Genomic DNA, 266,708 nt, shown 5'->3' on the forward strand with positions numbered 1-266,708 from the left:
AACGGATCAGCAGATTCGGTTCACCAGGATGAGTCGGGAGACAACATATTTTTTTGGCCTCTGTTTAACTAGAAACCTACAAGCGAGATACTATGTACTTCTCTCGTGGCAGCTATAATACAGTGTGTCCCATTTTGAGTCCCCCCAAGGACCCAACAAGTTGAATTAGCTAAAATGTGCTTAATCGATGTAATGGTTTTGGATCCCAAGTATATTTGCATGAAATTCGTTTCAGGCAATTTGGAGTCCATTTAGCAATGTCCGTGGCTGACTAGAGGGCACGATAACTCTTGAACGGATGAACCGATTAATATTTTGTACAAACTTAGTTTAAGTTCGTAGATGAGCCATATCGGTCCACTCCTTCAGGTACCTCCCCCACAAAAGTTAACAAATGTTCGGAAAAATTGTGCGCACCATAACCCTTGAAGGGAGTAACCGAATTGGCCCATACTTGGAAATTGTGAAATTTATATCATACATAGAAGACGGCGAAAAGACCAAATTGATGGTGTCGACGCGCAAAGCGTCCATAGAGCTCGGACCAACTGTGGAAGTTGGTACCTACAATTTTGAGGTAGTCTACCTCGGCACTGCCATAAACACAACAAACAACATCAGTTGTGAAATAAGAAGAAGAATTGTATTGGCCAACAGATGCTACTATGGTCTAAGTAAGCAATTTAAAAACAAAGAGGAAAATTCTTCGAAAGATCTACGGGCCGATTTGCGTTGACGGTGAATATCGACGTCGTATGAACCACGAGCTATATAAGCTATACAAAGACATGCATATAGTTAAACGTATCGAGATGCAACGATTGCGTTGGCTAGGCCATATCATGAGAATGAGCGATGATGAACCCGCTAAAAAGGCGTATGAATACATGCCACATGACGGTGCACGCAGAATCGGCAGGCCTAAGCTTCGATGGAGCATACAAGTGGATGAAGAAATGAAAAGGCGCGGTATTCCAAAAAGTCAAGCGAAAAACAGAGAGGAATGGAGATCTTTTCTTAGTTCGGTCTATGGAACAAATGTTCTGTAATGGGCGAACTAACTAAGTAAGTAAGTACATAGATGAGGTTCCAATATGGACTCTATCGGTTCCAATATGGACTCTATCCTACACAAAATTTAGGAACATTTCAGTTTAAGACCTGCTCGCTTTGATTTTTGTTACAGTCACTCCTTTGGGTTTGTTTGGTTGTCTATAGTGGCTTGATTCATCTGACGATTACTGCGATTTTTCGGGTTCGTACGCATAGTTCCATGATTCGTCCTCTGGGTCCATCTTAACAAAATCTTTGAAAGCACCGCATCTTATTATTTTCTGGCACAACGGCCCTCAGGAAAATCGTTTTTTGGCGAGCGTCGGCCACGATTCAATTCATTAAAGCAGTTTTTCCTAGTGCTGTAGGATGGTCCTTTAACAACATTCAAAGATTTAATTTGATTATCCACGTCGAAAGTTGTGAAAAATTATTGGACAAACATGTTCACAAGTAAATTCAATTTTTTTTTTGCAAAGTGATTTTTTCATGTCACTGTGAACAACTCAACGCATGGTCGTATGTCAAACTGTTCGGAGTACGCATAGGCCAAAAACTCTCAAACTTTCCCAAAAAAAAGTCAAATGACGCCTGGCAACACTGCGTTTTCTAGTGACCCTCTTACGACGATACAAGTTTTTTCATGGGCAAGTCCATACTTCCTGAGAGAATAGCTCGATAGCATTAACATGCATGGTATTATGTGTAGTGGCTGGAGCTCATGAAAATTCTCCAACGAATCAGTCGATTCAGTCCAAAATTTGTACTTCAAATACTTTGTCCAAACTTAGTTTAAGTTTGAAGATGGGCAATATAGGTCCATACATTCCGATACCTCCCCCACAAAAGTTCAAAACGAAAATGGTTGCTAAAATGGTGCGAACAATAACTCTCAAAGCCAGTAACCGAGTTGGTCCATATACTGCAAATTGATTGCATCAATGCTGTGATCCGAATCGATGCCCTCGGGTTATATAATAATGAACATAAACTTTGAAAAGTCCCTGTGTTTAACAATACCACTAAAGATCTATCGCCAGGAAATGGCTTAAGTGTCATAGCACCGTGTGATTAGTTTCTTACAATAATCTGTGTTTGGTTTTGATAAGCAAAATTTATTTCTTTTAAATTTTATCTGTAATGCCAATGAATTAATTAACGTTGTAAAAAGATTATAAAAACATAAAACCCCCATAAGTTATTATAAGCGAAATAACTTTCCAAAAATGTGTGAAAAGAGACAAGGAAACGAAAAAAAAAATAAATGATGAAATAAAAAATAAAATTTAATAAAAACAAAAACTTTGCGTAAAAATTCTAAATCAATTTTTTTATAAATCTGAGTGCAGTTTTATTAATATTTTATTGTATTTTAAAGTCTTATGCCTGATTTAGACTATGCTGGATTTAGCAAATCCAGTGGATTTAAGTTGTCATTTTCATACAACATATGTCAAATAAAACCAGATAATTGCTAAATCCAGCGTAGTCTAAATGGACTTTTAATTCCGTTGTTTTAAAACAGCTTTGTATTTTTTTAGAATAAATAATATTTTTATGTTTATTTGTTGTTTCATTTAGTTTTCCGTTTCATTATTATTTAAATCAAGAGAAAGAACAATAATTAAACTGATTTTTTCTTAAACAAATGAGTTTGTTTTATTACCCACCGCATTTGGAATTCTATAGGCATTTCCTCAGCGAATATAATTAGGTTAGATTATGTTGGGGTTAAATATGAGCAGCCATAATTCATCATAGCTCCTCCACTCGGAGACATTTGATCCATTGTGTTTATCCTGGAAATATGTAAGAGAGTGGATACGAATCGATTTATAGCAGGAGAAAAGAGTGTACAGAGTAGGAAGATTGAAAAATGAAAAAAGAGGAATGTGATTTGTGTTGTTATACACGCAGAGAAGCAAATATGATTGATCCAACAATATTCGAAGAGCAAAATATGTATTGTAAAGATATTGTTAGATTCCGTATGTTGTCAAATCCAACAATAGTTTTGGTCAACTGGACAATATTATTCTCTTTTTTCGACAATTTTATTCTCTTCTCTCGGCATTAAATGTCGTGGTGACAAAACTAGTTTGTTGAGTTTTGTTTGTCTTTTTCTTTCTTCTTTGGGTTTTGATGGTTGAATTACACTGTGCGTCATTTTTTAAGTCATGGTTTATTAACCATATTCTGACACTACAGCGTGATAGAAGACCAAAAATAAGGAGACACGTGTCCCGGCGTTTTTCCCTACCACTTCAACTTTCGCGGTTATGGAACCCAAAGACCTGACGCTTTAATATCAAATGGGATCATTTTGTCAGGCACGTTTCTTCTAAACCGCTAGGAATTTGGTTTTTTAACTTGTGGAAGCAAAGTTCTAGCTTTCGTCCTAAAGAATAATAATTGTGAACACATAAAATCCATTAAACTTCATTTTCAAGGTCAAAATCGTCAAGGTCAAATTTACATTATAATTTTTTCTCGGATTAAAGTCTGCAGATATCAAACCGATCAAAATTGAAGCAAACAACCAACTAAAAAAATGTTATTTAGATTCCAACAGATCACTTTGTATGAGGAGTTCGGAAACTTCTTAGCCTAGCACAAAAAGCGCGGTATAAACAGAAAAAAGTTAAGTGTTTTGGAAACTTCCATCTCTGTTATGAACACATGTTAAATTTTGTTTCGATCTGGCAACTCCTTCATATAGAAACAGGTGTTTAAAAAAGACGCATCCGCAATTTTTTTACAATGGAAAAATTAGAAATGCATGCTGTCATTAAATATTAACATAAAAAAGGTTTATCGGGACAAGAAATTCATAATGATATGGTGAATGTGTTAGGTGAAAGTGCTCCTTCATATGCAACAGTAAAAAATTGGGTTGCTGAATTTAAACGTGGTCGTGGTAGTGGACGTCCAAAAACAGCAACAACAACAGAAATTGTAGCCAAAGTGCATGATATGGTATTAAATGATCGACGAATAAAAGTGCGTGAAATTGCTAATATCATGGGCATCTCAAATGATCGAGTCCATTTAATTTTGCATGAAGAACTACAGATGAAAAAGCTTTCTGCAAGATGGGTGCCGCATTTGTTAACAGTCGATCAAAAACGCATAAGAATGAACATTTCTCAAGCTTGTTTGGATCGTTTTAAGCGAAATAAAATGGATTTTAAGCGTCGTTTCATAACTGTTGATGAGACATGGATCCACCACTATACTCCAGAGACAAAAGAACAATCCAAACAATGGACTGAAGCTGGAGGAAGTGCCCCAAAGAAGGCAAAAACAATTCAATCGGCTGGTAAGTAATGGCAACGGTTTTTTGGGACTTCAAAGGTATTTTATTGATTGACTATCTGCAAAAGGATAAAACAATAAATTCAGAGTACTATTGCAACCTTTTGGATCAATTAAATGTACAAATTCGAGAAAAAAACGTCCTGGCTTACAACACAAAAAAAATTATTTTTCATCAAGACAACGCACCAGCGCACAAGAGTGTTTTTATTTAACAATGGCTAAAATCAACGAATTAAAGTACGAGTTGCTTGACCACCCACCTTATTCTCCTGATTTAGCTCGACTTTTACTTGTTCCCAAATCTAAAAAAATTCCTTGCTGGCAAGCGTTTTACCTCAAATGAAGATGCAATTACAGTTGTAAACCACTATTTTGAAGACCTTGAGGAAAACTATTTTAATCATGGGATAGAATTGCTAGAAAAGCGTTGGACTAAGTGTATTGAAGTTTCAGGAGATTATATTGAAAAATAAAAATATTTTTGAAAAACTAACTATTCTCTTTCATTGATAGGCTAAGAAGTTTCCGAACCGCCCTCGTAGAACATACAAACTCTGTAGAAACGGTTCTTAAGGCCAAAATAGCAAAACAAATGCGATTTTTATCCTCTTTTCTCGGTTTCCGCTCCATAGATAATAAACCGTTCAAAATTCTAGAAAACAATCAACCACAAAAATGTAGCGACGATATTAGCAAACAACTTTTTGAAAAAAAAAAAATGAATAACAGAAAATTGTGGGTGCTTATGTGTGTAAAATACAAAATGTAAACAAAACTGAACTGAATGATACCAAGCAACGGTCTTGACCGGCTTTAACATGGCAAAGCCCAGGATTTATCTCGGTCCCTCTTTCATCTCAAGTGGACACTGACCTCCCCGTGGTGTCACCTGGGGAGGTGCCTTTAACATCCGTTGAAGGTAGCGAGCTAACATGCGCCGCGCGTTCTCCCATAAGAACGTTAAAAACTTGGGTTGGGCGTTGGGCTAGTAACTCACCCCGTCAAAACACCGCCTACTATGAAAAAACAAAGAAAAAGAAGAAAAAACAAACCCCTCTAAAGTTGACGAACCCCGCAAACGTTTTAAGGACCATGATCTGCGAATCTGCACCTGGAATGTCAGGACTCTCTACAGAGCAGGTGCAATTTGCGCACTGGCGGATGTACTTGACAAGTACAATGCTGATATCGCCTTACAGGAAGTGCGATGGAACCGGGCAGACGTAAAAATAACAAACGATTACACACTGTATTATAGCTGCCATGAAACGAAACATGAGCTAGGTGTTGGATTTATGGTAAATAGGAGGCTTAAAAATCTCGTCTCCAGCTTCACTCCTGTTGATGAGAGAATTGCCACAATCCGAATAAAAGCAAAGTTTTTTAACATCAGCCTCATCTGCGCCCATGCCCCGAAGAGAAAGATGAACAGACCAAGGATATATTCTACGAGCGCCTTGAGAGAGTATATGACCGCTGCCCTGGCCACGACATTAATATTGTTCTAGGAGATTTTAATGCTAAAATTGGAAGGGAAAATATATTCGATCCCACGGTCGGCAAATTCAGTCTTCATGAGGTAACATCCGACAACGGAATGAGGCTGATTGATTTTGCAGCGGCAAAGAACATGGTAGTGAGCAGCACCAGATTCCCACACCTCGACATACACAAGGCTACGTGGATATCCCCGGATGGGAAAACAAAAAATCAGATTGATCATGTGGTGATAGATGGAAGACACTCGTCCAGTGTGTTAGATGTCCGATCGATTCGAGGTGCGAACATCGATTCGGACCATTTCCTTGTGGCAGTCAAGGTACGCTCTCGACATCCAGCACACAGGACGGAAGCTGGATGTCGAGAAGCTGCAAACACAACAGACAGCACAAGCCTACTCCGCTCAACTGACTCGCATGGAAAACAGCACTCCTTGTCCCGATAATGTAGAAGCACGTTGGCAAAGAATAGCCCACTCCCTCCAGACTGCCGCAAAAACCATACTTGGGTACCAAAAACCTCCACCTAAAAATTTATGGTACGATCAGGAGTGTCGTAAAGCTACAGAAGAAAAGAACGCGGCATATAGAGCAACACTGCATTCAGTAGCAACACGAAGAACGAAAGAAACTTATCGGGAGAAGAGGAGAGAGGAAAAGCGTATTTTCAGAAGAAAAAAGAAGGAGCAAGAAAAACGTAAGCGTGAGAAACTCGAGATGTTGAGGAGTCAGAATGAAGTCCGAAAATTTTACCAGAGTGTAAAACACCAGACTGAAGGATATGGTGCAGGCACATTATCCTGCAAGGATGACCAAGGGAATCTGGTAACTGATACAGATAGCGTACTGAGGATCTGGAAGGAGCACTTTATGAAGCTTTTGGTATCGAATATGGATGGCGATGAAGATACCCCAGAACCAATCGTAAATGACAATGTTGAATGTCTACCACCTAGCCAAAGCGAGGTTACGACAGCCATTAATCGGCTGAAAAACAATAAGGCAGCAGGAGCTGATGGACTTCCCGCCGAATTGTTTAAGACCGGTGGCGAAATGCTGGTAAGGAGTATGCAACAGCTAATTTGCGAAATTTGGCAGGAAGAAAGCATACCCAACGATTGGAACCTCAGCCTACTATGTCCCGTACATAAGAAAGGAGACAAAACGGTTTGTGCAAATTACAGAGGTATAAGTCTCCTTCCCATCGCATATAAAGTGTTGTCGAGCATACTGTGTGAACGGTTAAAACCCATGGTCAATGAAATAATCGGGTCATACCAATGCGGTTTTAGACCTGGTAAGTCGACAATTGACCGAATCTTCACAATGCGCCAAATATTGGAGAAGACCCACGAAAGACAAATCGACACATACCACCTATTCGTCGACTATAAGGCCGCGTTCGACAGCCCAATTAGAGCAAAGGTGTTTCAAGCCATGTCTGAGTTTGGTATCCCTGCAAAACTAATTCGACTATGCAGGATGACATTGGCTGACACAAGATCAGCGGTTAAAATAGGAAAGAACCTCTCCGAGCCTTTCAACACAAAACGAGGTTTCAGATAAGGTGACAGTCTATCGTGTGACCTATTTAATATCCTACTGGAAAAGGTCATACGAGATGCGAATATATATACGGCCAGAGACAAAAACAGCACGATATACAATAAAGATGTAATGTTGCTTGCATACGCAGATGACATAGACATAATAGGTAGATCAGCGCGCGCCGTAACAGCCACCTTTGGAAAAATTGAAAAAGAGTCTGCCAAAGTGGGTCTGGCAGTCAACGGCGATAAGACGAAGTTTATGCTATCAACACGCAAGTCGTCCAGTAGACTCGGACCAACTGTGGATGTTGATAATTATAAATTTGAGATAGTAAATGACTTTATCTACCTCGGCACCGCCATAAATAAAATCAACAATATAAGCCTTGAAATAAAGAGAAGAATAATATTGGCCAACTGATGCTACTTTGGTCTAAGTAAACAGTTTAAAAGTAAAACCACCTCTCGTTAAACAAAACTTACGCTCTACCAGACACTGATACTACCCGTACTTATGTATGGATCTGAAGCATGGGTACTTGCGAAAGCAGATGAGGCAGAACTTGGTGTGTTTGGGAGAAAAATTCTTCGAAAGATTTATGGACCAATATGCGTTGACGGTGAATACCGACGTCGTATGAACCACGAGCTATGTTTACCCGCCGACCGACATCGATATAGTAAAACGTATCAAACTACAACGATTGCGTTGGCTTGGCCATGTCAGCAGGATGGATAAAGATGCCCCCGCCAAAAAGGCATTTGAATACGAGCCACTCGACGGTATACGCCCCAAGGGAAGTCCAAAACTCCGATGGAAGGACCAAGTTGAAGAAGATATCACAGAACATGGCATCCAAAATTGGAGAAGTAAAGTAAAAGATCGGTGCGTTTGGAAATCTATTCTTAGTTCGGCTTATGGAACAAGACGTTCTGTTTAATACAAAAGCCATCTAAGTAAGTAAGTAAGTAAAGTAAACAAAACTAGACGTCACTCCTTATGATACGTGAATGACGTGCGGAACTAGATTGGCAATTGTTCTTTCCTAAATCGTTCCTTCGTTTGGTCGATGCTCAACTGTAATGAATCTTTAAATTTTCAATGAATCTTTAAATTGAACTAGTTCGTTCGTGAACTATACAGTTAAATCAGCAAAACTGGACCATGTATTGTGCTCATCAATACACGTAATATCATACGTGACATTTATACCAAACATTCTAGATTATGATAGTTCCTACCATCGCACTGTGGTCGAAATCACTGATCTAGCGGCGCGAAATTAATAACTTGGACGAATAGAGATATCTTTCTGAAATTTTGCACAAACTAAGTGTGTGTTCGTGGGTAATAATGGACTAAATAACAAAAACATTGACTAATATTTTGGTATAGCCCCCATATAACGGTACCTCCTGATATTCGGTATTTTGAGGATTACAGCCACACTTTCCTTCCAAATTAGTTGTAATTTGGTACTTAGGGTTTCTAGTGATCACTAAACCTTTCCAATAAAAATTGTGGACATAGGTTCACGTTATAATCTGATGCATCAAAATTTCTTGCACTTGACAGTTAATAACTGAGTGAATATTTACAACACCAAAAAAAGTGAAAACTAAATTTTAGTCAGCAGAGTGTCTGTAATCGATACAATGGAACCCATTTCACAATTTTATACTTTGATTTTTTTGACTTTCGCGCCGCTAGGTCAATGGTTTCGACCAGTGTGCATCGGTATTGTTAATGATTTTTGCAATATTTCGGAATTTGCCCATAGTCATTTACATGCTCTGGAGAAGCGGACAAGAATCACAGTTATGGAATTCATAGTCACCTAATAGTATCTGCCTAATGCTTCTAAGCATGGGGCAGCGACATAGCAGATGCTCGAGAGTCTCTATTTCCTCTTCAGCCTCACAGAGCCAGCAATATCGATGTTGGTTCCATTCCACTACTAAGTGAGAGTAAGGACGAATTTCTACGTCTCGACATAATTGGCCAGATTAGTTTCGCAATCGGCGATCGGAGAAAAACTTTGTGAGATCACCAATAAAAGTGACACAACGGCGGTTTCACAAGACCTTTACAGGAATGCTTTCGGACTGTAAGCCTGTACGTGCCAGTTCGTCAGCGATTTCGTAGGATACTCTAATGCCCCAGGAGTGACGGGTGCCACACTTGAATCTCATTGAGTCTTATTGCATTAATGGAGGTTAGTAATTGATCTGCTACATCCAATGGTTGGAGGTTTAGGATTGCATTTAAAGCCGCCTGTGGTGTACTTCTGACAGCTCCAATGCTGAGCATTGACGCTGCTCATTGAGCGTTTGCTACCTTAGCCAGGTATGTTCCAGTTTCGAGCGATTTTCACCAGACAATAGGTTAAGATTGGACAAACCACAGTTATACACAACCAGTGTATTATGTGTTGTTTTGAGTCCATAGCTTTTACCTATCGAGTTCTTCTAAGAGTAGAGTCCAATTAAGCCTTTCTTAGCCCGTTCCTCAGAATTCCTTTTCCATCTTAGCTGATGATCAAGAATTACTCCAAGGTACTTGGCTTCCAGAGAAAGACTTAAAGCCAGTCCGTTTAATATGGGAAGTGGATTTTTTCTTTCTGGTGCGGATTTTTTCTTTCTGGTGAAGAAGACAAGCTCTGCATCTGACGGATTTACGGCTAGACCGTTTCGATGAGCCCAATTCTAGCTCTTAACGAGGTCATCTGCATTAGTTTAGACAGAGTAGATGGAAATTTCCCACTGATGAGAATGACAACGTCATAAGCGTAGGTAATAATTTTCATTCCGTTAATCACCAGGAACTATAGAAGAGGTTGTGTACCCCTGTTGACAGTCTTAAGTCTAAGTGTGAGTTAATAATTCTGCTTTCCAATGTCCTGTCAATCCCTTCAATATGGAGAGAGGAGATAATAAGATAAGATTGCGCATTGTGTATTGACTCGAGTTTGACATGGTTAAAAGCCCCCTGTAAGAAGAACGGCGCTGGGGCAAAATTCGAGTCAACATTTTCTTCTCGATGTGTGACCTACACAGAAAAAATGACATAATACAAGGTTAAACTGACCACATCCGTTGTCGATAGTGTATCAACACCGTTTGTAGTCGAAATGAGCACGCCGTTGTCAATTTGACAACGAGATGGTTTCAACGGTTTCGAGAATTGACAACGTACCGTGGTCAAAGTGAACACGTTCGTGGTCGAAATATTAAAAATTGTGCACACATGTGCTCGTATTGACACCTTAGCGGTCAGATAAAAAATAACAAAAAAATCGCAATTTCGATAGATTTGCTCCTAGTATAAGCGTGCTGCGCTTTTCTTATTAAATTAGGGTTAAGGTTTGATCTGATTTCTAGGTCTAGTATCCTTTCCAAAACTTTCAACAGAAAAGAAGAAAGGCTAATTGGTCGGTAGGTAGTCTTTGGGTTAAGAGTGGCTTGGTTTCTCAGTCTTGGAAATATAGGTCACGCTTACTTCTTTCCACAGACTCGGTATGTATGATAACAACAGACAGGCCCTATATATATCCCTTAGATATGTAACCAGGGCAGGAAACGCAAACTACAGCTTCGCTGGGTAGCTCCCATCCGTTCCAGCGGATTTATAAGGCTGGTATGCGTTTATCACCCATACAATCTTAGGATCACTGATCAACTTGTTGACGAGATTCACTTCTTCGTCTGTGCGAGTGGGACATCCACAAAACGATTTCGTGGTTTTAGGATCCTTCGAGAGTATCTTGCGGAATCTGGATGCCGCATTAACTCCCTCTAACGACTAGCTGAAGTTTACCCAAGAGTTCACCTTATATGAATCTCAATCCGCATTAAGTTTGGTCTTAATTGTCCTATTATATGTCCTCTTGCTAATACTTCTAATATTGCTCAGGCGGTATCGAGTTAAGATATTTTAATATCCATTTAGAATATGTTCCCTAAGAGAGGGTAGCTCGAAGCCACAGCCCAGGTTTTATCGTTTTTATGTTAGTTAACTACATTTAGCGGGCAATACCGGAAGCGTGACACCAAGATTATTTCTGAAATCTTCTATTTTAATAAAGACATTAGGTCTGTTCGATAACCCAAACATTTGTACAAACTTTTACAAAATGCTATACGATAACAAACTTGTTCAGTAAAAAAGAATTGAAAATTAGTTGCAAATACTCGTAAGAACTTGTGTTGCGAAGTTATCGAACAGTCCTATTATCATTCCATACTTACAGCTAGCCAAATAAGAGGTATTTAAAAAAACACATTTTAAACATTCTTTAAATATTTTTTTTATTCACCTACATTCCAGTTTCCTTCCTTTTACATTACCAATTTGAATAAATAAATAATTAAAAAAAATTAACAATAGTTTAATAAATACTTTTAAAAATAATTGGGATTTCCTAGTACATTGTCAATTCAATTTAAGGTAAGTAAAAAGCGCTATGCGTGATATTTCGTTTAATTTTTTTCATTTTTGTTATTATTCTTAAAATTTAATTTTCTACAATTTCTTTTTATTTTGTTATAACTTATTGATGCTTATTAAATATTATTGTAACCATTTGTTATAATGTCTTCTTATATATTTTATTTAATTATTTTTTCTGTTGTTTGTGACATTCTATTTGTCCTGTCATTTCATTGTCTACAATTTGTTTTTATTAGGTTTTTGTTTTTCTTTTTCAATAGATGGAAAATAGCTGATATTTGAAAGTCGAAAGCTTTTATTTTCCATTAACGCACTAAATTTTAAATAAAAAATATATTTAAATAATTTAACTACAATATGTGTATATGCGTGTGTATATAAAGAGAGAAATGCATTGTAAAACTAGCGTTGTTTTAATGGACGAGAGTAGTTTTCTTGAGAGAGGGGGTTATTCACATCAAATATGATTCAATGAAAAATGAAAAGGATGTCACTTGTTTTTTCCAATTTACTAAATTTTAAATCAAATATGTATATGTTGAGAATATTTTTGTAAAAGTTCACACTATGTAAACAACCCCCTGTCATCTGATAAGAGAGCGAGCGAAAGGGATGTGTTGTTAGCAGCTTAGCAATTTGTTTTCCCGGTTTTTTCTTTCTTTTGCAAATCCTTATTTTCGTTTATTTTTTTGATTGTTGTTGTCTGTCAAAAGAAGCGTGTGATATATAAGTCACTCTCTTCTAGGGGAGAGTTATAGTCTTTTTTTGTCAATTGTGATGCGAGGAAATTGCTTCAGTGATGTGTTGTTATTTACATTATTCAAGGCGAAGGAGGTTTTCCCAACAACAAGACCGGCTCTTCCGGGATATCCTCTTCATTCGATCGGGCTATGTTGAAATAAGATGTAGCACTATAATTGAAGAGTTCAAAGTCATATCTGTAAAAAAAGGAATACAAATTAAATGTTAATAAAATTGAATAAAATTGTCCAAAATACGCAGACCTATCAGCCTATTCTCATGTCAACTAAAAACTCTAGAAAGCCCTTGAAATTAAGGCCAAATAACCAATTACCTCAATCAGTCCCACCAAACATGCCTGTACTAAAGGTAAATGGATTGAAACTGCACTGAATGAATTTTGTTCCAAAATTTTTACTATTAGGGCGAAGATAACTTTTAATATTTATTTTAACCCGAACTCACATAATCCCATTACCAGACATATCGGCTGCGAAGTGGTTTGTCTGTCTTTGTATATATTAAAAATTTGGGAAGAAGTACTTCCTTCCTCTTGGAATGAAGTTATCCTGATAAAAATGCCAAAAAGGGGGGACCCCAAAAATTGCAACAATTACAGGGGAATCACATTTGTAACGTAACCGTTACATTACCAAACCGCCTCTCTGACATTACATCCAGTATCAATACAAAAGTACCTTATTTGTGCATGCATAATCCCAACTTCATGCATAATTACTACTCTATTCGAACATTATTCAAACTTCAGTGTATTTCCTGGTTAACTCGCCTTACAAATAATTCTCATTCACTCCGTAAACCCAGATGGATAAGATGTTTAGTTTTCGTCGCTGAATTTGTCGAGTGCTGGAGTTAAACGAAGTACAAGATAAGACGTGTGGCATTGTCCGCAGTCACTTGAACCGAACCTAGCAACAGCCGTCGGCCCTGCGATTCGTTCGCTCCTGTCGACTCGTTCGCTCCTGTCGATTCGTTCGCTCCTGCCGATTCGTTCGCTCCTTGCGATTTGTTCGCTCCTGTCGATTCGTTCGCTCCTTGCGATTTGTTCGCTCCAGCCGATTCGTTCGCTCCTTGCGATTTGTTCGCTCCTTGCGATTTGTTCGCTCCTGCCGATTCGTTCGCTCCTGTCGATTCGTTCGCTCCTGTCGATTCGTTCGCTCCTGTCGATTCGTTCGCTCCTTGCGATCCGTTCGCTCTATTGCCTAACTATACCCGCCTCTTCTCTTTACAGAGTAGCAACCCGAAGACTACCGAGCCGAACTCAACACCCGAAGACTACCGAGTCGAACTCAACACCCGAAGACTAACGAACAGAACTCAACACCCGAAGACTACCGAGCCGAACTCAACACCCGAAGACTACCGAACCGAACTCAACACCCGAAGACTACCGAGCCGAACTCAACACCCGAAGACTACCGAGCCGAACTCAACACACGAAGACTACCGATCCGACAGCAATCCGAATAACGCCGAGCCGTGCGATACGCCAACAACGGGAACTACCGATCCATTGCCAATCCGAGTATTGCCGAGCGAGGGCTGACGATCAGAAGATTGCCGATTTCACTATTTCCGAGCCGAGTGTTATCGACCGACTGTCAGCTACCAAGCCCACCTTCTATCCGCCGATTACCACCTACTTCATACCGACCAACTCGAAGCGAACCCGAGGTTGTTCCCCAACTTTACCAACATATCAACTTATCTCCATATTATCTGAAACTTATGTTTACGAAATTATGTAAATAAAACTCTGAAGCACAGTTCAATCGTGTCTCATCTTACTTAAGGTTTGTGGGTCCTTGAGTCGACCCTGGCAGCGGCTGAGCTAACCTCAGCCTTCGGTAAAACCACTCGTTATAAGTGGCGCCCGAGCAGGGACCTGACAAAAATACGAACAACGGAAAATCTAAACCAGCCGCCAGCGATAATTTGTCCAGGTCTATGAGAAACATGGTTGGTGATTCAGAGAAGGAGGTTAAATCATCGGTACCCGAGAAGCAACACCCAACCATCGTTGAAGAACCAGCAACAGTGCACAAGATGTGTATGTCAGACTTGGATGTCATGAATATAATTCACCGATGGTCACTGAAATTTTCAGGTGACAGCGATCTCGTCGATTTCCTTGAGCGGTTCGAAGAGTTGGCGGAATGTCATTCCATCCCATTCGATCGTCTTCTCCCGTCATTGTTCATCATTTTGGAGGGGAACGCGTTGAAATGGTATCGGGTCAAAAGAGACGAGATCAAATCATGGTCGAAGTTTCGGGCCTAGGCTGAGCGATTTTTCTTGTCTAAGCGATACATGAGCCAAATAGAGCATTCGTTCTACAACCGACGGCAGCACAATAAAGAAAGGGCGAAGGATTATATATTGGCAATGCTGACAACCTCTCGACGACACCCGCAACTACGCAAGATGAACCATTTGGATCGCATTTACGATGGCCTGCGAACAGAATACAGGCACTACGCTAGACGTCAAGATTTTACAACATTGGACGAATTGATGGAGTTAACCGATGACTTCGAAATATTGAAAAGGGATGAAGCCAGACTAGAAAAGCCGCACACCTCCCATATGATTCAAGAGGTTGCAGTGCCCTACGCTCGTGAAACTCACTGCCGGCGCTGCAAACGCCCAGGTCATTTTCGGTTTCAGTGTCGGAGAACTCCCATAAAGTTCTGTTCGCGTTGTGGCAAGGATGACGTACTTTCTCGAGAGTGTAGCTGCGTCAAAAGGGAAACAATGAATTCGGAGACGAATACTTCCTCACGAGACAGTCGATATTTTATCCCAGTATCAGTGGAAGGGATAAAGGTCAATGCGCTCATCGACACGGTGTCATCGCTTAGCTACATCGACCAGAAATTGCGACAAATGTTGCAGCCGGGTACGTCAAAAAGAGCTATCCAGATGGCAGATCATAGGCTTGCGGAGTGTGAGACCGATACTCGGTTACGAGTACAGTATCGAGGAAAAATGTCAAATCTTTTTGTTACGGTAATCCCAACTCTAGCCGAGCCGCTTGTATTAGGGATGGATTTCCTGGCAGAGAGAAGTTGCAGTCTGACCCTTGATGGAGAGACCGTGTTAACATTCATGGCCGAGCGGCACACGGATTCCATTCACCCCGTTGTATCCCTCTCCAATCAGGAATGTTTAAAAACCCAGACAAACCCAAACCAAACCGGTCCATGGAAAACGCGTCAAAATCTGATGTTGTAACCAAACCAACAAAGATCAGAAACAGCAAACCATCTCGGAGCCCAATTCGCAACGTTCCTAAGAAAGCCGACGATCACCAGCACAAGGAGGGCGCAAAAACTGGACACAACTGGCAAGTCAGAATTAAATGTCTTCATCCTAATGTTCTCAAGCCAAATCGGACATCACCGCCCGCAGCAGAGAACCCACAGGTACTAGGGCCAATTGTAAAGATATCGTCGCGGAATACGGATAGTCACGAAATTAGTTCAGCGGGTGATCGAAAATGGAACCGACTTAACTCAAGCTCTCCCACGGGGAGTTAACTACTCCTGCCCATAAAAGCAAAAAAAAAAAAAAAAAACAATATATAGGGAGAAAAAAAAACATACCTTATATGTTTTTTTACGAAGTAAGGGGGGGATGTAACGTGACCATTACATTACCAAACCGCCTCTCTGACATTACAACCAGTATCAATACAAAAATACCTTATTTGTGCATGCATAATCCCAACTTCATGCATAATTACTATTCTATTCGAACATTATTCAAACTTCAGTGTATTTCCTGGTTAACTCGCATTACAAATAATTCTCATTCACTCCGTAAACCCAGATGGATAAGATGTTTAGGTTTCGTCGCTGAATTTGTCTAGTGCTGGCGTTAAACGAAGTACAAATAAGACGTGTGGCATTGTCCGCAGTCACTTGAACCGAACCTAGCAACAGCCGTCGGCCCTGCGATTCGTTCGCTCCTGTCGATTCGTTCGCTCCTGTCGACTCGTTCGCTCCTGGCGATTCGTTCGCTCCTTGCGATTTGTTCGCTCCTGTCGATTCGTTCGCTCCTGGCGATTCGTTCGCTCCTTGCGATTTGTTCGCTCCTGCCGATTCGTTCGCTCCTTGCGATTTGTTCGCTCCTGCCGATTCGTTCGCTCCTGTCGATTCGTTCGCTCCTGTCGATTCGTTCGCTCTATTGCCTAACTATACCCGCCTCTTCTCTTTACAGAGTAGCAACCCGAAGACTACCGAGCCGAACTCAACACCCGAAGACTACCGAGTCGAACTCAACACCCGAAGACTAACGAACAGAACTCAACACCCGAAGACTACCGAGCCGAACTCAACACCCGAAGACTACCGAGCCGAACTCAACACCCGGAGACTAACGAACCGAACTCAACACCCGAAGACTACCGAGCCGAACTCAACACCCGAAGACTACCGAGCCGAACTCAACACACGAAGACTACCGATCCGACAGCAATCCGAATAACGCCGAGCCGTGCGATACGCCAACAACGGGAACTACCGATCCATTGCCAATCCGAGTATTGCCGAGCGAGGGCTGACGATCAGAAGATTGCCGATTTCACTATTTCCGAGCCGAGTGTTATCGACCGACTGTCAGCTACCAAGCCCACCTTCTATCCGCCGATTACCACCTACTTCATACCGACCAACTCGAAGCGATTCCACCCGAGGTTGTTCCCCAACTTTACCAACATATCAACTTATCTCCATATTATCTGAAACTTATGTTTACGAAATTATGTAAATAAAACTCTGAAGCACAGTTCAATCGTGTCTCATCTTACTTAAGGTTTGTGGGTCCTTGAGTCGACCCTGGCAGCGGCTGAGCTAACCTCAGCCTTCGGTAAAACCACTCGTTATACATTACAAAATATTAAGTCGCATAATTCTAACTCGAATATCTGACTCGGTCATTGACACACTCCGATAGAAGCAGTTTGGATTCAGAGAGAATCGTTCCTGTGCACAGTGGATCCACCCATTGGCCAAAAATAAAAAAATTAATGTCAAAATTTTGGTACAACATCTGGCAACACTGACAGCTATGACATGGACCTTTTTAAAAATATATTAGTTTTTCTTTCATTCGAACGCGATCTTCTTAAGAATAGCTTCAAAAGTCGCAACATTTGACTAATATTTTTTGTTGTGACTACAACCTATATTTTTAGTGCAAGTAAATATATTCAAAATATCGCGAAACTAATACGTATAGCAAAATATTATAGTGGATTTTGAAGGAGGAGGCAATAGCTTAATTTTCATTAAAAAAATAGTGTTTTAGCTTGTTGTGGAATTCTAGTTAGCTGCATATTTTCTTAGTGTATTTTGTAATGCTAATTCGATCATATACTTAAATTTGACCTAAGGTTTAAGTCATGATGCCCAACAGTGCCCACCTCGGCAATAATTTTCCAAAGTAGGTCATCGGTTTAAGATTATTCAGTATTAAAATCAGCTGCCATCTAGTGCCAGACTATAAATGGTGGGTCGCTGACTAAAGCTGCCCTAGAATAGGGTTTCTATGGATTTATTAGCGTATAACTATTTTATCTGCCCACGTACATTAACATAATTGGCATCAGTGGAATATACTAGTACGTCGTAACATACCGCAAAATTCTCAATTTAATCAAGGCCATGTATACCGACTACACAATGGAAAATTATCAGATCCTTTGAGGTAAAAAAGGGGTAAGACAAGGATATATTATGTTACCAATACTTTTCATCCTTGTCACCGACAATGTAATGCGTTGAGCTTTGAATGGCAAACGTGGAATCCAGTGGGCACCGTTTAAACACCTGGAATACTTTGAATACGCTGATGGTGGATGTCTACTGAGCCAAGTAAATAGTCATCTGCAGGAAAATATCAACTCTATTAAAAATGAGTTGCGTTCATTCGGGTTCGAAATCAACATCGCAAAAACTAAGTCCATGCCGGTAGGCTATGGAGAGAAATCTGATTCACACATCTGCATTGACGACATTGTTGACATCGAATTTGTGGACAAATTCAGTTACCTTGGTAGCCAAATTATGATAAAGGGTGGAACTGATGAAGACATGAACTTTCGATTACATAAAGCAAAGGCTGATTTCGGCATGCTTCAGCCTATTCGGAGATACCGACAAATCTCAATATACACACAAGCTTTTTATACCACACGAGTTCAATAGACGAACCGCATTCGGAATGTTGAACTATTGAACATCAACAATCATATTGCGGCTCCCTTTGAGGTCTGTCAAAGAAAATGGCATTGGATGAGCTACGAAGACCTGCCGAAAACATTGCTCGTCAAGCGCTTCCTCGGAATCCACAAGGTATAGGCCGGCGTGTTGGTGCACCAGCTAAATCGTGGAGAAGGTCGATCGACGCCGAACTACAAACTATTCATGGAATGACGTCAGTCAAGCATGGCACAACAGAGCTCGACATAAAAGAATGGCCCTATGCTCCACAAGGAGTGAAGGATAACAAAAGAAGAAGATCTTTACGTTAGTAGTCTTTCTAGTAATATAAGGAGACTATAATAACGTTAAGCACGAGTCTATCCATTTTCACATATAGAACTAGGCATTTGCTCTATCTACTGCTTCAATTCCAGAGTAACATCAGCAGTTGGAGTTTTGTCATCACTACTGTGGCTCATGGTATTCAACGAAATACTCAAGGAATAAACTTCGTATCAAAACTAGCACATATCGCTAATTTACATAAAGAATGACACATCCCAAAAAATCCAGCTTCGAGATAAACGTGTTTTAAGATGGCGATTGAAAGTTGACTTCCCAACATAAAAAGATTATTACAAAGAGCTAGCCAGATATCAGTGCTAAATTTCTGTTCAGGATCAATCATGATTTGAAGTGTTTTAGTGCTTCATAGACTCAAAAAGCTTTTTTTGTTGGTTTATGCGAATTTCATAATTAATAAGCTATAACTCGTTGACTTTTAGAGATATCCGCATGAAAATTTGGCACAAGATGTAGGAGAACTTTTAGAAAGGATAGAAATTGCTAACTCAGAAAACGCATGTTTTGAGTTATGATACTCTTTGAGTGAATGAGCGATATGATGATGACTGATAATCGAAATCAGTGGAAAATTCAAACAGACTCTATCGGACCAGTCAAGCTCCAGTCAAGTTAAATGTAGGGGCTCACCAAAACGGCCTGGGCGTGAACTCTTCAAATACAAAACTGGTCATTGTCACGAATAAGAGGAAAATCAACACATTCAATCTGCCAACGCACGATGTTTCCATGGAAAACTCTTCAGAGGTCAAGTATGGACAAGAAGAGTCAATAAACGCGCGCCAAGAGAGAACTGATAGTACTGTATACGTGCAAGAACTCCATAGGCAAGAGTGCCTGGGTGTGGGAGGCCTGCCCACAATAATTTTGTTGCAGAGATTCTCAGGGTGATAACATCGACAACATTTTGTTGTGCTGATGTACCGGTAAAATCTTCGCCTCATTATGAAGAGGCGTGGTGTCATGTCAGACAACCAATTACAGTCCTCTGGGTGGGATTCTGACAGTTTTATGAACATTCTCCCACTACGTAGTGCTAATGTTTACATACCGCAGTGGCGCCGCATAGTTTACCACTGACCGGAGGTCAAGAAGGTTTCGCTCACATCGTTAAAAATAACAACCTGTTTACAATCGCATGGCAGCGGGTTTTTTTTTATTTCGGATTGATCCGAAACCATAGTGTTTCAAACAACAACAACAGCCTCGCTATCATCCTTTTTTCCAGATTTAAGAGTGATTTAACCGTTGCCCACAATTAACTCTATCCTGTAGCAATGCAATAAGTTTCAGGTGGTCTAGGAACTTTTTCCGCTTATGCTCACCTAATAGCCCGGTGATTTCAAGTGTAAGTTAACTAACTCTTGGGTCAACAGGCTTCGTACGACATAGCATAACACGCCCATTTGCTAGTCCATTGCCCTGCAGCTTTGATGATGTACCGGAAAATTCTCTCAGCTATCCGAGGGTCTGAAGTATTGGTAAATTCGCTGAACCTTTGCCACTCAATTTGTTCATGGTTCAGAAAAGTACGGCTGTTAGAGGTTATAAAGTCGGGGGATCTGTTAACGGAAGGTGACCGAGCCAAGCAAAATGACGAGTTGCCAGAATAAGTAATTTATCAGACTGGGTGCCGCAATGGTGATGGCAATCTCATCTCAGGCAATATCCTCTTATTCTCGTAGGAACATTTCATTTACCGTGCAAAACGTAGAGCTATCAATTTGCTCCGCCAGAGCTATACCCTTTGGTCATTGCAAAGGACGATAAGTCATTCAATACATGGGTTACTTTCGGCGTGACAGTGGCAGATCAGAAGAGGTGTGCGTGTTATTTTAATTGTGACCCTAAAAGTGACAAGGGGAAGAGGAGTATTCTACGCCAAATAATATCCTCTCAACCGAGGAAATACCACCAAAATTTCCTATCAGAGTTGTTGCAAATGGTAATGTTGCTCAATGGTATTGCTGAAGTAACTGGATGACAAGTGTCCTCAATTTGTCGTTAGTCACCAATATTGCCCCGCTGCTGGAAACAGTCAGGCCAAAGACCCTAGAGATACTACTTCTCCCTTTATGATGGGCTGTCTCCCAGTTTGCCCAACATCAGCATGCATCCGGAAAATGCATAGCAGCATAACAACATTACACGCCATATCCACACATATCATTCGATGACTGAACCAGAACAAGTCGTGTAAATGAATAGTTATGGTGGCTCTTGACCTATCGAAGCCCTTCGATACCGTGAACCATGCCAGGCTATTAGATGACATAGAGAATACTTTCCTACAGCCGTGTTCGAAGTCTAAGGAAGTTCCTCAAGGTGGGGTGACGTCGGACGGAATAGAGATCGTAGAGCATGTACTATCTTGGTATCGTGTCCTATCGGTCGATGACATATGTGATAGGTTAAATATTTACAAAGCTGATTTAATAGCAGATGAATATCACAAATGTGAAAATCCACGACAACACTGTTTACCATCTGGACAGGCGGCATGAGACTCCCCCTAAACATATTAGTCGATGGTGTCCTGATTCCGACCACTAACCACCCCAAGATATTGAGTGTAATGTACGATAGGATGTTTAAATAGTCCACGACAGCTAAAGCTATTTGCTCCAAGATCAGAAGTGGAGACAAGGACTTCAAGTCGCTGGATGAATATTCAACATCTACATGAGGAGGCGATGATATTACCGGCACAAGATCAGCACAACAAGATGTTGTCGATGCAGTACCTTCTTGGGTTTTATCGCCGTGAGTATCCCTGACACAATCTTGTGGACAGTCTTCCCCTACCCTGGCATATCAGCAGAGATCTTCATGATATAAAAAGAGAGTGAGAGGTCCAGAGGCTCAGGATAACATTAGGCTTGGATAACATTAACATTGATATAGTTGTGCAGGCAGTTCAAAGACACAGAGTGAATGCCGAACGTGGAGAACAGCACCCATCAATCGAAGCAGAAGAACGCCACCTGCCAAGTTATACACGAGTGGTATTAGCATTATTGAGACCTGGATTGGGATCGATATACAGGGAACCTCAAATGTCAAATTACGGGTAGTTCCGTCAATCAATGTACCTAAGACCCTCAAAGTACCGAAAATCGGGGGTTATACCACAACATGGACCGATGTTGACGATATTTAGTGAAGAATTTTTGCCAGTTCGGTTAAAAATTTTATCTAAAATCTTCAAAATACCGAAAATCAGGAGGTACCGGTATATGGGGGCTATATCAAAACATTGGCCTATGTTGACGATTTTTGTTGAAGAACATTCGCGACCTCTGAGAACCTCAAATGTCAAATTACAACTAGTTCGGTTAAAAATTGTAGCTAAAATCCTCAAAATACCGAAAATCGGAGGTACAGTTATATGGGGACAATACCAAAACAAGGACTCATGCTGACGATTTTTGGTGGAGAAGTTTCGTGACCACTAAGAATCTCAAATGTCGAATTACAGCTAGTTCGGCTAAAAATTGTAGCAAAAATCCACAAAATACCGAAAATCGGGAGGTACCGTTGGTGAAGATCTTTCGTGACCTCTGGGAACCTGAAATGTCAAATTACAGCTATTTGGGTACAAAATTGTAGCTAAAACCCTCAAAATACCGAAAATCGGGAGGTACCGTTGTCAAGATAGGTCCACACATTGATATAGCAATGTGTGGACCTATCTTGTCAATTTTTGGTGGCAAAGTTTTGTTACTGCAGGGAACCTAAAATGTCAAATTACGGGTAGTTCCGTCAAACAATCTACCTAAGACCCTCAAAATACCGAAAATCGGGTGGTACCGTTATATGGGTGCTATATCAACACATGGACATGTTGATGATTTTTGGTGGAGAACTTTCATGACTACAGAGAACCTCAAATGTAAAATTACAGCTGGTTCGGTTAAAATTGTAGCTCAACATACCGAAAATCTGGAGGTGTCGTTATATGGGGACTATACCAAAACATGGACCTGTTTTGACAATTTTTGTGGAGAAGGGTTGGAACCACTAACAACCATAATTATCAAAGTACAGCTCGTTTTGATAAAAATTGTAGCTAAAATCCTCAAAATACCGACAATCGGGAGGTACCGATATATGGGGGCTATACCAAAACATGTACCTATGGTGACAAATTTTTAGTGGAGATATTTTGCGACCACTGGGAACTTCAACTGTTAAATTACAGGTAATTCCAGCTAGAAAGGCATATAAATACGATCCTTGGGATGGTTCATGTTCAGCACTATAATGGAGAATGAAGTTGAATATCATATGTCAATTGGATGGGCAAAGAAAAGATTGGCGTGGTTAAAAAGCTACAATAATTTGGCCTTATAGTCAAGACAATTCATCAATTTGGATGAAAAATCAAATTCACAATGTGTTTTACATCACATAGTATTAATTATTGAATACACATACCTATAATAATCATACAGTCCATCGATTTCAGTTCTCGTTAATTTCGAATAGAATTGTTGCAATAAATCCAATGTATTCTTTCCTTTTCCAGGATTTTGCCATTCCGGCGCTATTATTTGCTTCAAACCAGTCTTATCGATCAGATACAGTTGATCCTCTTCCAGGGTTTCAAATTTTAATATAACATCAAAATGTATTAGGCACGGCGTACAAAATCTTGTATATGAAACAAAATGCATGTCCAAATAGTTGTCATGCTTGATTTGATCCAATAGCCAACGTACAAATTCTTGGAATGTCGGATATTTCGGTGGCTTTAACTGCAGACTCTGTTGGAAGGGAGGAAAGAAAGACATATTGTTATAATTTTCAATTAATTTTTTATAGTATGTACATATGTATGTTCTACTAACCTTTTTTCTATAAGTTCGTACTATTTTACGGCCGAACTTGTCGTGTAGTGAGTGGGGTATGGCATATACAAATTTATCGCGATAAGCGCTCAATAGCCTCTCGAAAGGATGACGGGCTATTAAAAAGGTCACTGAATTGTTTTGTGCCTCGTGTAGCTGTTGGTGTTGTCGAGTTTTTGGGTGGGCAGAAGAAGGCGAAATAAATGAGGAAAATAAAAAATGTCAGTAAAGAATAATAAAGGGTAATTAAGAGATAATTTACTTTTAAGAGCTTTTACATTTACAATATTAATGAACTGTCAAAGGGTAGTTTGAGTGGATAAAAATGCACAAAAATAGTTAATGTAGAGGAGGAGGGAGGGAATGGATTTAACTTAATGATAATGGATTTAAGGGCTAATAGTTAACAGTGGTATTTAAATAAAAAGACAGATTTTTTTTTTGCAAATCAGATAATGAAATAAGAAAATAATGTTTAAAAATATATGTATATGTATATACTTGTAGCCTATCGCAAAATCTGGCTGATTCTTTTTTATTCGTTTTATGAAAACGTATCTTCTTACCTCTTCTAGCGTAACTCTTGGATAACGTTCTCGCGCTAAATGTAAAAATATCTCTTTGGTTTTGCGCAAAAACTCCGGTGAATATCCAGCCAAAACATTAAAATTATACATCCATGATGAAGATGCAGCTTTGAAAACATTGCACCTGCGGATAAGAGATACACTTCTTAATATTTGTCGTGTTTTGTGTTTACTTTCCATTTTATATTTACCATATGATGTGATGCTTTTTATTAACTAGAAATTCCCAAGGATTGGGCTTATGCCAGGAATCGTTGCCTACAAAAAGAAATGTGACAATAATTATAAAACAAGGTCCACATAACCATTGAAAATATTAATTACTTTATACTTTTATAAAATTAATCAAAGTATCAAGGCTAGCAAGTAACCTAGCTATTTTAAACTATAAAATTCAAAAGTTGTATTAAGTGACCCTACAAAATTTTGAGTTGCTTATTCTAAAATTGGCGTTTCTCTGAGTGTGTATTGGAAAATGAGCGTTACAATCCTCTAATTCCAAACTGCTTGGCAGCTTAAAGAAGTAAAATCCATTGAACTTCTTATTCAAGTATCAATCACTTTCGATCAGCTGAAGAATTTACAAAATGTATAAGAAAAAGGAAATGTCGAGTTACTTATAGAACTCAAACTATGATTTTTTTGTAAAAAACGTTCTAAGAGCTCTTAGCAGATCTTTCTGCATGGATAATTTCAATTCCAAGTGAATTACTTATGCATGTCCCGAATATTATACAATGATATTAGGAATAAATGTAGCGGTGAAATATACAATAATGACCATGTATCTGTTCTTAATCGTTGGCATAAGCGAGTAATATGTGGCTTAGTGTTATGACTTTTTGACATTTTTTCTCAAAAATGATTTCCTGTAGTGAGAATGAATGAACTTTTGCCTATTAATACCTAAAATAACATTCATTCCACTTTATTATAAAAACAAGTGTGAAAAGGTTATAGTCGGTACATTGCCGACTATGTGATACCCTACACCACTACCCCTGTGCATAATCTTTTCACTCGAAAACATTTCTTTTACGGAGATACGAAAGTTTTTCACCTATCTGGCTTTTATACCAAATGACTTAAGGCGAACTGAACCAAAATAATTAATATTTAGTTTTATATTTGACTACTCTCGACATCACCAACGTCAATTGGCTTCTATCTCTGTGAGAAAATTTCGTGATGATCCGATCAAAATTCCGACCTATAGTGTGATTGCAGAAAAAGTGGAAAAAAGGGATGAATTACCGACTATTGCGATATCTCTATTATTTGACCACCTACGCCAACCTAATTTGCATAATTTTAAAGACGGGATTTTCTACTTTCTTAGTCAGGCTTTGCTTTAAGAAGGTCCCCAATCATTATTATTAAAATCGCAAAAATTAAAAGTTGGGTTCTATTAGCGACTATTGCGATATCATCGTTGTGTGACCACCTACGACAACCTACGTTACATCGTTTCAAAGGTGATATTTTCTAATTTCAGTGACAAGTTTTGCTTTTTATATACCCCTTATAGACGCTGAGATATTTACAATATTTAGACTTTTTCTCCAAATAACTTTTTTGCTCATTCCGACCCCTAATTATTATCCGACCATCACCAAAATCAATAGGCTTCTTCCCCCCTGGACCCCCATCAACACCCAAAATTTCGTGACGATCCGATCAAAATTGCGACCTGTAGCGTGATTTCCAAAAAATGGAAAAATGGTATGTATTACCGACTATTGCGATATCTCCGTTAGTTGGTCACCTAAGCCGACTTGGTTGCATCATTGTAAATATGGGATCTTCTACTTTCATAGCCAGGGTTTTTATTGGAAAGTCCCCAACCAAAGCTGTGATATGCGTCATTATAATTAAAATTGCAAGAATGAAAATTTGGGTTTTATTTGCGACTATTGTAATATCTTCGTTGTTTGATCACCTACGAGAACTTACTTTACATCATTAGAAAGGTGATATTTTCTACATTTATTTTCAGGTCTTGCTTTTGGTATACCCCATATAGAAGCTGAGATATTCGCTTTGGAAAAAAACGTTGTCTTTTTATTCACATACGTTTTTTGCCCATTCCGACCCCTGAATATTATCCGACCATCACCAAAATCAATAGGCTTCTTCTCCTCCGGGACCCTCATCAACACCCAAAATTTCGTGACGATCCGATCAAAATTGCGACCTGTAGCGTGATAACAAAGTTTAGATGGACAGACGGACGGACTGACGGACGGACACACATATCCAGATCGACTCAGCTCGTCGAGACATTCATTTTGGTATATATAAGTATGGGTCTACGACCATTATTTCGATGCGTTACAATCTTTTTGGGCAAAACCAACTTATAATACCGTCCCCACATAGTGGTGTAGGGTATAAAAAGGTTCCGCACAAACCAATTTGAATTTTTATACCCTCAGCATTTATGCTAACGAGGGTATATACACTTTCATACGGGCAAAATGTGCCTCATCGAAATAATGGTTTTGACCCCAAGTATGTTTGGACGAAATCCGTTTCAGACAATTTGGAGTTGATTTAGCCATGTCCGTCCGTCTGTCTGTCTGGCTGGCTCTCGAACGGATGAACCGATTTGGATTTGGGTTTCGCAATATGTTGTCCAAACTTAGTATAACTTCGAAGATGGGTTATATAGGTCCACTCCTTCCGGTACCTCCCCTAAAAAAGTTCGAAAATTTTCGGAAAATTTGTGCGCACGATAACTCTTGGAGGGAGTAACCGATTTGGTCCATACTTTGAACACCGTGAAGTTTCTACCAAACTTAGATGATGTTCCAATATGGATTCAATCGGTCCACGCCTTCGGGTACCTCCCACACAAAATTTCGGAAAAAGTTCAGTTTAGGACCTGCTTTCGAATTGTTTTGGTTTTTGTTGTAACAACTTAAATTCACGGCCCCCCATACGGCGGCACAAGTTTCATCAGGGGCAAAACCATACTTCCTGAGAAAATAGCCTGAAAGGTTAAAAAAAAACTGTATGACACCGTGTGTGGTGGTTGGACCTCAAGATAACTCTCGAACGGCAGATCCGATCCAAAATTTGGCCTTCAAAATATTTTGTTCAAACTTAGTTTAAATTCGAAGATAAGCCATATCGGTTCACTCCTTCAGGTACCTCCCCCACAAAAGTTCAAAAATGTTTGGACAAATTGTGCGCACGATAACTCTTGAAGAGAAGGACCGATTTGGTCCATACTTTACGCATCCTAATATATCTACCAGATATAGATCAGGTTTTAATATGGACTATATTTGCCCATTCCATCGGGTACCACACACACAAAATTTCGAATAAGTTTACTTTAAGACCTTCTCTTGACTAACTTTGATTTCTGTTGAAGCTACTTGCAATCGCTGTCTCAATTACAACGGTAAAACTTTTTTCAGTGGCGAGTCCATACTTCTTGGGAAAACAGCCCGAAAGTTGAAAAAAACCCTATGGCACCATATGTAGTAGCTGGAGAGCACAAGAACTCACGAGCTTTTTTGGTCTAAAACTTGGCCTTCGTCATATTTTGTCGAAACTTAGTTTAACTTCAAAAATGGCCCATATCGGTCCTCTCCTTAGGATACCTCCCCCACAAAAGTTCAATATTTGTGTCCATGTGCAGTTTAGGGTTTGTTCGGAGATCCTTTGCAAATTTATACCGATGATGTTTTTTGTGGTCCTGTTTACAGCCATGTTTTCCGTGGACAAGTCCATGCTTCCTGGCATACTGGTCCAACAGGTGTACGATAACCCACTGAAATGACTACTGGGCGCGATATCTATCGTAAAGTTATGACTCTCAAAATAAGATCCACTTCCGTAATGCACTATGTCGGTCCATTCTCTCCTAGGTAAAATTTTTGAACTTTAATCCTAATCAAATGTTCAAAAAGACCCTAATACAGACCCGAAATACATTCGATCTGTCCGTAGATGAAAGTTCCAATTCACACAGGCTGAGGGTGTATCTCTGTCGGCAAAGCCGACTGATACTTTTTTACTTGTTTTTTTTTTATTCTATGAAATAAAAAAGATATTCTCAAAAAGCTATTTCCTGTTGCACGAATGGATGGTCTTTTACCTATTAAAGACTAAAATAACTTTTATTCCACTTAAATTTTAAGAAAGGTCCCGCACAATGATATATGAAATAAAGTGATATACAATATAAAATGATATATATGGTATAATACGATGATAGAAATAGTGAGAAACCAACAGTTATGTCACTTTAGGTATGTCGTGTGCCCCTATACCTTGTTTTCAGTTAAATATCTGCTCACAGTGACTTCACAAAATTTTCAAAAGCTCTGAAAAACAAAAACTTTAAAAGCTTTTTGTGCCGAAGCTTTTGTTATCGAATCACTTTATAATTAAGATTTTATGTAATCTTAGGTAAAAACTCATCAAACTATCATACAGGGATATGAGGTAGTAACAATGTTATAACCCTAATGTGGCTCTTAGTGTATATTGTGACTTTATACCCATACTCCCATTATTATAAGTCTTCGTTTGTTATAGTTTGGATTTTATGTACAGATTTATAGCGTTCCGGCTAACTTTAAGTTAAAATTGATCAATACATTTCAAGGAGGGCCATCTTGGGAATAACTTTTAATGTGAAAATTATACATTTAATGCCTCCAAATTGGTTTATTTTGCGTTTCCAAATCCGTCCAATAGTAAAAGAAAACATATAATAATGTCCTTTAGCCTTTTAGGCTAACGTGGGTATATAAGGTATCAAGTTCAAAAACGGGGCTTTGTAATAGTTTGTCCAATATAAGCACATTTTCTCTGGTAAGCGTCTATATATTCACGCTCTTCTATGGAAAGATGCTATGTGGGTCCCATTTCTTCTGGAAAAGGTCTATATATTCACCCCCTGAAAGGTTCTAAATAAGCCCCCATTTCTCGGGAAACGCTGCATAGAAGTAAATTTTTCTCGGGAAAGGCTTTGAAGAAGCACGCTTTCCTCCGGAATGGCTTTAGAAAGCACCCTATAGAAGAACCGAAAAGGCTCTATAGAACAACCTTTCCTCTGTATAATCCCTACAAACACCCTTTTCAACGCTTTTAAGCATCCTTTCCTCTGGTTTATATGTCCCATTCCACAGCTATGACCAAACTTTTTAAAAGCATTATATCGTGTGCGCAAACACACGGTTACGTTGTTGTTGTTTAATGCATACTGTATAGACGCTTCTGCAATGCGTTGATGGTATGCAAGCAACCTTTCCTATGGAAATATGTAGTCTATTTAAGCACCCTTTCCTAGAGAAAGGATCCATATAAGCACCGTTTCCTAGATAAAGCATCCGTATAAGCACCCTTTCATAGAGAAAGGATCCGTATAAGCACCATTTTCTCTATTATGGGAAGTTATTATATGGGAAGTTTTTATACAAGCACCCTTTCCCAAGGAAGGTTTTTAAACAAGCGCCCTTTCCTAAGGAACGTTTTTATATAAGCACCCTTTTTTAAAGAAATTTTTATGTAAGCACCCTTTCCTAAGGAAAGTTTTTATACAAATACCCTTTCCTATGGAAAGTTTTTGTATAAACACCCTTTCCTAAGGACATTTTTTATATAAGCACTCTTTCCTAAGGGAAGTTTTTATATAAGCACCCTTTCCTAAGGAAAGATTTATATACGCACCATTTCCTAAGGAATGTTTTTATATAAGTACACTTTCCTAAGAAAAGGGCCTCTATAAGCACACTTTTGTCTATTATGGGTCCATATAGGCACCCCTTCCTAAGGAAAGGGTCCATATGACCACCATTTCCTAGCGAAAGAGTTCTATAAGTATCCTTTCCTAGAGAAAGGGTCTCTCTATGCATCCTTTCCTCGGGAAAGGATTTTTAGAAGGGTAAAATTCCAACTTTAGTGCATTAGAACTTTTAGGGAACATTATGGAACAAGGTTTGGTATTCGCAGGAAGATGCCCGAGTGTGTCTTCTACTTTTGTATACGCCCCGTTCCGTCCGTTCAACACTTTTTTAAATTTATTGAAATTACATGCGTAAAAATTTGTGTTTTCTCTATACCGTTTCTCATATTAATTACAGCTTTTTTTACACAAATCGAAATTTTTTTTAGTATATGAGTTTTAGGAAAATGCAAGGAGTATTTTTTTTAATTTTTGAAAAAGTTTTTAATTTGTTGAATATTTTTTTTTAAAAAAATATTCAGAAATGTTTTATATTATGAGTTTTCAAGGAGTATTTATTTAATTTTTGAACAAATTCAAAATTTAACTGCGGAGTCTTTTTTGAGTCGCTTGTATGATCATAAAGGGACTCGAAAATGACTCCCTGTAATTATTAACAAGTAAGAACGCCGTTAAGTTCGCCGAGCCGAACTTATTATACCCTCCACCACAAATTGTATTGAAGTAAAATGGAATAATTAGTTTCCTTTCGTGTATAAAGAAGACTTAATACTAAATTTTAGCAATTTCGGTAAAACAATGTGAGGCACCGTTCTATGGGGGCTATTTCAAAACGTCGATTTATACCGACAAATTTCTGACGGAAAGTTTTTAGACTCAAAGAAGACTAAATACCAAATTTCCTATCTTTCGGTAAGAAAATGTACCAAAAACTTAAAAAATACCGAAAATCAAGAAGTACGCTTCTGTGGGGATATAGGAAGTCGTGGACCTATACTGATAATACTCTTCTGGAATATTTTATAACTCTTGGAAGACTAAATAACGAATTTCAGCCATTGGGAGGTACCGTTCTAAGGGGGCTATATCGAAACGTGGACCTATACCGACGAATTTTAGTCGGAAATGGGGCGTGGACCTATACAAACAAATTTTTGGCGAACAGATTTATATCACATTGAAGACTAAATACCAAATTTCAGCCATTTTGGTGAAATATTGAAGCCACAACCTTCAAAATGCGGAAAATCGGGAGTTACCTTTCCATGGGGGCTATATGAAGGCGTGGACCTATACCGACAAATTTAAAGGGGAAGTTTGAGTACCCCCATTGGAAGTCTAAATACCAAATTTCAGCCATTGAGGCCACAACGTTCAAAATACCGAAAATCGGGAGGTACCGTTCTATGAGGGCTATATGAAGGCATGGACCGATGCCGACAAAGTTCTGGGGGGACGTTTTATACCGCCAACGAAGACTAATAACTGGTTTATACTTATGCTCCGAAATCCACTGGATTTCACGAAATCCTGAAATACACCCTGTTGTTTACACTTATTTTTTGTGGATTTCAAACATATCACAATAATCAAGGTAGATGCATATGTGCAACTGATCGAACATAAATTTTCAAAACAAGATGTTGTAAATTGAATTAGTCATCAAAAATGTACGACAATATAGAAATTTACAACTTTATTTCCAAAATTATCGTAAAATTCTCTATATATCGTATCAATTGTGTATAGTAGTAACAAATGAAAAAATAAAAAAGATTTTATCGTTGAGCTGTGTTCAGAACCTGCAAATATTACTACTTACAGTAATTTTCCCGTTTAGTGCTAAAAATACGTTCCCATACTCCGAAATCTAGCAAGACTTACACTTCTCTTTAAACAAAAATAACGCCGAATAACAACCTCCTCCTGTTTTCTGCCTTACAATGTGGGCTTAGAAAAAACTAGCGGCATGTTCATTGGCATCTAAATACGATAGCTGATACGTTGATTTTGACATTTCTGCTGGAGTTTTTGCAATTTACGTCATTTTTTCCGTTCCCGTATTTTGTAAGAAATTTGTATGGGGAAGCAATTTATGACAATTCGCTCTTTTTTGTACATTGCCATTAAAAAGTACGGGAACACAATGAAAATAGCATTGTAACAAAGTAATTTAATATTTTTTCACATTGTTGAATCTAAAACCTTCAAAATACCGAAAATCGGGATGTACCCTTTTATGGGGGCTATATTAAGGCGTGGACCGATACCGACAAAATTCTGGGGGAAAGTTTTATACCCCTAACGAAGACTACGTACCAAATTTCAGCCATTTTGGTAGGATAATAAAGCTAAAACCTTAAAAATACCGAAAATCGGGAAGTACCGTTCTATGGGGGCTATATCAAAACGTGGACCGATATATTCAATACCAACCATCCTGCCAGTAATAACAACTTCTGCACCAAATATTGACTCTCTATCTTTAAAATTGGGAGCTGTATCTTGATCTCAACAGACAGACGGACGGACAGACGGACATGGCTAAATCGACATAGAATTTTATGCCGATCAATAATATATATATACTTTATAGGGTATCCGACGAATATTTCGATGTGTTACAAACGGAATGACAAATTTAATTATACCCTCCATATGGTGGAGGGTATAAAAAGAGTTCAATTTAAAATACAACAACAAATGTGTAGCAATCACAAATAAATCATTGATACGTTTAAAATGTGACTATTTTTTCGTTATTTATTGTCACATTTTGATCATCTGAAGATTGAAAAATGTCTAATCAAAAAAGGGTCATGCAGGTGTTTGAAAAGCGATTATAAGTATGTATCTTCTGATCATATTTTGAATAGATATGTGATTAAACACTGATTGTTTTGTTTTATTTTTCTAAGCATAATGGTTTGGTTGTAAATAATTCTCATATACACTTTCTACAAAACTTTGATATAAATGTAATATTGAGAGTATAGACAAACACAACACATGTTCAGGTTTCGCCAAGTGAAATGAAGAAGCAGTATACAAACCACCGAGCAATATAAAGGACAACTAAAAGTCTTAAAAGAAAAGACAACAAAACAAAGAAAACAAACAAAAAACAAAGAAGAATAAGAAGACAATTCTTTAATTTCTTTCGTCTAATAAAACGACTCATAAATGACTCCTTAAAGACTCATTAACGATTATAAAAATGACTTAAAAAATACTCGAAAAAGGGTCCCAAATTAATCAAGAAATGATTAAATGATTAAAACACGACTCGAAAAAGACTTTATACGAGGCCGTTCGGAAACTTCTTAGCCTATCAATGAAAGGGAATAGTTAGTTTTTCAAAAATATTTTTATTTTTCAATATAATCTCCTGTAACTTCAATACACTTAGTCCAACGCTTTTCTTGCAATTCTATCCCTTGATTAAAATAGTTTCAAGGTCTTCAAAATAGTGGTTTACAACTGTAATTGCATCTTCATTTGAGGTAAAACGCTTGCCAGCAAGGAATTTTTTTAGATTTGGGAACAAGTAAAAGTCACTGGGAGCTAAATCAAGAGAATAAGGTGGGTGGTCAAGCAACTCGTACTTTAATTCGTTGATTTTAGCCATTGTTAAAACACTCTTGTGCGCTGGTGCGTTGTCTTGATGAAAAATTATTTTTTTGTGTTGTAAGCCAGGACGTTTTTCTCGAATTTGTACATTTAATTGATCCAAAAGGTTGCAATAGTACTCTGAATTTATTGTTTTATCCTTTTGCAGATAGTCAATCAATAAAATACCTTTGAAGTCCCAAAAAACCGTTGCCATAACCTTACCAGCCGATTGAATTGTTTTTGCCTTCTTTGGGGAACTTCCTCCAGCTTCAGTCCATTGTTTGGATTGTTCTTTTGTCTCTGGAGTATAGTGGTGGATCCATGTCTCATCAACAGTTATGAAACGACGCTTAAAATCCATTTTATTTCGCTTAAAACGATCCAGACAAACTTGAGAAATGTTCATTCTTATGCGTTGTTGATCGACTGTTAACAAATGCGGCACCCATCTTGCAGAAAGCTTTTTCATCGGTAAATGGACTCGATCATTTGAGATGCCCATGATATTAGCAATTTCACGCACTTTTATTCGTCGATCATTTAATACCATATCATGCACTTTGGCTACAATTTCTGTTGTTGTTGCTGTTTTTGGACGTCACTACGTGGTTCATCTTCAATTTTTTACAGTTGCATATGAAGGAGCACTTTCACCTAACACATTCACCATATCATTATGAATTTCTTGTCCCGATAAACCTTTTTTATGTAAATATTTAATGACAGCACGCATTTCTAATTTTTCCATTGTAAAAAAATTGCGGATGCGTCTTTTTTGAACACCTGTTTCTATATGAAGGAGTTGCCAGATCGAAACAAAATTTAACATGTGTTCATAACGGAGATGGAAGTTTCCAAAACACTTTACTTTTTTCTGTCTATACCGCACTTTTTGTTCTAGGCTAAGAAGTTTCCGAACTGCCCTCGTATACCATCAGAAATTGGCCGAAAATGACTCGAAACTAATGCAGAGGAAGACTCATTTGTGATTTGTTTAGAAGAGTCGCCTAAGGTTACGTTTTCCTCCCAACAAAGGAGTCATTTATGATCAGAAAATGAGCTAATATTCCAGCTTTTTAATCGTGCAGTCGGATCAAAAAAGTCTCGAATTTGATTAAAAATTTCTAAAAATGCTGGCTGGGTTTCGTTTGAAAAAAAATGAAGAATGTTTTTTTGTATTTGTATAGCTTACTTACCGAACAAAAAAAAAAAAAAAGGATTATGAAAATATTTTTATCCGTTCAGAAGTTATAGAATTTTGACCAGGAAAAACGATTCTGAACCACTGTGCGGTCCAAATTAATGTTTCAGGAAAATGAGGTTTGACGGATAATTAGTATAACTTTTATCCCTTTTTTCACTTATTTTCGGGAAAGCATCGTAATGAACCGATGAACAACCCATTTGTACCAATGTTTCTAACGCCACGATCTTGCACTCCCATCGACATGAGATTTTTAAGTATCAACATGAACAACTATCGAGGAAGTACAACCTGTGGAGAGTTCTGTCTGCCAAGTTATATCATTTGACAACATGGTTCCTGTGCAAGTCTTAAGCGATACTGTGCTGCAAAACCCACTCAACTAGGAAGAAAAAAAACACGAATTATTCCATCATAAGAAATATGCTAATGCTTTATGACGTTCTACTTCTTATACATTATATAGTGTATGACATTTTCGACTTTTCCAACTTCTTGGCAGTCGAAAACCTAAAATTTCGTCGTTTCAACCATCTCTGATCTACACTGATGAAGAATATAATTCTTGCACAATCGTCCCGAAAGAGACAAGGGAGCATTCTCTCATATCAATAAGTGCACCTTGATTCATATTAGCTCTATGGTATGGAACATACTGCCTATAATCGAGTCCGAACGGCGTCTAGTAGAGACATTTTAAATGACTGATGAATAATATATGTACCTAAAAATACAGTTTTAAATGATTATATATTTGAGTTGCAAACAGAAAAACTACCCTCCATGATATGGAGATATGTATGTATGTAGCTTTATCTCTTTGCTTCCTTAAAAAAGTCAATAAAACATTTATAAAAAATATATTAGAAGAATTTCCGTTCGGAAACAATGTCGGATTTGTGTCACACGACAGTAAATGCCTTATTAATATTTCATATTACATGCTGTATATATTCTGCCCGTATCCACGTACATATGTATGTAGGGGAATGAGGAAGTATTTTTCTTTGTATTCATTGCTTACGGATTTAGGTTAGTTCTCTCAATTTGCATGATGTAACACAAATTCACATACTTATAACGCATACCTGGACAAACATTCATACATAAATGTGGCAAAAAAAAACATGAATATACTTTTTTGTTTCCATTCATAAATCCTTTTGCGAATTCAAATGAACAGGATATTTGCATAAGGCCAATGTGATGATGATGTTGTTACAGTTTTGTAAGTTCTTTTTTTAGCTTTGCAGAACGTATGCCCTACAACAACAATGTGGACGGACAAGGACAAATGAATGTGAGCGTAAGAGTGAGTGTGTGTAACGACAATGTAAATAAGTGTAATGTAACCAAGGATGCTGCTCGTTTGCAAATTCAATATCCTCTATTATTGACACATTAAACTTGTCTCCAACACAACCAGAACAAGAGTCATCCTCGTCGTTGGCAACACACATACAACCAAACATACAGAGTAAATTGAATATGTATTTCCGATGTTATCATGCTTCGAATTGGTAACTGGGGCTTTGGGAACATTTAACCTGTACTCAACTGGTGGCAGTTAATTATATTATTGGAGCAATATTGGATGCGTGTGTTTGTGAAATAAATTTACTACAGATGGTTGAGATTTTTTTATGATTGTGTATTTTTGCTGTTGATGGGATGCAGGCGAAAACTGTCATCAATCATTCAGATAATTTCTGTGGAAATGGTAAAAGTCAACAATTTAGTATCGGGTTTTAACCTAATTTTGAATTTGTATTAAAGTTAAATTTTTATTGAATTTGTATTGGGCCCTTTCTTAGGAGCATATTCATTAATTTGCATTGCGTGACCAAGCCATCATAATGGTGACCAAGCCATCATAATGGTTGTAACTTGATACGTTTAACAAGCTGGTACAGCTTGTGGTTCATACGATACCGGTAATCATAGTCAACACAGATTGACGTAGGTCTTTCGAAGAATTACTGTCTACTGTCAATGAGAAGCATAGGTTCTTGCGCACGCAAATACAAGAATCCATGTCTCTCATTGACTCATTAGAACGGATAGCCTCAATGAAGAGGAGTGACTGCATTTGTAAACTGCTTACGTAGTCCCATGTAACATTCGCCGGCGAAAAATATTCTTCTCATTATTTCAAGAGTACTTGCGTTTTGTGATTTAATACCACCAGAGTGGGTGCAGAAGGGTGCTCCTATAAACCTTTTCCAGAGGAAAGGGTGCTTCTACAAACCTTTTCCAGAGGAAAGGGTGCTTCTATAAACCTTTTCCAGAGGAAAGGGTGCTTCTATAAACCTTTTCCAGAGGAAAGGGTGCTTCTATAAACCTTTTCCAGAGGAAAGGGTGCTTCTATAAACCTTTTCCAGAGGAAAGGGTGCTTCTATAAACCTTTTCCAGAGGAAAGGGTGCTTCTATAAACCTTTTCCAGAGGAAAGGGTGCTTCTATAAACCTTTTCCAGAGGAAAGGGTGCCTCTATAAACCTTTTCCAGAGGAAAGGGTGCCTCTATAAACTTTTCCAGAGGAAAGGGTGCCTCTATAAACCTTTTCCAGAGGAAAGGGTGCCTCTATAAACCTTTTCCAGAGGAAAGGGTGCCTCTATAAACCTTTTCCAGAGGAAAGGGTGCCTCTATAAACCTTTTCCAGAGGAAAGGGTGCCTCTATAAACCTTTTCCAGAGGAAAGGGTGCCTCTATAAACCTTTTCCAGAGGAAAGGGTGCCTCTATAAACCTTTTCCAGAGGAAAGGGTGCCTCTATAAACCTTTTCCAGAGGAAAGGGTGCCTCTATAAACCTTTTCCAGAGGAAAGGGTGCCTCTATAAAGGAAGGGTTCTTCTATAAACCTTTTCCAGAGGAAAGGGTGCTTCTACAAACCTTTTCCAGAGGAAAGGGTTCTTCTATAAACCTTTTCCAGAGGAAAGGGTGCTTCTACAAACCTTTTCCAGAGGAAAGGGTGCTTCTACAAACCTTTTCCAGAGGAAAGGGTGCTTCTATAAACCTTTTCCAGAGGAAAGGGTGCTTCTATAAACCTTTTCCAGAGGAAAGGTGCTTCTATAAACCTTTTCCAGAGGAAAGGTGCTTCTATAAACCTTTTCCAGAGGAAAGGGTGCTTCTATAAACCTTTTCCAGAGGAAAGGGTGCTTCTATAAACCTTTTCCAGAGGAAAGGGTGCTTCTATAAACCTTTTCCAGAGGAAAGGGTGCTTCTATAAACCTTTTCCAGAGGAAAGGGTGCTTCTATAAACCTTTTCCAGAGGAAAGGGTGCTTCTATAAACCTTTTCCAGAGGAAAGGGTGCTTCTATAAACCTTTTCCAGAGGAAAGGGTGCTTCTATAAACCTTTTCCAGAGGAAAGGGTGCTTCTATAAACCTTTTCCAGAGGAAAGGGTGCTTCTATAAACCTTTTCCAGAGGAAAGGGTGCTTCTATAAACCTTTTCCAGAGGAAAGGGTGCTTCTATAAACCTTTTCCAGAGGAAAGGGTGCTTCTATAAACCTTTTCCAGAGGAAAGGGTGCTTCTATAAACCTTTTCCAGAGGAAAGGGTGCTTCTATAAACCTTTTCCAGAGGAAAGGGTGCTTCTATAAACCTTTTCCAGAGGAAAGGGTGCTTCTATAAACCTTTTCCAGAGGAAAGGTGCTTCTATAAACCTTTTCCAGAGGAAAGGTGCTTCTATAAACCTTTTCCAGAGGAAAGGGTGCTTCTATAAACCTTTTCCAGAGGAAAGGGTGCTTCTATAAACCTTTTCCAGAGGAAAGGGTGCTTCTATAAACCTTTTCCAGAGGAAAGGGTGCTTCTATAAACCTTTTCCAGAGGAAAGGGTGCTTCTATAAACCTTTTCCAGAGGAAAGGGTGCTTCTATAAACCTTTTCCAGAGGAAAGGGTGCTTCTATAAACCTTTTCCAGAGGAAAGGGTGCTTCTATAAACCTTTTCCAGAGGAAAGGGTGCTTCTATAAACCTTTTCCAGAGGAAAGGGTGCTTCTATAAACCTTTTCCAGAGGAAAGGGTGCTTCTATAAACCTTTTCCAGAGGAAAGGGTGCTTCTATAAACCTTTTCCAGAGGAAAGGGTGCTTCTATAAACCTTTTCCAGAGGAAAGGGTGCTTCTATAAACCTTTTCCAGAGGAAAGGGTGCTTCTATAAACCTTTTCCAGAGGAAAGGGTGCTTCTATAAACCTTTTCCAGAGGAAAGGGTGCTTCTATAAACCTTTTCCAGAGGAAAGGGTGCTTCTATAAACCTTTTCCAGAGGAAAGGGTGCTTCTATAAACCTTTTCCAGAGGAAAGGGTGCTTCTATAAACCTTTTCCAGAGGAAAGGGTGCTTCTATAAACCTTTTCCAGAGGAAAGGGTGCTTCTATAAACCTTTTCCAGAGGAAAGGGTGCTTCTATAAACCTTTTCCAGAGGAAAGGGTGCTTCTATAAACCTTTTCCAGAGGAAAGGGTGCTTCTATAAACCTTTTCCAGAGGAAAGGGTGCTTCTATAAACCTTTTCCAGAGGAAAGGGTGCTTCTATAAACCTTTTCCAGAGGAAAGGGTGCTTCTATAAAACTTTTCCAGAGGAAAGGGTGCTTCTATAAACCTTTTCCAGAGGAAAGGGTGCTTCTATAAACCTTTTCCAGAGGAAAGGGTGCTTCTATAAACCTTTTCCAGAGGAAAGGGTGCTTCTATAAACCTTTTCCAGAGGAAAGGGTGCTTCTATAAACCTTTTCCAGAGGAAAGGGTGCTTCTATAAACCTTTTCCAGAGGAAAGGGTGCTTCTATAAACCTTTTCCAGAGGAAAGGGTGCTTCTATAAACCTTTTCCAGAGGAAAGGGTGCTTCTATAAACCTTTTCCAGAGGAAAGGGTGCTTCTATAAACCTTTTCCAGAGGAAAGGGTGCTTCTATAAACCTTTTCCAGAGGAAAGGGTGCTTCTATAAACCTTTTCCAGAGGAAAGGGTGCTTCTATAAACCTTTTCCAGAGGAAAGGGTGCTTCTATAAACCTTTTCCAGAGGAAAGGGTGCTTATATAAACCTTTTCCAGAGGAAAGGGTGCTTCTATAAACCTTTTCCAGAGGAAAGGGTGCTTCTATAAACCTTTTCCAGAGGAAAGGGTGCCTCTATAAACCTTTTCCAGAGGAAAGGGTGCCTCTATAAACCTTTTCCAGAGGAAAGGGTGCCTCTATAAACCTTTTCCAGAGGAAAGGGTGCCTCTATAAACCTTTTCCAGAGGAAAGGGTGCCTCTATAAACCTTTTCCAGAGGAAAGGGTGCCTCTATAAACCTTTTCCAGAGGAAAGGGTGCCTCTATAAACCTTTTCCAGAGGAAAGGGTGCCTCTATAAACCTTTTCCAGAGGAAAGGGTGCCTCTATAAACCTTTTCCAGAGGAAAGGGTGCCTCTATAAACCTTTTCCAGAGGAAAGGGTGCCTCTATAAAGGAAGGGTTCTTCTATAAACCTTTTCCAGAGGAAAGGGTGCCTCTATAAAGGAAGGGTTCTTCTATAAACCTTTTCCAGAGGAAAGGGTGCTTCTACAAACCTTTTCCAGAGGAAAGGGTGCTTCTATAAACCTTTTCCAGAGGAAAGGGTGCTTCTATAAACCTTTTCCAGAGGAAAGGGTGCTTCTATAAACCTTTTCCAGAGGAAAGGGTGCTTCTATAAACCTTTTCCAGAGGAAAGGTGCTTCTATAAACCTTTTCCAGAGGAAAGGTGCTTCTATAAACCTTTTCCAGAGGAAAGGGTGCTTCTATAAACCTTTTCCAGAGGAAAGGGTGCTTCTATAAACCTTTTCCAGAGGAAAGGGTGCTTCTATAAACCTTTTCCAGAGGAAAGGGTGCTTCTATAAACCTTTTCCAGAGGAAAGGGTGCTTCTATAAACCTTTTCCAGAGGAAAGGGTGCTTCTATAAACCTTTTCCAGAGGAAAGGGTGCTTCTATAAACCTTTTCCAGAGGAAAGGGTGCTTCTATAAACCTTTTCCAGAGGAAAGGGTGCTTCTATAAACCTTTTCCAGAGGAAAGGGTGCTTCTATAAACCTTTTCCAGAGGAAAGGGTGCTTCTATAAACCTTTTCCAGAGGAAAGGGTGCTTCTATAAACCTTTTCCAGAGGAAAGGGTGCTTCTATAAACCTTTTCCAGAGGAAAGGGTGCTTCTATAAACCTTTTCCAGAGGAAAGGGTGCTTCTATAAACCTTTTCCAGAGGAAAGGGTGCTTCTATAAACCTTTTCCAGAGGAAAGGGTGCTTCTATAAACCTTTTCCAGAGGAAAGGGTGCTTCTATAAACCTTTTCCAGAGGAAAGGGTGCTTCTATAAACCTTTTCCAGAGGAAAGGGTGCTTCTATAAACCTTTTCCAGAGGAAAGGGTGCTTCTATAAACCTTTTCCAGAGGAAAGGGTGCTTCTATAAACCTTTTCCAGAGGAAAGGGTGCTTCTATAAACCTTTTCCAGAGGAAAGGGTGCTTCTATAAACCTTTTCCAGAGGAAAGGGTGCTTCTATAAACCTTTTCCAGAGGAAAGGGTGCTTCTATAAACCTTTTCCAGAGGAAAGGGTGCTTCTATAAACCTTTTCCAGAGGAAAGGGTGCTTCTATAAACCTTTTCCAGAGGAAAGGGTGCTTCTATAAACCTTTTCCAGAGGAAAGGGTGCTTCTATAAACCTTTTCCAGAGGAAAGGGTGCTTCTATAAACCTTTTCCAGAGGAAAGGGTGCTTCTATAAACCTTTTCCAGAGGAAAGGGTGCTTCTATAAACCTTTTCCAGAGGAAAGGGTGCTTCTATAAACCTTTTCCAGAGGAAAGGGTGCTTCTATAAACCTTTTCCAGTGGAAAGAGTGCTTCTTTAAACCCGTTCCAGAGGAAAGCTGGCGTCCACAAACCCTTTCCAGAGAAAAAGTGGCTTCTATAAACCCTTTCCAGAGAAAAAGTGGCTTCTATAAACCCTTTCCAGAGAAAAAGTGGCTTCTATAAATCCTTTCCAGAGTTAAGGGTGCTTCCATAAACCCTTTCAGAGGAAAAGTGTTTTCTATAAACCCTTTCCAGAGCAAAGGTGGAAAGGGTGCTTCTATAAACCTTTCCAGAGGAAAGGGTGCTTCTATAAACCTTTTCCAGAGGAAAGGGTGCTTCTATAATCCTTTTCCAGTGGAAAGGGTGCTTCTATAATCCTTTTCCAGTGGAAAGGGTGCTTCTATAATCCTTTTCCAGTGGAAAGGGTGCTTCTTTAAACCCGTTCCAGAGGAAAGCTGGCGTCCACAAACCCTTTCCAGAGAAAAAGTGGCTTCTATAAACCCTTTCCAGAGAAAAAGTGGCTTCTATAAATCCTTTCCAGAGTTAAGGGTGCTTCCATAAACCCTTTCAGAGGAAAAGTGTATAAACCCCTTCCAGAGGAAAGGTGGCTTATAAAAACCCTTGCCAAGGGAATGGTGGTTTCCTCTTTCCTCTGTAAAGGGTGCTTCTATAAACCATTTCCAGAGGAAAGGTAAACCATTTCCTGAGGAAAGGTGGCTTCTATAAACCCATTCCAGAAGAAAGGTGGCTTCTATAACCCTTTTCAGAGTTAAAGTCTATGAACCCTTTCCAGGGGAAAGGGTGCTTCTATAAACCCTTACCAGTGGAGAGGGTGCTTCTATAAACCCTTTCCAGTGGAGAGGGTGCTTCTATAAACCCTTTCCAGAGGAAAGGTAAATGCTTCTATAAACCCTTTCCAGAGGAAAGGTAAATGCTTCTGTAAACACTTTCCAGAGGAAAGGTTGCTTCTATAAACCCTTTCAAAGGAAAAGTCTATGAACCTTTTCCGGAGGAAAGGTGGCTTCTATAAACCCTTTCCAGAGGAAAGGTGGCTTCTATAAACCCTTTCCAGGGGAAGGGGTGCTTCTATTAACCCTTACCAGTTTAGAGGGTGCTTCTATAAACCCTTTTCAGTGGAAAAGGTGCATCTATAAAGTCTTTCCAGTGGAAACAGTGCTTCTATAAGCACTTTCTAGTGGAAAGGGTGCTTCTATAAATCCTTTCCAGTGGAAAGGGTGCTTCTATAAATCCTTTCCAGTGGAAACGGTGTTTCTATAAACATTTTCTAGTGGCAAGGGTGCTTCTATAAACCCTTTGCAGAGGATATTATGCTTCTATAAACTTTTTCCAGAAAAAAGGGTGCTTCTATAAACATTTCCAGAAGCAAGGGTACTGCTATGAACCTTTTCCAGAAGCAAGGGTGCTTCTATAAACCTTTTTCAGAGGAAAGGTTGCTTCTAAAAACCCTTTCCAGAGGAAAGGGTGCTTCTATAAACCTTTTCCAGAGGAAAGAGTACTTCTATAGACGCTTTCAAAAGGAAAGTGTCCTTCTATAGACCCTTTCCAGAGGAAAGATTCCTTTCCAGAGGAAACGTTCCTTCTATAGACCCTTTCTACCCTCGCCAGGGATAACAATCTTGACGCGATGCGGGGGCTTAAGGTCACAGTTTCCACACTCAACACCTTGGAAGTGTTTAGTTGGGGAACTGTGACCGACCAAAGGTTATCCAAGTAGCGGTCTCCTACTTATTAGAGACCCCCTAACGCCGGGGTGTCAGGCGAAACCGTGCCCATCGGTGTTCTAAGGTTTGCAGTTAGGGTACCAACTGTATTAGAACGGAGCTTCGTTGATACCTGGGCATCTCGACGCAGTATTGGCTTAGTTGTCATGTCCTTGCCATGGTGGACCTCACTTCCCCCACTAAATCTATGACGTATGGAGAGCAAAAATTTAAACAAAAAAACAACCAAAACTAATCCGATTGATGACAACAATGCAATGCCTAAGGACAATTCTTCAGATTTAAAATCTAATACCAAGTCTGGGGCAACCCAGCCAACGGTTGACGGGACGGTAGTGTCGGGAGGGGACGGACCTAAGGTACCAACTCTGGGAGCTGTCACTGACAGTTTGGCTGAACAAAGCCGGAAACTCCTGGAGATACTGGAGCAGACGTTGGCCCTGCGTCTCAGTCAGGGTGGCTATTCTACTGGGGCCGAGGACGGCTCATCGGATGACGAAATGATCACCATAGTCATTCCAGCGACTGTAGTCAACGATGAGTCGGCCTCGACCTCAGTGGAAGCAGCCACCTGTATGAACTCTGGACCAACCGATGCACCAGCTACCCAACCATCGGCCGCAGCCGATGTTGCTGGCTCAAAAGGACTGGCTGCTGTTGAGGAAGGAGCTCCGACCAAAATACCGGCCGGAAAAGCTCCCACCACCTCAGATAGCTCTGCTAGTAAATGGGCCAAAAAGAGGAAGGCGTACCACAGAGCAATGCACTTCCTCAGGAAGTTCGTTGACAGGGAACCCTCATCTATAACGCTGAGAGAATGCAAGCTGATCAGGATTAATCTCAAGGTAGTGAAAAAGATCGAAAGATCTCACCCTCACTTACCCAAGGGAAAACCTGATATCAGCAAGCTTTCTCTTATTACGGCAAACGAAGAGGTTAGGTCAATGCCTACATCGACTCCCACAGCCCCCAAGGGCCAAACTGGGAGCGATGTTGACATGATCCGTAAACCATCAAATGATTCGCCTCCTTCGACCTCAAAGCTCTCTTCAAAGGGATGTCCCGTCACACAGACAGGGCAAACCTCAAAGAAGAAGGCAGCCAAGCCGAAGGGGACGCATCATAAGAGTTCAAAATCTGGGAAGTCCGACCGAACACCGGTCTCCGCACCTGGGGGAGCACCTACCAAGCCCAATCCATCTCCACCAAAAATCGCGGTGAAGAGAGACAGGTCAATGGAGGAGCCACTCCCCAGTGCTAAGAGGCCCACTTCAGGTCAACAACCCATTATTCATACCTCCCCAGCCGGTTGCCCTAAGACTGGGAACAGGAAAGATGCCGCAGCCAGTTCAGCCTCACAAGCTAACTTGGGCCACAAGGAATCTTCCAGTTCCCATCTCAAGACCAACAGCAGGGGAAAAAGAACAAGCAGACCGATGGTACCGGATGAGTTGCGAGCAGCGGTCATCGATAAATCTGACCCTGATTGGATAATCAGAGAGGATCGATGGCTACTTATCGAAACTCGTCTGCGTGACATCGTGCTCGCAGGAGAAGGGGAACCTCCTAAACACACCTAATTTGGCAGTGCCGCTCCATACAGAGACGTTAGGGTCATCTGTTGTGAAAATAGGGAATCTCTGGATTTCCTCACTTCCACGATAGAGGGTCTTGGCGAACTCTGGGAGGGATGTCAATTGGCAGTCGTTGGGGTCAACGAGGTCCCTTTCAAAAGAGTGTTGTCAGCTTGGGTGCCACCTCCACCTGTGGATCCCGCGCGCATACTGACCATACTCGGCAGACAAAACCCCAATCTCCGGACCAGCACATGGAATCTGGTCAGCCACAATCCGGAAAATGGAGGTGTTGCCATCAGGGTGTCAATAGACACTCAGGGGCAAGAGTACTTAAGGACTCGTGAGGGCAAACTACACTTTGGTCTAGGATGGATCAGATTCCGCCTAGGACGAAAGTAGTGGAGGAACGGAGGCAGCAGCCGCTTCGCATAATGCAGATTAATCTGCATCACTGCAAAGCGGCTGCTGCTGAACTTCTTCTAGCCCTCAAGAAGTCTGAAGTTGACATCGTCTTAATCCAGGAGCCTTACTTATACAAGAATAAGGTTGCTGGGTTAAACGATAGCAACTACACCACCTTCGCCACATCCAACGGGGACAAGGTAAGAACCTGTGTAGTTGCTAAGAAGAGTCTTAAACTAATATTCCTTTCTAATTTCAGCGGAGGTGATATTACGGCTGTAGGGATGGAATGCAGCTCCCATGGAGCCACCATATTCTCGTCCATTTACATGCCATTCGAGAGCCCTGACCCACCGGGTAATGACGTGGAGAAGCTTGTCAAAGAGATGGGTAGCACTTGCCTCATCATCCTAGGATGTGATGCCAATGCTCACCATTTCCACTAGGGCAGCAGAGACACAAATGCCAGAGGTGAGTCCGTATTCGATTTTATCTTAAAATATAATCTCAGAATATGCAACAGGGGAAATGAATACACTTTTCAAAATAGAATCAGGGGGGAGGTTATAGACATAACCCTCACTAATAAAGACGAATCTATTATCAGTGACTGGAGGGTATCGGAAGAGTGCTCCTTTTCGGATCATCGGAAGATATTCTTCCAAGTTTCTGTTAATGGCATTCGACAGCCACCATTTAGAAATCCACGGAAAACCGACTGGAACAAATTCAATGAACTAGTAAGCTCCAAGCTGGGAGTATCACGATACCCCCAAACAGCCACAGAGGTTAATAGTGCAGTGAATCACGTGACAGAGGTTTTGGTGGACAGCTATGAGACCGCCTGCCCACTCACTTACCCAGGCAGAAAATGTCAACCGGTCTGGTGGTCGAAAGAAGGCTCTACAATAAAGCCAACAAAACGAAGTTGTCCACAGATTGGGAGAACTACAAGGTATCTTTCAATAAGTACAACAGCGAAATAAAGAAGGCTAAACGCAGATCTTGGGTCTGCTTTAGCGAGTCTATAGAGGGAGTAAAGGATGTAGCCAGGTTTCGTAGAGTACTGTCGAAGGACCCTAAATCCATCGGCAGTATCAAGCGGGATGATGGCACATGGACTAACTCCGGTCTAGAAACTCTGGATCTCCTGGCCAAAACCCACTTTCCCAACTGCATGGATGCACCAGATCGCTCAGCCGATCCACCAATGTGTAACCAAGCCACAGGGGAAGTGAGTGTCATCGAGGAGATCATATGTCACACAAAGATAGCTTGGGCGATAAACACTTTTAAGCCCCTTAAATCACCTGGTCCAGATAGTATCTTCCCTGCTATGCTACAAAATGTATTGGAGGTGTTGATACCACACCTGGATCATATTTATAGGGTCTGTCTACGTCTATCGTTCACACCGGTTCTGTGGAGGGAGGTCACGGTGACATACATCCCCAAAGCGGGGAAGTCAAGTCACACGCTTCCCAAAGACTACAGACCAATCAGCCTATCTTCCTTTCTATTGAAAACGTTAGAAAGACTGCTTGACCTAGGAATAAGGTCCAAACTTGGAAACAGTGTTATTAGTCCTGCTCAACACGCCTACATCACAGGCAGATCGGTGGAGACTGCACTTAATGAAGTCGTTGGTTTAATCGAGAGGAATATGATGGGCTCAAACTATACGTTAGCAGCGTTTCTAGATATAGAAGGCGCCTTTAATAACGTCAAACTCGAATCCATCCACAATTCACTCTTGAACTTAGGTGTTTCCACTACACTGATCAATTGGATCGATGGAATGCTTAGCGGCAGGATAATCAATTCAAATATCGGTGAGACCTCCATTCGGAAGTCTGTCACCAGGGGCACACCACAAGGAGGTGTATTATCACCACTGCTGTGGCTCCTGGTGATTAACGAAATACTTAAGGAATTTGACCAACTACGTATAAAGACTGTAGCTTATGCTGATGACGTGGTCATAATGATCAACGGGAAGTTCCCACAAACGCTATCGGAACTCATGCAAGGAGCTCTGGACAAATTATCAAGATGGGCACACAACAATGGACTTGGGGTGAACCCATCTAAGACAGAGCTGGTTCTATTTACGAACAAGAGAAAAGTCAAACCATTCACCCTACCAACGCTGGATGGAGTGGCCCTAAAGCTCTCTCTAGAGGCCAAGTACCTTGGCATTATCCTGGACCACCAACTAACGTGGAAAAGGAATGTCGAGGAACGTGCCAAGAGAGGACTTATAGCCCTTTATTCTTGCAAGAACTCTATTGGTAAGAGTTGGGGTTTGAAACCACAGGTCATACACTGGATTTTTACGGCCATAGTTCGCCCCATTCTGACTTATGGTTCACTGGTATGGTGGAATGCTTTGAGTAAGACATCCCTTCTCCGTAAGATTAATGTCGTTCAAAGAGCGGCATCTCTCCTAATTACCGGTGCCATGAAAAGCACTCCACAGGCTGCTCTCAATGTATTACTGGATCTTCATCCGATGAATCTCGTGGTACAGGAGTTGGCAGCAAAGGGTGCTCTCCGACTCAAGGAGTTAAATTCATGGCGTAACTTCGACTACGGCCATGCTGCTATCTTACGACAATCTGGACTATCGGTGGGTTTGGAGGTAATCAGTGACTATATATCACCACAATTACACTTCGACGACATTGAAGTTCGGATACCTGACAGAGAAGCCTGGACCCACAACTCCCTACCTCTACCCGGTATAGAGATTTATACCGACGGATCCAAGATGGAAAAGGGAAGAGGAGCGGGCGTCTACAGCGATACCCTCAACTTACGGATCTCGTACAAGCTAAGCGAAAATTGTAGCGTCTTCCAAGCCGAAATCTTTGCGGTCACGAAAGCAGCAGAATTGATTAAAAACATGGAAGGGGATATAGCCGGACCGGTGACTATCTATGTGGATAGCCAAGCGGCCCTAAAATCACTTAGATCCCATTCAATCAAATCTGCTGCGGTCTTGCACTGCAGGAAAGCTTTGGAGGCCCTACGATCAATCGTTACCTTGTGCTGGGTCCCGGGGCATTGCGACATCGAGGGAAATGAAAAGGCGGATGAACTGGCACGTCGCGGATCTGAGTCAAACGACATCGAAATCGATAACTCAATCAGGCCACCCCTGTGTCACTTCATGCGGCTCCTAGAACAAACATACAGGGAGAAGGCTGGTCAGATCTGGAATAACGAACCTGGCTGCAAGGTATCAAAGGCAATCTGGCCCAACCTCTCCAAAAGAAGACCACTACCCTACTCTCTATGAGAAAACCCGATCTAAAACTAATGATTGGAGTTATCACGGGACACTGCAGGATAAGATCAATGACCTGCAAATGGGATAGAGATGACCCCACGGACTACTGCAGATTATGCGAAGACGAAGAAGAAACAGAGACGATTGAGCACTTATTATGCTGTTGTCCAATGCTCAGGACCAGGAGAGTTCAAACAATGGGTGAACATACGTTATCATCTCTGACAACATTCTGCCATGCCGAGCCGACAACACTGCTTCTTCTCGCCAAGGGTCTGAAGTGGCTTCAACATGAACAAACTACAGCATCTTAATACGGCTAACCTCCTTACTCGCTCTCTCTCTCCTTACAAATAATCTCTCAATCCGTAGCACTTACTTAATCATTCTCAACTATCCTCTAACTTATTTAACTATTCCTTTTTCCTACTTCTAAACTCGATATGCTATTATTTCTATTCTTTTCTCCTACCCTTACTATAGGATGAACACAATGGACCATAAGGTCTCCGAGTGGAGTGGCTGTCCAACACGACAGCTGCGCGTCCTTTAACCTAACCTAACCTAGACCCTTTCCAGAGGAAAGATTCCTTCTATAGACCCTTTCCAGAGGAAAGATTCCTTCCATAGACCATTTCCAGAGGAAAGATTCCTTCTATAGACCCTTTCCAGAGGAAAGGATGCTTCTACGGGCTCTTTTCAGAGGAAAGGGTGCTCCTACAGATAATTTCCAGATTAAATTGTATTTCTATAAACTCTTTCCAGTGGAAAGTGTGCTTCTATAAACCCATTCCAGTGGAAAGTGTGCTTTTATAAACCCTTTCCAGTGGAAACGGTGCTTCTATAAACCTTTTCCAGAAAAAAGGGCGCTTCTATAAACCTTTTCCAGAGAAAAGGGTGCTTCTATAAACCTTTTGCAGAGGAAAAGGTGCTTCTATAAACCCTTTCAAGAGAAAAGGGTGCTTCTATAAACCGATTTAAGAGAAAATGGTGCTTTTGTAAACCCTTTCAAGAGAAAAGGGTGATTCTATAAACCCTTTCAAGAGAAAAGGTTGCTTCTATAAACCTTTTCCAGTGGAAAGGGTGCTTCTATAAACTCTTTCCTTAGAAAAGCGTGTTTCTAAAAATCCTTTCCAAAGAAGGGGTGCTTCTTTAAACCTTTTCCAGAGGAAAGGGTGCTTCTATAAACCTTTCCAGTGAAAAGGGTGCTCCTATAAACCTTTTCCAGAGGAAATGGTGCTTCTATAAACCTTTTCCAGAGGAAAGGGTGCCCTATAAACCTTTTCCAGAGGAAAGGGTGCCCTATAAACCTTTTCCAGAGGAAAGGGTGCCCTATAAATCTTTTCCAGAGGAAAGGGTGCCCTATAAACCTTTTCCAGAGGAAAGGGTGCTTCTATAAACCTTTTCAGGAAAGGGTCTGTCTATAGACCCTTTCCAGAGGAAAGGTTCCTTCTATAGACCCTTTCCAGAGGATAGGGTCCTTCTATAGACCCTTTCCAGAGAAAAAAAGGATGCATCTACAGACTCTTTCCAGAGGAAAGGGTGCTCCTACAGATAATTTTCAGATTAAATTGTATTTCTATAAACCCTTTCTAGAGGAAAGATGTCTTCTATAAACTTTTTTCAGAGTAAAGGGTGCTTCTGTAAACCCTCTTCAGAGGAAAGGTTGCCTCTATAAAACCTTTCCACAGGAAAGGTGACTTGTACAAATGGTGTTTCCTCTAGATAGGGTCTATAGAAAGGACATATATAGGTTCTTTCCGGTGGAAAGGATGTATACATAGGTTCTTTCCTTTCTCTCGAATTAACATAAATTATTTCCTATACTTTCATTTCCTTTTCTTATATGCTCCATTTGTATACCATAAAAACTGTTGCCTATTCTATTGTTCAAATGTTAATAGAACAATTTGCATTAATGTTATTAGCTCCCCTTTAACTTCAATTCGATATTAACACTTAAGACAAGAGCAAACAATCCACTTTTAATCTCTTTTCATTATTTACCGTACACTTATTACGTCCTATTGAAAACAGTTTTCAATACTTACCCACCACATCCAATCCCAATTCGGAACATTTCTCCGCCAGAAATTTCCGTCTTCTCTCCATGCGTCTCTCCACTTTGAGCATATCGCTTTCAGATAGCGATTGTATTGCCTCATCCGGAATTAGTGGTAAATGTGTTTCGTTGATGTACTGTAACCGAGATCCGAGAGATGAAAGCAAACAAAAGCACGAAAACAAACAAACAGACAAACAAATAATGAAAATTGAAATTAAATTACTTTTCAATTTAATTAATAAAGACAATTTATATAATAGCGACATAACAGTGGGGGTGCGGAGGTTGGGGATAGAGATGTTATTAAAATTAGATGTACCACCTAATATGGTGAATGGGGGGGAGGGAGGGAATGTGATATACATCAACAGACCAATCAAATAAAGAACATGAAACAAATTAATGATTTAATAACAATTAAAACTAACAACAACAACAATGACAGCAAATAGTAATGGACAGGTTGGAGAACATGCAACATGGTGGTTTCTACCCAGGAATAAGTTATTCTATGAAGGGACATAAAAACCACAGGACGCAAACATAGAAGAAACTCAAATAGTAGAACACCGATAGGTAGAGTTGAATATTGTGAAATTTTAAGTTAAGGCAATGAAGTGCTTCTTTAATATAAGCTGGCAAAAGATATTTTGAACACTAAATAAATTCTAGGTAGATTGTTTTCATATCTACACTAACAGTAATCGAATTTCCAAATTTATATTTATGGGGTTTAGTCTGTGTAGTTAAATAAAAAATTCATAAACAATATTATAACAAGTAAAAATGTATCAGTCAGTTTATCGAAATAAAATCTTATACGCAGGGGTAGTGGTGTACGGTATCACATAGTCGATAGCGTCTATGGCCTATAGGCCAACCGGAAGCAGTAGGCCTATATGTCCTATTTACTAACTTGAAATATGTTTGGAAAAATATTAGGAGGACACAATTTTGGACTAAATCGGTTGATCCGTTCTTTAATTATCGTGCGCTGCAGCTAGCCTGACGGGCGGACAGTGCAAAATCGACTCCAAATTGTCTGAAACTGCTTTCGCCAAAACATATGTATGTGTTGTCTAAAATCATTATTTCGATGAAGCACATTTTTATCGTATCAAAGTGTTCATATGTATACCTTCGTTAGCCTAAAGGTTGAGTGTACGAATGTAAAAAATGTTAGGGCTTTGCAATTGGAAAACGTTTATAGAAGCACCCTTTCCTCTGGAAAGGGTCTATAGAAGCACCCTTTCCTCTGGAAAGGGTCTATAGAAGCACCCTTTCCTCTGGAAAGGGTCTATAGAAGCACCCTTTCCTCTGGAAAGGGTCTATAGAAGCACCCTTTCCTCTGGAAAGGGTCTATAGAAGCACCCTTTCCTCTGGAAAGGGTCTATAGAAGCACCCTTTCCTCTGGAAAGGGTCTATAGAAGCACCCTTTCCTCTGGAAAGGGTCTATAGAAGCACCCTTTCCTCTGGAAAGGGTCTATAGAAGCACCCTTTCCTCTGGAAAGGGTCTATAGAAGCACCCTTTCCTCTGGAAAGGGTCTATAGAAGCACCCTTTCCACTGGAAAGGTTCTATAGAAGCACCCTTCCCTCTGGAAAGGTTCTATAGAAGCACCCTTTCCTCTGGAAAGGTTCTATAGAAGCACCCTTTCCTCTGGAAAGGTTCTATAGAAGCACCCTTTCCTCTGGAAAGGTTCTATAGAAGCACCCTTTCCTCTGGAAAGGTTCTATAGAAGCACCCTTTCCTCTGGAAGCACCCTTTCCTCTGGAAAGGTTCTATAGAAGCACCCTTTCCTCTGGAAAGGTTCTATAGAAGCACCCTTTCCTCTGGAAAGGTCCCTTTCCTCTGGAAAGGTTCTATAGAAGCACCCTTTCCTCTGGAAAGGTTCTATAGAAGCACCCTTTCCTCTGGAAAGGTTCTATAGAAGCACCCTTTCCTCTGGAAAGGTTCTATAGAAGCACCCTTTCCTCTGGAAAGGTTCTATAGAAGCACCCTTTCCTCTGGAAAGGTTCTATAGAAGCACCCTTTCCTCTGGAAAGGTTCTATAGAAGCACCCTTTCCTCTGGAAAGGTTCTATAGAAGCACCCTTTCCTCTGGAAAGGTTCTATAGAAGCACCCTTTCCTCTGGAAAGGTTCTATAGAAGCACCCTTTCCTCTGGAAAGGTTCTATAGAAGCACCCTTTCCTCTGGAAAGGTTCTATAGAAGCACCCTTTCCTCTGGAAAGGTTCTATAGAAGCACCCTTTCCTCTGGAAAGGTTCTATAGAAGCACCCTTTCCTCTGGAAAGGTTCTATAGAAGCACCCTTTCCTCTGGAAAGGTTCTATAGAAGCACCCTTTCCTCTGGAAAGGTTCTATAGAAGCACCCTTTCCTCTGGAAAGGTTCTATAGAAGCACCCTTTCCTCTGGAAAGGTTCTATAGAAGCACCCTTTCCTCTGGAAAGGTTCTATAGAAGCACCCTTTCCTCTGGAAAGGTTCTATAGAAGCACCCTTTCCTCTGGAAAGGTTCTATAGAAGCACCCTTTCCTCTGGAAAGGTTCTATAGAAGCACCCTTTCCTCTGGAAAGGTTCTATAGAAGCACCCTTTCCTCTGGAAAGGTTCTATAGAAGCACCCTTTCCTCTGGAAAGGTTCTATAGAAGCACCCTTTCCTCTGGAAAGGTTCTATAGAAGCACTCTTTCCTCTGGAAAGGTTCTATAGAAGCACCCTTTCCTCTGGAAAGGTTCTATAGAAGCACCCTTTCCTCTGGAAAGGTTCTATAGAAGCACCCTTTCCTCTGGAAAGGTTCTATAGAAGCACCCTTTCCTCTGGAAAGGTTCTATAGAAGCACCCTTTCCTCTGGAAAGGTTCTATAGAAGCACCCTTTCCTCTGGAAAGGTTCTATAGAAGCACCCTTTCCTCTGGAAAGGTTCTATAGAAGCACCCTTTCCTCTGGAAAGGTTCTATAGAAGCACCCTTTCCTCTGGAAAGGTTCTATAGAAGCACCCTTTCCTCTGGAAAGGTTCTATAGAAGCACCCTTTCCTCTGGAAAGGTTCTATAGAAGCACCCTTTCCTCTGGAAAGGTTCTATAGAAGCACCCTTTCCTCTGGAAAGGTTCTATAGAAGCACCCTTTCCTCTGGAAAGGTTCTATAGAAGCACCCTTTCCTCTGGAAAGGTTCTATAGAAGCACCCTTTCCTCTGGAAAGGTTCTATAGAAGCACCCTTTTCTCTGGAAAGGTTCTATAGAAGCACCCTTTTCTCTGGAAAGGTTATATAGAAGCACCCTTTCCTCTGGAAAGGTTCTATAGAAGCACCCTTTCCTCTGGAAAGGTTATATAGAAGCACCCTTTCCTCTGGAAAGGTTATATAGAAGCACCCTTTCCTCTGGAAAGGTTCTATAGAAGCACCCTTTCCTCTGGAAAGGTTCTATAGAAGCACCCTTTCCTCTGGAAAGGTTCTATAGAAGCACCCTTTCCTCTGGAAAGGTTCTATAGAAGCACCCTTTCCTCTGGAAAGGTTCTATAGAAGCACCCTTTCCTCTGGAAAGGTTCTATAGAAGCACCCTTTCCTCTGGAAAGGTTCTATAGAAGCACCCTTTCCTCTGGAAAGGTTCTATAGAAGCACCCTTTCCTCTGGAAAGGTTCTATAGAAGCACCCTTTCCTCTGGAAAGGTTCTATAGAAGCACCCTTTCCTCTGGAAAGGTTCTATAGAAGCACCGTTTCCTCTGGAAAGGTTCTACAGAAGCACCCTTTCCTCTGGAAAGGTTCTATAGAAGCACCCTTTCCTCTGGAAAGGTTCTATAGAAGCACCCTTTCCTCTGGAAAGGTTCTACAGAAGCACCCTTTCCTCTGGAAAGGTTCTATAGAAGCACCCTTTCCTCTGGAAAGGTTCTATAGAAGCACCCTTTCCTCTGGAAAGGTTCTATAGAAGCACCCTTTCCTCTGGAAAGGTTCTATAGAAGCACCCTTTCCTCTGGAAAGGTTCTATAGAAGCACCCTTTCCTCTGGAAAGGTTCTATAGAAGCACCCTTTCCTCTGGAAAGGTTCTATAGAAGCACCCTTTCCTCTGGAAAGGTTCTATAGAAGCACCCTTTCCTCTGGAAAGGTTCTATAGAAGCACCCTTTCCTCTGGAAAGGTTCTATAGAAGCACCCTTTCCTCTGGAAAGGTTCTATAGAAGCACCCTTTCCTCTGGAAAGGTTCTATAGAAGCACCCTTTCCTCTGGAAAGGTTCTATAGAAGCACCCTTTCCTCTGGAAAGGTTCTATAGAAGCACCCTTTCCTCTGGAAAGGTTCTATAGAAGCACCCTTTCCTCTGGAAAGGTTCTATAGAAGCACCCTTTCCTCTGGAAAGGTTCTATAGAAGCACCCTTTCCTCTGGAAAGGTTCTATAGAAGCACCCTTTCCTCTGGAAAGGTTCTATAGAAGCACCCTTTCCTCTGGAAAGGTTCTATAGAAGCACCCTTTCCTCTGGAAAGGTTCTATAGAAGCACCCTTTCCTCTGGAAAGGTTCTATAGAAGCACCCTTTCCTCTGGAAAGGTTCTATAGAAGCACCCTTTCCTCTGGAAAGGTTCTATAGAAGCACCCTTTCCTCTGGAAAGGTTCTATAGAAGCACCCTTTCCTCTGGAAAGGTTCTATAGAAGCACCCTTTCCTCTGGAAAGGTTCTATAGAAGCACCCTTTCCTCTGAAAAAGGTTTATAGAAGCACCCTTTCCTCTGGAAAGGGTTTATAAGAGCACCGTTTCCTCTGGAAAGGGTTTATAAGAGCACCGTTTCCTCTGGTATTTTGAGGATTTATGGGTTCATAAGAGCACCCTTTCCTCGGGGAAGGGAATCCCCCTATAGAAGCAACCTTTCCTTAGTATGGAGGGTATATTAAGTATGTTTTTCCGTTTGTAACGCTTTGAAATAATCATCAGGGTAAAATTCTGAGTCGATCTATGCATGTCTGTCCGTCCGTGTGTGGTAATCACTCTTTCATCCACAAAAATGGAGATAGCACGATTTTTGGGATGACGCGTCTTTTGTTTGCAGGCAGGTCAACTTAGATGATGGGCTACATCGGTCCACGTTTCGGTATAGCCCCCATATAACGGTACCGCACCATTTCAGGTGTTTTTAATCACATTTTCAAACTGAATTAGCTATAATTTGACACTTAGGGTTCCTAGTAGTAAACAAACTTATATTCCAAAAATTTTGGGCATAGGTCCATGTTTTGGTATAGCCCCCATATAACGGTACCTCCCGATTTTCGGTATTTTAAAGATTTTAGCTACAATTTTTAACCGAACAACTGTAATTTACTATTTGAGGTTCTCAGTGGCCACGAAATTTCTCCACCAAAAACCGTCAATATAGGTCCATGTTTTGGTATAGCCCCCCATATAACGGTACCTCTCGATTTTCGGTATTTTGAGCATTTCAGCTACAATTTTTAATCGCACTAGCTGTAATTTGACATTTGAGGTTCTTGAGGTCACGAAACTTCTCCACCTAAAACCGTCAATATAGGTCCATGTTTTGGTATTGCCCTCATATAACGGTATCTTTCGATTTTCGGTATTTTGAGGATTTTTGCTACAATTTTTAACCGAACTAGCTGTAATTTGACATTTGAGGTTCTCAGTGGTTACGAAACTTCACCACAGAAACCGTCAATATTGGTCCATGTTTGGCATGGCCTTAATATAACGGTAACTCCCGATTTTCGGTATTTTGAGGATTTAAGCTAGAATTTTTAACTGAACTAGCTGTAATTTGACATTTGAGGTTCTCGGGGGCCACGAAAATTCTCCACCTAAAACCGTCAATATAGGTCCATGTTTTGGTATAGCCCCTATATAACGGTATCTCCCGATTTTCGGTATTTTGAGGATTTTAGCTACAATTTTTACCGAATTAGCTGTAATTTAACTTTTGAGGTTCTCAGTGGTCACGAAACTTTTCCACCAAAAATCGTTAACATAGGTCCATGTTTTGGTATAGCCCTTATATAACGGTACCTCCCGATTTTCGGTATTTTCAGGATTTAAGCTAGAATTTTTAACTGAACTAGCTGTAATTTGACATTTGAGGTTCTCGGGGGCCACGAAACTTCTTCACCTAAAACCGTCAATATAGGTCCATGTTTTGGTATAGCCCCTATATAACGGTACCTCCTGATTATTGGTATTTTGAGAATTTTAGCTACAATTTTTAACCGAACTATCTGTAATTTGACATTTGAGGTTCTCAGTGGTCACGAAACTTCTCCACAAAAAATCGTCAATATAGGTCCATGTTTTGGTATAGCCCCTATATAACGGTACCTCCCGATTATTGGTATTTTGAGAATTTTAGCTACAATTTTTAACCGAACTATCTGTAATTTGACATTTGAGGTTCTCAGTGGTCACGAAACTTCTCCACAAAAAATCGTCAATATAGGTCAATGTTTTGGTGTAGCCCTCATATAACGGCACCTCCAGATATTTTAAGCACCGATATTTAACCGATTTTTGGCACCACCGTGGTGCAATGGGATGCGCACCTGCCTTGCACGCTGATGGTCGTGGGTTCGATTCCCCGGCCAGTCAAAATCAAAATTTTCAACGGTGGCAAAATACCCCTCAGTAATGTTGGCGACATTTACTGAGTACTTCAGCCATGTAAAACTTCTCTACAAAGTGGTGTCTTAGGACACGCCGTTCGGACTCGGCGATAAACTGTAGGTCCCATATCATTGAGCTAATATGAATCGGGGTGCACTCATTGATATGAGAGAAGTCTCCCTTGTCCCGTATGGGATGTTTGTGGTACAATTATTATTAGCAGTAATTTGACATTTGAGGTTCTCAGTGGTCACGAAAGTTCTCCACCAAAAATCGTCAATATAGGTCCATGTTTTGGTATAGCCCCCATATAACGGTACCTCCCGATTTTCGGTATTTTGATGATTTTAGCTTCAATTTTTAACCGAACTAGCTGTAACTTGACATTAGAGGTTGTCAGTGGTTACGAAACTTCTTCACGAAAAATCGTCAGCATAGGTCCTTGTTTTGGTATAGTCCCCATATAACGGTAACTCCATCACACGGCTTGGTCTGGTTGGGTCCTCGATTAATATGTGTGGAGATGGTGTGCAGAGGTGTTGTCGTGCTGTACTGCTTAGTGAACCCATACTGATTGTCGGCAACTGGATAGTTATTTTTGATGCTGGAGAGGACTAAAGCTTCAATGGCCTTTGTTTCTGGGGAGATATGTGCACTTGTAGTGGAATCGACTAAAAGAATTTGCAAAACTACTCATTACAAAACCCATTACTATGAAATAAATGATTATTTTATTATGCTCGAAAAATAACCACTTATTTCGAGCGACATGCTCTTGTTAGACAAAGGGGTTTTATAACGAGTATTTTCGCTGGGTTATAATGCTACAAAGCAAAGAAATCATAAAATGTTAAATACATAAAGAAGTAAATATGTATATAATCAATTTTTTAAAAACCACCTCCAATAAAATTAAGCATTTGGAAATTCGATTATTCTAGGTTATAAAAATTATCAAGGATATTATGAGGTTAGAGTTTCATATGAGGATCAGTAAATAATGCAAGTACATATGTGAGTATGTATGTTTAGAGAACATGTATTATATGTTGCTTAAAACGTTTGTTTGTTATGTAACACCATTGTCAATTGATTGTTAGTACGCTTGTTGTTTTCTTATAGATTATACATATGTATGTGTACATAAACATATTTAAATATATTTACTTTATCATATTTGGAAAATCTTTTTTTCGAGTTCCCTGTGGCAGCTACAGTTAGATCCTTATTTTTGCCAAGCAACATGACGGGGTAACGAAACGATTTATCGGTAAAATGATCCTTGATTTTTGAGGCCTAAAAATTTGAAAAGGGTTTTTAGTTGTAGAATTGTTATTAGGAATATAACTAATATGGTTTTGTTGTTTTAGGAACAAGGGTTTAGAAAATTACAAACTCAATTGTTAGCAAAATTTATTTATAAAAGCAGTCAGCCGTTTCTAAAGGTTTTCATAAAAATTAAAAACAAAACAAAATCATAACTAAGGAGCTTTAACGAATTTTTGTTTAGCAACAGTTTGTTTTTTTTTTTTTCAAAAGTATTGAGGCTTTCTATGGCCAAGCTCATGACCAATTGTGATAGCTATTTTTTAGTTTAGATAGATTTAAAAGTTAAGCTAAGCTGTTTTTCTTATTTGATTTTATGGCTAGAAGATTTGAAACTTAGTTACAGTGAAAAATATGTTGTGGAGCTTTTACCTCATCTATGTGCATATGAATTAGAAACTTCAATATTACTGATTTTTTTATTTACAAACTAATTATGAAATGATTGTAGCATAATTTGCAAAATTGAATGATTCGTTTCATTAAAAAATGGAGTGACGTGGACAAATGGTAAGTCCACATGTTATGATTTATTTTTGTTAATATTTTACAAAACAATTATGATATTTTATGAGTAACCGATTCGGTCCATGTATGCACATCGTGAAATTTCTACCAGACTTAGATGAGGTTTCAATATGGACTCAATCGGTCCACTCCTTCGGACACCTCCCACACAAAAGTTGGGAAAAGTTCAGTTTAGGGCCTGCTCTGGAATCACTTTGATTTTTGTTGAAGCAAATTTTATTTGCTGCCCTCCATACGACGGTACAAGTTTCATCAGGGGCAAGTCCATACTTCCTGAGAAAATAACCTGAAAGTTGCAAAAAACCCCTATGACACCGTGTGTAGTGGTTGGAGCGCAAGATCTGCCGATTCGGTCTAAAATGGGGCCTTCGTAATATTTTGTGCAAACTTAGTACCTCCCCCACAAAAGTTCACAAATGTTCCGAAAAATTGTGCGCACGATATTTCTTGATGGGAGTAACCGAATATTTCCAGACCTAATATTTCTGCCAGATATAGATCAGGTTCGAATGTGGACTATATTTGTCCACTCCTTCGGGTACCTCCAACAGAAACTTTTGGATAAACTCACTTTAAGAACTGCTCCCGAATCAATTTTGTTGCATTTTCTTGTATTCGCTGCCTCAATTACGTCAATAAAAGTTTTTTTCAGGGGCAAGTCCATACTTCTTGCGAAACAGCCCGAAAGTTGTAAAAAACCCCTATGGCACTATATGTAGTGGCTGGAGTGGTCGAACCGAATACAGCGTTCGTCCCGACTTTGGATATCGTAATATTTCTTCAAATATTAGATGAAATTCGAAGTTGGTGCTTATAGGTCCCCTCCTTCCGGTACCTCCCCCACAAAAGTTCGAAAATATTCGCTAAAATAGTGTGCGCGACATCTCATAGACGTTGCAACCAAACTTTGGATATCTAAATATCGTCGAAACTTAGTTTATGTTCAAATTTGGACCCTATTTGTCCAATCGTTGGAGAACCATCCACACAAATGTTTAAAATTTTTGTGTGATTAAGGGTCTGTTCGAGGATCCTTTGTACATTTTTACCGAATGTTTTCCTAGTGGCCCTGTTTATAGCGATATTATGTTTTCCGTAGGCTAGTATGGTAAAAAAGCCCTATCTATCGATATCCCCGCAAATTTTTGAACTTTAATTCTATCCATTTGTTTGTCGGTTTTTTTTGGAAAAAAAAACTATTTTAATCCACACAGGCTGAGGGTATATCTCTGTCGGCAAAGCCGACTGATTCTTTTTACTTGTTTTTTATTTACCGTGGACATTTCAAAAGTGACTCGCATACATTCCCGTGTTTAGATATATACTCGTATAATCTGAAAGATTGGACCCTCCTCTGTTCGCAAAACTATAAAACAGACGCAGAGACGCGCAGTTTTCGGAGATATTAAAGATTTTTCAAAATAACTTGGGAAATTTCGTTAGTTGCATTTTCCAATACTTACTAAATTAAGAATACTCTCGCAATTTTTCATAGTTTTGACCTGAAAATGTTTGTGATTTACTTATAGTGCAAGATGCTGTGGAGCAAATACCAGCATGCGTTACAAATTGCAATGCAGTCCCAACCTGAACTTAATCTGAGACATTATTAATAAAATTAATGGTACAGACCTGCTGAATAGACCAATAGATACCTTATAGATACAAATGAAAACAAAAATTGTGACATTTTACTCCTTAATGGATGTGTGGGGTTGTGGGGCTTCACCCAAATGTGGATCTTTGTTTGTGTGAGGAGGTGTTTTCTTCTCAAAATTTACATTTCCATCAAAATTGGTTGCAATTTTTGTCTTTTACCTTTAAAATACCTAATATGAGGGAACCTGTCATATGGGGACTATACCAAAACGCGAACCTACGTGCTAACATTTCGCACTGAGGTTTTCTATCTACGTAGAACATAAAATGCAAATATACAATTTACAAAGTTAGAGCTAAATCGATTTCTCTCTTAAAGGGTTATTTTACACATTAGCCAGTTTAGGTGGTGCCGGTAGGATTTTCTGGACCTTTTTGGGTCATTATCTCAGGAAGTATGGACTTTCCCACGAAATAAAATTACAACGTCGTAACAGGGGCCGCAAGTGCAACCTGCTGCGTCACAAATGAATAAGATCAGAGAGGAGTTTTCAAACTATACTTTTTCCAAATTTTGTGTGGGAGGTACTCAAATGTCCATATTAGAACTCGATCTATGCCTGAAAGTAATATTACCAATAGCAAAGTTTGGCTCAATTCGGTTATTCCATCCTAGAGTTATCATACCCACAATCTTGGCGAAAAATTTTGGACCTTTGTGGGGGAGGTACCGGAAGGAGTGTACCGATATGGTCTATCTTCGAATTTAAACTAAGTTTGGACAAAATGTTGAAACACCCAAAATTTTAATCAAATATGTTGATCCGTTCGAGAGTTATCGTGCACTCCAACTACGACACATGGTATTATATGGGTTGTTTGCAGTTTTCGTGCTGATTTCTGAGGATATATGGACTTGCTCCTGAAAAAAATTATATCGTCGTAATGGGGGTAGTGAATACAAGTGGCTGCAACAAAAATCAAAGCGATTCGAGAGCAGGCCTTAAACTGCACTTAAGCAAAATTTTGTGTGGGAGGTACCCGAAAGAGTGAACCAATATGGTCCATATTGGAACCTCATCTATGTCTGGTAGAAATGTCACGATGTGCAAAGTATGGACTAATTCGGTTACTCCCTTCAAGAGTTATCGTGTGGACAATTTTTCCGAACATTTTTGAACTTTTGTGGGGGAGGTACCTGAAGGAGTGGACCGATATGGCCCATCTTCGAACTTAAATCAAATCTGGACAAAATATTTCGATACCCAAAATTTGAACCGAATCAATTGGTCCGTTCGAGAGTTATCGTGCGCACCAGCCAGCCAGACAGACAGACAGACGGACGGACATTTGTAGATAGAATCGAAATTGTCTGAAACGGATATCGTACAAACATACTTGGGGTCTAAAACCATTATTTCGATGAGGCACATTTTTGGCCGTATCAAAGAGTAAATACCCTCTTTAGCCTAAAGGCTGAGCGTATAATGAATCTAAAACTATCCACTAATACGAGTATAAAAAACATTATTGCCAACTTTTAGGAATCGATGCCCTTTGCTCTAAAAGTTTTTAATAAAGTTGCGCACTGTGTGCCGTTAATTTCGGCCGATCCGAACTTTTTATACCCTCCACCACAAACTGTATTGAAGTAAATATGAACAATTGATAACTACTAAGCTCTTCATCTACGTTAAATCTAATTCCTTGGAGGAGAATAATATATTAACTGATGATGATCACTTTATACTGAAAATTTTCTATTTGGAGGAGCGGTTCTATGGCGGTTACCTGAAGACCTATACCCACAAATTTCTGGTGGAAATTTTTATACCACCAACGAAGACTAAACACAAAATTTCAGCCATTTCGTTGGGATATTGAGGTCACAACCTTCGAAATAACGGAAATCGGGAGGTACCGTTCTATGGGGGCTATATAAAGACGTGGACAAATTTCAGGCGGAAAGTTGTATACCCTCAACGAAGACTAAATACCAAATCTCAGACATTTCGGTGGGATATTGAGGCTAAAGCCTTGAAAATACCTAAAATTGGGAGGTACCGTTCTTGAAGGCTATATGAAGATCTGGGCTTATACCGATAAGTTTTAGGTTGATAGTTGTATAATGCCAACGAAGACTAAATACAAAATTTCAGCGATTTCCATTAGATGGGGCCTATATAGCGGCGTATACCTACAAATTTCAGTTGGAAAGTTTCATAACCCAATGAAAACTAAATACCAAAGTTAAGCAATTTCGGTAGGATACCGAAGGTTCCGTTTTATAGGACCATATGAAGATGTGGACCAATACAGACAAATTTCAGGCGAAAAGTTGTATTTCCCCATCGTAGGCTAAATACCAAATTTAAGCCATTTCGGTGGGATATTGGGCTTAAACCTTGAAAACCCGAAAATCGGGAGATGCCATTCTGTGGCGGCTATATAAAGACGTGGACCTTTACCAATAAATTTTAGTTAGAAAGTATACCCATAGAACGAACACTATGCAGGTTTTATTTTGAGGCTTAAACTTTGGAAATACCGGAAATCGGGAGGTACTATATGAAGACGTGGACCTATATCGACAAGTATCAGGTGGAATGACACTAAATTTCAATCATTTCGGTGATATATTGAGGCCACAAACTTCAAAATACCACAAATCGGGAGGTACCGTTCTATGAGGGCTATATGAAGGCGTGGACTTATAACGAAAATAAATATAAAATTTCATTCATTTCGTTGGGATATTGAGGTTATATGAAGGTGTGGGCCTACACCGAAAATTTTCAATTGAAAAGACTAAAAACAAAATTTCAGCCATTTCGGTGGGATAAGGAGACCACGAACTTCAAAATTGTTTACATTATTTATCAACGATTTGCCAGACATAATACACTATTCTAATGTCCTAATGTATGCGGATGATGTAAAAATATTTTATTCCTTGAATCTTCCTTCTGATCAACTGAAACTACAGCATGATCTTGACAGTTTTTATCAATGGTGCAACATCAATCTATTGGAATTAAATATTCTAAAGTGTAAACACATGTCATTCTACAGATTACAAAAAATCAACACAAATTACTACTTTAACGAAAATATGTTAGAATCTGTCGATAGTATCAATGACCTTGGTATCCTCTTGGATCGTAGATTGGACTTCAGGGAACATATTTCATTAATTACAAATAGAGCATATAAAAACCTCGGCTTTATCAAACGTTGGAGCAAAGAATTTTCCGATCCAGCTGTTACTAAACAGCTATATATCTCATTTGTTCGTTCTCCTCTGGAATATGGATCAGTAGTTTGGGATCCAGCATATTCCATACACTCCAATTCTATTGAATCTGTACAAAAGCAATTTTTAATGTTCTGTCTTAGAAATCGAGGTTGGAACCCACAGACATTGCCATCTTACGAATTTCGCTTAAATTTGATTAAATTACCAACTTTAAAAAGTAGACGCACGATGCTAAATTTTTACTAAATGTCATTCAGGGGACGATAAAATCAGAATTTACTTTGGAAAGAATTTATTTAAACGTTCCTTTCAGGCCAACTCGTCATTATCAATTTCTACAATTAAACTATTTCACCTCCAACTATGCTAATAACGATCCTTTGCGACGTATCTTTGTCGAATTTAATAAGTTTTATCATCTCATTGATCTGTCTGAAAATCGACATTCGGTCAAAAATAAAATAATATTAGTCCTAAATACTTAAATTGTTAATACTCTGTTAATAAATTCTGTATATAGTTATTTTGTATTTAATGTAGTCTGTAAGGATTTTTGTAATCTATAGGCTTAAGCAATAAAAAAAAAAAAAAAAAAACCAAAAATCGGGAGTTACCGTTATGGGGAGTTATATGAAGGCGTGTACATTAGGGTTATGACTTTTTGACATTTTTCCTCAAAAATGATTTCCTGAACCAGGGATGAATGAACTTTTGCCTATTAATCACTATGCTATCGTTTATTCCATTGAAATATAAAAAAAGTTCACGCACAAATCGATTTTAAAAAAATAATTTTTTGAAAAAATATATGAAATGAAAAAAAAAATGTTCAAAAAATTATTTTTTGTTGCACGAATGAATAAATATAAGCCTACTAATAACTATAATAACGTTTATTTCATTCAAATATTAAAAAAGTGGCGAAAAAAGTCACTTTGAAAAAATTTTAAATTTTTTGTTTTTTTTTGTAAAAAAATTGTATTTTTGAATAAAAGTGTTTACGACATTTTTACGAATCTCAGAATTGAAGAAAAATAGTGAGAAATAAATTTTATGTCATTTTAATTATCTTATGTGGTTCTAAAGTTTATTTTCAATTATATATCTGTTTTCAGTGACTTCAAAAAATTGTCTATAATTTTGATAAATTCAAATTTTAAAATCATTTTGTGCGTGAGGTTTTTTTACCGAATCACCTTATAATTAAGATTTTATGTAATCTTATGGCAAAACTCATCACACTATGATACAGGGATATGAGGTTGTAAAAAAGTCATAACCCTAGTGTACATATACCGATAAATACCAGATATAAAGTTGTACAACCCCAACGAGAACAAAATTCCAAATTTCAGCTATTTTGATGTTATAATGATGCTAAAACCTTCAAAATACCGAAAATCGGGAGGTACTTATGTGGGCTATATCAAATCGAGGGCCGAAATAGCTTATTTTCACTACCAAACATCCTAGGAGTAATAAAAACTTCAATAAAAAATTATAAAACTCTATCTTAAAAATTGCGAGCTGTATCATAATTTCAACAGACGGACAGACGGACATGGTTATATCGACTTAGAATTTTACCCTGATCAAGAATATATATACTTTATAGGGTTTCCGACGAGTATTTAGGCCAACTAAAACTTCTTTACAAGTGGTGTCGTAAGACATGCCGTTCGGACTCAACAATAAACAGTAGGTCTCATATCATTGAACCAATATGAATCGGGATGCACTCATTGATATAAGAGAAATTTCCCTTGTCCTTTCTGGTTAGGTTAGGTTGAAAGGAGGGGCGAATAATCGCTACATGTCCTGGCGTACATACACTTAAGCCAAAAAGGAGGCCTGTTGTGCCCTCTAGACTAGGTTTGTTTGAAGAAGGGGACTCTACCGTATTTTATTTAAGGAATTCTGTGCCTTTAACAAAATCCCTTAATTGTTTCAGGTCGTTTACAATTACCTGATTAAGATCTGGTATAGTGTCGTTCCCAAAAAAGCGGGAACCTTTTTACAAATACATTTAAAAATTTTTAAATATGTATATATGTATATACATATTTAAAATTTTTTTGAATGTATTTGTGAAAACGGTTTGAATTTTTGCTATTGTCTTGCCAATACTGCCTGTGTATAAAAGTCTAGTAACAGTAGTTGGTCTCGTGGTAGCATTAAGCTAGTTCAGACACTCTGTAATCGCTCGGATCTCCGCTTGATGGTCGTATTGTGATCCGGTAAAAGAAGAGATATTTCGGTCTCTGGTTCTTCAATGAAAAGACACAGTCCCCTTCTCCCACCTAGCATGGAGCCGTCTGTATAACAACAGTTTCCAGTCGGCATTTGTGCTAGAGTTCCTTCGATCCACGAATCTCAGTCTGGAATTAATGCCTCTCATGAGGCAGCTACAATTGTTTCACGTATACGATCCGATACAATGTTATCCATTGACTCTCCCGCTGTTACCCTAAAATGTTTTGATGGTATGTTACGTGGTCTTTTCTGATCCACTTGTCCATCGCTTTAAGTCGTATAGCTGCGACGGCCGCTTTATACCTTATCTGGAGTTCTATTGGGTGTATACTAGGGCGGGGCTATTTGTATGGAAGGAAAAAAACCTTAATGGGCCCTTCGCGTTTCTGATTCCTGGGATTGAACTGAGCAAAAAAGTCCACTAGACCATATGTCTACCGCGAAAATTGAGCCTCCCGATTTTGACTTTAAGTTTTTTATCCACGTTTTTTGGACATTTTATCATATAACGGCCAAACCATTGAGCCAAGACAGTGATTAAGAACTCTCTAACACATCGCAAAAGCATTGGAACGCTCCTTCAGGCAGTTTTGGCCTTGAGAAGGTGCAAACTTTTCGGAAAATGTCGATAAATGGCACTGTGCTACAAAAGTTGACCAGAAAAATATTCAAGCGTTCTGATGCAAAATTCTATCGTGTTGGGATCCATAGACAACGACAATGCCTTTAGTTCGTTTGGGTCACTTCGTTTTATTTTTTTTATAACGGTAAAAGTAGTGAAAATCTGAGTTTCTTACATTTTCAAATTTAAACGGTCATATCTTATTTTTTTACAACGGATTTCTCTTGATCCTTCTTCCTTTTAAAGGGGTAAATAATATCTTTCGAACAAGTTATTATGTTTTTAATCGGTTCACAAATGGCTATGTTATAGTGGTTGTTGTCTGAAAACCCCCACAAAAAAACTATAACTGAATTTCTCATAATTTTCAAAAATATGTTTTTTTGTTTTGTTCAATATTTATTTAGAAAATTGTGAGAAATTCAGTTATAGTTTTTTTGTGGGGGTTTTCAGACTTAAGCCACTATAACTTAGCCATTTGTTAACCGATTTAAAAAAATAATAATTTGTTCGAAAGATATTATTCGCCCCTTTAAAAGATAGATATCCGTTGTGAAAAAAAGAAAATATGTCCGTTTAAATTTGAAAATGTAAGAAAGCCAGATTTTCACTTCTTTTACCGTTATAAAAAACAAAACGAAGTGACCCAAACGAACTAAAGACATTTTCGTTGTCTATGGATCCCAACACGATAGAATTTTGCATCAGAACGCTTGAATATTTTTCTGGTCAACTTTTGTAGCACAGTGCCATTTATCGACATTTTTCGAAAAGTTTGCACCTTCTCAAGGCCAAAACTGCCTAAAGGAGCGTTCCAATGCTTTTGCGATGTATTAGAGAGTTCTTAATCACTGTCTGGGCTACAATTTTTGAAACTACAGCATGATCTTGACAGTTTTTATCAATGGTGCAACATCAATCTATTGGAATTAAATATTCTAAAGTGTAAACACATGTCATTCTACAGATTACAAAAAATCAACACAAATTACTACTTTAACGAAAATATGTTAGAATCTGTCGATAGTATCAATGACCTTGGTATCCTCTTGGATCGTAGATTGGACTTCAGGGAACATATTTCATTAATTACAAATAGAGCATATAAAAACCTCGGCTTTATCAAACGTTGGAGCAAAGAATTTTCCGACCCAAACGAACTAAAGACATTTTCGTTGTCTATGGATCCCAACACGATAGAATTTTGCATCAGAACGCTTGAATATTTTTCTGGTCAACTTTTGTAGCACAGTGCCATTTATCGACATTTTTCGAAAAGTTTGCACCTTCTCAAGGCCAAAACTGCCTAAAGGAGCGTTCCAATGCTTTTGCGATGTATTAGAGAGTTCTTAATCACTGTCTGGGCTACAATTTTTGTTTTTGTGTTGGTTCGAAAATCTCAATGGTTTGGCCGTTATATGCTAAAATGTCCAAAAAACGTGGATAAAAAACTTAAAGTCAAAATCGGGAGGCTCAATGTTCGCGGTAGACCTACGGTCTAGTGGACTTTTTTGCTCAGTTCAATCCCAGGAATCAGAAACGCGATGGGCTCATTAAGGTTTTCAAATCGCCCCGGTCTAGTGTATACATATATAAAATAGTTGCTAATGACCTCGTTGGTGTTGTCCTCATTGCGCCGCTTACACTTAAACAGCACATTCGTTGGACTTTTTGTAGTATTTTAACCAGTGTACGTAAAAATACTGTAAATAACATTTCCAATCGTTTCGTTTCGTATTTTCCATAGGAACAATACAAAACAAAACATTTTGTTACATTTTGTTTACATTCGTGAGTGCGAACAAAACGAAAAGCGAAAAGTACTCAACTCCACAAGAGCAGATAGAAAACGGAATAGTACTAAACACATGTGAATAAATCAAAAACGTTTGGTGGTTGATAAAATTCACTGTGATATACTGATGCTAACTTACAGTGTTGTTAAGCAATCACATGTGTGTGTGCCTGAGTGTGTCATTGACCATAACGCACAGCAAACGTTTGCCAAAAATTATTTTTATTTGGGCGGTGAATGAAACAACTCGGCAAAGCATAGCCGAAGTACATTTCAGCAATCGTACAGTTTTCATATTTTTACATTGAAAAGTTTGTGGTTTTGTTTTGGTTGTGAGAATGAAACGATTCAGAGAAGCTGAAAAATTTGTGGCTTTGTGTGATTGGTACGGTAATCGTTTTGTTTGTTTTCGTTCATTGGTTTTAACATTACACTTTTTATTTATAGCTGTCCACCAGACTACTGAAGCGTATGTTAGAATAGGTGTAACTACGCTTTTGTATAGCCAGTATGTCATCTTAGGATTAAGACCCCACTTGGAGTCTATAGCCCTTCTACAGGTTGCCAAACATCTATAAGCTTTGTTAGCTCTCTCTTGAAAATGATCTTTACATTTAAATTGCCTATCCAGGATTACTCCCAGATATTTAACTTTATTGGAAATCCTGATTGTCTTCTATAGGAAAACTGGTTCTTCAAAGTGTGCCAATTTTATTTTCCTAGTGAAAACACATATTTCCGCTTTTTCCGGGTTTACGTTAAGACCTCTTGGTCTAGCCCAGTTGTACGCAAGTTTTAGGGCTGATTCAGCTCTTCTGCATAGCAATTTTGGATTCTTACCCCTCAGAAGTAGTATAACGTCGTCTGCATATCAGACTGGGTGAAATCCCCCCATCGGTTAAAGTCCTTTATAGGCTATTTATGGTAGTGACCCATAGGAGTGCGGATAAGATCACCCCTGCGGCGTTCCCTGACCAACTTTGTCCCTTATTTTTACGTCAAGTAGCCCACAGCTTATCCACCTATTCCGTAGCATGTGGCTTATCCAGTCCCTAAGGGCCCGGTTCACCTGAAATTTATCTAAGAATTGGATAAGGGTTTCGGTGCTGTCGTTATTGAAAGCACCCTCGATGTCAATGCATACCGCTAGTGTATACGTCTTCCTGTCGAATGTGTACTTTCTGGTATGTTTGGGGAACAATTATTATTACAGCGTCTAAGACAAATATTTCAAGATGTCAAAACTCGATTTACAAATTTAATATATCGTCCATCTTATGGTGGGCGTATAGCAACACACACACACAAAAATCAATTACAATCACAAAGATTTATGTATGAAGATTTTTAGCACGAATAAATCACAATTTTTCTTTTGATTTTATTTCTTTTTCACACAATTTTAATCGGACCTTTGTTGCAATGGTCTGGTGAGAGTTGTAACCTTGACATACACGTATGTAGTATGTACGAACATACCCACAAGTACTATATATATGTATGTATGTTTACATACATTTCATTGTGACATACATACATAAAATGACATGTTTATAAGAGAACGTTGTGTTTCATGGAATGGAACTGCTGGCATTGCCAATCTGTCCCCAAGCAATGGGTGGTTGTGTGTGTGTTCGAGTGTATGGAAGTGTGAATCAACTCTGGCGTTTTCTTTTCCGTTTCGATTATTTGTATGTCAACCGTTAATTGCATGGTTACAGGGTATAAATAAAATAACGATTTCTTGCTGCAATTAAATGTTAATCCACGTTGTTGTTACTGCTGCTGTTTTTTAATTTTCTACTATTTAAATATTCTTGTAAAGAGAAGCAATCGATTGTCAATATTAAAAACTCATCACAAAAAGGAAATGTATATCGGTATATAGCCAAACGTGAAAAGAAACTTTTTCGATTGAATTTTTGTTGTATAAATAATGCAATAATGGGGAGGGATAGAAACATACTTGCCTACCAACAAAGTATGAGTTACATACCTAGTAATAAAAACGCGTTACTTATACGTCACGTATATTCTATTAAGTCGAAAGACCATTTGCTATTTTATTGTTCGGGAATTGAAATTTAATTCAATTTTATAATTTTGTTAATTGTAGATCATGACACTTTGTATATTTTTGTATGCATGTAATACTCGTCGAGTATGTTTTCCATTAGAATATTTTAATATTTTAAAAATTTAATTGTCATTGTGAAGTGTTAATTGATAACAATTATTTAGTGGACGTCCACTAAACCGGCAGTTGGAATATTTTGTAACTAACACACATACATATATGGGAATATTTATAAATATTTATGGTATGGGCGTCAGTGCAGTGGGAAATAATTGAGAAAATAATTTTAAGAAAAGTAATATGTAATAATGTTTGGACAGAAACATATCTCGAAATCCAAATAGAGAGACTGAGTTTGATTTCCAGGTCAAAGGCGGCAAAAATACGACAGCGTAATGTAGACAACACTTCCTGAGTATTAAGTCATGCAAAACAGAATGTATCTCTTAAGTCATAACAGCTCAATTCTAATGAGAATTAATTAATCAAACTAAATTTATCCTGTTTTCGATAAATTAAAAGTATTCATGGAGTGTGTTGGCCGTACAATCGATTCGAGGAATCCAGTATCACTCACACAGATTACCCTTACTGTCATACAGGAATTACGATGGATTTGGAAAAGACGTCACAACAACAAATTAAAGTGACGCACTATATTATAATATAATAAAAATTGTTCCACAAACATCCCAAAAGGGACGAGGGAGACTTCTAACGTATCAATGAGTGCAACACGTTTCATATTGGCTCAATGAAATGGGACCTTCTTTTGATTGCCGAGTCCGAACTGCGTGTCTTAAGACACCACTTGTAGAAAAGTTTTTCATGGCTCAAATACTCAGGAAATGTCGTCAACATTACATTTAACAACAAAAAACATTTTTCCACAACATCCGTACGGGACAAGGGAGACTTCTCTCATATCAATAAGTGCACCCCGATTCACATTTAGCTCAATGATATGGGACCTACTGTTTATCGCCGAGTCCGAACGGCGTGTCTTAAGACACCACTTGTGGAGAAGTTTTACAAGGCTGAAATACTCAGGAAATGTCGCCAACATTAGTGAGGGGTATTTTGCCACCGTTGAAAAATGTTTGATGTTGCCTGGCCGGGGAATCGAACCACCGACCTTCTGAGTGCAAAGCGGGCGTGCATACCATTGCACCACGGTGGCACCCAACATTACATTGAGGGGTATTTTGCCACCATTGAAAATGAAATGTTGTCTAACCTGGGAATTGAACCCCGGACCTTTAGCGTGAAAGTCGGGTGCACAACGGTGGCACTCCGCACTATATTATAGCTGCTATAATCTCAGGGGATGAAGGATACCAAGCAACGCCCTTGACCGGCTTTAACGTGGCAAAGCCCTGGTATTAGCTTGGTCCCTTTTTCATCCCAAGTGGACACTGATCTCCCTGTGATGTCACCTGGGCAGCTTCCCTTAACACACATTAAAGGAATTGGGCTAAAATGTACCGCAGGTTGAGGTAGTACAAATTTCGAAAAGCTCCTCGAACAGACCTTAAACTGCATTTAATCAAAAATGTTGAACTTTTGCGAGGGAGGTACCCTAAGGAGTGGATCGATATGGTCCATTATCGAACATAAACTAAGTTTGCTCCGTTCATAATATATCGCACGTGCCATCTTAGCGAATGTTTATACCCTTAGCATTAATGCTAACGAGGGTATTTACACTTTCACACGGTCCACTCCTTCGGGTACCTCCCATACAAAATTTCGGATAAGTTCAGTTTAGAACCCGCTCTCGAATCGCTTTGATTTTTGTTGCAACTACTTGTATTCATTGCACCCCATACGACGGTACAATTTTCATCAGGGGCAAGTCCATACTTCCTGAAAAAATAGCCTGATATGTGCAAAAAACCCCTATAACACCGTGTGTAGTGGATGGAGCGCAAGATAACTCTCGAACGGATCTGCCGATTCGATTCAAAATTTGCCCTTCGTAATATTTTGTTCAAACTTAGTTTCAGTTGGAAGATAAACCCTATCTGCCTACTCCTTCTGGTACCTCCCCCACAAATGCTAAAAAATATACGGAAAACTTGTGAGCACGATAACTTTTGAAGGGAGTGACCGATTTGATCCATACTTTACACATACTAATATATCTACCAGATATAGAGCAGGTGCACATATGGTCTATATTTGTCCATTCCTGCATGTACCTCCCACACAAAACTTCGGATAAGTTCACTTTAAGACCAGTTCTCGAATCTTTGATTTTTATTGAAGCAACTTGCATTCGCTGCCTCAATTACGACAGTAAAAGTATTCCAGGGGCATATCCATATTTCTTGAGAAAACAGCCCGAAAGGTGTAAAAAATCCCCTATAAGGCCATATGTAATGGATGGAGAGCACGATAACTTTCGCACTGATCAACCGATTTGGTCCAAAATTTGCCTTTGTTATATTTTGTCCAAACTTATTTTCAGTTCGAAGACAGGCAAAACCGGCCCACAACTTCCGGTACTTCGCCCCAACATTTAAAAATGTTACTAAAATTGTATGCACGATATCTCTTGAACGGGGCAACCAATTTGGTCCAAACTTTGGATCTCCTAATACTTTGTCTAAATTTGGTTTATCTCGGGCCGTATCAGCCCTCTCCTTAGGCTATCTCCCCCAAAAATGTTCAACATCTGCGTCTAAGTGCAGTTTAGGGTCTGTTCGAAGATCCTTTGGAAATATATACCAATGCTGTTCGTTGTGGTCCTGTTTACAGCGATATTTTCGTGGACAAGTCCATGCTTCCTGGCATACTTGTCCAAAAGTTATACGATGACCCACTGAAATGACTAGTGGCCCACTTCCAAAATTTAGAAAAGACTCTAAATATATTCGATCTGTCCGTAGATGAAAGTTTTAATTCACATAGGCTGAGGGTATATCTCTGTCGGCAAAGCCGACTGATACTTTTTTACTTGTTTTGAACTTTATGGGTAGTGGAGGTACCGGAAGGATAGCACCGATAAGTACCATCTTCGAACTTTGTCTAAGATTCGCAAAAATATTACGTTATGCAAAGTTTCGAACAACCCAGTTTCCATATGGTGTCTGTAAGGGTTGTTTAAAGCGTTGGAGCCATTTTCTCAGGAAGTGTAGACTTGGCCTTAAAAACTTGCACCGTCGTAATGGGGAAACGAATAAAAAAATCAAAGCGATTCAATATCAGGTATTAAACTGAACTTTTCGGAAATTTTGTTTGGGAGGTACACCAAGGATAGTGGTGGCATGCGTGGACGACGTAAACATGCTGTCGAATATTACCCTCAGGATCTTGAGGTAGTTAATGGTCGGATTTCTGTTGCCATCGACATTAACTCTGTTCTCATCTCCGCAGGCCAAGTGGTATTTTTGCTGGGTATGTATAATTGAGTATCCAGTGTCTTAAACGTGGTCTGAGGGTTGTCTGCTCGATATCGTCAGATAACGTGCTTGACAGTATCAAATGTGTCTGATAAGTCAAGCGCCACCAGCACTGTCCTATCGCACGGCTTGTTCTGGTTGTTCGAGTAATATGTGTGTATGAATGAATATGATCTGTAACCGGATACCTATTTCTGATGCTGGAGACGAGTAAAGCCTCATGTCTTTGCTACGGACGACAAAAGCGACTTGTACGATTCACCTTTGCTATCATCATAGCCTGGCTTTGACCAACATGTATATAGCGGGTGGCTGCAAATATCAGGCGAGGTAGACAGTAAACTCTTTGATACTAGGCCAATTAGCTTTCCAATGATTGATAAAAATGCGGGATATAAAGGTGATGAATTCGGGCGTTCTGTTGATGGAGACGATTTGACCCAAAAGAAATGACGGTCTGACCCAAGAGAAATGACGGGTTGCTGGGTGACGAAATTTTCAGACCAGGTAATACGATGGATGTGAGTCATCGTAGTGCAGTGATGTTCAATCCTTGACCGGAACATCAACATTTTCCTGCCTATTTCAGAAATAAAAAAACTTCCCCACAAGTGGTGTCATAAGAAACACCGTTTGAACTCGGCGATAAAAAGTAGGTCCCACTTATTGATATGAGAGAAGCCTCCCTTGTCTCTTCGTGGATGTCATGGAAACATTTGTGTATATGGGTGTGTATGATACAGTGTTTATGTCTACCGAACTATCACAATCTCCGCAAATTCTGGTAAGGAAGCCCTCATTGATCGTGCTCAGCCAACGCTATACCCCTCTGGTCATTACATAGGACCGAATGCCTCAATATATGATGAACATTAAAGTTCCCTAAGACCAGTCGCTTATGACCTTCCAAATGCGGGCGAAAGTACTGCTCACAATTTCACACCTGACTGCTACACTTATACATTCCATGCCACGCTTAAGCGAAATAGGTATGTAATAAACAGATATAACAGGTGGAAAAGGGAAGCTAGTCCCCACCTCCACTTCTGGTGTGATTCTTCCTCAGTACGTTGTAAACTGCAGTTGTTGTTGAGCTTGATTTCCTGCACTGCTGAGACCATGAAGACCCTCTATTCCGTCTATCTTTCCTTAGAGTCCATTGCAATTAAATTGCAAAAATGATACATTTCCAAGGATTATTAACTGCAGTTCGGAGGACTGCGGGAGAGTGTTGTATTTCGACGACGACGATGACTCGCTGAGAACTGTGTTCTCGACATATGCTGCATTTCGACGACAAACCGACCACATACAAATTGGTCCTCCGCCTCAGCACGGGTCTAAAAAACCCGGAGCAGGCATTCCGATATATGCCACAAAACATAACAAATAAGAACGGTGTTAAGTTCGGCCGGGCCGAACTTGTTACACCCTCCACCACAAATTGTATTGAAGTTAAATGGAATAATTAGTTTCCTTTCGTGTATGAAGAAGACTTAATACTAAATTTCAGCAATTTCGGTAAAACAATTTGAGGCACCATTCTATGGGGGCTATTTCAAAACGTCGATCTATACCGACCAATTTCTGACGGAAAGTTTTTAGGCTCAAAGAAGACTAAATACCAAATTTCCTATATTTCGGTAAGAGAATGTGGCTAAAACTTAAAAAATACCGAAAATTAAGAAGTACACTTCTATGGGGATGTAGGAAGACGTGGGCCTATAGTGATAATACTCTTCTGGAATATTTTATAACTCTTGGAAGACAAAATAACGAATTTCAGCCATTTCGGTTGGATATTGACGTCACAATCTTCAGTATTACGAAAATCGGGAGGTACCGTTCTATGGGGGCTATATCGAAACGTGGACCTATATTGGCGTCACAATCTTCAGTATTACGAAAATCGGGAGGTACCGTTCTATGGGGGCTATATCGAAACATGGAATTTTAGTTGGAAATGTGGCAATATGAAAGCGTGGACCTGTACAGACATATTTCTGGCGAACAGTTTTATATCACATTGAAGACTAAATACCAAATTTCAGCCATTTTGGTGGAATATTGAAGACACAGCCGTCCAAATACGAAAAATCGGGAGGTACATTTCCTTGGGGGCTATATTAAGGCGTGGACCAATACCGACAAATTTAAAGGGGATGTTTGAGTACCCCCAGCGAAGTCTAAATACCAAATTTCAGCCATTTCGGTGGAATATTGAGGCCACAACGTTCAAAATACCGAAAATCGGGAGGTACCGTTCGATGTAGCCTATATGAAGGCATGGACCGATAACGACAAAGTTCTGGGGAAAAGTTTTACACCACCAACGTAGACTAAGTACCAAAATTCAGCCATTTCATCATTCATTTTATTTTAGCTTCATTATCACACCGAAATGGCTGAAATTTGGTACTTAGTCTACGTTGGTGGTGTAAAACTTCCATATGTATGTACTCTGCGGTGGCTGCCGCTGGCTGCCGCTGGCTGGGACGCTGATAAAGTCAGCTCTTGGGGTTGAATTTTTGTAAGGAGTGGGCTGATATGGCCCATTTTCGGACTTGTTCTAAGTTGGGACAAAATATAACAATGTTCAAAGTATGATCCATTAGAGAGTTCGGTTGATTCCATCAAGAGTTATTGTGATTGGTATGTATGGTAAGGTGAGTTCCCAGCAAACCAATCGTACCGACATCGTGACGAAATCGGAACAAAATTCGGACGTTACGTCCGATATCTGATCCGAAATCGTAACGATATCTTAACGAAAGTTGTATGAAGTGGTTGACATAATTTCGGAACGAAATGTCGGAGCGAAATCGGATCGATTTCGGTCAGAATTCGGAACGAAATCGGAAGAAAATCCTTGAGAAATTTGGAATGCGAATTTTTTCCTCCGAATTTTCGTTGCTTGTTAGATATATACAAAAGGTGGTTGTTGTGCGAAGGGGAATTTGTTTCCGACATATCGATCCGAATTCGTACCGAAATCGGAAGAAAAACATTAGCATATTCGAAGGGAAATTTACTTCCGACATTCTCTCCGAAAAAAAAATCGTAGAGAAAACGGAACAAAATCTGTACGATTTTGCTTTCGAAATTGTTCCGATGTGTCTGACATCCGACATTTGGTTTGCTGGGTTGTTACTCTTTCATTCGCAAAAGAATAAAACAGATAAGAAAGTATCAGTTAGCTTGTACTGTCTTAACTAGGGCCGCATACACAACATGTTGTCAAAAATTTAAAAACGATCCCAGACGAGTCCTTATAATGCATTCTTTCCAAACTTTGTGAGGGAGGTACCCGAAAGAGTGGTTCGGTATAGTCAATATTCGGACATAATTCAAGACTGTAATAAAAAATACAATGTACAACGTTTGGCCAACAGGCTTTTTTGCACTTTTCGGGCCGTAAGGACAACCTGCTGAAAAAAACTCAAAACGACCAGAGAGGAGCTCTTAAACTTCACTTGTTCCGAATTTTGTGAAGGAGTGGACCGATGTAGTCCATATTCGAACACGAATTATGAGTTATCTTTCGCATCATGTTAGCGTAAAATTTTGAATTTTTGTGGGTGTAGTACCAGCAGGAGTGGAAATGGGTCCGTTGGGACCCGAACGGTTGCTTCGTCCAAGAGTTATCGTGGGCACCAGCCAGACAGACAGATGGAAGGACACTGCAATCGACTCCAAATTGTATGAAATAAATTTCGTCCAAACATACTTAGACCACAAGTATTATTTCGATGAGACACATTTTTGGTCGTATCAAAGTTTAGCCTAAGGGTATAAATGTGAATATTTCCCACCACCAATATGTATAGGCTTATTTCACTCTTGGACCACCGGCGTAACAATCCGATCAAAATAGAGAGTATTACATTTTTTAACTCACACTGCCGGACTTTTGTCTTAAATGTGTAATTTTTATTCAAATCTAATATAATCTTCAATACTAAACCACATACGAGTATATGAATATCCCCAAAGTACAGTATTTACACAATTCTCAAGAATGCCACCCACTTAACGGCTCATCGCCGTCGAGTAGAGTCAATGAAAATGCATTGTGTTTTCCGTCATTTCAATAAATTATGAAATCTTAAAGTGTTGCTCATTTAGTTCTAATCGTCGAATGAAAACTAATGCCACCGGCAGCTAAACAAAACCTTCCAGATTGTTACAAAATGAAAAATGTTTTCATTTTGTTTGGTTGATTGTTTGTATACATATCAAAGCGGTACAATTGAAAATATAAAAAACGGAATAGCAAAACAAGATAGACATACACACATACATATAAACATTTCAAAACAATTTGTGCGCTAATGATGACGATCAAAATGAAGGAGATTTGTGTGTATTATTTTGTATAATAAAAATCGGATCAATCACAAGCAATAAATACAATTTGAATGCTAAATATTTGTGCGAGGAATTCATGGTAATAAAGAAATAGCTGATCGTATTCACGCCACCTACATATTTTGGGGGGAAAAAGTGATCAGGAACTAAATATTTGTTGCAGTTATACAAAAGAATGTACTGGACCACCTGGAAATAGTTTATAGCAGTTTTTTGAATCTTGACCTATAGCAGAATTTTGTAACTAATTAACTACACCTTTGAGGTATTGAGAAGTTTTTCTAATTTCAGATACGATATTAACAAATTCTATAAACTTCCGTATAGCACCTTGCCCATAAAGTGGTGTAGGGTATAAAATTTTATTATTCCCAAAATGTCGCATAACGTTTTTATCAATATTCCACAAATCAAGTTCAAGTTTGCGTTTTTCTTGTTCGCAAATTACATTTACCCTCAAATAAAATTGTAAACGTTTTAATGTCAAAGTAATCATCATCACCCACACACCCGTTCACACAACTGACACTCTCTATTTGTGTCACGGGAACAAAACAAATGAAAGTATTCATGACCCTCGGGTCAATTAAAATGATTGCCGCATTGGGAGTTTTTTTCTTTACAGCGAACCACTAAAGCAAGTCAATTCTTAGGAGACGTTATATTGTATGTATCTGTGTAGAGATAGTCATGGAAAGAAGGTGTGTAAATTCAAATCTTTCTTAACTGTCGATTCAATGTAATGCCACTTCTGAGTAAATCAACGTGTTTTATTTCCTCAAGTGGAACGTTTATTTATCAGTCAATGTAAATTAATTTGATTGTTTTGATTTTCTCATTCTTTTGGAACATGAAAAAGAAAACAATTAGGCGGGATTTGTCGATAGGTAAATATCATAGACCTATGGCTGAAAAACGATAAGAGAGGAGTGGTGGACTTAAATGTGTCTTATAATATAACTAATTTTAACAAGAAATAGTATATTCGTATGTGACAAAATATTTTGGAAGTTTCCACAGGGACAACAAAATGATCCAAGATCTGGCTATAACCTGCAATAAATACCAGCTTTCTAGACATTTGTGTGGGAGGTGTCAGAAAAAAGGACCTGGCATATACAATCAACACTGTCTACATGAATAAAAACCCCATGGACGAGGTTTTATGAACGGCTCAAACGTTATCTAGGAAAAGTAGAACGTTGTAATATGCATCAGAAATACTATATAAATGTTCCACAAACATCCCAGAAGGGACAAGGGGACTTTTCTCATATCAATGAGTGCAAGCCGAGTCATATAAGCTCATTGATAATGGACCTACTTTTTATCGCCGAGTCTGAACGACGTGCCCTAAGACACAAGTTGAAAAGTTTTACATGGCTGGAATACTCAGAAAATTTTGCCACCGTTGAAAATTTGATGTTGTCTTACCAAAATAAATAGGAATTGTCCTTTGGCCAAAACAATGACCTTGCCCAATTTTTATTTGAATCGAACAGCAAATGCGAACTGTACGTTGATTACAAAAAAAAAAAAACAGGGACAGACAGGCATGCATAAATCAAATAAGAATATGATGCTATGTAGATCGTCAAAAGTAACCATGGGTCTATCCGTTTCCTTTTGCATGTTACAAACAAATGCACATAGACATAATACCCCATACCACAGTATGTTGTAGGGTATAAAACGTTATCAGGAGACTTCGCCGATAGCTATATAACATCAACATATGACTGTACAAAAAGTGTTGAAGAACCAGTAAGAACGGCGTTACGTTCGGCCGGGCTGAACTTGTTATACCCCCCACCACGAGTTATATTGAAGTAAAATGGAATAATTAGTTTCCTTTCGTTTATGAAGAAGACTAATTACCAAATTTCAGCAAATTTCGTCGATGTATACCGACAAATTCATGCGGAAAGTTTTTAGACTCAAAGAAGACTAATTACAAATTTCCGATACTTCAATAAGATAATGTGGCTAAAACCTAAAAAATACCAAAACTAAGAGGTATGCTCCTATGGAGGATAAAGGAAGACGTGGACATATACTAATAATTCTTTTCAGGAATACTTTATAACCCCCCTGGAAGACTAAATAACAAAATCCAGTCATTTCGGTGGGATATTGACGTCACAACCTTTAGAATTACGAAAATCAGGAGGTACCGTTCTACGGGGGCTATATAAAGGCGTGGACCTATACCCATAAATTTCATATGAGAAGTTTTATACCCCAAATTATGACTAAACACCAAATTACAGCCATTTCGGCGTAATTTTGAGGCCACAAAATTCAAAATACCGAAAATCGGGAGGTCCCTTCTATGGGGGCTATATGAAGGCGTGGACCTATACCGAAAAAATTCCGGGACTAAGTACCAACATTTAGCAACTTCGAAGGAATATTGAGGCCACAACCTTCAAAATACCGAAAATCGAGAGGTACCGTTCTATGGGGGCTATATGAAGGCGTGGACTTATACCGACAAATTTCATATGGAAAGTTTTATACTCCAAATGAAGACTAAACACCAAATTTCAGCCAATTTGGTGGAATATTGAGGCAAAAACTCTTAAAATACCGAAAATCGGCCACAACCTTCAAAATATCGAAAATCGGGAGGTACTGTTCAATGGGGGCTATATGAAGGCGTGGACCTGTACCGACAAAATTAGAGGGGAGAGTTCACTACGCCCAACGAACACTAAATACCAAATTTCAGTCACTTCGATGGATTATTGTGGCCATAACATTCCAAACACCGAAATTCGGGAGGTACCGTTCTATGGGGGCTATATAAAGCCGTGGGCCTATACCCATAAATTTCATATGGGAAGTTTTGTACCGCAAATTATAACTGAATACCAAATTACAGCCATTTCGGTGTAATATTGAGGCCACAACCTTCAAAATACCGAAAATCCGGAGGTCCCGTTCTATGGGGGCTATATGAAGGCGTGGACCTGTACCTAATTCCGGGAAGACTAAGTACCAAACTTTAGCCATTTCGAAAGAATATTGAGGCCACAACTTTCAAAATACCGTAAATCGGGAGGTACCGTTGTATAGGGACAATATGAAGGCTTGAGCCTATACCGACAAAATTCTGGGAAAAAGTTATATTCTCCCAGCAAAGATTAAATACCAAGTTTTAGCCATTTCGGAGGAATATTGAGTCCACAACCTTTAATATACCGAAAATCGAGAGGTTCCGTTCTATGGGGGCTATATGAAGGCGTGGACTTATACCGACAAAATTCGAAGGGAAAGTTTTATACCCCCAGCGAAGACTAAATACCAAATTTTAGCCATCAAAAATGTCAAAATGCCGAAAATCGGGAGGTAACGTTCTATGGGGGGGATAATGAAGCTAAAACCTTAAAAATTCTGAAAATAGGGTGGTGCCGTTATATGGGGGATATACCAAAATATAGGCCATTTGCAATACCAATCATCCTAGGAGTAATAGAAACTTCTATACCAAATTACAAAGCTCTATCTTAAAAATTGCGAGCTTTATCTTGATTTCAACAGACGGACATGCCCAGCAAAATGTTCGATGCCAAAGATGCTATTCAAGAATGGGTGCAAGTGAAATGGGATGTCATTTTTTCAGCATCTTCACTCATTCTTTTTACAAGAGCGTGACCCCCAAAAGATGCAATTCATTTTCAGATCCTAAGCATGTCATCTTTACTCGATGGAATGACATCTTCAACAATTCTTTGGCATGTCATCTATACCAATCCTTTGGCATGCCATCTTAACCAATTCCCAAGAATAGCATTTTCACTAATCTTTGGCATGTCATTTTCACCAACCCTTTGGCATGTAATTTTCACGTTTTATTCGGAAAATGGAAAATGCTGTATTGAAAAATGATTTTCTTTTTTTTTTTATTTATTTAAAGGAATTAATGAAATAACTATAATTTATTTATCATCACAAAGTTTACATCTATAATTGCAGGTTGTTCTCGTTGTTGTAACAGTAGTTAATATGTTTGTATTCTCATTTTTCTGCTTAATCTGACTCTGGGTCTATCAGTCGTAAGAATGTGGCTATTTCGCTATTTATATGGTTTGTAACCACAAAGCTGCAAACTTAAGTTTCTTAGCAGGATTGGTAGGGCAATTGAAAAGGGGCAGTGTGTCTTGGGGGCCTGTGCTGTATGCTGGGCAAATGTTTTCCACGGTGTCATCAGTACTTGCCCTACAGGAAATTTTGACGGCTGCACCATCCTCAGCGTATTGAGCCAAAACTACTCTGGTTTGTCCTGACAGCTGGCGCTTCTCCGCTGCGATAGATGGTTGATGTTCTCCAAAGACCGCATTCACACGATAACTGTTTACTGCATTCGTGTGAATGCTACTTAAACCTGGTTGAAAGGCTTGTTGATCTAGACGTTCTACCTTGTAACGTTAGACTTCTCTTTCTAGATTATGAAGACCCCCTGGCTGCCTGGGTCTGTGGTCTGAATTCTGCTATCATCGACCATGACATTCAACTCTATTGTTCCCAACTCTGCCGCCCAGGTAGTGAACAGAGTGGCCGTAGATTTATTGGCTGGTATTTGCATATTCCTCGCGTGGAAAAAATGGTAAGATCAGACAAAAAGGTGTTCATCTTTCACAAATGTCGTCAGGGAAGGCACCAGACGCCAAGATAGTACAATCATTCGCATACGTTACGATCTCAATGCCTTCTGCAGCGTTTGGAATTCAGAAGAGGTTTTCTTCACTCTACGGGTCTTGGACTTCTTGATCCTAAATTCTACGTACTACTGTCGCCCACACTTAAAATTTATTATCCAACGTTTCAAACTTGGACGGTGCATAGTCTGCTCAATGCATCAAACAACGAGGATGCTTGACAATATCAAAGGACTTTGCTAAATTAAGTGTCACTATCACTGTTCTATCGCACGGCTTGCTCTGAGTGAGTCCTCGGCTAATATGGAGATGGCCTTCAGCGCAGTTGTTGTGCTGCTTACGGATCCTATGCTATTGATCGGCAACCGGAAAGTTATTTCTGATGCTGGAAGAACTAAAGCCACAAGGGCCCTTGCTACGGGCGACAAAAGCGAAATCGGTTTGTAAGGTTCACCTTTGCTGGCATCCTTTTCGGGCTTCAGTAGCTGGCCTATTTTCCAGACTTCGGGAACGATGTGTTTGGCAAGCGACAGGTTGTATATTTAAGTGAGAAACTTGACTTCCGGCCGTCCCAGCTGTTGCAGTCTAAACACCGCCGCTGCACGCAACCGAGTTTACTTCCTCCGCAACAGGTTTTGATTCATCTTACAAAAGGATTTTACTTCCCATCAGTGCAGTGCAGATTTCGACATTGACTCCAACTGCAGGTTACTAATTCGTGAATATTATTTTACAACATTTTTGAAATGTTTGTTGTTTTTTAGGGATCTACAAATCATCTTGTTGAGCAGCGTTCTCTAGAGCAGGCAAGGAAACTTTTATAATTGGTCTGTTCCTTAACTTTTAAAAATGGTAATTGTTGCAAAAATGGTAAAAGTGGTGAACAGCTCTCATATAAATTGTATGCTTTTAAAAGTAAGGAAACACTTTGCGGGTAAAAACTGGTAACCTCAGGCACGTAAAGGAACACGACTAATACCAAAGAGTGCAGTCCGACTCTACTTTTAGCTCAATGATTGGGACTACCTAGCATAATAAATCTTACATTGCTTTAAACGTACATATTTAGATAAATAAATGAATATATACATGTGTAAAAATAAAAACACAAAATTCATCTCTATTGGATCGATGGAATGGGCTCAAATGCTAAGGAAAAGATCGGATCTATCACGACTTCCTTTGAATTGGTTCAAATGCTGATGAAACGATCGGATCTTTCACGACTTCCTTCGAATGGGTTCAAATGCTGATGAAAAGATCGGATCTTTCACGACTTCATTTGAACCAATGCAAAAGATCCAGTGAAATCATGGCATCTCATGGAACCACTTCCATAAAATTTTGCTGGGTGGTTATATCGACTTAGAATTTTACCCTGATCAAGAATATATATATACTTTATAGGGTCTCCGATGAATATTTCGATGTGTTACAAACGGAATGACAAATTTAATTATACCCTCCATATTATGGTGGAGGGTATAAAAATATACTACGAACAGAACCCTATTACATAGAAAGCATTTTCATAGGTGACAAAATAGTTTTCGAAGTTACAGGCGTAAAATGTAAGGCTTTGTGGGCCTAATTTTTAAACTGATAGAACCAATCAACACATCTATACCTCGCCATGAGTAAGCTAAGATTTTATCGGTGCGTCAGCACAACAAGATGTTGTCGTTGCAGTACCTGTTTGGTTGTCACCGTCTTGAACATCTCTGTCAAAACCTAGTGGGAAAATGTCCATGATGTTGATCAACGAGCCTATCAAGTAGTATTTGGTAGCATTCACACTGATGCAGTTGGGCAGGCAGTACAAAGATACAGTATTTTCGTACTAGGAGACCTCCTCCATCCACCGTCGCAGAAGAACGTCACGTGCAACACCAACACGAGTAGGTTTTTGATCACAATTATGCAGCCGTCCCAATTCACAATACCCAATATATACCCTACATGTGGATTGGAACGACTATACGCTGTATTTGCTTAACTGCTCAGGTAAACCCAATCATCTGACTCCAGATTCATTATGGACACAGTAAGTAAAGGTCCCCATCTGCGTACGTCCCTGCGTCTATGTGAAGACCTTTTAGCTAGGTGTAAAAAAACTTTTCACTTAAAGGTAGAAATTTGAAGATCGAAATGGCGACTTTTGATTTTGATTACGTATTTCTATAATGTACCATTTCTGTTCGGTTTAAAATATTGATATTCGATTGATAATATCGATACAATCGATAGTGCCACCTAAACTTTGCCAGCTCTATACAAGATTCTGAATGAAGACCGAAAACTGTAAAACACTAAACTATTTGGGATATCTTCCTACAAAGATGATGAAGAAAATATGGCAATTCATGAATATAAGCTGACTTCCGAAACGTCATATGAATGCGTTGTTTCAGTTATTGCTCATGCTTTGTAAAAGTATTTTAAAATTCGCACTGAACTATATTGGGGAGGCACAAGACTTTATCTGAACTTACTGTAAATGTCATTCCCAGTTGCGTTACTAATGGACTTTCTGTTCTATCTCGAATCACAAATTAAAAATGTTTTATGCATCGGCTTTAATGATACATTAGATTTGTATGTATCATAGCAAATCTTTAATCCTTTCAAAACATGAGATAAACGTGAGTGTGTAGATATGTATGTAGTTTAGACAGAATTTATGCTTTTTGTAAAAAAAACTGGGATGAGGCAATAATTGAAAGCTACACTAAAGAAAAACAAGAAACTTTTTTGCACACTCAATCGCATCCTAGCATAACTAAAGTGCATAAACACGTAAATCCATATGTGTGTACTATATGGGGACTTATGAGTGAAATTGGAAACATCTTTAAAAGGTGGTTTTTGATTTCTTTTATTTTCGCTGTGGTGATGCTGCTCATCAGCAAAACATTTCAGTATATTTTCAGATTTTGTTTTTAGAATATCGTTTCCAGAGATATTGAGGCTTGAAAAAGTCGAATTCTGTAAAAACTCTATGCAAAGAAATACTCATAACTTCTTTAATATTGGTCCAAATAGAAAAAAATCTTCTTTTTTGTATTTTCCAACAAATATTTCACACTGGTATAAAGGAAAAAGTTTATTGACAAAATCTAAACAATAAGAAAAAATAGTAGTTATTCGAATCCCACTTCCAAAAAGGACTTAACATTTTTGTAATTAATTCTAGTTTAATACAAAACCAGTAAGGAAAGGATCATAGTCGGGCGGGGCCGACTATATGATACCCTACACCACTGTGAATATGTAAAGTATAGGAGATATATCGACGCCTCCAAACAATAGTATGCTAAGTCGACTTAGCATGTTTTCAAGTTCTTTACATTTTTATATTTAACGTCCTTTAACTTAAATTCTGTCAAATTTTGGTAATGATCGGACAATCCGAACAGAAGTTATAAACAAATATTTACTTAGCATAGTACTGAAGGTCAAAGAAATTTCCAAACTTTTAGAGCTTGTCCTGCAAAACTCGCTTTTCAGAATTAGCAAACTATTATTTGGAGGTGTCGAACGTCTTTTAACTTAAATTCTGTTTAATTTTGGTAATGATCGGTCAATCCGAACAGAAGTTATAAACAAATATTGACTTAGCATAGTACTGAAGTTCAAAAAAATTTCCAAACTTTGAGAGCTTCTCCTGCAAAACTCACTTTTTAGACTTAGCATACTATTATTTGGAGGTGTTGATATATCAATTTGAACTGATTTCTATATAACATGGTACACTTATTACAAGACAAAATTCCGACACACATTCCAAATTTCATCAAAATTGGACAGATCGGTCGAAAATATATATGAGAGCTATATCCAAATCTGAACCGATTTCGATATAATTTATCACACTTATTTCTTGGCCGAATTCATTTAATAACTGTTTGGTGCAGCAAATACTTCAAATCGGCCGAAAATATATATGGGAGCTTTATCCAAATCTAAACCGATTTTGATATAATTTATTTCTTGGCCGAATTCAATCACACATTCCAAATTTCGTCAAAATCGGACGTATATAGCGTGATTGGTGCAGCAAATACGTCAAATCGGCCGAAAATATATATGGGAGTTATATCCAAATCTATACCGATTTCGAAGTATTTTGGCACATTTATTTTTATACCGAATTCAGTCACACATTCCACATTTCATCGAAATCAAACATATATAGCGTGTTTGGTGCAGCAAATACATCAAATCGGCCGAACATATATATGGGAGCTATATCCAAATCTAAACCGATTTCGATGTAATTTGGCACATTTATTTTTAGACCGAATTCAGTCACACATTCCAAATTTCATCTAAATCGGACGTATGTAGCGTTTGGTGCAGCAAATACGCCAAATCGGCCGAAAATATATATGGGAGCTATATCCAAATCTGAACAGATTTTCACCAAAAGCATTAACGTCCTTCCTATGGCTAAAAAATTATATTACCCAAATTTCAGCTGAATCGGACAAACAATGCGTTAGTAAAAAAATCTTAAAAAAATAAAGGAAATCAAAAATCACTTCTTAACCCTCTAACAGGACATTTTTTTTTTTTTTTGATTAAAATATTACTTATCGATGCGATCCTAGATAATAATAATTGTTCCATAAACATCCCATACGGGACAAGGGAGACTTCTCTCATATCAATGAGTGCACCCGTTTCATATTAGCTCAATGATATGGGACCTACTGTTTATCGCCGAGTCCTAACGGCTTGTCGTAAAACACCACCTTGTAGAGAAGTTTTACATGGCTGAAATACTCAAGAAATGTCGCCAACATTACTAAGGGGTATTTTGCCACCGTTGAAAATTTTGATGTTGACTGGCCGGGGGATCGAACCCACGACCTTCAGCGTGCAAGGCGGGTGTGCATACCATTGCTCCACGGTGGCGATCCTAGATATCCAATAAAAAAGGATGTCACCTAGTGTGCATTTAGTGTTTGATATTCGAATGGCCACACTGGGTGATCTTCCTATGTCAGGGGTTTGAGGAATTACATCGTTATCGCCAGCTTCGTTGAATAATTGGAAAAACCATCACAGTCGCAAAGGCTATGGCAGTAGTTGTGGGCTTTGCGGGCATTTATTGTCGAAATTTTGTCAAAATTGTTTTAGAATACCTTTGTTTGTCAATGCATTCCCGATATTTTTGGTGCAATATCAGATTGTTTATTAAGACTCTCATCATTTTGAAAATATCATCATATCCCAGTTTCTCAGGTTTCTTTGTTTTGTGGTGTCATCAAAGAAGATATTTTTTGATGGAAACAAATTGGTTGGATGCCACTGACTCACAAATTGTCTCAAAGGATTTTTTTAAAAGTATCTCTCATGATTGGGATCCGTAAAAAATCTTTTGCATAGGGAAAACATTTTTAAAAATTTTTCTTGAATATCTTAAATATAAAAATGTTTAGAGAAAACTAAAACACAAATTGTCTGTGAATATAGCAATGTGTACACAAAAGTTGACTGCAACTGGTAGGTCCGCCTTTAAAAAATGAATATCAAAATTTTGGTACAACATCTGGCAATTCTGAATGCTATGACATGGAACTTTTTAAAAATATATTAGTTTTTGTTTCATTCGAACGCGATCTTCTTAAGAATAGCTTTAAAAGTCGGAACATTTTAATAATATTTTTTGTTGTGAGTACAACCTATATTTTAAGTGCAAGTAAATATATTCAAAATATCGCAAAACTAATACGTATAGCAAAATATTATAGTGTATTTTGAAGGAGGAGGTAATAGCTTAATTTTCATTAAAAAATAGTGTTTTAGCGTGTTGTGGAATTCTAGTTAGCTGCATATTTTCTTAGTGTATTTTGTAATGCCAATTCGATCATATACTTAAATTTGTCCTAAGGTTTTAGTTATGATGCCCACCAGTGCCCACCTCGGGAATAATTTTCCAAAGTAGGTCATGGGTTTAAGATTATTCAGTATTAAAATCAGCTGCCATCTAGTGCGAGACTATAAATGGTGGGTCGCTGACTAAAGCTGTCGTAGAATAGGGTTTCTATGGATATATTAGCGTATAACTCTGTTATCTGACAACGTACATTTACATAAGTGGCATTAGTGGCAAGATGAAGAAATCTTCTTCCAAATTTGTCTTACGTTGGCGGTACGTGCCTTCCAGGAAGAACGCTATAAGATCTATATTAAAAATTTTACCAATTTTCAGACAAAAATGTTGATTTTTTTAATCCGCTGAATTGGTTGGATTTTATGTTGTTTTGGAAATTGTTTTGTTTCCCCAAGCCTATTTGTGCATCATAAGATAATCGGGACCATTGTTCATGTCATTTTGTATTACCAGCATAAACAATTCTCACCGTATACCCCCTCCAGAGGGGAAAGGGGGGAGAATGTTACGCTCTTGGTCTCTTAAAACACTCTTCGCAGCAGCACAAAGCTGTAACCGGTGTATTGGCTTGATATTTACACTCTAAATATTTTTAGCCACTTTCTCCATACAAGTGGATCCACTGTGCATAGATGAATTGTGAATTAATACGGTTTTATACTTTTGCGAAAATTGGACTCTTCTCAAAAATAATACTTTTACACATTTCTTCTAAAAATTGACTTTGACACTCAATAATTAGTAATCAGCAGACAAATGATCGCTGTGTTTTTTGTCAGTAAGAGCGTCCTTCGATTCTTTACTGATATTTACTGTAAAAACAGATTTTTAAAAAAATACACCTGCATAACAACGTATTTACTGGAACCCGTCTAAAGGCAGGCTTGCCGGCCAGAGGGTTAAGAAAGTCTCCGATTTCACTCAGAAATCCCTATATACACATGTGTATGACTACCTATCAACATATGTATGTATGTTTATTTGTTCTAACGTCTACTTCTGCAGACAACAAAAAAGAAAAACAAAATATAAAAAAAAGAAAAGCTACTTTACTGTTTATTCTTTTGTTATTGTAAGCATGTTAGGAGCAAGAAGAAAAGCAAGAATTTATCAAAACAAAAGCCAAGAAACAAGAAACAATGCGGTAGCAGCAGTAGTCTACATTGATGGATCTATAGGTGTTGTTGGTGGATTGTGGGTTGAATGGTGGAATGGATGGTTGGTTGGTTAGTTGGTTGGATACACTTTAAGACTTACCTCATAACCTTTGATTTTGTAGATTTGTTCGCTGCGCACCAAATAGACCAAAGCCAGGGGTAAGAATGCAATTGCCGTGAAAACAAGAAAATAACGCCTTATGGCGCGCCAGTATGTCTTGTTCAGACGCATTGACGAAATGTTCAAAGAACGTGCACACACACACACACGCCCACTTCACTTCACTTCACTTTACTGAGATATGCCACGAACTTCCAGACTCAATCCTTAGGCTTTCAAATGCAGTGATACGATGAGGTTTCGTTGTGTTGTTGCTGGTGTTGTAGGCAATGCAATTCGTGGATACGTATACGCACGTTTGTACACTTCTCTCGCACAGCTTTTGCAATTTATGTAGCTTGGAGGAGATTTCAGTGTAGAATGCACGTTTTATTTCTATGTATGTTGTTGTATGTATGTACGGATGTAATAATTTTAACACCTTGATTCCTTTTCACACCAAGCATACGTAGGTTTTAAACTTGTGTATATAAATCTAGATGCATGTTGTATGTATGTATGTTTTTTGTTGAGCGGGAGCGTGTGTCTGAATGTTTGGTTAAGTACTTTTATTATTATTTTTCTACTTTGCAAAATTCTTCTTCTTTTTTATAGCTTTTGTTGTTGTTGTTTATTTTGAAATACACTTTAGACACAATTCATGCGACTGGCTGACTGGCTGGCTGGACGGACAAAATAATGTACAAAGCGAACGATTAATTAACGTTGAGAGATTAAAAAGATTTTTTTGTATTTCTGTTTTCTTTTTAGCACAAATTGAATTCACAGATTTGAGTTGTTATGGTTTTTGCTGTTGTTGTTGTAGAGTATTTATGTGTTTCTTTAGTTTTATATTGAGGATGCACTGAAATGAAAATTGCAATTAAAATTAAATACCATTTAGCACAAAAGCCGTTGTGAGATAATGTTCGTCTTCAGTTAGAATTCAAATTGTTAGACTTGTGTCGTTCATCGACTATAATATTCTGTACATAACTATTAGATGAAGTATTCATTCTAAATATCTTTTCGAGAATACGTTCGTTATAGAATTATCTTGCTGCGTAGATGATTTAATGAACATGGTATAGGGAGGTTATATAAGATTGTTTTGGTTAAACATTTGTAAAATTCAATCGTTCCAAAGAATTTGGGATTTGTTGAGCAATGCCAGTTATGTTCCTTCAAAACAAAGCCTAAGTTAAATTTTAAAATGGACCACATTCAATACTTCCGGTACTCCCACCAACATTTTTCAAAATTATTATTAAGATCCATTAGGTAGAGTTGCCAATCTAGTTCAACAAAAAGATCTACAGCATTTTCACATGTAATTAGAAGAATTTTAGTTGTAATTTCATTATTTGAAATTCGAAACGTTTCAATTGTAATTTGAGAATTCCAATTGAAATTCGATTTTTTTATTGTAATTTGAATTTTTCCATTTGTAATTCAAAATTTGTTATTTGTAATTTCAACTGAAAATATTCAAATTACAAATGGAAACATTAGAATTACAGTTGAAAAATTCGAATTACAAATGAAAAAAATCCAATTTCAGAAGAGCGAAATCCAGAAAGCTAGACGGTAACATTGTTCAACAAAATATAGTTGGCTGCTTCATCCTAATTGGAGAGTTATTTTTAAAGCAGGAAGTCGTTTTTTATACCCTCCACCATAGGATGGGGGTATATTAAGTTTGTCACTACGTTTGTAACTACTCGAAATAATCATTGTAGACCCCACAAACTACATATATTCTTGATCAGCGTGCAATTCTACATCGATATATCCATGTCCGTCCGTCTGTCCGTCTGTCTGTCCGTCTGTGGAAATCACTCTAGCGTCCGAACGGATTGACGTAGGTTGATGAAATTTTGGGAAAATATGTTATATTTACGTAGGACTTTTGGTATTGAAAGCAGGCTATGTAGGTCCACGCTTTCGTATAGCCCCCATACAAAATGACGAGTGACGCGTCGTCGTTTTAATGCATTTTTAAGATATTTGGCCCATTTTACCACCGAATTGGTTTTAATTTGGTACTTTGTGTCTCCAGAGACCAAAAAATATTCCTACCAAAGTAGGGTTATATAGGTCCACGTTTTGGTATAGCCCCCATATAAGGCCCCATATAAAGTACGCGTCATTTTAATATATTTTGAATGTATTAGACCCATTTGACCACAGAATTGGTTGTAATTTGGTATTTTGTGTCTTCAGAGGCCAGAAAACATTCCTACCAAAGTTGGGTTATGTAGGTCCACGTTTTGGTATAGTCGCCACATAAGACCCCTTATAAAGTACGCGTCATTTTAATATATTTTGAATGTATTAGACCCATTTGACCAACGAATCGGTTGTAACATTGTATTTTGTGTTTCCAGAGGCTAAGAAACATTTCTACCATAAAATGTTTATATAGGTCCACGTGTTGATATAGCCCCCATAATACAATATCTCTCGATTTTGGATATTTTGAACGTTTTAGCCTCATTATCACACCGATATGGCTGAAATTTGGTATTTAGTCTTCTTTAGTCATATAAAACTTTCCCCCAGAAATTTGTAGGTATAGGTCCACGCCATCATATAGCCCCCATAGAACGGTACCTTCCGAATTTCGGTATTTTGAAGGTTGTGGCAACATTAATCCACCGAAATGGCTGAAATTTGTGGTGGAGGGTATAAAAAGTTCGGCCCGACCGAACTTAACGCTTTTCTTACTTGTTTATTTCAGCTCTTGTTCTCGAAATATACCTCAGGGCCCTATTTTATGTTTTTCAACCAAATTTTCGTGATTCCAATTCTCAAATCTGCTCGAGATACTAATTTTGGATATTGCGCACAAAAGTTATGGCGGATTCAATTCTGATTATTAGAAAAAATCTTATAAAAACGCTATTCATTATATCGAGAAACATTGTTAATTTATGGCTTCCTGCATGCTACATGTTTACTGAGGTCCCATAACTTTACTGAAAAAGTTGTTAATTTTCGCGGAAATTAGGAAAGAATTCAAAACAATTGATAGTTTGCAAATTGTTTATGCATCTGAAAAATATATAAAAATATGTACGTAATCTAAACATCGCGAAGATTCAAATGAAACCAAAACTATACAAATCCGTTTAGTGGTTTGCATATTATAGCAAAAATAAAAAATATATTGAGTAAATTCATAAAATTTTTGTAAGAGAAAATATTTATTAAACATTATTTTGTGAGTTAGTTGAAGAAAATTTAGGAAAAATAGGTCGGAGTTATTCTTCTATTTTAGGTAATTTTCGCGCAAAAACCACATTTTGTATACTAATCACTTCTCGAAAACACACCAACTTTTAGCGAAAGATAGGGAGTACGCTAAAGTAAATTTCGGGTTCCTTTAAGTGGGGTATAATCTTCAAATAAAACTGTATCGGGTAATGTTCATTTTGAAAAGCGTGAAAATCGCGAAGTTCTTCCCTTTCAATTTGAACTCATTTGCCAGGAATTGCCTTGGCCGCTAAGATGTAGCATCGTCTGCAGTTTAGTATAACGCTTATAATTTGCACAAAGTTCATACACTTTTTATGCGCATCCGACTTCACTATCATCCATGAAAAGATACATCGATCAAAACCTATTTCTATAAAATCCATCAAGAACCGTGGATGTAGCATCACACACTGTTTTCGCAAAAGCGCGAGTGATGTGTCATTTGAAAAGGAAACGATCCACAGAAAACGCGATATAATCCGCGATATTTTCAAAAATATTTTGCGGACATTTTTCGGTTTTTGCAGTTGCTGTTTTCGCCGTTCTAGTGGATGGATTTTCACGATCTATGATTTATATGATCCGGACCATCAAAAAACTAAAATATCTTGGGGTCCCAGCTCAATCAAAAAGATATTGTAAATACTGTACCCAAAAACTAGGGTTTTTCGAAAAAATATCTCACTAAATTTTGGCCTTTGGCAATGGATTACTGTGATGCTGTCTGGGCTAAAAAAATGTCAGCATCTATAAAAGATGGATGTAGTGGAGATTTTGAAATGTGATACATTAGAAGTGTAATCTTCATTGTGTATTCACTCTTCTACTTTTACTTTGGACAGATATCCGTAAATTAAACGGTTTAACCGGTTTTACCACGTAAAAAATCGTTTGCTTCAACGAGTTTTTACCTATTCTTATTCATTTACGCTGTCATAGCTTCCGCGCAAATTAACTTTTATAGCAACATTTTTAAGCTTTGATTAAAAACACTTCATTTGATACAACTATGGTCATATTTCGTGGTACACTGCAATATTTCGCGAATTATGACAGTGCAAACCTTGGTTTCATCAACGTTATTTTTTTTTACTTTTCGTCATATATATTCTTGAACATCGTAAAATTCTAAGTCCATATAACCATGTCCGTCTGTTCATCCGTTTGCCTGTTTATATCACATGGTGCTCTTGAAACAATTTTAAATGAAAGTTTTTGCGGATTCTGAAACTACAATGTTCGTAGATGAGAAAAATCAAAAAAAAAAATCGCCGGAGCGCTTTTTAAATAAATCGCGATTTAAGTTGACATTTTTAGCGGTTGTTTAGGTTTTCACGATGGTATTTTCGTAGTTTTTACCATTTTTGAGATATAGAAGTTCAAATTGGGACAATGCACTGACTGTATCGCCCCCTTGTAAAACAATGTCATGAAGGGTGCGCCTTAACTAACTTTTGATGAAAACCGCTTACACAGGGAAAGTTCTTGTGAATTCTGAAACAGCAGTGTTCATAGATGAGAAAAATCCAAAAGCAAGAAAAAATCGCTGTAGGGATTTTTAAATAAATCGCGTTTTTTTAGGTTTTTACGAGTTTGCTTGGAAAGCGCAAGTCCAATCGAAATGGAGCTAAAGAAAATGTTGTAGCTGTAAAAATTCTCTAGAGGATTGACGTTTATCATTTGTTCCCAGCCTTTACCATTTTTGAGATAAAGTAGCTCAGTTTACATTTTTAGGTTTTATTGTTAGGGCTTCGCGATTTTGCTTGAATACGGTAAGTCTTATCGATATGGGACCAGAGAAAATCTTAAAGCTGTGAAAATTCTCTACAAGACTGACTTAAGTAACTTATCCTAAGTTGTAACATTTTTTTAGATATATAAGTTTATGTTGGGAATTTGCAGTCATGACATTGTTTTATAAGGGGGCGATATAGAATTGAATGTGAATTGTCCCAATTTGAACTTATATATCTCAAAAACGGTAAAACCGACGAGAATACCGTAAATGTCAATCTTGTAGAGAATTTTGATAGCTACAACATTTTTTTTACTCCCATTTTAATAGGACTTGCGGTTTCTAAGCAAAATCGCGAAAACCTAAACAACCCCTAAAAATTTCAACTTAAATTGCGATTTATTTAAAAAGCGCTCCGGCGATTTTTTTTGTTTTTTGATTTTTCTCATCTATAAACATTGTAGTTTCAGAATCCGCAAAAACTTCCGAGGTGTAAGCACCTTCCATTTAAAATTGTTTCAAGAGCACCGTGATCAGCATACAGAACCCAATTTTTAAGATAGAGCTTAATAATTTGGTACAGAAGTTTCTATTATTCCTATTCCTATTCCTTGGTATTGAAAATTGGCTATATCGATCCACGTTTTTATATAGCCCCCTAGAACGGTACCTCCCGATTTTCGGTCGGTATAGGTCCACGCCTTCACATAATCCCCATAGAACGGTGCCTCCCGATTTTCGGTATTTTGAAGGTTGTGCCCACAATTCCATACCAATATGGCTGAAATTTCGTATTTAGTTATAGCTGGAAGTATAAAAATTTCCACCTGAAATTGATCGGTATAAGTCTATGGCTTCATATAGCCCCCTGTAGAACTGTACCTCCCAATTTTCGGTATTTGGAGGTTCTGATGTCAATATCCCACCGAAAATATCAAATTTGGTATTTAGTCTTCGTTGATGGTATACAACTTTCCACCTGAAATTTGTCGGTATAGGTCCACGCCTTCATATAGCCTCCATAGAACACTACCTACCGATTTTCCGAATTTTGAAGGTTGTGGCCACAACATTCCACCGAAATGACTGAAATTTGGTATTTAGTCTTCGTTGGGGGTATACAACTTTCCATCTGAAATTTGTCGGTATAGGTCGACGTCTTCATATCGTCTCCATAGAACGGTACTTCCGGTTTTTGGTATTTTGAAGGTTGTGGCCTCAACATTTCACCGAAATGGCTGAATTTTGGTATTTAGTCTTCTTTAAGGGTATACAACTTTCCACTTTCTCGGTATAGGTCCACGCCTTCATATAGCCCCCATAGAATGGTACTTCCCGATTTTCGGTATTTTGAAGGTTGTGGCCTCAATATTTCACCGAAATGTTTGAATTTTGGTATTTAGTCTTCATTGGAGATATATGTAAAACTTTCAACCTGAAATTTGTCGGCATATGCCCACGCATTCATCTCCCGGTATCCCCCGTTTTTCGGTATTTTGAAGGTTGTGGCCTCTTGACGCGATGCCGTATAATGAAATAGCATTTTTTATACCAGTCAAAATAAATTTTGAATTGGTAGTTATAATAAATATTGGGTGCCACTGTCGTGCAATGGTATGCACGCCCGCCTTGCACGCAGAAGGTCAGGCGTTCGATTCCCCGTCCAGGCAACATCAAACATTTTTCAACGGTGGCAAAATACCCCTCAGTAATGTTGGCGACGTTTCCTGAGTATTTCAGCCTTGAAAAACTTCTCACAAGTGGTGTCTTAAGACACGCCGTTCGGACTCGGCGATAAACAGTAGGTCCCATATCATTGAGCTAAATATGAATCGGGGTGCACTCATTGATATGAGAGAAGTCTCCCTTGTCCCGTATGGGATGTTGTGGAACAATGTTTTTTGGTTTGTAGTTATAATAAACAGTAGTCCAATTATTTCACTGACAGTTCCAATCAACATCCCACAAGAATAAAATCCCTAATATATACATACACTTCCCTCACATCAATGAGTGCACGCCGATTCATATTGGATCAATGGAACCTCCCTTTTGTCGCCGAGTTCAAACGGAATGTCTTACGACATCACCTGTAAAGAAGTTTTTCATGGCTGAAAAACATAGGAAATGTAAGCTGACATTACACTAAAAGGATTGCCACCGGTCAGGGATTGAATCGACCAAGTACATAGCAACCACTTGGCTACATCAATAATACTTAATAAATTACAAGAACACCACTAGGAAGGATTCTTGGGACTTCCAGGCCATCATCGAGGGAAGCATAAGAAGACTGCCTGCAGTTAATCCTTGGACTTAACCTCACTTTTTTGCGAGAGGACATTGACAAGCATTGGCATCCTCTAGAAAAAAATCTACATTTCTAGTCATTGTCACAAGGACTATCAGATATAACATTTTGAATACGATCTGAGATGTGACATGATGGATTCAATGGGAAAAGTGCTTAACTTTTTGAGGAGGGGGAATGCGCCGACATAGTCCATCTTGGAACTTGATCTAAGTTAGGGAGTCACTCCTTGCGAAAGTACCTACCAACCACATTAGTTAGTCTTGCCCACGAAAAAAATTATATCCATATTTTGAAAATATACAGCGGAAACTTTTCGGTAATTCTTACATTTTATTTATGTAGCATTTTCTACATTATTAGTGCTAAGATGAAGTGGTAAGACCAACTTCTTTTCAGACAACGTTGGAGTCTGTATTGCTGGTGCACACAATAACTCCCGAATGGATCAAGCGATTTGGTCCAAACATTGTCACTCATAATATTTAGTCCAAACTTAAATCAAGTTGGTGGATGTACATTCTTGAAGGGAGTCTCTGATTTGGTCTAAACTTTGCACATCGCAGGAACACATCGAAAGAACTATATCTAAATCTGAACCGATTTCAATATAATTTGGCACATTTATTTCTAGAACGAATTCAGTCTTACATTCCAAATTTCATCGAAATCGGACATATATATAGCGTGTTTGTTGCAGCAAATACATGAAGTCGGCCGAAAATGTATATGGGAGCTATATCAAAATCTGAACTGATTTTCACCAAACGCAATAGCGTCCTTCCTATACCTAAAAAAATGATATTCCCCAATTTTCAGCTAAATCGGACAATAAACGCGACCTGTATGTTGCGAACGGACGGACGCACAGTGGTCGAAACCACTGATCTAGCGGCGCGAAATTAATAACTTGCGTTTGGGTGTAGGCCCTTTTTAGGTACCTCCCGATTTTCAGTATTTTGGGGGATTTAAGATACATTTTTCGCCCAAATTAGATGTAATTTGGTAGTTGGAGTTCCCAGTGGACACAAACATTCTCCAACAAAAATTGTGGACATAGGTCAACGTTTTGATATAGCCCCCATATAACTGTACCGCCCGATTTTTTGTATTTTGAGGATTTAAGTTACATTTTCCATGCATTTATCAGAAAGATTTGAGGCTATTTGCAGCCAAAAGTTGATTATTCGGAATCTAGGAAGTCCAATATAATTTGTCGAAAAAGAATTGGACTGGACATTAGAGAACTTTTGTAGTTACGTTACATTTAACAAAAGTATATTACACTAAAAAACACAACAAAAAATAATACATAATTTTTGAAAATTTATTGCTATTTAACTTTGTTTATTTAATTTTTATCATCCTCTATTTTTATTGTTTAATTTTATTAAGAATTATTTATTGTTTAATTTCATTAAGAATTTATTTAACAATTAAGCAAATATGAAGTTAGATATTTTGCAACAATTTTTTAAAAATCTGATGCAGCAAAGTTTCTTGCAATGGATAGTGAAAAGCTGAACAAAAATTTACAAGAACAAAGTAAAAACAAAATATAGTCGTCAGAGTGTCTGTAATCGATACAATGCAAAATATTTCGCAATTTTATAAGTCGATTTTGTGACTTTCGCGGCGCTAGATCAGTGATTTCGACCAGTGTGGGACGTACGGACATACATAAATCGACTCAGAAAATGATTCTATGTATATCCCTAAAAGGGATACATACAAGTGAACAAAGACATAATACCCCTTACCACAGTGTGGTGTAGGGTATAAAGATTGCGATTGGTTAACGTAATTATAGACTCAAAAGAACATACGTTATAACGTCATTTTCCACCTCAACATCTCCAAAAAAATCTTCGAAACTCCAAAATCTCCCTGCGTAATGTTATCAAGTGATACCAGTTCTACTCACTTCAAGGTGCCACAAACAAATTCCGAAACATATAATACCAACTACCTTATAGTGGTGTAGGTTATACAAATGGTGAAATCATCAAACCGTGTTCACATTTAAAATAGAATTTTTGTGCCTACACAAACACATACATACATAGCATGTATGTTATGTGTGTAAATAAAACTGACACGCGAATATTTGAATACAAATGGAATAAAAACTAAGCCATAAACAAATAAATTTAACTAAAAATACACAGACATATTAATAAACATACATATGTCGGCATGTAAATATATGTCTGTTCTTGTACGTGTGTCTATGTCATTATGGTGGCCACATTGTTTGCCATTAACATAAACGTCGACCACTGATATGCATTTATAATTATGACACATTATTTGTTTTTGCTTTTTTCGTATGAGTGTGTGTGTGTTCATTAGACAGAGCGAGGGCTTGTCCTTTTGTGTCAGAGTTTCTATTCATTAACTTTGCTTTTGGTGGATTACTATGTAAGTTTATTGGAGCGTATAACTAACGTAACGCTAACAATTATCCGCAATGTAAGAAAAAACGTGTATGCCTATGTAAGTATGTGTGATGTACTCCGACAACCGTAGAACATTATTACAATATATTATGGAGATAAATAAATAATATACATATATATAAAAGGCCATGAGTGAATTAGAAAATCTTTTCGTAAAAGCTCTACAAGGAAAATCCAAACGACGGTTCCATGTACAGCATTTACACTTGATAATATTTGTGTGCAGTACCATAATATATTTTTAATATCCTACACTACACTGTGATACATATATAGTTATATAGTTGTTCCACAAACATCTCATGAGGGACAAGGGAGACTTCTCTCATATCAATGAGTGCACCCCGATTCATATTAGCTCAATGATATGGGACCTACAGTTTATCGCCGAGTCCGAACGGCGTGTCTAAGACACCACTTTTGTAGAGAAGTTTTACATGGCTGAAATACTCAGGAAATGTCGCCAACATTACTGAGGGGTGATTTGCCACCGTTGAAAAGTGTTTTGATGTTGCCTGGCCGGGGAATCGAACCCACGACCTTATGTGTGCAAGGCGGGTGTGCATACCATTGCACCACGGTGGCACCCAGGTGATACAGGTAAATACATATTTGGCAAAAAGAGACAAGGTGAGCACATGGTTACTTTCGGTAAATTATATTTCATGACACACCATCCTTTCGTTGTCTCACGGTTTTGTCTAAAGACAAACCCAAATTTTGTAGACAAAATCGGAACATGGTGACGAATTTAGTCTAGAATAAAGTCATCGAAGAAGGAAGATATATGAACTAAATATGAAAGTTATTCACATCCATATATGGTTAAAATACACAATATCATATTTTAGCTCCACCCCAGCATTATTATCCGACATAACGAATATGAAGACCAAAATGAATCTTAGGTTTTATAATCGCCCAGACCGCAGTCATAAGTCCCAATTTAGTCTTGGGCGTTATGACCATCACAAGTAAAACAAACCCCTCTAAAGTTGACGAACCCCACAAACGTTTGAGGGACCATGATCTGCGAATCTGCACCTGGAATGTTCGCACTCTTTATAGGGAAGGTGCAGTTTACGCATTGGCAGATGTAGGGGAAAGGCGTCACAACAACACCTAAAGGTGACGCACTGTATGATAGCTGCCATGACACAAAGCATGAGTTTGGTTGCGGATTTGTAGTTGGTCGGAGGTTAAAACATCTGGTCTCCAGCTTCGACCCAGTGAATGAAAGACTCGATGCAATTCGATTAAAAGCAAAATTCTTCAACATCAGCTTTATTTGAGCTCATGCTCCCACTGAAGAAAATGACGAACAGACCAAAGATATATTTTACGAGCGCTTAGAAGAAACTTATGGCCGTTGCCCTGCCCATGACATTAAAATTATACTAGGCGATTTTAATGCCAAAATTGGAAAGGAGAATATCTTTGGCCCAACAGTCGGGAAATTCAGTGAAACATCTGACAATGGATGAGGCTGATAGACTTTGCAGCTGCAAGAAACATGGTATTTAGAGAGATGGAAAAGTGGGAGTGTGAACAAGTCGAGATGTACAGGAGACAGAATGAAGTCCGAAAATTCTACCACAGAGTGAAACATCAAACTGATGGCTTTGGAACTGGCACATCCTTCTGTAGAGACCAGCAAGGTAATCTGGTAACTGATATAGATAGTGTGCTTAGGATATGGAAAGAGCATATCCGAAGATACAACAGATCCAATCCCAGAAGATGGTATAGAATGTATACCGCCCAGCCAAGATGAGTTAAAAACAGCAATCAACCGGCTGAAGAATAATAAAGCAGCAGGAGCTGATGGCCTACCAGCCGAGCTGTTTAAAACCGGATGCGACACTCTGATAAGATGTATGCATCAGCTAGTTAGCTCCATCTGGCAGGAAGAACGCGTACCTTACGATTGGAACCTGAGCATCCTGTGTCGCGTCCATAAGAAAGGAGATAAGACTTTATGCTCCAACTATAGGGGCATAAGTCTTCTCCCTATCGCCTACAAGATAATGTCAGGGAAATTGCGCGAACGACTAAAGCCCATGGTCAACGAAATAATTGGGCCATACCAATGTGGCTTTAGACCTGGCAAGTCCACCATTGACCAGATATTTACCCTGCGGCAAATCCTGGAGATTATAAAGCAGCCTTCGACAGCCCGCTACGTTCAAAGGTTTTCCAAGCAATGTCTGAATTTGGTATCTCCGCAAAGCTCATTCGGCTTTGTAAAGTGACTCTAACTGACACAAGATCTTCAGTTAAAATAGGAAAGAACCTCTCCGAAGAGTTTTGTACAAAAAGAGGTTTCAGGCAAGGAGACAGCCTTTCGTGTGATCTTTTCAACATCTTGCTAGAAAAGGTTATACGAGAGGCAAACGTCAAAAGAAGTGGCACAATCTACACCAATAGCCACATGTTACTTGCTTATGCTGATGATATAGACATCATGGGACGATCAGACTTCGTATACCTCGGCACCGCCGTAAACACAACAAACGACATCAGTTGTGAAATAAAAAGAGGAATTGTATTGGCCAACAGATGCTACTTTGGCTTAAGTAAGCACTTTAACTACAAAGCCACAACTCGTCAAACAAAAATAACGCTTTTCAAAACACTGATACTACCCGTGCTGATGTATGGTTCCGAAGCATGGGGATTTGCGCAAGCAGATAAGGCAGTGCTTGGTGTGTTTGAGAGAAAAATTCTTCGAAAGATCTACGGTCTGCGTTGACGGTGAATATCGACGTCGTATGAACCACTAGCTGTATCTGCTATACAACGACATCAATATAGTTAAACGTATCGAGATGCAGCGATTGCGTTGGCTAGGCCATGTAATAAGAATGAGCGATGGTGCACGCAGAATTGGTAGGCCAAAGGATAGATGGCACAAACAAGTGGATGAAGAGATGACAAGGCGCGGTATTCCAAAAAGCGAAGCACTAAACAGAGAGAATTGAAGATCTTTTTTTTAGTTCGGTCTATGGAACAAATGTTCTGTAATGGGCCAGCTAAGTAAGTAAGTACATATGTATGTACACATCTTTATTTTATACGACTCTTCTTCCTAAGTTCAGAAAAGAATCCACTTGAATATAATTAGTCCATAATGAGCAATGAACGGAAAGAAACAAAACGATTCCCGTACCAATCACACAAAGCCACAAACTTTTCAGCTTCTCTGAATCGTTTCATTCTCACAACCAAAACAAAAACACAAACTTTTCAACGTAAAAAGATGGAAACCGTACGATTGGTGAAATGTAACTTCGGCTATGCTTTGCCGAGTTGTTTCATTCACCACCGAAACGACAAGTATTTTTGGGAAACGTTTGCCGTGCGTTATGGTCAATGACACACTCACACACACACACACACACATGTGATTGCTTAACAACCCTATAAGTTAGCATCAGCATACCACAGTGAATTTTATCAACCACCAAACGTTTTCGATTTATTCACATGTGTTAAGTACTATTTAGTTTTCTATCTGTTGTTGTGGAGTTGAGTACTTTTCGCTTTTCGTTTTGTTTGCACTCACGAATGTAAACAAAACGAAACTAAACAGCGAGCTCGGCCAAAGAGGGTTATGTTTCGTTTTGTATTGTTCCTATGGAAAATACGAAACGAAACGATTGGAAATTTTATTTAAAGTATTTTTACGTACTCTGATAATGAGAGTGGAGTTAGGTAAGTTGTTTTGGCTGGGCAGTTGAAAAAGTGCAGCGTATCATGCGGACTGGGATGCTTGGCAGATGTTTTGCAATTGTGGCGGCTACACCAAACGGATCTGAGTTGCGCAAAAACAACTCTCGCTTGTCTAGGTAGCTGTTGTTTTTCCACTGCCACAGGCTTTGACGAGTATAGCCCCTAAGACTGCGTCACTATGAATATCCCACAAACCTGTCTGATAATCCTGCGGATCTTGAGGTTATCTTTTGTATCTTTGGACCTCCTTCTCTAGATCATGAAGATCTTTCCTGATCTGTCGGTACCTATGCATGTACATAAATGGTCCACCGAAGATATGAAGAGACATCCTGTTGCGGTTCTCAGGCCTGGACTCTGGTAAGGTTGCAAGTTCTTCCATTGCGTATGACTTACGTTGGCACACGACGCTGGCGCCGCATAGCTTACCATATTACGACCTATCGCGTTGTGTGTGGTTAACAAGGTTTCTTTATCTTCTACCCAAGTGCTGCTGGCTAAGCACTTGCGGATCTTGTTCCTACTTCTCATCTTATCGCAGCTGGCTGTGACATGTACGGCCGACTTGTGTTAGCTATCGAATGTAACCCCAGGACTTTGAGGTAGTTAGTGGTCGGAGTTATTGACCCATTGACCTGCGAAATTCAGTGGAAGTTTGATCTCCGCAGACCATGTGGTGTGCAGAATGTCAACAGGCATCATTGTGGCGGATATTTTCATATTCCTCGAGTGGAAGAACTCCACAAGATCAATGAGATAGGCTTTAATCTGACGGAAATGTTATCAGCAGTGGGACCTGACGCCATGAGCGTACGTAATTATGTCAATGCCGATGCTAGGGTGTGGAATTTCAGAAAGGTAGATGTTTTAAAGTTCAGTTCTGCTTCCGGAGCCCGTATTGATGATTCGCAACTGGATAACACACTCTGATGCTGGAAAGGAGTAACGGCTGAAGTATCTTTGATACTGGTGACAAAATTGAGATCGGCCTATGAAATTCACTTTTGTTGTCATCTGGTTCATCCGAATTATTTAGCGCTTTGCATTTTACGGCTCCGATAACATCAGCAACAACACCCATCGTAAATTATTGTGGTAACTCCTCAGCTGGAAGACATCTCAAACGACGTAAAACACTTCTCTTCGTCCGGTCGTTATCGGGGTGTTTAATAAATTGTCGGCTAAAATAACCCTTCTACCTCATCGGATCTGTCAAAACCACGCTGTTAAATATGGCAGGTGTGCGATCATCCCTTTTTACCAGGGTCCGATAACGCCTTAACCATTTTTCACAAGTTACTGAAGCGTTGGTTGGTGAATTAAAGGCCTGGGTACATAAGCCGCTCGGCTTTCTTACTTAATTCATTTCTGGTAAGGGAATAAAGAAATGTCAGAACCACATTTCAATTAGGTCGAACTTGGTCTCTGGTCTTTTAACAGAAATGATTTAAGAAAGAAAGCCGAGCGGTTTATGTACCCAGGCCTTAAGAAAAGTTCGGCGTTCCGAAGTTATAATGTCGGGTGGTCTATACATGGAGATGAGGATAGGGAGATGGTCCGACTCGAGGCAAATGTCAGGTTGCAAAGTCACGTCATTCGTCGGACCAGGCGACACGATGATTATATCAGGCGAACAATGGCAGTCTCCTTTAATGCTGGTGAGTGCTCCATTTCTTAAATCACCGCAACCATTATACTTCTCCGTTTTATAAAATTAACAATCTCAATGATCTTGCCTCGATGAATTGCAAGAATGTAAAGGCCTGCGTACATAAGCTGCTCTGCCTGATTGCCTTGCTTTCCTGCTTCATTTTTGACATAATAAAAATAAAAGAATAAAGGAGGCCGAGCGAATTTCGAACTGGGTTGCCCTTTTCTTTTTTATTCTTTTATCAGAAGCAAGCAAGGTAACCAGGCGAGGCAGCTTATGTACGTAGGCCTTAACATTGTCAGGAACTGAAACAGCAATATGCGCTGTTAAAGATTGCGGCTGGCATTGCTGTTGGGGAGATTGCGGATAACTTTCATAATCCGTTGCGGTGGATGAGACGGTGACAAACGGAGCAAAACGATGGTTCGGGGTTACGCTCTATCCCAACAGGGACCAGAAGGATCCGGAACAGGCATTCCGGAACATACCACCCCAATAAAATACATACGAACACGAATTTATAGTTGCTGGGTGACGGCCCCTGGCCGAGATGATGTTTACTCGCGTTAATCCGGAATATAGAACCTGCCGACGCGGGATGATGTTACAGACGTATTCGAAGATGTTGTCCTTAAACTAATGGCCCATATTTGGAATGTCTGAGATTAACAGTCAGGTGCGGAACCTTCGAGGTAGAGTTGGTTGCAGATTATACGCCCAATATTAACACGCTTTTGGAAGGTCATAACCGATTTTAATGTACATCATGAGTTGTGACATTCGGTAATGGGGTACAGTTTGTTCAGTCAATGAGGATGACCTTACCATAATCATAGTTCGCCAGACATAATATATTCATAAACCGTGTTATCTCATGGATCATACCATCTCCCTATAGACTCCTTACCTCCCTTCATCACCTCTGAACGCCGCCTTTCATCATTTATGACTAAGCTAATTGTTCTAGTTGCAGAGAGTTCACCAATCCCCGATTCAGAGAAAAGGGAAACCCTTCAGAAAGGGTTTCACTAAATACTATATATATATGTATAGTCCATAATCAAGCCTGATACATGACTGGATTAAATAACACGGTGTGCAATGTTTTCACCAATCAAAAACTCAATGCGAGAGATATCTTGCTTATTTTTGATTTTAGTTGATGTCACCAGGGTTCCTTGGAGCTTTTAAGCAGACCAATATCTCAGGAATATCAGTAAGGTAATTTGGTAACTTATAGAGATAGTGATAGATATACAGATAGTGATAGGTGACACGCTGATAAGGTGTATGCTAGTTAGCACCATCTGAATGCGTACCAGACAATTGGAACCTGAACATAATGTGTCCCGTCCACAAGAAAAGAGACAAGACTGTATGCTCTAATTATAGGGACATAAGCAGTGTTGCCGAATTTAAGGATTTATCGTCATTTTGATGATTTGTTTGGCCCAAAATTTAAAAATGACGATCTGACGATTTTGTAGTCCAAAATGACGATTTTTCACGTAAGCTAAAATTGCATGAAATAAAAGACGATATCTATATTTGAACAAAAATTCACGAAAGAATTTAAGGAAAATCATGTTCCAAACTCGATTCTATGAGCTTTTTATTTTTTATGGCACATACATATCTAGAATACAGGTGTTTTAATTTTTTTTTGCTTCACCTTCGAAATTTGAAAATTTTCGTTTAGGATTGTTAATGGATCTTCCTTGAAAAGTTTTCGAGATAAAATAGGAATTATATCTATTTCGTTGTTAAATAAAATTATGCGTCCAATTTTCTTAACTTCCTACTAATGCCCTCTGACAGTTTTTGACGATTTCCGACTATCCAACAAACAAAATGTACGTGTACCGACAAACATGAACGGTCACACTATCAAGCAATCGATATTTGAGCTAAGTTGTCATTCAAAACTACTGGCAATGTGTACCCATCTTTACCTTGCTGTATTATTGCAAACTCGATAACCATAGGGAAAACTATTATCTTGTGAAAACTGTTTTTATAGCGGTATTTAAGTAAGATTGGGTTAGATTTATTGCTGTGGGTTGTATATCTTATGTTGTCAGACCCACTGACAAAACTATCAGCGACAAAATCGTATTAAGCGGTAACCAAACCTAGTTTTGGACCATGTTGACGATTTTTGACGATTTTCTAAATTTTGTTGACGATTTCGGATCAAAAACTGTCGGAAACGCTGGGCATAAGTCTTCTCCCTATTACCTACAAGATAGTGTTAGGGATATTGCGCGAAAGACTTACACAGTGCGTCTTAACTAACTTTAAATGAAAGGTGATTACACCTGGGAAGTTTTTGCGGATTTTGAAACTCCAATGTTCATAGATGAGAAAAATAAAAAAACAAAAAAAAACCCAGGAGGGATTTTCAAATAATCGCGGTCAAAGTTCACATTTTTAGGGGTTTTTTAGGTTCTCACGATTTTGCTTGGAAACCGCAAGTCCTATCGTAATAAGACTAAAGAAAATATTGTAGCAGTGAAAATCCTCTACAAGATTGGCTTTTACGTTTTCCCATTTTTGAGATATAGAAGCTCAAATTGGGACAATGCACTGACTGTATCGCTTCCTTATAAGACAATCTCATGTTCGGTGCGCCTTAACTAACTTTAAATGAAAACCGCTTACACATGGCAAGTTTTTCCGCATTCTGAAACTCCAATGTTCATAGATAAGAAAAATCCAAAAATAAAAAAAATCGCTGGAGGGATTTCAAATAAATCGCGGTCAAATTTCACAAGAACTTCAGATCGACACCTACCACCTTTTTGTCTATTATAAGGCAGCCTTCGACAGCCCCTTGCGCTCTAAGGTATTCCAAGTCATATCTGAATTTGGTATCCCCACAAAGCACATTCGGCTTTGTAAAATGGCTTTAACTGACACTCGGTCCTCAGTTGAAATAGGAAAGAACGTCTCCGAAGAGTTTTGTACCAAAAGAGGTTTAAGACAAGGAGACATCCTTTCGTGCGATCTCTTCAACATCCTGCTGGAAAAGGTTATACGAGAGGCAAACGTTAAAAGAAATGGCACAATCTATACCAATAGCCACATGTTACTTGTTTATGCTGATGATATAGACATCATGGACCATCAGTAAAAGAAATAACTGATACATTTATGAAGGTCGAAGGAGAATCTGCTAATGTGGGTCTGGCGGTAAACGGCGAGAAAACCAAGCTCGGACCAACTGTTGAAGTTGGTTCCAATAATGTTGAGGTAGTAAAAGACTTCGTCTACCACAGCACCGCCGTAAACACAACAAACAAAATCAGTTGTAAAATTTTTTTTATTGGCCTACAAATGCTACTTTGGCTTAAGTAAGCAGTTTAAAACCAAAGAAACAAAAATAACGCTTTGAGAAACACTGATACTACCTGTGGTGATGTATGGTTCCGAAGCCTGGGCACTTGCGCAAGCAGACTAAGCAGTACTTGGTGTGTTTGAGAGAAAAAATCTTCGAAAGATCTATGGAGCAATCTGCGTTGACGGTGAATATCGACGTCGTATCAACCACGAGCTGTATCTGCTATACACTAACATCAGTATAGATAAATGTATCGGGATACAACGACTGCGTTGGGTAGGCCATATCATAAGAAATGAGCGAGGATGAACACGCTGGCAGGCCAAGGCTTCGATGGAGCAAACAAGTGGAAAAAGAGATGGAAAGACGCGGTATTCCAAAAAGCGAAGCAACAAACAGAGAGAAATGGAGATCTTTTCTTAGTTCGGCTTATGGAACAAATTATCTGTAATTAGTCAGCTAAATAAGTAAGTAATATTTCAGGAAGTATGGAGTTGCGCCTAAAAAATGTAACGTCATAAAGGGATCCACAAAGACAACTTGTTGAAAAAAGTTCAACACGATATGAGTGGTGCTCGAACCCGATCTATATAGTGAGGGAATAATACGATGTGCAATTGATTGTGCCTTTCGAGAGTTATTGTTCACACAATTTACAGACAAATTCTGAACTTTTGTGGGGGAGGTACCCGAAGGAGTGGACCGATATGGTCGAACATAAATTAAGTTTGGGCAAAATATTACGAGGGGAACTAGAAAAGTTTACGGCCAGCCGTCATTTGACATTTTTTGGAAAGTTTGACTGTTTTTAGCCTAAGAGTACTCATGACAGTTTGACATACGAATATACGTTGGGTTGTTTACAGTGGCTCCATTGAGACGCCTCAAAAACATGGTTTTCAACGCTTTTACAGCATCTTCTGGCGATTGTTGTGATTTTTCGGGCTCATACGCATAGTTCCATGAATCGTCACCTGGATCCATCTTATAAACGTCTTTTGAAGCACCGCAATTGTATTTCTTCGAAATTTATTGCACCGATCAACATTGGTTCCGACGAGAAAACCCCAACTCCCACTCCCCACTCTTGCCGTGATTATCCACGTTAAAAATTGTGAAAAATTATCGGTCGAAAATGTTTTCAAGTCACTGCACAGTGGATCCACCCATTGGCCAAAAATAAAAAAATGAATGTCAAAATTTTGATACAATATCTGGCAATTCTGACAGCTTTGACATGGACCTTTTTAAAAATATATTAGTTTTTGTTTCATTCAAACGCGATCTTTTTAAGAATAGCTTCAAAAGTCGGAACATTTGACTAATATTTTTTGTTGTGAGTACAACCTATATTTTAAGTGCAATTATATATATTCAAAATATCGCGAAACTAATAGGTATAGCAAAATATTATAGTGGGTTTTGAAGGAGGAGGTAATAGCTTAGTTTTCATTAAACAACAGTGTTTTAGCGTGTTGTGGAATTCTAGTTAGCTGAATATTTTCTTAGTGTATTTTGTAATGTCAATTCGATCATATACTTATATTTGACCTAAGGTTTTAGTCATGATGCCCACCAGTGCCCACCTCGGGAATAATTTTCCAAAGTAGGTCATAGGTTTAATGTCACTCAGTATTAAAATCAGCTGCCATCTAGTGCCAGACTATAAATGGTGGGTCGCAGAATAAGGCTGCCCTAGAATATTGTTTCTATGGATATGCTTTTGATATACCTCTTAAAGAAACAGAGATATTGTCTTTGAAATAAAACGTTGACCTTTTCTCCAAATAACTTTTTGCCCATTCCGACCCCTGAATATTATCCGGCCATCATCAAAATCAATAGGCTTCTTCCTCTGTGGGATCCCCATTAACCTCCAAAATTTCGTGACGATCCGATCAAAATTGCGACCTGTAGCGAAAAAAATTGAAAAATAGGATGTATTACCGACTATTGCTATATCTCCGTTATTTGGGCACCTACGCCAACCTACATTGTATCATTGTAAAGGTGGGATATTCTACTTTCATAGTCGGGCTTTGCTTTTGGAAGCTTCCCAACCAAAGCTGTGATATTCGTCATTAAAATTAAAATCGCAAAAATGAAAAGTTGGGTTGTATTAGCGACTATTGCGATATCTTCATTGTTTGACCACCTACGACAACCTACGTTAAAGATGATATTTTTTACTTTCCTTGTCAGGTTTTGCTTTTGATATACCCCTTATAGAAGCTGAGATATTCGGTTTGGAAAACACGTTGTCTTTTTCTCCAAATAAGATGCGGAGATATTCGCTTTGAAATAAAACGATAATTTTTTCACTAAATAAGTTTTTTGCTCATTCCGACCACTGAATATTATCCGACCATCACCAAAATCAATAGGCTTCATCCCCTCGTGGACCCTCATCAACACCCAAAATTTGGTGACGATCCGATCAAAATTGGACCTGTAGCGTGATTACAAGGTTTAGATGGACAGACGGACGGAGGGACACACATAGCCAGATCGACTCAGCGTTACAAACTTTTTTTTTCGATGCGTTACAAACTTTTTGGCCTAAACCAACTTATAATACCCTCCCCACAAAATGGTGTAGGGTATAATAAGGCATATTTTTGGTAGCATCAAAGTGTAGGGTATATACACTTTAGTACGTTATATAGGTTAGCCTAAAGGCTGAAGGAATCTAAATAGAATCTGTCTAGCATGCAGTAGTACCCTACGCTGCATTGTCGTTGTCAACGACATAATTTCGTACTTGATATTTATATTTTGGTATTTGGTAAACCAACAATGAGAAAAGTCACACTGTGTAACTAGAGGGGGTGGTTGTTTTCCAATGTCTGCTACCTTGTTGGGGATTTTTTGGGGGGAAGAAGAATGTGACCATAGAAATTATCTCTTCTCTTTTACTTTTTGGTGGTTTGCGGAAACGAAAACGGAGTCAATGTTTTGAACTTTAAGCCAAAAAGGAAAAAAAGAAAAGCTGGGAAACACAAAACACACACATACAGAGAGCCGAGTAAATATCATTGGGAGATAAAAGAATGTAAGTGTGTACTATGTTTTTTTTTTTGTGGAGTTTTGTGTAACTGAAAGTAATGTAGAAAGAAAATTGTATGGGACTATGGTTATTGATTTTTCTTTTTGTTTCTAAACTAAAAAAATATCAGCAGAATATTTTCACAAATAAACTTTAGAGGAAAAAACACACTATCAGCTTGTTATGCACATTATTTTACATATAGTATATTTGACACATATTTGAGATTCAACTTTAAATTTGTTTATTTTTTCATTTTCTGTATTGTGTTTGGGACGGCACCTTTTTCAATTTAGAAAACACAAGATTTTCATAGAATTTTTGTTACAAAATATCTGCCAGTGGCACCAACTTCTTTCACGATAAATCAAAAGGAAGGCCTTCACATGAAATTTTGTCACATTTTTTTTAATTCATTAGCTATTCATTTGTGTTGAGATTTGTATTGTTGTTGGTCATTTTGTAACAGTCTGTTTGAATAATTGTTAATTTTTTTGCATTTTCCACTACGGTTTGGAGTGCTTGAGTGGTATTGAAACGGGCTGAGCTCGCCGGATTGGGGGAGGTTCTTTCCAAACCAGTAATGTTAAACTGTTCAAAGAGAAAAAAAAAATTAACCACTTCAAGACTTGTTACTAGTACCTGACATATTATAATTTTTGAATCACAGACTGTAAGAGTATGCGAGTGATGTTTTCGCTGGGACACCTTTTTAAATTGTTCCCACCCGCTATAAAACATAAGTAACTAGTGTCCATGATATTCTGTTAGCTACTTCCCTAATCATTGATGAGACCAACTAAACCGCCATGTTATCACTATCAACAATTCCCATAAAAAGGTCTAATTAGTTCATTTTGAATACAATATACAATTCATTTATTAATAGGAAATTCATTAAATCGTTTGTTTAAATCGATTACACTTTTAGTGTCTTATAAATAATTTTTTTTTATAAAAAAAAATATCTCAAATAATGATTAATTTAAAGATAATAGTCAAAGTCTATCATAAATTATATAATCTGCATGTTATACGACTACTTACACGAAGTGGTATGAAATTAGGTTAGGATGATGATTTAGGTTTTGATGAATTATTTGTAGGTTATGTTACCTTGGTTTACTGCCGATAGATCGAGCTCAATACATGCGGTGTTGTATAATTCTGCAAATATAAAAAAACAATTAACACCTATCCAAACCCTAACCTCTTTTCTCAATTTTGATGCAAATTCTTACATTGATTATACCTTTTATTCACGGAGTAAACCGTGCAATAAAAAGAATTTACTTTAATAAACTCTAACATGCAAGTTATATAGAAATTATTTACAAATAATTACATTTTTAAACATTTTAAGATTAATTAATTAATGAAACATTCACACAAGTGAAAATCACATTGTTTTAAGCAAAATTGTATGATCCGTTTCTTATGTTTTAATTATCAAGATAAAATAAATTTAGCGAAGGCTAAGTTAATTATTGGCAAAAATAGAATCACGTAAAAAAATTACAAAATTCACAATAATACTTATTAAAAGTTGTTTTTTTTTATAAATTATTGCTGGCTTTGTTTAGCCGACGGCAAATCATCAAAATCATCGAAAAGCTGTCATTATTTAGAAACTGTACATATCAGGAACAGCAGAGCTCATTAGAAATCACCATTAACACCATTAATATGTCTCACTCCCTCTTATGGGTATCCATTGGCAAATTACTGATGGGCGTTGGTTATGAAGATTCGCTATGCAAGCGAGACGGTAAGGAGAGCCTGGATGCTTCCACGTTGGATGATGCACTTGTCCAAAAAAGGGTAAACTTTTATACTATCGCTGAATTATTTGGCATTAATTAAGCCATAGAAAATACCAGTTTTTTTATAAAAATTCCTTTATAATTTTCACGGTACTTTTAAATTATTTAATGTTCGTTGCAAAAACAGTATTTTGGTTACTTAAATCGTTTATCAAGGCTTATGATTTAATTTCAAAGTTCTTTCAAAGTATATTTTATTTTTTCGTTGCTTATTATACTGTTCCACTAGAAAAATGTTTTAACTTGAGTGGTCAACGATCAGAATAGAAGAGATCGAAACAGAATTATTAAATTCCTCATTACCCTAGCAACATAGCAGGTTTTCTTGTCTTTCTTTTTATTAAATTTTGTAGCTTTGTCTTGTCGTGGTTAAACGATTTCTACCATTACATATTGTTTTTGGCGACTACATTTGCATACTAAAAAAAAATTGTCCACGGCTTGTAAAATAGAGCCACATGAAATGCCATACATTGTACTCGATAGTATAACAGTTGGCTCTTGTAATATTACAATCAAATATAACACTTAGATTCCTCCATGCATAGCTGAATGAAGAGAATATATTGGTTTGTTTTGAGAGTGATGAATGCACAACAATAGTATTTCTGGGTATGGAATATTCCATTAGTATGACAATGCAGATCTGTCCTACCTCTTTATGAATTTACTTAATCTGCTACAAACCTTCTTTGCAGTCTGAGTAGGAAGAAGACGAAAATAAGGAAAACAGATTAATGCTAAAATTTTACGTGGGACACGGCCACACCCTGAGATTAAGTTAGCTGGGCAACTATTTAAAATGGCTTCAGATCTTTAGCGTGATAAAGGCCAATGTATTTCCCACTTAACGTCTCAAGTTCGTAACAAGATGAGCCAACCTTTTTCCTAATTCGACACTTAGAGTACGGTGGTAATAATTTAGCATTAACTCCCTTTTTAAAATCTGATTGTTGGAACATTTTACGAAACACTTCTTGTCCAACTTTGTACTGTATATTTTTGCTTCGAGTGTTATAGCTTTTTGTTGCTTTCTCGTGAGCAATAACGAGATTCTCTTTGATTTTTTCGTGTACTAATTGAAGTTTTACATCGTTTGAAGTATAGTTGAATTGTCCCTCAGTCATACACCCTAATTTGTCCATTACAGCATAAGAGGATCCATGTAGCACCATATTGTATCCAAATGCACCGAAGTATGGTGAGCACTTTATTGCTTCATGAAAGTCACTTCGGAGTATACTGGCTATTTTAGATACATGCAAATCCCACTTGTCTTGTTTATCTTTTAATAAAATCCTCAATTTTATAATAAATTCTCTGTTGCTTCGCTCTGAGGCATTGGCTTGTGGGCTATACAAGGCCGTTTTAATATGTTTGACTCCATATGATTTCAAGAATTCGGACATTTGTGCTGAAACGAATTGGCATCCATTATCGGAATGTATAAACTGGGGTACCCCGAATTGGTGAAATACATTCTCCTCTAAGTATTTTATGATAGCAGCACTATTCGCTTTTTTCAAAGGTTTCAAAAATATATATTTTGTAAAATGATCGATGGCTACAAATACCATCGAATTTCCCAATTTGGTCCTAGGGTAAGGTCCTAACAAATCCATATAGATTCGTTGAAAAGGACGTTCGGTTAGGATTTGCTTACCCATAGGAGGTCTCAATATTTGGTTAGTGGGTTTAACAGATTTACAAATTTCACAGTTTGAAATAAAATTTTTAATATCTTTTGCCATATTTGGCCAGAAATATTTCTCCCTAATTCTGTGCAAATTTTTACTAAATCCTCCATGACAGGATGCAACATTATGGACTCGTTCAATCAAATCGGCTCTTAGTTCCAAAGGAAGCCACAATTTCCACAATAAATCTTCGTCCTCGAATACACCTTTTCTAAACTTAACTCGTTGATAAATATAACCTTCGGAAACAATCGTGTCTGGAAAATTTTCGGGTTCGGATTCGAAAACTGATATAAGCTTCAAATATTCTGTTGATTTGAAATATTCCGACGCCAGATCTATTTCTATAGGTACTGATTCATCAGGTATACCAACTTCGTCTACATCTAACCTAGATAAGGCATCCGGAACAATATTAGTGGATCCTTTTCGAAACTCTATCTCAAAATCAAAGCTTTGTAACAGCAAACTCCATCTACCAAGTCGACCTGAGAGATCTTTCTGCGACATAAGCCAGCGCAAACTATGATGGTCAGTAACAATCTTGAATGGCAGTCCTTCAACATACGGTCGGAATCGTTTTAAGCATACTATCGCGGCCAAACATTCTAACTCCGTGACAGTATAATTTTTTTGACACTTGTTCAATTTTTGGGAAACATACGCAATCGGATGTTCCTTATCGTCATCACCATGTTGTGTTAAGACTCCTCCTACAGCTACTCTAGAAGCATCGCATTGTATCGTGAACATTTTGTCAAAATTGGGTTGAACTAGTACAGGGGCTGTCGTTAAAGCATATTTTAATTTTTCAAAGGAAAGTTTTGCTTCGTCAGTCAATGCGAATTGCTTAGTCTTTTTCAGACAATCGGTCAGTGGGGCAGCTAAATCAGCATAGTTGGCTATAAATTGCCTGTACCAACCAGTCATACCAATATATCGTCTGATCTGACGTGGAGATTTTGGTATTGGAAATTTGGCAACAGCCTCAACTTTACTTGGATCTGTACGCAAACAACCCTGACCAACAATATACCCTAAGTATTTGATTTCTTTCTGACAAAAACGACTTTTCTCGACGTTGATAGTTAAATTGGCATTAGACAAGCATTTTGCGACCTCTTCCAACATCTCAAGGTGACTTTTGAAATCCGATGTGCACACCAACAAATCATCTAAATAGATGAACACGTTTTCTCTGAGTCGACTGGGGATAACTTTATCCATCAGTCTACTCATTCTTTGAGCCGCGTTGCAGAGTCCGAACGGCATTACTGTAAAATGATACAATGGCCGTCCAGGCACTGCAAAGGCTGTTTTCTCTTTGGATACATCATCTAAAGGTATTTGCCAATATGCATCTTTTAGGTCAATACCTGATATAAAATGAGTATCCTGTAATCGGCTCAGAAGTCCATTGATATGTGGGAGAGGGTACGCATCTTTTTTTGTTAGGGAATTTAGTTTCCTAGAGTCGAGACAAAGTCTTATTTTTCCAGGTTTTCTGACCAAAACTATCGGGCTACAATACGGACTATTGCTCTCTTCTATTACTCCTAATGACAACATTCGGTCCAACTCTTTATATGCCTCTTCTTGTCGAGGTGGTGAAAGAGGATAATGTTTAATTTTAAAAGGTTCTGAATCTGCCGTATCAATGTTATGAATTTCCATCGAAGTTCGACCAAGACCGAGTTTTTGAAAAGATGGAAACAGTTCAACGACACGTTTCAAATCATATAATTGGAAATCGGTTAAAGTATGCATGTTTTCAGTAGAAGTCATAAAAGCTTCGCTATCTAAAGATACTTCGGACACAAAAATCTCTGGAGCTATATTAAAACGTTTCCAAAAATTAACACCCAGGTAAACTGGTTGTCGCAAAGAAGGAGATAAGTAAAATACGATATTTTTAGTGGTGTTTTTGAAAGTAACAGGAATTTCTACAAAACCAATAACCCGTTGTGAACCTCCATCTGCTGTCTTCAGGGAGCTAAATATTGGTGTAAACTCAAGTTTTAAGTTTTCTAAGAGGTCTTGACATCCTTTACCCAAAACACTTATTGATGCCCCTGAATCCAACAATCCGAAAAGCTCTACTTCACCCAAATTAATCTTGGCATACGGCCTTGAGTCTTGGTTCTCATTTATGCAAGTGGATGCTACTAATTTATTAAAAGCTTTTCGTTTCTGAAATCGTTCACGACATTTTATTATTTTTTTAGACAGTGGTTTTTTATTAAAAATCCGATTTCTTATTTCTTCGTACCTTAGCTTTCTCTCATGCAACGATAATTGAGAATCTATTTGATTAGCTGTATGTTTACAGTCTTGCGAATTGTTTGTTTTTGTGTCAGTGTGACAATTTGTTGCTGATGTTGTTGCCTTTAAGTCTATATCGATAGAGGGATACAGAGTTGGGAACGAGGTACCCTCATTTACTCGTTCACTTTTCTGTTTTCCTGATGTCTCTTTGGACACAGCGGAGTCGTTACATTTTTCTCTCCACATCTATAACAAAAGAGAGTTCTTACATTGGATGGACATTCATAATAAGAATGACCCATCTGGTCGCAATTCCAGCATTTAAATCGAGAGGTATCCATCTCTTTTTTTCCAAAACTGGAATTTTTATGAAACTTAAATGCTTCTACGTCACAATCATTATCATCACCAGTTTCAGATTCAGTGGAGTTTTCTATTTCAGATACAAATTTGCGATTTTTATGCTGATATTGCCGTTTTACATATCTCTCTGCTTTCCTCCCTGCATCTCTCAAACTATCCAGATCAAGTGAATCATCCATAAATAATAAAGCCCCTATTGACTCTTTCACATTATTTTTAATCAAATCTATCATTTTCATATCACTCATAGGTTGAGATAAACGAGAATTCATGGTAATTACCTCGGTAAAGAAATCGTCAAATGACTCTTTTGGTAATTGTCTTCTCTCTATGATTTTAACAATTTTATCGCATTCATTTTCTGCTCTACCGAATTGTTTCCTCATGGCTCTCTTTAAATCATGCAATGAGGTATTTGGAACTTGCCTCAAATAGGCCCAAAACCATGTTTCAGCCTTTCCTTTTAGTAAAATGTGAAAACTGCCTATTAGAGTTTCGTCCGAACATTTGCTACGTTTGGCTAAGGTATCTACCTTGAATAGAAAGTCTGACACATCTTCAGTTCCATCATATGAAATGTTCCATTTATCAACTTTGATAGAAATATTTGGTGAAGGTGCACCTGAACGAGAAGTGTTTAAACTTTCGTTTAATGAAGGATCATTATTAGACATAGTTTCTCTACTTTGAAGGTTTATATTTTCATTACCTGCAGACTGATTCCTATTTGCGTTTAAACTTTCGGTTAAAAGTTGTCGTAAAGCAGTAAACTCAGTCACGAAAACAGTTTCCAAACGAGCAGTTAAGTCTGCTACCCCGTTTGTGGAAGGTGCATTAATCGATTGCTGGGAAGTCCCCGGTAGATTATTTTGTTCCGACATATCCGAATAATTTATACGATTTTGCTGATATAATATAGCTCTAGATCTAGTCCGAATAGGACTTATATTAAAACGAGGTCTATTAGTAGCCTGAACTACTGAATCTTCGTCAAAAGTATATTCTAATGCAGTATTTCTACTATGTGGATCTTCGCTATCTGACAAACTAACTACTTTTCTTTTCCTTGGCATTACTCAAACTGAGTCTGAAAATTTAAATGCGAGCTTTACTCGTATCAATCTATAAATTTTCATGTATATGGAATTGTTTATAGTGAATTAAAACAAAAACGGATAGTATGGTCTAAATTACAATCTGTGTTCCAAAAATCCCCTCATTTGTAAATTTTATATGCAATTCATGTCGCTATAATACTCCAGATTTCCAATCCAGTATATATATGACTTACATAAATTGCAAATAAAAACTATTGCAACTAATGGTTTAAGGCTATGCAAAAAAAAATGTCACGTAAGAATTGCTATAAAGAAATCAACAGTTTTAAATATGATGTTCTAGACTCATTCTATACATAGACACTTAGGTATATGTGCAAAAGAAATAGACCTACAACAACAATATGTTCTTATTCATAAAAAAAAACATATGACCTGAAGTAAGTAACAATGAAAGATATAAAAACGAACGCACTGCGTTAAATCCAATACTAATAATCACGAGGATTCGTTTTTATGAATAAATAAAATACGACATTAACAAATTATTAAAACTTGCCAATCTCGTTGGGCGCCATTCTCTTTTTGTAACAGTCTGTTTGAATAATTGTTAATTTTTTTGCATTTTCCACTACGGTTTGGAGTGCTTGAGTGGTATTGAAACGGGCTGAGCTCGCCGGATTGGGGGAGGTTCTTTCCAAACCAGTAATGTTAAACTGTTCAAAGAGAAAAAAAAAATTAACCACTTCAAGACTTGTTACTAGTACCTGACATATTATAATTTTTGAATCACAGACTGTAAGAGTATGCGAGTGATGTTTTCGCTGGGACACCTTTTTAAATTGTTCCCACCCGCTATAAAACATAAGTAACTAGTGTCCATGATATTCTGTTAGCTACTTCCCTAATCATTGATGAGACCAACTAAACCGCCATGTTATCACTATCAACAATTCCCATAAAAAGGTCTAATTAGTTCATTTTGAATACAATATACAATTCATTTATTAATAGGAAATTCATTAAATCGTTTGTTTAAATCGATTACACTTTTAGTGTCTTATAAATAATTTTTTTTTATAAAAAAAAATATCTCAAATAATGATTAATTTAAAGATAATAGTCAAAGTCTATCATAAATTATATAATCTGCATGTTATACGACTACTTACACGAAGTGGTATGAAATTAGGTTAGGATGATGATTTAGGTTTTGATGAATTATTTGTAGGTTATGTTACCTTGGTTTACTGCCGATGGATCGAGCTCAATACATGCGGTGTTGTATAATTCTGCAAATATAAAAAAACAATTAACACCTATCCAAACCCTAACCTCTTTTCTCAATTTTGATGCAAATTCTTACATTGATTATACCTTTTATTCACGGAGTAAACCGTGCAATAAAAAGAATTTACTTTAATAAACTCTAACATGCAAGTTATATAGAAATTATTTACAAATAATTACATTTTTAAACATTTTAAGATTAATTAATTAATGAAACATTCACACAAGTGAAAATCACATTGTTTTAAGCAAAATTGTATGATCCGTTTCTTATGTTTTAATTATCAAGATAAAATAAATTTAGCGAAGGCTAAGTTAATTATTGGCAAAAATAGAATCACGTAAAAAAATTACAAAATTCACAATAATACTTATTAAAAGTTGTTTTTTTTTATAAATTATTGCTGGCTTTGTTTAGCCGACGGCAAATCATCAAAATCATCGAAAAGCTGTCATTATTTAGAAACTGTACATATCAGGAACAGCAGAGCTCATTAGAAATCACCATTAACACCATTAATATGTCTCACTCCCTCTTATGGGTATCCATTGGCAAATTACTGATGGGCGTTGGTTATGAAGATTCGCTATGCAAGCGAGACGGTAAGGAGAGCCTGGATGCTTCCACGTTGGATGATGCACTTGTCCAAAAAAGGGTAAACTTTTATACTATCGCTGAATTATTTGGCATTAATTAAGCCATAGAAAATACCAGTTTTTTTATAAAAATTCCTTTATAATTTTCACGGTACTTTTAAATTATTTAATGTTCGTTGCAAAAACAGTATTTTGGTTACTTAAATCGTTTATCAAGGCTTATGATTTAATTTCAAAGTTCTTTCAAAGTATATTTTATTTTTTCGTTGCTTATTATACTGTTCCACTAGAAAAATGTTTTAACTTGAGTGGTCAACGATCAGAATAGAAGAGATCGAAACAGAATTATTAAATTCCTCATTACCCTAGCAACATAGCAGGTTTTCTTGTCTTTCTTTTTATTAAATTTTGTAGCTTTGTCTTGTCGTGGTTAAACGATTTCTACCATTACATATTGTTTTTGGCGACTACATTTGCATACTAAAAAAAAATTGTCCACGGCTTGTAAAATAGAGCCACATGAAATGCCATACATTGTACTCGATAGTATAACAGTTGGCTCTTGTAATATTACAATCAAATATAACACTTAGATTCCTCCATGCATAGCTGAATGAAGAGAATATATTGGTTTGTTTTGAGAGTGATGAATGCACAACAATAGTATTTCTGGGTATGGAATATTCCATTAGTATGACAATGCAGATCTGTCCTACCTCTTTATGAATTTACTTAATCTGCTACAATTTCCACACTATGTTTTGCTTTTGTTTTATAACTTTTTTGTGTTTGTTGATTTTTTTGGGAAATTCTTTTTTCTTTTATTTTTCACTGAACCGACTGTTGTTATTGTGCGTTTTCATCAGCACCTGCCATGTGTTTGGCTTCACGTTTTCACTCGCAATGAAATGGTGAAAAAGTTTCATTTCAACGAAAACATATCTCTTTCGGATTTTGTTGCAGCATTAAAATACACTTTTCCTCCAATATTGCGGCTCTCTGGGTTTCTCTTGTGTGTGCTAGGGTTCTCTTGACGCTCTTATGTTCTCTGTTTTGGCCCCCCAATTAGACTCCCACCCCCATTATGGGGTGCAAACCGGGGGGTTTCTTATATTGTTTGGCATTCGGCATTCGCTTTTGAGCAGGCCAGACCATACAAAACAAACAACTAAACAACTTGCACAATTGTGTGCGTGTGAGTGTTTCTGTGGTTATTGTTAGTGCTATTTGAAATACATTTTAGTGACAATTCCGTGTTCTATGCACAATAGAATAGAACTGATTTAGTTGGAACAATCATGGATGGGGTTGCCAATGTCACAGTGAATTGGTTTGTTCCTTGGAGAAGATAATTACTTTTATAACACTATCTTACAAATTAAACCAGTAACGAAAGGATCAAAGTCGGGCGGGGCCGACTATATGATACCCTACACCACCACGACTTCAATATAAGTTTTTCTACTCCAAATTGCGTCACACATTTATATGGGCGCTATTTCCAAATCTTAACCGATTTCAATATAATTCGGCAAACTTTTTTCTAGTGCAAAATACATTTATATATTCCAAATTTCTTCAAAATTGGACACACGTTGTGGGATTGGTGCATCAAATACCTCAAATCGGGCGAAAATATATATGGGGCCTATAACCAAATCTGAACCGACTTTTATAAAAATAACACTGTGCTACAGTGAAAATTTGCAGGGGTTCTAATGCATAAATTCGGTTTTGTGGGAGTCCACAGAAGACGAAAATACCTTTGGTTTCTTTGTGTTACTTCGGTTTTTTATTTTATAACGGTAAATGTAGTGAAAAGTGGGCTTTCTTGGATTTTCAACTTTAAACGGACATTACTTCTTTTTTCCACAACCGATATGCACACACTGTTTTTCATTATAAAGGGGAGAGTAATGCCTTTCGAACAAGCCATAGATTTTTAAAATTGGTTAACAAATGGCTAATTAATAGTGGTTTAAGTGTGACAAGACGCATTAAAAAACAGTAAAATGTTTTTCCTTGTGCTCTAGGCTGCGTAATTGACACTTAACAGTACAATTATTTACATTTAGCAAGTAGGAAATTTAGTTTCCAAAATGGCAAAAACCAACAAAATCCGTTGAAAAATTAATGCGTTATGGCATTTTTTGTTTTTCAACTTTTTAGTTTTTTTTTTCATATTTTCCAGTAAATAATTGTACTCTTAGGTGTCGTTTACGCAGCCTAGAGCACAAGGAAAAACATTTTACTGTTTTTTAATGCGTTTTTGTCACACTTAAACCACTATCTATCTATGGCTTGTTCGAAAGGCATTACTCTCCCCTTTATAATGAAAAACAGTGTGTGCAAATCGGTTGTGGAAAAAAGAAGTAATGTCCGTTTAAAGTTGAAAATCCAAGAAAGCCCATTTTTCACTGCATTTAGCGTTATAAAATCAAAACCCGAAGTGACCCAAAGAAACCAAAGGTATTTTCGTCTTCTATGGACTCCCACAAAACCGAATTTGTGCATCAGAAATCCTGCAAAAAAATTTTGTCCACTTTTGTATCACAGTGTAATTAGCGTTCGTCCTTTGGCAAAAAAAAACTATCTTCACCAATTTGCATGCGAATCGGACAATAAATGCGATCTGTTCTTAGTTTACGAAAAGACATGGACAGACAGACAAACTCAGAAAGTTATTCTATGAATATTAGGGTTACGACATTTCGACGTTTTTTTTTCTCAAAAATGATTTCTTGTAGAACGGATGAATGAACTTTTGCCTATTAATCACTAAAATAACGTTTATTCCCTTGAAATATAAAAAAGTTCACGCACAAATCTATTTTGTAAAAAGTATTTTTTAAAAAAAATTTATGGAATGAATTTTTTGTAAAAAAAATATATTTATCCCCTTTCCTTTTGCATGTTACAAAATAATGAACAAGGACATAATACCTTTTACCACAGTGCGGTGGTAAAAGGTATTCTACCTATTGAGAACTGCAGGTGTCAACTTTTTAGTTTACTACATCCAAGCCTGTATATTAGGGTTATGACTTTTTGACATTTTTTCTTAAAAATGGTTTCCAGTAGTAACGCTGCAGTTAAACATGCCAGTAAATTGGTGCCAGTTGAGTACATGTATTATACTCGAAAATGCCGAAAAAGTGTTCGACTGGCATGCAGTTTCCTTGTGTGTCTACACATGCCAGTGCAAGTTCAATTTCAAAATTATTTGAAGCTGCATATAACACAACAAAATTGCATTATATTTTAGATTTAAAACACAATTCACAACATATTTTATCATTCTTATTTAATTTCGTTTTAAAAAGATTGTTTTCAATCATAAACATAATGAATCTGGTATTGCCATCTTTTCAGTATTGTATACTCCCAGAGGGGTAATTATTTGTCAACATATATTTTCATGAAAAACATCAAAATTATGACTTTATTTACCACTAATATATTGCAGCTACCGAGATGTATCATTTGTGTTTCATAACCTTTTTGAAAATATGCATTAAATCTTTACATTCTTAAAAGAAACAAAAATGTACAAGGATTAAAAAATAGTCTCGGCAACTCTTTTTTCAGTTTCGACATATCACTGGCAGCCAGTTCAAAATTTTGTTGGCATGAAAAATCTAGTGCCAGTGGAGTCGACAATTCAAAAAATGTAATTGTGGTAGTAAAAAATTGTGTATGTATTGAATTTTTCGAACTGTCACTGGCATGTGTAAACGCTGGGTAAGAATGAATGAATTTTTACCTATTAATGCCATGGTAGAACAAATATAAGGTAAAGTTAATACTACAACAAATACAACTCGAACAACAACCACAAAGGAATTTGTTTTTGTTTGTAACGTTATTGCCAGTTGTATTTGTAAACAAAACAAGGAAATGTCTATAAATTATTGGAATTTAAAAAATTAATAATTTTTCACATTTGGTTGAATATTTTGGAAAACATGAATGAAAATTCGTTACATTTTCAATTTTTATTTTCATAAATTCTCGCAGAAAGTAGAATTCTTGCAGAAAAGTTTGGGGTCGCTGGAAATTCATAGAAAAAGGAGAAGCTGTTTCAATGTTTTGTTTTAGAAATCAATGAAGCACATGTTTATTAGGGCTTTATTTTTTAAATTTTAACAAAATACCTCACATATTAACAAACGTTGTATCGCCTCTACAAGCGGTGATTTACTGCGCGGCTTATCGTTCGTACTTGGAGGAGGTTACATATCATTGATATGAAGAAGTCTTTCTGGGAAATGGTTTTTTCCGAATGATATATTTTTTTCTCAAAAAATATATGTCCCTAATGTACATCGAAATAGAAATAAATGTATAAAATGTCATATGAAATTTGACACTAACGTTACAACCCAGTTCAGTCAGCTGTGTATTGCTGCTACCTTTTCTTATTCTACCATGTATTAATGCCTAAAATAATATTCATTACATTTCATTATAAAACAAGTAAGAAAAGTCTATAGTCGGACGGAGCCGACCATGGGATACCCTATACCACTATCCCTGGACAATCGCTCTCCACGGAACTTCTTTTCAATGATTGTGAAAATTTAATTATCAAATATCAGAGATGTAATGTATAATTCTTATGACCAAAACCAAAAAGTTATCTAGCATGACAAAGACATTTTTGTAGCAGGAAAGGAAAATTTAGTTCACACAAACTAAAATGTAATGAAACCCACTTATGTAGTACTACTACTTCCGTTGTTTAACCTCAACATTATTGAAATTTTTACCAATTTCACACAAAAGTTTCAGTCCATTTAACCCGCTAAGTATTATCTGATCTTCACGTTGGTTTGTACGCTTCTTCTTCATCATAAACTCAAACTTTGTTTGAAATTTGGCGTGTTATTATTTTGACCTACAAAATTGGTTAAAATTTTGTTTTTGGTCCATTTCATCCCCTGATCATTTCACGATCATCACCAAAAACTAATAATTCCAATTCTGGCCCGAACCCAATCTCCTTAAAAAATTTGTTACAATCGGTCCATAATTGCGGCCTTAAGCTTGTTTACAATTTTCGATATATGAATTTTGGCATACTAAATAAGGGGTCTGGGACGAATATTTCGTGGTGTTACATAAACTTTTTTAGAGACAATATGTAGCATGGGATAAAAATGTGGTTCTCTACGCAGAACCCATTATATATTAGGCAGTAGGCCCGTTATCTAGCAAAGACTTTATTGCAATTTACATCAGAGGAAAGGTCAGTAGGTTTTTTTCCATATGTAGGCTACATTGCCGATATATGTCCTCAAGGAATAAAAATATCGACCAAAAATAAAATTTGTATATTTTTCATACAAAGGTAATGCTCCATTTCACCCGTTAAATAATATCAGATCATCATTCAAAATTGGAGGCATCTTTTTCGACCTATACTCTTACCCGGTGCAAAATTTCGTGACTATTGATGTATAATTGCGACTTCTAGCGAGTTTATTATTACACTACAAACAAATAACGGGATACATTAGGGTGTAACTCTGTTATCTGATCATGCACACCAACATAATTGGCATCAATTGAAAGGTCAAGCGTTCCACTTTTAAGTATATCTCACTTGTCCGGAATGTCACTTCCAGGAATTAAGATATAAACTGTATATTAAAATTTTTCACAATTTTCACACAAAAGTTTTGGTCCATTTAACCCTCTAAATATTATCCGATCGCCATCTCAAATTGCAAGCTTCTACTTTGTGATATACTCTTACCTTATTTAAAATTACGCGTTGATCGGACTATTATTGAGACCTACAGAGCCGCTAGAAAATTGGATAAATATTATGTTTTTGGTCCATTTCACCCCTTAAATATTTCACGATCATCACCAATAAGAATAGGGATCTATTCTGATCTGAACCCGTCTTCCATACAAAATTTCGTGACGATCGGTCCATAATTGCGGCCTGGAGCGTGTTTACAATTTATAATGGACAGACGGACGGACGGACACACATCTCAAAATCGTTTTATCTCGTCGAGATATGAAGAATGCTATACCACATTGGGGGTCTCCGACGAATATTTCGCGGTGTTACATGAATTTTTACCAAAACAAACTTGTAATACCATTTTCCACATTGTGGTATAGGGTATAAAAAAGGTTCCACACAAACCACTTTGGTTTTTATAGCATTTATGCTAACGAGGGTATATACACTTTCATACGGTCAAAATGTGCCTCATCGAAATAATGGTTTTAGACCCTATGAAATGTGACGAAATGTATTTCAGACAATTTGGAGACGATTGAGCAATGTCCGTCCGTCTGTCTGTATGGCTGGCTGGAGCGCACGATAACTCTCGAACGGATGAACCGATTTGGTCCACAATTTGGCTTTCGTAATATTTTGTCCAAACTTAATGTAAGTTCGGAGATGGGTTATATCGGTCCACTCCTTCCGGTACCTCCCCCACAATAGTTCGAAAATGTTCGGAAAATTTGTACGTACGATAACTCTTAAAGGGAGTAGCCGATTTGGTCCATACTACATTATACCAAATTTCTACCAGACTTAGATGAGGTTCCGGTATGGACTCAATCGTTCCGCTCCTTCGGGTACCTCCCACACAAAATTTGGGATAAGTTCAGTTTAGGACCTGCTCGCGAATCGCTTTGATTTTTGTTAAGCAACTTATATTCACTGCTTCCCATACGACGGTACCAGTTTCATAAGGGGCAAGTCCACACTTCCTGAGAAAATAGCCTGAAAGTTGCAAAAACCCCCATTGACACCGTGTGAGGTGGTTGGAGCGCAAGATAACTCTCGAACGGATCTGCCGATTCCGTCCAAAATTTGGCCTTAGTTATATTTTGTCCAAACATAGTTTACCTTCAGGTACCTCCCCCACAAAAGTTCAAAAATGTTCGGAAAAATGTTTCGTATGGTAACTCTTGAAGGGAGTGTCCGAATTGGTACATACTTTACACATCCTAATATGTCTACCAGATATAGATCAGGTTCAAATATGGAATATATTTGTCCACTCCATCCGGTACCTCCCACACAAAATTTGGGATAAGTTCACTTTAAGACCTGCAATCGAATCACTTTGATTTTTGTTGAAGCAACTTGCATTCGCTGTCTCAATTACGATGGTAAATTTTTTTTTAGGGGCAAGTCCATACGTCTTGAGCAAACAACCCGAAGGCTGTAAAAACTCCTATGGCACCATATGTATGTAGTGGCTGGAGATCCACTTCCATAATGGTCAATGTCGATCTATTACTGTAAGTATCTCTTCCGCAAGACTTTTGATCTTTAATCCTAATCAAAATTTTTGTCGGTTCATACATCCAAAATTTTTAAAACACCCTAAATACATACGTTTTTGGGATTTTTTTTCAATATATACAGGCCGAGGGTATATCTCTGTCGGCAAAGCTGACTGATACTGTTTTACTTGGTTTTTTTTAGTCTATGAATTGAAAAATGTTTTTCCTCAAAAAATGTTTTATAGCGGTTTCTAGTAGGGGTATTTCAACGGCAAAGCCTGTCAATGGAAGAAGAAAATATCGTCTGCTCCGTCGGAAAAGGTCGTAAGTCCACTTTTTTTGGAAATCGCGTTTTTGTTACAGGATGATAGTACAGGTCAAAACACGTCGTATGATACAAAGAAAATTGTAGTATGTCACGTTTTTCTATATGTTTTGCCCTTGTCGGAAAAGGTCGTAAGTCCACAAAACGTACAAATTTGAGTACGAAAAGGTCGTAAGTCCACAGGAAAATGTATACTTTAAAAGAATACTACAGCTAATGTAGTTCAGATACAATGTTTAAAGTCATCTATGGATGGGGTACAATGTAAAGAACTAGCCTACACCTTTGGATGTTAATCGGATCATATTTGGCGGAGCCTATGGACCAAACTTTTGAACAAAAATGTGATAATTTCTATATTGCAACGAAAATTTACATTTGAAATCTATTTTCCCCTATAAGCGAATTGATTATGAAAGATGGACTTCTGGCCTTTTCATTGATACAAATTGAGATGCTGTATGTGTTCAAATACTTCATATATTGAAAAAATTGTAAAAAAACCAAGATTTTTACTGTTTAACTGTCGTATATCTTACTTAACTTTATCAACTGGTAATTTGTGGTTACTCTAGGGACATTTATTCACATAACGAGATTCGTTTGTATTCTGAACTGAATAAAGTAATACCTTCTAACGGACGGGTAAGTGCAATGTTTATATTATTAAATGATTCCAAAATTATAATTGATTGAAATGTTATTAAACTAAGAAGACATCATGGTTTTTGCTAACAAAGATCAGTATGAATTTTGAATGGATTTAGACGATGGTGTCATGGGTCTAGTTCCCTATGGTTTTCACAGTGATTCTGAAAGCTCTGATGATAAACTTCCTAAACGCAGGAAAACATTAGATGCTGAAGATTCCACATGGTTTGCAGACAAAAACAAAAAACCCCAAACGAAGAATAAATACCAAATTTCAGCCATTTCTGAGGAATATTGAGGCCACACCATCAAAATACCGGAAATCGGGAGGTACCGTTCTATGGGGGCTATATGAAGGCGTCAATACCAAATATCCTAGAAGTAATAGAAACTTCTATACCAAATCACGAAGATCTATCTTTAAAATTGCGAGCTGTATCTTAATCTGAATGACAAATTTAATTATACCCTCCATATTATGGTGGAGGGTATAAAAATCTTCAGAAAATTTGGTGTCGATATGCAATTTTAACATACCGCCAAATAACTGATGACTTGAGGCATGCCGACTGTGTCCAAATTCTTAAAGTGTATCTTATATACCTGATGAAACTATAGCTATTCTAATCTAAACAATTGCTTTCCAATAAGACCAAAGCTTCGTTATGCATAACATCTGGTATTTCCATTGATTTGTAGCATATTTAACCTTTAACTGTGGAGGTGGGGGTAAATTTTACCCCTTCGATCATATTTTGTTAATTACTTTCAAATGATTTGAGCGATCGGTCTAATTTTCTCTGTATCTTCATATTTCCTTAACGTAAGTAGGCAGTAATGTTTTGGTTGTCATATGACTAGCAAGTGAGGAGATATGCTTACGATGGTGTAAAAATTACCCCACGTCCAAGTTCTTGTCACTGTGGCATAGAAAATATTTTACCACCACCTCCAAACTAACGTAAGTATCCTGTGTAAAAAATGACCCCACGTCCAATAAGTTTTGGAAAAGTTTTGACCACACGTCAAACTCGGCATATGAATTATATATTCTGCATTTTCAATAATTCGATTTTCACAGCAAATCAGTGTTCCTATAATAAGGCAATTGCTAGAAGAGGACGATAAGTTCAGCAAGGTTGACGGTGATGGTCGATCCCGATCCCGGGCAAGGACTCAATAGCCCCATCCAAAATATATCCCAGAGACTCGAAAATATGTTATATATGCTTAGTAGGCATAACAAAAAAACTACACATACCTGTTTCCAATCCAATAAAGGAATGTAAATGGGTTGCAGCATACCCATATGTATGACCGATATTTTCATAACTTTTGCAAAAAAGCGTTTTTTTTTTAAATAGGGCCCCCCGCCCCTTCAATATTCAAAAAAATATAGAGCCTATCTTCACTCCAGTTGTTCCTTGTATATTCTCTGAAGTTTTCAAAAAAATCGGTTCAGCTGTTTTTGAGCCTATGCGGAACATACAAACATACACACATTGTCTTTTATATAAAAGACTTCACCCAAAAGTTTGGTCCATTAAACCCGCTAATAATTATCTCATCACCATGTTAAATTGCTTTGTCTTAAACTCAAATCATTTTTAAAATTTCGCTCCGATCGGAATATTTCTGCGATCTACAGGACAGCTACAAAGTCGGGTAAAAATTGTGTGTTTGGTCAATATCACACCTTTCGATCATAACCAACATCTAATGGGGTCACTTCTGGTCGGAACCCGACCTCTCCACAAAATTTCGTGACGATCTGTCCAAAATTGAGGCCTGGAGTTTTATTACAATTGTTAATGGATGGACGGACACACATATCTTGATCGCTTTATCACGTCAAGATATGAAAAAATGGCAAGGGGAGGGGCTCTACGACGAATACTTCGAGATGTTACACGAATATTGGACAAAACAAACTTATAATACCCTTTCCACATTGTTTTGTAAAGTATAAATATTTCATTTTAAAAACGTCCGTAAATTGTAGGAAAAGGTCGTAAGTCCCTACAAAAATACAAAACTGTACAAGGAAAAGGTCGTAAGTCCAAAGACATCCAATTATCTCCCAAACGCGACGGAACTTTATCAAACAAAGTACAGGTACTGAAGCGGAATAAATAAAAGAAGAATACTGCCTTTACCACCATAATAAAATCTTTAATACAGAAAGAGCTGGAATGTTTTTTTTTCCTCCTGAAAAATTTATTGAGAGGGACTTACGACCTTTTCCGACGGAGCAGACGATATAATCTTTTAGTAATTGACTACCACTAGATACAGGTCCATTTTACCTATAACCCCCATATAGCGGTACCACCCGACTTAGTTCAAATCTAGTAACTCATTTTAAACACAGTTGCAGTTGACCAATCGACAATACATGACAATACAAAACCAGTATGGGTCCAATTTTTCCTATAGCCCCCATATGACAATACAATATGGGTCCAATTTTTCCTATAGCCCCCATAGAGCGGTACCACACGATTTCAGGTGTTTTGAGGATTTTGTCTTCATTTTTAATCCGAATTGGCTGTAACTTGGCATTTGGAGTTCTCAATTGTACAGAAACTTCCCCACCAAAAATTGTGGACATGGGTCAGATTTTGGTGTAGCTCCCATATAACGGTACCACTCGATTTCAGGCAATTTAAAGTTTTTGCCTACATTCTCGGCCTAAATTGGCTGTAATTTGGTTATGGACTTCTCAGTGGTCAAAAAATTTATTTACTAAAAAGGTAAAAATAAAAAAATAATTGAAAAAATAAGTTTTCAGTGTTGTATTTATAAATGCACTTTAAACTAGAAAAAAAGTTGAACATAAAAAATAATTTAAAAAATTAAGTTACACTTAAACCTAGAAAATATTTTTTCATGATGGAATCTCTCAAATAAAACGCTTGCTGGTTAATATTGTCACATTTTTTAATTCAAATGCAAGCGTTTTATTTGAGAGATTTCATCATGAAAAATTATTTTATAGTTGTAAGTGCATTTATAAATAAAACACTGTAACTTATTTTTTTTAATTATTTTTTATTTAGAAGTGAAGACTAGGGTTTCCAAGGCATCCACAGCTACATACATGAGTCGAAGATTTATTTTCAGGTTCTTTTGAGTAAAAGTTCGTATATATGTGAAATATTGAAGTGGAGCGACTGTGGTCGACCGCAGCATATACACTACCACGACAGAAATCGGTAAAATTAATAACTTATTCTGATAATAGATAAAATTGGCGTGCTCTTTTCAACAACTCATTAATCAATCCATTCAACTAGGATGGATGACTATTCTGTTTTTATTCTCTTAGCTTAATACTGCCTATGGATTTTGGGTCCTTAGAAAGTATCTTGCGTAACCTGGCCTCTTCGTATACTCACTAGATCTAACCCGAGACATTCGCTAAGCTTTCCAAATTCCTCTCTTATATTTATTGAAAATAAACTAATTAGCATCCCAATCAGTATTGAGATTCGTCTTCCAGGCTTTGTTGCATGATATCCTAGCTATCGGCCAATCCGTGATAATGTTTAGACAGCACTGGGTGTGTTTGAGAGACTCATTGTTCCAATTCTTCGATTATAGCCGGTGTCGATATACATACATTAAATTGTGTCGATCCTGGCACGTCATCCCAGCAGTAAGATACATGTCCCACCAAATCATTGAATAAAAATACTCTCTATATCAAAGAAGTATCTATTCTGAAAACTTCCTTGGAAATGTTGAGATCTATTACAAACTGAATAACGATATAAATAATAAAGCGATAACGCAGTTCCTTTTTATCAAAAATATAATTTTTTTATTACAAAATACACTTTTCAAAAACTTATTTCTGATAAAAAATTATTTATATTACAATTATTTACATTAGTAAATGCTTTGTTTCAGGTAACTTATATTGCTTTGTAGTGCCATAGTTGTGTTGCGATTTGTCTTTCTTGTTGTTTTGTTTTTTAATATTTTAGTAAAGAGTGTACATCGACATCCAGCTTCTTACGACCTTCAAGGAATGCCAGTTCCATAACAACCAAACATTGAACAACCTCACCGCCAGCTTTGCGTACTAATTCCACAGCGGCACTTAGTGAACCACCAGTGGCCAATAGATCATCAATAATAAGAACTTTTTGTCCTGGTTTTATTGCGGATTTTTGCATTTCAAAGATATCCTAGAATAGATAAGAAAAATAAGATTAAAATATGAGATATGAATATAAATGGGTTTAGGTTTATGGAATTTAATGAGTGCTTATGATTATCCAAGACCTTTGTTTGGAATACTCTAACGGCAGGACTAATAAAAAACACCTCATTCTATAACAATTGTTCCACAAACATCCTATACGGGACAGTCGTCTAAAAATAGTCATTTGATTGTTTATAAAGAGGCCCTTCTGGTTTCCTGCTATAAACACTATGTTCTGGTTTGTGTAAAAAGTAACTCAGATTCGTCCATCAAGGCTCCCATCCGATCCATCTGAAAATACAACTTTGTGGTTAACCTTAAGGATCCCTTTTTATCGTCTATAATGATTTCTTTATATGAACCTTCATTTAGTCCGGCCACTGTGGGCCTCTGGTTAACATGTCCACTTGCTTACAGAAGCTGTGTTAAAGACTTCAACAATACGTACTTTATGTAGTTTTCGTTGCGGCAGTTTATCAGTTTTGACAATTGCAGCAAAGGAACATTTCCCAATATACATATCTCTGAACAACATACGTATTTCCACGTTGTCTAGATTTGAGCAAAATACTAGCCACATTTTTTGAGTATTTCTGCTATTTAAGTGGTGTGGTAATATAAAAGGATTTAATGTAGTTTTTATTCGGCCAAACATACTTCCTTTTAAGGAGTGCTTCCATTCTAGAGACGAACAGGAAATTATGGTGACCGCCTTTCATAATGAGTAACCAATCCATCTCCAATCCCGCCTACCGATTTACTTTGTAATATATTGTTCTTTCATCCTGCTATGTAGATCTATGGGAGTGGGAGCATTGTTAGTATATAACTCCTATCGATGGAAGGATTTATTTATTTATTTAAAATATGTCTATGTAATCAGGATCAAGTGGGGAACCTTCTGTGAAAAATTTAAAACGACGCACAAACACCCTTAAACTGAATTTAATGAAAAATGTTAAACTTTTGTGAGGGAGATAGTCGACGTTGGTCTATACGATTATTTACGTTTGGAGGAAACATTACAATTGGCGAAGTTTCAATTAGTAAGTTATTGTGTTTATCTATAATTATAGTTAATATAAGACAAGGTTTTAGATCATTTAGGCCATTATCTTAGGAACCATTGGCTTGCCCAACAAAATGTTTTATCACTGAAATCAGGACAAAAAAGGTTACTGTAGGTAAAAATCTCAAAACGATTCTAGAAGAGCCCTAAAATTGCACTTAAACAGGACGTGAAGCGGGCAATGTTATATCGACGGGTTTTAATATATGTGGAGTAAGTGAGGCACATTTCTAATCACGACAAAGAGTATATAACCTTAGTAGCCATAAGGCTAAGTAATGATCTAGCGGCCTTTTTTGTATGATTATAGGTAGGTGGTCTGAACCACGTTTAGTTGCATTTCCAAGCCTAAACAGTTTGGCCGTGTATTATTTGAGTGGTAATTTTAAATAGGTCCTTAACTTTTCACAAATGACTTCGAGGACATATAGCATGATAATAGAAAAAAAACTCTCTCGACTGTACACTGAGCCTCAATGAAAATCATAATTATTCTTTATTCAGAAAAACCCTTGGATTGACATATATCTTTAAAAGATGGGAACAAGTCAAGTTTAAGGCCTCGTCTCGATTTTTTTAATTTTAACGTTTTTCTAAGTAAATGGCTAAGACTTTCTCCAATGGACAGCTACAAATCTAGCGCACGGGAACATTTTTTTAAATTTAAGTTTTTTCTCTTAATAGCTGGGCTTTAATAAGGGAATTTTTGGAACTTCAGAGACCATATCTCGGGAAGTATGTACTTCCGCACCACCTGTATATATGACAAGGTGATCCGCGATCAGTCCATAAACATTTCCTAAGTCAAAATACATATGTATGTATGTACTCTGAAACACTAGAGTTATACGAAATTTTGAGGCGGTATAATTTAAATACCAAGCTTTACTAATCCCGTTTGATAAAAATCCACTTACCGAACCGTATTCCAAAGTGTATTCCACAGAAACACATTCACCTGGGAGTTTACCTTTTTTACGTATTGGTGCACAACCGACTCCCAGTTCAGCAGCTAACATTAAATTGAATAGAAATCCACGAGATTCCAAACCCACAATTAGATCAATATTTGGAATAGTTTTACGCACGTGTTCCAATAGCACATCTTTAAGATACTGGCATGCTGTGGCATCAGTTAAAGATCCAAAAATGTCCCTAAAAATACATATTATTAGCTGCGTTAAATAATGGGAACAACAAATGCACACAGTTCTTACCGGAAAAGTATTCCTTTTTTAGGAAAATCTGGATACACTCCAATGTGTTTGTTGATGTATTCCAATTTTTGTTCACTATTCATCTTCGTTATCTGAGGTGATGCTGCTTCTCTGAAGGGTCGTTCTCTTGTCAATGATTACCACTTTACTTCTATTGATAATTTCAATGTCTAGCCAAAGATGATTGTGGAATCATTGACAAATGTCTATTATCACCGTATATAGCCGACAAAACAAAACAACAACAATCCAATGAAAAATAAAATATGATAACATCAAAACAGCTGACAAATGACAACTGAATGCAGGGATGGAAATACTCAATTGTCCGAACTAATGTAGTGAAGTAAAACGATGTTTACATTGCCCAAATATTAAAAATAAATGGTCTCTTCCTTTACTTTTGAAAATGGTAAAACCGGCAAAAGTAGCAAATGTTGTGAACTGCTCTCATTTGAATTGTGTGGTGTCAGAAGTAAAGGAACGCTTTTCGAGTAAAAAGTGGTAAAACTTGAAGATTCTTGCACGTAAAGGAAAAGAGCTAAAGTCAAATGCTTAATGCAAAATATGCCGGAACCATGGTGGAATAATAAGGTGTAAAGCCAAAAACAGCTGATCTTTATACCAGTTGTCAAAATGCGTTATTGTGAATAAAATTACATACAAAATGTAAACAAGCAATCCACAGTAATGCATTATTGTGAGCAAATTTGACGTTTGACATGATTTGAGTTAATACCTTCTTATTCCACCATGGCCGGAACACACCAAAGATTCAGAACAGAGAAAGGAATTGTTCTAGAATAATTCTTTTTGGGAAAATGCTTCTTAATATTTGAATGAAACAAAATATACAGTTTGACTAGTAATTGTTTTCAAACTAAAGCGGCCCATACACTATCAAATTTTGATGTCAATATTTGTAGTAGTATGTGTAAATTTGAATTTGAATGAAAATGTGTGAATTTTATGGATTGAAGAAAATAGTTTTGATTGCAACCCAGTCAATTCGATGAATATTGTTTATTTTCAAAATTATTAAAAAGCAATTTTGAAAAACGAGAACATTGTGTTTATGAGGAAATAAAAAAATGTTAAGTTCATTCATTTTTAGAGGACAATTTCAAGATTTCGGTTGCAGATTGAAGTCTGATTGAATGCTTTGCTACACACTTATCAAGCACACACGTACAGAAAAAGTTCATCGGCTGGACAAGCCAATTTGATAGTCCCGGGCAACACTAGAGTAATTTCACTGAAATTGTGGCATGAAATTATGCGTCTCTAGATCGAGTTTCATAGTAGAGTAAAATCATGACATTGCTGTTGTGGGGAATTGGACCTAAGAACGCCTAATTTCAGTGGTATCACACCAACTGATCGAATATGAAAAGTCAAATCCCTTTATAAAAAAATTATTTTTGTTGTAATGTGTTTGGTGTGGTTTGTTGATATAAGCTCTGTTCCAGAACTAAAAAGTTTTTACAATTTGTACCACATTTTGCGTTCCCGTACACAAAATTTATATGAAAATCGTTTACGACTTTTACAACTTTTACGACTTTTACCACTTTATAAATTACGGGAACAGGCCATTTGTTGTAATTTCCCCAACAACATATAGAAAGTTTTGACATAACATATTCAAAATTTTACGATGCCACTACCTGGTAATTGTGAAATGCTGTTAACCATGGCAGAACTACCAGGTAGTGGTATCACACCAGCTGATCGAATATGAAAAGTCAAATACCTTTATAAAAAAAATATTTTTGTTGTAATTTCCCCAACAACATAAAGAAAGTTTTGACATAACATATTCGAAATATTACGATGCCACTACCTGGTAGTTCTGCCATGCTGTTAACCCACGTAGTTCAACAATAATAAGTCCACATTTACCATCGGCAATTTCCCTTGCGGCAATTGTCAGTTTGATGGTGAAACAGGTGAGGCATATGGTAACCCTTTGCCTTTCAACACCCTCTCTCACCAACAAATTGATAATTGCCGCAAGGAAAATTGCCTAATGTAAATATTAACTAACCAAAACTAATAATTAACATCTTATACAAGGTTGCAAAGTCCCGGTCCACACTAGCGTGAATTTCATTAAAATATTTCACCACCGTGGTGCAATGGTATGCACGCCCGCCTTGCACGCAGAAGGTCGGGGGTTCGATTCCCCGGCCAGCCAACATCAAACATTTTTCAACGGTGGCAAAATACCCCTCAGTAATGTTGGCGACATTACCTGAGTATTTCAGCCTTGAAAAACTTCTCTACAAGTGGTGTCTTAAGACACGCCGTTCGGACTCGGCGATAAACAGTAGGTCCCATATCATTGAGCTAAATATGAATCGGGGTGCACTCATTGATATGAGAGAAGTCTCCCTTGTCCCGTTTGGGATGTTGTGGAACAATGTTTTTTTTTTGTTTTTTATTTCATGAAATTAGGTGTTCTTAAATCGAATTCCCCACTACAGAAATTTTATGATTTTACTCTACTATGGATCTAGAGACGCATAATTTCATGCGATTTTTTCAATGAAATTACTCTAGTGTGGACCGGGACAAACAAATGTTATCAAAATGAAATGAAGGTTTCAAAATACCCAATTTTTTCGGTAAATATCTAAAAAGCATGACATTTTACGACTTTTTTTCAAAATAAGTATTAATTACGAACAAGTATCAACAATATGAGGTATGTATATAATATCCCTACTAAGAGGGTTACCACATGGTCAAAGGGGGTACCAGACCTTATTACATGTAAACAATGTCCTATAGATCTCAAACCGGGAATATCTAAAAACTAAGGGCTTGTTCAAGATCTATTTAACAGGTCACGTAAGTAGCACAACAACAACTCTATTTTGGTCGAAAATTCTTCAATATGTCAAAATGTTTGTTTACGTTTTCATACAATTTATTCACAATAACAAAATATATGACAGATTGAAACCAATCAGCTGGCCGTTTTATGCCACCTTATAATTTCATCATGGGCCTGTTTCACAATGTCGAAAGAAAATGAATGCGAATGAAAAAACCTAAACTTTGCTTTTCATGGTAATATTGACTTTGTGTTTGCTTCGAAACAACTACAAACTTTGAAAATCATACACGAGTTAAGTAGTTTTTCTTTCGTTTTCTTTTTTGTTCGACATAGTGAAACAGGCTGTAAGACATTTTATGAGTTTTTTAGTTCACCAGGATGGACTGCCATCACATTGTCTAAAACACACCAAAAATTACAAAAATCGCTTTAAAATGCATATGGAAGATATTGTCAGCTTATACTGACTTAGTTATGGACATCCGATTTTAAATATGATCAGCCAAATTGGCATTTTCAAAGGGGATATTTCAAACAGAGGTAATTCTTAGTATTTTAGAAAAAATTGTTCTGAAATAGTCTTGTAGAAATGTGTTTAAAAAATTCGTCAAAATGTGTCCAGATTTTGCATAATTTTGAAATGTATTGGAGTATAACAAAAAAGAGTGTCGAGAAGGTCGTGAGAATTTTTTTTTGTATTTTGCTCTTGATTGTTGCCTTTGATACTGCGCAAACAAAACTTGCGTCTTGCTTGCGCATTTTGAGTTATGTCAAAAATGGTGGAAATAGCCTTGGGTCAAATTTTTGCATTTTGGGGTTTTTGTCACGACATAATGTCGTGTTTTGGGTTAATGTCTGTGTTCACCCTACATAAGACAATGTGTGCACGTCCACCATTATGTTATAGGTACTACATATAATGATTTATATGAAATGATGGCGATGCACAAGGGGTGAATAAATTAAGATTAATTAAAAAAAATAAATTCGGTTTTTGGTATAACTGTCGTTACATGGTACAAAATTCTAAGTCTCTAACCAAAATGTCAAGATCATATATTGTTTACTTCTACAGTTACACAGTGTTAAAGCTAAACAATTTTTATTAATTTGAATTTTTTATATTAAATTTTTGGTGTATAAAGTGTAATATTTTTTTACGCATCAAAAGTGGCCATTTTAGAATCGAATCGTCAACTTCAGGTAGATATCATAACCTTAGAAAAATATATTTATGGCAAAAGAAGTTTAGAAACATATTAAAAATTAATTTAAAATGTATCAATTTTTCCCTATTTTTGAAAAGTATTTAGAGTTAAAAAGTAGCGGAATATTTTATATGAAGATTATTCCATAACGAGAATATATGGAGATGATTTTTGATAAAAATGTGCACAATTCACAATTTGAGACAGTTTAGTTGCAATATATGCCAAAAATGTTCGAAAAACCCCAAATTTGACTGTACCTCTATATGGAGGCTATACCAAAACATTGATCTATATTGACAAATTTTTGCACGATGGATTCTTAGGCATTCAGAAATATAAATCCTAATTTACAGATAAATATACTAAAAATGTGGTCAAGACCCTCGAAATACATAAAATCGGGAGATACCCTTGTATGGGAGCTACACTAAAATGTTTGCCGAACTTAATAATTTTTTGCCAAATATTAGCTTAACCAATAATTAATCATATTAGAAGATTATAGGTTAATGAAGTAGGCAATATCGTAAAAACACTTCATAGTTTTTATGGTACCCATTTATGAGAGCTTCGAATATACTTTTCCAATTCCTTAATGTTCACCAAAACTGTGTTCCGTTATATTGATTGAGGTGTAAACATTCGAAAAATATTAACATTAGATCACCCAAATGCTTCCCTGAATTAATCTCCGTTTTTTTTGGAATCTTGCCCCAATGTGCGTCGCTTAGAAAATTTTGCCACAGTATTACTTCAGAGTACACGAAATGTCTCCAGTAGGTCGTAGTAATCATTTCTGAAAATTGTAGAAATCTGTATCTCTAATAGCCTGTTTCTGTATGTCGAAAGGAAAATGTATGCGAGTGAAACACGCCCAAACTCTTATGTGTTTTTCAAATTTGTTTTTTGTTTTGAACATTGGTTTTCATGGCAATATTGACTTTGTGTTTGCTTTAAAACAAATACAAAATGTAAAAATCATACACGAGTTTAGTTGTTTTTATTTCGTTTTCATTTTCGTTCGACATAGTGAAACAGGCTGTTAGAGTTAAATGAACCACTTGTAGGCCCTGGTTGTGGGCCTAGGTGGTAACGTTTACTGTTTATAAGACCTGGTACTTTTTTAGTCGATCTGGCAAACCTCCTGATCGAGTTATTCTGCAGGCAATATTTATTGTAATTGATGGCAGTCCATCCTGGGAACTAAAAAATCTTAAAACGTCTTAGTTTTCAGATATTCCCTGTTTGAGACCTATAGGACATTGTAATACGATCTTGTACCCCCTTGGCCCATATGGTAACCCTCTTAGTAGGGATATTATATACCTAATATTGTTGACACTTGTTAGTAGTTGATTCTTATTAAGAATAAAATTCAGTTATGATTTTTAAGTATTTACCGAAAAATACCGAAATACCGAAAATCAAGAGGTACGCTTCTATGGGGAATATAGGAACCTGCTGACATATACTGATAATTCTCTTCTGAAATATTTTATAAGCCCATGGAAGACTAAATAATAAATTTCAGTCTTTAGGTGGTATATTGACGCCACAAACTTTAGAATTACAAAATGGGAAGGTATATATCGAAACGTGGACCTATACCGAAGAATTTCAGTCAGAAAGGCTTTTACCTCCAACAAAGACTAAATACCAAATTTTAGCCATTTCGGTGGGTTGCTGTGGCCACAACCTTCAAAATACCGAAAATCGGGAGGTATCTGGATAAATAACTGGATAGCTATTTCTGACGCTGCACTATAGGTCAAACGGGCCATTTTATTGGCCAAAAGTATTAAAGTTAAAACAAGTATTTGGTTTAAGTTAATATAGCGTTTTTAGATTCAGGGAGAAAAATGGAACAACTTGGGCCAAAAAATTAACCCTCTATGGACCAAATACACAACTGGTACCTTAACCCTTTGGGGGCAAAAGCTGGAAGGTCTGTTATTTGTCTACACAATTGAAGGCATCTACGTCCGATAAGTTCAGAAGCTTTTTTGTTGTGTTTCGTTTTAGTTTTAATGTGAATATGCCTTAAAATTATTACCTTGAAGATCCCACAATATGATTTGACTATAACTGGATATATTTATAAAAGATTTGTAAATAATTTGACTTTAGAACACATCAGAATGCTGAAGACTCCAATTTGGCTACCATTATTTGGTATGAGGTTTAACCCTGACTTCAAAAAAAATCAATATTATGGAAAATATGGTAACCTAAAAAAAATTGAATAATTCTTGTCGAGCAATTTTACGCAAAATCACATAAAATTTTCTGCATTCGGCACGAGTTAATGAACCAATTTCAATTTTCACTTTCATTGCCGAACGTTGCCGAGACTTTAAAAGCATACATAACCTCAAAATGTTCAACTTTCTTCGAAAATTCAAAGTTAACACCCATTTAATAACTATTTATACACATAAATGATGATAGGAGGGCATTTTTGATAAATAGATATCGAATACTTTCTAATCAAATCGTTACTTATGCTAATATTGTGATTTTGTTTCACCCTGAACGTATACAAGTAAACATATTTCGTTAACAAGTTTTTAAAGATATTTGGATAATACATATTTGGCAGCCTGCCATGTAACGGTATAATTTCTCATACAAAAACAAAATTTATTTTTATTATATTTGAAGTGTTTCTTACAAGAATGTAACACAAAACAAGTAAAAAAGTATCAGTCGGCTTTGCCGACAGAGATATACCCTCAGCCTGTGTATATTGAAACAATTTTTTTCCAAAAAACGCATGTATTTAGGGAGTTTTAAAAATTTTGGGCGTTTGAACTGACAAAAATGTTGATTAGGATTTAATATCAAAAGTTTTGCGGAGGAGATACTAAAAAGAATGGATCTCCAGCCACTACATATGGTACCATAGGGGTTTTTTAGAACTTCAGGGATATTTGCTCAAGAAGTATGAACTTGCCCCTGAAACAACTTTTACCATCGCAATTGAGGCAGCAATGCAAGTTGCTTCAACAAAAATCAAAGTGATTCGAAAGCAGGTCTTAAAGTGAACATGTATCCGAAATTTTGAGTGGGAGGTACCGGATGGAGTGAACAAATATAGTCCATATTTGAACCTGATCTATATCCGGTAGATATATTAGGATTTGTAAAGTATGGACCAATTCGGCCACTCCCTTCAAGAGTTATCGTACGCACAATTTTCCGAACATTTTTGAACTTTTGTGGGGGAGGTACCTGAAGGAGTGGACCGATATGGCTTATCTTCGAACTTAAACTATGTTTGGGCAAAATATTACTAAGGCCTAACTTTGGATCGAATCGGCAGACCTGTTCGAGAGTTATTTTGCCCTCCAACCTCCTCACACGGTGTCATAGGGGTTTTTTGCAACTTTCAGGCTATTTTCTCAGGAAGTATGGACTTGACCCTGATGAAACTTATACCGTCGTATGGAGGGCAGTGAATACAAGTTGCTAAAGCAAAAATCAAAGCGATTCGAGAGATGTTCCTAAACTGAACTTTTCCAAAATTTTGTGTGGGAGGTACCCGACGGAGTGGTCCGATTGAGTCCATATTAAAACCTGATCTAAGTCTGGTACACGCTCCACGATGGGCAAAGTATGGACCAAATCGGTCCGATTGAGTCCATATTAAAACCTGATCTAAGTCTGGTACACGCTCCACGATGGGCAAAGTATGGACCAAATCGGTTACACAGAGTTATCGTGCGTACAAATTTTCCGAACATTTTCGAACTTTTGTAGGGGAGGTACCGGAAGGAGTGGACCGATATAGCTCATCTTCGAACTTAAACTAAGTTTGGACAAAATATTACCAAAGCCAAAATTTGAACCGAATCGGTTCATCCGTTCGAGAGTTATCGTGCGCTCCAGCCAGCCAGACAGACAGACAGACAGACGGACGGACATTGCTCAATCGACTCCAAATTGTCTGAAACACATTTCGTCCAAACATACTTGGGGTCTAAAACCATTATTTCGATGAGGCACATTTTGCCCGTATGAAAGTGTATATTCCCTTCATAGCCTAAAGGCTGAGGGTATAATTAGTGAAAATACAAAGTGCGAAATCTGACTTTTGGCCAGTAAAATGGGCTGTTTGACCTATAGTGCGCTGGGGAGAAGTATAGCCCTAAAGGTGAGAACACAGTCAGCTCTTAGCTTAATTTTCCTACTTAGCTTATATCCTCCTTAGGCCGCTTATTTGTAAGTATCACACATCGAAGCGTAAAATTCATGGGCATGCCTGGCTTCAGTAGCGGGACAAACCTGGCCATTTCCAGACTTCGGGAACTATGAGGGTGGATAGCGACAGGTTGAGAACTTTAGTGAGATACTCCGCTCCCGCCTCCTCCAGCTGTTTCAGCATTACCATGGAGATTCCATCAGGGCTCAACGCCTTGGATAATTTAGCGTTCTTAATGGCATTCGCAACATCTTCCATTGTAAACTGCGGTACTTCATCCTCGGTAAACTGTTTCTTAAATAGTCTGAATTGTTTTCTTAAATAGTCTGAAGTTTGCTACTTAGTCTTTGTTGGGGATATACAACTTTTCCCCAGAATTTAGCCGGTAGGGGCCCATGCCTTCATATATACCCCATAGAACGATACATCATATTTTCGCTATTTTGAAGGTTGTGGCCTCAATATTCTACCTAAATGGCTGAAATTTGGTATTTAGTCATCATTTTGGTATATAAAATATTGCATATGAAATTTGTCGGTATAGGTCCACGCCTTCATATAGACCCCATAGAACGGTATGGCCCGATTTTTGGCATTTTGAAGGTTGTGGCCTCAATAATCCATCGAAATTGCTGAAATTTGGTATTCAGTCTTTATTGGGGTATATGAGGTCTGAACGAAAACTATCTGGCCTAACAATGAAGACGCGAATATTTACCATCAAAAACGGCTTTATTGTTTTTTTTTTTAATAGTCTCCAGCATAATTTATACACTTTTTCGTGCGCTCTAACCTACTGGCGAAGCACTTTTTCAACTCGGATTGAGCCACCTCCAAAACATGGTTTTTGAACGCTTTTACAGCATCTTCAGGTGACAAAAATCGTTGACCCCTCCTTTTTTTCTTGATGTCCTGGAATGAAATGAGGTCATTGGATCCCCAATCAGGGTTGAACGTCGGATGACCCATCAAATCCACGTTTTTCAGGTCAAACGGGCGCTGGTTTGAATTGATGTGTGAGAACTCGCATTTTCATGATGCAGAACGACTAGTCTTCTCTTGTTCAGGCAAACAAATTGTAGTGTAACACTCAGAATTAACCTCCTATATTTCTCAAGCCGTATAGTCGCCACACGGTCAGTTTAGCCGAAGAAGCAGGCGACTTTTTGCTTCGAAGTGCTTCTTACATGAACAACTTTCGTTGGATTTGGCTCGTTTTAGAAGATCCAGACGGCCGATTCCTGCTTTGTTTCGGCCCCCTAAGCATAGATCCTATATTCGTCTGTGACGATCTTATAAACGTCGTTCGAAGCACCGCGATCAATTTTATGCACAATTTCTTTGAAACAATCCACAAGAGCCTTTTTTGAGCGACTGTCCAATTTCTGGATCTAAGGAGAAAAATTCATTTTTGCCGCCAGGTATTTATGCAATATCAAATATTAGTTGGTGGAGGAAATGTCCAAAGATGCCTCTATGTCACGGGATATAACTCGGCGATATCGCACTATCCGTTCATGCACGGCATATTTCTTTTCTGGCACAATGGTAGCTTTTGGGTGACCCTGACGACCTTCGTTTTTCGGAGATAGCCGGCCACGATTGAATTCATTAAACTAGTTTTTCATAGTTGTATAGGATGGTCCTTTATCGACATACAACGATTTAATTTGATCAATGCATTCTTGTCGCGATTATCCACGTCCAAAACTTGAAAAATTCTTGGACGAAAATGTTAAAGAGTAAATTCCATTTTTTTTGCAAAGTGATTTTTTCAAGTCACTGTAAACAACACATCACATGGTCGTACGACAGACTGTCCTGAGTACGTCTAGGCTAAAAACTGTCAAACTTTCCAAAGAAACACGTGGTGTTGCCTAGGACAGATAGTTTTCGTGCAGCCCTCGTACAACTTTCCCACAAAAATTATCGTTACATCGTCACGCCTTAATATAGTTCCAATAGAACGGTACCTCCCGATTTTCGGTATTTTGAAGGCCTTGGCCTCAATATTCCACCGAAAAGGCTGAAATTTGGTATTTAGTCTACGTTGTGGGTATAAAGCATTCCCCCAGAAATGTGTCGATATAGGTCCACGCCTTAATATAGCCCCAATAAAACGTTACCGCCCGATTTTCGGTATTTTGAAGGTTATAGCCACAATAATCGACCAAAATGGCTGAAATTTGGTATTTAGTCTTCGTTGGGGGTATTCAACTTTCCTCTCTTAACATGTCGGTATGGGTTCACGGCCTTCATATTTCGGTATTTTGAAGGTTATGGCCACAATAAGCCATCAAAATGACTGAAATTTGGTATCTAGTCCTCGTTGGGGGTATTCAACTTTCCCCTCTAAATATGTCGGTATAGGTCCACGCCTTCAGATAGCCCCCATAGAACGGTACATGCCGATTTTCGGTATTTCGAAGGTGGTGGCCTCAATAATCCATCGAAATGGCTAAAAATTTGGAATGTAGTCTTGGTTGGTGGTATAAAACTTCCTCCCAGAAATGTGTCATTATAGGTCCACGCCTTAATATAGACCCCATAGAACGGTACATCCCAGTTTTCGGTATTTTGAAGGTTGTGGCCTCAATATTTCACTGAAATGGCTGAAATTAGGTATTTAGTCTTCGTTGGGAGTGCAAAACTTTCCACCTGAAATTTGTAAGTCTAGGTCCACTCCTTTATATTGTCCCCATAGAAGCGTACCTCCCGATTTTCTGTATTTTGAAGATTGTAGCTTTAATATTCCACCGAAATGGCTGAAATTTGTTACTTAGTTTTCATTGGGGGTATTCAACTTTCCCCTATAAATTTGTCGTTAAAGTCCATGCTTTCATATAACCCCCATTGAACGACACATCCCAATTTTCGGTATTTTGAAGGTTGTGGCCTCAATATTCCAACGATATGTCTGAAATTTGGTATTTAGTCTTCGTTGGGGGTGCAAAACTTTCCACCTGAAATTAGTAGGTATAGGTTTACGCCTTCATAGTGCCCCCATAGACGTGTACCTCTCGATTTTCGGTACTTTAAAGGTTGTGTCTTCAATATTCCAACGAAATGGCTGAAATTTGGTATTTAGTCTTCGTTAGTGGTATTAAACTTTCCGCCTTCATAACGGCCAGAACCGTACATCCCGAATTTGAGTGTTTTGAAAGTTAGCCACATTGTTTTACCAAAATTGCTGGAATTTGGTGTTTAGTCTTCTTCAAAAACGATAGGAAACTAATTGTTCCGTTTTACTTCAATACAACCCATGGTGGAGGGTATAAAACGTTCGGCCGGGCCGAACTTATCACCGTTCTTACTTGTTTAATTTTTGAATGTTTGAACTCCTATTTAAGCGGATCTTTTTTCGCGGGAAAAATATGCAAATATCCACCATTAAATCTATGGTCATTCTGTTCATCACTTGGACTACGGAGTTGAGCACAGAACTTAATGTTATGGTCGATGGTATTCCATGATTCTTTCGACGACAAGCTGAAAAGTAGGAACAAGGCCCTCAAGTCCCTGTGGTAAGCGATACGGCGCCGATGTGTCCGCGAATATAAGTGCAACGCAATGAGAACTGCATAAAGTGGCTTCTCATGTCATCCGAACACTTGACCCCTGCCTAGCTTATTCAACTAACCCCAGTAGCTTTGTGGTTACAATCCATTGAAGCCGCATTCCTATACCTGCAGATAGGGCCTGATTTAACAAGGAAAGGAAATCTAAACATTTCATATGCTGTTACAACAACAAGAGTCCGAAAATCTTTTACATTTCAAACGTTTTATGTGTCTCATCGGAAGAAAGACGCCACAAATGGGTCAACGATTTTATGAGAAATTCAATGTTAAATAAATGTCGCTCATATAAGAATGTTTGTATATCTGTGTTTGAAATACAAATTATGTAAATTAGAATAAACTTCGAAAAAAAAAAAACCAACGAACTTTCTAATAAACATACGCAGCACCAGCAACGTATCTAAACATTTTGAATTTTTATTTTTATAATAATTCCGTAATACCCGAAGAATTCGTTCTCAAGCATGTACAGCGGTTTTGGTAAATACGATATGACATGAAATTGTGGCCGAAGTCGTTACGGCTAATTCTAATGGTATCAAAATTGCTTAACAATTTAATAACCTGAGATCGAACAATTCAATTTCGAAAATCAAATGGCAAGTGAAACATAACTAACGGTGGTCAGTCAGTCAGTAACGATCAGTAAAGGTTATGGTGCTGCTACTCCAATTTGATAATTTCGTTACGTGTTTGGTTTTGTTGTTGTATTTTTAATGTGCTTTTGGTTGTTTGTTTGGCTAAAATCGGTTAATTTGTCTTCAAGAACATGACACCACCACACACATAATGATCATGACTTGAAATTGACTGGGATGACTGACTGACTGATTGGCCAAATGCTCTTAGCCAAGCCATCATAACGATGTGAGCAGAGATTATAAAAATAGACAAAAAGACGAACATTGAAAATACATTAGTAAAGACAGGTGCTAAACGGCCAAGAATAAAAAATTTTAGCGCACAAGAAAATGGTAAGGAACAAGATGATGTGATGCTTACATAGTTGAGAATTTCATAGATACAATGTGAGAGTGTGTTAATACGTGTTAAGAGAGAAATAATGTTGAAAGTACAAACTTGCTCTCTCATGTTAGAGGTTTGATCTAAAATTGAGGGAATGTTTGTTTGGGTAATATAGTTTATCTAACTAAACCCGGTGTTTTTGTGCAATTTAGATTTACTCTAGTCCATGATTGGAATGTAATTGAATTCCCTCCACCATAGTATGGAGAGTATATTAGGTTTGTTTTTCTGTTTGCAACACATTGAACTAATCATTTGCGACCATATAAAGTATATGAATATATTCTTGATCAGGATAAAAGTCTAAGACGATCTAGCCATGTCCGTCTGTATGTCCATCTGTTGTAATCACTCTAGCGTTAGCAATAATTCAGCTTGAGCGCTAAATTTTTGTACCCGAGCGTCTTTTTTCCATAGGCAGGTCAAGTTCGAATATGTGCTATATCGGAACACTTTTTGGTATTGACTAGCCATGTCCGTTTGTCTATCCGTCTGTTGAAATCACTCTAGCGTTCGCAATACTTAAGCTTGGTATAGCCCCCATATAACGGTACCTCCCGATTTTCGGTATTTTGTGGATTTTAGCTACATTTTTGACCGAACTACCTGTAATTTCACGTTTGGGGTTCCCAGTGGTCACAAAACATCTCCACAAAAAACCGACAACATAGGTCCATGTTTTGGTATAGCCCCCATATAACGGTACCTCCGGATTATCGGTGTTTTGGGGATATTAGCTAAAATTTTTCACCGAACTACCTGTAATTTGACAGTTGAGGTTCCTAGTAATCACAAAATATATCCACCAAAAACTGTCAACATAGGTCCATGTTTTGGTAGAGCCCCTCCCGATTTTCGGTATTTTGTGGATTTTAACTTCATTTTTTGACCAAACTGTCTGTAATTTTAGGCTTGGGGTTCCCAGTGGTCACAAAGTATATCCACTAAAAACCGTCAACATAGGCCCATGTTTCGTATAGGCCCATACAGCGGTACCTCCCGATTTTCGGTATTTTGGGGATATTAGCTAAACATTTTCACCGAACTACTTGTAATTTGACAGTTGAGGTTCCTAGTAATCACAAAATATTTCCACCAAAAACTGTCAACATAGGTCCATGTTTTGGTAGAGCCCCCATATAACGGTACCTCCAGGTTATCGGTATTTTGGGGATATTAGCTAAAAATTTTCACCGAACTACCTGTAATTTGACAGTTGAGGTTCCTAGTAATCACAAAATATCTCCACCAAAAACTGTCAACATAAGTCCATGTTTTGGTAGAGCCCCTATATAACGGTACCTCCCGATTTTCGGTTTTTTTTTGGATTTTAACTTCATTTTTTGACCGAACTATCTGTAATTTTAGGTTTGGGGTTCCCAGTGGTCACAAAGTATATCCACTAAAAACCGTCAAAATAGGCCCATGTTTCGTATAGGCCCATACAGCGGTACCTCCCGATTTTCGGTATTTTGGGGATATTAGCTAAACATTTTCACCGAACTACTTGTAATTTGACAGTTGAGGTTCCTAGTAATCACAAAATATTTCCACCAAAAACTGTCAACATAGGTCCATGTTTTGGTAGAGCCCCCATATAACGGTACCTCCCGATTATCGGTATTTTGGGGACATTAGCTAAAATTTTCCACCGAACTACCTGTAATTTGACAGTTGGGGTTCCTAGTAATCACAAAATATCCCCCTATATAAAGGTACCTCCCGATTTTCGGTCTTTTTTGGATTTTAACTTCATTTTTTGACCGAACTATCTGTAATTTTACGTTTGGGGTTCCCAGTGGTCACAACGTATATCCACTAAAAACCGTCAACATAGGCCCATGTTTTGGTATAGGCCCATACAGCGGTACCTCCCGATTTTCGGTATTTTGGGGATATTAGCTAAAAATTTTCACCGAACTACTTGTAATTTGACAGTTGAGGTTCCTAGTAATCACAAAATATTTCCACCAAAAACTGTCAACATAGGTCCATGTTTTGGTAGAGCCCCCATACAGCGGTACTTCCCGATTATCGGTATTTTGTAGATATTAGCTAAAATTTTTCACCGAACTACCTGTAATTTGACAGTTTAGGTTCCTAGTAATCACAAAATATGTCCACCAAAAACTGTCAACATAGGTCCCTGTTTTGTTAGAGCCCCCATACAGCGGTACTTCCCGATTTTCGGTATTTTGAGGATTTTAGCTAAAATTTTTCACCGAATTACCTGTAATTTGACAGTTGAGGTTCCTAGTAATCACAAAATATGTCCACCAAAAACTGTCAACATAGGTCCATGTTTTGTTAGAGCCCCCATACAGCGGTACTTCCCGATTTTCGGTATTTTAAGGATTTTTGCTAACATTTTTGATCGAACTACCAGTAATTCTAGTGGTCACAAAATATCTCCACTAAAAACCGTCAACATAGGTCCATGTTCAGGTATTGCCCCCTATATAACTGTACCTCCTGATTTTCACTTTTATATACGGTTTGGTATATCCCCCATATAACGGTACTTCCCGATTTTAGGTATTCCGCCAAATGGGCTCCAATGTGGCACTTGGAGTTTCAAGAGGTCAACAACCTTTTGCAACAAAAATGGTGGAGATAGGTCCACATTTCGGTATGGGCCTCATATGACAGTACCCCCCGATTTAAGGTATTTTGAGGCTTTTAGCTATATTTTTTGACCGAATTAGCCTTCATATAGTCCCCATAGAACGGTACCTCAGATTTGCGGTATATTGAAGGTTGTGGCCTCAATATTCCACCGAAATGGCGAAATGGCATTTGGGATATAAAACTTTCCATATGAAATTTGTGGGTATAGGTTCACCCCTTCATATAGCCCCCATAGAACGATACCTCCCGATTTTCGGGATTTTGAAGGTTGTGACCTCAATAATCCACCGAAAAGACTGAAATTTGGTATTTAGTCTTCGTTTTGGGTATAAAACTATCCCCCAGAAATGTGTCGGTATAGGTCCACGCCTTAATATTGGTCACCACAATAATCCATCAAAATGGATGAAATTTGGTATTTAGTCTTAGTTGTGGGTATTCAACTTTCTCCCAAAAATATGTCGGTATTGGCCAAGCCTTCATATAGCCCCCATAGAACGGTGCCTCCCGAATTTCGGTTTTTTGAAGGTTGTGGCCTCAATAATCCATCGAAATGGCTGAAATTTGGTATTTAGTGTTTGTTGGGGGTATACAACTTTCCCCCAGAAAATTCTCGGTACAGGTCGCGACTTAATATATCTCCAATAGAACAGTACCTCTCCATTTTCGGTATTTTGGAGGCCTTGGCCTCAATATTCCATCGAAATGGCTGAAATTTGGAATTTAGTCTTCGTTGGTGGTATAAAACTTACTCTCAGAAATTTGTCGGTATAGGTCCACGCCTTAATGCAGCCCCCCTAGAACGGTAGCGCCCGATTTTGAGGCTTTTAGCTACATCTTTGACCGAATTAGCAGAAATTTGACATTTGAGGTTCTCAATGACCAAAAACGTCTCCACTAAAATTTGCCAAGACATGGACCTATGTTTTGGTATAGCCCTCATATAACCGTACACCCCGATTTAAGGTATTTGGGAATTTTAACTAGAATGTTTTGACAGAACTAGCTGTAATTTGACATTTGAGGTTCTCAGTGGTCCCGAAACTCAAAAATCGTCAGTATAGGTCCATGTTTTGGAATAATCCCCATATAACTGTTGGATAGTGGTCTTTATGTGTCGGAGGAATATCAACACACAGAGAAGAGATATTGTTGGAATAATCATATTCTAAGAACAAAATAGTGTATTTTAAAAGTCTGAAAATATATATATATTTTTGTTTCAACCATATATTTTTTATTTGGAAACATGATGACACAAAATATATTGTTGGGCCAATAATACATATTTTAAGAATTTTAAAATACACTATTTTGTTCTTAGAATATGATTGTTCCAACAATATTTTTTCTCTGTGTGAAGGTGGCGGCGGTGGCGGAAATCAAGCTTAACAAAAACTGCAGCTTACAACGCTGTGATGTTTATAACATACTGAAGGGGGATGGAGGTGAAGGATTGGCTTTCCTGACCTGGTTCTTATGATCCGTACTTGGAATGTATGGGTGCGTCAGTCAGGTGTGGAACTGTCGAAGTGGAGTTGCTTAACGTTTACATTCCTTCGATAAGTAGCTGTATTCCAGGTTATAGGTCCAACATTAGTCTGCTTTTGGAAGGTCATAACTAACTGTTCGTAGGGGATTTTAATGCTCATCATAAGTTGTGGCATTCGATCCTAGGTAATGAGCAGATTGATAGCTCTACGGTCAATGAGGACGCCCCTACCAGCATTAAAAGAGATTGTGAAAGTTTGCCAGAAATAACAATAGTGTCACCCCATAATCGACTCTATCAACTGACCGTCCGATTTCATCACCTCTAAACGCCGCACTTTCATAAATCAAGAGAGAGCTAATTGCTCTAGTATCAGAGAGTTCGTCAATAACCGCTTCAGAAAACGCCCAACCCTTCATCATCACAGCTGCAGCCGCTTGCTTTATTCCTGCTGATAAAATATCCGAATGGAAATCAAATATACCAGCAGAGGCGACGGGACTAGCAAATGAGGGTGATGAACTTCGTCGAGCCAACCATTAGTGGTACCGAATTTAGGAATGCGGTTTTATAATAAAGCGCTGTGTGTATGGTGTGATAGAAGAAGACGCAGAAGGGTGTGTATACGTTAAAACATGTGTGTTTCGTACTTTGTTGTTAACCAACGTAGCAAGCGAAGAGAAAAAGAAAAAAATTGTATTAATTATGTTGTTTTTTCTTCAGTGTTCTAAATACAATCGTTGAAATATGGATGTACCTATTTATTACATTATATAATCATTTGGTTCCAGATGCCGATTTCCCGCTGATGATTTCAACTATGAGGAAAATGTGTTTTATTTCACAACTAAGGAGAAGCGTTCAACGATGTTTCTATATTTTTTATTAAAGTGCGACTTTTTTATAATTTATATCATTCAGGTTTTCTTTTATTAAAGTCTGTAATGTACTTCATTGGAATTTTTTTATGTATCTATGTGTCTGTTGTTGCTTTTGCTTTTTTTCTATGCCTTTCAATAAACCACCACCATTTATAAATGTGTGTATATGTTTGAGATAGCCAGTGAGCGCTTACTGAGAGCAAGTGAGCATACATTTCAATGTGTTTCACATTGAAATTTATGCTCCTTTGCTCTCTTTTTTTGCTTTTGGGTTTGTATTTGTTTGCACCCAAACAAATATTTGTTTGCACTCAAACATATAATTTGTTTGCACCCAAACATATAATTTGTTTGCACGCAAACATATAATCTACTCTGTTCACAACTACTCTGCTCACAATATGGACTGCGGAGATAAGTGGAAGGTAACAGAATTCCTAAGGTTTTTAGGGGTCACATTGGACAGTATGTTTGCGTCGTTTGCGAATCATACAACTATCTGCGATAATCTGAGATGTAGGAAAAAGCTCCTTAAGACCCGGAGTGGCAGCACTTGGCGTGCAGACAAATAAAACTTGTTGACCACATACAACGCGATAGGTCGGTCGGTGGTAAGCAGTGCAGCCTCAGCGAATATAAATGTAACCCGATGTAATTATATTCAAATCGTCAGAAGCAGCTATGAGAACTGCATCAGCGTGTCTCCTCATGTCCTCAGTGGGTCATCGATATGAAGATGCGAATATTTTTTTCAGTACGTCAACACAATGACACGCTCTCGTTGCAGTGCTTGCTCGGTTGTTGCCTTGAGAGTCATTTTAATTAATATAGGCCCCATAGAACGGTAGCTAGCGATATTCAGTATTTTTAATGGGGTTTGGCCACATTATCACACCGCAATGACTGAAATTTGATATTTAGTCTACTTGGGGGCTACACAACTTTCTGCTTGAAATATGTCGGTACAGGCCAACCATTTGATATAGCCCCCATAGAACGGTACCGCCGGATTTTCGATCATTTGAAGGTTTCAGCCTCGTTATTATCCGAAAGTTGTATTAACTCCTCTTTGGGGCTATTAAACTTCCCCCAGAAATATGTTGCTATAGGTCCACGTTTTCGTGTAGCCCTTATAGAACGGTACCACCGAAGTTTTAGCCGCATTATCACATCGAAATGACTTAGATTTGTTATTTAATTTTCTTTGTTGCTACAAAACTTTCTCCCACAGTAGAGGTCAACGTTTTGATATAGCCCCCTGTAGAACGGTACCTCGCGATTTCCGGTATTTTGAAAGTTTTAGCTTCATTATCACACCGAAATGGCTGAAATTTGGTAATCCGTCAGTACGTTTTAATATAGCGCCCATAGAACGGTACCTCCTGATTTACGGTATTTTGAAAATTGTAGCCTCATTACCACACCGATATGGCTGAAATTCTTGTTTTTATTCTTCCTTAGAGCTACAAAACTTTTTCCTAGAAATTTGACATTACAGGTCCACGCTTTGATATAGGCCCCATAGAAAAGTACCACCCGATATTTTCAGGGTTTTAGCTGCATTGTCCGACAAAAGTGGCTACCATTCCGTATATAGTCTTTGTTGGGAATATACAAGATTCTTGCAGAGAATTGTCGGTATAGGTCCACGTTTTGATATAGTCCCTATAAAAAGTACCTCCCGACATTCAGTACTTTAAAGATTTTAGCCGCATTATTTAACCGAAATAGTTGTCTAACTCAATGTTTTGTAAATAAACGATAAACCTAATTATTATAACACCCTCGTATACACCATAAATACATTTACACCTGAACTGTTCTCATTCGCTGGCTGTTGCGCTCAAACATTAACCAGGTGTGTGAGTTGTTAAGGTTTGAACTTCAGTTTAAGAAGAGACGGTCTTAGTAACGGACGTGGCTATCGCATGCGTTAAGGTAAACGAAATGAATGGTGTAAACATAAAAACAAAACAAAAAAACGGATATTGAAATAAATGTTTAAGCCATTCATAAGGCGAGAAAGAAGTGCTAATCGAAATTCAAGAAAAAAAAAGCGAAAAAACCTGAATATTGAATATAAAATTTGAAGATAAGAATTGTTTAAATATACAAATAAAGTTCGTATGTGTGTAGTGTGTGAAAACAAGACAGGGTTTGGCCCATGGCAGAACTACCAGGTAGTGGTATCACACCAGCTGATCGAATATGAAAAGTCAAATCCCTTTATAAAAAAATTATTTTTGTTGTAATTTCCCCAACAACATAAAGAAAGTTTTGACATAACATATTCGAAATTTTACGATGCCACTACCTGGGTAATTGTGCCATGGTTTGGCCTGAAATTAAAAAAAAAAAACGAAATCCAATACAAACAAATTGTTGATTTATCTTAAAAAAAATAGTGTTTAAATTTGCCAAACCAGTAAAGAAATTCTAAAGGTCACTTGAATTAACGGTGAACTAAGCGTGAGAAAAAAGCTTCGAAGCGGATGAAAATATATTGGCACGTTTTAAAAATCGGTTGATCCACAAAATTGATGTATCTTCGGCGAACCTTTCTGTATGTGCTAAAATAGAAATTTATCTTCTGCAAAGAAAAAGATGTGTGTTTTTGTAAGAAATAGTCAATACCGAAAAAACCAACAATCAAGAAGCCAAAACCAGTCTTTTATCTTGAGTCAAACAAACCAAAAAAAAGAAGAAACGACAAGAAGAGGGCTGCCCCGCTCTGTAACATCATCAACATTTTTTAAACAGAAAAAATAAGGCAACATAAAGTGAGCACAGCCACAACGCGCGAATCAGAAAAAAAGAAGAAAAAACAAACCCATCAACCTTCGCAGAATCTTACATCTTAACCAGTCTTAGTTTACGTTTTACTAGTAAAAACAACATACTCTAAAAACAGAGAGGGACCACAACAAAGAAACAGAATCAAGCTTTACTATTACTTACCTTTACTTCATACCTCAGACATACCAGTAGAGCTGTCTACAACTGCAACTGCAAGGAGAGCAGAGCTCTAGCTATTGGTTGCATGGCTTTTGCGTAAAGTTGTTTGTGAATGTTTGTGGCCAACATGAGAATCGTGATCTAATAAAACATGAATATGAGGCTAACTCTCATTGTAATCGAGAGATTGTAGAGTCTGCCGTTTTTTTTTTCTGTAGCAAATACCAAAACTGTTTTCATTGATTTCACTGGCTAGCCTGCCTAGCCAGTCAGTTGTTACTGAATGTCAACGTTTAACAAACAATTCCCTCCCTCCCCCTACATCGTGCCAATGCTTATCCAGATTTTTGTTTAAAATACACATTTCACTCTTCTATTTGGTTTATTTATATCCGATATGGGACAGTTATATCGGCATTTTTCTTATGAAGTGCGAAAATTTTACCAAAGGGTGAAACATTAAATTTATTGCTCTGGATCAGGCATATCTTTCTATAGAGACGAGCAGGGTCATTCGGTAACATATACAGATAGTTTCAAATAATATCGAAGACAAAAAGATAATAAATACGCAAGATGAGGTAAAGCCATCCATAAACCAGCTGAAGCCGAGCTGTTCAAGACCGGAGGCAACACGCTGATAAGGTATATGCATCGGCTAGTTAGCACCATCTGGTTGGAAGATCAAGTACGTGACAATTGGAACCTGAGCATCCTCTCTCCTGCCCATAAGAAAGGAGATAAGAATATGTGCTCAAACTATAGTCTGCTCCCTATGATTGGATATTGTGTGAACGATTAAAGCCAATGGTCAATGACATAGAGAGGACTTCCACTGCTTCAAGAGGTGCTCCTGTGACCCTTGATCTATACATGTTATTCTATCCATGGAAGATCACTTAAAGAGATCTTCCAGCACCATCTGGTTTGAAGATCAAGTACGTGACAATTGGAACCTGAGCATCCTCTATCCCGCCCATAAGCAAGGAGATAAGAATATGTGCTCAAACTGTAGTCTGCTCCCTATTGCTTATAAGTCATGGATATTGTGTAAACGATTAAAGCCAATGGACAATGACATATACAGGACTTCCACTGCTTCAAGAGTTGCTCCTGTGGTCCTTGATATATACATATTATTCTATCCATGGAAGACCACTTAAAGAGATCTTCCAGCTAAAGAAGAAAGGTCTTTTATCAGACCTATTCAAGAGATTTTCTCCTTATGTAAGACCACGTCGACAGGTATAGAAGACCCCCGAGAAGACTTTCGTCTATAGAAGATGCCTGTAAGCGGTATTTTATTTATAAAAGACCCCTGGAGGTCTTCTCTGTAACAAGTACCACTTCAAAAGATCTTCTTTTTACAGAAGTCCTAATCGGGAGGTCTTTTATAGTTAACACAGTGGTCCAATCTGTAAAGAACTCTTCGAGAAGTTTTCCGCATATAGAAGACCACTTCAAGTGATCCCAATCTATAGAGATAACATTCAAGAGGTCTTCTACCTAGAGAAACCCCCTTCAAGAGTTCCTCCATCTATAGAATATCTCTCAAAGAGATCCGTATCTATAGAAGACCCCTTATAGGTGTATTCCTTCTATAAACGAAAGACCTTCAAGTGGTCTTCCATTTATAGAAGACCTCTTCAAGAGGATCCCATCTATAGAAGACACCTTCAAGAGGTTTCCACCTATAGGAGACCCCCTTGAAGAAGTCTTCCATCTGTATGAGGCGCCTACAAGAGATCTTCCATCTACAGAAGACCCCATCATTAGGTCTTTCACCTAGGAAGACATCTTCCGTTTATATGAGACCCCTTCAGGAGATATTTCATCTATAAAAGATCCCTTCAAGAGGTCGTCCATCTACAGAAGAACTCTTGAAGATGTCTTCCATCTGTATAAGGCCCCTTCTAGAGATTTTGCATCTATAGAACATCCCTTCAGGAGGCCTTCTATCAATATAAGGTCCCTTCATAAAGTCTTCCATCTGTGGCAGAGCCATTCAGAGGGTGTTCTGTCTGCAGAAGATTCTTTGAGAAGCTTTTCTATCTATAGAAGATTCTTTCAGAAGGTCTTCTATCTATAGAATACCGCTTCAGAAGGACTTATGTTTATTGAAGACCCCGTCGGGAGATCTTTTTTTTAGGTGTTCCCTCTGGTAGGTTTTCTATTTATACACGATAACTTCGGGATGATTTCTATCTATAGAAGACCCCTTCAGGAGGTTTTTAATCAGTAGAAGACCCCACCAGGATGTATTCCGTCTATAGATGACCCATCGAAATAGTCTTTTATCTATAGAAGATACCTTCAGTAACTCTTCTGTCTATTAAAGACGCCTTAAGTAGTTGTTCTTAAAAAAAGTCGAAAGAGAATCTACTACAGTGGGTTTGGCAGTAAACAGTGATAAGGTCAAATAAGAAGAAGAATTGTTAATATATGATACTTTGATCTAAGTCTTGGGTACTTGCACAAACAGAAAAGGCAATCCTTGGTGTGTTTGACAGAAAAATTCTTTGGCCCAATATGAGTTGTCGATTCTTGTTGTTGTATATCCAGTTCTGGGAACCACCACAAAAGCTGAGTAGATGCGGATCCACCATCACGAGCGTTTTTGAGCCATAAGTACTCCGGAGATGTTCTCCGAGGACCACAGTCAGACGATACTTTTTTGTGGTTTCTGCGTCTGCATCTGCTTGCTGGTCCACTGAAGACATTAGGAGGTACCTGATAGGTTTGGATATTTTCCCATAGCGTTGCACTTACGTATGTATATTCGTAGACCACACTAGCGCCTAATAGCTTCCACAAGCCGTTATATGTGATCAACACCAGTGCTGCCGGCTAGGGACTGTTCCAATATTTCAGCTTGTTGTCGATATCTGTGGCATGCGCGGACGACGTGAACATGCTATCAAATGTAACATTTACAATCATGGGGTCGGAATTTTGCTTCCATCGACCATGATATTTAACTCAGTGCTCTGCAGTTGATGTGGAGAACAGAGTGGCGAATATTGGGATATTCCTCACGGGGAAAAAGTTGGTACTATACCTGATGTCAAGATTGTACAATTATCCGCATACGTTAAAATCTCAATGCTGTCTGGGTGGAATAAAGAAGACACAGAGGTTAAACAGTTCAGGAGATGTAACCCACCTTGGGGAACTCCATGTTTCACTCTGCTGGGCTTTGACTTTTTGTTCCTGAATTCCACGTATGACTGCCTTTCACGTATGTACATAATTTATTATCAAACGTTTCCAACGTAGCTGAAGGGTAATCTGCCAACAACGTAGAGTGCTTGACAGTATCAAAGGCTTTGGATAAGTCGAGTACCATCTACACTGTCCTATCGCACAGCTTGCTCTGGTTGAGTCCTCGACTAATATGTGTGGAGATTAAAGGTGGCAAACTATTGATAGTCGGACCATCGTTTTGATCACTGTCGTAAAGCTTTGTTTATAACGGACTCGGATGCAACTATGTTTTAAATAATTCGCGATAGATAATCCAAATAACTTGTTTTAGTGGCCACCGTAACCTTTGCTTTACGACAGCAATCAAAATGATAGTCGGACTATCAATAGTTTGCCAGCCCTATTGGTTATCGCGTGCAGCGCTGATGTCGTGTTGTGCTGCTTACTGGACTCATTCTGCTAATACCAACTGGTTAGCTATTTCTGACACTGGGCAGGAATGAAGCCTGAAGCATATTTGTTATGGGCGACAAAAGCGAGATCGGTCTATATGATTCACCTTTACAGGCATCCATGCTTTCGTAGCGGGACTAGCATGCCTATTTTTTAGACTTCGGGAACGATGTGGGTGTTTGCGACAAGTTGAGAACATTGGTGAGGTACTCAACTCCCATTTTATCCAGCAATACCATGGAGATTTGACAGACCTCTGAAGCGGCGATTAGTGAACTCTCTGAACTCTTGCCCGGCTTTAGTAGCGAAATAGGCCTGCCTATTTTTCAAGCGTATTTGCTACGGGCGACTAAAGCGAGATCGGTCTGTACAATTCACCTTTACTGGCATCCTTGCTTTCGTAGCAGGACCAGCATGCCTATTTTTTAGACTTCGGGAACGATGTGGGTGTTTGCGACAAGTTGAGAACATTGGTGAGGTACTCAACTCCCATTTTATCCGGCATTTGACAGACCTCTGAAGCGGCGATTAGTGAACTCTCTGAAACTATACCAATTAACTTTTCCATTATTGATGATAACGCGGCGTTCAAAGGTAATGAAATAGGGCGGTCTGCTGATGGAGACAATTATTTGGTCTGACCCAAGAGAAACGATAGGTTACCAGGTGCCGAAATTCGTCTGACCAGGTGACACGATGGTTGGGTCTGGCGAACTCTGTCATTCTGCGCTGATTCTGGTAGGGAAGTCCTCAATGACCGTGCAAAACGTTGAGCTATCAATCTGCTCAGCCAGGTCATTGTCGCGGAACGAATGCCACAACTCATGTTATATGCACAGCTATGTATCAGCGGTATTTATACCTAAAGAAACTCCACCTCGGCAGTTCCACACCTATTTGCTACTCCCATTCATTCCATGCACGTCTCATTAGAGCCAGACTCCTGGAAGATAAGTCTGTATACAACAGACTGGTGCAATAGCGAATCCCCCCTCCGCTTCTGGTGCAATCCTTCCTCAAAACATAGTAGCCATCGCAACGCTGTAAGCTGCAGTTGTCATGTGGCTTGGTTTCCTGCACCGCGGCGACCATTATATTCTTCTGGCTAATGAAATCCACTATTTAATCGATAATACCTCGGAACTGGGGGCTGTGTTCACGCAGCATGCAGCAACATAGTCCCTGTCGTAGTCTCGCATGGACGAGTTCAGAACAACCCTTGAGATGCACTCACTCTCGACCTCCAATTCATCTAACCGAATGTTGAATGTGGTGGATGCGGATATGACAAACTGAGCATATATGTAAATATATGTAAATTAGTCCGGGGTTTCATCTGTCCCGGCACGGACCAAAAGAATTCGGAGCAGGCATTCTAGGATATGTTGCTCCCAACACAGAAAAAACGATACAAATACAAACATGTCGCACCTGATCAACAAAAGGGAAGCAACTCAAAATTTCTTACTTTTCAGTAGAGACAAAAACCTGTTCGTACTTAACTAGTAACTCTGAGGACACGAAGAGTGGAATAACGGTATTTTTTGACGAAAGAGTAGACAAAACAATGGGAGATTATTACAGTGGATGGAGCTGATCATTATCTATCGTTTTTTATTAAAAAGTGAAAATTTCAAAATTTTGAGTTGCTACCCTTTTGTTGAACAGGTGCGATGTGTGCACTGAGGTGGCAGCCGTTGGGCGAAATACGGCCGTTTTGTGGTTTCAGGTCAATCGGTTACGAAAGAAACCATTGCCGTGGGATTGTCTGGGCAGTGTGTTGTCTCCGTTCTTAAATAGCTAGACAGGTAGACTATCAGCCCTGTTCCCTTATTTTTCATCAGCCAACTTATTGCTGTCTGGACCTCATTCTGGTTGTTCGGTATACAATCTATACCTTCTTCTAGTACATATGTACCTAAGCTGTTCTGTATTAAAACATACAAGTACATCTTGAGATTGAGAGTATTTATAGGAGTCTGTTTGTAAGAATTGGTACAACTTGTTCAAATTTACAAAAAACAAACTAATTTTTCATGATCAGTTTTTAGATATCCAATACAATTCACCCACTAATAAAATTTCTGTGTCAATACCCGAAAGATAAAGAGAGAAAATTTCAAAAGAAAACTATTCAATAAAACAAATTCGAAAACACGTAAAGAATTCACCATACCTATAAATAAAAACCAATAAAGGAAGTGATTGAAAAGCAAAACAAACAAAATTAAGAAAAAACTCCAAAAAAGAAAGTTAATTTTAAAAATTTCGTTTTCGAGTTCATTTGTTGTTTTTGTTAAATTTTTAGTAAACACAAGAAATTCATAATTTCCAAAACAAACGTGCGAAACAACACAAACGACGACGACCTCAAAGATTCAACATTCACATCTTCCCAGCATTTTCACACAAACTGACTCTCGTATAAAAGTATCGTAGAAGTTACCCAGGTAAATTTCTCAACAACGTTAAACGACGGCCACAAACCATAGATACCTTCTGTATACGTCCGTCACACAGAGTCAATAACGCAGTAACAACACAATAATAAAACAACAACAAGAATATTACTGCAATACTTGTTTTTTTTTATGAAAACATTTTGTGGTCTCATCAAATATTTACATCGAACGTAGGATTTTTTGAATGTTCTTACGTTTGGTTTTTGCTTTTGTCTTGGCCATTTTGCCGTTTCCTCATCAATTGACCAGTTTTTTTTGCTTACCCAATGTTTATTTTTGTTCTGTTTTTCGGACTTCTTCATCCGTATTTGTAAACCTCATCATATCGTGTGTCGTTGTCATTGGTGCATTGTCCGGATTACAGAAAGGAAAAAAGAAAGGTAAGTTAGTTTTTTCGTGTTTTTTTTTTACTTTTTGTTGTTGCAAAGCCGGAAATAAAACAGTAAACACTCTTATAACTCTTACCAAAAAATTGTAACGGTCAACTGTGAACCCCTATTTTAGAATGTTTGGATGCACATGTTAGCTACATACATACATATACACTTTGTCAAGTAATTTTTTCACACTAAGAAAACGAACACTTTTCGTGTATTAATTAGTGAAAAATGACATAATGATTAAAAATGATGATTAAAATGTCGTTTTTTGCAAAAATTAGTTGGTAGTCTAGTTTAAGACCAGATTGAATGTATAAATAAAATTTAGCCCACGTAGTTCAATAATAATAACCAAAATTAATAATTAACATGTAATGTAAGGTGTCAAACAAATGTTTTCAAAATGTAATGAAAGTTTCAAAATACCTCATGTTTTCGGTAAATACTTAAAACTCATGAAATTTTATGAATTTTATTTTTAATAAGGATTAACTGCTGCAAGTATCAACAATATTAGGTATAGAATATCCCTACTTAAAAGGACCTAGGTGGTCTCGTTCACTGTTAATATGATCTGGTACTTTTTAGTCGATCTGGGAACACTCCTGATCGAACTCTGCTGTAGATAATTGCTCTGTTCCAGAACCTGCAAGAAGCTACTATTTTTTACTACGATAACATTTTTTCCTTTATCTTATCGGAAAAATAGTAAAAATTAGTAGATTCTTGCAGTACTGGAACAGACCAAATATTTATTGTAACTGATGGCAGTCCATCTTTGTGAACTAAAAATGTCACAAAACGTATTAGTTTTCAGGTATTCTCGGTTTGAGACCTATTGGTCATTGTTTACATGTAATATGATCTGGTACCCCCTTGGTCTATATGGTAACCCTATTACTTATTAGTAGTTAATTCTTATTAAAAATACAATTCATAAAATGTCATGATATTTAAGTATTCGTCTAAATTCCTTTAGGGCAATGATTTATGACACAGTGCAAAACATCTGCAAAACATGCGGTACCAGATCCGCACGACACACTGCACTTTCTTAAATGTCCTACAAAACCTACTCAACTAACAACTAACTGCAGTTGCTTTGTGGTTACAACCAATCGGAGCAACCACATTCCTAAGCAGTGACATATAGTCAATGTCGGATTAAGCAAGTAAACGAACATACAATCATATCATATGCTGTTACAACCAGGGTTTCGGAGTCGGAGTCGAGCAATTTTGCTGGAGTCGGAGTCGGTGTCTGAGTCGAAAGAAATTACTCGACTCCGACTCCGTGCAAAATTTTTTCCACGCTATAGAAATATAACATTAAATTTGGAACAAAAACATTTTTTAAAAATCATTATTTATTACACTGTCCGACAGCCAAAATTACACTTGAACCGGACTATATACGTTTGAAAATATAGACAAAATTGAATAAAATGGCATTTTTAATTTTTCGTTTTCTCATCGTTTTGACCTTTTAGAGGTCAAACAAATTTCAAAGGTCAACATTTTTCAAAAAAAAATATTTTAAATACTTGCCCCCCATACGACGGTACAAGTTTCATCAGGGGCAAGTCCATACTTCCTGAGAAAATAGCCTAAAAGTTGCAAAGAGCCCCTATGACACCGTGTGTAGTGGTTGGAGCGCAAGATAACTCTCGAACGGATCTGCAGATTCGATCCAAACTTTGGCCAAACATAGTTTAAATTCGAAGATAAGCCATATCGGTCCACTCCTTCAGGTACCTCCCCCACAAAAGTTGACAAATGTTCGGAAAAATTGTGCGCACGATAACTTTTGAAGGGAGTGACCGATGTAATCCATACTTAGCACATCATAATATATCTACCAGATATAGATCAGGTTCGAATGTGGACTATATTTCCTTCTCCTTCTGGCACCTCTCACACAAAATTTCGGATAAGTTCACTTTAAGACCTGCTCTCGAATCACTTTGATTTTTGTTGAAGCGATTTGCATTCGCTACGACAGTAAAAGTTTTTTCAGGGGCAAGTCAATATTTCTTGGGAAAACAGTCCGAAAGGTTTAAAAAACCCCTATGTCACCAAATGTGGCGGACGGAGAGCACGATAGCTCTCGAACTGTTCAACCGATTTGGTCCAACATTTGGTCTTCGTCATATTATATCCAAACTTAGTTTCATGGGGCAATACCGGTCCACAAATTCCGGTACTTCGCCCCAATATTTAAAAAATGTAACTAAAATGCTAGGGCGATATCACTTGAATGGGCAACCAATTTGGTCCAAACTTTGGATCTCCTAATATTTTGTCAAAATTTAGTTTAATTTCTAAAAGGGCCCATATCGGTCCTCCCAAGGGTACCTCCCCCACAAAGGTTCACCATTTTTGTCTTAGTGATGTTAATTCCTAATCCACATTTTTGTCGGTCACCTGTTTCTTGGGCTAAACTGACTACTACACGGCTTGAGGAACAAAGAACGGATAATTCTGAGTGGTACACTATAATTCGTTTGCCTAAAGTCTCCGGAGAAATTCGAGAAATGAACATTGTGCACCATTATAATGTGAGCTCTCACACATCGATTCAAACCAGCGCTTTTTTGATCGGACAAAATGTGGAATTGATGGTTCCGGCGTACAGCCCTGACTTGATATCCAACGACTTCATTTGATTGCCGCACATCAAGAAAAAAGGTGTGGTCAACGATTTTCGTCGCCAGAAGATGCCGTTGAAGCGTGCAAGGCCAAGTTTTGGAGGTGCCTCAATCGGAGTGGAAAAGTGCTTCAACAATTGCTTTGAGCGCATGGAAAAATTTATAAATCATGCTGGCACTCCACTCTGTTTGAGGACATTGAGCAGATTACCCTTCGCCAAGTGCAAAACGTTGAAAAATCAATTATATGTGTGGATGCAAGTCGTATGTTGAATTCTGGAACAAGAAGTCAAAGCCCTGTAGATGAAATAGGTAGTACTCCAAAGTGGAATGGTTTCTTTGCCACTGTTTTAAATCTATCATTCCTGTATTCCACCCCCAGACGGCATTGAGATCGTTACGTACTTATGCAAATGATTATACGATTTTTATGTCTGTCATTTGTGAAAAGCTGAACTAATTTTTCATCGATCTTTTACCACTTTTTTCCACTCGAGGAATTTTCCACTAAATGTTCACTACCTGGACTGAGACGGAGATGAGCACAGATTTGAATTTCTTGTTCGATGGTAATAGAATTCTAACCATCAACTACCCCAAGATTCATGGGGTAACATTCGACACATTGTTCACTTAGTCCCATGTCACAGTTATCTGCGATAAGCTGAGATTTAAGAACTAGGTTTTCAATTCCCTTGCCGGCAACATAACAAATAAACCTTGTTGGCCACATATAACTGACTAGTAAACCTTGTTGACCACATATATAGTTAAGAACTGCAACAGAGTGCCTCTTCATGTCTACAGTGGACCATCTACATAATGAGACTAAGATTGTTCCAGTGCAGCAACACAAAGACATGTTCTCGTTGCAGTACTTGCTCGGTTTTTACCGTGAGAGCCATCCTAATCACCATACCATAGATGCAATCGCAGATGCCATAAACAACAATCGTGTGAATGCGGTCCTCAGAGTACATCGCCTATTCTATCGCATCTGAAGAACCTCAGTGCAGGAATCGTGCAGTCGTCTAAATTCCTTCAGGGCAATGATTTGTGACACATTAATAAAATATATTTTGTGGCCGCATATAACGAAAATGTGAATAAAAACGGTAGAATATGGTCCTAAATCATATATAAAAAGCGAAAGCTTCTGGAGATGTTAAATGTTATAGGTATAAATTTCTTTTATTCAGAGACTCATAATGAAATTTGATTTGGAACATTTCTTCTTTTGGCACAATCCCCGAAAAGTTAAGTATTTTAGGAGAGTTTGACTCAGTATGGAATACATTTTAATTAAGAGTCTAAAAGTTTTACAAATAATTTCTACATATAATATCTAATTTTGTAACGTCATTTTCTAAACAAAATTTTACTGAGATATATAGTTTGTTCTGGGACTTACAATGAAATTTTGTGTAGAATATTTCTTCTTTTAACACCTTTCGTCTAAAACTAAATTTCATGTTACTTTCATGCATCAACTCAAAAAAAGAACAAAACAAATTTATTCAAAAAATATTTGGGTATTTTGTTGGCAAACTTGATGTATATATTATCTTGCATAATTCATTTATTCGGCGACTTATATTAAAATTTGATGGAGATTATTTTTGTCTTTGACGTCTTCTATCTAGAATGAAGTTTTGTGGGACAAAACTTAATAAACTCAGATAAAGTACAACCTTAAACCTAAAATGTGATTTTATTTTTGGCAGATTCCTGGCGTTTAGGTACGATCTAGAATTTTTGTGTATTTGGGGACCTACAGTAAAATTTTATGACAAATAATTTTGTAGAACATTTTGATCTGATACAATCACATTTTAAAGGAGTTTTTAAACGTTTTTGAAAAAAAGGACCAAAAAGACCCGTTTAGTGACCGGCATGAGGGTTAATTTTTTTCATAAAAAGATACCCCGCATTGTTGTCAGTAATATTGCCAAAGACACTTTATACCTAAAATGCAAGGATTCTAAGGAATCTGATGTCGAGTATTTCAAAACCTGTAGAAATGGGCGGAACTTGCCACGCCTATTTAGGTTACTTCCCGACGTAAAATTTTAAAACGCCGATACACGTGTCTTCTTTTTTTCGGCCCTCTTTCATAATCATGCATTTTGTTGTACAGTGTAATGGAAAATCTCTAAGAAAAATCCTACGGTGATCAACAAAAATGACTGGAGGTATGAAAAGGAACACCTGATATTTGACCAACCATTATTTCTCTCAAACGTAAATCAAGTTCTAAGATGGGCTATATAGAGACAATATATAGGAAAAATATATAAATTTTCTATCTTTATGTGGACCAATGAGAAGCGTCGCATGTGTTAGCTCGATTGTGGCTTTTTCTTGATATCTTTCATCGGCAGCATCACCCTGCATTAGAATGGTAAACTCCCAGCTAACATTTTTTTCCGAATTCGTTTCGAATTCGGACAGAATTTCTGAAAAAATATCCGATTCTGATGCCGAATTCGTATCGAATTCGGTACGAAAGTTGTATGGACGTGGTCACCGAATTCGGAAAGAATTTTCTAAGGAAATTCTTAAAAAATATTAGAGTTTCGCGACGAATTCCGTCCGTATTCGGAAGTAAATTCTTGGAAAATTCGGAGAAAAATTTAGATTTTCTGACAGAATTCGGTCCGAATTCGGAAGAGAATTCTGGAAAATTCGATGAAAAATTTAGATTTTCTTAAGAAAATCTGTCCGAATTCGGAAGAAAATTCTGGAAAAATTCGGAGAAAAGTTCAGATTTTCTGAAAAAATTGGGAACAATTCTGACGCTGATGCCACGTGTCGTACTATACAGAACAAACCCCACTCAGAGACAATTTACTTTTAATGTCCCAGCTAACAATTTTTTCCGAGGGCTCTGATATCAGATTTTTTCTGAGATTTTCTGAATATTTTTTAGAATTGTGGCCGATGTCTCTAATATTTTCCTAGAAATTTGACCGATTTTCTATAAGTTTATTTTAAGAATCTCTGCACATTTTCTAAAGAATCTTAAGAATCGTCATTCCGAATTCGTTCCGATTTCTAATGGAATTTCTAAGTCAATTTTTTTTCGTTTGATGTCGAAAAACCAAAATGCTGGTCATAAAATTCGCATATACAATTTTAAATTTTTTTTAATATAAATGCTACATATAATTATTCAAGATAGTGTTGATAGCTTCAACATATATGTAGAAGTATACTTGTTCTACTGTTAATCATAAAATGATAACAAAAGGCAAAATCATTAGAAAGTTTGAAATTAGAATCTTCCATAAATAGCACATGAAAGAAAATTGTCTCTGAGTGGGGTTTGTTCTGTACAGTACGACACGTGGCGTCAGCATCAGAATTGTTTCCGATTTTTTCAGAAAATCTGAACTTTTCTCCGAATTTTTCCAGAATTTCTTTCCGAATTCGGACGGATTTTCTTAAGAAAATCTAAATTTTTCTCCGAATTTTCCAAGAATTTACTTCCGAATACGGACGGAATTCGTCGCGAAACTCTAATATTTTTTAAGATTTTCCTTAGAAAATTCTTTCCGAATTCGGTGACCACGTCCATACAACTTTCGTACCGAATTCGGTACGAATTCGGCATCAGAATCGGATATTTTTTCAGAAATTCTGTCCGAATTCGAAACGAATTCGGAAAAAAATGTTAGCTGGGGTGCTATTTATGGAAGATTCTAATTTTAAACTTTCTAATGATTTTGCCTGTTGTTATCATTTTATGATTTAACAGTAGAACAATATGCAGAAGTATACTTCTAAATTTATGTTGAAGCTATTAACACTAGCTTGAATTATTATATGTAGCATTTATATTAAAAAAATTTTAAAATTGTATATGCGAATTTTATGACCAGTCATTTTGTTCTTCGACATCAAACGAAAAAAAATTCCCTTAGAAAATCCATTAGAAATCGGAACGAATTCGGAATGACGATTCTTAGGATTCTTTAGAAAATGTGCAGAGATTCTTATAATAAACTTATAGAAAATCGGTCAAATTTCTAGGAAAATATTAGAGAAATCGGCCACAATTCTAAAAAATATTCAGAAAAAATCTGTTATCAGAGCCCTCGGAAAAAAATGTTAGCTGGGCTACGAGTATATTTCTTTCTAGGTATGTGTGTGTTTCAAACTTTTGGCTAAAACTACACATTAAACGGGAATTAAAACCCATAACAATATCCCCTTCCGGTAAACATTGTTTAATGGCTGCAATTAACGCTATGACCGTCCATCATTTCGGTTTCATTCGTGTATATGAGGACTCGAAATCTAATTTAGTTTCATGTTTTTGGTTTATGTGGTAACATAAAAGAAGACAACGCAAAGAATATGAAGTGGAATTAAAGAGGTTTTCATTTAGCAGATTTAACGGAAGTTCAACGTACATTTCTTTTCCCTGCTTTTGTCCAAAGTAGTTTAAATCACACGCTTAATATTTAATTTTTTTGAAGTTTCACACGAAATATAGTAGTGCTGGAAACTTTTACTAATGTTTTTGTAGTTTGGCCGGTAGCATTAAATTCCGTTTGGTTTTGTTAGTGGATGGTAATGGCAGAATTAAGGGGACTGTACACAATCTCAAACAGAAATCGTTGACATTATCTTCCAACAAACAGTCTAAAATAGTTTCTTGCACTTGTTTTACTGTCATTAAAGTAGCCATTAAGCTGTAGGGTATCTCCCTCCTTAAGGCGTGTATTCAACATTACACGAACTCAACGAAGTGTAAAGTTTATGTAATTAAATAAAAATTAAATGTTGTGTTGTGCGCCGCGCGTTTTTTTTTTTTTTTTGATAAGACAACAGACACATTTTAGTTGTGGACAAAGTTTGGTTGTTGTCTTTTTGAATTTATAATTGTTTGTTGCCTTATTTCAAAATTAATATTAAGTTAACAACAAATAATGTTATCATCAAGTTGTACAAAGTCTCTATTTAACTTGAAAAGAAGAGGAGGGAGAATGGAAAGACATAAAAGTTGTGTGGAAATTTAAATAGGTCGTTGACATAGTGAATTTTTTAGGAAATTTGTGTTTATATAAAATTGTTGTGTAGATTTAGTTCCAATTGGTACTGCATTGCACACTGATCGCTTAGATGAATCAAAATAGTTTATGGGATGACCCCCAGTTGTAAAGCCCAATTAAAGCCATTTTTCATGATTTTTTCCAAGAAAAATATGAAACTTTTTGTAGTAGATGATTTTTTCATCTGATAGAGCGCATTTATTTTTCTTTCTGAATTTTTCTTGAAAAATATATTTTTCTTGTTGAAAAATATGAAATTGTGAAATTTTCTTGGTGAAAAATGTTAATGACAACAAACACAGCTATGGCACCACGGATATATGGCCTCCCAAAAATACATAAGGAGGGAACACCGCTAAGACCTATATGTTCATCAATGCAATCACCAACCTATGGACTTTCAAAATATATAGTTGACATTTTAAAACATTTAACGAAGAACTCAAAATACAATATTAGAGACGCACTAGATCTGAAAGCAAGAATAAAGGATACAGTTATTAACGAGGACGAAACACTAATATCATTCGATGTTATCTCATTATTTCCAAGCGTGCCGATAAATTTAGCAATAAGGACAATTTCGGAAAAATGGAGTATTATTAGCGAACATACCAGCATACCAAAGGACATTTTTATGGAAATATTGACTCTTTGTATCAAAGACTCAAGGTATTTCGTATATGATGACAAGGTGTATGAGCAACGAAAAGGACTTCCAATGGGATCACCGGCGTCACCGATTATTGCTGACATAGTAATGGAGGAATTATTAGACGCTTCAATAGAAAAACTGACGAATAAACCCAGATTACTAACAAAATACGTTGACGACCTCTTCTGCATAGTGAAGAAATCAGAAATCGACAATACATTAAATACCTTAAACTCTTTTGACAAAAATATACAATTCACTCATGAATTGGAAGAAAATCAAAAACTGCCGTATTTGGACGCAATAATAATTCGTCAAAGAAAGCAAATATTGTTAAACTGGTACCAAAAGCCCACAGCAACAGGACGACTAATAAATTTCTATTCTAAACACCCAAGACGAGTCAAAATAAATACTGCTATAAACTTTATTAATAGAGTAATGAAAATAAGCGATCAAAGTTTCCGCAAAGAAAATGAACAGAAAATATATCAAATATTAGCCAAAAATGATTTTCCACAAAAAACAATCGAAGACATAATGAAACACACCAAAATAAATCGAGAAACTGAAAAAGGAGATAAAGCGGAAAAAGTTTACAAAGCAATAACATATGTACCTGGCCTCTCTGAAAGATTCTGCAATTCCAATATTTACAATAAGGACCGTTACCAATTAGCATTAAGAACCAACAATAATGTCAATAATTTATTTAGCAAAACGAAATGTAGGATAAAAAAGGAAAACAAGTGCAATGTAGTATACAAAATTAAATGTAAGGGGGACGGAACCAACATATGCCAAAAGGTATATGTTGGTACAACAAAAACAAAATTAAAAACTAGACTTTCCGGACATAAGTCGGATCAAAAATGGAGCAAAAGACGGCCTTAGCAGCACATTGCACTTTGACGGGACATAAGCCAAATTTTAATGAAGTTGACATATTGGCACAAGAAAACAACTACAAACGACGATTTACTTTAGAAATGCTACATATAATTAAATTACCAAATGACATTAGAATGAACTATAAAAGCGATACAGACCACTGTGCACACCTGTACAGAAACTTAGTACAAAAGCACACACGTCAAAAAAGTTAGTTTAGCACAAACGGTGAAAGAAACCAATAGCTTTTCTCAACGAAGTAATAATTTTTGTGTTTTAAATATTCGTTTTGTGTTTTAAACATTGTAATATTTGTATTTTTATAGTTTCCCTGAAGATGATTGACGATGTCAATCGAAATATCGGAATAAATAAAGAAAATCATCAAAAATAAACAACGTTTTTTACTGACCTTAAGCCGAAAAATAACATCATAGAAAAATTACAACACAACAGGTCAACAATACACAACAACAAAAATGTTAACATTTCAAGTTGTTTACATTGAACAGCTGATTAAAAGTCAGCTGGCCAAACTTACATTTTTTACGAGATACATTTTCCCAGCAAAAATTTACATGTTCTCAGTTACAGAACTGTAAAAAAATCTCTCTCAACTCTCTCTCTTTTACTGGACAATTTTGTTATCGAACAGCATTCAGTAAAAAATTGTACGAATTTGTACAAATTTTTGGGTTATCGTACAGACCTAATGTTGCGGCAAATATGCACTCACTGAAGGGATTTTGGTCTGTTCAGCTGAGATCTTCCAACTGTTGTTGTAACGGTATTCAGACAAGTTTGAATATTTTTTCATCGAGTTGCCATTATATTCGCGGACCACACTGACACCGCATAACTTACCACAGACCGACCTATGGCACATCTCCAAAAACCAAGTTTCGAGAAAAACGCGTTTTAAGTTGGCGATTGAAATTTGACTTCCCAACTTAAAAAGATAAACACACAAAATAAAATAACTAATTGTACCATATTTTGCAAACAGCTAGCGAGATATCAGTGCTAAATTTCTGGGCAAGATCAAGCATGATTTGAAGTGTTTTGGTGCTTCATAAACTCAAAATTTTTTTTGTTGAAATATGCCAAACATGTAGTAAATCAGCTGTAACTCGTTGAGTTTTACATATATAGGCGTGAAAATTAGAAACAAGATGAAGCAGAAGTCGTAGAAAAAATATAAATTTCTAACTCGGAAAACGCATTTTTTGAGTTATGCCACTCATTGAATAAATGAGCGATATGTTATGTGTGGTCAACAAGGTTTCTTTACCAGCACCTAAAGTGGTGCCGGCTAGGAACTTCAGGACCTTGTTCCTACATTTTAGCTTGTCTCAGATAGCTGTGACATACCCGGATGACGTGGAAATGCTGTTGAATGTGAACTCTAGAATGTTGGTGTAGTTGATTTTCGGAATTCTGCTAGCATTCCATGTGGTGAACAAATTGGCCGTAGATTTAGTGACGAATGCCGTCTGGACGGGGAGGAATACAGATCAGGTATCACCCCACTTTGTGGAACTCCTAGTTTTAATCTACGGGACTTGGACTTATTGTTCCTGAATTCCACATAGGACTGGTGTCCACACATATAATTGATTTCCAAAGTGTCAAACATGGCCGGAGGGTAGTCTGCACAATGTCCTCAAACAGTGTGGAGTGCTTGACAGTATCAAAGGCTTTTGATAAGTCGAGCCCCACCATCGATGTTTTATCGAACGGCTTGCTCTGGGTGAGTCTCAGACTAATATGTGTGGATATGGCGTGCAGCTCTGTTGTTGTGCTGTGCTGCTTACGGAACCCATGCTGATGGTCGGCAACTGGATAGCTTTGTCTGACGCTGGGGAGGAGTAAAGCCTCAAGAGTCTTTGCTTGCAAAATTGGTCTGTACGATTCACATTTACTGGCATCCTTGTCTGGCTTCAGTGGCGGGACCACCCTGACCACGATGTTGTTGGCTAGCGACAGGTTGGGAATTTTGGCAAGATACTCGACTTCCGACTCATCCAACGGTTCCAGAAGTAATGACTTGTCGGGTTTATCCGACGCTGACGGGTCCAGACCAATGGAATAGGCCAGTCCAACATCCTGTCCCACGGTTTGGGGTGATGTACTTTGACTGAAGTTGAACACATGTGTCAGTGGTGCGTCGGGGTGCTATCATCCCCGAAACATTAGGGAACTTTCTGTCCGATGCGGTGGAGGAGGACGTTACACAGTGGTCTAAATCACTGATCTAGCGGCGCGAAATTAATAACTTTCAAACGAATGAAGATATGTTTCTGAAATTTTGCACAAACGTAGTATGGGTCCGTGGGTAATAATGGACTAAATACGAAGAACGTCGGTTAATATTTTGGTATAACCCCCCATATAACGGTACCTGCTAATATTCGGTATTTTGAGGGTTTAAGCTATCCTTTCCTTCCAAATTAGTTGCAATTTGGTACTTAGGGTTTTTAGTGGTCACTAAACTTTTCCACCAAAAATTGTGGACGTAGGTCCACGTTTGGGTGTAGGCCCCTTTTGTATGTGAATGCAGTCATGCATGACGAGCAACATAGGGGGTTCTTTTTTGTAATTTGGACGTATTTTCATAAATCATAAAGAACCTTCCTGATAAGGTAGCCTGGATGAGAATAGGTGTGGAGGGGGTGTATCCTATCTACCATATGACGATTAGGATGACGCCGGCCGGCATTCTGACAGGTTTGCATACTCTTCCTGTGCGATACACTTGTGAGCAAGGTTTCTTATCTACATACAAAATGCAGGAACCTGAAAACCTTGTTCCTACTTCTTGCAGATAGCTGTGGTACGCATGGCATGGACGACGGACTTGTCCTATAAAATTGTTCAGGCGTCGACCTGGTATTCAGCGGTTTCCTCATCTTTACGATTCATGTGGTTAACAGTGTGACCATGGATTTAGTGGCGGATATTTACATATACCTCATGTGGGTGGGTCTCTCAATGCATTTTTCCATAGTAGAAACCTTGCTGGCACTTCATCGTGCAGTTGTGGGGCTCCAGGACTTCATGAACCTAGATTCCATGGGTGTCACCAGAGTTGATGGCCAATGGGATGTGAGTCATGTGCTCTCCACTAGCTCTACTCGTGCTAGTCTTGGGGACTTTGCAAGTGTTGTTTCTATGTTGTTGTGTTGGGGCTTTATAGGCTTAACCGCGTATATTGCCACGGGGGATTACCAGTCCCCTGGTTGCATGGGACCGAAACTGGAAGTAACTCGGTTACGAGATCTGACCAGAGGTCATTTTTTCCACCATGCCATCACAGATCTTTTAGATCTTGCCGGGGGCACTTTCAAACATAATCGGTTGCCGTTCGCCAGCTTCAGAGCGGAAGAGGTGAATGGGCCTCGCTCCTCGCAGTGAGAAAGCTACGTCCATGCAAACGTGGTGACTAGACTGCTACATCAGTGTAACACTTGTGTTGCACTCTTCCCATTCCCCGATCATGCCTAAACTCTTTCTCACTTTGGGTGACCAGTCCCGTGTTGTATGGAACAAAAACTGGTAGTAGTTTCGACTACGAAGTCTGACCGGAGACTTTCTGGTATCGCGGGAGTCTGGAGCCCCTAGATCTGTTGATCTAGCCTGACTATGGAGAAGCACCTATTGGTTGCAACGCGGTGCTTGTGGTTTGGACCCAAATCGCGGGTAGAGCTTCGGCTCGATGTGGAGTTGCATTATCAACCGGGTGCTGCGACCCATAGAGCAGCAGAGGTATAAGATAGTCCTCAACCCCTTACCAAGAGGGAAGTGAAGCCCATAATTGTGTATCTTCTAATTGGTACCTGCGGGATAGACTTGGGGACTCTGTCGAGAGCTACCACTCTCTAAGATTACTCTGGGTAATTCCAAAGGGACGCTGGCCGACGCATTGTATCGCGACCCCCGGTGCAATGGTGCACCATGGTTAGAGCTGTCGAGGCGAGAATCATGTAAAACCCCTCGACTTCATATACCTCATGTGGGGGTGCCTCCTCTTCTCTTGGCCCTATTACTCTCGCGCACCTCCTAGGATCAATTAACGTTACGTCGCCAACGTTCCTGCTCTTACCTACTTTGTGATTATGCTCACCGACCCACCTGTTGGCTTCCATTGTCAATTCTCGGGTTCGAGGTCTTCACTTAGTTCACTGTATTTTTTGGCTAGTCCCGCCACCTCTGCTCAGAACTTTTGTCTTACTTCGGATATTTGTCCAGTAGGTCGATAATGTCACGGAATACCCGTTCTACTTTTAAACATCAGAAGGGTTGGACAGTTCTTTGAAGTAGTGATTTCTCTGAAATTTTGCCAGTTATCTTTCTCCAGGTTATTGATAGTGTGGTTTTGGGAGAATGTAACGAAATAAGGGGATGCCAGACCAGGTGACACGGTTCGTTCGTCCAGTGCAAACATACAGCAATCGATCTGCTCTGCCCACACAATACTCCTCTGATCGTTTCAAGGTAGAACCTCACAATTCGTGATGTGCTATTGAAATCCTCTAGTACCAGGTAGTATTGACCTTCCGGACCACTTGAGTTATTTTCATGCGAGGGTATCGAATCTAGGATAACTAACCCTCCATCTCCACTTCTGGTGTGATCTTTTCTCTAAATGTTATTAGCATAATGCAGTTTTTATTGACCTTCACCTGGCACCATCACGATCAAGATATTCCTCCGACACATAAATCTCACTATGCAGTGTTCGGTCTGCCTCACGCAACGTAGTCCCTCACACTACTTTCGGGTGTGGTAGATGCGCATCTATATTGGTCCAAGGTTTTCCTGCGTCCTGCACTGACAAAAAAGTTCGGAGCGGGCAGCCCGTATATACCGTTCCAAATATATTGAAGTTGTCTTCTTTTGAGTATTCTTTAGCATGTCAAAGCCCATGAATAATCTCAATTTTTGATTTATTTCATATGACCATTGATCTGTCCGGCCGATACCATTAATATTTGTTACAACCACGTAAGTAAGTAATATTTTCTAGCTCAAGTACAGTTACTCAATTTTGCTTGCTTGAATTATAAACATCTGGTTGTGATTGACTGGCTGGCTGATCATCTGATCGAATTGGAGTATATCGGATATCGGTTTCATTTAATCATTCATTCATACATTCTATGGTGTAATCGAATATCGATTTCGTTAGCTGAAATTTCAGACAATGTTCATAATTAGTAGTTCATGTAGAGAGGCAAACTTTCACACCGGCAAACAACTTGAAGTACCCAGCAAACCAAATGTCGGATGTCCGACATATCGAAACAATTTCGGAAGCAAAATCGTTCAGATTTCGTATCGATTTCTATACGATTTTTCGTAGGGGAATTTGTTCAGATTTCGTTCCGATTTCGGAGAAAATGTCGGAAGTAAATTTCCCTTCGAATTTGCTAATGTTTTTCTTCCGATTTCGTTACGAATTCGGATCGATATGTCGGAAACAATTTTCCCTTCGCACAACAACCACCTTTTGTATATATCTAACAAGTAACATTTTAGTTTGTTGTCGAAAAACAAAATGGTTGGTTATAAAATTCGCATATACATTTTTTAAATATTTTAAATATAAATGCAACATATAATAATTGAAGCTAGTGCTGATAGACTCAACATATGCGTACACAAAGTTTACATTGTTCTACTATAATTACAAAATGATAACAACGGTGAAAATCATTAGATAACTTTGAAATTATAATCTTCCAATAAAAACATAACAAAGAAAATTTATCAATAAAAAAGAGACATCAGAGAAAAATTTTTCCTTCGATAATCATACGAAATTATTCCGAAATTGTTCAGAAATCTTTACGAAAGTTCGGAAGGTACCTTAGATTTTCATACGACATCATTCCGAAATCGTTCAGAAATCTGTACGAAAATTCGGAGGAAGAAATTCGAATTCCGAATTTCCCAAGGATTTTCTTCCGATTTCGTTGCGAATTCTGACCGAAATCGATCCGATTTCGCTCCGACATTTCGTTCCGAAATTATGTCAACCACTTCATACAACTTTCGTTAAGATATCGTTACGATTTCGGATCAGATATCGGACGTAACGTCCGAAATTTGTTCCGATTTCGTTACGATATCGGTTCGATTGGTTTGCTGGGTATGTATGTCAACACATACATATGTATATACAGTACATGTGTATGTATGTTTGTATTTCTTTAAGTTGCAATCAACTTGATCTGACCATTAAAAGTTATACAACTTTGTGTGTTTTAGGCCTTCTTTTGTGAAAAGCATCTAAAGTAATCGGCAACAACGGCAACTGCCTGCCATAACAACAATACGTCTGTCATAAAATCCATGATTTAAGTAAGATTCGTCGATTCGTTACCAGCTGTGTGCAGATGTTCGCAGTCAGTCTATTGTAAGAGAAGACCAATGCAATTAAGTGTAAATTGATGGAATGTCTGAAGCGAATTGGTATTTGGTATTCAGACTAAACTTTCAGCGAATACCAAAAACAGGAGATGCAGGCATAAAGTAAATGAATGGACGATTGGTGGGACACCAAAATAAGTGGTTGGTTAAACAGGAATAAAAATCATGCCAAAGTTTTTTTTCTAGTTATTTCCCATTTTGTCTGTTGAGTCGGTTTTGGGGGAGAAATTAAAAGTAAAATGGTCACTTTATAAATGAATAATGTTTTTTATGAGATCTTTGGATACATAACGGACTGAAGTGTATATATGAGTGTTTTGAAAGCATTATACATTATTTGAGTGTTAACGTTTTTTGTTTCCAATTGTTGTTGTTGTTTTTCATAACTTTCAGCATAGTCATGGCAATAATTCTTTTGATTTTATTTTGTCTGCTACAATGTTGGGCAGATCTTGTATTCGATGTACTTCATCTGTCCATCGTTGTCAGTCTATTGGTTTACTTTACTTTCTATTTACAGACGAGATAATTGTTTGTGTCTGCATGTAATGTAAATGTGTGTGTATTTGGAAATACAGTATGAATCAGCTTAAATCGGGGTTCACCTCGATACAATAGGGATTCCAATTCATAAAACGTTTTATAGTCGCTTAAGATCACCAGCAGACAATCTTTGTTTCAGACAATTTGGATTCGATTGTCCGTCTGTCTGGCTGGTGCATACGACGACTCTCAAACTGATCAACCGATTTATTCAAAACAATAGGCCTGTTCCATAATTTCGCAAGTAAAAATTATTTGCAAGTTCTTGCAACACCTCCCAGTCTTCTTTCACTTAACAAGTTTGTTATCGAACAGCATTTTGTAAATGTTTGTACAAATTTGTACAAACTTTTGAGTTATCGTACAGACCTATTGCTATCGTAATATTTTGTACAGACATAAATCAGATTCGAACATGGGCTATATCAGTCCACTACTTCACAAATAATTAATTTCTTTGCATTAATATTTCTTGTAGATATATGTATATTAGGTTCGAATGACTCCTTCGGGCTCCCCGAATACTACATTTTTAACATTTTTTTTTCTCAAAAGTGCTGTTTAAGGACATATTCCGGATCATTTTCAATTTTTTACAGCTGGTTTTTACTGGCGAAATAATGGCCCAAAAGCTTTAAAAACCTCTGCCGGAACCAACTAAAATTACCGATGAGAAGTGATGAGAAGTGCTTTACATTATTTTCCATCTCTCTTGGCCATGTAGGAATCACCATATTTTACGATGGGTGATGTTGCAGATGTTATCTGAAGCGCTTGGGCCTGACTGAATTTTAATGGTGATGCTAAAGCAAAAGCTTTAAAAACCTCTGCCGGAACCAACTAAAATGACTGATGAGCACTGAAACTTCATATATGTACGTTTGGAAATGCGGCCAAATTTGACACTCATTTCGTATGTTAGAGTGTCAAATTTGGCCGCACTTCCAAACGTACATATATGAAGTTCCAGTAAGGTCTATATCGGGGAAAAACTTCGGGTAGTTTCCTCGCTTAAGTGCAGTATAAGGATAAGTCTTGTATTGTTTTGATTTTTATACCCTCCACCATAAGATGGGGCTATATTAAGTTTGTCATTTCGTTTGTAACTACTTGAAGTAATCATTGTAGACCCACAAACTATATATATTCTTGATCAGCGTGCAATTTTACATCGATATAGCCACGTCCGTCCGTCTGTTCGTCTGTGGAAATCACTCTAGCGTCCGAACGGATTGAAGCAGGTGGATGAAATTTTGGTAAAATCTATTATACTCGTATGTACGTAGGACTTTTGGTATTGAAAGCGGGCTGTGTTAGTCCACGTTTTCGTATAGCCCCATAGAAAGTGACTCGTGACGCGTCGTCGTTTTAAGGATTTTTTAAGATATGTGTCCCATTTTACCACCGAATCGATTGTAATTTGGTATTTTGTGTTTCCGGAGGCTAAAAAACATTTCTACAAAAGTTTGTTTATATAGGTCAACGTTTTGGTATATCCCCCATATAACGCCGCATATATAGTACGCGTCACTTTACGATATTTTGAATGCATTAGTCCCGTTTGAACACAGAATCGTTTGTAATTTGGTATTTTGTGTTTTCAGAGGCTAAGAAACATTTCTACTATAAATTTTTTACATAGGTCCACGTTTTGATATAGCACCCATAGGACGGTACCTCCCGTTTTCGGTATTTTGACGGTTTTAGCCTCATTATTACACCGAAATGGCTGAAATTTGGTATTTAGTCTTTCTTGGGGGTATAAAACTTTCCCCCAGCATTTTTTAGGTATAGGTCCACCCCCTCATATAGCCCCTATAGGACAGTTCCTCCCTATTTTCGGAATTTTGAAGCTTGTGGCCACATTAATCCACCGAAATGGCTGAAATTTGGTCTTCATTTGGGGTATAAAACGTTCCATATAAAATTTGTTGGTATAGGTCCACTCTCCCATAGAACTTACCTACCGATTTTCGGTGTTTTGAAGGTTGTGGCCTTAATATTACCCAGAAATGGCTGATATTTGGTATTTAGTCTTCATTGGGGGTATAAAACGTTGTCCCAGAAACTTGTTAGAACCCATAGAACGGTACCTCCTGATTTTCGGTATTTTGAAGCTTGTGACCTTAATATCCCACCGAAGTGACTAAAATTCGGTAGTTAGTCTTCGTTAAGGGTATACAATTTTTCCACCTGAAATTTGTCGGTATAGGTCCACGCCCTCATTTAACCCCCATAGGACGATATCACCCAATTGTCGGTATTTTGGGAATTCACTTCAATACTGTTCGTGGTGGAGGGTATAAAAAGTTCGGCCTTGCCGAACTCAACGCTTTTCTTACTTGTGATTTTTATTCAAAATTTTTTGCTTTTTGATTTGTTTTTGTGGCCTTTCTTGGCTTCTTGAGATAATGGCCCAAAAGCTCTTAAAACGAAACATTTCATAGAAACAGAATTAAGCCCTAAGCCAATTCCTCTGATCTTTGTGTAGCAGAGAAGAATAATTTTAGAGGCAACAGAAGACATGTTGAGGTCTTTTATAGGTAACCCAAGACTTATACAGGTCTTCCAAATGCGGCAAATGCCCTCTTTATTTGGCAACATATGGCTGCCTGAGGTCTTCTTTAGGCATCGGAAGACCTTTTGAAGCATTCTATAGACAACAGAAGAGTTATCGAGATCTTATTTAGGCAACGTAAGACCCTTTGAGGACAATAGAAGACTAATTGAGGTCTTTTGCAGGCAGGCAGGGTAGTTAGTCTTCGTTAAGGGTATACAATTTTTCCAATTGTCGGTATTTTGGGAATTCACTTCAATACTGTTCGTGGTGGAGGGTATAAAAAGTTCGGCCTTGCCGAACTCAACGCTTTTCTTACTTGTGATTTTTATTCAAATTTTTTTGCTTTTTGATTTGTTTTTGTGGCCTTTCTTGGCTTCTTGAGATAATGGCCCAAAAGCTCTTAAAACGAAACATTTCATAGAAACAGAATTAAGCCCTAAGCCAATTCCTCTGATCTTTGTGTAGCAGAGAAGAATAATTTTAGAGGCAACAGAAGACATGTTGAGGTCTTTTATAGGTAACCCAAGACTTATACAGGTCTTCCAAATGCGGCAAATGCCCTCTTTATTTGGCAACATATGGCTGCCTGAGGTCTTCTTTAGGCATCGGAAGACCTTTTGAAGCATTCTATAGACAACAGAAGACTTATCGAGATCTTATTTAGGCAACGTAAGACCCTTTGAGGACAATAGAAGACTAATTGAGGTCTTTTGCAGGCAACAAAAGACCTTTTGAGGACCTTTATAAACAACAGCACTCCGATGAAGCTAGGTGGGCGGCCCGACAATCGTTGTATATTTTACTTGCAAAAGTTAAAATTGTGTCCATTGCTCACTCTGCTGGCGTACAGAAATAAGGCCCCATGAAATAACCCCCAAACGGAAATGAAATTGGACAACAATTTCTTGCGGCGTTTTTTCAGTTTGAAAAATGGTCCCAATACAAAAAGGCCCCAAAGTAGGAAATTTGGCCCGAAAAAAATATTACATTTATGTCCCAAAATTTCATTTTGGACAAAATTCAGTTTTGAAATTGGGGTGCATTTGGCAAATGCAATATCACCCCAAACACCGAAAATACAATTAGGCCCCAAACTAACCATTTACGCCTCAAAATATTTATTAACTTAAATTTGGGGAGTAAATGAATCAATAAATTTAGGGTGTATTTGGAAAAAGGATTTTTAAAGATATTTATACAATAGTTTGCAATAAGTAACTAATTGATGGCTATATTTTTTTATAATTTTAACATATTGGATCCACTTCTACTCTCCAGTTTTTTCTAATTCTGTTTGAATTGATTTGGAGAGTAGCAGAAAAAAACTATATATATTAAAACATTCAAGAAAGTACAAAGTTTTTGTAAAAATACGCAAATATTTTTTAAAATCGAAAAGCGCCGAAGTCGAACATATTTTTAAAAAATCGTGTGATTTTTTACAAAAATATTTTTACAGTTTTACTAAATACAAAGCTTTTCTAAAAAATTGCAAATAATTTTATAAAACCGAAAAGGGCCGCAGCCGAAAATATTTTTGAAAAAAACCTCGCGATTTTTTTCAGAAATATTTTCACAATTTTAGAAAATACAAAGTTTTTCTAAAAAAAATGCAAATACTTTCATGAAACCGAAATGCGCCGCAGTTGAAAATATTTTTGAAAAAATCGCGCGATTTTTTTTGCCTTAATAAGGCAAAAATAAAAAAAAATATTTTCACAGATTTAGTAAATACAAAGTTTTTCTAAAAAATCGCAAATACTTTTTTAAAACCGAAATACTCCTATATATGAATAGTCTTTGTCGAATACCGTAGTTTGGTTAAATTTCTCCGAACTGCCGATAAGTTCATATATTTCATTTTTAAATAATTTTATGAAATCTGGAAGATTTAGTGGAGACTTCGGTATTGTTTGCATTTAACATTTAACAGTTCTTTGATCAATAGAAAATAACGGAAAATTTCGAAAAGCAAAAAAAAAAAAGTTTGGAACTAAGAAAAAAATTGTCCGAATTTTGGGAGTATGTCCGGGCAACTTTTTTTTGTTTCTTGTTCGTTTTCTTCATAATAACTTTACAAAATTTACCCCAATTTGTTTTTTTTTTGTTAAACACTGGATTGCATTTGGGCCCTAAAAATGTGCAAAAATTCCTCAATGAAAAATGCAATTAGACCCCAATATTATTTAGACCCCAATTTGATTTTCAAATTTTCGATTTACTTGTTGTGAAGACAAAGTGGCCCCAAGAGCTTAATGAAAAACGTCCCAAAAGGACGAAAATAGGTCCAAAAGTTGTGTTGTTGTTTTCCAAATACCTGTTTGTGGCCTATTTGCATTTTCAATTTGGGGTGTTATTTCATGTGGCCTTTTTTGTGTACGCCAATTATGCTATTAACAACTTTTTGTGAGGTTTAAACTTTCTTTTGACTCTGACTGTATATTTTTCTGCGTGTGGGCAAAGTCGTCAACTTATCGTTAGCCACACCCAAGTCTGTCAAATGGACGAGGTGATGCCGATACTGAAGGATGCCAGCAAAGGTGAATCAAACATGCCGATCTAACTTTTGTCACTGGTATCAAAGATACTTGAGGCTTTACTCATCCCCAGGATCAGAGCAACTGTGGAGTTGCAGATCATCAACAAGGGTTCACAGAATTGTGATGGTAACAGTAAGCCTGATTAAATTATTTGATACTGCCAGTTATGCTAATGATGTAGAAAAATCTACCCTCCGGTCTTGTTTGAAACGATGGGCCATCAACTATATGTGTGGTCCCCAGTCATACGTAGAATTCAGAAACAAGAAGTCGAAATGCCTATCTCATTGATCTTGTTGAGTTCTTCCACGCGAGAAATATTAAAATATCGGTCACTAAGTCAACACAGAAAAAAATTGTAGCAATTTGATAAAGAAATTCAAAAATTCAATAAAAAATGTATCGATTTTCCGGCGATAAAAAATTGCCATATTAACAAAATTCGATAAAATTATTTGATCACAAAGTAAAACTACAGTTTGATAAAATAAAATTGTAATATTGACTAAAATTTTTATCGAATTTGTTTATCTCGAACTGATAAAATATTTCACATATTGACAAAAATATTTATCGAAATATTCCACTTGCTTGATAAAAACAAAATATTTTCTTGATTAAAAAAATTGTTGAATGCATTTCTTCAATCGATAAAAAATGTTCATATTTACAATTATTTCGTTGTTTTTTGTTAAATACCAACCCAAAAGCAACAAAAGGGATACATAAACACATTTATAAATGGTGGTGGTGGTTATTTTGTAATTAAAACGAATAAAAATGTCAAACACAAAGCAACAGCAGACACATAGGTACATAAAAATAACAGATACAAGAAATAACAGATGAAAGAAAGAAAAACGGAATGGAATAAATAATAACAGAAGTAAATAATTATTTGGTGCCACACTTCAATTTTAATAAAAGAAAACAAAAACAAATCACTTTTAAATATAAAAATACAAGGAAAATCGTTGAACGCTTCTCGTTAGTTGTGAAATAAAACACATTATTCTGCCACATTGAAACTCATCAGCGGAAAATGGGTATCTGTAATTACAAATATATTACATAATATATTACATAGATATTTCAAATATATAAAATGTATTGGTGTTATTACCAATATCACATGCGGTTGCTTCTTTGTCCAATGAAATATTCTTATTCTCCTTTTTCAGATACGTGAATTCAATTATAAAATGTATTGGGCATTTAAGTTACTTGAAAGGCAGCTTTACTTTAAGAAAACACACAAACACTGATTTATTTTTGCACTACCGATCCACACACAACGACTGCTTTAAAGAGACTGCCAAAATTAACCAAACTGACGGTTAAAAAAATGTATTTACCTTTCTTAACCACCAAATAGAACAAAACATGAGAACTCTTACCATGTTTTTGCCTTCCCTCTTCGTTTTTTAGGTTTATAAAAACAGTAAGAAACCTATTGTATACATACAACCCTTCACCCGAGCACAAGTAGATAAACAAACCAAATGCCAAACAAACGCATCATCCTTCCATGCCGCAAAAATGCCCATACACATAGCAACGACACTCACATCTCAAGAAAAAACACGGGACATTGTGTAGCGCTCTCTCTCTATGCGGTAAAAAAGTTTTTTCTGTCGCTCTTGAGAGCGAGAACATGCGACAAACGTTGAAAACCATTTTACCAACAGAAATTCATTAATAACCATAAACAAATTTCAATAAATTATTTGTTTGAAATCGTTTATCGATCGCTTAGTAGTAACATTATCATGTTTGATAAACATTTTCCCAATATATTCGTAATATTTTATCGCCATTCGACAAAAATATGGTGATAAAGCTTTTAATCAAAATGTTCGGGGTGGCTTTTTTCTGTGAAAAGCCCACAATTCATTACATGGACTGCGAAGATGAAGCTAGCACTGAATGTGCAGGTTGATCGGGTTACATTTGATAGTTTATATATGTATGTTGTCCGCGCATGTCACATCTGCCTCGAGAACAAAGTGTTTTATTGGCGCAACTATGATCCGATTGGTGCAGTTGTCTCAATTTTCACTGGACCAGGATTTATAGTTTAACGCAGAACATCCTAACATGGAGTTGAAAGCAGAGCCGAACGAATACAATAAAAATAAAGCAGATACAACAATAACTGATGAACATCTCAACATACGAATTGAGTCTCCGATTCGGTCGAAACTTTGCTCATCATATATTTTTTCAAACGTATAAGAAGTTCTAATAAGTTATACAAGGGCTGCACGATAATTTTCTGACCTCAAACCAATTGTTTAATCACTTTTTCCACTCCGATTGAGACAACTCCAAAACATGGTTTTTGAACGCATCATCTTCTGGCGACGAAAATTGTTGACCACGCTTTTGTCCCTGATGTACGGGAATCAAATGAAGTCATTGGATGTAGAGTCAGGGCTGTACGGTGGATGACATTATTCCAATATTCCTATATTACCCTCCAAAGTTTTTGGCACTTTTAAAAGAAGGCCCGATTGCAGGAAAACTATAAGTTTTAGAGAAAAAAGTTATTTTTTAAAAAATGCTTAAAATGTCTCAAAAATAAAATATAAATTTTAAGTTTCCTCGCAAAAAAAATTCTCGGCGCTAAGTGGGTTAACAAGATTTCACAGAATTGTGATGGTAACATTAAGCCTGATTAAATTATTGATACTGCCAGTTATGCTGATGATGTAGAAAATACTACCCCGCGGTCTTGTTTGAAACGATGTGTCATCAACTATATGTATGGTCCCCAATCATACGTAGAATTCAGAAACAAGAAGTCGAAATGCCTATCTCATTGATCTTGGGGAGTTTTTCCAGGCGAGGAATATGAAAATATCGGTCACTAAGTCAACACAGAAAAAATTTTTTAGCAATTTATATCACTGAATCTTATAAAAATAAAAATGTTCATTCCACCGATGAATTTATATTAAAAAAAAAACGAAGTTTTTCGTCGAACGAATGTAACAATTAATTTGATTTATAAAACTTTTCAGTTTATTAAATAACATTGTATCACCTCTTGAAGCTAATGCCTACTAAACTAGATTCATTACACTGTAGAACAAAATCGAACTTTTTCTAAAATTACAAGAAACCGCGCACAGATTATGAAAGAGTACCGAAAAAAGAAGACACGTGTATCGGCGTTTTGAAAGTTTACGTCGGGAAGTAACCTAAAAAGGCGTTGCAAATTGCGCCCATTTCTACAGGTTTTGAAATAGTCGACATCAGATTCCTTGGAATCCTTGCATTTTAGGTATAAAGTGTCTTTGGCAATATTGCTGACAACAATGCGGGGTATATTTTTATGAAAAAAATTAACCCTCATGCGAGTCACTAAAGGGGTCTTTTTGGTTTTTTTTTTCAAAAACGTTTAAAAACTTCTTTAAAATGTGATCGTATCAGATCAAAATATTCTACAAAATTATTTGCCATAAAATTTTACTATAGATCCGCGAATACACTAAAACTCTAAATCGTACCTAAACGCCAGGATTCTGCCAAAATTAAGATCACATTTTAGGGTTAATGTTGTACTTTATCTGAGATTATTAAGTTGTTTCCCACAAACCTTCATTTTAGATAGAAGACGTAAAAGACAAAAATAATCTCCATTAAATTTCAATATAAGTCGCCGAATAAATGAAATATGTATTTGCAATATATATATAAAAAATATATACATCAAGTTTGCCAACAAAATACCCAAATATTTTTTGAATAAATTTGTTTTGTTCTTTTTTCGAGTTGATGCATGAAAGTAACATGAAATTTAGTTCTAGACGAAAGGTGTTAAGAGAAGAAATATTCTAAACAAAATTTCATTGTAAGTCCCAGAACAAACTAGATATCTGAGTAAACTACTTTGTTAAGAAAATGACGTTACAAAATTAGATATTATAGGTAGAAATTATTTGTTAAACTTTTAGACTCTTAATTAAAATTTATTCCATACTGAGTCAAAATCCCGAAGTAAACTTTCAAAACGCCGATACACGTGTCTTCTTTATTTCGGTCCTCTTTCATAATCTGGTCGAATTATCTTGTAATTATTTTTTGTGTTGTACAGTGTTATAAAGTACTTCTGCAGCCTTAAGAGGCAAAATTCCGCACTGCAATCTCTAATCATTAGCGAAATAAGAGAAAATGCTACTTCTTTTAAATACAAATAATGGCATATGTTTATCGATGGAAAACAGAAGAGCTGATACAGACAAACAAAACATCAGTTAATGAATGTGCTGTGCTACATACAACAACAATGATCTTCCTCATGGATATGCAAAATATCTTTGCGAATAATGATGAAGATCAGAATTCGTGTAAAATTGTTAATATGAATACGACCACCACCACACCACGACTGGTAGCTATTGAGCAACAACAACCACAACAACAGATGAAGTGAAATTAATTTTATTAACATGCAATGTAAACTTTTAAGTGCCGGCTTTTCCCCCATATTTTGTATTTCATGTTGTTTTTTTCTTTCAGACAACCTATAGACGCTTTATGTCTCACAGTTCAATACGTGCGTCTGCATCTTAAAGATGTTTTTCCATTATGTATTGTCTACCCGGTTACATACTACACCGTCACACACAGAAAAAAAGGAGTATCGAATATGGCCATAAGCTAGCTAGCCAACAAGCCGGCCAGCCTCCAATTTATGATTTCAATGAAAATCTCAATTCATGTTTTGCTTTGTTTTGTTGGTCGATGGATCGGTTGGTCATACAACAATATGTAGCCTAGGTACTTGTGTGTCCAGTTTTCTTTTGCCATAATCGATCATTTGGTACGGCTGGCTGGGTGGAAAGCAGCGTCGGCTGGCTGCGGCAACTTGAGAATGTGGCACAATTGAAAATTATACTAAAAGGAAAAAAACATGATAAACTAAAAAAGTAACACAAAAATACAAATTTCTTGTTTCAATGGCTCATGGCGACAGTCATAACCTGGAGGATACACCTATTGAATGTACATAATGTGAAGTGTATATCACATAGTATGGTTGTTTGTTTTTGTTGTTATAAAAACACAATTTTACATCGTATTTGTATTTCATCTTAATAAATCTCAACTAAGTTTGGAATTGATTTTCCATAATTGATTATTGACTATATTTGCTGATTTCTTGTTTTGTGTGGAGTTTCATTCATAGTTTTCTTAGAAATTTTCACAATTCACAATTTTTCTGAATGACTCATATGGCTGCTGGTGAATTCCAATGGCTTATTATGCAGTTTGGTGTATGGTCGATCGAGCCATAGTCGACAAGAAAGTTGTTTGTTGATTATTGGAAATAGCATATGGAGATCCATGGTGGGAATTATCATGGCCGAATATAGATCAGAATCAATAAAAAAAAATCATTCGTTTATTGCAAGAACACCACTGGCCGGGATTTTTAGAACATTTGGACCACTACGGAGGTTTAAGTTATAGCGATGAAATGAGAATTAATTAAGAGAAGAATGGAAAATAAAATTATAGCGTTGCAAAAAAGACGGTAAAGATTACTAACAACTTTAATAGGAGAGGTGTATGCAAGAGTGGCTCTAAATATTGGGACATTTCGGGGCCTATATCTCAGGAAGTATTAGCTTCCCTCGGTAAAAATTATAATGTTGTTGTCATGATCAAAACGAAACGACCAGTGAAGTGGTCTTAAATTGGATTGCAGCGCAGAAGTGTTGAACTTTGCGGAGGAGACATGGTGCCAACCAGTCGTTTCAGTTACTAACTGTATGTATTTTAGAGTTCTTGTGCCATTAGGACATGCTCTCGGAAAAATGTTGTCGTTGTAATCAGAATTACAGGGACTATCGTCAATAAACATTTCTTAACTATCCTCAAATAGCCCTTAAACTGCACCATCGGTGTTTTCCGATATACACCTTCTTGAAAAGTAATGTACTTTCGAACAAATTTTACGATGTGCAATTTTTCGGTCAAATTTGTGTCGGCAGATTTTTATTTTGAGGTTTTGGAAAATTGTCTCAGGAAGCATGGACTTGACCCCGAAAAATGTTAGCATTGTAATAGGTGTAAGGAGGAAAATCTGCTGTTTTTTTGTGTGCTGGGTACCCGAAATGGTGGGCCGTGGTTGAGAGGGGATTTTTGTCAAAGAGCGAAACAACAAGACTCTCGCTTATTTTATAATAAAGAGTTGTTTGTATGGTGCAATAGAAGTAGCGAAAGCGACGACGGGAGTGTTAAAAATGTTGTTTTTGCTTTGATGGTGTGTATGCGGTATGTGGCCAAACGCTTGTTTTTCGTTCTTTGTTGTTGTTTTTATACCCTCCACCATATGGAAGGAATAATTACATTTGTCATTCCGTTTGTAACACATCGAAATATTCGTCGATTTAACCATATCCGTCCATCTGTCTGTTGAAATCAAGATACAGCTCCCAATTTTTAAGATAGAGCGTCAACATTCGGTACAGAAGTTTTTATTACTTCCAGGATAGTTGGTATTGAAAATGGGATATATCGGTCCACATTTTGATATAGCCCCCATAGAACGGTAACTCCCAATTTTCGGTATTTTTGATGATTTAGCTTCATTATCCCACCAAATTGGCTGAAATTTGGTATTAAGTCATCGTTGGGTGTATAGAACTTTCCACCTGAAATTTGTTGGTATAGCTCCACCCCTTCACATAGCCCCCATAGAACGGTACCTCCCGATTTTCGGTATATTGAAGGTTGTGGCCACAATAATCCATCGAAGTGGCTGAAATTTGGCACTTAGTCTTGGTTGAGGGTATAGAACTGTCCCCTAGAAATTTGCCGGTATAGGTCTACGCCTTCATATAGCCCCCATAGAACGGTACCTCCCGATTTTCGGTATTTTAAAGGTTGTGTCCACAATAATCCACCAAAATGGCTACAATGTGTTGCTTAGACGTCGTTGGTGGTATAAAACTTTCCCCCAGAAATTTGTCGGTATAGGTCCACGCCTTCCAATATCCCCCATAGAACGGTACCTCCCGATTTTCGGTATTTTGTATTTTGAAGGTTGTGGCCAGAATAATCCGCCAAAATGGCTGAAATTTAGTACTTAGTTTTCGTGGTGGGTATAGAAATTTCCCCCAGGAATTTGTCGGTATAGGTCCACGCCTTCTTATAGCCCCCATAGAACGGTACCTCCCGATTTTCGGTATTTTAAATGTTGTGGCCACAATAATCCACCGAAATGGCTGAAACTTGGTACTTAGTCTTCGTTGGGGGTATAAAACTTTCCCCCAGAAATTTGTCGGTACAGGTCCATGTTTTAATATAGCCTCCATAGAGCGGTACCTCCTGAATGTGGTTATTGTGAAAATTAGCCACATTTTTTACGGAAATTGCTGAAATTTGAAATTTTGTCTTCTTCATACAGGAAGGGAAATTGTTCCATTTTACAATACAAATCGTGGGGGAGGGTATTACAAGATTGGTTCGGCCGGACTTAACGCCGTTCTTACTTGTTGCGATTTATTCTTCCGCAAGCAGGCATTTTTTCTGTAACTCACAGGCAACCAACCTACCAAGCGTAGAGGAAAAGAAAAAAATGGTATGAATTATTTTTGTTCTTTTTGCGAGAAAGGTAGAGAGCACTTCTTCTTCAGTTTGTTCAAGACAATCTTTGAGTGAAAACGGTAAAGTGTTTGTTTAAAGTAATTGTGCTTTTTAGTAAATTAAATTTCCAATAAATTTTATAATTGAACCAAAAAATTTTATAATTGTATTTGGAATTTTGTATGTACCTATGCGTCTGTTGTTGCGTTTGTGTTTGGAATTTCTATTGTTTTTGGATTTGTGTTTATATTTCACCCAAGCATATATTTGTTTGCCTCCCAACATATATGTTATGTTAGGGACTGTTCAAACATATATATGTTTGCTGCAAAATATGTTTGTGACATACATATGTTAGAGAGGCATTTTTTTCTGTGTATATACCCTCGCTATAGTTATCCTACAACGATTTGTAAAAATACACATTGGATCGAAAATATCGGGCTGTGGATTCGAGACATTTTCTTAGATTCCGATTCCAGTTCAATTTTTCCTTCACTATGACTTCGAAGTATTTTCGGAATATGTTCAATATTTTCCTATATTTTTCTCGATAATATGTATTCTAGAATCAATGGGATAATTATTTTAGTAAAATAACATGTCTGGGTATGAGGATCAGGTCTGTATGACTACAATTCAAATCTAGGCTTTAAACTAGGTTTTAAAAAATATACAGTTATAATAGAGACCCAAAAATAACTAACCTGAACTGAACCGCAACCAAATAAGGATATAATGCAGTCTGCTGTGCAAACCAGATTATAATATGTACTTCTGAGGGGAAGAAAAATCCGAATTTGCTTTGAAACAGGCCCAAAAGCCGCTAACAATTAGGCCAGAACAAGAGGTCTGAATTCAGTGGGAAACCGAAAATGAGGCTTCTTGGGGAATCAGTATTTGTGAATAAGACAATCAAATAAAGTTAAATATCTGGAAGTAATCCTGAATAGGTAAGTCAAATGAAAAAGCCACAACCAGAAATGGACAAAAAAGCTTTCAAATGCTGCAATCTGTGGAATGGCTATAGATGTCAAATGAGGTTTCCATGCTAAGATGACACACTGGCTATTCAGAAAAAAAGAGCTATCCTGAGATACACTAGAGAATTAAACACTTTAAACCAAGACAATACTCAGGCCCTAAATGCCACGAGTCTAGAGTTAAAAACATTGACAAAAAATACACCTAATTCCTATGGGGAAACCCAGATTAGGATAAAACATAGAACCTACTATTTCTAAATAATGTAGAGATAAGTACACTGACATTCTTACCTTGGTTGAAAATCGCGTCTACACAAAACATGATGTGCAGAGAATAGAGAATGCAAAACATGCGGAGAGGACGACAAAACGTTGGCATGCTCTCTCTGCCATACAAGTTATAATGAACCATTTTGCACCTGTGACATTTCTAATTGATGAAGGGTTGGTATTTCTCACATATAGGAACTGAAGGTTTCCTCATAAAACAGTCGTTCAAAATGTTTGTCTTAGAAGACCAAGATTTGTTTTGTAATAGAAGACCAGAAAGTTCTCCCATAAAAAACTTACAATTCTCCATTGTACGAGATAGGCATAGAAGCCCAGCTAGTTTTCTCATTGAAGATCAATAGGAATTCAATAAAAAAACAATATAGCTTTTGTGGACGGCACTATTTCTCCAAGAAGATCAAAAGGTATTTTATGGGAGACAAGCAGACAAAATATATGTTATATTTTTAGAACTCTTGAGGTAAATGTATATTCAATTTTACCATACTCCACATTTTAATGTTTAATTCCGGCAGAGGGCAATCCGCAATTGAACATGCGAACTTCTGATTTGTAGATTAACACATTGCACGCTGCGCCTTAACCAACTTTAAAAAAGTACTTACACCTAGAATAGATAAAAAAATCAAGAAACAAAAATAATAGCCGTACGAATTTTGAAATAAATCGAGGGGTAAGATCAGATTTTTAGGAGTTCTTAGGTTTTCATGATCTGGCTGGAAACAACAGGTGTTAGCGGGACCAGGGAAAATGTTGTAGATATGAAAAATTCTCTACATGATTGACCTTCATGATTTTTTTCTAGGTTTTACTATTTTTTGACAATGCGACAATGCACTGACTCCATCGCCTGCTTGCTGAAAATGCTAGTCATGACATTGTTTTATAGCAATGGTGGGCAAATTGCGAGAGACTCATGTATTTTTTACACTTTTGTGTATGAGGCCGAGCATTTCTACCCAACAGTGTTTTATAGTGTGGCTTAAAATAGCGTTAGTCAATGGCAGGGATGGAAAAATAAAAATTTCAAAAAGTACTAAAATGGTACTTTTTTCATTAAAAAGGTACTTTTTATTATTTTTTAAGGAAAAAAAAACAAAATTTGCAACACGTCTCGTTTAGGGCCATAAGTAGTCCTTGGGACCCTGATCACGACTATATATCTTTCCCGGGGGATGTCCATACTTCCCGAGATATGGGTCTTGACATTTCGGGAAAGTCCTACTTTAACACCATTACTATAGTTATGGGCACGTCTCGCATCGGGCTGAAATTTTCACCATAGGTAGTCCTTGGGACCCTGATCACAACTATCTATATCTTTCCAGAGGCCTTCGGCCGGGATTTAAGACTTTTTCCTATGGACAGTAGCAAAAGTCGTAAACGCAATCAAAAGTACTCACTACCAGCTTTAAAATGATACCCATATTGCCCAAGTAAAAATAGTAAAATGTCAAGACCCATATCTCAGGAAGTATGTACTTCCCCCGAGCCGAGAGGTGCCCCTAATCGAGACTTAAGCCCAACATTTTATTCAGCAAAAAACAACAACAAAGGCTTAAATCTATGAAATCTGAAGAATGTTCCAAAATGGTATATATTTTTATACCATACTAGAGGATATTTCGGATTCTCAAAGGGTGCAAGAGCTCCACGAAGAAAATGGTCAATATAGGTTCATATTTTGGTATATTCCCAACACAAAGGTACATATTTATATCCAGATTTATAAATTTTCTAGTAATTTTAATCTTGAATTTTGCATTTTTAGTTCCACATAAAATTTTTCTAGACTAGAGTATGGAAATGGTACTGAATTGGCCGCGGGGGTACTTCGGTACTTTTTATAGTGAAACGGTACTGAAAAAAGTACTATTGTACTGAATTTTCCATCCCTGGTCAATGGGTGCACGCACACTCTTTGGGAGCGTAAATTTATTCACGTATACAACATGTGGAGAGAACAAAACAATTTAGTCTCAGCCAGGGATGGAACATTCAGTACAGTAGTACTTTTTTCAGTACCATTTCACTATAAAAAGTACCGAAGTACCCCCGCGGCCAATTCAGTACCATTTCACTTACTCTAGTTCCACACGTTGAAAAAATTTATTTGAAACTAAAAATGCAAAAATCACACTTTGCTTCCAAGATTAACATTTTGATAATTGCAAATTGCTGCACATTTAAAAAATCTAGATGTAGGTACTTTCATATATACCAACATATGAACCTATATTGTTAATTTTCTTCGTGGAGCTCTTCCATCCCAGAGAATCCAAGTCACTAATTATTTAAAAGACTTCACATCGAGCGGTATCGTAGCATGTACTTTCCAATCTGAGAACCTACAATAACTGTTTTATGGGGGCTATATTAGTGCTGCCAAACTATCGATAGTCCGACTGTAGTTTTGATTAGTGAAATAAGAAAAGTTTACATCAGCCACCAAAATATGTTTTTTGCTATCTATATATTGCGAATTGTTTAAAAATAATTTGTTAGAGTTCAATATAAACAAAGCTTTATAAGAGAGATCAAAACGGTACTCGGACTATCGATAGTTTGCCAACTCTAGGCTATATTAAAACATGCAGCTATACCTACAAATCTCTATAGGAATGTTTTATACCCATATCGAATAAAAAAAAAATTTCAGTCATTTCGAGGGAGGGGATAATGAGGCTAAACCTTTAAAATATCGGGTGGTACCGTTCTATTGGCGGCTATAGCAGAACGTGTATCTGCCCTTAAAAATATGTGGAGGAATGCTAAACACCAAATTTCAACAGTTTTGGTATGATAATGTGACTCAAACCTCAAAATACCGAAAATTGGTACCGTTGTATGGGGGCTATATCAAAACGTGCACCGATAGAGGCCATTTTCAATACCAAACATCCTAGGAGTAATTGAAATTTCTGTACCAAATTAGAAAGCTCTATCATAAATATTGCGAGCTGTATCTTGATTTCAACAGATGGGTGAACATGGTTTTATACTTTATAGAGTCTCCGACGAATATTACAATGTGTTACAAACCATATTGCAATATTTTTCAGATTTCATAGATAAGAGCCTTTGTTGTTAGTTTCTTATTAAACAAATCATTTTTCATTTTCCTTAAAAAATAATAATAAAAAAGTACCTTTTCAATGAAAAGAGTACCATTTTAGTACTCTTTGAAATTCTTATTTTTCCATCCCTGGTCTCAGCTGAGCAGTTATTGAAGAAGGTTGTGCGCATAACTCCTAAAATCGGGAGGTGTCGTTCTATGGCGGCCACATCAGCAATATTTTATACCCCTAAACGGTTATAAATACCGTTTTTTTCCAAAATAAGGCTGAAATCGTCAAAGTACAGTTCTGTGCGAGCTATATCGGAACGTGGTCCTGTACCGATTATTTTCAACGGGATATTTTGTACAACAAATGACTAAATACCATTTTTTCCATTTCGGTAGAATTAGTCTAAGGGACAGTTTTATTGAGTACATTTCAATTTCCTGCCATTTCGGAGGTATAATGAGTATAATGCTGATCAATAACACTGTGCAACACTGAAAATGTAAACAACTTTTAGAATGCATTTTTTGAAAGTACATTTTGAGACTACAAAAACCCTAGTGGGGCTTTGTCGTGTCAGATCCCCATCTAAACCGGGCTAAAACTACATTTTTTGCATGTATCGGGCCTTTCTCTCAGAAACGAAAAGGAATTTGGCCTTGCTGTATTTTGCAATATTGTAGTCCTAAACTAGTAGAACTTATTTTTTGTACTGACCGCATAAGAAAAACTTCATCTAGGACATCAAAATTGATAAAATATATTAAATTTTACATAATTGCTGAAATTTTGGTAAGTATCAACTAAACTATTGGGAGTTGAACGAAGTAACCTTTTGCAAAAATCTTCCAAATAAAGTTCTCAACAATTTTTCAGAACATTGCTTATTTTATGTTGTTTCAGCGGTATTTTGCATCATATCTTTTTCAAAACGTATTTCAAACACAGTTCACACCAACAGTTTATTCTCGCATTTCGGATTTCACCACATTATTGACATATACATGAAATCGTCGTTGAAAAATATACTCAAAACATCATGATAGAGGCATTTTACAACAATGTCTTGTTCTGAAGAGTTATGTACAACATTCCAGCAAATATTTTTTCCAATGACTACATTAAGAAAAATTTAATGGTTCTGGAGATATGGTGCGAAATGTATACAAATTATGGAAATTTGCGATTTTTTATAAAATTTGAGGCATTATTTCGAGCTCATTATTTCTCCAAATATTTGATTCTTGTTCTTATCTACAAATTTCCTTCAGAGGTCAGATGAAGATTCGCATAGGTTTCAGAGATATGGCCCAGAATTCCTTTAAAAAGTTAATATTTAACCATGTTAAGATGGGGCCTTAAAATTCGAGCTGGATCTGACACAACAAAACACAACTAGGGTTTTTGTCTTTCGGGTCTGTACTTTCAAAAAATCCTCAGCTCCAATTGTTTGCACAAGTTTACCTTAAAAATGTTGTACAGTGTAAGTTATGGGGATTTCTGAGTGAAATCGGGCAATTTTTCAAAATGAGGTTTTTGATTTCCTTGTGGCGTTTTTTATTGGGATAGCATTTGCAATTTTGTTTTTTCAAAATAGTCTGGCTTAATCCCATTGTTGTTGTTTTAATATTTTAAAACAACTAGTTTATTAGTGGAAAAGATTTGGCATTGTTCGCCAAGGAGTAAGGCAAGGAATACTATAGTTTCGATCCACGCCACTGGATCTCATCAGTTCCCTTGTTTCTTGTTTGTGGATATTCTCCACCGAAGTTATTTTTCAATAACTTCTTCAACAAGAAACTTTTTTATACCCAAACATCAATCGTCAGCTCGAAGTATAAAGGTAAGCAAAGAAAAAATTTCAATGAGAAGTCCTATTTGGTAGTGGCATTTTAATTATTACTAATTTTTGTTAATTTTATTATAATTCGTCAATACAATTTTTCCTTTATACCAGTGTGAAACATTTGTTATTTTACCAAAAATTACAAAATTAAATTTTTAACATTTGTTTTGTTGTTTTATTTAGGAATTTATCTTAAACGTCTTAAAAGCTTCTTCATTTTGCGATTTTAAGAATGGCTTAGCAATAAGTGTACCAGCATTAGTGGGTATTACTGAATTAAGTTTTTTGTGCCCGCGATTGGTTTAGCCATTGAATGTTTCAAATTCAAATTCTCTTTCGTATTTTTTATTTGGTAGATTATGCGGCTCGGATGCCAAGTCATATAATTCCCCAGCTGTATTTATTTGATCAACAATTTATTTAGTATATTGTTGGGCTGGTACGATAATTGCTAATCCATTTTCAAAATCGAAAAATGACGCAGTTTTCAAAATGGTTAAGATAAATTCCTATATAAAACAGCAAAACAAATGTTAAAAAAATTAATTTTGTTTCACACTGGTATAAAGGAAAAATTGTATTGACAAATTTAAAAAAAAATAGAAAAAATAGTAATCATTCGAATTAGGATTTCAAATTTTTTAATTGATCGTAATTTAATAAAAAAAATCAAATTAAATCGCGAAAATTGCATCCAAGTCCACTGTGCAATTTTATTTGTCTATTTTGATACCCTCCACCATGGTATGGAGGGTATATTAAGTTTGTTTTTCAGTTTGTAACGCATAGAAATATACATTTCCGACACTATATATATTCTTGATCAGGATAAAATTCTGAGTCACAAAACTTCTCCGCTAAAAATCCTCAATATAGGTCCATGTTTTGGTATAGCCCCCATATAACGGTACCCCCAGATTTTCGGTATTTTGAGGATTTTAACAACATTTTTTAACCAAACTACCTGTAATTTAAAATTTAATATTTCCACCAAAATCGTAGAGATGGGTAGACACTTTGATATATCCCTGGATGAACACATTTTTTAGGTTAGTTTAGATAATTAGCCATTTGGGGTATCAATACTCGAAAAATGTTTCCACCTAAAATTATGAAAGGAAACTAATTATTCCATTTTAATTAAGACTATTTTATGGTGGGGGTATAAAAAGAACTTAACGTTTTTACTTGTTTATTAAATGGCTGATAAAACAACAAAATATACAAAAAAGATTTTTTCAAATTGAACCAATATTAAAGACGTTATGAGTATTTATTTGCATACAGTTTTAACAGAATTCGACTTTTCCAAGTAGCTATATCTCTGGAGCCGTCAGACAAAAAAAAAACTGAAAATATATGATAAGTTTCGCTGATGAGCAGCATCACCACAGCAAAAAATAAAGGAATCAAAAACCTCATTTCACTCAGAAATCCCCATATATATATTACTAGCTGAACCGAGTGCGCTTCGCTACCCCGACTAAGGTATAATATAGTTTGACACATTTGTTTGTAGGCCAATTTTCTTCCAAATTTCATTAAAATCGGGTATACATAGCGTGTTTGGTGCATCAAATACATGAAATCGGACGAAAATATATATGGGAGCTATATCCAAATCTGAACCGATTTGGATATAACTTGGCAAATGTATTTCTAGACCAAATTCATTCACACATCTAAAATTTGGAGATGGTAAAAGATACCATTCTATAGATATTTGCATACAACATCTAAATTTTTTGAGGTAACTCCGATTCTGATGCTATATCTTCGGATCAACGCTGAATTTCAAAACATTTTATAGCCTATGTTACTTTCAGGTCACGTAGTAATATACTCTGAAAATTTGAGGAAGATCGGTTTAGCGGTTTTTGAATCCATAAACTTCAAACAAACAAATAAACAAAAAAACAAACGTACATTTTTCTACTTTATATACATACTAGCTGAACCCAGTGCGCTTCGCTACCCCGACTAAGGTATAATATAGTTTGACACATTTGTTTGTAGGCCAATTTTCTTCCAAATTTCATTAAAATCAGGTGTACATAGCGTGTTTGTTGCATCAAATACATGAAAACGGACGAAAATGTATATGGGAGCTATATCCAAATCTGAACCGCTTTGGATATAATTTGGCACACCAATCGGCCGAAAATATATATGGAAGCTATATCAAAATCTGAGCCGATTTTAATATAACTTGGCAAATGTATTTCTAGACCAAATTCATTCACACATCTAAAATTTGGAGATGGTAAAAGATACCATTCTATAGATATTTGCATACAACATCTAAATTTTTGGAGGTACCTCCGATTCTGATGCTATATCTCCGGATCAACGCGGAATTTCAAAACATTTTATAGCCTATGTTACTTTCAGGCCATGTAGTGATATACTCTGAAAATTTGAGGAAGATCGGTTTAGCGGTTTTTGAATCCATAAACTTCAAACAAACAAATAAACAAACAAACAAACGTACAAACATTTTTCTACTTTATATATATAGATATAGATAGAGTCTCCGAGAAGTAATTTGATGTGTTACAAATGGAATGACAAAAGTTAATATACCCTCTATCTTGTTGTGGAGTGTTTAAAAAGAATGAAAAGGCAATAAAAACTCACTCCACTAAAATATGTTATTTTTACAAAACCATATTTTTTCATTAATATTTTCTCCAGTAAAATTTTAATTTATGTCTAAAATGTCAGAAACCTTTTCAATCTTGTTGTTATTATTATTGTACTTAAAAATATTAAAAAGTTATTTTAATTGCGGTCATGTTTTTTATTATGGGACCTGTTATTATTGTACTATTGTTGTTGAACGTGGGAGTGTCCGTTCAAGAATGTCGTTTTGCCGGCATTAAAAGACAATATTGGGAAAAAATAAAAAAAAAACAATTCTTGGTTATTCTTCTTAATGAAAGTATGTACATAACAATGGGGATCGGAATATTAAGTTTTACGTTTTTGTTGCATGTTTGCTTTCGATTTATTTGATCTGTATAAATGGTATAACAAACAAACTCTGCGTTTTAATAATGTCTTGGAATTTTGTTGGAATATATTTTTCTTTCATTAAAAAAAATATGGATATAAAGTTTATGGATATACAAATGACTTAATAACATAAAATCTAAATTACTGACAAATTATGTTAATAATGCATTCATATTTTAATAATAATAGAGGAAAGTGCAAAACAATAAATAAACATGACTTTATTAAAAACAAAATAAATAAACAGAAAGTGTTTTTAAACTTCCCCGACATACTGCAGATATCAACAAATAAAAACCTCCAGCTTCACTAATAACAAATGATGTCTTCTGACAAAGAAGCAGACAATGGCTGAATAGCTCACACATAATGTGAATTAATTTTATGTGAAAGTTCGTTCCACTATTCATGGGACGATTGTCATTATTGTCTATATAGTTGTTTTCTTTAATTATTAATTTATTTCTTTTCTTAAAACAAAATTCCATTTTCATCCTGTGATTAAAACAATTGCAACACCATTATGTTGCGCGTTAAGCAATTTATGTCTTTTGTTTGGAAATCAGCTTTCATTGATCTTAAATCATAATTAAATGCATGACAATGCATTTGTTTAAGTTGCTTAGGTAGCTTTTTAATAATTTAATTGTATGTGAATATACGTACATATACATATGTATGTAGACAATGTACATACCCAGCAAACCAATCGTACCGATATCGTAACGAAATCGGAACAAATTTCGGACGTGACGTCCGATATCTGATCCGAAATCGTAACGATATCTTAACGAAAGTTGTATGAAGTGGTTGACATAATTTCGGAACGAAATGTCGGAGCGAAATCGGATCGATTTCGGTCAGAATTCGCAACGAAATCGGAAGAAAATCCTTGGGAAATTCGTAATTCGAATTTTTTCCTCCGAATTTTCGTACAGATTTCTGAACGATTTCGGAATAATGTCGTATGAAAATCTAAGGTACCTTCCGAACTTTCGTTATGATTTCTGAACGATTTTGGAATAATTTCGTATGATTATCGAAGCAAAAAATTTTTCTCTGATGCATCTTTTTTATTGATAAATTTTCTTTGTTATGTTTTAATTGGAAGATTATAATTTCAAAGATATCTTATGATTTTCACTGTTGTTATTATTTTGTAGTTATAGTAGAACAATGTAAACTTTGTGTACGAATATGTTGAGTATATCAGCACTAGCTTGAATTATTATATGTTGCATTTATATTTAAAATATTTAAAAAAATGTATATGCGAATTTTATAACCAACCATTTTGTTTTTCGTCAACAAACTAAAATGTTGCTTGTTAGATATATACAAAAGGTGGTTGTTGTGCGAAGGGAAATTTTATTCCGACATATCGATCCGAATTCGTAACGAAATCGGAAGAAAAACTTTAGCAAATTCGAAGGGAAATTTACTTCCGACATTTTCTCCGAAATCGGAACGAAAACTGAACGAATTCCTCTACGAAAAATTGTATAGAAATCGATACGAAATCTGAACGATTTTGCTTCCGAAATTGTTCCGATATGTCGGACATCCGACATTTGGTTTGCTGGGTATACATATCAAAATTAATTATAATAGTGATAATCACCAAACCTGTAAGATTCAAAGAAACGTTGACGACAAGGTCGAACAATAAACACGAAGTATTAACATTATTTCATTTCACTAAAGTTCAATTAACGCATAACAAAGCCTCAGGTTAGATTTATTTTTCAATTTATTTTACAATGACCAATTTTGGAAATATACAAATGATAAAATCCAAGGAATTGTTAAATATTTTAGAGTTTAAATAAATTAGGAAGACCCAAAGGGGACATAGCTCCAACCTGAATTAGATGAAAAACGGCTACTGTTGGCGTTCTATGCTCAAGTGGGAAATGAATAAAATAAATAATAATAACGACATTAATTAATTGTTAATTAATTTGAAGTTGCTTGGCCGTGGAATCTAACCCACGATTTTCAGTTATAACTTTTTGAAATTTTTTCTCAAAAATGATTTTCTTACTATTTGTATTTGTTGTTTTTCAAATTTAAAAACAACAAGTTTAAAGTGGGATGTAGTTAAAATTGATTACTTTAGGGGATGGCAGAGAAGACTAGTTTCGTCCAACGCCACTTGGACTCATCAGTTCTTTGTATTGAAACAAAGAACCCTTCCCCAATTTTATGACGACTCGAGCTCAAGAATAAGGGTGACTGATGAATTTTTGTTGTTTATAAATTTGAAAACAACAAATATGAGATTAAGCTTGACTTGACACAAACCACTTTTAATTTTTATGATATATGAAATAAAGTTATATATAATATAAAATGATATATGGCATAAAATTAGTGAGAAAAAAACGGTTATGTCATTTTAGTTATGTCGTGTGCCCCTATACCTTGTTTTCAGTTAGATATCTGCTTACAGTGACTTCAAACATTTTTCAAAAGTTCTGAAAAATAAAAACTTTAAAAGCTTTTTGTGCGGAAGCTTTTTTTATCGAATCACCCTAGTGTATATACTATTGCATATCTATAAAATTACACTATAATTTAATAATTGTTGTTGTACTCAAATAAAAAATATTCCATTTAGGGATGTATAGAAACTCCCAAAGCCCAGCAAAATTTGCCATATAACCCAATAGAAAGTATTACAAACAAGATTTTTTTTCTGGTTATTTCCAAAAAAAGTTTTACAAGTCAAACCCACTTGTGTCACTCATTATTAAGTAATGAGTAGCTGCTGCACAGTGCAAGTTTGTCCGACCACAAAATCTAGAGTTGTGACAAACTATTTTTATAATACTACTAGCTGAAAGGCGTCCGCGTTGCTGTCCCTTTGCGTTCTTCTGGTAACCTATCTCTGGCTCTATCTCTATCTCTGGATTTATAGATATTTTACTGTATTCAAAAATATGTTTTATGAGTCATTCCAAGTATTAAAATCAATGCTCTGGCGTTTTTGCAGTCCCACTTCTAAATTCAAATATCTTATCTGCAATTATAATGTTTTCAAAAAAACGGACGCGAGCACAATATTCGGAGAAGTATGGTTTTGTTCAAACACTCTGTCATAATTGATATAAAATAAGGAGAATTTTATATATCGTCAAGATGTGGATCCAAAAATATCAGAATTCGTTTTTTTTTGAATCTGGGTCTGCAGAAGAACGAAGTCTTTTGAAAGCCACCACAAACCGAAGCCTTTCGATAATTGAATAAAAATGTCATTTAATTGAGTAATAGTTTCAGCAATTAGTTAAGTTAATTATAGTAACACTAAATTGTAATTGTATGATGGGAAATCCGTATTCGGCAGATGAAGAAGAAGAAAAAGTACTTTTCCATGTTTTAAAATATACTCCATAGAACAATACCATATTTTCGGTATTTTTTAAAAAAAGAATTTTTTAGAATTTTCAAATATTGGTAAAACAAAAACATAAAATGTAACTTACAGTTTGTGCATATACGCTTTTCGCTAAAAAAGTGAAAAATGTTGGAAAAGCCTGCAACGAAATGCCAGGAAACAATTAAATTTCTTCAAAATGCTTGAGTGGAGTATTCCCCCATTGGCTCAACTTCATTTATTACCCTCTATTACAGAGAGTAATGTTTTTTAAAACGAACTGACAGTGTTGCAAAATATTACTGATCGCTACCAATATCATGATTTCATCCCGGCGAAGGGAATTATCAATTGGCTTCTCAGTTTTTGAAATGATGCCTTTTTAGCGAAAAACCGAACTCTTTAAGTGTCTAGTATTCTCATTTGAATGAGAATCACACTCACTTTTCGGCTTTTCCAAAGAAACACCAAAATCAAAATATTTTGCAACATGTCAACACGTATCAACTAAGAATTCTTCGAATTCTGTGAGTTGAAAAGAACACCAACACAGTTGCCTGTGAGGTTGTTATTGGAATTTTGTTTTTTTTTGTTTTTAATATATATCAAAATATATTTTTTGCAAAGTTTCGCTGATTTTTTACCATATTTAAGAGATAAAATATGTCAGATCCTTCCTTGGAAAAAATATAAACATTAGGGTTACTTACTATTTGTATGTAAGTTAAGCTTAATCTCATAGTTGTTGTTTTCAAATTTAAAAACAACAATTTTAAAGTGGGTGCAGTTCAATGGTGTGCACGGGCATCCACTGGTGGCTGCTGTAAAATACTCTTACTTTTATTAATTCAACAAAGCGCAGACGTTTAAGTATTTTTTGTAATTAATATTTAATAAATAATTTCATCCACGATTTTAGATTAAAACTGTGTTTTCACAATTAAAAAACAATTTAGAAAAACCATGAAAATCGACAAATGTTAAATTCTCTTATATTCTCTTAAATTCTGTTCTGCTCACCATTGCACAGTGGATCCACTTGTATGGAGAAAGTGGCCAAAAATATTTCCCGTGTAAATATCAAGCTAATGCGCTGGTTACAGCGTTGTGCTGCTGCTAAGAGTGTTTTATGAAACCACGAGCGTAACATTCTCCCCCCTTTCCCCTATGGAGGGGGTATACGGTAAGAATTATTTTATGCTGTTAATACAAAATGACATGAACAAAGGTCCCGATTATCTTATGATGCAAAAATTGGCTTGGGGAAACAAAACAATCTCCAAAACAACATAAAATCCCACCAATTTAGCGGATTAAAAAAATCAACATTTTCGTCTGAAAATTGGTAAAATTTTTAATATAGATCTTATGGCGTTCTTCTTGGAAGGCACGTACCGCCAACGTAAGACAAATTTGGAAGAAGATTTCTTCATCTTGCCACTGATACCAATTATGTTAATGTACGTGGTCAGATAACAGAGTTATACGCTAATATATCCATAGAAACCCTATTCTAGAGCAGCTTTTGTCAGCGGCCCACCATTTATAGTCTGGCACTATATGGCAGCTGATTTTAATACTGAATAATCTTAAACCCATGAGCTACTTTGGAAAATTATACCCGAGGTGGGCACTGGTGGGCATCATGACTAAAACCTTAGGTCAAATTTAAGTATATGATCGAATCGGCATTACAAAATACACTAAGAAAATATGCAGCTAACTAGAATTCCACAACACGCTAAAACACAATTTTTTAATGAAAATGAAGCTATTACCTCCCCCTTCAAAATCCACAGTAATATTTTGCTATACGTATTAGTTTCGCGATGTTTTGATTATATTTACTAGCACTTAAAATATAGGTTGTACTCACAACAAAAAAATATTAGTCAAATGTTCCGACTTTTGAAGCTATTATTATGAAGATCGCGTTCGAATGAAACAAAAATGAATATATTTTTAAAAAGGTCCATGTGATAGCTGTCAGAGTTGCCAGATGTTTCACCAAAATTTTGACATTAATTTTTTTATTTTTGGCCAATGGGTGGAACCACTGTGCATTGGTGTAGTTAAAATTGATTACTTTTGGGGATGGCAGAGAAGACTAGTTTCGTCCAACGCCATCAGTTCTCTTAGTTCTTTGTAATACAAAGAACATCAGTTCTCTTAGTTATTTGTAATACAAAGAACTAAGAGAACTGATGAGTCCAATTGGCATTGGACGAAACTAGTCTTCTCTGCCATCCCCATATGTAATCAATTTTAACTACACCCACTTTAAACTTGTTGTTTTTAAATTTGAAAACAACAACTATGAGATTAAGCTTAACTTACATACAAATAGTAAGTAAAACACACATCTCAAAAAAAAACTGCCAAGGGAAAATTTTTTTCATATGATAGAGTTTTTTCAATTTTTGTTTTCAAAGTAGTTTGTGTGGAACCTTTTTATAATAAAATGGAATGAATGTTATTTTAGGCATTAATAGCCAAAAGTTCGTTCATTCTCACCTCAGGAAATCATTTTTGAGAAAAAAAAAAACAGTAAGGAAAGGATCAAAGTCGGGCGGACCGACTATATGATATCCTACACCACTGTGAATAAGTATAATATATATGGGAGCTAAATCCAAATGTGAACAGATTACGATATAATTTGGCACATATATTTCTAGACCAAACACCGACACACATTCCAAATTTCATCAAAATTAGACATACATACCCCCATTATTATAAGTCTTCTTTTGTTATAGTTTGGATTTACCGAACAGATTTTTAGAGTTCCGGTTAACTTAAAGTTGAAAGTGATGATTGTATTTCAAGGAGGAGCTTCTTGGTATTAACTTTCAATGTAAAAATAATATTTTTAATGTCTCCAAATTAGTTTATTGTGCGTTTTCAAATCCATCAGATAGTAAAAGAACACATATAATAATGGACCGTAGAGTCTTTTGTGCATCAAATACCTTAAATCGGGCGAAAATATATATAGAAGCTATATCCAAATCCGAACCGATTTCGATAAAATTTGGAACTCTTATTTCTAGACCAAATTCCGTCCACATTCCATATTTCGTTGAGATCGGACATATATAACGTCTTTCGTGCATTAAATACCAAAAATCGGCGGAAAAATTATATGGGAGCTATATCCAAATCTGAACCGATTTTGATATAATTTGGCACATTTATCTATAGATGTAATTCCGTAACACATTCCAAATTTCATAAAAATTGAACAGATACAGCGTGTTTAGTGCATCAAATATTTCAAATCGGTCGAAAATATATATGGGAGCTATATCCAAATCTGAACCGATTTCAATATAATTTGGCACATTTATCTATAGACCTAATTCCATCACACATTCCATATTTCATCAAAATTGGACAGATACAGCGTGTTTGGTGCATCAAATACCTCAAATCGGCCGAAAATATATGGGAGCTATATCCAAATCTGAACCGATTTTCACCAAAAGCAATAGCGTTCTTCATTAGGCTAAAAAAATGATCTTCCCCAATTTTCATCCAAATCGAACAATAAATGCGACCTGTACGTTGCGAACGGACGGACGGACGGACGGACCGACATGCATAAATCGACTCAGAAAGTGATTCTATGCATATCCCTAGAAGGAACTATGGGTCCATCTCTTTTCCTTAGGCATGTTACATACAAATGCACTAACATATAATACCCTTACCACAGGGTGGTTTAGGGTATAAAAATGTCAAAAAGTCATAACCCTAATAAACATATTAGACAAACCCGAAACAAATCGGTTGTAAATTGGTCGATTTTTTCTTTAACGTACGAACGTCATTTCAGTTTTATGTAATAATATATAATAACACTGTGCAACATTTTTAAGGTGATCTTGTGCAAACAATTCGAACTGAGGATTTTTTGAAAGTACAGACCCAAACGGCAAGAAACCTTAGTTGGGTTTTGTTGTGTCAGATCCAGCTCGGATTTTATGGCCCCATCTAAACATGGTTAAATATTGAGTTTTTAAAGAAATTCGGGGCTATATCTCTGAAACCAATGGGAATCTTCTTCTGACCTCTGAAGCAAATTTGTAGATAAGGACAAGAATAAAATATTTGGAGAAATAATGAACTCGAAAAAATACATTTATTGCCACAAATTTCAAAATATATACTAAAATTCCACAATTTTTATATATTTCGCACCGTATCTCCAAAACCGTTAATTTTTTCAAAATATTTTCTTTTGAAAAAATATTCCCTGGAATGTAATACACAACTCTTTAGAACATGTCATTGCTGTAAAATGCCTCTATCACGTTGTTTTTAGTATATTTTTCAAAGACCATTTAATAAATAAGTCAATAAAGTGGTGAACTCCGAAATGCGAGAGAAAACTGTTGGTGTGAACTGTGTTTGAAATACGTGTTGTAAAAGATATGATGCAAAATACAGCTGAAACATCATGAAGTGAGCATTTTAGAGGTTCAGAATGTTTTAAAGAATTTTTGAGAGCTTTATTTGGAAGATTTTTGCAAAAGGTTACTTGGTCCAACTCCCAATAGTTTAACCGATACTGACAAGAATTTCAGCAATTATGTAAAATTTTCTATATTTTATAAATTCTGATGCCCTAGATGGAATTTTTCTTATGTGGTTTTTTTCAAAAGATAAGTTCTACTAGTTTAGGGCTACAATATTGCTAAAGACAGCAAGGCCAAATTCCAATTCATTTCTGAGATAAAGGCCTGATAAATGCAAAAAAGTGTAGATTTAGCCCGGTTTAGATGAGTCCATAAAATCCGAACTGGATCTGACAGGACAAAACCCTATCAGTGTTGCCAATGTTTATAATTTAGGTTTCATATTTTTTACGCGTTGTTTAGATTCTGTACATATTTTTAATTTATTTTTTAGAGCTTTATACGGACTCTGATGCAGTATAATTTAGATTTGCTCCCAGATTTTTTTTTTTTATTTTTTTTCCGCGAAAATAAAAACAAATTTTAGAAATTATGGTGCATCTACGGATGGATATCAAATGCTGTTACTGATACATGCATACATTTTCTGAATACAATAAATAAGAAATTTTAACAAAATTTTCTTTATAAGAGAATAAAAACCGCTATAACTTTTGCGCGCATCGGTCAATTTTGGGAACGCGAACAGATTTAAAACCAGAATTTTTTCCTTAACCTCTTTACCAAAAATCGAAGATGTGCTCGCACAAATTTTTTTTTTTAATTTTTTCAAATGGAATTGTAAAGGAAATTTGGTTCTTTCTTATGGTTATCATTTTTCTTAATTTTCTGCAAACATCAAAAATACCACCACAGCATGGAAAATATTATGAAACGCATTATTACTTTTCCCCTACCGCTAAAAAAGTTTTCGCACCGATTGCATACAAGTTTTCCATTGCATTTTTTTCTTTTATATTTTCCATTACATTAATACCTCGATTTACGTTAATGGTTAGTTTTGACGCAAATCGAAATGTAATCAAAACACATGTTTTCACATGTTTTGAATAATTTCTTAAAATAATTCAAAGTCACAAATATTAGTTTTTAATAACGCAAATCGATTCAGCAGTGCAAATCGAAAAAATCTATTATTATACCCTCCACCATAATATGGAGGGTATAATTAAATTTTTTCATTCCGTTTGTAACACATCGAAATATTCATCGGAGACCCTATAAAGTATATATTCTTGATCAGGGTAAAATTCTAAGTGGATATAACCATGTCCGTCTGTTGAAATCAAGATACAGCTCGCAATTTTTAAGGCAGAGCTTTGTAATTTGGTATAGAAATTTCTATTAATCCTAGGATGTTTGGTATTGCAAATGGGCTATATTGGTCCACGTTTTGATATAGTCTCCATAGAAGGGTACCACTCGATTTTCGGTATTTGGAAGGTTTTAGCCTCATTATCACACCGAAATGGCTGAAATTTGGTACTACGTCTTCGTTGGGGGTACACAACTTTTCCCCAGAAATTCATCGGTATAGGTCCACGCCTTCATATAGCCCCCAAACCTCCCAATTTTCGATATTTTCAAAGTTGTGGCCACAATAATCCACTTCCCTTCCTATTTCCGGTATTTTGAAGGTTGTGGCCTCAATAATCCACCGAAATGGCTGAAATTTGGTGTTTGGTCTTCATTTGGGGTATTGATCGTTCCATATGAAATTTGTCGGTATAGGTCTACGCCTTCATATAGCCCCCATAGAACGGTATATCCTGATTTTCGGTATTTTGAAGGTTGTGGCCCCAATAATCCACCGAAATGGCCGAAATTTGGTCCGTATAGGTCCACGCCTTCACATAGCCTCCATAGAACGTACATCCCGATTTTCGGTGTTTTGAAGGTTGTGTGGTCAACCGAATTGGCAGAAATTTTGTATTTAGTCTTTGTTGGAGGTAAAAGCCTTTCTGACTGAAATTCGTCGGTGTAGGTACACGTTTCGATATAGCCCCCCCTAGAACGTTACCTCCCGATTTTCGCAATTCTGAAGGTTGTGACGTCAATATCCCACCGAAAGATTGAAATTTGTTATTTAGTCTTCCATGTGCTTATGAAATCTTCCAGAAGAAAATTATCAGTATAGGTCCGCGGGTTCTTATATCCCCCATAGAAGCGTACCTCTTGATTTCCCGTATTTTGAGGGTTTTAGTCACATTATCTTACCGAAGTATCGGAAGTTTGGTATTTAGTTTTCTTTTTGCGTCTAGAAACTTTCGGCCAGCAATTTGTAGGTACAGGTCGACGTTTTAATATAGCCCCCTTGGAACGGTACCTCCCGAATTTTGGTATATGAAGGTTAGCCACATTGTTGTACCGAACTTGCTGAAATTTCGTATTTAGTCTTCTTTATAAACGAAAGGAAACTAATTGTTCCATTTTACTTCAATACAACTCGTGGTGGAGGGTATAACAAATTCGGACTGGCCGAAAATACTATATTTTTATTTATTTATTTATTTCAAATATTTATTATAATAAAAAATTACAGTAAAATTATATAAAAAATATCACTAGCATCTAAGGCTATCGGCTAGGAAAATACTATATACGTCCAATACATACATTTTGACAAATCGATATATTTTAAACCTTTGTTTTAATATAAATAAAGCATACTTATGTATGTATAAAAATAAATGTTAGTTAATAAAACTAAAATCAAAGGTTTTCTTTATAAAAATGTTCAAATATTAGGCGGTGCGGAAACTTTTTTCGCCAAATCGAACTAAAACAAACTGTCATGGTATTTTTTGGTTATAGCCCTAATGTACATGTAAACGTTTTAACAATCATTAATGTTCATAAGCATGAGTTTAGTGTGATAGCATCAAATCAGAAGTAAAAAAGTATCAGTCGGCTTTACCGAGCTGAAACTTTCACATATAGACAATATCGAATACCAGCCACGCAACCAAAGAGTAGATGTTTGGAATCTGCTTAAACTTTACCAAAGAGATTTCACTCCCCCCAGTGAAGCGACGGAAGAGAAACGTTTCTTCCCTGCAGCCGTCTGTTTTTTAATCTCAGTTTTATAATTGGTCAAATCTGCTTTTAGTTGCGGGTAATTGCTCATCAAATCCTGCACAAAGAAAAAATTTATGTTTGGTGATTAAGTCGACCATTGAGCTCATATTTCATCACAATGCGATGAACGCGATACAAAACAGTATGCTGAACTTAGGTTTGGGTGACCTTTATCTTCGAACATTTTCTGCAACCGAAGTACAACGCCTGTCATTTAGTTAGTATTCACGCTTGATGTATCGCAACAATCATCATACTTGATTCCAGCAGTGTGAACTCATTTAACACATTTTGGAGTTCTTTCGTTTTGAGCACAGCCAACATGGTTGACTAGGTGTATGTTTTGATCCATAGGGCTTTAAATAATAAACGCTCATAAATGTGGTTTCTGTAAATAACACTGAAATAACACAATGAAAAAAGGAAATATGCTATTGGTTAAACTTTAATAGTTAAAATTTATAAATTTTTGTTATCTTAGTCTGTAAGGAATTGTAATTCCATTGACTGAAATGAAATATACGATGAAAAATATAGCGAAAAAATGGAACTTTTGTTGGGGAGGTACTGGAAGGGGTGGAACAATATGACCCATCCTCGAAATTACTTGACTCCAAATTGTCTGAAATATTATTTCGATGAGGCACACTTTTGGTCGTATCAAAGTGTTTTTTGCGTAAAGCTTATAAAAACCAAAACGGAAGATGTTCATCGATTCATTATACCCTACACCACTATGTACTTACTTACTTACTTAGCTGGCCCATTACAGAACATTTGTTCTATAGGCCGAACTAAGAAAAGATCTCCAATTCTCTCTATTTGTTGCTTCGCGCCTTTTCATCTCATCATCCACTTGTTTGCGCCATCTATTCCTTGGCCTGCCAATTCTGCGTGCACCGCCATGTGGCATGTATTCATACGCCTTTTTAGCGGGTTCATCATCGCTCATTCTTATGATATGGCCAAGCCAACGCAATCGCTGCATCTCGATTCGTTTAACAATATTGATGTCGTTGTATAGCAGATACAGCTCGTGGTTCATGCGACGTCGATATTCACCGTCAACGCCGATTGGTCCGTAGATCTTTCGAAGAATTTTTCTCTCAAACACACCAAGCACTGCCATGTCTGCTTGCGCAAGTACCCAGGCTTCGGAGCCATACATCAGCACGGGTAGTATCAGTGTTTTGTAGAGCGTTATTTTTGTTTGACGAGATGTGGCTTTGTTTTTAAACTGCTTACTTAAACCAAAGTAGCATCTGTTGGCCAATACAATTCTTCTTTTTATTTCACAACTGATGTCGTTTGTTGTGTTTACGGAGGTGCCGAGGTAGACGAAGTCTTTTACTACCTCAATATTATAGGAACCAACTTCCACAGTCGGTCCGAGCTCAATGGACGCATTGCGCGTCGACACCATCAACTTGGTCTTTTCACCGTTTACCGCCAGACCCACTTTAGCAGATTCTCCTTCGACCTTCATAAAGGTATCAGTTACTTCTTTTACTGATCGGCCTATGATGTCTATATCATCAGCATAAGCAAGTAACATGTGACTATTGGTGTAGATTGTGCCACTTCTTTTGACGTTTGCCTCTCGTATAACCTTTTCCAGCAGGATGTTAAAGAGATCACATGAAAGGCTGTCTCCTTGTCTGAAACCTCTTTTGGTACCAAACTCTTCGGAGAGGTTCTTTCCTATTTTAACTGAGGACCTCGTGTCAGTTAAAGTCATTTTGCAAAGCCGGATGAGCTTTGCGGGGATACCAAATTCAGACATGGCTTGGAATACCTTTGAACGCAGCGGGCTGTCGAAGGCTGCTTTATAATCGACAAAAAGGTGGTAGGTGTCGATCTGCATCTCTTGGGTCTTCTCCAGGATTTGCCGCAGGGTAAATATCTGGTCAATGGTGGACTTGCCAGGTCTAAAGCCGCATTGGTATGGTCCAATTATTTCGTTGACCATTGGCTTTAGTCGTTCGCACAATATCCCTGACACGATCTTGTAGGCAATAGGGAGTTGACTTATGCCCCTATAGTTAGAGCATACAGTCTTATCTCCCTTCTTGTGGACGGGGCACAGGATACTCAGGTTCCAATCGTCGGGTACTCGTTCTTCCTGCCAGATGGTGCTAACTAGCTGATGAATACACCTTATCAGCGTGTCGCCTCCGGTTTTGAACAGCTCGGCTGGTAAGCCATCGGCTCCTGCTGCCTTATTATTCTTCAGCCGATTTATTGCTGTCTTTACCTCATCTTGGCTGGGCGGTATACATTCAATACCATCTTCTGGGATTGGGACTGTGGTATCTTCGTCGTCTTCGCTGCTATTGGATACCAACAGTTTTGAAAAATGTTCTTTCCATATCCTGAGTACACTATCTGTATCAGTTACCAAATTACCTTGCTGGTCTCTACAGGAGGATGTGCCTGTACCACTATGTGGGGAGGGTATTATAAGTTGGTTTTGGCCAAAAAGTTTGTAACGCATCGAAATAATGGTCGTAGACCCATACTTATATATACCAAAATGAATGTCTCGACGAGCTGAGTCGATCTGGCTATGTGTTTCCGTCCTCTGTCCATCTAAACCTTGTAAACATATTGGTGATGGTCGTATAATATTTAGGGGCCGGAATGGGCAAAAAACTTATTTGGAGAAAAATACAACGTTTTTTCTAAACCGAATATCTCAGCTTCTATAAAGGGTATTGGTTGTTGTAGGTGGTCAAACAACGAAGATATCGCAATAGTCGCAAATAAAATCCAATACTTTAACTTTTAATTATAATGACAAATAACACAGCTTTTGTTGGGGACTTTCCAAAAGCAAAGCCTGGCTATGAAATTAGAAAATCCCAACTTAACAATGATGCAAATGATGCAAAGTAGGTTGGCATATGTAGCCAAATAAAGGAGATATCGCAATAGTCGGTAATACATCCAATTTTTCCGTTTTTTAGAAAATCACGCTACAAGTCGTAATTTTATGGGGGTCCCGGATGGGAAGGACACTACTGATTTTGGTGATGGCCAGATAATATTCAAGGGACGGAATGGGCAAAAAAACGTATTTGGAGAAAATCAACGTTTTTTTCCAAACCGAATATCTTAGTTTCTATAAAGGGCATACCAAAAGGGTATTCCTGACAATGAAAGAAGAAAATATCACATTTACAACGATGTAAAGTAGGTTTTCGTAAAAGGTCAAACAATGGAGATATCGCATTAGTCGCTAATCCAACAAAAGTTTTCATTTTTGAGATTTGAATTATAATGACGAATAGCTCAGCTTTGGCTGGAGACTTTCCAAATGCAAAGTCTGGCTATGAAAGTAGAAAATCACACCTTTACAACTATGCAAGGTAGGTTCGAGTATGGGGTCAAACAATGGAGATATCGTAATAGTCGGTTATGCATCTCATTTTTCCATTTTTTTGTAATCACGCTACAGGTCGCAATTTTGATCGTATCGTCACGAAATGTTAGGAGTTGATGCGAATGCCACAGAGGAAGAAGTCCGTTGGTCGGATAATATTCATGGGTCGGAATAGGCATAAGTTTTTAGAGAGAATTTAACGTTTTATTCTTATGCGGATATATTAGCTTCTACTAGGAGTATTCCAACGGCTATCAATGGAAGAAGAAAATATAACCTTTACATTAATGCAAAATAGGTAGGTGATCCAATCCAATTTTTTCCATTTCTTGTAATCTGTAGCGTGATTACAAAAAAGGAAAAATTGGTCGCAATTTGATCGGGGCTAATGAGGGTTCGAGAGAGGAATGAACATATTGAGTTTGGTGGTAGTCAGATTATTTTCCCTAAAAGAAATGTTTACCAGTGAAAATCTTATGCACATGGGAGGTAGTGGTGTAGGGTATCACATAGTCGGCCCTGCCCCGATTATAGCCTTTGTTCACTTGTTTTATTTATAGGTTATGCGGCTTTTCGTGAAAGGTATAAGGCATGACACGTTTTTCCGTTTTAGATTTAAATTTTCTCACAAAAATATAATTTCAAAGTGGTTTGTGTGAGACCTTTTTCAATATTTAAATGAAATAAACGTTACTTTAGTCATTAATAAGCACAAGTTCATTCATTCATGCTACAGGAAAAATAGTCAAAAAGTGATCACACTAATAGACATACAACTATGTGATTGAAATTAAAAATTATTCACATTTTCAATAATTGTGAAATATAAATAGTAAACCAGTTGGAACGTGTTCTTTTGATTTTAATTTAGCGAACTTTTATTTCGCGATATAAATATGATGGATGATTCATTAGCAGTTATACAAATGATTATAATAAACGGCAAAGCTTCCATTATGAAATTGAAAACTTCCAGAATACTAAAAAATATTAAAAAAACATTAAATACCTTTCATTCATATCTTGTTAAAAAATAAAAGAAAAATTTGAACGAAATACGTTTAAGGAATATTTTTGTGAGCAACTTGACCTAAAATATTTAGTGTCATTGCCAGCAGACTCTCAGTTTGAAGTAAATTAAACTACTTAAAGGTTACAAACATTTGTCCATTGACACCTTTTCATTGTTGCTTTATTGTTTTCGTAGTTCACAATTTAATTTATTTTCTCCAAGTCTTAATGTCTTTCTTCTTCTTTTTCTCTTTCTCATTCTAGTTTAATTGGAATAGTGGAGCAATACCAAAAATGGGCACAAAGATCGAATATGTGGACACAACACATCTCTATGCGACAAAATATATCCGGAACTCAAAAGCCATAGCTGTACTGTGGGCCATATTTACGATATGCTATGCCATCATTGGCATTGTGGCATTTGTAACACCAGGTAAAAGTGATTAAAACACCATCGATATAATCTGTTTATTTTCTTTTTTTGTTTTTTCTTAGCGATTTTCTTTTTCAAATAAAAATTAAAAAAAGATATTTCAAATGTTTCAATACTTTGTTGCAAATAATAATAAATATCGATGTGTGTTTTGTGTGAATTATGAGAATGATTAGAGTATCTGGAAAGTGTCACGTTTAACAGTTTTGTGCATTGTTTGGTGTAGTGATCGTCTGGGTATCTGAGAGATTTTTACTGTTGTTATTGTTGTTGATTGCGGAAACCCAAATTCGAAATATCAACGCAAACTTATATAACGTTATGTGAAAAATTGATAAATGACTGACAAATCCAAAGACAAGGAAATAATTTGTCATTAATTTTCTACATTTGGGTCTGTATCAATTTTTGTCGCGAAAGTTTATGGTTTATCTGGGTCACGCTCATTCTTCGCTGTGGGTGATATTCGATTATGTCAGATATAATGGAAGTTAATGATAAACTAAAGATGTTACACAGTTTTTGTCCATACAGTCATTTCTTGAAATGTTTTATAGATATAGGGTTAATCTGTTCTTTGTCGCCCAACCAAAAGTAATAGCCTTCAACAAATGGTAAAATGGTTCAGAAATCGATTTTCCTGGCTAAAACACAATTTTTTGTCGTCACCGATTGTTATATTCTATATGGGATTCAATAGTAAACATATTGAAACTACTTACTTACTTAGATGGCTTTTATACTAAACAGAACGTCTTGTTACAAAAGCATAAGACTATATTTACAAACGCACCGATCTGCTGATTTACTTCTCCAATCTTGGATGCCATATTTTGTGATATGATCTCTAACTTGGCCTTGCCAACGGAGTTTTGACCATCCCTTGGGGCTACTACTATCGAGTGGCTCATATTCATATGCCTTTCTGGCTGGGCCATCTTTTTCCCATGGCCCAGCCAACGCAATAGTTGTAGCTCGATACGTTTTACTATATCGATGTCGCTCAGCTGGTACAGCTCGTGTTTCAGACGACGCCGGCATATTGGTCCATAAATCTTTCGAAATTTTTTTCTCAAACACACCAAGTTCTGCCTCATCTGTTTTCGCAAGTGCCCATTACGGTTATGACTTTTTGAAATTTTTTCTCAAAAATTATTTTCTTTTGCCTATTAATGCCTAAAATAGCACTAATTCAACTTTATTATAAAAAAAGGTTCCGCACAAACCAATTTGAAAAAATATTTTTTTTTGAAAAAGTTCTATGAAATGAAAATTTTTTTTCTCAAAAAATTATTTCCTTTTGAACGAATGGATGGTCTTTTACCTAATGACTAAAATAATTTTTATTCCACTTAAATTTTAAAAAAGGTCCCGCACAAACCACTATTAATTTGTAGGATATATGAAAAAAGTTATATATAATATAAAATGATATATATGGTATAATACACTGATAAAATTAGTGAGAAACAAACGGTTATATCATTTTAGTTATGTCGTGTGCCCCTATATCTTGATTTCAGTTAAATATCTGCTTACAGCGGTGGTGATCAAAAATGTTTGTGGGGTATTCTCTCAGAGCGAGTCTTTCCTTTGCTAAACGACAGATGAGAATATTGTTGTTGCAGTCACGTTAACGTTATGGATGATCTTGGCTGGCTTACAGTGACTTTAAAACAGTGTTAATCACCACTGGGCTCGCGATCCGTGTCTGTGTGAACACACACAATCTAAATCAGCATCCGGCACGTGCCCTTGATGAGAATAACAACAGAACAACCACCACTCAGTCTTCTTTCAGAAGTCAATGAAGAAGGTTCTGCTGTCGCTTGTTTCAATGATTTTTAATTTTAGCAATGTATTAATCATAGATGGGCTTTCTCGCACGCCAGCGTTGCTGTGGTTTGTTTCTCTTTTTCGTTTTAACAACATAAATAAACATTTATGGGTTGTTTTGTTATTGTATTTTTAATAAAATTTGTTTTTGTAAACTTTAAGATGCCGCCCATTTCTTAAAAATATTTAAAAAGTAAAAAATTCTATCAAAAACGCTGTTTTAATTTTTCCCTTAAAACATATTTAAGAGTATTTTTGACCATCTATGGTATTAACGCACACGCTGTTTGTGGAGAGGGCGAGAGAGAGCAATTGAGATTGTGTGTGTTCACACCAGAGTGAGACAGAGAAAATTTTTGGGTCTCTCTTGTGCTCTCAATGAGCGTAAATTTGTTGTTGTTCACAACGTGTTAGCATCTACACAGGCTGTGAGCGATAACAAATTTACGCTCACTTAGAGCACATGGGCTCTCTTGTGAGTCACAATGCCTGCCTTTGGTTCACACAGACACGGCTCGCGAGCCTTGTGGTGATTAACACTGCTCTAGATAAACATCGTGTGCGTTAATCACTGTTGGGTAGAAATGCTCGACCTCATACACAAAAGTGTAAAAAATACATGATTCTCTCGCAATTTGCCCTCCATTGGCGTTAATTCATTGCTAAAACAAAGAAGATCGGTGGTGAGAGTATCGTTGAAACTCGCCACAATTAAGATCAGCATCGGGCAAAAAGGGGCACACGTGCCCTTGATGATAATAACAAGAGAGCAACCACCATTCTGTCTTCATTCAGAAGTCAATGGAGAAGGTTTTGCTGTCGCTTGTTTCAATGATTTTTAATTTTAGCAATGTATTAACGCACACGCTGTTTGTGGAGAGAGTGAGAGAGAGAGGGAGAGTCGTATGCGTGAGACAGCAAAAAATGCGTTTGTATTAGTGCCGATACGTGATTTAAATCAGAACTTCGGAATGAAAACTTAATGGTGGTTGCTCTCTTGTTATTCTCATCAAGGGCACGTGTGCCCCTTTTTGCCGGATGCTGATCTAAATTGTGGCGAGTTTCAACGATACTCTCACCACCGATCTTCTTTGTTTTAGCAATGAATTAACGCACACGATATTTATCTAGAACAGTGTTAATTACCACTGGGCTCGCGAGCCGTGTCTGTGTGAACACACACAATCTCAATTGTGGTGAGTTTTAACGTTACTCTCACCACCAATCATCTTCTTTGTTTTAGCAATGAATTAACGCACACGATGTTTATCTAGAGAGGGATAGATAATCTCGTGTGTGTGCCCAACACAAACGGAGCGGTTGCATTTGTACCCTGTGGGGACGAAAATTCCAATTGTCGCAATTTAAGTAGTCCAGAACTAGTTCTAATCAGTACTAGTACAAATATTGGTCCCTAAGTAATGCGAAGGGAACCAATTGTCACCTTTTTATCCCCAAGTAAACGAGGAGGCGTCAGTTGCGACTTGATTAACTTAACTTAAACGACGAGTTGTATAAATAATTCACATTTACATTTTCTTCATAACTTTAATATAAATGAAGCATCCAATAACAGAAACTAGTGTTGATGGGCTGAATATCTTCGTACATATTATTCTGGTATAAAAAAGGAATACGAAGGAAATATGCAAATCGCCCCCTTCTTCTCTCTACCCGCTAGCAATTCCAATTGTCGCAATTTAAATAGTCCTAAACTAGAGGTAAGTGGTACTAGTTCACAATTGACCCATAAGTTATGCGAAGGGAACCAATTGACACCTATATATCCCCAAGTAAACGACGAAGCGTCAGTTATGTGATTATTTCCCACCACTTTTTTTATAAATAAACTGGTATACGACTGTAAACCTGGAACTAGTACTATACCACCTACAGGTAATGCATAGAGTGTCAATTGGTTACCTCCTATGACATCCCCATGTTAAAGTTTACAGTTGATTGCACTGTGAGGGGTCAGAAGTGGAACTAGTTACTGTAACGCTGAGAATCGACGAGTTTCCGATGCCGAACTAGCCCATCGCCCAAGCGGGTAGTTTTTGGTGAACACTGATCTAGAGCAATGTCGTGCTTTGATATTGTTAAAGTTACGAAGTTTTTCGGCAATTCACACACACACGACCCGAACGCAACGAAAGAGCACACAAATGTTTTGATTTGTTTTTGTTTTGCAGCATGCGTGCATACAACGTTACTAACACACTGTCAAAAGTAGCAAATATTGAGAATTTTGTTGCTCTCTTCTTGGTCGGCTGTGATCTAGAGAGGGATAGATAAACATCGTGTGCGTTAATTCATTGCTAAAACAAAGAAGAAGATCGGTGGTGAGAGTATCGTTGAAACTTGCCACAATTTAGATTGTGTGTGTTTACACAGACACGGCTCGCGAGCCTAGTAGTCCAAAAATGTTCGGAAAAATTGTGCGCACGATAACTATTGATGGGAGTGACCGATTTGGTCCATACTTTACAAATCCTAATACATCTACCAGATATAGATCAGGTTATAATATGGACTGTATTTGTCCACTTCTTCGGGTACCTCCGACACAAAATTTCGAAAAAGTTCACTTTAACACTTGCTCTCGAATCACTTTGGTTTTTGTTGAAACAACTTGCACTTGCTGCCGCAAGTACGATGGTAAAAGTTTTCTTCAGGTGCAAGTCCATACTTCTTGAGAAAACAGTCCGAAAGGTGTAAAAACCCCTATGGCACCATATGTAGTGGCTGGAGAGCTCGAACCGAATACTGCGTTCGTCCACACTTTGGATATCGTAAAATTTCTTTAAATATTAAATGAAATTCGAAGGTGGTGCTTATAGGTCCACTCCTTCCGGTACCTCCCTCACAAAAGTTGGAAAATATTCACTAAAACCGATTTGGTCCAAACTTAATTTATGTTCAAATGTTCAACATTTTTGTGTGGTTTATGGTCTGTTCGAGGATCCTTTGGAAATTTTTACCGGAGATTTTCCTAGTGGCCCTGTGTACAAAAGCCATATCTATAGATATCCCCCTCAAATTTTTGAGCTTTAATCCAATCCATATTTTTGTCGGTTCATAAGCACAACATTTTGAAGACCCCACAATAAAAACATAAGTTTTTTGGGAAAAAAGTGTTTCAATCCACACAGGCTGAGGGTATATCTCTGTCGGCAAAGCCCGACTGATACTTTTTGACCTGATTATCGAATCACTTTATACTTAAAAATTTATGTAATCTTGGATAAAAACTCATCAAAATATCATACAGGGATATGAGGTTGCAAAAAAGTCATAACCCTAGTATGCATTCTTCCAGTCTTGCACAGTTCGGAGGCCAGCCCATAAGCTCCTGCTGCTTTATGGTTTGTCAGCCGATTAACTGTTGTCATGACCTCGATTTGCCTAGGTGGTAGACATTCAACGTCGTCGTTTGCGTTTGGTTCTAGTGTATCTTCATCGCTGCCCATATTCGATACTAATAGCTTCATGAAATGCTCCTTCCAGATCCTCAGTACGTTTTCTGTATCAGTTACCAGATTTGCTTCATAATTTTTGCAGGACAACGTGCCTGCACCATACCCTTCAGTCTGGGGTTTTACACTCTGGTAAAATGTTCGGACTTCATTTTGACTCCTGAACATCTCTTTCATTTTTCTTCTGAAAATATGCGTACCTTTGCTGCTACAAGGAAATGGTCCGAATCGATATTTGCTCTTCGAATCGATCACACATGTAACTCACAGGACAAGTGTCTTCCGTCCATCACAACATGATCAATCTGGTTTGTTGTTTTCCCATCAGGGGATATCCACGAGACCTTGTGTATTTTGAGACCATGTTTTTTGCCGCTGCAAAATCGATCAGTCTCATTCCGTTGTCGAATGTTACCTCATGAAGGCTGAACTTACCGACCGTGGGACCAAATATATTTTCACTCCCAATTTTAGCATTAAAATCTCCTAGAACCATCTTAATGTCATGGCCAGGACAGCGGTGATATGCTCTCTCTAAGTGCTCGTAGAATATATATTTGGTCTGTTCATCTTAAAAAAATTTGCTTTTTACGGGTTGTGGCAATTCTATCATCAACCAGAGTGAAGCTGGAGACGAGATTTTTCAGCCTCCGATTTACCATAAATCCAACACCTAGCTCATGTTTCGTTTCATGGCAGCTATAATACAGGGCGTAATCGTTTTCGATTTTTACGTCTGCCCGGTTCCATCGCACTTTTTGTAGGGCGATATTGTTAGCTTTGTACTTACCAAGTACATCCGCCAGTGTCCAAACTGCATCTGCTCTGTACAGTGTCCTTACATTCCAGGTACAGATTCGCAGATCACGGTCCTTAGGCGGTGTTTTGACGGGGTGAGTTACTAGCCCAACGCCCAACCCAAGTTGTTAACGTTCTTATGGGTGAACGTGCGGTATATGTTAGCTCTCTACCCTTAACGGCAGTTAAAGGCACCTTCCCAGGTGAAGCCACGGGAGGTCAGTGTCCACTTGAGATGAAAGAGGGACCATGATAAACCCAGGTCTTTGCCATCTTAAAGCCGGTCAGGATTGTTGCTTGGTATTATTCATTCCCTACGACATGCACATATTGAAACTAACAAAAACCAACCCAGCAAACCAATCGTACCGACTTCGTAACGAAATCGGAACAAAATGTCGGACGTATCGTCCGAAATCGTAAAGATATCTTAACGAAAGTTGTATGAAGTGGTTGACATAATTTCGGAACAAAATGTCGCAGCGACATCGGATCGATTTCGGTCCGATTTCGTAACGAAATCTGAAGAAAATCCTTAAGAAATTCGGAAAGGAAATTTCAATCCGACATTCGTTCCGAAATCTGAACGAAATCGGTACAAAGTCTGAACTATTTCCTCTCCGAAAAATTGTTTAGAAATCGGAACGAAATCTGAACGACTTTGCTTCCGAAATTGTTCAGACGTGTCGGACATCAGACATTTGGTTTGCTGGGAACATATTAGTTCAAAATATTAGAATGAGCCAATAAAAAAATGTTCGATTTTGTAAAATTTGTAAGTGACCCCTTAAACAAATTTAAAATTTTTTGAACAACATTTAAAATTTTTTACAATTTTTTTTTTAAGTTTTTGTATTTTTATGTTTATTTTATTTGTGTTTGACCTTGAATTCCTCTGCAACTACTAGACCGAACTTTATCGTTTTTCATGAGAAAGATTTTTTTTATCTATCGAAAAAAAGTACAGAGTTTTGAGCAGAAAAAAAGATCCTGAATCACTGTGCGCTGAATCCCTCGGCGATGAAAGGTAGGTCCCATATGATTGAGCGGATATGAATCCGCATGCACTCAATGATATGATAGAAGTCTCCCTTGTCCCTTCGGAGATGTTGTGGGAAAATATGTATGTACACGCAGAAAAATATATGTTAGAAATATGTTTGGATTCAAACAAATATTTGTTTGGGACTGATTGCAAACAAATATATGTTTGGATCCAAACATAATTTGTTTGTGTTCAAACAAATATATGTTTGCAACATTTTGTAACATATCTCAATTTAATATGTTTGGGTACCAACATATTTTTTATGTTAGAACATATTGTTCATGGGTGGAGAGGATTTTTGTCAAAGAGAGTAACAACAGGGCTCTCGCACCTGCGGAATGCTGGTTTATAATAAAGAGCTGTGTGCATGGTGTAATGCGTAAAGTGTGTTATGTATTTCCTTGGAATTTTGTATGTACCTATGTGTCTTTGTTGCTTTGCTTTTTTTCTATGCCCTTCAATAAAAAACACCACCATTTATAAATGTGTTTACATGCTAGAGCAAGTGAGCATATATTTCAATGTGATTCACATTGAGATTTACGCTCCCTTGCTCTCAGAAAGCGCCCACTGGTGCATATGTTTGTTTTTTTTGTGGCTTTTCGGTTTGTATTTGTTTGCTACCAAACATATAATTTGTTTGCACCCAAACATATATTTGTTTGCAGGACCCAAACATATATGTTTGCTGCAAAATATGTTTGGGACATATGTTAGAGAGGCCATTTTTTTCTGTGTGTAAGCTCATATTTTTATGTATCCTAAGTACTTTTTTATACCCTCCACCATACTATGGAAGGTATATTAAGTCTGTCATTCCGTTTGTAACTCCTCGAAATAATTATTTGAACCATATAAAGTATATTCTTGATCAGCGTGCAATTCTACATCGTCTGTGCATAATGTTTTGGTGAAATCTATGACGCTTGACGCGTCGAGGTTTAAAGTAATTTTGAAGGCATTAGTGCCATTCGACCACCAAATTGGTTGTAATTTTGGGCTTCCAGAGGCTAAAAACGTTTCCACCAAAAAATTGTTTACATAGGTCCACGGCTATACCAAACCTCATATAACGCCCCAAATAAATTACGCGCCATTTTAAGAAATGTTGAAGGTATTAGTCGCCTTGACCACCTAATTGGTTGTAATTTGGTATTTTGTGTTCCAGAGGCCAAACACATTTCTACGAAAAATTGTTTATATATGGGGATTCTGAGTGAAATCGGACACTTTTTCAAGATGAGGTTTTTGATTTCCTTTATTTTTTGCTGTGGTGATGCTGCTTATTAGCAAAACATTTAAGTATATTTTCAGATTTTTTTTGACTAACGGTTTCAGAGATATCGCGCCTTGAAAAAGTCAAATTCTGTAAGAACTACATGCAAAGAAATATTCATAACTTCTTAAACGTTGGTCCAATTTGAAAAAATCTTTTTTTGTATGTTTTGTTGTTTTATCAGCTATTAAATAAAAAATACCAAAAAAAATGTGCACAGTGGGCTTGGATGCTATTTTCGCGATTTAATATTTAAAATCAATGGGATTCGGACGATTACTATTTTTTCTGAATTTTTTAAAATTTGTCAATTCAATTTTTCCTTTATACTTTGTCCAAAATTTATTATTTTATTAAAAAAATTAAAAGTTTCATTTATAAATGTTTTGATTTTATATTTATGAATTTATCTCAAGCATCTTAAAAACTGCGTAATTTTTCGCTTTTGAAAATGCATCAGCGAAAATTCCATTAAAGCCCACTGTGCATTTTTTTCTATTTTTTATGATAAATATATAATATATAATGATAAATATGTAATTTTAGCTTCAAAAATAAAGGAAATACAAATTTTGGACAAAGGTATTAAGGAAAAATTGTATTGACAAATTTTAAAAAATACTGAAAAAATAGTAATTGTCCGAATCCCATTACCACATAGGACTTAAAATTTTTGTAATTGAACGTAGTTTAATACAAAAAAATTTAAAGAAAATCGAAGGGGTCGAACATTTTTAAAAATTGATTTTAAATATTAAATCGCGAAAATAGCATCCAAGCCCACTGTGCACATTTTTTTGGTATTTTTTATTTAATAGCTGATAAAACAACAAAACATACAAAAAAAAGATTTTTTTCAAATTGGACCAACGTTTAAGAAGTTATGAATATTTCTTTGCATGTAGTTTTTACAGAATTTGACTTTTTCAAGGCGCGATACCTCTGGAACCGTTAGTCAAAAAAAAAATCTGAAAATATACTTAAATGTTTTGCTAATAAGCAGCATCACCACAGCAAAAAATAAAGGAAATCAAAAACCTCATCTTGAAAAAGTGTCCGATTTCACTCAGAAATCCCCATATGTAAATGAAACTGACCCAATTTTCTTTTTTAAACTCCTACCCCTAATTTTTTTCATTTAATCCAAAAAACTTTATGGCTATCGGTAATCCTACAAATCCTACAAAAACTTCCCAAAATTCACTCATTTCGATTATCGTGACCACCAGCCATTTAAGTTTGTCTTAAAGTTTTTGGGTCATTACCTCAGGATGTAAAGATTTGCCGAAATATGTCCATGCACGACGGAACCTGGCAAGACTTATTGCAGTGTTAACCGGTCACTAGGCTATTGGTAACCACGCAAAGCACAACACTCCTGGTCATACCTTGGTGGAAATCTCTGGATTCCATGTATGAATTCTGCGGCTGTTTGTATGGAATGGTCAATATTTTGGCATTGTGCTGATATGTTATCGGAACTAGAAATGCTTGTATTAAGCAAACACTGCAGCTGTCTGCAGCGGTTGTTGATTTTTGATTTTTGAACTTATTTTTCATGTTCTAGTTATTCAGTGCGACTTGCCCTTGGGGGTTTTGTAAGTAGTTACGACTACCAATGATTGCTATAAAACCCCATTATTTTGCTGGGCATGGTTAATGGCCACAAACCACTTCAAATTATTTCAATATTGTCTTTAGTATTGTTTTCATAAATAAGTCAAAACGAAATAAAATCTAGTAAATAATAAATATTAATTTATGATATCGTTCTTATTTTTTTTTTCCAGAATGGATTGGTGATCCTGACAATGAAAGTTCCGGTCGCATAGGCCTGTGGCAAATGTGCCAAAAAGATGAAATTTTCGACAATTGTAAACGTAAATGGGAAAATATTCTACAAGTACCAACATTTTCATTTCAAGTAAGTAGCCATCTACCTATTTATTGTGAATTACAAATCAATATAATGCCTATCTCTATTTTCCAGTTGGCTACCTTATTTATGGCTGCTGCAGTAGCTTTGGCCTTATTGACGATATGTTTCCTAATATTTGTTATATTTATGAAATCGACACGAGTCTTTCACATTTGCGGTTGGTTGCAAATCATATCAGGTAAATTATCGCCGAGACAATGCAATAGACAGTCGGTTGTACAGTTGTAATGTTTGAATATTGGAAATTGTGAATGTGTTTCTTTTTGTTTGAACAGTCGAACTTCTCTATAACGTAGCTGGTGGGGACAAAGAATTACTGCTATTTAGAGAAAATTTGTTATAAAGAGACAACTTTTTGTGGGAGTAGATGTTTTATTTGTTATAAAACGATTTGTTATAGACAGTTATTCGTTATAAAGATGGTCGTTATAAAGAACTTCTACTGTATTTATTTGCACGTCCCAATTGATTGATTTCAATTAATTGCTATGTTGTTTTTTTATTTTCTTTATTTTTATTTATATTTCTCTTACAAGACCTACTTATTGTAATATTACTTTAGCTGTGTTATTCGGTTTATATGTTTGTATATGGGAAGTGAAAATGCGACTGTATGACAAACAAAGACGATAAATTAGGTTAGATGCGCCATAATGTTTGACTTCAGCATTTATGGGCACGTACTCGAAAATTTCGTTGATGTTGTCAACTTTTTTACGAAGGTTTTTCACTTGTAGGTTTTGTAGAATTGTAAATAAGTTGTGATACATGATGAAATGCTTGTTAATGTTAAAAGTCTGTTCTCAGAAAATGACAAATTATATGTATGGAACAGTTCAAAATATTGGACACAATTTTGGGCTATATGTAGAAAAGAAATTAGAGATAAATCAGTGATTGATTCAACAAAAGCCCGGGTAAAATAGTTGAAGCTGGAATCATGTTGTATGTGAGTCAATATCGATATAGATGGAATTTTAAAAATCCCTATTAGAAAGGTACACAATGTGCTAAATCAAACTAAATATGGTACCATTTGTATTTGGCCATTAGGTAGAGGTATACATATTTGGTATGAGGGTTACTGATGGACGGAGGGGGTGGAAGATACCAAGCAATGGTCCTGACTGGTTTTAACATGTCAAAGCACAGAACTTATCTTGGCCCCACCTTCACTTCTCCGTGGTGTCACCAGGGGAGCGTCCTTTAACACCCGCTAAAGGTAATGAACTAACTTTAAAACAAACGATTACATTTTACATTTGGATTGACGACTCCCGCAAACGTTTTAAGGACTAACGTTGTGCCAATCTAGTTGAGTTGAACCACCTAGTTCACTATCTAGTTCAATGTAATGAACTAGAACAAACTACGTATACGTAATATCTCACGTTAGCTTGTATGACGTTACTTATACGTTTTTAACTAGGACAGTGAACTAGGTTGCCCAACTCTATTAAGTACCATGATCTGCAAATTTGCACCTGGAATGTATGGACTCTCTACAAAGTAGACATAATTTGCTCACTGACGGATATATTTTTGATAAGTACCACCCTGATATGCTCGCCTTTTAGGAAGTAGTGCGGCAGGCGTAAACATCACAAACGGTCATGAAACGAAACGTGAACTAGGTGTTGGATTTATGGAATATCGGGGGATTAAAAATCTTTTCTCAGTTTCACTCCGATTGATGAGAGAATTGTAATAACACATATAAAACTACAACTACAAAGTTTTTTAACATAAGTCTCATTTGCGCGCACACACCACTGATATAATCTACGAGCGCCTAGAGGGAGCATATGACCGCTGCCCTGGGTATGATATTAAGCTTGTTTTGGAGATTTTGATCCCAAAATTGGGAGGGAAAATATCTTTGGTTCCACGGTCGCCAAGTTGAATCTTCATGGGGTACTATCCGAAAACGGATGTGATCTAATACAAGACGGAAGCTGGATGTCGAGAAGAACACAACATATAGTGCAAGCCTACTTCGCTCAACTGACCCACGTGCTGGAAGATGGCACTCCTTGTCCCGATAATGTGGAAGCAGTGGCAAAGAATAGCCCAGTCTCTTCAAGTCGCCGCCAAGTCTATACTTGAGTTACCATAAACCACCACTTAAAAATCTATGGTACGATCAGGAGTGTCGTAAGGCTACTGAAGGGAAGAACGCAGCATACAGAGTAACTCTGCAGTCAGTAGCAACAAGAAGAGTCAAGAAGAGATATCGGGAGAAAAGAAGAGAAATAGCAAGAAAAACGTAAGTGTGACAAACTGGAAATGTTCAGGGGTCAGAATGAACACCAGATGATGAATGGAAACTGGTAACTGATAGCGTGCTGATAAGCTGGAAGGAGCATTTCATGAAGCTCTTTCTATCGAATGGACGATGAAGATACTCCAGAACTAATCGCAAACGACGACGTTGAATGTCTACCACCTAGCTAAAGCGAGGTCATGACAGCAATTAATCGACTGAAAAACAATAAAGCAGCAGGAGCTGATGGGCTGCCCGCCGAACTGTTCAAGACCGAAATATTGATAAGGGGTAAAAAATCACTTAATTAGCGAAATTTGTCAGGAAGAAAGCATACCCAACGATTGGATCCTCTGCTTACTATTTTCCGTACACAAAAAAGCCTAGACGGTTTGTGCCAATTAGAGAGCCTAAGTTTCCTACCCATCGCATACAAAGTACTGTGTAAACGTCTAAAAATATCGGGTCACACCAATGTGGGTTGAGGCCTGGTATATCAACAATTGACAAAATATTCACACTCGTCAAATACTAGAAATGACCCACGAAAGACAGATGGACGCATACCACCTGTTCGTCGAATATTAGATCAGCAGGGGTTCCAAGCCATGCCTGAGTTTGGCATCCCTGCAAAACTAATACGATTATGCAGGATACCATTGGCTGACCCAAGATCAGTAGCTAAATAGGAAAGGACCTCTCCGAGCCTATAAACACAAAACGACGATAAGACGAAGTATATGGTATCAACAAGCAAGACGTCCAGTAGACTCGGACCATATTGTATCTTTATCTATCTTTAGCTATCCAAGCCTGTATCATAGGCTCGTTGGCATAGGCAAGCAAGACGTCCAGTAGACTCGGACCATATTGTATCTTTATCTATCTTTAGCTATCCAAGCCTGTATCATAGGCTCGTTGGTCTTGAGCTTATCGTTTGTGCCTTTAAACCTCTCTATCTCTCTAGATCATGACGATCTCTTTTGACGTGTTTCGGTGAGGGAAGCTGATCCACAAGATTGTGACAGGGATACTTACGGCGATAACACCCAAGCAGATACTCAAATGACAAAATCTTTTTGTGCTGATGCACCGGTAATTAAAGTCCAACAAAGATACCAACATACACTATGAGGTGGATGTTTATCCAAAATACTTATCGCCTTAGAGGGTTCTTATACGGCGTATCACATTCGTCTTCGTCCTGTCATGCACGGGATGCTCTATAAACTTTCGGTTATAATAACGCCGTTGAAAATAACAACCGTTCTATCATCCTTCTTTCCGTATTTAATAGTGAACTAACCGTTGTCCACAATTTGCTCAATCTTTTATAAATGATGCATTGTTTCGGGTAGCCTAGCCAATTTTCCCATTTTGGTTTCCCTACTAGCCTGTTGACTTCAAGAGTACATTCTCTAACTCTTGGGTCTTTAGGGTTTCTCATCACGCTCATTACTAGTCCCTTCGCCTATGATGGGAAAATTTATCTTATTTCGGTTATTCGTCCAGAAGTTATGAAGTGAGCGATTGCAGCAGTTATTCTGTCCCGTAATATTATTTCATCTACCAGATTATCTGAGGGACTGAAGTAGCTCTCTGAAGTGGCTATTAGTAATTTTTCTGAACCCTGGCAATCAGCTTTTCTATGGTTCAGGAAAGAAAGCCGGTCAGAGGTTATGAAGTCGGGTTGTCTGTTAATAGTGACGATTATAGGAAGGTGGTCTAAGCCAAGCGAAATGACTGGTACCCAGAACGTTTCATTTAGCAACCCGGTGTCACAATGATGGCATTCTCTAATCACCATCTTCATTCATCTTCGTTCAAACGTGCAAAATAGGGACCTATCAATTTGCTTGGACAACGCTGTACCTTTCTGGTCATTACCTAGGACGGAATGCCAAAGTCCGTGATGAGCGTTGAAGTCCCCTAGTATCAGACGGTTATTGTCCTCAAAAGTGTATGGGTGACTAGAGCCAAGTTCAACTGAGTACAGATGATCTGTACTGGACAGACTGATGTATAAAGACGACAAATCCGCATCCTTCGCTTCTTGTATGATCCTTCCGCAAAACATTGGGTTGCGGCGACCATGATGTTTCTCGGACTCATAAAACGTACAATCGCGCTGACGATTTTGCGGAGATTGATTCAATTGAATTAAAATCGTATTCCGACGACATCAATGAATCTGACGGAATTGAATATGAATTTGGTAATTGGGTAGATGCCGTCAGCACGAAGACGAACAGGTAGATTTAATCGGCTCAATAGCAATCGGGCTCTTATTGTCGGTTCGATTGTTCTCGGGTGTTGACGCAGGTTGGATAGTGGTCCGGATGATGATGTCGGTTCGATGAGAATCGGGTTGTTGCTGACGGAAACTTGAGGTCAGTGCGATAGGATCGGGTTGGTATTAGTGTCAGCTCAATGACAATCAAATTGTTGCTGTCGGTTATTGGGTGTGTGGCTTGGCTCTGAAGCATTCTGAGCTTACAATGAGCTTGCTGACAGCGCACATATATGTTTCTCAGATTTTGTATGGAACTAACTAACTAACTGACAGAGAGCAAACGAAAAGAAATACATAATCCTTATATTTATGGTTGTATCATTAGTTATCTCTTTGGAACAATATTAAGGGTAAAATAGCTATAGGGTCAAATAGCAATAGCAAACATCTTAAACGACGACGCGCAAATTTTGAATGTACCAATAATTCATATATGGCTGCTGTTCAAGAGTATTTATATGTATGTGACCAAAACCAATTCTTCCTGACTAATTTGCGAAGATTATATAAAATATATGTTTCCCACGACCATCCGTATATCAAAAATTGCTCAATAGAATTCGGGGCAATATGTATACATTTGTGTGACTTATTTCCTTACATTCGCTTACCCTATAAGCTTCCCGAGCAGCATATAAAAACCTTGGTATTGTACTATTCATTCCTCTTTTTCAAAACTGCTTGTTTTCAAGTTAGCGATGTGTAGTTTTATGTGTAGTGTTCTGCATTTCTGGGAGCCACCGTGGTGCGATATCCAAATTTGGACCAAAGCAGTATGCTGTTCAAATGTTATTCGGCGCAACAGCCACTGCATATAATTACCGTAGATTTTACAGATTTCTTGTCATTTTCTCAGGAAGTATGGACTTGCATCTGAAAAAACTTCAAACGCGATTAAAGCGGCCCAAGAACAGCATCTTGGAAAAACATCGAGAGTAGCTCTTAAACTGCACTTTTCCGAAATTTTGTGTGGGAGATACCCGAAGGCGTGGCCTGATATGTTCGAACTTGATTCATGTCTGGTAGAAATATAACTATGTGTAAAGCATAAATCAAGGCGAATTTAAGAAGGTGATACAAAAGGCGAATTCAGACCGTAGACTTCATTTGCTGTCAAAAATTTTTGCGCGAAATATCCACAAAATGTAGAAGAAAACGGTAAAAATATTATTCGCAAAGCTTAAATACAGATGTTGTACACAGATATTCTTTATATATATATATATATATATATATATAAAAATGGTGTAAAAAATGTATAGTAATTCATAGAATGAGAACGGCTAGGCCGATTTCTGTAACATTTGTTGTCAGTTATTCGTATTTTCGAGGAGAAGGTCTTTACGGAAGAAAATTTTGGAAAATCTCTCTGGAAAAGTCGGAATATTGGAAAAATCGAAAATTGAGTTTTTGTATGAAATGTTATTCCTTAATAGCGGGACGAAGTTCGCCGGGTCCGCTAGTTCTTTATAGAAACGAAATATTTGTTATTTATTTTTGATTAAAAATATGTTCTGATAGCAAATGAAGGCATCAGTTGGTATTATTGTATCACCTTCTTCCTTGCACTATGGTTTAACCAAATCGGTTAGTCCCTTCGAGAGTTATCTTGCGCATAATTTTGCGAAAACTTTTGAGCTTTTGTGGGGACCGATATGGCCCATCTTCGAACTTGATTTAAGTTTGGACAAATTATTACGAGAGCCAAATGTTGAATAAAATCGGTTGTTCCTTTTGAAAGTTATCGTGCGCACCTGCCAGATAGACAGAGGGACGGACTCCAAATTGTCTAAAACCATTATTTAGATTATCATTATTTTAGATGGTTGTATCAAAGTGTACCAAGCAAAAAAAAAAAAAAAACAATACCAAATAATGGGAAGTTAAAAAATAAGCTAAAAAAACATTGTAAAAATAGAACATTTTCAGACACATTCGCTCTGTGCCAACATGGGTTACATAATGACTAGACAGCGGAATTTTATGCAACCTCTATTTTTGGTCCGATTCATGTCAAATTTTGGGACTGGGCATATTTTTGGCTTCTGATTAAATTGCAATCGAAACATATGATATATGCAACAAATATTTCAATAATTGGTACAAAAATGTTTGTATGTACAATTTTTCTGTTTAATATTCTTTTCAGGCAAGTCAATAAAATAGAGAAATGTATAGCCACAGCCTCTACCTTCAAAATACCGAATATCGGGAGGTATCGTTCTATGGGGGCTATATGAAGGCCTGAACCTAAACCGACAAATTTTAGGTGGAAAGTTGTTTACCACCAAGGAAGACTTAATACCAAATTTCAGCCGTTTTGGCGGAATATTGAGGTCACAACCTTCAAAATACCAGAAATCCGGAGGTACCGTTCTATTGGGGCTATATGAAGACGTAGACCTATATCGAGAAATTTCAGGTGGAAAGTTTTATACCCCCAACGAGGACTAAATACCAAATTTCAGTCATTTCGGTGGGATATTGAGGCTACATCTTTCATAATACCGAGAAGCGGGAGGTACCGTTCCATGGGGGCTATATGAAGACGTGGACCTATATCGAGAAATTTCAGGTGAAAAGTTTTATACCCCCAAGGAAAACTTAATACCAAATTTCAGCCACTTCGGAGGGATATTGAGGCCACAACCTTCAAAATACCAGAAATCCGGAGGTGCCGTTCTATGGGGGCTATATGAAGACGTGGACCCATGCGGACAAATTTCAGGTGTAAAGTTTCATACCCCTAACGAAGACTTAATACCACATTTCAGCCATTTTGGTGGGATTTTTAGACCACAAATCCTTGTATATATTTTGCATATGCTATTCTATGCAAATATTTAAAAATATGCCAAAATATGCAAAAATTTCTGGGCCTAATTCGTTTTATTAAGGCGAAGGCCATTTATAGTGATATTTAATTAATTCTCTTTCGAGTTAAGCTGTAAGGCCTTTAGAGATACATTGAAAAATTAGGAGTCTACCGTCTAATCAGATTTTCTCTACGACCATCCTAACCATATATGAATTTGCATAGGATTCCGCTGTCTAATAATGACTAACGAATCCGAATTTTTGCTGGGTTTATACCCTCATTAGCCTAAAGGCTGAGAGTGGAATGAAACCATTTTCAGAACTCAAATAGTCCATTGTTTCAGTTGATACTCGTATATGAACGCGTATACGCACAGAAAAAATATTTTTCGCTTTTGTTGGAACAAAAATATATGTTTTGGTTCCAAAAATGTATTTGTTTTGTTCAAACATTGTAATCCAAATCCAAAAATACCATCTTTTGTTCCAAACATAGAAAACAAAAACAACTTTCGAATTTCCGCAATATTGTTAAAATCGTTAACAATACCGATTGTAGGAACTATCATAATCTAATTTTGTTTACAAAAAGTATTGTCAATACAGAAAACCAGCCCAGAAATTTTTGATTTGAGTGCATATACTTCTCATATACACTTTTCGCATAACTTGGATATAAATGTCGCGTATAATATTGCAATCATTGATGAACACAATACATGGTTTGCTGCATTGGCTGACAACAAAGACAAACAAAAAGCCACAAGAACCCACCACAACATAAGGAATAATTAAACACCATAACAAACATGAAATGGAAAGAAGAATGAAACAAAACAGAAACAAATAAAAACAAGAGTCTCACAAGTACATACACACAAAAACAAAGGTAAAGGCAGCATGTCATACAAACACACCACAACTCACCAAAATAGTTTTTTCAACACGGCATCGAATAGCGAGAGAAGAGAAACAAATTTTCGAAGAAAAGAGAGAAATATTGTTCAGTTGACACAAACTATTTTTGGATTTACAATACTACATGAGGAATCCAACAATATGTTAACAATACATATTTTGCTCTTGGAATATTGTTGGATCAAACATATTTTTTTCTCTGCGTGTACGCATGCTCTGAGACTTCAGGAGCAATATGTGCACTTTTGTGTATAGTGTGAATTATTTTCTCACATATGTATAATATTCCGTAGCATCATACTATAAATTCGCTTAATATAGAAATCGGGGTATTCGATATACGGGATTGTAGTTTCATATATAATGTGCATTTTCAATTCACATTCGTGTATGCAGAAACACATTTTCAGAACCTAAATAGTCCATTGTTTCAGTTCATCTGTTGTCGAGAACGTATTATCAGGGTGCATATTTGTCTGCCCTATTTGTATAAGCTTAATAAATATAATATTTTCAAATCAAAATGAAGTCGTTACGTTATAAACACATAATCACAAAATTCTAACAAAAATTTTTTGAACTTTTCCAGCGTTGTGCATGATTGTAGCCTGTGGTGCTTTTCCCTTCGGCTGGAATTCTGATGATTTTCGCAAGGTATGTGGGCCCGATGCGAATCGCTTTGAATTGGGTTTGTGTGGCATTAGATGGGCGTATCCTTTGGCCATTATTGGATGTATAGATGGCGTGGTGCTGGCAACATTAGCTTTTATATTGGCCACCAGGCATGTGAGACTGCAACCGGATCCAATGTATCAAAATTCTTTGTTCAAGGGTAATAAATGCACTCTCTAGAATCATAATAATTTATTTAAAAATAATTTTAAAATTTATTTCTTTTTTCAAACAGGTGAAATCAACAACAGTTACATTACCGATGGTGTTAGTTTAGCAGGTTCTCGTAAGAATCTCAACCTACAACCAATTCTATTGGTTGCTCCACCTGGCGATGATACCATTTCACAGTTTTCAAGTCGAACGCCCAATCACCGATATAATCGACCGGATTATCACAATTCAATGCATCAATTCTAGTATTTACGATGTGTTGAAATGTTTACCTGCCTGCTGGTGTGCATGTGTAAAATTGAGACAAATAACTAGATTTAAGGTCTGCCTGCACACCCGTCTGTGTATCTCTTTCTTTGTAACTGCCGTTTTTCTTGCTGATTTACACGTATTTAAGTAATTAATTTAAATGTGACAAATTTGTAATAGGATATGCAAGTGTTATGCCCTTGACTGTTATTAATTTATAAAGAAGATATTTAAGTTACATAAACGCCTATGTGTATAGTTATAAATAAATATACAAATTTTTTGTGAGTGTGTAAAAATATGTATAAAATTTTATAAAGTGTATACAATACTTTTTAATAAAATATGAAGAAAAAATTTATCTTATTTTAGTTTTTATTTTTGTGAAGAAATGTGGATTTCATTGAATGAAGATGTAATAAAATTTTTTTAAAATGTCAACTAAATAATATCAGGCTGAGCCAGGCTGGGGTTTTAACCCGCGTTCTTGAAAAACATATGAACAAGTGTGGTAACGGCGTTTAAGCGTTCAGAGCCAAACTTATAACTTCCGAAAGCTGCGCTAAAAGGCGTTTGTCGTGGAAAGTCACACAGGTTGAATGAGAAAAATCTCATTACTGTAGAAAAACCAACTTGCATTTGAGAAATGAAAAGTTTGATGACAGAGAAGCCACTCCACAGTCGATATGTCGGATGAGCGGCTACAAACAGCAAACATACTAGCATACCAAATGTCGGATGTCCGACACAATGTGCGGAAGCAAAATCGTTAAAATTTCGTTGAGATTTCTATACGATATTTCGTAGGGGGATTCGTTCCGAATTCGGATCAAAAGCCGGAAGTAAATTTACCAATATATTCTTCCCATTTCGGTACGAAATCGTAGCTAAATGTCGGAAACTAATTTCTCTTCACACCAAGCACCTTTTGTATGTATCTGACAACAAGTGGCTGGTTTCATTTCAGTTTTTGTCAAAAACAAAGTGGTTGTTTATAAAATTCGCATACTTACTTACTTAGCTGGCCCACTACAGAACATTTGATCCATAGACCGAACTAAGAAAAGATCTCCAATTCTCTCTGTTCAGTGCTTCGCTTTCTGGAATACCGCGCCTTGTCATTTCTTCATCCACTTGTTTGCGCCATTTTTCATTGGCCTGCCAATTCTGCGTGCACCGCCATGTGGCTCAAATTTATACGCCTTTTTAGCGAGTTCATCATCGCTCATTCTTATGATATGGCCTAGCCAACGCAATCGTTGCATCTCGATACGTTTACTCGTATCTATACTGATGTCGTTGTATAGCAGATACAGCTCGTGGTTCGTGCGACGTCGATATTCACCGTCAACGCAGATTGGTCTGTAGATCTTTCGAAGAATTTTTCTTTCAAACACCCCAAGCACTGCCTTATATGCTTGCGCAAGTACCCAGGCTTCGGAACCATACATCAGCACGGGTAGTATCAGTATTTTATAAAGCGTTATTTTTGTTTGACGGGTTGTGTCTTTTTTTTTGAAGTGCCTTATTTAAGCCAAAGTAGCATCTGTTGGCCAATACAATTTTTCTTTTTATTTCCCAACTGATGTCGTTTGTTTTGTTTACGGTGGTGCCGAGGTATACGAAGTCTTTAACTACCTCAAAATTATAGTAACCAACTTCAACAGTTGGTCCGATCTCAATGGACGCATTGCGAGTCGACACCATTAACTTGGCCTTCTCGCTGTTTACCGCCAGACCCACTTTAGCAGATTCTCCTCCGACCTTCATAAAGGTATCGGTTACTTCTTTTACTGATCGTCCCATGAGGTCTATATCATCAGCATAACAAGTAACACATGGCTATTGGTGTAGATTGTGCCACCTCTTTTGACGTTTGCCTCTCGTAAAACCTTTTCTAGCAGGATGTTGAAAAGATCACACGAAAGGCTGTCTCCTTACCTGAAACTTCTTTTGGTACAAAACTCTTCGGAGAGGTTCTTTCCTATTTTAACTGAAGATCTTGTGTCAGTTAGAGTCATTTTACAAAGCCGAATGAGCTTTGCAGGGATACCAAATTCAGACATTGCTTGGAATACCTTTGAACGTAGGGGGCTGTCTTGTAATCGACTGCTGCTTTGTAATCAACAAAAATGTGGTAAGTGTCGATCTGCATCTCTTGGGTCTTCCAGAGGATTTGCCGCAAGGTAAATATCTGGTCAATGGTGGATTTGCCAGGTCTAAAGCCACATTGGTATGGCCCAATTATTTCATTGACCACAGGCTTTAGTTGTTCGCACATTATCCCTGACACTATCTTGTAGGCAATAAGGAAAAGGCTTATGCCCCTATAGTTAGAGAATACAGTCTTATCTCCTTTCTTGTGGACAGGGCACAGGATGCTCAGGTTCCAATTGTCGGATACTCGTTCTTCCTGCCAGATGGTGCTAACTAGCTGATGAATACACCTTATCAGCGTGTCGCCCCCGGTTTTGAATAGCTCGGCTCCTGCTGCCTTAGTATTCTTCAGCCGACTTATTGTTGTCTTTACCTCATCATGGCTGGGCGGCATATATTCAATACCATCTTCTGGGATTGGATCTGTGGTATCTTCGCCGTCTTCGCTACTATCGGATACCAACAGTTTGGAGAAATGTTCTTTCCATATCCTGAGCACACTATCTGTATCAGTTACCAAATTACCTTGCTGGTTTCTACAGGAGGATGTGCCTGTACCAAAGCCATCAGTTTGATGTTTCACTCTTTGGTAGAACTTTCGGACTTCATTCTGGCTCCTGTACATCTCGATTTTTTCAGACTCCCGTCTTTCCATTTCTCTCTTTTTCCTTCGGAAAAGACGTTTCTTCTCTCTCCTTTTCCCCCGATATCACTCTCGTGCGCTACGCGTTGCTACTGATTGTAGAGCAGCTTTATATGCTGCATTTTTCTCTTCGGAAGCAGCACGACACTCCTGGTCATACCATGGATTCCTTGGTGGAGGTCTCTGGTATCCAAGTATGGATTTTGCGGCTGTTTGCATGGAGAGGGCAATATTTTGCTATTGTGGTGATATGTTATCGGGACGAGGAGTGCTTTCATTAAGCAATTGTGCTAATTGAATGGAATATACTGTGGCTATCTGTTGTGTTTGCAGCTTACCGATGTCCAACTTCCGCGTTGTATCTGTTCGTGCATTATTTGCAACGTTTAGACGGGTTCGTACCTTTGCTGCAACAAGGTAGTGGTCCGAATCTATGTTTGCTCCACGGAACCATCGTACATCCAACACGCTCGATGAATGTCTTCCATCAATCACAACATGATCAATTTGATTACTGCCAGTTGCACTTATGAATATCGAGATGCTATGAATATCGAGATGCTTAAATCTGGTACTGCTAAATACCATGTTTTTGCAGCTGCAAAGTCTATCAGCCTCATACCATTGTCAGATGTTTCACTGTGGAGACTGAATTTCCCGACTGTTGGGCCAAAGATATTCTCCTTTCCAATTTTGGCATTAAAATCGCCTAGAATGATTTTAATGTCATGGGCAGGGCAACGGTCATATGTTTCTCCTAAGCGCTCGTAAAATATATCTTTGGTGTGTTCGTCCTTGTCTTCTGTGGGAGCATGAGCGCAAATAAACCTGATGTTGAAGAATTTTGCTTTTAATCGAATTGCAGCGAGTCTTTCCTTCACTGGGGTGAAGCTGGAGACCAGATGTTTTAACCTCTGACCAACTAAAAATCCGCAACTCATGCTTTGTGTCATGGCATCTATAATACAGTGCGTCACCTTTAGGTGTTGTTGTGACGCCTTTCCCATTCCATCGTATTTCCTGTATGGCAGTAATGTCGGCCTTGTACTTTTCAAGTACATCTGCCAATGCGTAAACTGCCCCTTCTCTATAAAGAGTGTGAACATTCCAGGTGCAGATTCGCAGATCATGGTCCTTAAAACGTTTGTGTGGTTCGTCAACTTTAGAGGGGTTTGTTTTTCTTTTCTTTCGTTTTTTCATAATGTCCTTACGGACAGTAAAACTGCAATCAAAGCAATAAAATCCAAGACAGTAAAATCACAAACAGTCTTGGATTGTATAAATTCGATCAACAGCTAACCTCAACATGGCTCGGTGCGTATAATATGGGTGCCGGGAGATAGCAAATTCTCTGGCAAAAAATTGAAGGGAATTAGCAACAGCAAACTTAGAGAACGCAAAACCACTGAACGCGTCTCGACTAGAGTTATAAACTTTAGCAAAAATGCCCACTTATCCCTATGGAATAGAGAGGAAATAATGAAACCCACAAAAATCCTATGGGGAGACCCAAATGAGGAAAAAAAAATAAAAACCTATTAGTGCTAGGTAAGGCAGAGTTGAGTAGGCTTACAGGTGTCCTTTCAGGTGACCAGGGTTTACAAGCTCATCTACACAAAATTAATTGAGCAGATAACAGCATATGCAGGACATGCGGAGAAAATAACGAAACGCTGGATTTTTTTCTGACCCGTTTTTGCAAACATCTGATCCCAGTTCTTAGGGAACAACACAATACCAGATCGTAATCATGTAGTGGTAAACGACGTGAAACAATTAAAGGATTTTGTCAAGGGCACAGAATTCCTTAAATAAAATACGGCAGAGTCCCCTATTTCACATAAATCTAGTCTAGAGTGCACAACAGGTCTACTTCTGTCTTAAGTGTATGTCCACCAGGGCCTGTGGCGATTACTCGACACCTGAAAAGAGTTTCAACCTAACCTAACCTAAACGGAACCAGATAACTGAACAAAATGTACGAACTCTATGAGTACGGCGGTACACCCAGAACGATCCGATGAAGTAAACAAGTGGAAGAAGTTATCAAAAACCAAAATATTCAAAATTAGGAAAATAAAACACCAAATAGAGAGGAGAGGAAATCTATGCTTATTTCGGGTTTTAGAACAAATGTTGCGTAGCGGGGGTAAAACGGATTCTTTCCTCATGTCAGAAAGTACAGCCAGATTGGGTATTGTGATATTTTGTATCGAATATTCATGCTAAATATACGACATCTGTATTTTCACTTGACCTCGTCCACGCATTTTGTCATGCAATACGAGGAACCTCTATATTATCCTGATACGAGTGATGTAAACATTTAGAATTGTGCTGAGTATTATTTTGTTGCAACACAACAAAGAAAAATAAAATACTAATCAGGATATAAACAGATTTATTTTTATTTAGGTGATTTACTTTTGCATTTATGAAACACACACATTTGTTGCACAAACTTCGTTAGTTGCTTGCTAAACCCAATGCCGAAAGTAGGTCTGCTACTGTTTTTAACAAATCGCCTACAAGCTCTGTTATGTGATTTACCAGTTCACCAACATTTTCACCCAGCTCTCCATTGAGAAGAACTGCAGGATTTGCAAGAATTGTACCAACATCTCCCAGAATTTTGGTAATATCAACCAAGGCAGTACCCAAATTCTGTACCAGACTATTCTGCTGGGCTTTGACGGTAAATATGCCAAGTAGAGCAGCTAAATAAAAACACGATTTGTAAAACTAATATGTTGTTGTTGTAATTATAAATTACATTTTGTACAAACCTGAGATAATAAAAACGACCACGATTTTTTTCGAAAACATGTTGAGACAGACGCTTTTAGACAGATAACTAACTGTTGTTTGAATTGATGAAGTATCATGAAATATTGGATTTATATACTTAGAACATAGTTGAAAACGACTTTCGCAATTTGAATTAGATTTTAAAGCATGAAGTTGTTTAAATGTGGTTACTTTGTCGGTAATTTATCTAGAAAATACGATTTGTTCAAACCGGAAAGTTTCATTGGGAAATTGGATTTCCACAGCGAACATTTTAAATGTTTTTATACCATCAGCCTTTAGGCTATAGAGGGTATACACTAGGGTTATGACTTTATGACATTTTTTTCAAAACTGATTTCCTGTAGCGGGATTGAATGAACCTTTGCCTATTAATGACTAAAATAACTTTTATTCTATATAATTAAATAAAATAATTCTATTTAAGAATTAGAAAAAATTCTATTAAATGAAATATTTTTTTTTTAAATAAAAAAACAAGTAAGAACGGCGTTAAGTTCGACCGGGCCGAACTTGTTATACCCTCCACCAGGAGCTGTTTTGAAGTAAAATGAAACAATTAGTTTCCTTTCGTTTATAAAGAAGACTGAATACTAAATTTCAGCAATTTCAAAATACCGAAATTCGGGAGGTACCGTTCTATGGGGGCCAAACATCCGATATTTCGGTAAGATAATGTGGCTAAAACCTATAAAATACCGAAAATCAAGAGGTACGCTTCTATGGGGATATAGGAAGACGTGGACTTATTCAGATAATTCTCTTCTGGAATATTTTATAACCGCATGGAAGACTAAATAACAAATTTCAGGCATTTCGGTGGGATATTGACGTCATAACACCCAGAAATACGAAAATCGGAAGGCACCGTTTTATGGGGGCTATATCGAAACGGAGGAAAGTTGTGTAGCCCCAACGAAGACCAAATACATAATTTCAGCCATTACGGTGGAATACTGAGGCCACAACCTTCAAAATATCGAAAATTGGGATGAACAGTTCTATGGGGCAATATGAAGGCGTGGACCTATACCGAAAAATTTCTGGGGGAAAGTTTTATACCCATAACGAAGACTAAGAAAGTTTTATACCTACAACGAAGACTAAGTACCAAATTTCACCCATTTCGGAGGAATATTGAGGGCACAACCTTCTATGGGGGCTATAGGGACGCGTGGACCTATATCGCCAAATTTCATATGAAAATTTTATACCCCAAATGAAAACTAAATACCAAATTTCAATAATTTCGGTGGAAACTTCAAAGTACCGGAAATCCGGAGGTACCGTTCTATAGGGGCTGTATGAAGGACTACTTACTTACTTAGCTGGCCCATTACAGAACATTTGTTCCATAGACCGAACTAAGAAAAGATCTCCAATTCTCTCTATTTGTTGCTTCGCACTCAGGAATACCGCGCCTTTTCATCCCATCATCCACTTCTTTGCGCCATCTATTCCTTGTCTTGCCAATTCTGCGTGCACCGCCAAGCGGTCCGTATTTATACGCCATTTTAGCGGGTTCACTATCGCTCATTCTTATGATATGGCCTAGCCAACGCAATCGCTGCATCTCGATACGTTTAACAATACTGATGTCGTTGTATAGCAGATACAGCTCGTGGTTCATGCGACGTCGATATTCACCGTCAACGCAGATTGGTCCGTAGATCTTTCGAAGAATTTTTCTCTCAAACACACCAAACACTGCCATGTCTGCTTGCGCAAGTACCCAGGCTTCGGATCCATACATCAGCACAGGTAGTATCAGTGTTTTGTAGAGCGTTATTTTTGTTTGACGCGATGTGGCTTTGTTTTTAAACTGCTTACTTAAACCAAAGTAGCATCTGTTCACAACTGATGTCGTTTGTTGTGTTTACGGAGGTGCCGAGGTATACGAAGTCTTTTACTACCTCAAAATTATAGGAACCAACTTGCACAGTCGGTCCGAGGTCAATGGACGCATGGCGCGTCGACACCATGACTTGGTCTTCTCAACGTTTACCGCCAGACCCACTTTAGCAGATTCTCCTTCGACCTTCATAAAGGTATCAGTTACTTCTTTTACGGATCGGCCCATGATGTCTATATCATCAGCATAAGCAAGTAACATGTGACAATTGGTGTAGATTGAGCCACTTCTTTTGACGTTTGCCTCTCGTATAACCTTTTCCAGCAGGATGTTGAAGAGATCACACGAAAGGCTGCCTCCTTGTCTGAAACCTCTTTTGGTACCAAACTCTTCGGAGAGGTTCTTTCCTATTTTAACTGAGGACCTCGTGTCAGTTAAAGTCATTTTACAAACCCGGATGAACTTTGCGGGTATACCAAATTCAGACATGGCTTGGAATACCTTTGAACGCAGCGGGCTGTCGAAGGCTGCTTTATAATCGACAAAAAGGTGGTAGGTGTCGATCTGCATCTTTGGGTCTTCTCCAGGATTTGCCTCAGGGTAAATATCTGGTCAATGGTGGACTTGCCAGGTCTAAAGCCGCATTGGTATGGTTCAATTATCTCGTTGGCTTTAGTCGTTCGCACAATATCCCTGACACGATATTGTAGGCAATAGGGAGTAGACTTATGCCCCTATAGTTAGAGCATACAGTCTTATCTCCCTTCTTGTGGACGGGGCACAGGATACTCAGGTTCCAATCGTCGGGTACTCGTTCTTCCTGCCAGATGGTGCTAACTATCTGATGAATACACCTTATCAGCGTGTCGCCTCCGGTTTTGAACAGCTCGGCTGGTAAGCCGTCGGCTCCTGCTGCCTTATTATTCTTCAGCCGATTTATTGCTGTCGTACATCCAACACGTTCGATGAATGTCTTCCATCTCTTACAACATGATCAATTTGATTTCTTGTTTTCTGATCTGGAGACAGCCAGGTGCCCTTATGAATATCGAGATGATTAAATCTGGTACTGCTAACTACCATGTTTTTTTCAGCTGCAAAGTCTATCAGCCTCATACCATTGTCAGATGTTTCACTGTGGAGACTGAATTTCCCGACTGTTGGGCCAAAGATATTCTCCTTTCCAATTTTGGCATTAAAATCGCCTACAATGATTTTAATGTCATGGGCAGGGCAACGGTCATATGTTTCTTCTTCTCGTAAAATATATTTTTGGTCTGTTCGACATTTTCTTCAGTGGGAGCATGAGCGCAAATAAACCTGATGTTGAAGAATTTAGCTTTTATTCGAATTGCTGCAAGTCTTTCATTCACTGGGGTGAAGCTTGATACCAGATGTTTTAGCCTCCGACTAACTACGAATCCGCAACCAATCTCATGCTTTACGTCATGGCAGCTATAATACAGTGCGTCAACTTTAGGTGTTGTTGTGACGCCTTTCCCAATCCATCGTATTTCCTGTATGGCAGTAATATCGGCCTTGTACCTTCTCCATAAAGAGTGCGAACATTCCAGGTGCAGATTCGCAGATCATGGACCTCAAAACGTTTGCGGGGTTCGTCAACTTTAGAGGGGTTTGTTTTTCTTTTCTTTCGTTTTTTCATAGTAGGCTGCTTTTTGAGGCCATAACCTTCAAAATATCGAAAGTTGGGATGTACAGTTCTATGGGGCAATATGAATATGAAAGTTTTGTACCCCAAATGAAGACTAAATACGAAATTTCAACAATTTCGGTGGAATATTGATGCCACAAACTTCAAAATACCGGAAATCCAGAGGTACAGTTCTATGGGTGCTATATGAAGGCGTAGACCTATGTCGACAAAATTCTGGACGAAAGTTTTTTACCCCCAACGAACACTAAGCACCAAATTTCAGCCATTTCGGAGGAATATTGAGGCCACAACCTTCAAAATATAGGAAATAGGGAGGCACCGTACTATGGGGGCTATATGAAGGCGTGGATCTATAGCGACAAATTTCATATTGAAAGTTTTATACCCCCAACGAAGACTAAATACCAAATTTTAGCCATTTTGGTGGATTATTTTGGCCATAACCTTCAAAATGCCGAAAATCGGGAGGGACCGCTCTGTGCGGGGCCAAATGAAGGCGTGAACCTATACCATAAGGCGTGGACATACATATACCGACAAATTTCATATGGAAAGTTTTGTACCCAAAATGAAGACTAAATACCAAATTTCAACAATTTTGGTGGAATATTGATACCACAAACTTTGAAATACCGGAAATCCGAAGTTACCGTTCGATGGGGGCTATATAAAGGCGTGGACCTATACGGACAAATTTCATATGGAAAGTTTTATATTCTAAAAGAAAACTAAATACCAAATTTCAACAATTTCGGTGGAATATTGATGCTACAAACTTCAAAATATGGGAAATCCGGAGGTACCGTTCTATGGGGGCTATATAAAGGCGTGGATCTATACCGACAAATTTCATATTGAAAGTTTTATACATCCAACGAAGACTAAATACCAAATTTTAGGCATTTCGGTGTATTATTGTGGCCACAACCTTCAAAAAACTTAAAAACGGGAATTATGTTCTATGTGCGGCTATATGAACGCGTCATATATCGACAAATTTCATATGGAAAGTTTTATACTCCAAATGAAAACTAAATATCAAATTTCAGCCATTACTGTGGATTATTGTGGCCACAACATTCAAAATACCGAAAATCGGGAGGTTCCGTTCTATGGGGGCTATACCAAACCGTTGACCGATATAGCCCATTTGCAATACCAAACATCCTAAGAGTAATATAAATTTCTGCACCAAATTACAAAGCTCTATCTTAAAAATTGCGAGTTTGATCTTGATTTCAACAGACGGACACACGGAAATGGTTATATCGACTTAGAATTTTACCCTGATCAAGAATATATGTATATATTTTATAGGGTTTCCGATGAATATTTCGATGTGTTACAAACGAAATGACAAATTTAATTATACCCTCCATACGAAGAATTTTATTAAATCGAAAATGCTGAAATGCTTCTCCCCTATGAACCGCCACCTTACCGATGAAGTACATATGACTGATATCAGTTTTAATATTTTACTCAATTTTAAAGTTTCCAAAACAAACGCAAATTAAGACTTTTGTATACAAAAATAATTTTTTTTTGCGAAATGCTGTGAACGATCACTCCCGAAGGGAGAAATCGAATTGGTCCAAACTTTGCAAATAGTATTATTCCTTCCAGATATAGACGGGATATACACTCTTTTTGGTATCTCTCACACAAAATTTGGAAAAAGTTTATGAGCTCTTCATATCGTTTAAAATTGGTTTAGCAAGCAGGTTGTCCTTGCCAGAATTTTTTTTGGCAAAATCAACGACTGTGAATTTTTAGGTCATTTATGCAGAACTCTGGTGTGTATGTGCATGACCCCGCAATATATGTTATCCCCATCTATTGACATATTGCTGCACTATCTTTTTACCAATAAAATATTAGATATACGAGAGATAAGTACTGTGAAATCCCCATCATGTCGATAATACAGTAGTGTCTTATTGTGAATGAACACACCGTTTGGTATATGTCTCGGATAAACTTAATCGTAGACAACCCCCATATTTTAGGTCGAACTAGACACAATAGATGTCGCTGTTTCACACATTGATAATTTACTTTACATTAGCCATGTTCAGTGTCTTATGTGTAGTGGGGAAACGCAAATCGAAAACAAATTTGGTAAAGCTTGAAAACATACAAAATTTACATTTAAATTACACGAGAATTAATTAATTAATTAAGTGGATTTTAATTTTCGATTTCATTATTTGTCCGTTAACCCCACAAAAACTTTTTCATGCACTCAAACCAATTGTTGAAGCCCTTTTTTCACCCCGATTAATACACATCTTCTGGCGACGAAAATCTTTCACTACACGTTTTTTCTTCATTTGCAGTTTTCAAAAAAAATTATTGGGTTCCAAGTCTGGGCTGTACGGCGGATGGGCCATCAATTCCACGTCCATCAATTGTCCGGTCAAAAAGGCGCTGGTTTGAATCGATGTGTGGTGTACAATTATTCGTTTTTTCTTGTTCGTTTTTCGAATTTCTCCGGAGACTTCAGGCAAACAAATTGTGTTGTACCACTTAGAATTAACCGACCTACCTTCCTCAAGTCGTTTAGTAGCCACGTGGTCAGTTTAGCCGAAGAAACGGGCGACCATTTGCTTCGAAGTGCTTTTTCCTTGAACAACTTTAGTTGGATTTGGCTCGCCTTCGAAGACCCCTACTGCCGCTTGCTGTTTTGTTTCAGGCTCACATGCGTATATCCAAGATTCGCCGTCTGTGACGATCTTATAAACGTCATTTGAAGCACCGCGATCGTATTTAGTCACATTTTCTTTGAGCCAACGACAAGATCATTTTTTGGGCAAATTTCAAATTGTGCTAGTGTATAACATGGCGATCTTACATTATCCGTTTACGCAGGGCTTAATTCTTTTCTGGTATAACGTTTTTTTGGACGACTCTAGCGACCAAGTGTCGGCCACGTTTGAATTCATTAAACCATTGCTTCGTAGTGCTGTAGGATAGTCCTACATACAAAGATCTAAATTGATCGATGAACTCTTGCCGTGATTACTACTTACTTACATAGCTGGCCCATTACAGAACATTTGTTCCATAGGCCGAACTAAGAAAAGATCTCCAATTCTCTCTATTTGTTGCTTCGCACTCTGGAATACCGCGCTTTTTCATCTCATCATCCACTTGTTTGTGCCATCTATTCCTTGGCCTGCCAATTTTGTATTTATACGCCTTTTTAGCTGGTTTATCATCGCTCATTCTTATGATATGGCCTAGCCAACGCAATCGCTGCATCTCGATACGTTTAACAATATTAATGTCGTTGTATAGCAGATACAGCTCGTGGTTCATGCGACGTCGATATTCACCGTCAACGCAGATTGGTCCGTAGATCTTTCGAAGACTTTTCTCTCAAACACACCAAGCACTGCCATGTCTGCTTGCGAAAGTACCCAGGCTTCGGAGCCATACATCAGCACGGGTAGTATCAGTGTTTTGTAGAGCGTTATTTTTGTTTGTCGAGATGTGGCTTTGTTTTTAAAGTGCTTACTTAAACCAAAGTAGCATCTGTTGGCCAATACAATTCTTCTTTTTATTTCACAACTGATGTCGTTTGTTGTGTTTACGGAGGTGCCGAGGTAGACGAAGTCTTTTACTAACTCAATATTATAGGAACCAACTTCCATAGTCTGTCCGAGCTCAATGGACGCATTGCGCGTCGACACCGTCAACTTGGTCTTCTCACCGTTTACCGCCAGACCCACTTTAGCAGATTCTCCTTCGACCTTCATAAAGGTATCATTAATTCTTTTACTGATCGGCCCATGATGTCTGTATCATCAGCATAAGCAACCCAGCAAAATGTTCGATGCCAAGGATGCTATTGAATCATGGGTGCAAGTGATCTGGCATGTCATCTTTTTAGCATTTTCACTCATGAATTTTATATGAGCGCGACCACCATAAGATGACATTCATTTTCGGATCTTAAGATGACATTCATCGTCGGATCCTAAGCATGTCATTTTGACCAATGCTTTGACATGTCATTTTCACCAAATCTTTGGCATGAAATTTTCATGTCTTGTTTGGAAAATGGAAAATTCTGTATTGAAATATGATTTTCATGACAAACCAAACTCTTTATTAATTCAAACTAATTCATGAAATAACTAAAACTAATTTATCAGCATAAAGTTTACACCGAAAATTTCAATTTAATCACCGCCGCTGCACCGCAACATAGTTTACTTCGTCAACTCTCAGCCACTGATTTTGATTCATATTACAAAAGCTTTTCTATTATCTTCTCATCACCAGTTCAGATTTCGACATGGACTCCAACAGCACTCCTTTAAGAATTTCTAAAAGATCGGATCTTTCACGACTTTCTTTGCCTGGGTTGAAATACTAATGAAAAGATCGGAATTTTTCACGATTTTGAACCAATGCAGAATATGCCATGAAATCACGTCATCCCATAGAACCCCTTCCTTCAAATTTTGCTGTGACATGTGACTATTGGTGTAGATTGTGCCACTTCTTTTGACGTTTGCCTCTCGTATAACCTTTTCCAGCAGGATGTTGAAGAGATCACACGAAAGGCTGTCTCCTTGTCTGAAACCTCTTTTGATAACAAACTCTTCGGAGAGGTTCTTTCCTATTTTAACTGAGGACCTCGTGTCAGTTAAAGTCATTTTACAAAGCCGGATGAGCTTTGCGGGGATACCAAATTCAAACATGGCTTGGAATACCTTTGAACGCAGCGGGCTGTCGAAGGCTGCTTTATAATCGACAAAAAGGTGGTAGGTGTCGATCTGCATCTCTTGGGTCTTCTCCAGAATTTGCCGCAGGGTAAATATCTGGTCAATGGTGGACTTGCCAGGTCTAAAGCCGCATTGGTATGGTCCAATTGTCTCGTTGACCATAGGCTTTAGTCATTCGCACAATATCCCTGACACGATCTTGTAGGCAACAGGGAGTAGACTGATGCCTCTATAGTTAGAGCATACAGTCTTATCTCCCTTCTAGTGGACGAGCCACAGGATACTCAGGTTCCAATCGTCGGGTACTCGTTCTTCCTGCCAGATGGTGCTAACTAGCTGATTAATACACCTTATCAGCGTGTCGCCTCCGGTTTTGAACAGCTCGGCTGGTAAGCCATCGGATCCTGCTGCCTTATTATTCTTCAGCCGATTTATTGCTGTCTTTACCTCATCTTGGCTGGGCGGTATACATTCAATACCATCTTCTGGGATTGGGACTGTGGTATCTTCGTCGTCTTCGCTGCTATTGGATACCAACAGTTTTGAAAAATGTTCTTTCCATATCATGAGTACACTATCTGTATCAGTTACCAAATTATCTTGCCGTTTGAAAATGTTCACAAGTAAATTCCATTTTCTTGCAAAGTGATTTTTTCAAGTCACTGTAAACAACACAATACATGAACATATGTTAAACTGTCCTGTAGGTCTATTCTGTAACTTTTATCGATTCAAAAGTTGTTAAAATTTCTTTAGTTTTTGTAACAACTACAAAACAAACAAATGAAATTGTTGTTAAATAAACAACCCAGCAAAATAAATTGGAAGTAGTGCAATGTGGACTAGTTCTGTCACGGCATGTTTTGATGCAGTTCAAACGGAGTCGTGAAAAAGGCACTCCAGTCCTCACATTTTAACTGCATTTGGATGCAATCCAAAGAATCACATCCACTTGTCACATTTTAAGAACATCCGGATGCAGTTCAGCGGAGTCGTGAAAAAGGCACTCCAATTCCTCACAATTTAACAGCATCCGGATGCAGTCCAAACGGAGTCGTGAAAAAGGCACTCCGTTCGCTACATATTATTAGCAGTTGTTAGAGATCCCTACATGTACATAAATCAGTTTGTACATCTCTACAGGCAGCGACATAAATTTTCCAATAAGAGATAAGCGTGTTAACATTTTCAAACATTTGTTAATTCAAACTAAATAATATTTCATTTGTGAACATTTTTCCGGTAACTCAAGAGAAGAAAATTTCCGAATGGAGTGCTGTTGGAGTACATGTCGAAATCTTAATTGGTGATGGGAAGACAACCCATTTAGCAAATGAAACAAAAGCTGTTCAGCTTGGAACAAATGGAGAGCGGAGGAAACACGCATGTTTGCGATTGAATTCAATGGAGAATTTTCATAATTTGTGTTAATGTAATAAAGTTCTTAATATTTTTGTTTTACACAAATAATGCATTTTATTTGTTCTGGCATATTTTGTAATGGCTTGCACAATTTCCGCAGAATGCCTCCTATTCTACCCCAAAGGGTTAGTTAAAATGCAATGCCAAAGGGTCAGTTAAAATGCAGTGCCAGAGGGTCAGTTAAAATGCAGTGCCAAAGGGTCAGTTAAAATGCAGTGCAATGGAGTGCCTCTTTCCGTAGTCACGCTCTTGTAAAAATCATGAGTGAAAATGCATAATTTGATGCACTTCCAGATCACTTGTACATATCATTTAACTGCCTCTTTGGAGGCAAACTTTTTGCTGGGAATGAGTAAAGTTGTTTAAAAGTTACTGAATAGGGGGGCTGTAGTGCTATTCTCTAACTCATTTTTTGAGTTACCGATAAAAATCGGTAACTTTAAAACGCAAAATTATGAATGAAAAGTTTAATCAAAAGTTGACAACACTGTTGCTGTTGGTAGAACTTAACGACTAAGTTTTACTGGCCGCTAACTTACCGAATAATAACGTTAATTGCCGAAATTATAAGCATGTTAATTTTACCGATTTTTGTCGGTAAATCAAAAAATGAGTTAGAGAATCGCACTACTGAGTACGTTTAGGCCAAAAATTTTCAAACTTTCCTATATGGTAGTCACTAGTAAACATATTGAAACTAAGAAAACCAAAAACTTAGGTCAAAATATTGGAAGGGATGGGCGTGGCGAGCTCCTACAGAATACCATTTTTTTTTTCGCAATTTTGGAAAATAAGTCATTTTTGAAGTCATTATTTCTTGGGAACTATAAAAAATATTGTGTTCATTGTTTTTATGTTATGTAGGTAGGATTTTTGTCCTTAAGAAACGTTTTAATAAATTACCGCAGCGTTTATACGTAGTGAGCTATTTTATTTTCTCTTAGGTACTAAATTTCAGTGAAATTTGTGAAATCCCAAGTTTAGTGGAGTAGAACAATATCGAACAAGGTTTGGTATTCACAGAAAGAGTGTCCGCTTTCAGCCCATATATACTTTTGTAACCGTCCAGTTCTGACCGTTTAATATTTTTTTTTAATTTGTTGAAACTACAATATGTGTCTTTTTCATACCGTTTCCCATATTAATTATCGTTTTTTTCTCTAATGGACATTTTTTAATATATGAAATTTTATATGGGCTTTTTGAAACCCCAAGGAGTATTTTTTTAATTTTTGAACAAATTTAATCTTTTTTAAATTTTTGAAACAATTTTTTTAAACATTTTTTCACTAATATTTTTCAGCAATTTTTTGGTTTGTTTATTGTTGTTTAACCTGTATTAATTTCGATGCAAAATATGCAAATTTTGATCCACGATCCAAATTCTGAACCACTGTGCGACGCCAGTGGGGTCCTCGACCAATGTGCAACGCGATGGAAAATACTGAAAACTGCAACAGGCTGCCATGTTATGTCTGCATGAATAGACGAAGATTTTTCGTGTACAGCAACACAAAGACGAGCAACACAAAAACGAGAGTTGCAGTACTTGGGTGTCTTCGTAAGTACCATTCTAATAATTAACCTTTTGGGCATGTCAGTGATCCTGCGTTACAACCCTTAGGTCGCCAAGCTGCCGCAATTATCGTGTTAATGCGGTCTTCGGAGTACATTCCCAATCTATCGGAAGTGAGGAGCGGTAACTGCCGTGCAAAACATCTGCCCACCATGCGACATATGTAGACCCACGCTACACACTGCACCTTTTCCATTGCCCTGTCAAACATACTCAACTAACTCCAGTCACTTTGTAGTTACAACCCATCGAGGAAACCACACTTCTAGAACTGGAGGTAGACCCGGAACTAGATTAAGCAGAAAATCAACATAAAAACATATCATAGGGTTTTACTACAACAACAAAAGTTCACAAATGGTGTGCACGATATCTCTCGAAGAGACCCAGCGAAAAGTTTGCCTCCAAAGAGGCAGTTAAATGATATGTACAAGTGATTTGGAAGTGCATCAAATTATGCATTTTCACTCATGATTTTTACAAGGGAGTGACCCCGGAAAGAGGCACTCCATTGCACCGCATTTTAACTGACCCTTTGGCATTGCATTTTAACTGAACCTTTGGCACTGCATTTTAACTGACCCTTTGGCATTGCATTTTAACTGACCCTTTGGGGTAGAATAGGAGGCAGTCCAGAGCACGTGTTTTGAATAACAAAATAAAATGCATTTATTAATTGTGTAAAACAAATCTATTAATAACTTTATTAAATTAACATTATGAAAATTCTCTATTGAATTCAATAGCAAACATGTGTGTTCCTTCGCTCTTTATTTAATCCAAGCTTAAGTGCTTTTGCTTCTTCTGCTAAATGGGTTTGATATTGTCTTCCCATCACCAGTTAAGATTTCGACATGTACTCCAACAGCACCCCATTGGGAAATTTTCTTCTCGTGAGTTACCGGAAAAATGTTCACAAATTAAATATTATTTAGTTTGTATTAACAAATGTTTGGAAATGTTAACGCGATTATCTCTTTTATTCCGCTGCCTGTAGAGATGTATAAACTGATTTATGTACATGTAGGGATCTCTAACAACTGCTAATAAAATGTAGTGAACGGAGTGCCTTTTTCACGACTCCGTTTGCACTGCATCCGGATGCTGTTAAATTGTGAGGAATTGGAGTGCCTTTTTCACGACTCCGTTGAACTGCCTCCGGATGTTGTTAAAATGTGACGAATGGATGTGATTCTTTGGATTGCATCCAAATGCGGTTAAAATGTGAGGAATGGAGTGCCTTTTTCACGACTCCGTTTGAACTGCATAAACACATGCCGTGAAAGAACTAGTCTACATTGCACTACTTCCAATTTATTTTGCTGGGGAGTTATCGATTTCGTGTAAATGTTACACATCATAATATTTCTTCAAGATATATTTCCGGTTCGGATATGAATTATATCGGTCCAATCCTTCGGTTACCTCGCAAACAAAATTTCACAATTTTTCGCATTTTGAAACTTATTTTACAACAGATTTTACATTTTGTGGGGGTCTTGCCCCATTCTTGAAAAATCTCCAAAACCCCCTGTCAGCACCAACCAAAATGTCTGATGAGCAGGCTTATTTATGAATTGAGTAGCCGATACTCCAAACGTACATCAAGTTCCAAGAAAATCTATATTGGTCAAAACCTTCGAGTACCTTTCTTACAAAAGTTTAACATTTTAGTTTGAGTGCAGTTTAAGGACTGTCCGATTCTGATGACAGCCATATATTTTTTTGGACAAGTCAATGCTTCCTACATAATGACCCAAATGCTCCAATATTTCTAAAATGCCCAATTAAATTGTTTGGTTCGCACGACAACTATCGAAAGGAACGACTTCCACACTTAGATCCATTTCCAACGGGCAAAATGTTGGATCCATTCTTTCAGGTAAAAAAGTTCATCACTTTTGCCTTCTGACACTTCTATATGGTAATATTCAAAAATGTTTTACAATCGTTGAAGTTGAGGTTCACCATTTAATATGTCGCGAACTGTTAATATATTTTATAAAATATGAATATGTTTACATGAACTGAAGTGTTTTAGCCACGATCTTATAATATGGACCATAACAAATAATTGTCGTGGAAGCTGCGTTGGTGGTAATATAAAAAAATGGGTAAAAATGTGTTGAAGTTAGCAAGCTTTTTTGTGTTTTTTTCTTGATTTCTGGTCAAACGAGGGAAAATTCAGACCTGAGCTCAAAGAAAGGATTGAAGAATACCCCTTGGGCAACATGATGCTAATGTGTGACTTCTCGATATATACAGTGCATCCCTCTTAAATCGATGCTGACATTTTGAAGTTTTGAAATCGGGGTTTTTTGAATTTTTCTTATAATTGGAGGGCGCAACCAGATAATGACCTAATCTATTTATTGGATTGTAGAACCCGTGATTCCACGTCGTTTGATGTATATCTCATGAGTGTGCTCCCCACAGCTCCCTAGTAATAGGAGTCCAAAGTCGAATTTTTGGTGCGTAATTTTTCTTTAAAAACCTATTTTTTGGCTTCAAAATTTACAACTATGACTCAGGTACCCTTGAACCCCGCGTGATTTTAGTTTTTTTCCGCGCCGGATTCAATGAGCCCTACCGCGATCGAATCCATCCACTAAAACCGCTGATATAGATACCCTGAAAATAGGAAAATAAGCAAAATTTTATTTTGACTAATCCGCATACTTAACCGCGATTGCCCTTAAATTTTTTTACATAAATGGAATCCTTTATGCACGATTATAAAATTTGTCAAAAAAGGGTGTCATGAATTTCAGAGATTCGGGAGTAGTATTCGTATTTAACCAAAAATAGAATCAGGTAGCACATCCGCGGTTCTTGACGAATCTGTATAAAATTTGTCTTATTGACGTATTTTTAACAGGCGGTCACTGAAATCGGATGCGCCTTATAATCATATGAACATCGCGTTATTTTTACCCACATGAAGCATTTTGGTGTAGTAAGATGCAACTGATGGCACACTTTTGCGGTTAAATGAAACATGGAAAAATGCAAACATATTGACAGAGATGCACTCGCTCTATGCGAAAAGCACATGCGCCTCAACTGATTTTAACTATTTCGCGCGTTATACGGTTTTTAACTTTTATGTTTTTTCTTTGATTGTAATATCAATATCACTCTTTATTTCCTAATTCTATTGCTTATCACACTATGCAAATATACTTTCACGATGATAAACTATTTTCCTTGAAGAGGTTTTAGCAAAATAATTCAGGTTTTGTTAGGAAATTTAGCGAAATAGTAGAATAACTCCAAAAAATTTTCTCAAATTTTTCGTATTAAACCAAAAAATATATTCTTGAAATAATGTTCCAACAATAAACTTTTGTCTTTTGTTGTAGCTGCAATATGCAATTTAAAATCCTAATCAATAAAATTTTGGTCTCACATTTTTCTGGACATTGTCAAGATTCTGTACGTATTTTTAATTTATTTTTTAGAGATTTTTATGGACTCTGAGAAAGAATAAATAAAATTTACTCCAAGATTCCTTCATTATTTTTTGATTTTCCGCGAAAATGAAAATAAATTTAGCTAATATTTAGGCGTCTACGGATAGATATTAAATGTTGTTACCGATTTATATATAAATTTTGGTATTGCAACACAAAGGGAATTTTTTAATATTTTTTCTTTATAAGGGAATAAAACCCCCCATAACTTTTGGGCGCAGCATCCAATTTTGTGAACGCGAACATATTTGAAACCACGATTTTTTTCTTAACCCATGTAACAAAAATCGTGAATGTGCTTGTCAACATTTTTTTAATTTTTTTCTCGATGGAATTGTAAAGGAAATTTGAATTTTACCATATGTATTATGTATAGGTGTTTATCTCTACTAAGCAACACTCTATTAGAACTTGGTTTCATCTACCAATTGATGACTTACACGTTTGTTATGGAGTTGAAATGAATTGACTTTTCTTGTTCACGGTTTTCATTGAAAGTTATTAAGGGTTGGTTTGATGATACCGTTTACGCGCTCTTATCTGCTTTTCCTCCTTAAGACAATTCAATATAACAATACCAATATTTGGCGTCAGCTGTTTGGCCACTTAGATTTTGTTAACGCATTATAAATGCGTTTATAGAATAACTTATGAATTATACGGATTTTTCTTATAAAAAACACACACATATACAAAATGTTAAATACCCTACTACATAAGACGTAAAGGATATAGTTTGTTGTCTTTTGATTGCATAGAAAGTTTTATTTAGGATTTATTGAAGATGCTTTAAAAAACGAAAAGCATTAAATAATGTCCGAAAACGGACTATACAGTGCCCGAAATAATTCAGATGAATTTTAGTGGAATTTATAATTTCTTGTTATGGAGTTGGACACTCCCCTTGATCTCGATATATGAAGTGTTTGGTTTTCCTACACAATAAATAATAGTACAATAATAGTACAATGCAAAAAAATTTTAATATATAATAATATAAATAATAATGAGCCTTTCTTGCCGTCAAAGCAGTGTGGGGAACTCCCGAGGCTTTTTTGACGCTTTATTATGCTCCCAATTTGTGGAACTTTTTAACAAACTGCATTTATTTTTTTAATTGCTGCTCCTTTTAAGTCATTTGAAATGATCCTTGCCTCTGAAAACCAGAGGTTTACCTCCTTATCCCCACTAAAATGTGGTCCTTCAAAAAGGTTTTAAAGTTTTGATTAAATCTGCAGTTTAAAAATAAATCGGCCACAACCACTGATGTAAATTACTCGTGGGAAATTGACTATCAAAAAAACAACGATTTGTAAAAAGTATTCCTCAAATTTATAAGTGTAAATCTCCCAAAATCACGCTGAACCTATCATTATTTCGCACCAAATATAAGAAAAAAAATTTTAAAAAATTTACTATTTTGTATTGTGTAGCAAAACCAAACAATTTATATATTGAGATCATGGGGAATGCCCAACTCCATAACACAAAATTATAAATTCCAATAAATATCATCTGAATTATGAAAACATTAGAAATTTGCAAGTGAACTTATCTTTATTTCGGGCACTGTATCTATACATATCACCTTGGAGTATGTTCCGAAAAAATGTTTTCGTTAAGTATTGTTTAAAGGCGGTTTGAGGATCCTTATTAAATTTTTACAGAGCGTAATCCACAAGGATTATGCTTTTAGTAGGCAACCCTAAGACCTTTTATATTCTATCCAAGACCTCTGAAAATGTCATCTATGCTATAGAAGAGCTTTAAAAGGCATTTTCTATTCTACAGAAGACCTCTTAAGTCATATTCTATTCTATAGAAGACTTCTTAAAGCATTTGTTATTCTATGAAAGATCTCATAAGGCATATTTTATTCTATAGAACACTTCTTTAGCCATATTTTATTGTACAAAAAACTTCTTTAGGTATTTCTACAGAAGACCACTTAATGCATCTTCTTTTCTATAGAATATCTTTAAAGGCATCTTCTATTTTGTAGAAGACCTCTTAACGTATCTTCTATTCTATAGAAGACCTCTTAAGGCATCTTCTATTCTATAGGAAACCTTTTAATACATCTTCTATTCTACAGAAGAGCTCTTTAGGCATATTCTATAAAAGACATCTGAATGCATTTTCTATTCTACAAAAAAAGAACACTTAATGTTCTACAGAATATGTCTTCCATTCTATGGGAGACCTCTTAATATACAGTGTTGGTCACACAATTAGCACACCCCACTACCAACATTTACTTTGCCTAAAAAGACCTTCAAAAGTAGTTGTATTTAATGAAGTATATGTACTAATATATTCTCAGTAGTATGCTTAAAGAATAAAACGCAATATAGAAACTGAAAAATAACAGTCAATTTAAATAACCTCCAAAAATTTAAAAAATGTCTTAAATTCACTGGACACGTAATTAGCACACCTTAAAAGAATCACTAATATTGTGAATAGTTTCAATATTTTCGTCCATATTCAGTTTTAAATCCCTTTCGTTTGGGAATAAGTTCCAATCTGCTAGTTATACTCTCCACCAGTCTCCGAAATTTCAGTGTCAGAAGGGAATTATATGGGGTACACTTTGGGTCCGAAGGACTGATGGAAATTTCAGTTTTTTTTGTGTTTTTTATCGAATTTTTCACATGTAAACAAATTCATTGATGCAAGTAGTTCATAGAAACATCAAATAAAATATCATATTCATGTTCATCTTTGTAAATTTGCGAATAGTGGGATGTACCCACCAGCAGTGTGCATCTGTAAAGTCCGTTTGCCACAAAAATTTTCATAAAAAACTGTAATATGATGTTTTGAGCTATTGATTTTATAAATACTTATCCATCTGGACTGAATTTTACCGATATGTCGTGATGTATGCCACGATAAACCTATGTTCATCGCTATGGGACCTACGCAAATTTCAATAATTTTCTAAACATAAGGCATATGGGAGATAGTCTAGTGATACCGCAAGATAATATGCTTCCCGGAGCTTAAAACGATTAAATTTAATTTCAATAATCCAGAATACATTTATTTTTAATAGTATATGCCTACTTTCATAGATTTTAACCAATTTCAGCAAACCTCAAAATCCTTTGTTGTTAGAAAGGGGTTATACCTTTAAACATACTCATGCGCTACGTGTTCACCTAGTGCTTTGTTGACAGTTTGGTAGTAATTGGTCTTCGGTGTTATTCAGACGTGTAATTTGTAATAACAAATGGTGTTATAAGTTGATCCTTCTTCACATAAGGGTGCATTTTATTGATCTTCTTTCTATAAACCCCTTCCAAATCGAACATTTCCTTGAATGAATCATCGACCTTAAACACTTTTTGAAAAGTTTTTGCACTTTATACTTAAATTTCGGTAATCGATTAACAATTCCAATAATTTTAGATCCAATTGTACATTTGTTTTTAAAGTTTTGGCGACTTTCTGGCGTTTAAGAGTACATTACGAAAAATGGACCACTATTGGGATATATTTTGAGATTCCGGGGTGATAAATAATTTTTTCTTTCAAAAAATGATTTGTTCAATACGTTTCGAATATGAATTAACTTTAATATAAATAAATTTTTGTATATTAATTGAATTAAATTAAAAAATCTTAGGGTGTGCTAATTATATGTCCCCTTAATAATTTGGGCGTTTTCACAAAACTTTTATTTCAAAAAACCACTGATAATACTATTCACTTATATCATTAAATCTGTTAAATACATTATAGAAAAGGATTTTGTTTACGAAAATATTTCAATTTGCCCTATCAAAACTCTTAGCTGACTGAAATCATTTTGCCCCAAAGGGGTGTGCTAATTCTGTGACCAACACTGTATTTTCTATTCTGTGGAAGTCCTCTTTAGACGTCTTCTATTCAATGGAATGGAATTCTATGAAAGACCTTTTCTATTCTATTGGTGACCTCCTAAGACGTCTTATATTCTATCGAAGACCTCTAGAAAACCTCTTAAGACGTTTTCTTATTTTATCGAAGACCTCTTAAAACGTCTTTTATTCTATCGAAGACCTCTTAAGACTTCGTATGTCGAATAACTCTTAGGTCGTCGCCTATACTATCGCAAACCTTTTACGACGTCGTATATTCTATCGAAGACCTGTTAAGACGTCGTCTATTCTATCGGAGACCTTTTGTGACGTCGTCTATTCTATCGAAGTCCTTTTGAGGTGCCGTCTATTCTATCAAACATCTCTAAAGACGTATTTTATTCTACATTCTGTCGAAGATCTCTTAAGGCGTCGTCTATTTTACCGAAAACCTCTTGAAGACCTTTTAAGACGTCGTATATTCATCGAAGACCCCTAAAGACTTCGTCTGTTCTACCGAAGACCTCTTGAAGACCTATTAAAACATCGTATATTCATCGAAGACCTCTAGAGACGAATTCTCTTCTATCGAAGACCTCTTAAGACGATGCTCAGTGGTTCAGTAATCAAGTTTCCTGGCCAAAACCCCAATTTTTTGTCGTCACTGATTGTTTATTTCTATATGGGATTCGATAGTAAACATATTGAAAAAAAAAAATTAGGACAAAATATTGGAAGGTGTGGGTGTAAATGGCTGACCTTGCCTGCTTACCTTGCTTACTTCGGATAAAAGAATAAAAAAGAAAAGGGCAACCCAGTTCGAAAATTGCTCGGCCTTCTTTATTCTTTTATTTTTATTATGTCAGAAATGAAGTAGGAAAGAAAGCAAGGCTACCAGGCGAGGCAGCTTATGTACCCAGGCCTTGACGTGCTCCCAAAGACAAAAGAAATAGTTATTTCTCGGATTGTTGTCTTTAAGAACAGTTTCAATAAATTACCGTAGCATTTACATGAAATGAGATATTTTATTTTTCCTCAGGTACTAAATTTTAATAAAATTTCAACTTTTGTGGACTAGAACTTTTAGGGAACTGCTTGGAACAAAGTTCCGCTTCCACAGAATGATGCCCGAGAGTATCCAGTCATACATGCTATTCAGTCATACATGCTGAAAATTATATGTTAGAAATATATTTGTATCCAAACAAATTTATGTTTGGGACTGGTTGCAAATAAATATATGTTTGCAACATATTGTAACATTTCTAAATTTTATTTGTTAGGGTACTAACATATTTTTTATGTAAGAACATATTTGTTATGGGTGGAGAGAGAGGATTTTTGTCAAAAAGAGAGTAACAACAGGGCTCTCGCGGCTGCGGAATGATGTTTTATAATAAAGAGCTATGTCTATGGTGTAATAGAAGAACCAGAAGCGAAGAAGGGATGATAAACAAGTGAGCAAAGGCTATAGTCGGGATGGGGCCGACCATATGATACCCTACACCACTACCCCTGTGCATAAGCTGGCAAACATTTATTTTAGGGAATATAATCCGACTACCACCAAAAATAATATGCCTCTTTCTCTCTGGGACCCCCATAAGCAACCAAAATTTCGTGACCATCCGATCAAAATTGCGACCTGTAGTTTGATTACAAAAAAATGAAAAAATGGATGTATTGCCGACTATTGTGATATCTCCGTTATGTGGCCACCTACGCCAACCTACTTTGCATCACTGTAAAGATGGGATTTTCTACTTTCATAGTCAGACTTTGTTTTTGGAAGATCCCCAACCGAAGCTGTGATATTCGTCATTATTATTAAAATCGCAAAAATAAAAAGGTGGGTTCTATTAGCGGCTATTGCGATATATTCGTTGTTTGATCACCTACGAGAACCTACTTTACATCATTAGAAAGGCGATATTTTCTACTTTCATGGCCAGGGTCTGCTTTTGGTATACCCCATATTGAAGCTGAGATATTCGCTTAGGAAAAAAATCGTTGTATTTTTCTCGAAAAAAGTTTTTTGCCCATTACGACCCCTAAATATTATCCGACCATCACCAAAATCAATAGGCTTCTTCATCTGTGTGACCCCCATTAACCCTCAATATTTGGTGACGATCCAATCAAAATTGAGACCTCTAGCGTGATTCCAAAAAAGTGGAAAAATAGGATGTATTACCGACTTTTGCGATATTTCCGTTATTTGGTCACCTACGCCGACTTAGTTTACATCACTGTAAAGATGGGATCTTCTACTTTCATAGCCAGGCTTTGCTTTTGGAAAGTCCCCAACCAAAGCTGTGATATTCGTCATTATAATTAAAATCGCAAAAATTAAAATTTGGGTTTTATTTGTGACTACTGTGATATCTTCGTTGTTTGATCACCTACGAGAACCTACTTTACATTATTAGAAAGGTGATATTTTCTACTTTTATTGTCAGGTTTTGTTTTTGGTATACCCCGTATAGAAGCTGAGATATTCGCTTTGGAAAAAAACGTTGTCTTTTTATCCACATAAGTTTTTTTGCCCATTCCGACCCCTAAATATTATCCGACCATCACAAAAATCAATAGGCTTCTTCCCCTCCGGGACCCCCATCAACATCCAAAATTTTGTGACGATCCGATCAAAATTGCGACCTGTAGCGTGATTACAAGGTTTAGATGGACAGACGGACAGACGGACGGACGGACTGACACACATAGTCAGATCGACTCAGCTCGTCGAGACATTCATTTTGATATACAGTATCGGCCAAAACTAAAGCACCCCCTCAGTAAATTTTTTTGAAATGATAATTTTTTTATGAAAACTAAATTATAAATTTATTTTTTATTTTTCTTTTTATTTATTTATATCTTTATAATTGAAAAATACAAAAATAAGGAAATCAGAATTTAATAAACAAAAGTTAAAATTCAAAAAACATTTTAGGTCGCAAATATAAGTGGACAAAACTAAAGCACCCCCCCATTTGAGGTACAGCAAAAACTATTGAAATCAATATTTCGTTGCTTATCCTCTATTCTGGATGACACAATCACATCTTTTAGGCATAAAGGATACTAAATTACTAATTACTGCAGGCGAAATAATTGATTTTCGGAAAATTTAGCTTAAATCCTCAAAATACTGAAGAGCCATGGGACTATCTCAATTTGGATTTAAAGAAGGCATGGGTACAAGAGAAGCCCTACTCTCTATTCAAGTGTTAATACAGAAATGCAGAAATGTACATAAAACTGTTTACCTATGTTTTGTGGATTACGAAAAAGCCTTCGACACCGTACAACATGACAAAATGGTGGAAATCCTCACATCTATTGGCATCCAAGGAAAAGAACTACAATGCATCAAGCAATTATATTGGAACCAAACAGCACAAGTCGACATTAATGGAGAACTGACAGAATGCATTGCAATATCGAAAGGAGTTAGACAGGGTTGTATATTGTCGCCATTATTATTCAATATCTATACCGAAAGAATTTTTGAAGAATCAATGTCCAACGCTCGTAAAGGCGTATATATTGGTGGAAAATTCGTCAACAATATCAGATATGCAGATGATACCACTTTAATTGCGAGTAGTGTATCAGAACTACAATTTCTTTTGAGTCGGCTAAACTCCTATAGCGAAAAGTATGGGTTAAAGATTAATATATCAAAAACTAAATATATGGCGATAACCAGGTCTAGAAACCAAAGTACAACCGAAATATATATAAATAATACACATATCGATAAAGTACAGAACTTTAAATACCTTGGCGTCAAAATAAATGAAAATTGGGACAACTCGAAAGAAATACGATGCAGAATTGAAATGGCAAGAGATGCATTTTTCAAATACAAAAATATTTTATGTAGTCATGACATAAATATGGAAACAAAAATACGATTTATTAAAACTTATGTCTGGTCGGTTCTGCTGTACGGCTCAGAAGTATGGACACTAAAAACCGCTGAAATAAAGAAATTGGAAGCCTTTGAAATGTGGATCTACCGTCGTATCCTAAAATTCCATGGACACATCTAACACCAAATTCTGTGGTTCTTTCAAGGGTTAACCGTCAACGGGAACTCATTGGAACAATAAAAAGAAGAAAAACATCATATCTTGGACATGTAATGAGGAACGCAAAATACAAACTGCTCCAAACCATAATCACTGGAACAATAGAAGGGAAGCCATCCAGAGGACGGAAAGAAATATCATGGATTGACAATATTCTTAAATGGACCGGCATTGGAAATATCTCAACCCTACTGAGTGAAGCCAGAAATAGAGACGCCTTTATGGATATCATGGAAAATATATGAACATACCTTAAAATTTGTAACAGATAATTATATATAATTGTATTGGTCGCTTATATTCGGAGATCGAATATGCAAATAAAGAAGAAGAAGAAGGTTGCGGCCTCAATATCTCACGGAAATGGCTAAAATTTTGCATTTTTCTCGGTTAAGCCTCCCACATTTTGAATGTTGCGGCCTCAATATCTCACGGAAATGGCTGAAATTTGGCATTTTTCTCGTCTTCCTACAGCACCCATAGAACGGTACAACCCCATTTTCGGTATTTTGAAGGTTGTGGCCTAAATTTTGTCTTTCTTGGGGCTATTAAATTTTCGACCTGAAATTTGTATAGTATAGGTACACGCCTCCCGAGTTCAGGAATATTGAAGCTTGTGGCCTTAATATCCCACCGAAATGGCTAAAATTTAGTCTTTATATAGGCCCCATAGAACGGCCAATCCCAATTTTCGGTATTTTAAAACTTTTTTGTCCGATCTCCACAGAAATGGCTGAAATTTGGTATTTATTCCTCGTTGGGGGTATAAAACGTTATTATGAAAGTTTTATTCGACCGGAATAATTTTAATTTGGTATTTGGTCTTCGTTGAGGTCATAAAACTTTCACCCGAAATTTGTCGGTATAGGTGCATGCCTTCTTATAGCCCCTATAGAACGGTGCCTCCCGATTTCCAGTACTTTGAAGGTTATGGCCTCAATATCCCACCAAAATATCTTCGTTGAGGATGTAAAACTTTCCACCTTAAATTTATCGGTATAGGTCCACGTTTTCATATAGCCCCCGTATAAAAGTACCTTCCGATAATCGGTATTTTGAAGGTTATGGCCTCAATATCCCATCGCAATAAGTAAAATTTTGGTATTTAGTCTTCGTTGGGGGTATATATCTTTTGACCTGTAATTTTTCGGCATAGGCAATCATCTTCGTATTTAGTCCAACGCTTTTCTAGCAATTCTATCCCTTGATTAAAATAGTTTTCCTCAAGGTCTTCAAAAATAGTGGTTTACAACTGTAATTGCATCATCATTTGAGGTAAAACGCTTGCCAGCAAGGAATTTTTTTTAGATTTGGGAACAAGTAAAAGTCACTGGGAGCTAAATTAGGAGGATAAGGTGGGTGGTCAAGCAACTCGTACTTTAATTCGTTGATTTTAGCCATTGTTAAAACACTCTTGTGCGCTGGTGTGTTGTCTTGATGAAAAATTATTTTTTGTGTTGTAAGCCAGGACGTT

General features: G+C 37.2%; 3 protein-coding genes and 1 long non-coding RNA gene across 24 annotated transcripts; 1 reads left to right on the plus strand and 3 right to left on the minus strand.

Annotated features, from left to right (window-relative positions):
• Positions 1–11,711: 11,711 nt before the first annotated feature.
• Positions 11,712–122,160, minus strand: LOC141403990 (carbohydrate sulfotransferase 11). Of its 19 annotated transcripts, XM_073987141.1 has the most exons (11): positions 121,965–122,160; positions 120,603–120,653; positions 113,272–113,322; positions 90,624–91,488; positions 58,746–58,874; positions 50,986–51,133; positions 24,830–24,896; positions 24,618–24,762; positions 24,052–24,207; positions 23,639–23,967; positions 11,712–12,808 (listed from the first exon to the last, which is right to left on the minus strand). In XM_073987141.1, the coding sequence occupies exons 4-11, from the start codon at positions 90,753–90,755 to the stop codon at positions 12,691–12,693; spliced, it is 1,224 nt and encodes a 407-aa protein (XP_073843242.1). In that variant the 5' UTR covers positions 90,756–91,488; positions 113,272–113,322; positions 120,603–120,653; positions 121,965–122,160; the 3' UTR covers positions 11,712–12,690. The 19 variants fall into 19 exon arrangements, with proteins under 19 accessions (XP_073843242.1, XP_073843258.1, XP_073843251.1 ...); XM_073987157.1 differs by lacking the exon at positions 90,624–91,488; XM_073987150.1 differs by lacking the exon at positions 58,746–58,874.
• Positions 122,161–133,455: 11,295 nt separating this feature from the next.
• On the minus strand, positions 133,456–136,269 carry Aprt (adenine phosphoribosyltransferase). The gene is made up of 3 exons (XM_073980781.1): positions 135,984–136,269; positions 135,684–135,921; positions 133,456–133,680 (listed from the first exon to the last, which is right to left on the minus strand). The coding sequence occupies exons 1-3, from the start codon at positions 136,064–136,066 to the stop codon at positions 133,465–133,467; spliced, it is 537 nt and encodes a 178-aa protein (XP_073836882.1). The 5' UTR covers positions 136,067–136,269; the 3' UTR covers positions 133,456–133,464.
• Positions 136,270–155,731: 19,462 nt separating this feature from the next.
• Positions 155,732–237,249, plus strand: Tmhs (Tetraspan membrane protein in hair cell stereocilia). Of its 3 annotated transcripts, XM_073980460.1 has the most exons (7): positions 155,732–155,783; positions 162,509–163,299; positions 217,020–217,191; positions 227,416–227,549; positions 227,616–227,742; positions 236,445–236,687; positions 236,763–237,249. In XM_073980460.1, the coding sequence occupies exons 3-7, from the start codon at positions 217,050–217,052 to the stop codon at positions 236,945–236,947; spliced, it is 831 nt and encodes a 276-aa protein (XP_073836561.1). In that variant the 5' UTR covers positions 155,732–155,783; positions 162,509–163,299; positions 217,020–217,049; the 3' UTR covers positions 236,948–237,249. The 3 variants fall into 3 exon arrangements, with proteins under 3 accessions (XP_073836561.1, XP_073836562.1, XP_073836563.1); XM_073980461.1 differs by lacking the exon at positions 162,509–163,299 and having other exon boundaries at positions 155,732–155,799; XM_073980462.1 differs by lacking the exon at positions 155,732–155,783 and having other exon boundaries at positions 162,789–162,907.
• A 4,879-nt stretch (positions 237,250–242,128) lies between these two features.
• LOC141402359 (uncharacterized) lies at positions 242,129–242,677 on the minus strand. The gene is made up of 2 exons (XR_012412603.1): positions 242,537–242,677; positions 242,129–242,467 (listed from the first exon to the last, which is right to left on the minus strand). It is a non-coding gene; the product is annotated as an uncharacterized lncRNA (long non-coding RNA).
• Between the last annotated feature and the right edge of the window lie 24,031 nt (positions 242,678–266,708).

The sequence above is a fragment of the Musca autumnalis genome, unplaced genomic scaffold, assembly GCF_047663935.1.
Source record: "Musca autumnalis isolate F117 unplaced genomic scaffold, ASM4766393v1 scaffold_4, whole genome shotgun sequence".
Lineage (NCBI taxonomy): Eukaryota > Metazoa > Arthropoda > Insecta > Diptera > Muscidae > Musca > Musca autumnalis.

What these genes read in the sequence shown, in the direction of transcription:
- Aprt (XM_073980781.1), bottom strand. Translation starts at nt 136,066, where the DNA reads ATGAATAGTGAACAAAAATTGGAATACATCAACAAACACATTGGAGTG. An exon ending in AAAAAAGGAATACTTTTCCG is followed by an intron (nt 135,922 to 135,983) that starts GTAAGAACTGTG and finishes ATGTATTTTTAG; the next exon opens with GGACATTTTTGGATCTTTAA. An exon ending in ACACTTTGGAATACGGTTCG is followed by an intron (nt 133,681 to 135,683) that starts GTAAGTGGATTT and finishes TATCTATTCTAG; the next exon opens with GATATCTTTGAAATGCAAAA.
- LOC141403990 (XM_073987142.1), bottom strand. Translation starts at nt 90,755, where the DNA reads ATGCGTCTGAACAAGACATACTGGCGCGCCATAAGGCGTTATTTTCTT. An exon ending in GATTTTCCAAATATGATAAA is followed by an intron (nt 51,134 to 58,745) that starts GTAAATATATTT and finishes TCTCGGTTACAG; the next exon opens with TACATCAACGAAACACATTT. An exon ending in AAAAAGCATCACATCATATG is followed by an intron (nt 24,763 to 24,829) that starts GTAAATATAAAA and finishes TCTTATCCGCAG; the next exon opens with GTGCAATGTTTTCAAAGCTG.
- Tmhs (XM_073980461.1), top strand. An exon ending in TTGGTTGCAAATCATATCAG is followed by an intron (nt 227,743 to 236,444) that starts GTAAATTATCGC and finishes GAACTTTTCCAG; the next exon opens with CGTTGTGCATGATTGTAGCC. An exon ending in TCAAAATTCTTTGTTCAAGG is followed by an intron (nt 236,688 to 236,762) that starts GTAATAAATGCA and finishes TTTTTCAAACAG; the next exon opens with GTGAAATCAACAACAGTTAC.